The sequence below is a fragment of the Sminthopsis crassicaudata genome, chromosome 3 (assembly GCF_048593235.1).
Source record: "Sminthopsis crassicaudata isolate SCR6 chromosome 3, ASM4859323v1, whole genome shotgun sequence".
Taxonomy (NCBI): Eukaryota; Metazoa; Chordata; class Mammalia; order Dasyuromorphia; family Dasyuridae; genus Sminthopsis; species Sminthopsis crassicaudata.
In genome coordinates this window covers 426,565,477-426,853,834 of record NC_133619.1, presented here as the reverse complement: position 1 = coordinate 426,853,834, position 288,358 = coordinate 426,565,477, and the positions used below count along the sequence as shown (strand labels likewise).

Genomic DNA, 288,358 nt, shown 5'->3' with positions numbered 1-288,358 from the left:
GGATGGGGGGGGGGGGGGGGGGGGGCAGGGGGAAGTGAGTTTCACTTGGCAGCAAAAGGAGGAGGAGAAAGGCTGGAGACTTCAGAATCCAGGATACATTTTTGGCAAGCCATGTGGCAGTTTGCCTGCCTCCTAAAGACCAAGAACTTTGATTTATCCTGACTCTGGCCAATCCTGAGGCCCCCCCAGAGAGCTAGTCCGGACATTATTAACTTTGTTCCAATCATATTCTCTCTCATATAATGCTTATTTATGTATGTCTCAGATGATGCCCTTAGATTTAAAGTTCCATGCTCTATGAGGGCATTGTCATTTTTAATCTTTGTTTTCCCAACATCTAAAACAGTACCTTGCACATAACAAGGTCTAATACATGTTTATCCTTTAAAATAACTTTGGCTGAGGCCAGCCACTTGAAGCTTTTTCATCCAACCCTTATAAATATTCCAAAGAGTAAAGGTCAAATTCTCCATTCCCTTGAGGGACTTATCAGGTGGGTGGTTAGCTCAAACTGTGCACATGGCCCAATATTAAGTTTGGCTGGAGCCAAAGAATGTGACATACAGATCATAAACTAGAACCAAGATAAGGCTACCACCATGCCTGCATCCTCATCTTGCTCCACTCAGGCTTAAGATAGTCACCCTCCCCTCATATTATTGGCTACAGATAGCAAAGTTGGCTATATTTCTTCTGGTTCTGGCCAGAATACCTCTGTACCACCATTGATCATTTGCCCCCTCAACTTTTAAAAACTGAGCTTGAGATGGACCAATAATAACTTACTGATAAAATGAGAAAGTGAGCCTCATCTACTTAGAAGATTCCTTCAAGCTATAAATCTATAATCCCATTACTTTTTTAGTGATCATATATAAAATAAGGACCTTTCTGTGTTGATTTAAATTAATTTTCAGAACCCTTAAAGACAGAAAGAATTCAGTGCAAATGAACTATTATTTTGATGTTGATTTTTTTCTACTTTGAAGACTTGAAAGTGGGTTGCCAAGCAGAAGCTAAATTGGCCCTCTCTGCTTATCACTCCAACATTCTGCAATACCCCATTCTTTCAATTTTTAACAGCATTTTTTAGTACTGTCAATGCTATGAACTCTGGGACATCCCATACCATTTATATATTGATTCAGTTACTCATGTAACTGCATATCATACTCTGGAAAACAGACATGCTTTTTTTTCTTTTTTCTCTTGTGTGGATTATTAGCTTAAACTCTAACTGGCTATGGATCTCAGTAAGGAGGCTATATAGCACACTGCTGCTTTATTCAGCCATCATAAGGTGATCTTCAAAACTGGAAAACCTCATAATCTTATAGTCTGTCTACCATTTGGACCCTGTGCTGGAAATCTTCCAAGATCATGAAACCATCTTACTCTTTGTTCTTTCACAAGTCTGAATCACTTGGCTCTTCAAGACCATCTAACATTAGCAATGACTCATGCTGAACCTTGTTCTTGAGTGGAGTTTAGCAAAAAGAGAACTGAATTTGAATTTAAAAGACCCAGGTTTGAATCCTGGTCCTGATGCCTACTACTTATATAATTCTGGATCAGTCATTTAACCCTTTGAGTCTTAGTTTTATCTATAAATGAAGGATTGTACCAAATGATGGTACAAAATCTCCGATCTCATTTTATTACCCTTGATGAGCTTATTGGCTTTTTATCACCAAGGCTCTCATATAGGTTAGAACCAGAACCCCACCCAAACACCCATTTACTGGTGAAAATCAAATCAGCATCTAATTTGGGATCTTAGAACAAAGCTATTCTTGCTGAAAAAGGTGAATAAAAAGGATTTCTTCATGAGCAGTTAGGTCTCAGACATTAGATTTGTATCATGCAACTACTTGAACTACTAGCTGCTTTCCATTAGCCCTACCACCCCCCAAATCTGTTCATACTCCCTAGTCAGGAAACAGTAAACTGAATCAACACTCAATCTGGGGCCTAGGACAAAGTAAATTCTCTATGGTATAGTCATAGTGTTGGGAGTACTAAAAGTTTATAATCAGTTTGGTTGTTTTTATAATGCTATAATTGATAATGGATACAGAGAAGGCAGATTTCCTCACATTCTATTTTCCTTATATTTTCTCTGACAAAGAAATTATCTGGAATGGGGGAAGGAGAAGAAGAAGAAGCAAGAGGAAGAATGGAGTTAGAATAACAGAGAAAAGGCAGGGACTTGCCTGAGCTTTCTCAAATTCCCCTCCAAACAATTTTAAATAATACCTCAAAATGAATTCTGGAACCCACAAAAAGGCAGGGTGAAACAATTTTCTAAAGATAATTTATGGTCAGCTGAATGAGAATTGAGCATAGACCAGTGCAGCTTGCATTAGGCACAGGCTGAGCCTCAGCAAACCAGTAGCAGGCGTTGGGAGCAATTGAATCAGGAGTGGCAGCATCAGCTTCTGTAGTTCTGAGTCCACAGATGATAGAAAAGTCAGAAAATTGGTCAGGAGATAACAAGGGTGCCTTGCTGGCATTGGATGCAAGACTTTGTGGCACCGCCCAAACAAGAATCCAGGTCACAGTTTTGGACTGCAGTTCAGAGTAAGGAATTTGTGGCTCCAAAGGAGTGGGTACCCTGGTCACAATTCCAGGATGGAAAAGGGTGCTTACAGTTTCTCAGAAACTAGAGCACAGGACAGGAGAATGTTAAAATGTAAGAAGAGGTGTAGTTACCAAACACCTTAAAAGAACTAAAAATATACAGCTCCCCAGAACTAATTCCAAAGAACAGCAACAAGAAAGGCTTGAAGTTTGGGACAGTGCCCTCTCCACCCCAAAAGTTAAGCCCTACTTTAATATAAAGCTAAAAGTCAAGAAACAGGCTGAGAAAATAAGCAAACAACAAAAAAAGAACCTGACCATAGAAAATTACTATGGTGACAGAGAAGATCAAAGCACCAATTCAGAAAAACATAACAAAGTAAAAACTGCTACATCCAAAAACTCAAAGAAAAATCAGATTTGGCCTCAGGCCAAAAAGAATTTCTGGGAAGAAAGTTTTTTAAAAATTAAGTAAGAGAGGTAAAAGAAAAGTTGACAAAAAGAATGACAGTGGCTTTAAGAAAATGATGAAAAGAATCAACATCTTGGTAGAGGAGGCACAAAAAATACTGAAGAAAATTATACTTAAAAAAAACAATAGATGAAATGATTAAAAAGGGAAAAAAAGAAAAGAAAAATGGGTACAAAAATCCACTGAACAGAAAAATTCCCTGGCCAAATGGAAAAAGAGATACAAAAATTTACTGATGAACATAATTCTTTAAAAATTAGAATTGGGGGTGAGAGCCAAGATGGTAGAGAGAAGCCAGGAAGTTGCTTTTCCCCAGTTTCCCTCAGAAATAACATGAAACAAAAAGTCTGTGAACAGATGCCAAATTCTAGAATGACAGAATCTACAAGGAAATGGAATGAAATTATTTTTCAGCTTAAGATAGTTTGGAAGGACTTCAGGAAAGGTCAGTCACACTTGAGTAAAAGGGGAACAGCCTAGAAGAGACAGTGTATGGGAAAGCCAGCAAGAGGGTTTCAGTCAAATCACAGATCAACAACCAATCACCCCCACTGCACACACTCCCTGCCCAACTGGGTTCTGGATCAATAAAACAGTAGTGGAGCTACCACTCCCAATGAGGGAGAGGAAAAGTTGACAAAAGAAACTCGGATGTGTGATTAGTGACTGTCCCACTGACATATTAGAAAGATCCTATATACCCAATGATTTAGATTTTTATTGGGATACACAACTCATCATATGCCTGCACTACCATCTATACTTCCCAAGGGACTAAAAGCCTGGGGAACCACACACTTGAATGTCTGTGAGTAATAAAGTTGTGATCCTTGAGTACTTGTGCACCTTCCTGATATCTCCCCACAATATCTGGAGTTCCTTCTAGCTTCTAGATTTATGAACCAATGCCCTACTATTCAACCTAAGAAGGATGGAAAGGAAATTCTGAGGACACAAAGGAATGTTTCAAGAAGAAATAGGGGAGGTTTCTTAAAGAGGCACATATAGATAGCTGCACAAAGAACTTAATTTTAGAAATATGTATGTGAGAGGGAGGAAAAGTACATAACTTAAGATGGAAAAAGACTATTAGCACATTGCTCTAAGAATGCTATCAGGAATGCTAAAGCCAACAAAGAGCAATTTTAAGAACAAGAATAGGAGGCTATCAGAAAAAAGAGAAGGCTCAATTTTTTCACTCTTATTTTGCCTATTTTGGAGAAGGATCATTATTCTGGCAAAGATGCAACAAAAATAATATAAGAAAGAGAAAAACTGAAGTGGGGGGGGGGGATATTTTAGAGACCTGCTTTCAATGAGTGCAAAGTATCAGGTTTGGATGAACTAAATCTTAGGATATTGAAAATACTAGCAGATGTGACTGACTGCTAAGTTACTGTTCACTTGGGGAATGGGAGAAAATACCTTATATGAAAAATGGGCATATAATGGCAGAAGAAAAATTAGATAAAAATAACTAATATCATAATGTCCATATCATCGTATAAAAAGGGAAGGAAGCAGAGTCTGAAAACTCTAAGGCAATAGGCTTTTTAGCTCCTGGTAAAATTCTTAAAGAAATATAAAGAAATGTTTTGTGAACACTTAGAAAGGGAAGCAGTGATCATTAAAAAGTAACTATAGTTTAATTTCAGCAAGAAAAGGTATGCCAGACTATCCACTTTGGTGTTTTGTAATGAGATAAGTGAGCAGAAGAATCATGTGGTAGATAGAATTGGCCTTTGTGCTACAAAAATCTGCATTCAAATCTCTACTATGACACACTTACTATAGGCTCTTCACCTGGACTACTTTTCAGTGTCCTGGGCAAATCACTGATAAGTTAAAAAAAAAAAAAAGTTATCTTCCAGTGAAGGGAATAGTTCATCTGAAGTGCTCTTACACCAGTAAAATCACAAGTCTGGTTAAAAAACAAAAACAAAAAATTTAGAAAACATTTAAAATATTCTACATTCAGATTTCAGAAAAGCATTTATTAGTCTTTCTCTTTATCTTTGAGACCACACATAAATGTAGATTCACTGTAGTAAGCAGGTATTGATTGTAAGGTATTAATCAAATATCAAATGTTGATGTCACTATAATTATCTGGTGAGTGAAGGGCAATAATTTTAACTAATACAAGATCAGTTTTTTCTAGAAATACCCTAATTTCTCTCAATAACTTATTAGAATAATTTTACACAAATTAAGTACTTAAAACCTAGCTTGATGTTCCCATACAGACTAAATAATCATATATAGTAAAATTTATACTCATTTAATGAGTCCAATAAAAGGCTAATTAAACTCACTTTTTTCTTTAAGAAGTTTTATATTAAAACGATGTCTTTTTTCAAAATTAATTTGATGTGAGAGTGCTTTAAGAAATATGTTGTGATTAATTCAAATTGTTCTTGTAATTAATATTGTAATATAAATATAAGAAGCCTGTATTCTGATCTCATAATGCCTAGAAGTTGAGAATAAATTTAACTTATGAAACTGGAAAACTGCCACTCCCTTATCAAACAAGCATATAATTAAAAGCTAGCAAGCATTTATATACCATTTTAGATTTTCAAATTGTTTTATAGATTTTCTCATTTGATTGTCACAACCCCTTAGATAGCTTCAACTACTGTCCAATTTACAGATGAAGAAATTGAGGTTTAGACAGAAATTAAGTAACTTGCCCAAAGTCACACCATCAGGCCCTGTCTAAAGAAGGATTTGGACTGAAGCCTAGTTCTTATTTAATGCACCACTAATAGCTGCCTCCATTTAATTACATAACTATTAACCTGAAAAAAAGAAATAATAGGACCACAAAAGAGATACCAACTCTCATCATTTGGCCAATTTCTTAATGGACTAATAAAAATTGAAAATATTAAGGCTTTTTCAACTTTGAAAATAGATACCATTGACATACTATCTAAGATGAAGAAGGGACAAGCTATCACTTACATTAGGAGCAACAACAGCTTACTTAAATAACACTGTTCTGGGTCTAATACAATTTAGGTTAACCACAAGTAAATTTAGTAATTTTTTTTTTTTTTAGGCTAAGGCAATTGAGGTTAAGTGAATTGCCAAGGGTCACACAGCTAGGAAGCGCTAAGTGTCTAAAGCCAGATTTGAACTTGGGTCCTCCTGACTTCAAGGCTGGTGCTCTATCCACTGCATCATGTAGCTGCCCCAATTTAGTAATTTTTTTTTAACCTTGAAGTACTACATAATATTTAAAAATAATTTGTCAACTATTTTCTGCTTTCGATATAGATTAGACAAATCATAAAATAAATAAATATAATATTCTTATGTTCCAACTATTGCACTTTCTTAATAGTTGTAACTATTATAACTTAAGAGGATGCAGGAGATTTTTTTTATACCTTACCAAAAGTTACCAATGTGTATACCTGAGAATACAGACTTTATATAATACTCAGATGCAAGGCTACTGAAAAGGAGTTTTCATTATATTAATAATATCTGGTTCCTTTCAAGTTAAGTGAGCAGGATCTACCCTTCCTGTCACTTTAAAATCAACTTTAATAAAACTTTTATATTTCTCTTACACATATTAAGACTGAGTAAGAATTTTAAACAATATTCTCATTGGTTTCAAATTCATTTATTTGCTACTCTCTTAAATAAATATATTTGGTTATAAATACAACTCATAGATTAATGGACATCCAAGTTTCTCTTTTAGTGCTACATTTCTAAAACAGTAGAATATTTCACCCCTGTTAAACACTTTAACTTCTATAATCAGAGTAAATAATTTTAAAGGAGTGTTTAATAAAAACTGATTTTCTAGTCCCAAAATTGAATAATTTTTAAAATTTAGCACAACTTGTTTTAGACTATATCTGTGATTTCATCAGTACCCCAAATTCCTAGTGAAGATCTTTCTTTTCCATAATAGGTTGGTACCTACTCTGAAACTTAATAGTCATACCTGCTTAGGGAAATGAAAGATTAAGTGACAGGAACACCCAAAACATGTCAGATGGTTGCCAATATGGCCTCTCTGAACAATACTGTCTAGTTTTAAAATATCTAAATTGAATGAATTTTCAGAAATTTCTAAATTAAATAACAGATCATTCAAAATGTGATACAGTCTAGTGTTTATTTATGTTATGGAAGATACACTTGAATTTCAAAAATTTAAAACATATAAAAGTGGTTAAGGGCTAACATTTTATCAACATTTGATAAATGCGTAAGAATGTTTATTATACAGCAGGATACAATGGTAGTGCTAATGCCAATAGGGCATCATGGATGTTAATCTAAAAAAATGTCACTATGCTTTATACAAACAACAACACTTGCTGCTGTTTAAGAATATTGGGCTTGGTCTGCTTCTAATTATCAGCAGTCCTATAACATTTTAAATGTTATCTAGTCTCATATTATTTAGTTTGGCAAATGTTTCAAAAGAAAGAAAAAAGTAGAAATGTCATTACTTCACAGAAATGCACATTCAATTCTGGTTTTCAATAAGAACAATAAGTATAGATCAGAATTCTTCCTATATGAAATAATTTACACACAGATGAAAGCTAGAACACTATCTAAAATAATCACTAAATACATTTTTTAAGAAATAAACAAGCAAGTATGGTTTTGCATTATCAAATATCAAAAATGTGTAGTTGATGTAGTGTCAAACAGAAATGTTCTAAAATGAAAAAGGAATAATTTCAATGAATGTGCAACCTAAATCAACCAAGTTTATATTGTAGTACAACAATATTAAGAAACCACTGATCAGAAATACAACTGTATAAGAAAAAAAAGTTCATAATCCACAAAACTGTCAGGCCATAAAATAAAATAGCTCCATAGTTTACAGGTAAAACTGAGGCAACAAAAATGCGTGCTTATCTCCGATAAGTAGATATCTATGCAGAAGATGTAACACTTTGTTTGTAGACAGCATGGTAGGCATTTCTCAGCAAGACATAAGGAAAACAAGATTCTAAAAGATCCATAGTGAGGAATGGTGATTCCTGAACAATCTGAAAAATACCAAAAGTACATAAGAATTAAAATTCTTCATAAGATTATTCATTATTTGCTTTTATCTATGAATATATCTTTCCAGGGTCCAACGTGTTTAGAAAGCCTGTGTGCTAATTATTTTAATTAAATAGAAAATCACAATGACAAATGCCAAATGTCCAGCATGTTCAAGTACAAAGCTAAACCAGGTTATTTAATTTTTCAAGAACTTAAGCTATGCTCAACACTGTGCCAGGCAATATGCAAGATAAAAAGACATAGAGCAAGTTCTATACCCTGAAGTCATAAATGTTTACTGAATAGAAGAATTTAGTTGAAGAAAGAAGATTGACACATGGAACTACAGCAAATAATTAGAAGACTGAATGGTCAAGTCCAGGTTCCAAGGACTTGATATAGCTTTAGAAAAGATCAATGAAGACTCAAGTAATGAGAAGGAGACCACTAAAGGAGGAAGGACTTGATGTTTAGGAAAGCTATGGATAAACAAAAAGGAAAATACAAGAAATTCCAGATAAGAACACCATCATAAGATGGGAATGTGTATGTAAATATGTGTGACATGTTCTCTAAACAAAAAAGCAAATGCTATAAGTATAGAAATCATGCTTCAGAATAGTGAGAAATAAGGTAAAACCAACAAAACAAAAATCAGGCAGAAAAATTTGAACTTTGCTGCCACAGGAAGTAGTATACCCAATAGCTCATGTAACATAATACACACACATGACAGAGAATGCCCAATAGTTGCACTTGGCCTTGAATCTGCTTTAACCTGATATCCTGATTTAATACTAAAATAATAAAGATCTTATTATTGATAGGATATTTTCTAAAGTGACAACGCAACAAAGAGTTGAATGAGAATAAAGATCTTAAGAAGCTTTTAGATCTAAGTTTTGTGCAATTATAAAAATATATTTAAAAATTAGTGTTCTTAAAAAGCATTGTTGTTCTAAGAACTTAATTGTTAAAAAATAATCAAAATGCATACTTACCATGTCAAGCAGTAAATAAACAGATTCCCTATTCCTTGTTGTAGTTTTATCCGTCTCCTGACCAATTTTCAATAGACTAGATGATGCAAGCTGAAAAGACATTTTAATTTTATCTTTTTGTGATTTTCTTTGTCTTTCTGCTGTTATTCTCACTTTCAAATACATCCCTCCCACCTGCCTTACTGAGCGAGCCAATCATTTAAAACAATGACAAATTAAGAAGAGGTTGAGGGAAGAAGGAAAAATCGTTCGCAAAACTACCAATGCTGCCAACAGAATATGACAGCATATTTGATGGCCAATTAGTCATAGTTCTCCAGCTCTGAAAGGAAGAAAGGGAAACAGTTTTCTTCTCTGGGCAAAGTTTCATCATCAAATTACACAGCATTCAAGTTTCTTTTTATTATTATTCTTACTACTATTTACATTATTTCAGTTTCTTTGTATAGTGTTTCCTTTGTTCTGTTTTATTCTATATCAATTAATAAAAGTTCTTAAGTTTTTCCATCTTCCCAAGTATCTTTGAATTTTATGATCTAGCTTCATCATTGATCAATTTGACTGCAGAAAACTTGATTATTCAAATAATTTCAAATAAAATATATTGTAGGAGTGTACACTCAAATATTCATATCTACATAAAATGTACCTAACCAATATGTCTTTTCATTTAAGAATTTTATAGAATATCATTGTTCTTGTTTTTAGCTCCAAAAATATATAAGATGCTTTTAAGATTTAATTTTATCATGCAAGTAGTAGGTTCTTCAAATGGACAAATTATATTTTACTTCACATTTAAAATTTTTATGTGCAGTACCTAAATAAGAAGAAAATTTCAGAGTAAACAATATATCCTTAAAAATAATGTTAGCATTTACTTATGTCTATCTTAGATACTCCTCAAACACAGAAACAAGAATTCAGAGATAGGAACTATTTTTCATTGAATATGCAATGAATGTACTAGAAAATACACCACATCTTTGTAATCTAAAATGATAAAATATATGTGTGTTTTTCTTTGGTCCACTATATTTAAAATCACATGCTAGGAAATGACTTAACACTGGTAAAAAGTACTATTAACAGTAAAGAAAACCATTCCAGACTAAACTAACCATTCTTTTTTAAGTCTGGACTAGCTCAATTAAATTTTTTTCTTTTGGCAATGTGAATTATTTTGCTAAACTTTACCACCATTAATTTTCTCTTTACCTCAATAGGAGATAGAAATATGCATGAGAAAAAGATCCTGCCTCTATTTAAACACATTCTCTTTGGCTAAATTCAGTTATCCTATTCCTTTCTTTTTCATACCCAGGGCATCCAGGGTACAAGCAATAAGAGAATATGCTGGACACACCAAAGAGAAGCAGGAGATGGAGGGGAGAGGGAGGGTGAAGGGATGAAAGAGAGGAGAATTAAGCTATCATGGATAATGTAGACTCTATAAGACAAAAAATAGGCTTTTGGAAAAAAAGACCAAACACCAAAATTTCAGACTACCAGAAAACAGATCTATGAAATTATTTTAGGATAACTGGTAACCCTAAATCTATTTTATGCATTTAAAACCATTATTTTTAAGAGCTCCATAGGTTTCATCAAAGTGCCAAAGAGGTTAACGGTATAAGATTAATAACTCTTGCCTTAAAATAAGCATGAGTGATGAATTTTTAAAGTAAAATACTTAAAAGTAATAAATATATTAATAATAATTAATAAGTAATGAAATACTTAAGTAATACATACAGCCAGAAATTCTTTAAGGCGATCTTCAATGCTTCCTTTGTGAATAGTAAACAATGCTGCAGCAATCTGGTTGATGGCTTTTGCCAGGCAATGTATGTTGTTGCAGTGTCCTAAACCAAAATGCTTACAGGTTACTGCTGATACTTATACTTATTAAGGGTAAGAAATATTTAAAAGATTGTTGCTTCAAAATTAATCTTTTATGGCCTCAAAAAAAAAAAAAATAAGGGATCATGAAATTCAATGAAAATCATGGAATGATCAAAGGCAGTACTGAAGGCACTGCCCCTCTTGTTCACCCACTATTACCATGAACAATGCAGCCAAAACTAGGATACATGTTTCCAAAACTTGTGTTGAAAAGTAAATTGATGATCCTTAAAGAAACAATAGCTCACATCTGTGTAATAGTTTATGATTCTGAAAAGTGGTCTTCCCACAACAACCCTGAGAAGTAGGCAATGTAATGATTAGTATCCCCATTTTACAGATGAAGCAACTAACATAAAAGTTAGTTCTTTCTTGTGATCACAAAACTAATGTAGCCGAGGGCTGAATTCAAATCCAGATCTATTGATTCCAGTTCTAGTGTTTCAACCACAATATCAATGGCTTTAAATTTCTATGGAAACAAATCCCCAAAAGCAAGATACTGACTTAGAAAACCAGGAATTAACATTATATCTATGTTTATTGCATTTTTATTCATTTAAATTAAATATTTCTCAGTTATATTTTAATCTGATTCTGCATATGAGAGACGTTTACAGCCCCTGAAGCTGACAACTTCACAGCACACCATGCTTCTCCACTATCAATACATCTATGTACTATGAAAACCAGGTGCTTGAAAAAATTATTAGGGGAAACAGGAAATTCCAGTATAGTAGTTATAATATGGTCTGTGGACATATTATAAGAAATACAATATGAATTGCTGCAATGATGAAAGTAAAAACCATCTAAAACTGTCATTTCCCTCAATAGCCAAAGATTCTTATTAGAAAACACAAAAGCTCTATTACCTTCAATAGCTGGACTGTATTGAGACATAACATTACTGGCCAGTGTTGGAAGAGAAACTGCCACAAAAACCATAAGAAGGCAGGCAATTTTATATTCTTCTTCTGGACTAATGTTTTCTGAGAAAAAAAGAGAATTGAGAATAAAAGCACAGAGGTGTTTTTTTTGTTTTTATTTTTAACAAGGTTGGCCCAATCAATCATCATTTAAAAGTGAAACAGAATCCAAATTATATAATTTCAAAAGCATTCTTCTTCATTAGGATCTGTGAAAATAAAAAAATCTAAACCCAATTTGACAAAAGTCACACAAGATGAAATGGAACACCAAAGTTGATGTTTTTTTCTAAAATTGCATATAAGGCTCTTACATAAAATATTTTCTTACTTTTTCCAAAGATTATAAGGCAAAAGGGGGAAGGAGGGAAGGAAAAGAGTAATATCAAAACTAGACTATTCCTAAAATTTTTGATTCACAAATGGAGGATTATCAATTTTTAAGGAATTTTTACTTTGGACATTTCAGACACCTAATTCCTCGACATTTCTCCTGAGAAATCCTTAAAATATTTTTGCTGAAATTAAAATACATATGATTCTATAGTCTAAAATTTAACATAAAAGTAAATGGAGTAGGTTTCCTATATGATCTACTACTTGAAAAATTTATTTGACCAAAAAGGAATCACTTACAAGTCAAGCTGGGACTATACTTTCAGGAAACAATAAAACTTTTATTTAGAATTATGTAATTATTATCTTTATAGCTCAGAGCTTTTCCTCATGTACCCTGACTACTAGTTTTTTAACCAGTACACATGAGAAGTTTTGCCAAAAGAAAAGTAAGGAGAAAACTCTGGAAAGAGATATAGAAGAGGGAAAAGGTGAAATCTGACTAAAACTTGTGAATGATTCATTAAGTTCAAACTCTTCTGGTCTCCAATATCATAGATAATTGAAAAGATTATGGCAGATCTAAATATTTATTATGACAAAACAGTGGTAAACAAGAAAAAAAAAAAAAATCTCTCACTGCTCAAATCTATCCTCCACACAGTTGCCAAAATATTTTTCCTAAATTATAAATCACCTTATTCAATAAACTCCAACAGTTTCTCTACTACTTCTGAAGATTAAATATAAACTCTTCTGTTGGACATCTTGGTTCCAAACTACGTTTACAATTTTAGTTACATGTTAACATTTCTCCAGAAACAGTTATTCAACAAAATTTTACTTTTTACTGTTCTTCATATATAACATTCAACAACACCTATCTTCCACACCTTTGCACTTTACTGACTGTCCTTCACATCTGCAATATACTTCTTCCTTACTTCTCTTTCCTGTTCCCCTTAGCTACTAGTGTTACCTACCCTTCCCCCCCCTTCAAAAATCAGTAAGTATATATTTCTTATGTACATGTTGTTTCCTATAAGACCCCTGATAGCAGACACAGTTTCACCATTTTGTAAACTCAAGAATTAGGCACATAATAGAGGTTTGGTACACTGTATGTACTTCATAAATACTTGATGATTTATTAACTGAATAATGATTAAAGCAAAAATATTATAGACAAATATATTAACTTCTATATGCTTAAAAGCTAGAAAACAAGAAGCTCTTCAAAGAGCTTCAAGGACAATGTTCCCAAAGAAAGAAATCGCTAAAATAATACTACCTAAAACTACAGCTAAAAATTATCATTCCAATAATAAATTCTACATTGGAAATATTTCAATTTATGAAGTAGATGTTATCTGTAGTAACTACAGTTTCAACTAAACTTTTGTAGGGACTATGTTCTGTTTATAATTTACTTTAAAATGAATTGAATAAAAAATAAAAATAATATAGCTACAAATTCACTTTTAATTTGCCATATCTGATTTGTTACCTGATTTCTGGGAGGAGAGTGCTACAACTAAGGCAGGATCAATCTCACATGGCAATCCTGCAGCTGAAGACAATTCATAAACATTCATTGCAACCTGAAAGAATAATAAACATTTCAAGGTTTAAAAACAAACAAACAAACAAACAAACAAACAAACAAAAAAAAACTTAATCCCAGCAAATTTTAGGTTCATCATTTGTAAAACAAGAGGAGTAAACTATAAACTAGATGGACTCTGAGATCCTTTTTAGTTTTTGGCTAAAGATTCTTTGATCCTAAAACAAAATGATAATTGAGCACAGAACAACAGATCAACTTGAAAGACAAAAACTGTCACAGAAATCAAAAGAAGAGTATTTAAATGGAAGTGGTGGTTAACAGTGACAAAAATTATAAAGAAATCTATTGGGATGAGGATTAAAGAAAAATAACTGATTTAATAGTTTAAATCAAATGCCTTAACCTTATTTTCTCCAATGATTTACTTCTCTATTCTTAAATCATCTCCCCACAGGGATAGTCATAGCCCTAACCTACCATTGTTTAATGTCACTGACAACTTTGCTAAAGGGATCTGTGAAGGGAAGTAGAGTAAAATAAAGCTGGAAAGTAAGTTGGAGCCAAGTAGAATTCAATTCATTTTTAGAACCAATGTCACTTGATTTGCAAGCTGACAATGCTTAAAGATTTCCCCACACAACTTTATATTCTACAAAACTATCCAAACTACCAAATTCTATGCTTTCCTGATCTATTTACATTTCAAATTATAACCTAGTATCTTCAGTGGATAATAAGATATTCTTATGTATGGATAGTAAGATATAGTTACATATGGTTAGATTCACTATAATCTGCTCAGCTACATACTTAATAAAATTACCCTACTGTATGCACATTAGCTCTAATTAAATGATAAGGTTCATCTCTCAAGAGAGCCGTGTCTATATTCATTCGGTTCCAAAGGCTCATTATCAACCTCTCAAATTGAATCAAGAATACATTATATTTGAACAGAGTTTAAAATAGGCACAAGAGGTCTATTTGTACAGTCACTGGAGACCAAAAATAGATTTTTAACTTATGACAAAGGAAAATTATTTTCAGTCAACTTTATACTACATAAAAGGATCAAAGAGCATGAATAACCAGAATTCCTGTGCATCCTGAAGACAATTTTGAATTATTGTTTTCATCACATAGGGAAGTTATCTACAGTCAATTTCAAGAACAAACACAAAACATGAGCCATCAAAAATAGCAAGAACTACAAAACTTGATTTGGAAATTTTCACATATTTTATACAATTTGAAATATTAGATTTTTATGAACTATAAAAATGAAACTTGTAAGTAAAAATAATACCTTCATATCAGTTTCCCTTGGAATGTGGTCCTTAAAATCTTCAATTGAACTTACAAGGAAAGGAATGTGATAGGATAAGACCTAGGAAGGACAACAAATACATATTTAAGTTAGATCATTTAAAAAACATGCAAAATTAGATTTATGCTTGTTTTTCATGAAAGTTTTTTTTTTAATGCATTATCAAATGGTTTTCTAAAGCCTAGACACATGGAAATGGAATGTGTTTAATTCTGAAATACCTGCCAAAAGTGAAAATCATTTTAAGCATTATTAAGGTTGGAAAACACAGAAGCTGATATCCAGTCAAACTATAACCCATGGATTTTAAGTTTGAAGCTAAAAACAGTTTCAACAATGACATATAAAAATTTAATTACAATGTGCTTTTAAGAGGCTGGATTTTAGAACTAACTTGATTCTATATATGGCATGAATCTGTGTGAAATAAAAATACTGTTTTTGGAAAGACAAGTATATGAGGGCATAGTTACAGTAGATTCTTACATCTCTAAGTGCTTCTTGTGCCAAAGATCGGAATGACAGGATTACACCAATTATAGTCATCCTCTTCAAAACACTGTCAACCGCTAAAATTTTTTCAAGAACAAAGAAGAAAAATAAGTTAGATATAGCTCTTCAAATGTAATCATCAGAAATTTTTAAAAAGTAAATTATAAATGCTATTAAAATAAGCTCAACTTCCCAAAGGGATAGAAATGAGTTCAAAGTCAAGCTATTAATTTGTAATGAGTAAAATTTTTTGTTAAAATCTAACAACCTACTCTGTGGTAATATGAATTTTATGCCTCTATTCCTGGATCATGCCCATGATAAGTAGTTGTCCTACATATATATATATATATATATAAAAATATATCTTTTAATTCAACAAATCCAAAAGAAAACACATTATCTTCTACTGTCCTTTTTCTCCCCACCTTCTCCACTTTTCAATGACCCTATTACTCTTGAGCATATCACCACCCTCCCAATCATCCAATCTTGGTTTCATCTTTTGACATCTTACTCATACTCATAACATATAACCAATTTGTTGCTGTGACTTGTCATTTCTGTTTTTACAATCTCTCATATCCACTTAGATAGATACCACTTGGCACAGGCCCTCATATCTCATACCTCAACTATTAATTATAATAACCTTCTAGTTGACCTCCCTCTCTTAAGCCTCTCTCCATTTAAATCCATTTTCCATTTCTTTTCTATTCTTCTTACTCTGCTCTCTATCATGCACTCTACAATCTAATAACACCATCTTGCTAATAATACTACTATTCCTTGCTCATACATACTGTCTTCTGGCTCCTCTTTTCTTTCAATACTTATCACAAACTCTACTTTAAGAAGCCTTTCCTGGTTTCCCCTACTGCTAGCAACTTTTTTCTGACATAATTATCTGTGTGTACACATATACATATATATGTATATAAGAACATATGCATTTTTATACATATTTCCACGTGTATACATAATGTGCTATGCATATATATGTGTACAAATGTGTAAATATAATTGTAAATAAACAATATTGTTATTGTTGTTATTCTTTTTTCTCAAAATGGACCATGACATCAGGAAGGTGATGCCATAACTTGTAAGTAAATCGGACTTAAATGAGAGACAACTATGCAAAGGCATCAGTTTCACTTTCAATTCCAGAGCCAATTAGATCCAGTAGCAAGATACAGATCAGATAGACTGGAGTGGCCCAGGATGCAGTGAGAGACATTGGCCCTTTTAAGCTAATATCTAAGTTTGAATAAGATAATATCCATCCCTGAAGCATCATAAGATACATTGGGGTCTATAGGCTAGATTTCTTTCTTAAGAACCATGCCTTAAACCCATAGCATGAAGGTCAACAGTATGTCTTAGGTCAAATTCCTCTTGCTCAAAGTTTTTGCCCAATACTGAGACAAAATGTAAATAGCAATTGTTCGGCTTCATCCAGAAACTCTAAAGGTCTTACCCTCCCGCAATGATTTTTTTGGAGGGATCTAGATAAAAAGACTACTCTTTCCCTCACTTTTTTTACTCAGTCTATACATAATATACACATTATTTCTTATATTTAAATAATTGTTCACAAATCATATCCCCCATTAGAATGTGGGTTCCTTGAGAGCAGGGGATGTATTTTTTACCTTTCTTTGTATCCCCAATGTTTAATAAATGCTTGTTGCCTAAATGACTAGAGATCCTGCCCTAGGAGAATTAACCCTTTAAACTCTGTAATTCTCATGTTTGACCTACACTGTATTATTGATTGATGAGTGCTACACATAGCCTACTATAACAATTCAATACCCTTCACTTTACATACTGGCCAACATTTTTTGATTCTTCTCTTCTAGTTCTGAAATTACAAACAAAACAATATAGCCACAGATCCATGATATAGTGTGTCAATCTACCCCTATGATTCTGTTTACCAAACCTGTGGCTTTCTGAATCAAGATAGCTCTTCCTGAACCACATTTACAGCCTTTTGGAGTACTTCCCCATTAAAGTGTAAATTCCTTAAAGGTAGGAACTGCCTTATTTCTATTCCTAGTTCTCAGTACATAAGTTTTAAAAACTTTTTTTTTCCCATTCTTTCATTCAAACTCTGTGATTCCTAGAATTCTAATCCTTAAAATAAAGGGGTTACAAAATCATACCAAACCTGAATCTGAGCAAAAGGAATACCCATTTGGGAAAATAAAGAGTACAATATTTAAGATAGAAGAAAAATTTTAAAAGAATCTACTTCTTCAATAATTTGCTTTCCAACCAAGAAAAAACTATTCCCCTAAACTTTATAACAGTTTCATAACAATAGGCTTTGAAAGAGAGGTAAAATGGAAGGAACAGTGAACCTAGGGGCTTAAGATTTGAATTCAAGCTGTGACTCAGCCCCTAACTATGTATTCTCAAGTAATTTGCTTTTACTTTCTGGGACTAAATTTCCTTATCTATCAAAAAAAAAAAAAAAAAAGGAATTGGAGAATATGATTTCTAGGTTAGATTAAAGTTTCTGCTCTTATATACTAGGAGTCAAATTTGAAACTACACAGACTAGAGATCTTTCACAGGTTTTTTTTTTTTTTTGCTAATTCCAACAGTAAAAACTGAATGCAAATTATGTTATGTATATATAAGTTCAAATAAGATGAATCTAAGCAAAAGCCTATCAAAATGTTCTCTTTGAAAACTGGAAAATTTTGCTTAAAATTTCAGTTAATTTAATTATTTCCAATTCATGGAACATTATAATAATGGTAAAAGAATACATTACACTCAATACTGAAAGGGTATGACTATATCTAAAACAAGATGGAATATATTTCAAAAAGTTTTTAGTGGCAGTGGTTAAGTAAATGTTACAAAAGGAAAAAGAGGAAAAATGGAAAAAGAGGGACCAAAGCACAAAGAGAGAATAATAGAAAATATATCCAATATAGTTATTGAAGCTCAATTGATACTAAATAAAATCTGAAAATGCATGATTTAGAAGCATTTTATTTTGAGAACAAGGTAAACTAATCTAGCAAAATATCTCTATTTAAACATCTTTTCTCTACCTATTGTCAATATCCTTTTCATTTAAAAATACAGATCCATTATGAATATGACTAAACACCCACTGAAACACTTTCAAAGAAAATAATTTTGTTAAAGTGCAAACATTAAAAATGCATGCACATACCTTCATTCTTACCTTAAAATGCTAACAAATACCATAAAACATAAGTTGCAGTCCTATACAGTAAAACCATACTAATTTGGACTAATAGTGAATATTTTAAAATGTTATTATAATACTGGCTTTAAAAAATATAAGTTTTGTTACTTCAAATACATAAAGTAAACTGAACTAACCGGTAAACAAAGTGCTTCTAAGTTGATGTCCTGCTGAGCCTGCTTTAATGAATAGATAAAAACTTATTTGTAATTAGAAGCATCCTTTTACATACACTGATATCTAAAAGTTTATTCTCTAACAACAGATCCTTTCTATTTTTGTTCATATTATTTATTTAGCAAGTCCTTATCTTTCCGAAAAAAACATAGGAAAACCAGCCTTAAATTTAAGGCTTTATCAAATTAATTAACTCTAAATTAATTAGGTTTTACTGCATCAAAATAAAGAGATACAGATTTAATTAATAATAGGAAAGTCAAAGACTAAGGCATACCAATGTACTGATTTAGAATGAAAAAATAATTATTTTTAAAACAATGTCTGGGTACTGCCTACCTATATAAAAATTTTCTAACAGCAGATGAATAGCATTTTTTTTACACTTCACTGTTCTGTATGTAATAAGTTCAAGGCAAAAGCAAACATCAAGGTATAACCATAAGTTCTTGTTTATAAAAAAGAAAAAATTATGAGTTACCCACAAGATAATCTTTTAAAGAGAGCTGCCATCTGGTCTGGTTTGTCAAAACTGGTCCTCATTTGTGTTAGGACATCAACATTCTCCACTACAAGTTTCTAAAAAGAAAAAAGACCTGGTCAGACATAGACCTTGGTATGTTAATAAGAGAAGAGCATACTTAGGAAATCTCTATTCTATTCAAATTAATCTTTACATAATATTTTTCTCATTGAAGAACTCTCTAGTATACCACAATTAAATTTAGAAGTCCCAATTGTATAAGGCCTGTATATAAAGGAGAATCCATATAACCCCATTTCAACTTCATTTCCTTTTATTCTATTATTCACAAACTTAAATAAGCACCTAAAATTAATGAGTTAACCACATGAGGTGACAACTAAAATATTGAACTTAGGCTATATGAAAAGAAATTCTCCCTATCAAATGAGGGAGGTGATACTTTCAATGTATTAGATTCTAGTCAGCATATTATATTCCTTTCTGGAGTTATATTTTAAGGAGGGCATTGATAAGATGGTGTTCATCCAAAGAAGGTTGATTAAGATGGTAAGATGACTGAAAACCATGTTATACATGGAATGGTTAAAGAATTAGAAATATTTAGCCTAAAGAAGACATTGAAATAATGGTGCAATCTTTAGTTGAAATAAAGTGTTGTCCAAAAATGAAACAATAGAATGCCTCCCAAGTTAAGCATTTCCTAGGACTGAAAGTACTCAACTGAAGGCTGAAAAAACAAACATGTCACTATAATGTAGAGGGAATTAATGCTTCAAGAAAAGTTTAGACTATGATTAGATTAAGGTCTCTTCCAACTCTAAAAACAGCTATTTTTTGCTAGCTCCCATCTGCTTGCCTTTTATATGTGTGAATATGCCCAGAATGTCTCTTCTGTCATTCCAGTGTTTGGGTTATGTTTGACAATTAAATTTATCCATTACCAACATTACTTGATTTTCCTAAGATGATTCTTCATTTATGTGTTTGGCAATGGTAGACATTAAATAATTTGTACTGTCATAGTGAAAACAACATTGGATTTGGAGTCAGAGGTCCTGAACCACAATTTCAACTCTGCTACTTATGACTATGTCACTTTAAGAAAAACACAACCTCTTTCGGGCTTAAGTTTCTCCCATTTACAGATGTTGGTCTACATGATCTCTGTAGATCACTTTAGTCCCAATATTTAATTTCATATTTGTACTTATGATCTGGCTAAAAATAAGTCTCATAATTTTAAAGGTATGGTTTGTCTTTTCTTCAAAGAATAGCTTGTTAGTGTGATTATTTTTATCTCACCCACTCCTAATAGCACCAAGTACAACATCCCAACACAGATGACTAAAATTCAAACAAGGAGTGTTAAGCATTTATATGGGTAGTTACAATTTACATGGATATTTACAATTATTTAATGGTAAATTAAATGCTGAAAACTAATCAATTGCGTATAAGGTAAAACAAGTATTTTCTTTATTGTTGTGTTAATTGGCATAATTTATTCAAACGATTATGATTTCTTATTTATTTTATACATTACATACACATATATATATATATATGTTTTATGGATTCCTATTTAAGTAGAAGGAAAAAAATTGATCTGGAAATTGCCAAAAGAATTCATTTGGAAAGGGAGGGTAGAAAAAGCAATTGGTTTAATGGGCCTGATTCCAAATGCAACATCCCAGGAATTTAAGCAGGGAGAAAAGACTGGTTGTTTTTCCCCAAGAAAGTAATAAACACACACCTTACTGTCAGCAGCATGTATACATAAAGTATTGACTGAGTCTGAAATACAATTTATTCAGAGACTTCAGATATGAAAAAAAAAAAAAAAAGCTATTTTTCTTTATCCAAATTCAAGTACATTCTGAAACAAAAAGCCCTGAAATCACCTTAAAAATGGAAAGGAAAAAAAAAAAAATCTATAGCCATATTGGTCTATTTTATTTAAAATAGTATGAGAAACATCAAAAAAAACTTTTAAGCAATGAAATAAGCCATTATTCTGTATCAACTACATGTTTAAAATGAACAGAAAAAGTTTAATTTTATCCTTAACAGCTGAAAACACTGGACATGAAGTAAAAACTGAATTGTGACTACTCTGACAGAGGCTTTATTACCTGATCAATTAAAAACAATCTAAGATTGAATTAAAGGTCTATGGGATACTTATTTACCTTATAAATTTAATCCAAGGAAAACAGTTTATAAACTGCAAAGTACTATAAAATGAGCCTTTATTATGTAGGAAACTAATGTAGAGGAAACTTTAAAATGTGTGTGTGTGTGTGTGTGTGTATGTGTGTGTAAAATGTAGTATAATGTAGTGTAGTGTTTAGAAAAAGTAGAGGTTTCATATTATCCTCAAAATTACTGACAGTATTTCAGAAAAAATATTTCAATCACATGTCATTCAAACAGCTTCATACCATGACCTATAAGACCATTTGTCAAACTATTGACAGAGGTAATAAGCCTCAACAGGCTTTACCAGAAAATGGAAATACAAGATCTTAAGGTTCAAGGGTGTGATTTACTAATTCAAGCTGTGATAATATGGAAATTATTTTTCAATTTTCTCAAAAAGATCTCTTCTAGAAAAAGAAAGGAACAATCAAAAGTACTCAAATAAATCAACAGATTGAAAAAAATGTGTGATGCTAAAATAAAATCATTCAAAAAATAAAACTGCAGTGTTTTGTCGTGTTAACATAAATCTGAATGATCCTGGCAAAAACATAATAATTGAAAGGCATTTAAATACATCTAGATTATTTTTTTTAATAAACCTTTATTTTTGTTTTAGTCTTAAAACTAGACTTCAAATTGCTGTCAAAACTCATAGAATCCTTTTATTACTGAAGAATTTCCTGTCACAGGATCTCTAATTATATTACTTTCAAACAATATAGTGCAAGCAATATTACAAAGTTATGAGATTTAACAAAAAACCTTTTTTATTCTTTATAAACATAATTACCATGCTTGATCAAGAACTAACACTAATCAACAAAATAGACTATAGTTAGTATGTAATATTAACATATATCAATATTTATACATTAATATTAATGTAATGGTAAAGAAATTCTATGAATTCTACTGAGAATGTCAATAATGAAATAATTAATGTTTAAGAAGTAAAACTTGGATGTAAATGCTTTTCCTTTACTTGAGAACTTTAAAATACAAGCAGAGATCTCTAACACAAAGAATCTGAACTATGGGGGAAAATTCTGGAATTTTAATTTTGATTGAGGCTAATGATTCAGATCCAAAAATCAAAAAGTGCTTAAAAAAATAATCTTCAAAATAAGAATTTTATTTTATCCAGACACAAAATAGGAACCTCCAAAGGAAAAAAAAAAAAAAAAAAAAAAGTAAATAAATGATTTGATAACATTATAAAAAACTTTCTTCACTGCAACTATATACAATTCATTTGACTATATTTTTTTCAGGAATATGATTATTTTCATATGGTTAAAATTGAGTGCAGTAATCAAGATGCTAATGAACTAGAAGAAGCAAGGAGAACTAGAGAAATGTAATACAAGAAGCTAATTCACAAAAATAATTTCTATTAAGGTATAACATATTCTGATATATTTTCTTTGAAATATCTATTTTTTGTAATTCCTAAATTTAAAGATAAGATCAACAAACATCAAACTTCTGAGTTATATTTCTTCCATTATCAATAGTAATAAGGTAAATATAAATAATGTATAACCTATTCCTGAGTAGAAGCATAGGATCTTCTAAGAGAGAAGGAGAATAAATAAGACTGACAAATCATAGGACAAAAATGGAAAAGTACTTTTATGTCTTAAATATGGACATAAACTTAAATATGTAACATACATATATGTGTATATATTCTGATTAATTATGTAAGACCTACATATGCATATTTGTTTTTCAGTTGCTTCAGGCATATCTGACTCTTCATGACTCCAGTTGGGGTTTTCTTGACAAAGATAATAGATTGGTTTGTCTTCTCCAGCTTATTTTACAGATGAGGCAACTAAAGCAAACAGGGTTAAATGACTTTTCCAAGGTCATATAATGAGTAAATATTTAAGGCCAGATTTGAACTCAGAAGATGATTCTTTCTATTCCAAGCCCAGACTCTACCTTGCTGCCTATATATATGAATATAGAGTAAAGTAATAGAACTAAGGAAGAAAATACTAGAATGAGATACGGGAAAAAACACATATAATAGTATACTGAATGCCAGGGGAAAACAAAACAATTAATATCATATGTATTCATCAAAATATCAGTTTTACTCCTGGGAATTAGTATCTCTCTATACCTGCCAAACTTACTACAGAACTCAGATCATCAACTGACTTGGAATAGTATTTTCCCTTTAACTGAACACCATAGCTTTCTATCGTTGCCTCTCCCTACACTCACTCTAAATTCTATTTCAAGCTCTTCTTTGTCCTCATTTTGACCTCAGTCCTTTGAGCCTGCATTAATCATTTATTCCATTACTTATACTTTGTATTAATTTTTCTTTCTTCCAAATTTTAACACTAAATCAGTTCACACTACCCTGTCCTTTAGTCTTGAATATCTTACATCCTTGTCTTTTGAAAGTGATATAACCATGCCAACTGAGTTTGCTATAAATGTATGCTATACAATTTGAACTGGTCCTTCATTGAAGGAAAGCAATCCTTTTATTTTTCTACTCTTCACAATGTAACACAAAATGTTAAAATCTTTTCTTCTGAAGCCTCTTTCATGAGTGTTTCAACACTACTTTTCCAGCAGAAAATCTTACCTCATAATTTAATTTTCAAATTCCTTTTTTCTTCCCCAATTTACATCTCAGAAGCCTTTGACATCATCACTCATTCTCTGTTCTTTTATTTTCTGTTATTTTATTTTGTTCTCTGTTCTTCTCTGATGAGGAAGGAGCTTGCCATTTCAATTAACCAACAAGCATTTCTTAAATATCTGCTATGTACCAGATATAAGTTAGGTGCTAGAGATATAAATGCTAGAATGAAATAATTTTCTCCAAAAGACTTTATATTCTATTCTGTATGAGAAGATAATGTATGTATATAATACATGTGTGTATGTGTATATATACACATATGTGCTGTGTGTGTGTGTGTGTGTATGTGTATTATGAAAACATAAAATAAAAATAAATACTAGGTACTTTGGGAAGAAGGGCAAAAGCATTTAGTGTAGAAGGTGATAAATGGACTCAGTGGGATTTTGTGAGGAGATATATAGGAAGGGCATTCTTCTGACAGAGGACATCCAGCCCAAAAGATATGGACTTCAGAGATGGAGTACTCAATGTGAAGTCAGATTATGAAAAACTTTAAAAATCAAATTAAAGTCTATATTTTATCTTAAAGGCAATTGGGAATCGTTAGAATGAGTAAAGAAATGACAGTCATTTCTACCCTAAAGGAAGATTTCTCTGGTACCTGCATGTAGCACTGATCTCTCTATCCCTTGGACACTTTTTCTCTGAATTTTCCTAGCACAGCTTTTCTTGGTTCTACTTGCATGTTTAATCCTTCTCTTTTTCTTTTGCTAGATATCTCAACCTCTCATCTGCATATATGCCTATGGCTTTGTCCTGGATCCTCCAATTTTCTTTCTATATACTCAGAGAATTCATGAAGTTCCATATTTTAAATGTCACTACCATGCAGATAACTCTCAAATATATATACATATCCCTGACTCTCTCTCTGATCTCCAGTTCCATATAAAGTCAAATCAACAATCATTTATTAAATGCCAATAAATACAAAGCACAGGGCTAAATGCTAGGGACACAAAGGGCGTGGGGGGAGAAGGGGGAGAAGTGGGGAGAAGGTGGGGAAGAGGGAAGAAGCAAAAACCAAAGAAACCCATTAAAAAGCACAAGTTAAGTAAGGGAGAAAATTAGAGATAATGAACAGAAGAAAGACATTAAAATCAGGAAGTTTTTAAAGAAGGTGGGACTTTAGCTGAGACTTGAAGTAAGCCAGGAGGAAAAGAGTTCCAAGCAAGGGGGATGAGGGTGGGTTTTGACATTATTTTTGCTTAAGAAAGATCATTTTTATAGGTTCATGGAAGATGGATGGAACAAGGAAAGGCAATGCAGAGAGATCAACAAAGAAGTTATTACAATTGATTATAATTGTCTAGGTGAGAAATGATGAGGGCCTACAATTAGGGTAATGACAGTATCAGAAGAACGAAGAGTATATGAGAGAAAAGATATATTTATAGGACTTAGCAACAGATTGCACTGTTTTATTGGATTTACTAATTTCTTTCAAAGTTCAGCTCAGTGTCATCTTTCTACACAAGCTTCTCCTGATCTTAGTTAGTCCCCCATAAATTAATTTGTAATTCTTTTGGATGCAGTTATATGTAAATGTTGTGTTGCCCTGAAAAAACAAAAAACAAAACACAAACAAACAAAACAGGGACTATTTTTTTATGTGTCTTTATATACATATCGTCTAGCTAGTGTCTGACATGCTGCTTGCTAATTTAGGATCTTCATCATAAAAGTTCACATTTAAAAAAAATTTTAATTTGCAAATCATTTTACACATGTTATCTTTGGACAACTTATTGGAAATGTTCTAAAATAGATTCTTGAGAGGTTCCGAAAAGGTTCCTTGTCATTCTAAAATTTTGTGACTGTTATTAAAAATTATGAAATAAAAAAATTCTAGACTTTGTAAAATCATATCCATAATGACATGTCAAAACTAATTACAAAGAATTAAACACAGATGAAATACTGAAAATTATTACCTTAAGTTCAGCAACTTGTGATGAAATATGCCACATAAGGCTTTCACTGAGGAACTTCATACCATATGGACCTAGCAATTCTGATAGAGACCTCATTTCTAAGAAAGAAAAATAATTTAATTCATTCACTTGAGAGTTGAATCAAATTAGTTTAAAAGTAAACTGTGAGTACTCTAACTATCACATGGAAAAGTAAATCATAAATTCATAGATCAGACGAAAGACTTATTTCTAAAAAAAATCTAAATATAACCTACAAGGACACAGAGGAATTCTAGAAAGTCATGATTTTACTTAAAGAAAATAAGTCCAATTTTATATTGATTTTGTATTGAATGATTTTTCATTGATTAAAACTAGAAAAATAACATGAAATTTTCAAACAAATTCACCTGATATGTCTGAATATTCTTCAGCATTGAAAGTCAGCTCATTTTCAGTGGGCAAATTCACAAATGCTTTCATTGCAGGAAAATAAGCTATATGGCCATTGCTGACTTGTCTCAATAAGGTTTCCAAATACCTAAAGAGAAGCATATGATCATTATGGAAAGAAAAAAAAAAACAAAACCAATAATCAAAACTTACTATAAGATATGATTTTATAAAGGAGTTTTCAGCTTTAGTGGGACCTTTGCAGATTATCTATTTTTATTTTCTTCAGCATAAAAAGTTATGTTATTATATACAAATATACACTCAATTTAAGGGCTTACCAATTTGTATACAGGCTTGTAATGGTTGGCTCTCCATGACTGTCTAAATGCTGTGTTTGCTGAAGAAGAACATTGTTAAACACTCTTGTAATGTCAATTTGCACATAATTTTCTATTGATTGGAGTACTGTCATGTATGCCCTTACACTTGTTAACAGCTCTGAAGGTTTTGCAATTTCTTGTGTGGCTTGATTATACATTGTCATCCCCACGATTGACCTTTAAATGAAATAAAAGATTGCTCACATTATTGTAAAACATTCACTCAATTTAAAATATTGCCAATATATATTTATGTTTAGTGAAGTAAAATTATTTAAAAGGAAAATAAAACATTATATATTACAAAGCCTGGGAATGTGGAGAAGCAGTATTCTGGACTCTTAATTCAATTCCATTTTTAAAGTTACAAGTATACCCAATAAGTAAAACTTTGCAACAGACACAATGAGGTAATTGTTATACATTTATTTTTCATTTATCCACAAGTGCAAAATTTTATGGTAAGGATTAGTAATTTTTAGCCAATGGTCATATGTAATCTTTAGCTTAAATTTCATCTCACACTTGAAAAATTAGTGCTCTCTGGGGCCCACTAGTAAAACTTCCATGACTCTACCATTTAGAGCAATATCTTTAAAAGAATGATTGCCAATGACAAGGAAAAGACTGGAATGTTCTTCAGGAGAATTTTTCTGTTGAATCATGCCATTAATGGAATATGTTGCAATTAATGCTTTAAAATTTTTCTTACCATGATTTTTCTTGAATTTGATCATGTTTTGAGAATTTAATGATTTTAGCACAAAATTAGATTTTTTGGGGAAAAAAGATACATTTATTCATATTTAAAGTACCTTTCTAATAAATTAATACTAGATACATTCATATTATCATTAACAACTTTTATAAGCCCTTCTTAGAATTGCTGGTTTTCTTATTTCTGTTTTTTCTCCCCCAGTGGGTACTTTTAAAGGTGAATTTTAAATATTTCTCATCTTTGTTCTGTGAAAGATGTAGTTTGGATATCTTTGGGTCTCGCCTCCCAATTAAATATTCACCTTAAAGACAATAATTTCATATGTTTATCTCTTAAATAAAACATGTTTGCCACTACAGGCAAAAAGAATAAGATAATAAAATTATATTTTAATTCTGTTTGCATATTAGATTCCAATATTGATATACACATATACTGTGTGTGTCGTGTGTGTGTGTGTGTGTGTGTGTGTGTGTATGTGTGTGGAGAGAGACAGACAGACAAGACAAACACACACACAAACAATGGGAAAAGATACATACATACACACACATATATATATATATATATATATATATATATATATATATATATACTTCTATCAATGCATATGACTTTAGGAAATCTTTTTTGAAAAGTGAAATAGTGCAAATGTAAGAATTAAAAGTTCTCTGCTTCTTGAATGATATCTCCAGATATTATTGTTCTCTAAGAAATGACCAGCAGGATGAATACAGAGAGGTTTGGAGAGACTTCCATGAACTGATGCTAAGTGAAATGAGCAAAACCAGGAGATCATTATATACTTCAACAACAATACTATATGAGGATCAATTCTGATGGTAGTGGCTATCTTCAACAATAAGAGAATTCCAAATCAGTTCCAATTGATCAATAATGAACAGAACCAGCTACACCCAGTGAAAAGAACACTGGGAAATGAGTGTAGAACACAACATAGCATTTACACTTTCTGTTATTGTTTGCTTGCATTTTTGTTTTTCTTCCCAGGTTATTTTTACCTTCCTTCTAAATTTATACATATAATGTATTTAACATATACTTTAAAATATTTAACATCTAGGGGAGGGGGTGGAGGGAAGAAGTAGGAACAGAAGTTTTTGCAAGGATCAGTGTTGAAAAATTACCCATGCATATGTTTTGTCAATAAAGATTACACACACACACACACACACACACACACACACACACACACACACACACACACACACATATATTATACATACATAGAAATCTGATGATCTGACATAACTGCCTTTAATTTCTAATCTGCTTAAAATGAAAAATGCTTTGAATTTAGAGCAAATTACCTAATGGAAAAAAATAAACAAACTGATACTATGTTTGACAAATTTCAAAAATAGTTTTCCTATTTTTCTTGCTCATTTCTTATATGAGAATTTATGCTTTTATCATATTTCTTTCTAATGTAATGCTGAAATTATACATAAAACATTAAGATTATAGGGAAAAGTAACTTTTGAACAAAGGAATTAAAAACTTCCTTATCTGGCATGTTTGAATATAAAAGATAATTTCGAATAACAATCTCTTTTCAATTAATTTAGGTACCTTAAGCAGTATTTTATTTCTTCCTATTCATAATTTATGACATTACTGATAACATAATGAACTTATAAGGAAGTTGCACTAAAAGCCAGTTCCAATGTGTCACTAAGGTGTCACAAAATTTTAGAATTGCAAACGATCTCAGTGGTAAATTTAGTCGATTATATTCCTAAACAAGAATCTCTATGAAAACAATCAATGTATGTTTGTTTTTGCTTGGCAAAGAGGAATCTCCTATGTCATGAGAGAACACATTCTACTTGGTAGACTTTTTTTTTTAGACAATGTAAATTTTATTATATTGATACTTTTCCTAACACTGAACCATCTTTATATTCCTAACATCATAATGAATGAGTTCCTGGATAAATTGCTGTAGTTTATTTGATGAGATTTTATTTGGAATTTTTGAAGTCCTACCCAATTAACATTAAAGGAGTTAGATGGTACGATGGATAGTTCTAGGTTTAGAAACAAAAAGACCTAAGTTGTTCTATTACCCTATGCAAGTCACAACCTCTATTAACCCGTTTCCTTAACTACAAAATGGAGCTAATAACTTGTAAATTTATTTTATAAAATTCATAAAATGCTTAGAAATAGTGCCCTGGCACCATAAAAATGTTTATTCCCTTCCCTATAAATTATTTTAGCCTATAGTTTTATTTTTGTTTCTCCCTTTGCTGGTTTAGGTATCACGGCTGTATTTATCTCACAAAGATTTCTGGTAGACAGATTTAGTTTTCAATTTTAAAGAATGATTTGTATAGTACTGATACTAAATGTTCTGTAAAAGTTTAATAGAATTCTCTTGTGAATTCATTTGAACTAGGAATTTTTTTCTGCATTAACTCCTTTACACCTAGTTCAACTTTCTTTCTTAAGACTCGGTTATGATATCTATCTGCTCTTTTAAAAATTCATGTTTTCCTCTATTTGTGTTCATTCAATAAATATTTATTAAGCACCTATTATATGTCAAATGCTGTGTTTTCAGTTTTGTAAGCATGCAAATATATAAGAGGTTCTAATTATTCTCTTCCATCTAATGGTTTTATTGAGATTTCACTATATAACTCATTGATAAAAATGTATTTATATAGAAGTACGTATTGGAACTAGCTTTTTGAAGTAGCCAGTTGCTGTAAGAGGCAAAGGCAAGGAGGAAGGCAAGAATAAAGCAAAGATAAGGGAAAATAAAATTTCATATGTAAATAATAGCAAAGTGGCAAGTAGAGTTGAAATGTACAATATGTGAAGGTGACTCGTATATAAAGACTAGGAAGTAAGGAAGGGGTCAGGCTGTAAAGGGCTTTAAATATCAAAGAGAAGATGTTATATTTAATTCTACAGGAAATAAAAAGGTAATGAGATTTATCTAGTTGGGGAGGAAAAGGGGGAATAAGAGGGATCAAGGAGAGAGAAACACTTAAAATAATCAGACTTATTTTTGGCAGATTAGTGGAAGATATACTGAAATGAGGAGAGGCAAGGAAGTCAATAAAAACAGCTGAGTTGAGATGGAATGAATGTCTGAAGAAAACTGATGGCTAGGTGATTAATGAAAAGGAGAAATAAAAGAGTGCTTTTGTGAAGATAGAAATGAGAAGATATGATGGTGGTATCTTTGGGATTAGAAATAAGAAGTCAGGTGAGAGAGATGTGGTGGTGGTAAAAACAGCAAAATTTGGCAACTGATAAGAGAAGTGAGGTGAGGAGATGATGCTAGGTTGCAAACCTGAATTAACTAGGAAGGTGATGATGTTGTTGACTAATAGGGAAGGCTTCAAAAAGGGTTTGGGAGGAACGATGAAGACTTATTTTGGGCATACTGAAGTTGATAAACTTGTGGGTTTGAAATGATTAATAAGTAACTAATAATGTAGGACAGAAGCACAAAAAAGAGACTAAAAAGAGATCTGGGGAAGAAGCTCTAGAGAAATGATAATGGAATTCTTTGAGAGCTAAGAATATTTAAAAAATGAAAAATTAATCACTATTCTTAGAAGCTATTTATTCATCCACTTTCAAATCTATAAGTATACATATATACACATAAAATTTCTCTCTCTATTTATATATATATACATATATATAAACAAATATAATCTAGCTTAAAGCAACATTTTTCTACAAGAGTAACAATTTTAAGAAATGTTTTCCTAAAATCTTCTTAAACTAGATTTATATCATTCTTTTATAATATAATAAATCTATGAACACTTAAATATTGAATATATGATATGCGCTAGGGCTACAAAAACAAAGAAAAATCAAACAGTTCTCGTACCCAAGGAATTTACATTTTTTGGGGGAAAAAAATAAAAATATAAATACATAAAGAAAATTAAAAAAAAAAAAACTACTTTCAAGATAGATAAATAGGCAAGTTTTCTCATAAGACAGAGGCAGGGAACCATTTTTATGCTAAATGTCATTTGGATATTTATAACATCATTTGCTGGCCATACAAAATTATCAACTTATAGAACTCAAACAGTAGGAGGTTGTTGTACCTAACTTCAGTTCATTATCACCTGTGTGATTGGCAAATGATTTTGTGAACCTTATACAGCCTGTATATATATATAGACATTCCCAAACCCTGACATAGGAGACAGCACCTAAATTAAGTTTTGAAGAAAGCAAAGGATTTTAAGAAGTGAAGAATCCATTCTTGAAAGTTATGCTAGTTTGAATTTTACATCCTTTTATTTTAAAAAAAAATGTATAAATAATTTTCAACATTCACCCTTGCAAAACCTTGTATTCCAAAATTTTTCCCTCCTTCCTCTCACTTTCTCCCCTAGATAGCAAGTAATCCAATATATGTTAAACGTGTGCAATTCTTCTAAACATATTTCCACAGTTATCATGCTTCATAAGAAAAATCAGATCAAAAAGGAAAAAAATGAGAAAGAAAACAAAATGCAAGTAAACAAAAAAGAGTAAAAATACTATATTACATCTTTTTCTAGATAGTTACTCTCTTCATCAATTATATTATATGACTTTTCTAAAGTCTATGTCAAATTTACTTCCTTAGAGTTTACAGATTTAGACAGTCAAATATTTATTAAGCATCTCCTATACTTCCAAAGCATTGTGCAAAATGGTGAGTACACAAAGAAAGATGAAAGACAGTCCCTGTTTTCAGAGTTCAAAGTCCAATAGACAAGATAACATGCAAATAACTGTGTACAAACAAGCTATACACAGGATAAAATTTAGAAGGACAGTATTAAAATCAAAGGGGACTGGGAAAGCCTCCTGAAGAAAGTGAGATTTTAGCTCATCCTGGAAGGAATAGGAAGGAAGCCACAGGGGAAAGTACTCTATGTGTGGAGAACAGTCTGTGAAAATGCTTATAGTCAAGGGAAGGTATTGTTTAAGGAATAGCAAGACCAGTGTCCCTGGGCTGCAGAATATGTGGAAGGATATGTGGAAAACACTAATTAGTAAGTTGTATTTAAAAAGAAATCCAATTTTTGGACTCCCAAGTTCTAAAAGGAAATATTACAAAGAGACTAAGATTTAATATAATTTAATTTAAGATTTAATAAAATTTCTAGTTAGAGGAAAATATAGTTCTTATCTTGTCTTACTTGGTAAAGCGAATTTCCAGATGAGAAGTCAAATATTCTCTTGGAGTAAAGGTGTGTTCCCAAACAGCCATGTTTGGTACATAATTTATAGAGAAACAAAGTTCAGAAAGTGCAGTGTGCAATTTATCAAGGCTGAAACAAAAAGGGAAAAACACTAAGTAAAACAAACAATATGTGAAAAAAACAAATTCACTTTCAAAATTAAATGTGATTTAAGGTAGTAACCTTAATAGTTAACAGGAAGTAACAGAATGCAAAGACTGAGAAATTGCACTATACATTTTCTCTGGATCTAAAGTAGTTCAAACAAAGTTTTCTGAGATATCACATGTATTATAAATGTTACTTCTACATTCAAGAATATTATTTTGCCTCTATATACAGTCAACACTACTGAATACAATTATCAATGAGGAAAAAAACCTTAAGTTCATTCAATTTATAGGTACATCACTACTATGCCCAATTGCTGTTATATTTTCACCACCACATTTCTGGCAGATAAAAGTTTAATTAAATGTTTTTTAAGAGTACCTATAAAATGTTCCAAAGTTTGAAAGATCTTTATTTTTAAATCACATAAAATGTAGAATGAGATATTCATTTTTAGGCATAGCTAATGTGGAATTTTATTTTGGATGACTATGCAAAAGTGTTTTTGAATCACAGTTTGAGAAGAAAGAGAAAAATAAATACTTAATAAAAATAAATTCATTTTTTAAAAATTTTCAAAAATAAGTAAGAAAAAGAAAATTGGAGGTAGGGAGGTATTTTGGTGGATAGAGCATTGGGCCTGACATCAGGAAGAATGGATTTTAAATCTGGCTTTAGGGAGCAGCTAGGTGGCGCAGTGGATAGAGCACCAGCCTTGAATTCAGGAGGACCTGGTCTCAAACACTTAACACTTCCTAGCTGTGTAACCCTGGGCAAGTCACTTAACCCCAGCCTCAGGGGGGAAAAAAAAAAAAAATCTTGCTTCAAATATCTCCTCATAAGACCCTGGGCAAGTCATTTAACTTGTTTGCCTTAATCCACTGGAAAAGGAAATGACAAACCTCTCCAGTATCTTTGTCAAGAAAAATCCATGGACAGTATTGGAATGATATGGTCCATAATGTCACAAAGAGTTGGACATGAATGAACAAAATTTTTTTAATGCTATTAATAATCATTCACTATTCCTACCTCTCTCCCCCTGCCCCCAATAATGAAGAGCAAAATGAACACAACCAAGAAAATATTGTAATCAGCCAAATTATCTACAAAGGACATATAAAGGAATACATGATTTGTATCCAGAAAAAGAACTGATAAATATAAATATGGTAGAATGGTTTTACATATCTTTGTGTCTTATGACAGCTATTGTGAAGGGGGGAAAGGGGGGAAAACAATTTACATAAATTTATCATATTTAAAAAGAATGGCAAGTTGTCCATAATAGATTCATTAATGTTTACCTCTTTTTAAAATTATACTATGTTATGAAAATGCCTTTTTATTCCATAAATTAAAAATAAAATAAGTAGAACTAAAAGAAAAGAGACATACAGACTATGGAATTAAAGGATATGTCTTACTTGGTTACCACCAGTCTGTTTTTTCTCATGCTTTCAACTCCAGGTTTCTCCCTTTCAGGTTCCCCTTTCTTTCCAGTCTGTTTTTTGGATTTTTTGTTGACTGCCTGACTGATGGTTTTGGCACAATGTTTTGGCAGCAACTACATTAAAAAAAAAAAAAAAAAAAAAAAAAAGACAAGAAATCTCTTTTGAATAAATGAACTTAAAAGCATAATTATAATTAAAAGCATATCACAAGAAAACATGAAAACCTTTTTCTCTTTTAATACTGTCTGTTTTTAAGGAGTAATGTCTATACTATTTCTAATAAATATGGAACTTTCTTTTAAAATGGGCTACCAACTTTAACTTTAAATTTACTGGCTTGTTCTCTTCCCTTTATTCCTGATATTTTCACTCTCAATATTGGGTTAGAAAAAATGAGGAAACCACTAATTCCCTTCCATCCACCATAATACTCTCTAGGACTAGAACAAATCTAATCCTTTCCCCACAAAACAATCCTTAGAAACTTGGAGAGCTATCATAACTTTCCAAGTATTCCCTTATCCATGATTAATGCCACTGATTCCTTTAAACTTCATTACACAATCTTGAGGCCCTTGCCATCCTTATTGTTCTCCTCAAGGATCCCCATCTTATTAATGCTCTTCTTAGAAAGTGGTACCCAAATAAACACAAATACTCCAAACATGGTTCACCCTGAACAAATATAAAAGCACAACCTCTCTCTAACATGGATATAACTCTTTTCAATACCGTCTAAGATTACCTTCACTTTGACTATCCTTTCATATCCATTAACTCATATTAAATCAGTAGTCCACTAAAATTCACATTGTTCAGAGAATTGGTTGTCCAGCAATGCCTCTTCCATCTTCAATTCACTGTTACCAAGCATAGGTACCAGGGTCAGGAAACTGGTACCAAATCAATTTTATAAATGGACAAGATGTATCCCAATCATTTACAAGCTCTGTAAGGTCAGGGACTGTTATGTTTTTATATTTTGTACATTTTATATTTATATTTTATATTTTGTATATTTTATATTTATATTATCTTATGGAATAGCTGCTTAAATATAGAATACAGTAATTCGTAAAGGCTTACTGAAATTAACAGGACTTTGCTTGTTTTTTAGTGAAGTTACCTAGAATAGGATATTAAATGATTCCATAATTGTTTTGTTTTTAGAATAGCTCAATCATACACCAAGGCACATTATGTAGTGAAAAGAACCCTCTCTAGATTTGAAATTAAAGGATACGGCTTCACATATTAAATGTCATTTTACTATTTATGTCTCTGTAGACTTCACTTTTCTCAGCTACAAAATCAAGTTGGGATTAGATGCCCTTTTCAGTCTTTTTCAGCTCTAAATTTATGATCTCAACTGGATATGTAGGATTGTTTACTTCTATATTACAAAGTCACTTCAATTTTTCTGAATGCCAGAATCAAGTATGATATAATGGGAAAAATATTGGGGCTCAGGAAATGCCTAGGGAGGCACAAGTGAATTCTCCCATTTTCCTATATTACCAACTAGGACTGTATTGAGCAAGTAAGTTGACCTAGTTATAGGTCCTTAGAGAAAGAAGAATATAAAGACAATTTTCATATTTCAGAAAGGCTCCAGAAACTCTAAGTTGAATGGTTTTTAAACCACCCAGAGAAGTGAATCTACCTGATAGCAATGGTATGTTTTTTATTAAAAAGATGTTTACATCAGATGCAGAACCTGATGCAACACTTGGGTTCAAATTATGCTTCTGGTATTTTCAGTTGTGTGACAAGTTAAATTAGTGAACCTATGAACCTTAGTTTCTTCTTCTAATAAAGAGTATCATCATTCCTAAAGCACCTCACAGATTTATTGTGAAAATCAGATGAAAGAACAATTGCTAAGCATTTAGCACAGTGCTGGCACACCCTAGGCACTATATAAATATTAGCTATTATTACCATCTACTTCACAATGAAGTTATGTGTATCAAATTAGAAAAAGTAAAGCTTAAATTGCTGTACAAATTTCAGCAGTTGTTGTCTTGCTTCCTTCAATGGCATCAATTTTAGTCAACATATCTGTCTTGATACCCCTCACTGCTTCTTTGCTTAAAAATCACTTTCCTCCCAGCAAAGATTCTCATGGACACTTTCCCCATTCTTTATGATTTCATCTTCTTTTTGTGATCTTTCTTTTTTCTGTACATTTCAGTTTTTATGATTGTATGCTATGTTTTGGTTAACATATACTGAAATGGATTTATGATGTCCTTGATGCAGAAGGTCTGGCCATTCCCTTCTAATATCTTTACTAAGGATATAGTCCACATATGGGCAGATTTACCTTATAAAAATTTTATACAGATGGATACAAAAATATTAATGTCACTGTTTCATTGCCTTTTCTTGGTAATAATAGGTCTGAGATTTTTCTCCCATGCCTTTGGTATCTTCCCATTTTTTCAGAAATGCTGAGAATCAATTCAATGCTTCCAAAATTCTGTCACCTCCAGATAACCTCCTCAGCTAACCTCCTCTGTATATCCTTGTTCTAGTCTAGTTGCTTTTCCTCATTTTTGCATTCTTGAATTTTTCTTTTTTTCTACAGGTACATCAAGGACTTTGATGTTACAGTCTCTACACTATCTTTGGTGGCAAAAAGAGTCTTATAAAAATCGCTACAGATCTTTTCTATCATTTATTCTTCTCTTTTCATCTTCATTCATAAATTCATTGACATGACTTTACTTAACTTTTGCAAGTTTTCTTTAAGCTATTTTTCCCTTCTCCACTGTTTTGTGAAATGATACTGCTTCAAAGCCTTTCAACAGTGTTTTTTTTTTTTTTGGTAAGATTTTGTGGCTCTTGGCTACCATTTATCTCCATCTGATGAGTGTTTGCTATGTATGAAACTTCTTAAATTTGGGAGGGCTTCTTATTAAAAAAAAAACTGATTTATGTTATTTAAATTTCTATAGGAAATAGTTATAATTGTCCTCATTACAGTTCCCATTTTCCAACATCTATAAAATATTATCAGTTTGCAAAATAGCAAAAGAAATGAACTCAAAGTCAAAATATGACTCAATTGCTGACTACTGGTCACGGTTTTCTATGTTTGTATACAAATTTTCTATTTGCACGGAAGGGAAAACTTCTTACCTGGTCACTAAGAGTACATTGTTCTGTGCAAATATCTGTAATGAGATTTCTAGCTTGCTTAGCCATTTCATCCAAGAACATGTTACATAACGAAAGACTCCGATCCCCAATATGATGTCTCTGTTAAAACAAAATACAAATGTTTTAAAACATACATTTGCTTTGAGAATCAGATTGAATGATATAATTCCTGAATAAAGAAGGATAATTTAAGTTAAAGTTCCAGGTACTTAAGAGGTATACAATAAGTATATTTCATTGATTTGATTTTATAAAAGTACTTCTCTGAAGAGATTCAAAAGGTCAGGAAGAATATAAAAGACTATAATATTTTCATTTAGTTCATAATCTTTCCAAGAGACTCTCCTTGATCAGGTACACATTGGATTAGGTAGACTCTGAGATCCTTTTTAATTCTTGTGAATCTGTATCTTAACCATAGTATATATTAATTAAGAAGCCAATTTATTTAGATAAACACAAAATTTTAAAAATAGACTTAAAAAGTAAATGTGGTAATAAAAATAGGCAGTTAACTTCTCCAAAAAGCAGTATTTTCTTTTTTCATTACCTCAATTTGTGTTCAAATTCCTCTTTTCTTGGATAATCTTTGCTTTCTCCTGGTTCCTTTATTACTTATCTAATTAATCCTTCTTAATCACCTTTTGCTAGATCTTCATATATTATCTATCCTTTAATGTAAATCAGTCCTAGATTTTATTCCCTCCTTTCTCAATAGTATCTTTTTGAGACTTGAACAGATCTTATGGATTTAAATATCATCATTATGCAAATGTCTCTTATATCACTAACTGCCTATTAAACATTTCTATCTGGATGTCTAATACTATAGCAAATTTAAAGTAAAGAAAAATGGGACTCAAACCCTCCTTAAACTCACTCCTCTGCTCAAATTCCCTATTTCTTTTGAGTCATCTTTCCAGTCAAAAGCATATGTTGTCTCATCTCTTCAAGCTCATCTGCTCATTCTCCTTCATCACAAATATCCAACAGTTATAAAGTATATAATTATACTTCAATATCTCCTCTCATACCCATCCCATTCTCTCTCTAGTCAACAGGCAATCACAACTTCATGAAACTTGCATGAAAACTAGGCTTATTACAAGAGAAATAAACATGTGAAGCATGTGGAACTCTAAGTCAAGGAAGAGTTCACAATCCAAACAGAAGGTTGCATATTTATGAAATTGCAAAGAAGAGAGAAGAAACAGAAATCTCAACCTAACTGGGAGTGGCAGGGGAGAAAAAAATTATGAATAATTAAGATGGCAAAAGCAGCATTCTTTTTCCCTATGAAATGCTAAAATTATAAAGATAGGATGCTAAGACCATAAAGATAGAGAACCAGCTGCACAAGAAGTTTTTCTATTTAATGCAGACTGACTGGTGCGTGTTGACTCCCAAGGATACACAAGAATACAGCTTGGAGTAAAAACAAATTATATCATCCTGAGTGTGGCTTAATCCTTGACACATTAAGGGCCTCCTGCGTACTCTGGGTCCAGTGTTTCTGGAAAATATGGCAACTCAAAAAGACAAATTCAGGGGATCCCTTAACATTCTTCCTTCTTACAGCCCCATACTAGTTTAAGCTCTCATTATTTTGATTGTTGTGACAACCTCTAACTGTTCTTTTCACTTTAATCCTCTCCCCATTCTAATTCATATTCTATATAGTTGTTAATGTTATTTTCCTTAAAAATATCTGAATATCAGTCTCCTACTCAAGTAAATTCAGAAGCTCTTTTTTGCTTTCAGAATTGTATACAACTCTATTTAGCATTTAAAGCCCTTCACAACCTGTTTTCACCCTAGCTTTTCAACTTTATTATAAATTAATCCTGTTCAAATGATCTTTGGTTTAGTCAAATTGATCTTTAATATCTGTATACAAGACAACTATCATCTCTGTGCCTTGCCAGCTGTGCAAAGCTGCCCTCCATGCCTCAAATGCACTCTGCATTTTTCTCTCTCAAAATTTCTATCATCTTCAAAGCTCCCATGTGATACTGTATTCTGTTTTTCCTGATTTTTTTTTCTTTCAAGATATTAATGCTCCATCTCCCAATAACCTTGCATTCATTTTGTAAATATTTAAGTGCACATTTCTCTCCATAAAATTGAAGTTCTCAAAGGATCAACATCTATTTCATTTGTGGCTTTATATCTTCTACAGGCTAAGTGGCACAGTGGATAGCAGTGGGCTTGGAATCAAGAAGACCAGTATTAAAATCTCAGTTCCCTCAGCTGTAAAATAATAGCACCTAGCTCTTGGATTTTTGTGTGGACTAAATGAGATAATAACTGTGAAAGGCACAGTACTTGACACATAAATGGTACTTATTTTTAAAAATTCAAATCAATATTCACATCTTTTTATTTATACTAATTTCCATTGTATTTAGCTCTAACTCATCACAATATTCTTTATTTTTTAGTTTTTTACTTCTTCACCATAAGCTTTACTCCTATTCAACTATTCTTCCAACCTCATCTCCCTCTGCTTTCCAATTCCTCTTTATGTTTTATCTTCCCTATTAGAATATAGGCTTCTTAAAAATAAGAACTGCCTTCTTTTTATCTTGGATTTGTGTTCCCAGCAGTGCCGACACAGAGTAAGTGCTTAACAAATTTTCCCTTATTCACCCTTGCTTATTATTTCCTCCCCAACTCTAAACCATTTCTTACTGCTCTCATTAACAGACGGTTCAATACACTAATTTATCAAGACTATCTAACAAAAGCATAGTAAAATGATAGAATGTGTCAGTATGCAGAACATCAACACTGATGAGATTTCTGAAATATTTAAATCTACTTCTAAAAATTATATTCCTAGCTTATTAGACCAAAGAATTTAAAAGCAATTAATCCATTACTCCTTTCCTCTCTTTTGAAACTAGTGGGAAAATAAGGAAGAATACATTGAGCACAGAAGCAGAATGAAAAAAAAATCAAATTTACTGTTATGAAAAAGTAGAAAACATCTTTAGCTTTACTCATTTCTACATTCTTGTTTCCAAATGAATAAGTATTAGTATTTGTGTTGAAGAAATAATATGGAAAATGAAGGTTTTGTTTCTGGTGGGGATGACAAAGATGTTTAACATATTACTTTCAAATTTTATTTTATATACAATTATTCTATATATAGTATAAATAAAGATTACAGATTAACACTAAGAAAACAGAAAAAAAAAATTATGGAACCACATGAGAAAACTAAGGCCCAAAGAAGAGAAATGAATGTCCAAGATCAAAGATGTAGAAGAGCGAGCAGAAATAGGATTCCAACGCAGATTCCCCAAAACTTGGGATTGTTACATTTTTGTCTTTGTGTCCCAACACCTGGCACATAAGTGAGCCTGAATGTTTGTTCCACTGCATCTCTTTACTATTTAATTGATTTTCTTTTTTTAAAAAATGGATGGATTACTAATGATTTGCTAAATTTACAAATGTAGTGTGGCTAAACAAATTATAGTGCATATACATACATATAAATGTAATGGAATATTACTGTATTGTAAGAAATAATTAAATAAAAAATTTCAAAGGAAGAGAAGAATTTTATGATCCAATGAAGAGCTAAGTAAGGAGAACTAGGAAAACAATTTACACAATGATAACTGTGTTAAAGAGGGAAAAAAATTTTTTTTTTCAAAATCTTTAGGATGCTGATTATTCCAATGCTAAACTATGAGTCCACAAGAATGAATATGGAACATGTAACTCACCTCTTTTATAGAGAGGTGATTAGCTTAAAATGTAGAAAGCATATATTCAGGCATGGTTAATGTGGGATTTTGTTTGACCCAATAACTATTTAGTTATATACTGAGGGATTTATTTCAGGGTTTGTTTTTTTTTTTTAATTTGCTTAATAAAAAAGAGGGTTAGATTTAACCTAATTATTTGAAAAACAAAAATAAACTACTTTAAAAGGCACTAATTGTAGAAATGTTCAAAGGAGAAGAGAACAAAAATTTCTTTGGTCTCATTGTCACCAACTTTAATAAGTAAACATTCTATTTCACAAAGAATTTGGAAAGTTGTATCTATTGCTTTAACATTAAGGGATCTTAGGAATAGGGAATACACTTGTGTTTTCATTGGTATGGGGAACTTTCTAGTAAGAAAATTCCCTCTCTTCAATTTAATAGTCTCAAGAGAGTTCTCAAAAGTAGTGAGATATTGAATGAGTTGTCATGTTTCACATATGATATGTTTCATATCACTCAGCATATGTGACAGGGGCAAAATTTGAACCAAGGTTTTTCTGGTTTATTGGCTTTAAGACCAACTCTCTATATGCTACCCTCAGGCTCCGTCTTTATGAATGATCTCATGAGAAATGACTCTTATTTTCAAATTATTTTCAACTCCAACTATTTTGTTGTGGCTTTTTTAACCATAAAATTATTCTTCTGCAACATCCCTAAAAGAACACTAGGCAAAAGTACTAATACCTGGCTCTAATTCCACATTATAGGTTGTAAAATTGCTCATCAACAGTATTGAGGATTCAACTATATAATTCCTACTAGTTTTTAATATTTTATGATTCCAATATATCCATACAGATGATGGATATTTGTTGTTAAAACTATAAGGTACTCAAATGCAGGGACTGTAACTTATTCACCTTTACATCCATGAAAAACGTCTAATTCAATGTCTCAAGCACTTGCTGAGTGATACCAGGTGGTAAATACCATCTCCATATAATCACATGATTATAGACTTAGAATTAAAAGGATATCAAGAAATACTTCTCAATTCATACATGAGAAAACTAAGGCTCCCAAAAGCTGTATTATATCCAAAGTCATACAGGTCAGATAATAAAACTGGAATTCAAATTCTCTGACTCCAAATCCAGAACTACTTTCATTGTTGTTAGATTTTTATACTTCTCATACTGAGAAGCATAATCTCTTACTAAAAACAGCAGGAAAAAACAAATCATAAGAAATGTTTTCCAGCTAATTGAACAATTCATAAATATTTTAAAGTGTGTGTGTGTGTGTGTGTGTGTGTGTGTGTGTGTGTGTGTAGGCACACATATAAGAAAAGAAAATGATTAAGATATTTACTTTTTAAAATTGAATAAACACACATATATTCACCATGATATAATGAAAAAAATATTGGCCTTGGGAGTCAATAAACTTGGGTTTCATTCCAGTTGATCACAAATTAATTGTGAGATCTCTGGCAAGTCATTTAGCCTGTCCTAGCCTTGGTATTTTTCCACCTATAAAATAAGTAACTATGACTAGATGATCTTTAATGTCCTTTCCAACTGACATTCTATTGTTCTAAATAATTCCATTTCAAATAGTTCCCCCAAATAGGTCAGTAATAACCTTGGGAGGCTAACATGGGAATGAAGGTAGTATAAATACAAAGGTAAAATAACATATACTGATAGGGGAGAGTTTGGAAACATAATTTTATCTCATTTGAATAAGTAATTCCAGTGTAGACAATGTTTCCACTTACATATATCAGCAACTCTGTGGTAAATAAATGGCTAAGGGAACCGCTGGATATTGAGAGGTTAACCCATGGACTCCTGGCTTGCATGTAAGAAGCAGAACTTGAAGTTTGATCTTCCTGACTCCAAAGCTAAGATTTGCCACTCACATCCACTCAATCACAATTATAATAGTATTTTACGTAGTCATAGTTATCCATGCTATGTTAAAAAAATAAGAAATTACCTCTTCTGGACACAGCTCATGTGTGCAACTCATAAAATGAGTACAAAGCAGTGGGAATGCAATTGAGTATCTTGACTGAGAGGGGAGTTCCAAACATTGCTGAAACATCTTCTCAAATGCACGACTATAAAAACTATATTGGGGAAAATTAATTTTGGATCAGTATTTCAGACAATTACGGTAAACAAAGTTTACAACAACACATTTCACTTTAATCTAGTATGAATTATGAATTATTATTTTGCAACATTTTCTGTACATGCAAGTTATTAAAAAAAAAAGATACTCATGATAAACCTCAAAGTCATAAAAATATTACTTATATGAAATTATAAAATGCAAAATTTGTTGTACTAACAATTTACATAATGAATCACATGACATTTTATACACACTATTACAAAGAATATAAATCTTAAAAATCCCTAAAACAGATTAAAACACCTCTCAGGAATCTATATAGCAAAATATTCAGTATGTTTATGTGTGTATGTTTCAAATTTTACTATTCCACTGACTACCATTTGAACTGTACGCTATTATGTATAAATTCTGATTTTACAAATATCTTATAGAGCAGATACAAATTCAGGATTTAATTCAAAATTACGTCCTAAAAATTTTGCTCCCTCAATTTAACAAGGTGAAAAATTTGTACATCAATTTGCCTTTATCACAATACACTTATAGTAGTTGATGTATTTCTAAAGTCTAAAACATATTCTACTATCAAAGCACCAAAAACAACTTTGCTTTTTACAAATCCTTGTTTAGCCCACATTAATGGAAAACATTTAAATATTACTTCTAGAATTGACAATAAACCCTTCATAAGATCTGGGCAATCTGTGTAATTTCTCTTTGCAGAGGCTGGTATATTTTCATGTTCTAATAGCTTTGTGATCGGCTGTTTGCAGAGAAAGATAAAAGTATGGCAAAATAGAAAGTCCTGAACTTAAAGGAGTTACGAGATTGAAATGGTATCTCAGAGACTTAATTATATAACTATAGGCAAGTCACCTACTGTTAGTGTGTAAGACAAGAGGTACAAAGTAATAGTCAAGTAGAACTCAAAGAAATCAGTATCATAAAATCAAGAAAGAAGAAATTATCTGAAGAGTAGAGTAATTAATACTGCCAAACACGAGAGGTAAATAAGAATGAGGATTGAGAAAAGAGTTCTAAATTTGGTAATTTTAGAGAGAAGGCAATTTCAGAGTCAGGCCACAGAAGATTTAGAAACAAATGAAAAAAAAAAAAAAAAAAAAAAAAAAAAAAAAAAAATGGTGGTACTTTCTGGGGTTAGCCATGAAGGAGACAGAGAAGGATTGCTGCTGGGATGATCAAATGAGTATTTTTTTAAAAATTTAACTTATTTAATATTTTTCTCATCTTACACCCAAAACACTTTTTTTAACATTTGTTTTTAATGAGAGAGAGAGAGAGAGAAAAAAAGGTTAAAAATAAAAAAAAAAAAAAAAAAAAAAAAAAAAAAAGGAGAGTGAGCAATGCTTCAATCTATATTCAGACACATTAATTATTTCTCTGGGTATGGATAGAATCTTTCATCATAAGTCCTTCAAAGTAGTCATGGATGACTGTACTACTGAGAATAGAAAAGTCATTCCCAGCTGGTCATCCTGGAATATTGCTATTACTTTGTATATGTATAATTACATTTTACTTTGCTGGAGTTCTTAAAGGACTTTCCAGATTTTTTTTTTCCTGAGAACATCCTGCTCATCATTTCCCCCAGAACAATAATATTCCATCATAAAGACACACCATAATCTATTGAGCCATTCCCCAATTGATGAACATCTTCTCAATTTCCATTTTTTTTTTTGTCCTGAGAAGAGAGCTGCTATTAATCAAATGAGTGTTTTTTTAAAAATGGTATGGGAGACATAGGTACAAATGTAGGTAGCAGGAAAGGAACCAGAAGACAAGGAAAGAATGATTAATGTAAGCTCCTTCTGATTAAAGACTGCTTCACTCTTTGTATTTCAACCACAGCACTCAGCACAAGTCCAGGCAAAAGGAAAAATACTTCTTGAATTACTGGGAATGATAATGGAAGCAATCTTCTAGAAAAAATAGAAGGGGACAAATCAGTGGTTCACTTAGAGGATAAGAGTCATCTAATCAGCTGAGACCAGAGTTAACAGAAAAGACAATAGGGAAAGACACCTAACAAATAGTAAATAATATTAAGAGCTGCAGAGACCAAGGATTAAGATTAAAAAAAAGATCACTAGATTCATCAATTAAGAGATGACTGGTAACCCAGAAAGAACAGTAACAAGAGGCAACACATATAAAACACATATAAAACTTCCTCCACCTCCTCCACTGTTTCATCTCTCCACCAAAAAAATAAAATAAAATTAGGAGTTTGACTTGTGAAACAGAAAAACAATAGAAGGGCTGAGGGGACAGGATGATCTACTGAGAGTTGAGGGAGATATCTGTATTTGCAGGTAATAGACAGATCTAGCATATTGGGAAAAATTGAAAAATAAAGTGGTAGATTTTGAAAAAATGCTGAAGAAGAAAAGGGGAAGATGGGATTAAGATGAAGTAGGCTTGACATAAAGGGTTAACTTCTTCATCAAAGTCTGGAATAAAGGATGAGAGAATAAGAGATGATATCAAGGGGTTTTGAGAAGTAGAGAAGGTTAGAAGAGGAAGCTCATGGCGAATTCCATTCTTCTCTAAACTACCTTGGACTAATTACATATTTTCTATACATCTTTATATGTTGTTCCAGCTCCCTGAGGACCAAAACTACTTCATTTTTCTCTTTATATTCCTAGCACTTAGCACAGTACCTGGGGCCCCCCCTTCCAAGCTGGTACCAAGGCTAGTCAAGTTCACCTTTGTAATAATTCTTGAATACATTTCTCTTCTCTGACACAATCATCACTTCTCCTCTGAAGTATTGCCTATCTGTGGTTCTGCTTGCTTACAGTCTCTCCCCTCCCCACTCTATATTCCATTCAGACACCATCTTGAACAGGTCCAATCATGTCATCCACACCCCTGTACTTAATAATTTGCAGTAGCACCCTATCAACTCCAGGATCAAATAAAAAATCCTCTAGCATTCATAGATAGCCCCCTCCTGCATTTTACTCAATACACATCCTTTGATTCAGAGACACTGGTTAAACTCCCATATTTCAATACTCTGACTATTCCACAAACACGGAATTACATTTCTCAGCTCCAGATATTCTTTCTAGCTGCCCCCAGCCTAGAAAACTCTCTCCTTTTCAATTCTGCTTTCTAACTTTACCTGATTTCCTTTAAGTCCCAAGTAAAATCTCATCTTCTAAAGGAAGTCTCTCCCAATCTTCCTCAAATCTAGTGCCCTTCCCTGTTAATCATTTCCTATTAGCCTGCATGTAATCTATTGTATAAATAACTATTCTGGTTGCTTAGCATCCTGTTTGGCACATAGTAGGTACTTAATGTTCCTTGACTGATTTCAGTGTGTTGTCTATTCAGTCCCTTGTGCATTATGTTCCTTGAAGATAGACTTTCATTTTTTGTTTCTATTGTTCCTGTAGCAAACTGTCTCTTATAAGAAATAATTACTAACATTTAAAAAACTGAAATGAATTGGCAAATTCCCTAAAGCATATTTTACTAAGCACATATTTTAGTCAGTTCAAACTTGAATCATTTCCTTTATTTATACCATGTACACAGAGGCATGATTAACACCAAGTTTCTCTAAGCATGCCTATCCTTAATGATTCTTTTCTCTAAATTATCAAACCTGTTCTCCCAAGTAGGGTACATCTGAAGGGTCTTCTTGTCCTCATATACTTCCTTGTAACCAATCACTAACCATTACTAGAACACTGTCATCCTGACTAAGGTAGACTTTGTGAGGCCTGTTTTCTTGTTCCCTTCAGTAATGAGACACATTCAAATCAGTAGTTTCATTATTCTTAATTTAAGATATTAGAAAGACTTAGGCAAAAATAATTGAGAAAGTTATATTTAAGATATCCCATATTTCAAAAATTGAAAATAAAATTTAAAGCATACCAAAATATGGAGAGATCTGAGGTTTCCACCAACATTTCCACCAAAGAATCTACCATTTTTGTATGGAAAATGATAGTATTCATCATCTTTCCAAGTTCCCTGTGATCAGCAAGGCCTAGAGAAGCCTTAGAGACACTTGTGTATGCCTAAAAAAAGACAATGTTTTGTTTGGTTGGTTATTTTAATAATCATAGTTGTAGCAATAGTTCTTATTTTTTAAATATTCACTGAATACACATTATATCACCATTATTAGAAAAAATTCAAAACATATCCTGACAGTCACATTACTCTCAGTACACTATAGTTTTAGTGAAATTATTCCACTTACTCAGAAATTCAATCTTATGCTCATTACTTCATTTGAGGTTCATAATAACATTGAATTAAAGTACTACAAATTTTATTAACTTCATTCTCTTGAAATCCAGAGAGAATAAATGGCTTGTTCAATGTTACACAGGTAAGGAATGTCAGAGAAAGAATTCAAAAGCAGGGTTCTGCTGAATTCAGTATTCTTTCCATCATATCAGGTAGTCTCTCTAAAGCCAGTAATTGTGCAGGTTTACAAGATAGAAGTTTAGAAGCTGTCTAATGTTCGCTTATTAGCTCACCTACCCAATACTTAGCAGTCAACTTACCCCAAAAGAAAAACCAGTTAATCATTTACTGTGACAGGCACTGGGTTAAACGTTGGGGATATAAAAAGCAAGAAAAAAATCCCTGTATATGAGGATTTTAAAATAAATGGAAGAGACAACATATTAAAATTATACAAAATAAATATGGCAAATGGAAAGTAACCATCTAACTTAGCTAATTAGTTAGCTCATAGCTAAACTTAAACTATCCATGTCAGAGATTGAACTAATCCCAATATTTGATTTTGTGTTTTATTTCACTTTAGTGTTCTTTTAAAACTATCAATAAAAAAAAGTATTACAGAAATAAAGGCCAGGCTATAACAGTCAACATGACTTGAGTGACAAATATTGTCATATATGCAAACAAATTGGATGGGACAAATCAATTCAAATCATGATGGCTACTATAAGCCTCACTCCTAGATCATTTTCTCTTTCTCAAAAAGTTCAACAACTGGCACACTAACATACTTTCTTCTTCCATCCTTGGCTTCCATTAGCATTTCAGTATTCAAGTATGCTTGCTTTCTTCCGAAGCTTCCCAATTCCTCAGTTTCCTTAAATTCTATTTATTTCCTACTCTGCTTTAGCCACACATAGGGAAGGGTCCCACATTCAATCTCAGCATTACCAATCAAGATGCCAGTTCCTTAAATAGAAACTGATAGTGTTCTATCTGGCCATAATCTTCCTATCATGCCACTTTCCCCTCTTGTCTCACTACTCTTAAATCTATTTTTTACTCTAAATGAGATCTCTTCCACCTCTCAAGACTTTCTCAGACAATTAGTCATACTATGACTTATTTTTCTTCCCTTTTCAGTCTCAAATCTGCAGTTAGTCATTTCAACTCTAATCAGCATCAGTTCTCAATTATCTTTCTCTTTGATCCTATCACTACTTACCTCTTGCTAAATCTTAACCTTATAATCTCTCAATTACCAATCTCCTCCTCTGCTAAACTGCACAAGAGAACTAAAGAAAAGTTACCAATACCAATCAAACCTATTTTAAGAGTTGTTAGGTATGAAAAAGCATCCCCATTTCTTAGATGTTTAACTGATACAATGCAGCTATTACAATGAAGATAAAGCAGCTTAGCCAGTAAACACAATCTCATTGCTAAGAACAGAAACTTGGAAGAAAACATATTTGTAATATAAACTCATTTGCACAACATACAGAGTAAATGAAAACTGCAAGTAATACTGTCTCCCAAAACAGTAAAAAGCAGTGAAGGAATAACTTCATGCTATAAAAATTCACATTATTTAACTTAATCTGGGTCCTCACTGCAGCAAGGTAATTTTTATTTCTCATTTCCCATCTCACTCTCACAAAAGATTCATTATCTTAAATATTGCCTCTTTTAAATTAAATTTAAATTTAAATTGCCCAATATACTTCAAACAAATCTTTTATCAACTGGATTATCTTTTTAAGGTCTTTGAAGTCAAGCTATATGTTTTTGAAATAATATAACCTTTGTGCAAAATATATTCTGATTGAGAAGAGTTAACTGATACCATCATAGCTTCTTCTAATTATCAGAACTTTTGTGAGATTATTTAAGGGAATATTTAACAATTTCAGAAATTGTTTTAGTCAACAATAAAAAATTTATTTAAGATCCTTAGAACACAAATTCAAAAGATCTTTAATAAGAATGATAAGCATTTAACTACATGGCTTATTATTTTTAAACCAAACAACCATGTATGCACAGCTAAAATACTTTTTTAATATAACATAAGCAGAATTATAGACTTTTAAGACTAAAAATGTTCAATTTACATATTTCTATAGAATACTGACTTGTAGAATCACAAATAAAGAGTACCTGAAAGACTCTCAATGGCCTAGACAAGCTTGTCAAGCTAGACAAACTTGTATGTAAACGAGAATTTACAAGGTGAAGTTAATTGTACTATCATCTAATCCATATTACTCTTTCTCTTGTGCAAGAAGGATATTATGTTAATACAGTAGATTAATTCAGTGCTCACTCAGGAATACTTAATAATTATACTGCAATTGTTCTTAAAGACTTAAATGAACTTGTCTTTTAACATTTTTTACTCATCTAAATGACATACTCTGAGACATAAATGAATAAGCAAAAGTGAATAGACAATCAAAATTTAAGTCATTCTCACCTGCAATCTAAACCAGTCTAATCTCATCCCTCGGAAATCAAATACTTCCCCATCTTCAACTGAATTAAGTTAGAAAAGAGTACAAATTAAATAAGCATTTTCAACATATACACATGCAAAAAAGTTTTGTTTCTAATTTTGGGGGGTTCGAAGTTGTGTTTTCATTAGTTTCCCAATAAGGAATTAGAGATTCTTAGTAAGATAATTTCTTTTATCAATGCAAATTTGCAACTATTCTAATCAGTCTTCTTAGAGAGTTTTCTGGGAATCAAGAGGTTAAATAGTAGACTTGTCCATAGTCTCTATTTTCTTATTCCCAATTATTCTCCATACCATGATGCTTTTCGAAAAACAAAAACAAAACAAAAAAAAAAAAAAAAAAAAAAAAAAGAAAAACCTAGCTTTGATGATAGAAATGGTTCTTAAAAATTTACATTAATACTAAATTTTTTACAAATACTAGTCTTTATAAACGAAGGAGTCACATAGTTTTTCTTGAACTTTATAAAAATAACTGCACACATGGAAGTATATTTATTATAGTATGCTTATATGATTAAAACTTCATTAGATTTCTTAATCACGAAATTAAGACTTGTACCATCCCTTTTCAAAACTTTTTGAAAGCTAAATAAGTAATTTGATATAAGGCAAGTATACCTGAATATTACAAGAACTAAATTCAATAACACGGGCAATTCCCAGTAGGAAATTTCTTTAACTTTTGTATGACATGTGAAACATGCAATTACATTGTCATAAGACTAGATTTATTACAAGAAATGAATGTATTCATAGTCCTAACAAAAGTTTGCATACTTCTTAAAAGTATGGCAAGGGAGGTAAAAGGTACAGTAAAGATAAGGAAAAGACAAAAGCCCTCCTGAAAGAGAGGAGACAAGGTGATGGCAAAACCCTCATTCTTTTCCCTTGAGAACAGCTAGATTATGAAGCAGGAGGGTCCACTATCTGCAAAGAACTAAGGTGCACAAAATTTTTTTCCAGTCTGATACAGACTAGCTGGTGCTGGTTTTGCCTTCCCAAAAAAAGATAATCTAGGTTGAGGTGCAAACAAATTATGTCGGCTGGGGGGAAGAGGAATAATTGGTTTCATCCTTGACACATTCAGGGCCTCCTGCATGTTCGGAGACCAGTATTTCTGGAAAATAAGGCAATTCAAAAAGATAAAATCAGGAGCTCCTTTAATAGCCCTAAGAATAAAAAAGTCCTAAGGATTTACTGGAAGCCCAAAGTCACATAATTACTAAGTTTGGGAGATCTGAACACAACTCTTCCCATCCCCAAACCGTATATTTGCTTTCACAAAGTAGATAGATGAAAATTTAAATACCCATTTTATTACAATATATCTATTAAGTTGTCTTTAGCTTTTTTTGTTTTTAAAAAAGTAAAGAACAATTCTTGTTGAATTAGTAAAATGGGTTTTTCTTAAATATCACATAATACCGTATTTATTTATTTCTCATAGCATAAAAAAGGAGGTTAGCAAAGCAGAATACAACAAACATCTCTAAGAATGAAAGAAAAAAATCTTGTAAATACTAAGTAAATCTTAAGTAAATCAGACTTGAAAATAATTAAAGGCTCTGAAAGTTTGCTTTATTTCATCCTTATTAAACCTATTACCTTGTTTTACACTTAGGGAAGTCATAGTATTAACAAAGGAGGACATGATGATTGACTCATCTTCAGGGCACACTGAAAGATTCTGAAATAAAACCAGAAAAAGTCAGTACATGATTTAAATTTTTAAATAAATGACAGGCAAATGAAACATAAAGGGTGATTTAAATTGGCTTTAAAAAAGAATCCAAAACTTTCCCACCCAAGATATTAAAAGTGATCATATTAAAGTTTAAAATATTAGGTCTGAAGATATACAATGTGTTTTCAGCTTAGTGATTTAATAAATAATAATATGATTCATGTAATAGTTAGGGATTTGTTTTGTCACTATAAAAATCAATATATTTCTGAAGGAACAATAAAAGAAAGCATAACAAAAACAGAAATCTCTTTAAAGATCAATGTTAAATGCTACAAAATTTGACTATGGCAATTATTAACAATTAACAAGATAACCAAAATGAACTAGTTTCTTGGTCCACAGTACAAATCTTATGGCTTTTAAATACAATGTACCAGAGAGTTTTTTATATATGTAATAAACAATAAATAGTTATGTTCCTGTAGTGGAGGAAAATTGGAAGTTTGAAACTGGAAGTAATACAGAGGAGAGGTGAAGGGGAGCTCTTGAAATCAATTAAAATTAGGTAAGACTGGACAGGACTAGTTATGTAGTTTAAAAAAAAAAAAAGCTGAAAGTAAGACAAAGGTTATATAGTATAGAGTATGCATGATTAATTGCTTCATAAATATTAACTTCTCCTCAAAAAGGAGCTAAGGCTCATTTTTAATTGTCATATAATGTATGTAATGGGAGAGAGGGCACATTGTAAAAGCATCAGGAAAGAATGTAAACCTCATCACCCCAGCCATTGGGGACATGGGGGAAAGGAAACTTTGAAGCTGGAGAAGAAATAAAAGGTTATGATCTTGCCTCTGAAAAGTGTGTGAGAGCTCATTCTGAGTTTTCACACCCATTTCCTGAAGGTACATTTTAAAGTCTGAATTGCTTCACTCATCCTGAGTTTGTTCGTTTACTGAGCCTTTATTTGAAGTTCAAAATTATTTTTCTGACACACAGACAATATAGAAATCAATAATTAACATATCCCTTTGGCTTACTTAGTAAGCAGTAGTTATTTTGACAAAAATTACTTTTGTCACAAGTTATTTCTCTACTAAAGGATATAATTAATAGTTGTCCATTTGATTTCAGTGAAAACTAGAAAATGAAAACATCTGAGCTCCACCTAGTGGATATGTGAGGAAAGCAACCAGAAATTTAAATAATCTCTAATAATACAGTATAAAGAAAAAAAAAAGATTTTATACCAGTCTTGCAGTCAGCTATATCCTAAAAACAACTGAGATTTATATTTCAATACTAGAAATTTGTTGTTATTATTATACATCAAAAGGCAGAAATGGTTTTAAAATTGTGGAGTAGTAAAATAAAGGTATTTCACCAAACCATTCATTTTGTAATTTTAAAGAACTCAATATAATCTCAGATTTTTATCACTTTTATTATACTCCTCTACTTTAAAATATTCTGGGGAGATAACAGCTATCATTTATATAATCTAAAGCAAATAAAAGTAGAGTGGTTTCCCTTTTTGTCAGACTACTCAAATGGGACGGAAATGTTAAGAATTTATATCCTTATGGAACAGGATAACTGGTGTAGTTAACATCTCTTAGGAAAAAAACACAAAAACATAACTGAAATTTAATTACTATAATACTAAAAAAAAAAAAAAAAAAAAAGAAAGGAAAAAAAAAAAGAAAAATCAACAGAAGAAAAACAAATTTAAGCATACCCCCTTACAATTACAAAATGAGGTTTTTAATTATTATTAAATGATAAAGTAAAAAAAAAAAAAAAAAAAAAAAAAAAAAAATAGCAAAAAAATTCACAGAATCACATAACTATAGAGCTATTATTCCAGTCCCATTTGTAAATCAGGAATCTAAAGCCCAAAGCAGTTAAGTGACTTGTCCCTAAGGTCACAAGCTACTTACTACATGTCAGAGTTTACACTAGAGCCCAGCTCCTCTGAGTATTCTCATATCAACTGTAGTTGATGGGCTTCTGGCAAATTTGGTAGCCTGGCAATTAAAAGACTTGACTTCAAATCTTACTTCTATCATAGTGAGTCAAAGACAAGTTATAAAATCTTTTAGAGCCTCAGCTTCAAGTATGAGATGACAATATTCAAAAATATATCCTTCAGAGGACTTTTTGAAAAGTTCTTTACAAATCATAAAACACCATATAAATGGTATAAGTATTTTTAGTAATAATTCTTAGAAATTAATTATAATATAAACAAGAGACAGAATAATAGAAAGTAAGAAATCTGATTTTTTTTTTTTTTTACCTGAACAAGCTCATTTAAAACCACAGCATCAAAGCCAGAGAGATACTGCACATAATACCTCTGCATTACTGGTCCATATTTCCTCACATGTGCCCTGAGCTCTTCCATGTAGAATATCAGTTCAGCAATGTGCCTTTTAAACAAATGAGGGGAAAAAAAGATCACATCCTATAAGATCTTCAATACTGGTTGCTTACATTTTCATCCATAAATCTGCTCACTGCAATTGATGTCCCTACTTCCTTTCCTTTAAATGTCCTATAAGATCTTCAATACTGGTTGCTTATATTTTCATCTAAATCTGCTCACTGCAATAGATGTCCCTACTTCCTTTACTTTAAATCTCTTTTTTTTTTTTTTTAAATTATTTTCAGATCCACCTCTCTCCATCAAGGAAAACAAGAAAAACAAACTTACAAACAAACATGTATTTCATTCCATTTACTCCTGTCTAGTGTTATTATTAAAAAATGCATACTGTATTGTCAAATGCTTTTTCTACAACTATTGAGATAATCATATGACTTGTTAGTTTTGCTACTGATAGTTTTTCAGATAATGAACCAGCTCTCCATTCCTAATATAAATCCCACTTGGTCACAACATACAATCCTGGTGATAAACTGTTGTAATCTCTTTACAAACATGTTGTTGAATCAAACAAGACAAATTCTCTAATTGCCATATCTACCTATTTGTATTTATATGTTATTATTGTTTGTTCAACCTATTTCCCAAACCAGTATCAAATTGATGATATATACTGCTTTATAAGACAAATCTGGGATCTGATACTATTAGATTCCCTCCCTTCCCATTCCTTTCATTAATATTCTTTTTCTTTTTTTTTTCTTTTTTCTTTTTTGAGGCTGGGGTTAAGTGACTTGCCCAGGGTCACACAGCTAGGAACTATTAAGTGTCTGAGACCAGATTTGAACTCGGGTCCTCCTGAATTCAGGGCTGGTGCTCTATCCACTGCGCCACCTAGCTGCCCCCCATTAATATTCTTGATAGGTTTGATTATGTTCCTCCAGACAAATTGTGCTATTATATTTTTCTAACTCTACAAAGTAATTTTTGGATAGTTTGTTATTAGCACTGAAAAAAATACATTAATATCAGTAATATTGTCATTTTAATTAAAATGTCTTGGTCTGTCCATGAACAATGAAAATTTCTCCAATAATTTAGATTGGTTTTTATTTGAGTAATGAGAGAATTGAAGGGATTAAGATACATTGTGGTTAACGGTAGAAACTGAGTGAACCCCAAATTTTATCTTGTAATTCAATGCTGGAGCTAGCTCACTTCCCTTTCTATTCAATTATAGATCTACATGACAAAACTTTATTCAATTGTGGGAACTGGGGAAAAAACCTTGTTGCATTGAGTTTCTTCATTTTACAAATGAGCAAACTAAGGCACAAAAAGATTAAGTGGCTTGCCTAGTTTCACTTAGCTATCATCAAAGGCATAAAACTCAGATTTTCCTGACTCTAAAACCAGCACTGTATCCATTATATCAACCATTATATCAACTAGATAGCAGTCAAATACTAGAAATATAATTGCACAAAAGTCTAAGATTCTTCTATTAGGCTCTGAAAGCTAATATAAAATCTTTATTATCCTAGCTTCAGTAAGTATGATGTCTTTCAATTATGCTATAAAATTTATAAAATATTGTCAAATTTGGATAATATGTGAGAGAAGACAAGGTTGTTTTGTTAATTATTTCCCACAAGTTTTTACTCTTTAGAATGGATTCCACATGCCACCAAGAAATCTCAATAGAAGCAGGATTCATCCCAGAAGACTGTATTAGCTTTGTTTAATTTTAAAACCTCATCAGTATCCTCAGTACCTTTTGCCCTTGTGACTGGAGAACTAGAGGACAGAACAAGAAATATTCCCAAAGCTTTCATTTGAAGGGGGGTCCCAGAGGCAGTAAAATGGTACAACAGATTGAACACTGGCCCTGGGTCAGAAGGGTTCAAATTTCAGTTCAAATCTGGCTTCAGACACTTAACCCTTCCTTGCTCTGTGACCCTAGGCAAGTCACTTAACCCCAATTGCCTCATAAAAGAAAAAGAATAAAAAATCAAGAGAGGTCCCAGGTCATTTCCCATCATTATGCATTCCTTGGATTATACTTTATTTCTTCTCACCCCAGCTTTCAAGAGTCTTTTTATGTATTGTCTTCCTTTCCTATTCCATTAAAGTAAAAACTACTTGAGGGGCAAGCTGTACCCATAGTGCCTAGCTTGCAGTAAATGTCTAAATGTTTTAATTAATAGTAGAATTCTTTTAAAAATATTTTTACTATTACCCCAAGTCCCTGAACCCTTAATATGTCAAAAAAAAAAAAAATTCTAACATACTTATCTATAAAGTCATCTGCACTCTTCTTTGGCATGTTATCCGCATGACGCAATAGCCAAATAATTTCATCACGAGCAAAAGATAATGCCATAAATACAAAAAGTGCCTGAAAAATAGAAGGTTACAGACTTTATAATTTAACAGTTCTAAAGAATATTTTCCAAACTACACTTCCATTTATCTTCTCCCAATAGCTCCCACCCTCAGAATTTTCGTACTCAAAAGTCATTAAATCTGAGACAGATAGGTCAAGAGAAAGTACAGAATAACAAGTCCTATTATAGAATTAGGGAAGCTTTGAGAGAAAAAAAAAAAGTCTTCTTGCTGTTTTGGGGAAATTAAAAGAATGAAACAGGTAACAGGAATCACTAAGATTAAAGGGAGGAAATTGCTGAGTGGTAAATCTGGGATTTATGCAAGAAAAAGCTTCTCAATCGAGCTGTTCAAAAATGAAATAGGCAGCTTGTGTAACAAGTTAATAGATTCTCCTTTACTAGAAATCTCAAAGCGGAGGATTACTAACCAATTCTTAAGATATGAAAAGGGAATTCCTATTAAGGTCCAGGTTGATCTAGTTAATCTTTCAAGTACCTTCTAAATATTCTTATTCAATCTAATTAAATGTAATCTGATTCCAAAGTAAATATTTAAAATGAGTTTACATTATTGAATGGTTCAATTTAGGATTTCATAATGTCACTTTTTTAGTGAAAATAAATGTGAAATTCATTACCTTAGGTCCTAGCAAGCCAGGTTGATCAGACAAGACAGTTGCTAATTCTTTCAGTGCAGATCTTAAAAACTTACGTCTTTCTCTATGCATTGAGCCACTATATTAAAAGAAAAATACAATGGAGATTTACTCATTAATTAAAACTTGAATTGTTTCACAAGTTAAATATTTTAGTTTATAATATCTTTTAGTTTTTTGGTTTTGATTTAAAAAAAATAATTTGGGTGAAGATAAATGAATGCTAAAATAGAAGCAATATTATTATTGAGCTATACTGCAAAGTACTTAGAAAAAAATGGATAAGCAGTTCAGGAAATTAATCACAGGACTGATTCAAAGCAGATACAATACCAATGGATTTCAATTAGCTAGATAGCATTGCTTGACATTATGCTTTCCTAAAAACAGAATATTTAAATTTCTAAACTTACCATAATGATAATTTCATCATTTTATCCTCCAAAAGGTGCAGGAACTAACACAAGGAAATTTTATTCTAAATCTCATTCTTATTAACAGAGAAAAAGAGGCTAATGAGATGAAAAAGATGGAATTGTGGAAGGGATATTGATACTACAAGTAAGATTTTTTTTAGTAGATGAGAAAAATTTTTTTCAAATATAGATTTTAAAGGATTTAGGGGAAAGATATTAAAGATCTATGAATTAAAATTCTGCAGAAGTCAGAGCAGAAGTAACAGAAAACTCTCAAAAATTTATTTCTGATGACATACAAAAGAACAATTTTGATAAGAAAAGAATGCTGAATAAATGACCAATGCACATATAAAAGGAACTTACCAATTATATCAGACTTTTAAAAAAGATATGTACAAAAGACAAGAGCAGAGGAATATAACAGAATGAATTCAAAAGTATGAAATAGTCCTTTAAGAATCATACATATATCAGGGAGCAACTAAGTAGTGCAGTGGATAGAGCACCAGCCCTTAAGAGGGCCTGAGTTCAAATCTGACCTCAGACACTTAACACTCCTAGCTGTGTGACTCTGGGCAAGTCATTTAACTCCAATTGCTTCAGAAAAAAAAAACAAAAAAACAAAAACAAAAACAAAAACAAAAACCAAGAATCATACATCAAGGATACAGCAGCCCACAATGAGTTGTGGCTAGCAAGGAAGGCTTAAAATAACAAAAAGTAACTTTTAAAACTATGTTAAGAAAAGATAAAAAAAGTTCAAAGAAGAAACAGGACTGTCATTCAGAGCGGAAAGGACAATAATACATGGGCAGACCTATTAACTTCTTTTTGATTGTTTTCTCAACTGAGGATAATGACTTTTCAAATAAAAAGGATATTAACAGGGCTAATAAAGAGTTGAGATCTGTAGTAAATAAAGATACAAAGGAATACCTAGATATCCCTAATTAAGTTCAAGTCTACTGGACCAGGAGACTTAAATCTTAGCATAGTGAAAATGGTGAAAATCACTGTTTGAGCCAATATCAGTGATCTGTAAAAGATCATGAAAAATATCACATGAATCACACAAGTGAAGAGCCAATCTCTCAATTTTTAAAAGAAGGGGGAAAGAATGGGAGTCTTCAAAAAATAGGCTAAAGCTTACTAATGGAAAAATTCTATAACATATTAAAAGGAATGTTTAGTGGCCATCTAGGAAAATACACAGTAAAAACAGAATGCAATATTGCTTCTTCAATAGGTCATGCTTTATTTCCTTTTTTTGTGAGAGCCAAATGAACTAGATGTCTTCAGAAGTTGATTTTTAGTTATATATGACCTTATGGACCATATAACACTAATGTTTGTCCTTGGAGTTTTCTTGATAAAAGCACTGAAGTGGTTTGCTATTTCTATCTCAGATGGATTAAGGGAAATAGAAGTTAAGTGACTTTCCCAGAAGCACAAAACTAATAAATGTCTGAACCTGGATTTGAACTCCAGTCTTCTTGAATCCAGCCCCAGCACTCTGTCCATTGAGCTCTCCAGCTGTTATTAAGGCTTCTGAAGTGCCATTTACTGGGACACTAATACATTGTTGGTGGAGTTGTGAACTGATCCAACCATTCTAGAGAGCAATTTGGAACTATGCCAAAGGATTATTGAAATATGCATACCCTTTGATCCAGCATTTTTTTTCTTCCTTTTTGATCTGATTTTTCTTGTGCAGCAAGATAATTATATAAATGTCTACATATATTGGATTCAACATATACTTATAACATGTTTAATATATATTGGATTACTTGCCATCCAGGAGAATGTGTAAGGGAAAAGGAGGGAGGGAATTTGGAACACAAAGTTTTACAAGGATCAATGTTGAAAAATTATACATGCATATGTTTTGAAAATAAAAAGCTTTAATAAAAAAAATTCTGTTTTAGATTCTGCAAAATCAAAGTAAAAAAATTCTTCCCAAGATAATATTAATTACCTAATTTTTAATGCTTAAATACTTATTTCATTTCTAAGTTTTTATATCCTTTCTAGTTCTTTTCTCCAACCTAGTCTTCCTTTGTTATGGGACAGAACTTGAAACAAGGTGCTAATGCTTATGTACTTAGTTCACACCTTTAAAGGAGTTCACACATTCACACCTTCAGAGAGCATATATAAGGAGGAGTTCACAAGGCCACGAAAGGACAAGCCCACTCTCTGGGAGGAGGAGTCAAGATTCATTCCAACTTCCACCTCTGTGCTGGCTGAAGACACTGGGAAGACAAGAGGCTGAAGCTGGCAGAGAAAAAGGACTTGCAGCAAGAGTTCTTGGAACCAAGGAGAGAGATAGGCCTCTAAGAAAGCTAACCAGACCTCAGGAAAAGATTCAAGACTTTGAAGGAGAAAATAAAGGATTTGAACTTCAATCCCAGGCTACATTTGGGGTGATTATTCTGAACTGAAACAAAGGCTGCCTCCAGAAGTCCCCCAAGAAACCTGCACCCAGAGAATGATTATAATTTAGAGAACAGAACATTACATTCCTTTATCACTTTCATCACTTAAATTAATTCTATTTCTCTCTCAAACACTATTTCAATTCATATTCTCTTTCATGAAGCTTTTCCTCACTACTCTCTAGCAACTTATTTTTTGGATAGTTATTTTGTATATCATAAGAGCTTTATGATTATCTCATTTGATATACTGGAAAGTAGGTGACATTATGATTTCTATTTTTAAAAAGGGGAAATTGAGGCAAAAAAAATTATGTGTCTTACCCAAGGTTGCTCAGTAAATATTTGAGGTTGGACCTGAACTCACGTCATCCTGATTCCAGGCTTAGCATTGTTATCTACTGTGCAAGGCTGCACATATTTAGCACATCTTCTTTATAAATTTCATATGTGATTTTTATCTCCCCAACCTGCCATATATTTGATAATATCCTACTCCCTATATATAGCACAGTTCTAGGCTCAATTAGTACCTATTGATTAAAAAAAAAAAAAAAACACCTGATGATTCAAGTTATTATTAAATTTAAATGCATATGGAGGCAGCAAAGTATATATGGGGAAAGAATACTGGACTTAAAGAATCTAGGTTCAATCTAAGACCTAGGTTCAAATTCTGCACAAAATGTATCAACTAAATGAACATGGCTAGGTCACTTATCCTCAAAGCTTAATTTTCCCAATTTGTAAAATAAGCATCCTTATTTTATCTCATTAGGTTCTTTGAGAGTCAAATTACCAAATTTATATAAAAATATGTTTCAAACTTTTAAAGTACTCTACAAATATTAGTAGTTATATTATATCTCCATGTAAAAACTCTGAATAGCAAGATATTAGAAGTCCTGGTTGCAAAACAAAGAAATTGGTTAAAGCAATACATACTTCCTCATATAAGTAATTATGAAAACAAAAATGGAATACTGATATTGGCACAGAAGCAGGAAAAGAAAACATTTATAAACTATTCTAAGAAGTTAAATACTTTTGTTAATTAAAAGTTATTACAATAGTTTTCATTTTATGAATCTTATATAGTAATAAAGCAATAAATTCAATTATTGTTATTTCTTAAAGAAAGATTCTTGGGAAGAAGGGAGAAAAAAATGGAAATGAAAATTATTACAAAATGGAAATGCTGAAAATCAGTAACTTTTTTTTTTTTTTAAATAGAGAGATCCTGGGGGCAGCTAGGTGACGCAGTACCTAGTGAGCACCAGTTGTGAAGTCATGAGGACCTGAGTTCAAATGTGACCTCAAGAGACACTTAACACTTCCTTGCTGTGTGACCCTGGGCAAGTCACTTAACCCCTAACCCCAATTGCCTCAGCAAAAGAGAGAGAGAGAGAGAGAGGAGAGAGATCCTCATGAAAAAACAGACTTCCAAAAATCTGATACTATATACTTTCAGCAATGTTGTACATGATAAGAAAATAGTATGATACCATCATACTGGTTTATATATATTTCCCTCCCAAAGTTGGCTGATAGAAGATTGCTACAACAAATAATGTAAACTATTATCAATTAAATGAATATTTATATAGCTTTCAGAAATAACTAACATAATCTGCCAATTTTTGAATCAGCACAGTGTATTTTTTTCCCAGAATTAACTAATCCTGTTTAAGTCAAGAATTCAAAAATATACTGTTTGCATTTTAGAAGCATTTAGTGAATTTTACAGCCAGAATCAAAACACAGAATCAAGTGTATTTCTATTACTTTCACTTAAAAATAAGAAAAGGAAAAGAGGTCAAAATGGAAAGGGGAAAAAACCCCAAATCTTCCTGCATTGGTAAACTATTATATAACATTCCTTGAAAGATATTAATAGTCTAATAAGATTTATAAAGAACCTTAATTCCCTGTTAAATACTAGTGTTGGAAGCACTAAAACAGAAATAAGGCATGAAAGAATTAGAACCAAGTAAAATGATTTAGTTTACGGGAAACTAGAAAAACTGTCAAAAGGTGCTATTAAATACACCAATTTTCATTTACAATAGCATTTTAAATTTGCCCTCATGAGCAAGAGAAAACTTGATAAAAGAAATATGAAAGGAAAACTGGCCATATTTATGAACTAAAAGTTCAACTATAAAATTTGCATTCTATGGAAAATCATTTGCAATATGCACATTTCTTATCAATAAAAAAAAAGATGAAGTTCTAAAGCAGGGGCTGGAACTCACTTAAAAGTAGCATGTGCTTGTGTTTTAGAGTTTAGGTAAGGAACAGAAAAGAGATGTGTGCAAGTACCAATTCTTAAACAAAGGATATTAAAAGTGTCCTGAAACTTAAAAGAAAACAGAACCTATGGTAACTACCTGAATCCTACTGAAAAATCATCTTCATGAAAGGAAAGACAATGAATGCTAAGTATGAAGTATTAACTTTTCATTAAAATTTCTAAATTTAAAAATTCTGTTTACTTTAAATTCAAACTACTTTAAAATACTTAATGTCTAAATTATGTCATGAATAATTCTCCTTACTCCAACTAGCATGTAAACTGGGCATATTGACAATGTATATTCCAATAAAAAGCTATTATTGTGTATATTGCAATGTATTATTTCAACAAAAAAAATTTTTAAAGAAGGCACTAAATAATCCTTGACAAAAAATACTACACAAAAATGAAAGTTATAAAAACACTTACGCATGTGACACTGCTGCTTCTTTGCACTCTCTTATGTCATTAATACGTTTGTTGTAGCTAAAGGTTAAGAAAAAATATCAGAAATGTTAACTCTTAGCAATTAATTACATCAATAACAACTTAAATTGGAAAAAAACAATGCTTAAAAAAATTCTCGTTCAGGGTCCAGTGAAACTGTTTTTTGCTATAATTAAGTGATAGTGAAATCAAAAATGTATTAACTGATTTATAATGCTACCTCCAGCATTATCATTTACTACTTCATCTTTACTTTCATTAATCATGAATTCTACTGAGAGATGTTTCCAATTCCCTTTCACTGATTTTAAATGCTCAATAACAGAAATTCTAAAATAATTAACTAAAGAATGTGTTGTTACTAAAATATTTAGTGATCATTAAAAATGACTCTAGCATACAGTAAAATCCAAAAATAAAAAAATGAGACTAGTTCAAAGTCTGTAATGTGGAATTAGGCTTATCTGTCATCTTTAACATTTTGATTATTACTTTCCATATATACTGGATTTACCTTGAATGTCCTCATTTCTATATGTTGTCTTGTCCATTAGGTTGTATATTCTACAACAAAAATTGTTTTTGTTTCCCTAGCTCTCGGAATGATACCTTGCACAGAGCAAGAACTTACCTTATTAATATGTAAAGCACATCTATGTTGGTGTGCTACCTGGCCACTAGTAACCAAATCAAATCATCACTTGTAGCTTTAAAAATTGTGGTTTATATGAGGAATTACTTTTGCAAATCATCTATCCATAGATACATAGATGCCTATTATTCTAAAACTCTCATATACTATCATTTCAGTAAGAGCCAAATCTTATTTCTTGTTAGCTTTACTATAGAAACACTGATTTCTTACAACTGTTACATCATAGGATTGTAATTCAACTAAAAATACTTTTACTACCTCATGCTATCCTGGCCACTGTCAAATTCTCACATAATTAAATTTTACCAAAAATAAATTTCAACTAAAAAATGGACTTTTTCTGATGAATCTGTATCCTAAAAAACTTATTTTTCTTAAACATAGTAGCATATATTGCAGTTATCCATTTGATTTAATGCAGGGATCAAAGGCTCTTGGAATTTAAACATGTTGATGAAACTATAATTATTAAGACTTAGTAGATTATTATAAATGAGCTTTTGAAATGCCAGAGTTCAAGATTTTAAATCAATAGGACAAAATGCTTTAGAAACCATTCTTATAAGATTACTCTTATTAGCTGATTATACTATATATGCTATTACATTAAGCTGATGGCATTAACATTAACAGATTAACAATATTATACTTATATATTATACTAATCTCTAAAAACATATCTGATAAAATTCAAAGAAAACATAAATGCTAACAGAATGTATAGTCACTTCAGAGATAGAAGTCAAGAAAGTTTAGGATTTATAGAAACCAAAAACTAAAACAAAAATAGCCAACATCTCGTCAAACTGGCCAAAAAGACTTACAAAAAGGTCCAATTTCTAAAAACCATATTTCAAAGAATTTGTAAACTTCCAGAAAAATATTTCTTCATTTACCTTACAAATTGGTTTTTAAAACTGTGCACTTAATAAAGAGCTTATGACAGTTACTATAAGCCATTAATCATTTGCACTGACATATGATTTCAGGTTTTCACCAGAATGTTAAATGTACAGGGCAGGTATTAAAGACAATAACAATGGAAATTTCAGGGTTCTTCTAGAACAAAGATTCTTAACTTGGGATCTGCAAAGTTGTTTTTGTTTTTTGTTTTTTTTTAATATTTTGATGACCACATTTCATTATCCTATGTATTTTATTTTATACATTTAAAAACATAATTTTCAAATGGACTCAATAGGTTTCATCAGAATATCATTAACCTTATATCTGATTCTATCAATATATAAAAGAATAAAATAGGTATTTATAATTATTAAAATGAATGATTTTAAATAAAAATTTTCAAGTTAATTACATAAGTAAGGGAGTATTTATTTATTTTTTTAATACAGAAAGCTCCAATTAGGAGGGTTATAGCTTCAAATTTAATTTTCCCTCAACTTTCTATATATATCTCTCCTTGCCTTCAAGTTTTTTACAGAGTTCCCTGGTGAAAGAAAACTTACATGTAAAGTGGAAAAAAAAAAATTATTGTTAGAGAAAGCATGAAATCAACTATTTTAAACTGGCATTTACATCATAAAATCTTAAGTTAGAACATCACTTGGAGTAATGCCCGATATAGAACAAACATATTTTCTTCAGTGAATCTTTCTTGAAAGCACTTCTAAAGATTTGAAAACTCCAAATAACACAATAAATAGAAAAGTGAAGACTATTTTATATTTAAAAAAATGAGCTGCTACCCTAAAATAAGAGCTAAAAAAATAAAAAAAAAAGGAAAAACTGTATACACATGTGCATGTGCATACACCCTGTCCTCCTCTTCCCCCTAGAGTGATTAAAGGTCCTTATACAGTTTCATACAAACTAAATTTAGGAAAATAGGATATACTGGTTTTATTCCAAGCTACACTTTTGTGCTACAGAATTAGTAAGTTCTCTCCCATATTATCTATTTTAGAATACAAGCAATTTAAACATTAAAACAATAATGACCTGATGAAAGAGACAAGAAAAATCAGCTCATACCCTCTTATGTTTACAAACAAGTCTTCAGCAGCCTTATGAATGTGAAAAACTTCATCCCGAAAGAGAGACAGGCAAGAACTACTTTGAAGAGCTAATTTCCAAAGGTTCAGTGCTGTAGTATCAGTATTCAGGATCCCATGACACAAAATAAAGCCAACTTTAAACAAAAAGAAAGCAAATACTAGTATAAAAATCTGGGGCAATTAGATCCTTTATAATATAGGTCTTAGAAAAAAAATACACAAATAGCAATTCATAAACTCTATAGCTTTAATTTATAAATTTGTAAGGGTAATATTGTTAGATTGGAATTACTACCAAAATTTTATTTCTTTTATAATACTAAAAAAGCAGAATTTATTTTCTCAGTGCTTACATAAGAGGAAGAAAGGAATTCAATTCCAGATGGAATGTAAAGTTCTACCACCAGAGATAGGTGATTCAGAATCATTCTGTAACATTTTATACTTACATATAGTAACTTACAGCCAGCCATATGGTATACTTGCTTCCAACCTCATCCATCATTCAGCCAAAACTATTCTTTCCTAAGTTACTAAGAATGTCTGAATAAATAAATTGACTACTTTTCCATCCTCATCTTTGACTTTTTTTGCAACTTTGGATACTGTCAATCCACATCTTCTCCCTGATTCTCTCCTTTCAAGTTTTCTGTGACACTGCTATTCTCTTTTATTTTTCCTACCTTTCTAACTACTCCTTCTCAGATTCCTTTAATGTATCTTCCTCCAGATCACAACTGCTAATTGTGGGTATCTCACAGGACTCTGTCCTGTCCTAGGCTGTTTTCTCTTTTCACTCTATGCTATTTTACTTAGTGATCTCATTAGTTCCCAAGGTTTCATTTACAATCTCCTTACAAATGACTCTCATATTTATTTATCTAGTCCTAGCTGCTGCCTTGACTTCCTCTTGTCTTCCCAAGTTCCTATTAGACACCTCAAACATCTTAAATGCAACATATTTAAAATTAAACCCATATTATTTCCTTCCAGATGCTCCACTCTTCCTAAATTTGTCAAGGGAACCAGTTTCCCAGTCACACAGGCATGCAACCTAAGAGTTCATCCTTAACTACTCTCTCTTTCCCTGACCATATCCAACAAGTTAATAATTACTGATATTTTTACCTTAATAACATCTCTGGTATTCAGCTTCTTCTATTCCCTGACACTGAAACCATCTTGGTACAGGAATTCATCACTTCACACCTAAGGTTCTACAATAGCTTGCTGGTTAGTCTCTCTGTCTTCCCACTTCAATCCATTCTACACCAATATGTCAAACTGGTTGACCTGAAGCACAGGTTTGACCTATGGTTCCTTCATCCACACTCCCATCCCATTCCATCAACTCTAGTTGTGCCTTAATATGCTCAAGCTCAAATATAAAATTCTATTTGGCTTTTAAAGCCTTCTATAAAACCGGGCTACGTTCTATCTTTCCATCTTACATTTATGCTCTTCCACATAAACTATGACTCAGTTAACATTACTCCTTACTGTTTCCTTACATATAAGATTCCACTTCCCAAATCTAAGCATTTTCACTAATGATCTCTCATGCCTAGAAATCTCTTTCCTAATCTTCACTGCCTAGCTTCCCCAGTTTCTTTCAAGTCTCAGCTGAGAATACGTCTTCCACAAATAATCTATCTCAGATCTCTCTTAATTTAGCACCTTGCCTCAACTTATCTTGTACATACCTTGTTTGAATAAAATTGTTTGCATAGTGTCTTTCTCCATTAGAATGTAAGTCCCTTGCTGTAGAGAAAGGACTGGTTTTCTTTTCTTTTTTTAATTTCCTTTCTTTCTTTCTCTCTTTTTTTTTTTTTTTTTTTTTTTGTGCCTTTCTTTGCATCCCCAATGGTTAGAAGAGTATATGGCATATAATAATATAATAAATGTCAGGTGACTGAAAGATTATTAGCCCAGTATAACAAACACAATATATGTCTGAGGCAGGACTTGAACCCTAGTATTTTTAGTTCTGAGACCACTGGCTCTCTATCTGTTGCATAAACATGCCTCGTCACAAGTACTTCATATATGTATATTAACATTTAAGGATAAATTTTAACTCAAAAGTACATGCTTTTATCCTCCCCAAGAAGTTGATAGTTAAAATTAAAGAAAACAAAAGGTTTCATGTGAGTATATTTTAGATTAAAAATGAAGGTAAACTAAAAATCCTCAAGATAATAAAAGTTAAGAGATTACTTACAGATTATCCATTTTTCCATGGCATCCAAAGAAAGGTATTCACATGGCATCTTTAAAAAATAGGAAATGTTAAACTTGTGACAAGAAAGATAACTGAAATATCTTTTCTCTTTTCCCATTGATTTACTTAAAATATTCTATATTACTTATTTTGATTTAACACTACCCAAAAACATAAATTCTGTTCCACAATTAAAATATCCATATCTAAATTTTCCAGGTAAATAGAAGGGTTACTAAAATACATATACATATTCCCCATAGGCAAATTTTACCCAGATTCCTCTAAAACAGTAATCCCATGCGTTTTCTAAGCAAGTTTTTTAAAAAGAGATAGTTTCAAGATTCACAAAGCAATTTTGGAGTTTGTGACATCTCAAAATATAAAATAAATATCTAACAATGTTGATATTTATGAAGTTTGCTAAATAAAATTCTTGAATGAGTTCTAGAAATAAGTATTGTAGCAATATTTATGTGATGAGCTAAATTTTAGTGACACTTGAATTCAAAGGACATGTCAATTTTCTACAAATTAAAATCTTCAACTGTACATATCACCTAATGATTTAATAGACTAATCACTCTACTAATATTACTTAAGGGAAGAAAGAGAATCATACTGTGTCGGATTGTGCAGGATTAAGCATTGTACTGGGTGCACTAATAAGGCTCAGTAACTGCGCATTTCTCCATTGGTCAGCTGAAAGATTTCTACGAGGATATACCATCTGTAATGAAATTAGGGCATCTGAAAGAGACTATTAAAAAAAAAAAGTAAATTTACAGTTAGATATTTCAAAATAATTTATAACTTAAAACTAAAAATAGGTTTATCTTTGAAATTTTATCATAAAATACTAGAATATTCCCTTGAACTAAAAACAAAGTAAAATCTGCAATAACTATTTAACTTTCACATATACATGCAATATTGCCCTTTCAAAATCTAATATGATGGTTTCTCTCACCTCATTCTCCCAGGGAAAGGGTCTTAAAGGACAATTCCTTTCTAAAACATTTGAAAAAAGCATGGAATTACAAATAAATTATGTGATGGAATCTTTCACTCCAGGAACAAGGATCCAAAGACATTTAAGGTTTTGTATGCTCTATTCCATTAAAAAAAAAAAAAAAAAAAAAAAAAAAAAAAAAAAAAAGGGGGGGGGTTTCCATAACTTTCATTGTTCAAGTTTTCTATTGTATTCTTTAAATTATAAAGAAATACAACATCAGTTTCCTGGTAAGTGACTTCTAGGAAACATTGTGACTACATTATTTTCTTAATTATTTGAATATCAGACATAAAATAAATTGTGTCTGAAATAAACACTGTGATCTTTAACCTTTTAGAATAATCTTCTGAGATCACTATACACTCCAACAACAATACTGTATGAGGATGTATTCTGATGGAAATGGAAATCTTCAACATAAAGAAGATCCAACTCATTTCCAGTTGATCAGTGATGGACAGAAATAACTATACCCAGAGAAGGAACACTGGGAAGCGAATGTAAATTGTTAGCACTACTGTCTATCTACCCAGGTTACTTATACCTTCGGAAGCTAATAATTAATGTGCAACAAGAAAATGGTATTTACACACATATATTGTATCTAGGTTATATTGTAACACATGTAAAATGTATGAGATTACCTGTCATCGGGGGGAAGGGAGTGGGGGGAGGGAGGGGATAATTTGGAAAAATGAATAAAAAAAAAAAAAAAAGATATATAAGCAGCATGATTTTTCTCATTAAATGAGAATTCTATTGAATTATCAAAAAAAAAAAAAAAATAGAATAATCTTCTGCTCTTTTAGTTTGCTTTCCTAATCATACTTTCCTTTTGTCCTTTCCTTCTACCAAAAGTCAAAGTTTAAAAAATTCATGTTTTTAAAATTATGTAAATTTTTGAAAAGGAATAGCAAAAGCATTACCCTGAAATAATGACATACCATAGAATGTCAAAAGAAAAAAAAAAAAAAAAAAAAGGTAATATTTGTAATTTCTTTTCAAATGTACCTTAAAATTTTACCATGTATTCATTAAGCACCTAGGTAGGAGGTGTCCTCAAACCAAAGTAGGGCTTTCAGTCCTTATAGAGATGAGACACAACCTAAATAGTTGGGCCTTACAACCATCATATGGATAAGACATAGTAGCCAAATAATTGAACTGAAAAAGTTGAAAGTCAGCCAAATGGTGAGATTGAGTACATCATTTTATATAATCTTGACACTTCTATAAATAAAATGTTGCACTCTTTTTGTTTAAGCACCAATAAGATCAATCAACCAACTAGGAGAATTTTTTCAATTAACACCTCAGAAATGAAATTCAATATTGGCAACATTGTATTAACTGCACTGATTCATTGCTCATGAAAATGTAAATTTGTATAATTTTTGCAAAGAGTAATTTTATAGCATATATAGAAATGCAAAAAGGTCATGCCTTCTGACTCATTTAATTGTTTGGAACACACTTCTCTATATGTTATTAAAATGCCTCCAAAAGCTCTCTGTTCAAAGAATTAGGAAACTATCTACATATCCAACAACAAAGACTTGTTTGAATAAATGGTAATGTTTTAATGTAATGTAATATATGACCAAAAAAAAAAAATAATCTGGAAAAACATTTATAAGAGAAGATTAAATAAGAGAAAAGCACAACTAGAATGGAGCATATATTAAATATAATCACATAAGGAAATATGAAAGAATGAACAAAGAATCCAGATGAAAATTTATCAGGAATAAATGAAAAAATGTTACATTTTATGAATTTGACATTCATTAATTTAAATGTAGCAAATACATTTATTATCTGTTTTGTTGTATTAAATTTCTAATAATACATTAAATTTAAACACTTCTATTTTTACTAGGTCTAGGGAAGAGCTATGTAATTGTGTTTGGTGACTCTTTAAGGTTCTTAAAGAAATTGAGGCAACTAATTATTGCTTTGTTATTATCAATGAAGATATGTTATCTTCCCAGGGCCCAAACAAGACAGACAAATCCTCAAAACCAGTCAAATCTTATGATTACAATCTCTATTTAGTAATTCCTAGGTAAGTGATATTACTGGAAGGAATTTAAGAAACAATGCTAAGGATGATGAAATCCTGGACAAGAAACTTAAGGCTGAATGGGTATAGGAACTATTTTCATCATTGAAGCCTACTGAAAGTAAGAACTTTCAAAGAGAAAGTGAAGTGAACAATTAGGTATCTGAAAATAGGATTTGATTTCTGGACCACAATTTAAAATGTAGAAAGGATGAGTTCTGTGGCTCAAAAACCATAAACTCAAATTCCACAATTTTTTGAACAACTGTTAGCAAAACTCAGACTAAATTTTCAGCATATTATGAAAGATGACACAACTAGAATTTCAAAACTGAAAAGATCTTAAAGATGTTAATTCCCAAGTATTAAATATTAAATTGATTTCCCAAATGACAGCATATGTCCTAAGAAGTTAGTTGTTTGGCTCTCACTTAGATATCTAAATAGACACAGACACACACAGACACAGACACAGACACAGACACACACACACACACACACACACATATCAACTACCTCCAAAAAACATATCTCATTATGCAATGAATTTATCAAACAATTTATCAAACTTGTGAAAATCCCTGGAGTTTTAAAGGCAGAAATGAAATAGTCCATGTCCTCAAGAAGCTTACTGTTCTATCAGAAGAAACAATAAGTATATACAGGAGCATATACAAAATAAAATAATTTTATTAGGGGAAACCACTAGTAGCAAGGGATGATCAGGAAAGGGTTTTGGAGATGAGTACTGAAGGAAACCAGAAGCTATAAGAGAAAGAGGTAAGGAGAGAATACACTTCAAGCAAGAGAAGGAGAAATAAATGGATTTCTCTACTGCAATGGGAATCCAGTTGAGACTAGATGTAAATCAAGTCATATTGGAAAAAGTCAGCATGAATATCTGACTTCCTCCCAGTCCATTACATAATACATAATCCAATACATAAGTAGGAATGGAGAAGAAGGGTGTTAAAAAAAACAATATAAGAGTTACAGTTTGACATGTTGTTAATATCAATAACACTAACTCATAACGTAATGTTTTCAGATTAGGATACAAAATAACAAAAACAGTTTAGAAATCCAGAAAAATGTACATTAAAAACTATCTACAAAAACTAACATAAATACCTTGCTATGGGGTACAAATTCTTCCATCATTTTCTTTAAAGGATTTTCATAATCTACAATCATCTGGCCAAGTCTTGGATATTCTCGATCACTTAAAAACAAAATCAAAATAACCAATTTTTCATTGTTTAAAGTTAATAAACAAGAATTTTCAAATTTGGGGAGACTAACTTATACCTTGCTCCATGGGTCATTTCATGAGCATAATTGTACAATCCAATGATTGCTTTTCTTTCTTCAATTCGTGAGAGCAGTATCATTAATGTTGTGTAAGTTATGATCAAATCAAGGTAGTTCTTTGTTAAATCAAAGTTTACAGTCTGGAAAAAATGATAATGCTTTTTATTTTTTTTTTAAACCACTATGAAATTTCACACATACAAAACAAAATTTAAACACCTATTACAAATAACTTGCAAGTAAAAAAAAAAATTCCCCCATTACAATGCTGATTAGTAACTTTTATTGAAATATGACTGCTTTGCAAAAACTAACAGTATAAAATATGTCAATTACTTAGGAAACGTTCAAGATGAAAAGGCAATTACAAAAAAACACAGAAAATATTATCATCAAATATAAAATAGAAGGATGGAAAGGATAGTAATTTCCAACATTTTGACATACCAGAAAACTTGACTTTTTACTTTGATTTTCTCCAGTACACAAAATTTGTCAACTTTATCCTGGATTTGCTATTGTAGTAACTTATCAATAAAGAATTGATTATTTAGAGGGAACATTTAGAATTTTTTAAATTGGAAACGTAAAATTAAAACAGTTAACTTACTACTATAAAAATCCATTAAATCCTCACCTTCCCCTTAGCTACTTCAATGAATAGTTTAATTATGAGGATTTTTAAAAGTAAAAGGCTATTGGATCTGATAAAATCTTATTTAAAAATTTAAGATACTTACAATATCAAAGAAGACCTGGCAAACATCAATAGTATTCAGCAATTCACAAACATGATCCTGAAAATAAAAACTTCATCTTAATTACTAATATTTTAAAATAACTAATTTCAGAACCTAATAATCTACTATGCAGACATATTAATGTTTCTATTTGGAGAAACTTTCACAAATAGTTATACATTTAAAATTTCATTATCTAGGATAAATAAAGTATTATATACAATTTTAAATCTGAATGCTAATTCCAAGCAATTAAGCTTCATATGAAATCCCATACCTTAAATTCCATAACATCTACAAATGTGAAGTAGTATAATGCCAAATTCTTTAAAATCTCGGATTTCTCTTTCTGCAGCTGAGCAAGCTGTTGCTGTAAAATAATCACAAGCATACATGTTACTATTTGTATAGTTCAGAGGTGATTAACAGTAGAAATCTTCTTTGAGTTACACAGGTAAAACCAACATGGTTGCTATATGCAAGCAGAAGCTTTTGAAATTGTAGTCTTAGATAAATTCAGGCTTTTTAAGGAAACCAAAATACTCAAGATAATAATTGCTAAAAGCGATCTGCAACTGATAGTGGAAGGCTATAAAACAAAATGGAGATTAGTACCTGAACTGAACTATTAGAAGAGCTAGACAGAACTGGAGAAAGTTAGGAAAATAGGATTGCAAAATGAGCAAGTTAAAAAAAAAAAAAAAAAAAAAAAAAAAAAAAAACTAAAAATGTCTGAGCACGAATCAATATGAAAATGGTATTATTTGAGTTGCAAGAAAAGGTGAAGAAATTTATAAGTAACACTACAAAAAACAATATGCTTTGTAAAGTTGAACTTACCAAAAAGAACATCCAGGCAAAGCCACGTTACGCATGCAAAATAAAATGTAGATACAAACATAAAATACAGTAACGGTTCTTTGACCAGTTCCACAAACACAATAATACATTAAACAAAAGAAAAAGGAAAGAAATGAGAAAGAAGCAAACACTGGTGTTAAGACAGTGGTGAATATATGGAAGAGGTATAAGTGAATACAACAAGAATAACTAACTTTTAACAAATAGCTTAATATTCAAATAATTGTATCCCAATTAGTTGATTTCAATATAAATTTACAAAGGAAAATTATTCAAAGTACATTAACAGCCTACTCAGAGATAAAATTTACAGTGACATCAATGATTCAAAACATAAAAACAAGCTTCATAAGCAATCAACATTGCTCCACTCAAAAAAAAGTCAAACCTCAAATATCTTTTGAAGTCACTTCTTGGGAGCTGTTTACACATAATTTATAATTCTAATAAAAGCCTGGATATATGATGTTTCAACCCACATCAGATTAGAATCTGTAACTTTAAAAATAGATATTAGAGATTGGATTAACAGCATCTATAAACTTATTTTTGTCTTCTGAAACTTTAAGGGACCCTAGAATTTAGAACTTTAGAGATTGCCCAGTTCAAAACCCTATTTCACAGCTGAAGACTATGGAAGAAAATGAGAATCAAGAAAGTTAAATGATTCCCCAATGTCATAAAAATTGTAAGTAGCAAAGCCAAGATTTGAAGAGATCCTCAGAATATAAATCCAGTTCCCTTATACTATATTGTGACAGTGAGAAAGAAAGATGAAAATCTGTGAAAAGTAAAATTTTAAAAACAGTTCAACAAATAATAATAGGAGTCATTAAATGAAAAGTAAAAATCCCTACATAAAATACCTAAAAGAAATTAATACATTGTCATGCAATAATGTATCATATTGATAACCCTATTTATCAAGAAATCATATCAAGATCCTCTCTTAAAAATGAAATACATTGAAACCATGACTAAAGGGCGACCAACCTATACATACCCTTTTACCCAGCAATATACCTAACTAGCTCTATTTCCCAAAGAGATCATAAAGAAAGGGAAAATGACCTACATGTGCAAAAATAATTATAGCATCTCTTTTTGTGGTAGTCAAGAACTGGAAACTAAGGGAATGAATGTCCATCAACTAGGTAATGGCTGAACAAGTTATATTATATGAATGTAATAGAAAACTATTGTTCTACATAAGAAATGATAAAAAGGTAAATTTCATAAAAACCTGTGAAGACTTACATGAACTTACACTGAGTAACATGAGCACAACCAGAACATTGTACACAATACAGCAACATTATATGATAATCAGACTTAGCACTTCTCAGTGATGCAATGATCCAAAACAATTTGAAAAAAACTCATGAGAGAAAATGCTATCCACATCTAAGAAAGAACTATGGAGTATGAATGCATATTGAAGCACACTATTTTCACTTTCCCTTTTTGTAATCTTTATTCTTTCACATGATTAATGTGGAAATATGTAATACATACATATATAACCTACATCAAATTGCCTGCCATCTTGGGAAGAAGAAAGGGGAAGGAAAGAGACAGAAAAAATTGGAACTCAAAATCTTATAAAAACTGAATGTTGAAAATTATCTTTACATATCTTTGGGAAAAATATCATTTACTTTTCTCCTCCAACAAAAAGGATAAAATATGCAATATATCTTGATTATGTAGAAACTAACATACTCTGTGACACACTGCTGAGTATACTCTAAGTAATGAAGTCAAAGACAAAAGAAATCTAACAAAATATTCATAAGAACATTTTTTTGTGGTAGAAAAAACTGAAACCAAAATGAGTTTCCATGAATTAGGCAATGCATAAATAAATCATGTTAGCAAGTGAATATAATGAAAAATTATTAAGAAATGAGAAATATAAGGAATCAGAAATACTAGAAAACTTGTATAAACTAATAAAAATAAATTAGAATGGGAAAGAAAGGTTCACTACAATAATACAAATGAAGGGCCCTATAAATTGAAGTCAATTACTGTAATCATGCCTAAATTTAGTCCAAAGGAGAACTAAGAACGTATATGTCTCTCCTTTTTTTTGTAGAGATGCTGGTTATGAGTGCAAAATTTTGTAAAAACTAATAGACACGATCAATGAGTTCAGCTTAATTTTTTGTTATAACAAGGCTCTGTATAAGGGAGAAACAGAGGTATATCTGACAATGACATTAACATAAATTTTTTATTCAAAAGTACAGTACAATAAATTACATCACATTCACATACCAAAAGCTTACATTTATTCTTATTCAGCCATTCCTCAATTGATGGGACCTCTTTAGTTTTTAGTTAGTTGACAGAAAACTAGACAAACAGCTGCCATTTCTTATGGCATTTTTATACATATAGAACTTTTTTCTACTTCTCTCTGGGTATAGGTTTTGCACTGTTGAGCAAATTCCTCAGTATAATTCCAAACTTTTCTAGAATAGTTTATGCTCATTCACAGGTCTATCAATAATGCATCAATGTACTTGTTTTTCCACAATGTTCCAATATGTATCATTTTCTTTTTTTCTTATCTCTGCCAATCTAATGGAAATGAAGTAGAATCCAAGAATTGCATGAATTTGCATTTCTTTAGTTAGCAATTTGGAGCATTTTGTTTCACATGGTTATATGTAGCTTGGCTTTGTTCCCCTGATGTTCTTTGATTATTTATCAATTGAGATGTGGTTCTTTTTTTTTATTAATCTGAATCAGTTCTTATCTTAGAAATGAGAACTTTGTCAGAGAAAACTGGGAAATTATAAGAAATGAGAAAATGGATGATTTCAAAGAAATATGGGCAGATTTATATGAATTGAAATAGTAAAGTAAGCAGAACCTGAAGGACAATTTATACTATAACAGCAATATCAGATAAAAAGACAATTTTAAGAACTTTCATAAACCAATGAAGAATGTATATCAGTGTCTAATACAGAATAGTTTAATTCTTATGATGATAACTTTTTTTTTTTTTTTTTTGCATTTTCAAAAGATGTAACATCTACAAGATGTAGCAACTACAAGAACAAAAATTTTTTTTTCCGTTAAGGCAATTGGGATTAAGTGACTTGCCCAGGGTCACACATCTAGGAAGTGTTGCGTGTCTGAGGTCAAATTTGAACTCAGGTCCTCCTGATTTCAAGACTAGTGCTCTATTCAATGTACCACCTAGCAGCCCCTATAAGAGCAATTATTAAGACTGTATCTATGCAGGGGTTGTTTCCCAGAATGATGACTGTGGGTACTACACTAAAAGCACTTCTCTTCCAAAGTGTTATGAGTTCAGAATCCAGACCTATCTCTGTCAATCTGAGGAAAGATGCAGTAGCAGTGGTTTGACATGCTTTCAAAGTAACTTGTTTGCCTCACTTAGACTGGCTTGCCTGTCCAGTGAATGGAATTTGATGAAAATGACTAGTGTCTTCTCCATAATTGTTGATTCCTTGAATGGTAGATGTAAGAGCTGGGCAGGAAACAGGACTGGTGGTCCAGGGAATACTGTTATTCCTAGAGTTCGGGTACTTAGTGGACTATTGGTTCATTAGCAATTATTGTTGAAATGAGGAAGGTAGACCCACCCCCTCTTCACAATGACCTGGAATGAGGGCTGCACAATATGGGCTCAAATAAAGTCTAGTAGCTTTGGAACACTTGTCATTCCCAATGCTCTTGCATTTAGGGATCTGGGCAATCTCCATTGGAGTCTGAGGGAAAATAGTGGTTGAGGTAGTAGTGAGTGGTATTTTGACTTGCCGGGTGCCCAAGTCAAAAGAAGAAAGAAGAGTTTATTCAAGTAGTGATATTTAGATTGATGAGGATACATAAAGATCAAATTATAGAAAATCAATTAGTAATATATTATAGTAGTGGGGATGAGAAAATAAATTGTTTAAAAGTAGAAATAAAGTTGCAAGCACAAGAACTGTTGCAAAATCAGAAATGACAGCATTGGAAAATGACTGGTTGATACCAAAATTTCAAAAGCCTAAATATTTTAGGATAGTAGTACCACTATTGAAAGAACTAAATTAGCTTTGACTACATTAACTTTTAAGAAATATCCATTAGGTGGCTGGCACCTAATATGGGGCTGACATATTATTGAGCAAAAGATTTAGATAAGAACACTAATAATATAAAGATGATAAGATATATGTGTGTGTGTGTACAAATATATACACACACATACCTTTACATAAAGTAATAAGAAAGGAAAAAGCAAAGTAATAAAAGAAAAAAAAAGAGAGAAGCAGAATTCCAACAGGAAAAGTTGTTAACATATATAACAAAAAGTTCTCAAAAGAAATGCAAATCATTAACAACCATATGGAAGAATGCTATAAGCAACTAAGAAGAAAAATGAATATCAAAACAATTTCTCTCTACAGAATTGGCAAAGATGACAAAAGATGAGGAGAGTTAATATTAAACAATGATTCTGGAAAGCAATCTGAAAGAAAGTGACTAAAATTTCCACATCCTTTGACAAAAAACAAAAACAAAACAAAACAATACAAAAACCCCTACCAATAAGTCTATAATCCAAAGGAGATCATTGATAAAAATAAAGGCTCTAAATACAACAAATATTTACAGAAGGAGTTTTTATAGTAGCAACATACAGGAAACAAAACTGGTCCATCAATTCAAAGGTAGGGAACTAGTTGCATAGGAACTACGAAAGTTGGCTCTTTTCTCTGAGAGAAGATCTCTCCTAGGAGTCACAAGTACCTCTTCACAAGACCTGTTCAAAAGTTTGAGGCCATATGCTTTTTTTGCTTCTTAGTATTTACCTCTCATATTTTGACCAACTAAAAACAATGATAGGTGAATTTTAAAAGTGTGAAAAGAAAAAAATGGCTAAGCAAAGTATGCTACATGAACAATAAAATATTATTGTCTTGAAATTATAAAAATTATGAATACAGAGACACATGGAAAGACTTACATGAATGGAATCAAAATGAAGTAAGCAGACCCAGAAAATATTTTAAAATTACTCCAAAAATGTAACTAAAAAGAAGCGTCACAAAAAGTCTGAATGTTGTAAAATTATTTAAAAAAAAAAAACAAAAAACACCCAAGCCTGGTCACAAATAAGTAATGAGAAGAAGCATTCCTCTCCTCCTCCAGGCTTTGCAGAAGTCAAGGTCCATGGGCATGGAACAAAATGTTCTTTGATATAATCAGTCTTGCAGGAGTTTTCACCCTTCTTTAAAAAACTTTTTCAAAATTTTTAGAAAGGAGAGTTCTCAAGGAGGAGGATAAGTAGAGAAATTCAAGGGAAAAAACTAACCATAAAAACTATATCAATAAAACCTTTAAAAAAAAAAAGATTAGGGGCTACCAACAGTGTTAAATGCATAGATTGCATGCATAGATTAAATATAAAGACTGCACTTGAAGCTTTTAACAAGATTAGCTTACCCAAAGATTAAGAGAGTTTAAATTTTTTGTTAAAGAAAAACCTGAGTACCAGAGAAAAACATGAATATTCAAAAGAATGGCAAAACTTATTTGAGAGTTTACAATTTAAATTAGTTTCTGAACACCATGAAAAGAAACTCAATAAAATTTTTGAAAAAATTCAACCACACAAAGCAAAGACTAAGATATCTTCAACTCAGTAATTTTATAACTTCTCTGCTTCTGTAAACAATGAAAGTTATACCACTCTTAAAATGGGACATGTTAAAAATTAGTAAAATTATTTTTTTTAAATTCACTATGAGAAGCCTGTGTTTTATGCTTATTTATCTCCTTCTTCCACCCTTGAAGCCATTTTTCTCTCACTGATGAGTTCCTCCAGATACTGCCATTTTGAACAAAGGCTTATACTAGCCATCTTTTTTTCTAAACTTCACCCTGCTATACAAGTACCTCTCCACTTCAGCTCCCTTTTACACTTTCTTCATCCCTTAGACTCTAAGATACTTGGGGACAAGAACTTTTTTTTGCTTGTAAATGAATTTAAAAATCATTCATTTCAATTAGGCAAATTGCATAAAACACATTTTATTTGAAATATAGTAACCTCTATCATTGTAAAGTCTTCATATACATCAAATACCAAAATATTTTGAACAACACTTTTGATGAGAACAAAAAAATGAAAACAAAGATGTCCATTATATGGAAATGGTTAAACAAACTGTAGTACATGAATATAATGGCATATAACTATGCTATAAGCATATTACATATAAGCTTACAAATAAGCATGAAATTGCTTATATGAATGGATAGAGTGAAATAAGCAAAGCCAAGAAAATAAATGCACTATCTCTGTATATGTATCCTTGACCTCACATTTCACTTCATCTATTAAAGCAGAATGCTTTATCTAGACTCTTTATATCTTCAATCTCTCCCAATCTATTGGCTCTCTCCCCACTCCCATCCTTAAAAAAACAAAACAAAATAAAACAAAAAAAAAAAAAAAAAAAATCTTCATTTGAGTGTACTACAAACTAGCTATCATCATTTCTTTCCTCATCTTTTCTTCTAATCGCCTAGAAAATATCTCCTGATCTATGCAAGATTCCTCAATTTCCTCAATTCTAAACCCTCTGAATCTAACTTAATTATAAATCTTTTCCCCCAAATCTTACAGTTTTTTTCTCAATCCTTTTATTTCTTGATATCTCTGAAGCTTTTTTGCATTGTTGATCTTTATGAAACTGCTCTCCTCTGATTCATCTCCTATCTATCTGACTATTCAGACTAGGTGGAAATATTTCAGAACTCAGACTCCAAAAGCCCTAGGAATTACAGTGCCATTTAGATAATAAGTAGTTCTTCCAACCAGTCTATCCAATCACATCAAGAGAAATAATTCTTGAGGAAAAGGGCTCTGCCATCCCTCTGCCAGCTTCAGAAATATAACAAACTGCTGAACAGATATGATTGTGAAGTAGGTGTTGCAGATATAAATAAATAAATATAAATATAAATAAATAATAAATATAAATAAATAAATAATATAAATGTAAATAAATACATATAAATATAAATAAATAATATAAATAAAGTTTTAGGCACCAAAGTAATTGGAATTGTCAAACTGTTCAACATAAAGAAAAATGTTATCAGTGGAAAAAGTGTTTAAGAAGATGTCTGACCATCTGCTTCACCTATCCAACTTACATCAGTATTGATCTCTCCCAATTAAGACAGAAACTTCTTAAGAGCAAGCTTTTCTATTTGTATCCCCAGTTCTTGACCCAGTGCTTTGCACATACTAAGCACTTAATGTTTTTCCTTTGATTTATTCATTAGAATCACAATATATGCATGTCAAACTGTGGTGACATTTCAGTTTGACTACAAAAGTGTTTATTCTTGGAGAAAAATGGAGCACATAGGCTATCTGTTTATATATCACACTCAATTGATGATTGATGAACATTTTCCCATCTCTGATAACACCACAGATTTTGAGACTTAGAAAACCCCTGAGTGGATTATCTTTAATGCCATTTATGATACACAGGTACTGATAAAATGCTACAGCAAATTTAATGCCAGCATGATCTTTCCATAATCCTTTCAGTGACTACAATTTTAATTCTTTGAAAATTGTGACATTTCATGATTGACACCCATTCAGCATCGCTGGTAAGCTACTTCAGCACATTCACTATATAACTGATGTGGGTAACTTCTACCAACAATGGAAACAACTTATCTAAACCTGTGCATGTCCTCCATCAAACATGTTAGATACTAACTAACCACCTTATACCTGTTATAGAAAATACCTACTTAGTGCTCTTATTTTCTTTAAGTACAAACAGAAATGCTATAAGGATGGGAAAATTAAGCATATAGGTAAGTAGGTATGGTTGATTCTTCAGTCACTTTTCATCAACAATCATACAATAAATGATCTTTTTCTATTTACTAGATATCATTCCCTTTTCAAATATCCTAAAAACATGAGGATTAACAAGTGGAATTCCCTTCAGATGTTAACCCTAGTCAGGTAAGGATATTGAGTTTTCTTTAAAGTCTTTCTGACTTTATCCCCAGATCTTTTGTTCTTTCCTGAGATTAAAGTTAACTTTAACTGAGATGAAGTTCTAACAGTTTTCACTAGTTTCTTTGGTGATAGGAAATCAGGCTTAAAAAAAAAAAAAATCAAAGAAATAGACAGCAAAGAGCAGCAAATAGTATTAAAGCATTTCCAACTTACCTTAGGTGGTTGGCTTATTTCTACACCTAGACTTCTGTAGATATGACAGTTACATGATACGTGGTCCTTAGACCTCCCAATCATTTTTCCTCAGGAAATCTTCCTACCTCCTTCCCAATAAAACAAACTCCTTGAAGTTTTTGTTTTCTACTGAAAGGATGGTGGCTTTTACATTTACTAGATATCAGTAGGACAGACATTAGACATTTAATAAATGTCTACTGAATTAGAAAACTAAGTGTTCCTAAATGTTTTTTGTGTCTCTTGATTAACAATGAAAATCAACTCTTTTTGTATTTCCAAGAAAAATATGAGTTATCATCCATCCATTTGAAGGCAACTTCTTTACGTCTTTTGGTTTCATTTATAGCAAGCATTTTGAAATAATTATATCATATCTATATATATATATATATATGTAAGTACTGTATACTAATATATAAATGTATAACTGAATAAGGCTCTTATAATTAATAGCTAATGTCTATAAATCTAAAAAGCTTAGCATCTTCTACCCTAACTTCTGCCATTTTATAAACTATCATATAAGGGAAAGGGGGTCACATAAGACCGAGAATCCTTTTGTATAAATAATTATTGCTTAGTAGCTATTTTTGATATGCTTTGCCATGTTCTTGGGCAGTTAATATATTAGGATTATACCTGAAATCTTTCCTAAACCTAGATCATATTTATGCTATCAAGAAACAAGGTAGTTAGTAGAAGTTCTATAAAGTATTTCCTATTTAAAAAAAAAAAAAAAGGAAAAAAGTGTTTAAATTATTTTTATCTTCTAATGTCATCTGAAAGGTATTTATATATGAAAGTATGCATGTATATATGTATGTACAGATGTGTGCATATGGTGGTCTAAAAGTTTTAGTGAAGCTTACAGAGTTAATAGCTTAAAATAATGTAAACCACTGTGTGTAAAGCAAATTAGGTTCTAAAATAATTTCATCCATTTCTTTCCTTCCTCTGAATAAAAATATATAAATTTTCCTTCCTGTAACAAAGATACTTCCCATTGCCCAGATTCAGAACCTCACAATCATCTTGAAACCCTCACTCCCAATTACCCTACATATCCAATCAACTCTAATATTAAAATATCTTTTCCATCAGTTCTGGTCCCCCTATTCACATAACCACCATCTTAGTTCAAATACCCATCATGTCTCATTGTTTAAATGTTGATCTGGAGTTTGTACTTAATAAGGATTGTTTCATTCTCTATAATTTTACCTCTAACATCTAGCAAAGCACGTAGTACATAGTAGGTACTTGTTGGTTCTTGCTTTATAATTTTCTCTAGACAAGTTCCTTTCATCTAATCACCCTCTTAATATCACCCACCCTATCACCTCATTGTTAAAAAAAAGTCATTTCATAAGCATTTCATAAACTACTCTATCAAGCAAGAACAGTCCCCATAAGAAGGGGTTTATCAAGCTAGCACAGAAAGACAGTAAAAGAATAAGGGGGAAAAAAAAAACTAATCGAAAAATAGAAACCTCCAGATTTCCTTAAGATGATCTGGAAAGGATCCTGGTTACAAAAAAATAGATATTCTGATTACAAAAGTTATTCCTAATGCTCTCTATATAAGGGGGAGAAAAGGAGACAGAAAACCCATGGCTCATTCTCTTCTCTTTTCTTCAAATTTCAGTCAATTTTTTAAAGAAATACTCCTACCAGCACTAGTGAATCTTGATCATGATCATAATAACTAGATTTTATATAACATATATAGAAGTTTGCAATGTGCTTTACATATGTTATTTCATATATGTGAAGTAGATTTCATTATTATCTTCATTTTACAGAAGAGGAAAATAAGGCTAAACAAAATTAACACACTTGCTCAAGATCAAACAGCTAATAAATGTATTAGGCAGGATTCAAACTCAGAAATCCTGGCTCCAAGCCTGGTGTTTTTATGCATGTATTCATTCATTTAATGTTTTAAAATTCAAAGTACATATATACATATATAAATGTGTTTTCATGAAGTTTTAACTTGTAAATAAGGTTTTGATAACGTTATCTATTCCATTATAGCACTTTTGCATTTAATATGGATCTCAAATCCCTTCTAGACTCTTATCAATTAAGACCTCAAATAATGTTTTCTTCCAGAAACACTACTTGCCCCTTAACTATATTCAGGAAGTCTTCAATTTATAAAATGACTTTATTGTAAAAATTCATTTCAAGTTTTATAAATATATATATCGCTTATTTTCTTAAAAACAATGTTAAGTGCCAACTAGGTTTCTGAGCTAATCCTCAAAGCCTAACCATCATATATTAGCAAAAATAGTGCTATTTTAAAATTTACTGTTGAGGGAGAAGGAATAATGATTAAGGAAGATACTAAAGGGATTAGCAAGGTACAATTCTTTACCTCTTCTTTGGAATTAATAAAAAAAATTGTGCAGATATGATATAGTACTATCCATGGTGTTTTCTTCATTTGTTCCTCTCCTACTCTGGGGTCTTCATTACATCTATTTATTTTTTATTTTTTTAAATATTCTTCAACAGTATGATTCCTTCCCTTAACTTTCATGTAAGACAGATATGTGTGTACATGAAATTTGCTCAACTCAATAAGAATCCTGGAATGATTCTAGTACTTTATAATCTTGTTATTCCAATTATGTTATAATCTTTTCCCTACTTAATGACATTTTAAATGTTTGATTTTGAACTCTTGATTTTAATATTATACAAGTGCAATCCAATTATCTGTCCATGTAGCTAACCTGCCTGTATTCTTGAGATACACCATCAAATATGTTTAATTACAAAACATACTTTGTTTAAAATACACTCTTTTTCTGAGTGAACAGAAACACCTTTGAACTAGTAAGATGCCTACCAAACAACATCATAATCTTATTTTATTGGCTGTATTTGAGAGGATAAAGGAAGAGAGCTATTTGGCTTGAAAAATATAGGTCATTCCAATCCAATTCTTTCAGGAACAAATTTGACAAAAGAAAGCTGAATATATTGCTTACAAAAGTGTAATATAGATACTATTTATAAGGAAAATGCATTTAAAAATTTTTTAATTTTTTAAAATTTAATTTAATGTTGTATCTTAAGAGATAATAAAATTAAATAAAAATTAAGTGGTACCAAGTACCATGGACCCATAATATTTTTACCAGAAACCTCAAGAATTGGTGTGTTGGTACCCTTCCTCATTTAATTGCCATAAACTTCCCTTCTTTAAAAAAAAAAAAAAAATGATTTCCAGAAAAAGATCCCAGATCTTTCCTTCCTCCCTGACCTCCAAAAATAACATTCTCAATCTTTTTAGATATTTTTTATAGCATGATATAGTATAATAATAAAAGAATTAAAATTACAAATAGAATAAGGCATCTATGGAATTAAAGTCTTCCATCACTTTTTCATACTGACTATATGAAACTAAAATTGAATCTTCTTTTTTTTATTTTTGCTGAGGCAATTGGAGTTAAGTGACTTGCCCATGGTCACACAGCTAGAAAGTGTTAAATGTCTGAGGCCAGATTTGAACTCAGGTCCTCCTGACTTCAGGACTGGTGCTCTATCCACTGTGCCACCCAGCTACCCTTAAACTGAATCTTCTTAAGCTTTCAATTCTCCTATTAGTAGACAGACACAGCTTTCTATTAGCAATTTCTCTCCTAGAATCAGCCCATTAGATTTTATTTTAGAGTTCCACTGCATGTCAAATAATTTGATTCAACAGGGCTGTGCTGGGTATTTTAATTCTTTTAGAATCTACTTCTCCAATTTTTAATCCTGAATATGATAATCTGGAGTCAGTATTGGTAAATCAATTACAATATTCTATTATTACAAGAGGCAATTCTGATGGAGTTTATAAAGGGCTTTTTTTACAGTGTCAATGTTACCCCATTCTATGGGGAAAGTACTATCTTTCCATCAAATTCCAACACATTATAATGCATTGATGTTTTAATGTAACATTTAATTTATCTATGTAGATATCTTATAAAACCAGCATAACACTGTAGTTTATAAGTAGGAATTAGAATCAAGAAGATATGTATAAAAAGACAAAAGTAGTAGAATTAAAAAGAACACTCTTGGGAGTCAAAGGATTTGGGTTTAAATTTAAATCTTGCCTCTGACAGTTATGTAACCATGGGCAAATCATTTAACCTTCCTGGGTTTCGATGTCTTTAATAGCAAAATGATTGAGAATAACTTGATGGTCTCTTAACCCTTAATTCCAGCTCTAGATGGTATCATCTTAAAACCAAAAAGAATATACTAGTTTTAGTTCTTTTCTAAGTAGAACTTGATTTATAAAAGATCTGGCAAGTAATGCTTTTAACACACTGGCTGTGTGATGCTAGTTACATAGTGTGTCTTATTTAAGTGATTCACTTAACTGCTCAATATTCTAGGCAACTCATGATTTTTATGAAGATCTAAGGAATGAAATCTTGATAATTTGAACTAAGAATGGAATTAATGAATTAGATTTTTTTAAAAAATCATTAGTTAATTAATTAAATTAATCTAATTAAATCATTAGAATATCTATTTTCATCTGTATGTATGTCTATGTGTATGTATGGGGGTTGATTCTCATTATAGATAGACCAGTTAACTTTAACCTGAGAAAATAGTTCTTTCTTTAAACTACAACTCAATCAAGTTTTCAATAAAATATAACATTAGTCACACATACAGTACTGAATAAGCACTAAAGGTGAATGCCCAAGACAACTGTAAGTAGCTGAGCATAGCCCATCACTATTATTAGAAAAACAACATAAGAAAGTCATTCTACTGATATTGGATCCATAATGTTGCTTTTAATACAAACAGCTGTTTAAGTAAGTCTTGTTGGGATGATGATGGTCACAATCTTTAGTAAAATTAAATAACTAAAAATATTTTTTATTTCCCTTGTGCTCCTAAAGAAACACCAACTTCTTCAAAGTCATTCCTTGAAATGTCTATAATTACTATAGGTAGAATGTAATTCTTCAGTAAACACGAAAAATCTGAGTAAAAATTAAAAAGTGATATGACATATATTAAATAGGAAGCAGTTCTATTTTAAGAGATCAAATTAGAGACAGAAGTAGATTCAAAGACCTTATTAGCTATGTTACCTTAATTACCACCTATATAACTTTTAAGAAACACAAACTCAAGAATGAAGATTGTTCCAATAACAGAAACTAAGACTGCATTTATTTTAAGTTTTGGTTTCAGAGATTACAAATAACAATCTTCTGAATTTTCACCAAAAATTGTTTCCTTTCTTGCAGGACCCTTTATCAATTACAAGAAAATGGTGATGAGACTCAGATTTACTCAAAAAATAGGTCAAATATAATTCATAAACCTATCCGGTATTTAGCCTAACAAAAATGGTGTATAGCACATGGTTGGAAACTACAAGCCCTTGGAAACAAATAAACTGTGGTGATTAACAGAAATGATTCAATAATGGTACCAGACAGGTCTTCTATACTACAATCCTTATCAGCAAATAAAATTCATAGATAAAGGCTCCTATTCTTTGAATTTATTTCATAAGGACTACTGGGATTTAACAGAATCTTAAAATTCCAAATTATAAGCTTTTTTAAAATAAACCATTACTTAAGTTTAGTATAAACAGATATGGGTAGATTATACATACATCCACATATTCCTTTTATTCCTTAGAACATAGACACAAAGCAGCCAATAATCAACTTAAAATACTAAAGACTATCTCAAATTGTTGTCTAATAATGGACATTTGGTTTTACTTTGGAGTTATATAATTTTTATAGGAATTTGCAGATAAAAGCTGCAAAAATTCTGTTCCTATCCTAAATGAATATCCTGACCCTTAAAATTTTTTTCTAACTCTTCTTAACACTCTCTACACAAAGAATAAGAATCCTGTTGTTAAAGCAAACTGTAACGTAGAATTATAAAAGTGCTTGCTGATTATTAAAAATATCTTAAAGGCAAAACTATTTCAAGATGTAAATTTCAAAGCCATACATACTATTAACAATGACTATGTTCATTATCAACAATACTATAAAAGTAGGAAAAAATAAAAATGAAAAATATTTTTCATGAAAAGCTTCAACCACATTAATATCATATACAAAGACTATGCAAAACTGAGCACTGAGTAAAGAAAAAGCAAAATCTCATTAAAATAGAGTGTATCATAATCTAGACAAAAGAATTCACTAAATAATACTTTCTGTGAAAAGATGGTTGCAAAGCAAATTAAGACTATAAATAAGCACTTTCGAAGCACTGACATAACCAGAGGCCAGCAGGGATTAAGATTGATACTTTTAGTTAATAATTATAAATAATATTTATCAATTAAAATAGGATTTCTACTTTAGGAAAACACATTATAATCCTATAGTTACAACAGGTACATGAAAATAATACAATTATATTTATAAAGCATTATGTAACTCATACTTTTCACTGATTCTGACAGTCATCTTCCTATCTCACCCCTGAATCAGTGAAGCTTTATTGCAAAATATGAAGTATAATGAAGTAAATTAATATAGAAATATAATCATTCCATGAACAAAGACTGAGTGAATTAAGAGATGATATAATCTACATTAAATGGGAAGCTATCATAAGAGAACAAATTTAGAGATGAAAGAGGTGAGTGCAATGCACCAGTAATGAGACATCATAGCTATGTGACCTTAGGAAACACACAACTTATCAAAGTTTCAATTTCCTCATTTGTAAAAAGGATATAATTTTACTTGCACTATTTACCCCAGAGAGTTACTATGAAGGTCAAAAAATATTTTGTAACTGTAAGGTATAACTGAAGTAAAATTGAGCTGAGGAACAAAATTCAAGAATAGATGTATTAGTATGAAAGTTAAGGAAAAATGAAAGATGAGGAAATAATAAACAAAAAGCAAAGTAAGATGGAAAGATTTTTAAAGGCAACAAAGCTTAATGTGAAAAACATGAAAAGGAAACTCAATGAAATAAAATTATTTTCACAAAGTATCCTACAATTCCCTTTTCACTAGTTCCATATTACTTTCTCACTTGTATCTAAATGTAATCATATAATGATGATTTAAAATTATTTTAAAATTTCTCACCTTGTTTCCCCCATCTAGAATTTTATCAGTACAGGGAACTAAGTCCCAGGAAGACAACTCCTATGAATGAAGATGGGCAATGGCACTGCAACTTATACTTTGAGAGTTGCCTGAACAATGAGAAATTAAGTAATTTGCCTAGAGTCACTTGGCCAAGTATGTCAAGAGAATGAATGCGTATATACACTTCAACAACAATACTGTATGAAGATATATGCTGATGTAAGTGGATATCTTCAAAATAAAGAAGATCTAATTCAGTTCCAGTTGATCAATGATGAACAGAAACAATTACACCCAGAGAAGGAACACTGGGAATTGAATGTAAACTGTTAGCACTACTGTCTTTCTACCCAGGTTACTTATACCTTCAGAATCCAATTCTTAATGTGCAACAAGAAAATTGGATTTACACACATATTTTGTATTTAGGTTATACTGTAACATATGTAATATGTATGGGATTGCCTGTCATCTAGGGGAGGGAAAAATTTAGAAAAATGAATATAAAGGATGTTATTAAAAAAAAAAAAAAACTCATGCATATGTACTGTCAAAAAAAATTTATAACTATAAAATAAATAAATAGATAAGATAGATAAAATGATTAGATCTAAAAGAGAGCGAGAGCGAGAGAGAGAGAGAGAAAAAGAGAGAGAGAGAGAGAGAGAGAGAGAGAGAGAGAGAGAGAGAGAGAGAGAGAGAGAGATAATGAATGTGTAATCAAGTCTTTCAGATGCAGAGAGCAGGTTTTTTTTTTTTAATTCATTATACCACACTGATGCCCATCCACTAAAATCAAATTTATAAAAACCATGTACAATTATATACACATAAGTAATCATCAGATACTATTCTGGGTAAGAATACACTTCAAAACATTGAGAAAATAGTATCATCTAACAAGATAAAAGGAACAACAAAAATACCTTCCAACTCAACATTTTTTCCCCCAATATATGATTTAAGTTTTTAAAATTGCTAGAGGAACAAATAATCTTCCAAATGAACATAAAATTTCTAACAAAAATAAGTTATTAATTATTTATGAATTTAAAAAGAGTAGAATAGGTTTTAGCTAGAATGAAAAATTTCCAGATGCTAAAAGACAGTTTCATTTTCATTCCCCACTCTAGTTTTGTAAGAAAAAAATAATTAAGTACAGAATTTGCCTCAAATTTTCTGTCACAAAATAAGTAATATATATATAATTTTTCTGCCTCAGAGATACTGTTTTTGAAAATTTATAGAAGTATAGGATTCATAGATGAAAAAGAAATAAGGAACTTGGTAAATATTAAAAAAAAAAAAAACAACAAATAGCTGTGGGGGTTTTTTGCCCCCTAAGATAAAATTAAATATTATAAAAGCATTAAGTTACTTACATTGTTATTGCGAGTCTCTACAGCAGGAAATTTTCTGACTATGAATTTCACAGCAGATTCCAGGTTTTTGTCAATTAAATACGATGGTTTTGCTTTTGGGTCTCCACATGCCTACAACAAAAACAGTAATAAAATAAAATGTGAAATATATCTACCATCTGAAAAACAAGTAATTGTAGTAAATCTGCAAACAAAAACTAGAAAGATATATTTTTTTTAGTGAGCAGGTGATAAAATGAATAGGCAAAGTGCAAGGATTGTCACAGCTGAAATATGCAATGGGAGACAGTACAGAGATGTTCTTCTACTGAAAAAAATGCATGGGAAGTTTCAAAGCAGTTAGCGCAGAACAGCAGTGAGGGGAAAAGCTCAGTCCTAAAAAAAGAAAAAGATATTTTACTTCTATTTGAGGTAGGTTTGTATTCACCTGAAGCTAATAAACTGTTAGAAAATTAAATGTCATCTGTATAGTACTAGGCATGTTAATGTACTCTATGTGATTAAAAATAAAAGCAATCAATGTTTAAATTTCTCTCTTTTCAGAATATTTCTCCTTCATTTAACCAGTTTTATATCAGTATAGCTAGTTTTGGAAGTTGGGAGCTCTTAGGATCATCTTTATAATGCTGAAGTGTTGACTGTTTTTCTGAACACATACCTATTCTACCTTTCTAGCAAAATTATTCTATGTCTAATTTATCTCAGATAAGCACAGACAAAACATAAATATTTACTATTTATTCAATCACATGAGCACTACAGTATCGTCTGTGGTCAAAAACCTAAATATATGTTAGATCTGTGTTTCTAAACAACATGAACATTAACTAGAATGAGAATCTTACATAATGCTTCATAATTTAAATTTATCTAAAAAGTAACTAAATTGGATTGATAATTATCTTCTTTAAAAGATAATTTTTGACAAACTACACTTATATTTAATGAATCTCACATTATATTTCTATTGTATATCAAGTGGGTATAAAATTACCAAGATTTTATAACTAAAGTGCATGTAAAGAAATGTATTATTTAACTTTCCCTCTCTTCATTGATTTCTATGGCTGTGTTGTGAATTACAGAGATAGAAGTCATGAAACATGAAACTGATCTGAAAGCGGGCAAGCGGGCAGAGGGAAGGTGAAAAGCTTTGCAAACCTTCCAAACTTGTCCTTGCTGGGGAAGCATTGTAATAAAAAGAGAGAAAATGACATATAAACAAAGATTGTCAAACTATGACATGCGTTACGTTTCAGTAGAGAACTAATGCAGTGCAGATCATGGACATTAATAACTGTAAGGGTATAGTATATTACATTACCAACATTTTAGGACATATTTATATTACTAGTGCTATGTATTTCATGTACATAAATAGTGGGGATTTTCTCAGAAGTATGCCAATTTACTATAAAGCCTCTGTAAACCAATAAAAGATAGTGTAAGGGGAAAATTAACATACTACATGCAACTATAAAAATAGGAAACTATCAGTGAAATTTTACATACCTTAAAAAGAACGGTAGCCAAGAACAAAAATAAACAGTTATGGGTATTTCTTACACTCCCATCAAACTGAAGAGATTCTGTTCAAGCATCACCTAATTTTTTTTCAAAACCAATTCCAAAATTATAAAATTAAATGCAAACATTTCTAATTTCTCCAAATGGAAGTTGGGATGCAAGTTAAAATAACTGTGATTAACTACTATCATCATACAAAACAAAGTTCCGAGAGATCTCTAACTTGGAAGTTTCTAACAATGCTGATATGAGATCACAAAGTTTATCTTAATTATTAAAAATATGTTAATCATTTTCATTTAAAATATTTTAGTATGTCTAAAAAGCTTAAAATATTTTACTTAGTTCATATACCTGCTGCCACAGATGCCTACTCTCAAAATATATATATAAATGTATAGTAAGAAAATGTTTAGAATGTTATCATGGAAAAACACTATCAATTCAACAAATATTTACTAAATGCCTACTATGTGCCCAACTGTCTGGTACTGCTATGCACAAGGAATATAAAGGCAAAAAAAAAAAAAAAAAAAAAAAAAAAAAATTCGCGCTTACTTCTTAACACCTCTGGTTGAATAATTCTCATTTTTATGGTTTAAGGTTCACAGAATATTTTTTTTCCATAATAATCATCTGACCTAGGTAGGATAAATATTAATACCTCTATTTTGCAGAGAGAGAAACCAATGCTCTAGGAGAATAAGTGACTTATTAAAGCTAGTAAGCAACTGAGAAGCTATTTGAATCTAAAACTATTAAGTGCAACATTCTTTCTACAATGTAATACTAACTCAAATATGGAACATTCTGGATGCCAATAACTGATGTTCATAATGACAATTCTGAGGCAGAACAAGATTCTGAAATACTTTTCCAAAATTTAAAAATAATGTAGTAACATTAAATGTACTAGCATAATTTTTTAAAATGACTGATTTATGTCATGGTACAGTGGTACAATGATACAGTATAGATAGTGCTCCATTTGGACTCAGAAAACAGCAATATTTATTAAAAACCTCCTTAGTAACAAACACTAAGAATAAAAAGGCAAAAATGGAACACTCCATGCCAACAAGTTTATCTTCCAGTGAAGTAATAAGTGGACAGATGGATAAGAATATCCTCTAAGACATCTCAAACACATAATAAGATTTGATTTTCCAAAAGCCCATTACTACACTCCAACCTTTCACTTCTTCCAAACTCTCTATTATCCACCCAATCAACCAACCTTGGCATCAGCTCAAATCCTCATTGTCCCTACATGTCCAATGTATCAATAAGTTTTATTTCTACCTCCACAACATCTGTATATAATATCTACTCACAAAAATCACCACCACTGAACCATATGGACTATTTCAATAGTCTTCTAACTAGCCTCCTTACCTCTTCCCACTCCAATCATCCATTCAAAATGCAATTGATTTTCCTAAAGTAAAGATCTATCCATGCCTCCTCCCTAATAAACTCTAGTTCCTTATTACCTTCAAAATCAAATATAAAGCCTTCGACATTCTAAGCATTTGGCCACTTCCTACCTTTCCAATCCACTTAAACTTCCTCCCTTTATAGGCTCTATCTATAATCTAACTATACAAACCTACTTGCTATTGGTTACACATTTAATATCAACTCTCTTTGCCTGACCCCTTGGCTTAGAATGCTCTCTGGTTGTCTTTAAAACTCAGCTCAAAACCACATTTTTGCTGGAAGTTTTTTTTTAATCACTATTTCCCCCACCTCACCCCATCTCAGCTGCTAGTACCTTTTCCAATGAGGTTACTTTCTATTTTACTCTGCATATGTAACTACTTAATGACATTAGCTCATTAGAACATTAACCTCATCAGAACATGAGGTCTTTAAAAGGGAAGGGCCTGTTTTTGCCTTTATTTGCATCCCTAGCACTTAGCAATAACTATTTAGCAAATATTTTAATGACAAAATCTATACCTAATTGAGCCACTAAGGGCCTCTTTTCTATGGACTTTGACAGGAAAAACTGAGCAAGGAGATTCCAGGCATTTTGTGGGGGGGTGGAGGGGAAGGGGAGCAAGCCAGTAAGGTGTGTCAGCATGTTTAAATGTAAAGAGAGGGGACATGGAATGTTGAGCATATGTAGTCCAGTTTAAGCTAATGTTTAGGCTGAGGAGAGTCATAATGTGTAATTAGCTTGGAATGATAAGCTAGAGAAATTGTGAAAGGTTTCAAATGCCAGGAGTTTGTATTTTAGCCTAGAAACAACAAGAAACCACTAAAGCTTCAATGAGCATGAAAATGAAAATATCTGATAAACCAGAAATTGTCATCCCCCATAATACATAAGAGCTTAATAGAAAAGAGTATAAACAATTAGATTTTGTTATTTAGTTCTTCATTCATTTTCAATTGAGTCTAACTCTTCATGATTCCTTGTAGAGTGTTTACCATTTCCTTCTTCAGTTCATATTACAAATGAGGAAATGGAGATAGTTAAATACACTGATAGTAAATGTCTGAAGCCAGATTTAACTCATAAAAATGAGTTTTCCTTACTTCAGGCCTGGCATTCTATCCACTGGATCACCCAGGTATCTTAAACAAAAGATAAACACATTGATGAACTTGCTTCACACTGAATAGACTGGGCAAGAACAAAATTTTAACATCAACATGAGAATTTGCTTAATGTCACTAAAGTTTGCTTTTCTTAATAATTTATAAGTCTGAATAGAAACTTTCTTAAGCTTTTTTTTTTACTCTGAGTTTAAACACAAAAAATTAGAGCATTTCCATATACAAATGAAATTATATACACAAGCATGAATTTTTATTTCATGCCACTTTCCATAAAATTGTTACCACCATACAGTTCCCCAATTACTAAAATATTTATCTTTCTAGGTTTTTCTGGACTTTAGTGTTTTAATTTAAAGTTCCTATTCAACTCTGGTCCTTTCCATCAGAATGCTTGTCACTCTCTAATCTAATATTAAAGTTCCACTTTTATCCCTTTCTTTAGCTTTGCAGGATCAAATATTCTTGGTTCAATAATTCTATATTTTAATTAGTTCTATAATTCTCTTTTCACCTAAGGCAGCTAGAAAGATGAATTCAGATTTTACTTCAGACAATTTCTAGCTATGTGATCCCGAGCAAAACTACATACAATTTCTACCATTGTAAAATGAGAATGACAATAGTAACTATCTCAGAAAGTTATGTGAGAATCAAACGAGATAACATCTATAAAGTACTTCCAACAGTTCCTGGCAAATAGCAGATTTCTCTTTGGTTCCCAGGCACATCAGACACTTTTTTCTGGATGTTTTTATTTTAAATTGAAAGTTTCTATTTTGGCTACTACATTTCTGAGACTAGCTTTTTGGGGTTTATTTTAGAAACTGATTGGTAGATTCTTTCTATCCTTACTTTGTCCTACAGTTGTAAGAGATTATTTTCATTTATGATTTCAAGTACAGTATGTGTGTACAGGCTTTCTTTTTTTTATTATTGTTTTCAGGGAGTCCAATGATTCCAAAATTTTGTTTTCAATCTTTTGAGTTTATTCTAATATTTTTCTTCCAAGGAATAACTTATTTGTTTGATCTATTCTAATTTTTAGGGAGTCTATTACTTAGGTAAGATTTTCTACTTTCTCTTTTATTTATTCTCCTTACAGTTGTTTCCTAAAGAACTTTTACTTTATATTTTTTAAATTCTTGATTTCCTCTAGGTATTCCTTGTGGTCAATATATTTCTTTCCCTTTCAGTTACTGCTTTGTAGGTGTTATAGAGTTACTTTCTCTCACTAGTCTGGATTCTGGGGCAGCTCTTGTAATTTTTCATTTGGGTTATTCATCTTTCCAGCTTTAGTTTTAGAACTGGAGCTTTGTTCCAGGACCAGATTCCAACCCTTGCCGGATTTTAAAATAAGATGATGGGACATATTTGCCTGGCTTTATCCTGGGTCATTCAATTTCCTGTACTGACTTCCATCAACTGGGGTTTGACTTTCCTCTTCATCACTCCCTATGATCTTTGAGGTTCAGAGAGATGGATATTCAAAAACCCTCAAATACCTCTTAGGGCAGAGTGCCAAGGACTAAAGAGTTGCTCTGATCTTTTACATTACTGCTCTACTTTTGAGAGATTCCAAGAGTCTTTCTGTAGATCTGCAACCATCCTATACTCAAAAGGCAGTCTGCACATATCCCTCAATATTCTATAACCATACTGGGATGCTATAGGCTTGTTTGTCTTTACTGGTGCTTGCATTCTCCTTTCCCAGTGTCTACAAGCTTCTGTTTTACTCTGTGAAATTCTGGGATAGAAGTTATTTATTATGCTTTTTTACTGGATTTCTTGGTCATTATTTGATCTGGTATGAATTTCAGATTTCTGCTGGAGTAGATATGTGAAAACTGTGTAGTCTACCTCTATCTAGACAACCACCTTAGCCTTTCAAGATGACTATCCATGCATAATATTAATAGTATTTGTGCACATATGATATATAATCAAAAGCTGTACTTCTGAGTAATTTTACTTACTCTAACTTAAGTACACTATCCTCAAACATTATGTTCTAAGAGAATAACTTACTGTCTCAAACATAAATGTTCATAATTACACCCTAGATCAAAACTTCAATTCATATATGCTATAAAATAGTTCTGGGGGCTAACAACCCACTCAACTCATTTAAGCTGGTTTTCTCTGTATCATAAATCAGAGGTTTTTAATCTTTTGTATTAGATAGCTCCCTTTGGCTATCTAATAAAACTTATGGATCTCCTATCAAAATGGTTTTAAAATGCACAAAATATAAACCCTAGGTTAAGAACCCCACATCAAAGAGGTTTTTGTGTGGGAAAAATACATGGCTGAGAACAAAAATATTGGTGCCATCTTCATGACAATAACATTATAATTATTAGAAAAGTACACTCTTGATAATACATACTTAAAATCAAAAAGAAAAAAAAAAAAAAGGCAAAAGAATAAATAGGTTAAAAAAAAAACTAAGCAGAATACTCCAATAAGCAAAGTCTAAACTGAACGGAATCTATTCCCTTCCAAATCTGTACATAACATATAGTTTCTCTTAGTGGAACTCCAACTCACATTTACAATTATCTTTTAAACATTTTCTCTTTTAGATGTCTCCCCATTACCTCAAATTCACTACGTTAAAAACCAAAATCAATATTTTTTTTTAAAAAGCTTATTTCACCTCTATAAAATTATCTCTTCCACAATTTTCCTTGGTTAATGGCTCTACTATTTTCTTAGTTAAACAAGCTCTAAATGTTTGCAGAAAAGCTATGAATTATATTTTAATAAAGAGTCTAAGATTAGCCCAGAAAGCAAATGATTTCTGATCAGCAATCAAATCCTGTTCACTAAAACTAGTCTTATTGATTCATTTGTTCTTCCCTTTACTGATTTTGAGTCATGCTGTCTGAACCCATTACATTACTTGCTTCTTAATATCTCCCAGATAGTGTGGCTTTTCAACCTGAATTTTTATTATTTTCTTGTCCATTTTTGCAAGACAGACTGCTACAAATAGGAAATGATAATCATGAAGTTTAAGCAGAAACCACCAGTACTGTCTCTGTAAAACTATGTTGTTCAGTTGAATAACATATTTATTTGGAAACAAAATGCCTAATACTGGTTATTTTGTCTTATGTTAATAAGTACTTCTAATTAATAGGAACCAGGAAAGATGGAGGATTTTTTTCCCCTATAAATTTTTTAAATAATCAAAATGAAATGAGTTCATCTACTGCTATGCCAATAAACTGTACTGTTTCAGTTTTACAGTGGTATACAAGAGAACACTAGATTAAAAGTTCTAGTAATAGACTCTTCTGTTAAGTCCATTTAACAAGAAGTGAGATGATTTATATTTATGAACAAATCATCTCATCTCTTATTAAATGTACTTCCATTTCCTCTACAAAATGAGAAGGTTGAATATTGAGAGCTTTTTCCAGATGTAATATTGTAATAGAATTCTAGAATGTTTCCATCTGACCTCAATAATCTCAGCAGATCTCTAACACCCAGTTTCTCCTTTTGTAAAATAATGATAATACTTGTGCTTGCACAGAGAAAATACATATCTCTTTTATAAACCTTAAAGAATAAAAAATTTAGTTTAACTGCTTATATCTATGATACTTAACAGATTCCCTTCCAGCTAGGCCCAAGATTTAAATAACAATTATATAATCATTTTAAAGATTGTGCAAAGTGCTTTGCAAACAAGACTGCATTTAATCCCACAATAATCTTGTCAAGAAGACAGTTTTTATACTCATTTTAAAGATGTGTAAACAGAAATCAAAAAGTTTAAGTAACTTGCTCAGAATCATACAAGGCTTTAAGATGGGATTTAGATTCAGTTCTTCTACACTCCAAATACAAACTATTTATTATGTTATATTGCTGCCTTTAACTCTTTGATATCAATGCCTTGAGGCCTAATATTTATAGAATAGAATGTTAGAGTTGGAAGAGCCTTAGAATTCATGTAGTTCAACCCTTTCATTTTACCGGGAAATAAAATGATTGAAGCCCAGAAAAAAATTGAAGCTAGCAAGTGGCAGAATCAAGCTTTCAGAATTTAGGTTTCAAGTACCAATCAAATGTGTATTTATTTACTGTCAACACATGGATTAAAAATATTCATATTTCAAGTCATTTTCTTTTTCTTGGATAGGATTTCTTGACAATCCTATCATACTGAAAATGGACACACATTTTTAATTGGAAGGATACATAATTTTAATAAGAAACAAAATAATTTAAAGTTTTAAATAATCTTTCAAAAAAAATTTTTTTAAATCAGTAGTACTTACACTTCTGAACTTATAAGAGCTTAAAACTGTAGTAAGACTTTTTGGGACATCCTGCATTTATTATTCACTTCTGCTAGAATACATAGCATTTTAACAGACTCTGCATTACAGAATTTATAGTTAAAGCCTACACTGAAGTTGAAAGTAGAGAAAGGTTAAAAGGAACCAATAAATAATCAAAAGAATGCATTTTAAAGGGAAGACATATTTCTCCTCTGTGAGTTTAGGGTTCACAGGATTACAATTATGGTCACATGTCAAGGGGAAAAATTTTAGGTCATTAGTCAGATTTAACAAAAACTATAAAATAAATAATACCCAGTTATTAAAAGCTTTTTAAGGTTTAGTAATCAATGACTGTATATTTGACAATTTAAATAACCATGAGAAGTCGGTGGTAGAAGTATTATCTCCATTTAATACATTATAAAAAAAGGCTCGGAAAAATTGTATTACATATTATCACCCATCTAATAACTATAATAAATAAGTTTCAAATGTAAATAATATTTTCTACTATATTTGGTTTTTTTTGTAGGAAAGGACTAATTCAAATTTTTCTCCTGACACACTTAGTAAAAATAAGGTCTATTTGGCCACATAAATAGTTTGGCCTAGTTTGGAATGTAACAGGAATAGAAGAAATTTTGCAAATAGCAAAATTTTAGCACAGTCATTCATTTGTCCAAATGATTTTTATTAGATATTTATTAAGACACGTACATTCAATAAAAGCATTCATTATGAGGTATCTACTTACAGAGGCCTGTTTTTCACAGTTAAGCACATTACTGAATGTATACAGAAATTTCTATTTGATACAAAGGACAATGTAAAGTAAATGGAAGCCAAGAACAACTAAAATGACAATTAAAATAGTGTGCGTGGAAAGAGCTATCACAAGATCAATCCTTTTTTAATGCAATTTAATCTTTACTTTGAATTACTATTGAATTGTGTGAAATGAGTACCACAAGAAGTTGCTTATAAATTTCAGACAGATTGTACCATTTAAATTGTTACATTTGAAGTATTTATTTCTATATTGTAAAACCTCACTACAAAAGCAACATGATAAACTTATAGCTCTTGGAAATGATTTATTTTTACCTATTATGAAATAATAGAGACAACACAGAACAATAGAGAGAGGGAGTCAACCCTCAGAGACAGAAAAATCTGCATCCCAATCTATTATGTGATCAGTACTAGATATGTCACTTTAGATAAGTCATTAAACTTCTCCATCTCCACAGGCAAAAAATTCTCTAACACTAATTAACAGAGTATATGACAAACTGCTTTGGTAAAGTTTCCAAATTGAATTTTCTTACACCAACAAAATCACAAGCAATTCTCACCCTCTAAAAAAAAAAATTACTAATTAAGCTACCAAAAATACATCTGAATTACACAATTTTTAAAAAGTAAATTTAACTTTCCTGCAATTGCACATAGAATAATTTCTTTAAAAACCCACAAGCCAACTCACTAACACAAAATAAAAAGAAAGCTTATCTGAACTAGTTTAACAAAACTTTCTTGCAATTTTATGCAGAATAAATTTTTTTAAAGAAAACCACTATAAAAGTGTTGATTGAGCACAGGTACACCTACACATACTTTGTAATAATACGAGCCTTTTAAAAACACTTTAGAGTGCAAAGAGTTTTACAAATATTAACTCACTTTACCCTTACAACATTCCTGAGAAAGCAGTGCTATCATTATTTTCATTTTATAGATAAAGAAACTGAGGTACAGACTGTGAATTGTTCAAAATCACACAGTAAGTATCTGCAGCCAAATTTGAACTTAGATCTTCCTGACTCATTGTGATATACAGATGTTTCACTTTAGAAAGCACTTATATAGAATAACTATTGGTAGGTGTTATTATTTCCATTTCATAGATGAGGAAATCAAACTAAAACAGTGATATATATTGCTTAAAAGGTGTTTTATATATACTGTATTTGTGAAGTAAATATTGGAGCCAATGTTGTAGGGAAGGGTCATGGATATATGGACAAAATAATGAATAATTTGGAATTCTGCAAAGAATGTGACTGGGATACGTGACTCAAAAATTTTGCTACTAGATATCTACTACAACATGGTTAATGACAAAAATAAAGATCTCATTTATACAAAAATATTTATTAATGCATTTTTTTTAATAGTAGCAAAGAACTAGAAATAAAGTACATACCTGTTGACTGGGTATGACTAAACAAACTGGTACATCATTGTAATGAATTATTTCTTCCATATGAAATAGTTTATATGATCTAAAGCCATATGAAGCAGGACCCGAAAAACAATATATACAGTGACTATTTCAATGTAAATGTAAAGATCAAAAACCATTTAAATCAAATGCTTTGAAATTATTACATTAAAGGAGGTTCTCAAAAAACAGATATGAAATGGGAAAAAAAAAACTTAAAACAATTTTTTGTGAGAGTTTTTTCCTCTTTTTAATTCTCCCCCCCCCCCCCAAGGCTGGGGTTAAGTGACTTGCCCAGGGTCACACAGCTAGGAAGTGTTAAGTGTCTGAGATCACATTTGAACTAGGGTCCTCCTGAATTCAAGGCTGGTGCTCTATCCACTGCGCCACCTAGTTGCCCCTCTCTTTTTAATTCTTGATTAGAAATAAGAAATGCCTCATGGGGAACAATGATGTGATGGGAAATAGAGGTATTTCAAAACAAAAGATACCCATTTAAAATATTTCTTAAATACCTCCCTTTACAATATTTATCTGCCTAACAGAACTGTGAACTACAGTAAGTTAGAATCAACCAGAAATTCCTATATACTATAATGGTTTCATAATAAAATTTGGTCCCATCTTTGTTATACAATTTTTACACTGTAAAATATTCTTTAAAAATATGAAATATTGTTATATTTAAATCAAATTCTGAAAATATTCAATAGAAATATTTTATTACATAAAAACTTTATATCAAAGATAAGGATTCCAAATTTTAACATATCTCAGTAACTAAAGTCCTCCACTGAAATTTACCATGATGACTCATCATGATGCTATGATGAGTTATTATATATTACATGGCAGTCCAAACTTTGGTAAGTGCTACATTCAAGTAAATAAGCTTTAAGTTGGGTAGTAGCTGAAGGACTAGTTGATTAAATTTGGAAAGATTCATATTCAGAACAGGAATCAAATGATTGCATGTTTTGCCCTCAACTTTCAAAAAATTTTCATTAAACATTGTATAACTCTGATTTGCATCAGAATCACAAACCCATCATATGCTGAAATAAATACTAAAACTAGAAAAATTAATAATTGGTAAGGAAACTATTTTCCTTGTTTTCCTTAAACAAAATTCGTATTTTCTACAAGTTCAAAAATAATGGTTTTGCTTTCTATCCATTTCTTCTCCAAGCTATTTTTTTTTTTTTTAGTAAAGATATTATGTTAATTTTCTTTGGTACTGCTTGGTCCTATTTATAAACACAATTTATACTTTCAAGCACAATTATACTCAGAAAAACTACATTGAAAGTAAAAAAAGAAACAATAATTTTAGGAAATATTAGTTTAAAATGAATAATTTTCAAGAATTGAATAAATTTATACTGTAAAATTCTCTTGCTAATTTTCATTTTATTAAATTCCCCTGACTAAAAAGAAGCTGCTACTATCAATACTTGCTCTTGTCTATTGAAATGTGATAACTAGGCTCTCTATCCAGACACTTCACAAATTACTAATAAAAAAATTAATACTAAATGGGAAAACTATTCCTCTAGAATAACTGGATACTTCTTTAGATTTCCACATCTAAAAAGCTCTAATTCACTTTTCTTCCTGATATGCAAAGAATTCACCCATTGGTCTTAGTTAAATGGGTTGAAAATAAAAATGTTTCTTTAAGGGACCTGGACTTGACATTAGAAAGACTAAACTTCAAATCTTGCTTCAGAAACTTGTTACCTCTATGAACCTGGCAACTGATTTAATCTCTGTGACTCAGTTTCTTCATCTATAGAATGAAGATGTGGATCTGAAGTACGCTAAAGTCCCTTCCATTTTGAAACCTATAATCCTTTAAACAGTAAGTCACCTGGAAACTTATTTTGAAACAAAGTTCAAATATAACCAAGATTCATTCTTAGAGAAAAAGGTGTTTTTTATACACATGTACACACATTCACATACACACAGTCAAGAACTGGTGGTTAACCCCCTTTAATCTCTGCTCACTGGGGAGGCTGAGGCTAACAGATCACTTGAGTCTGGGAATTTGCGCTTTGCAGCGGGCTAAGCTAACTATATTTAAGTCTGGCACCATTATGGTAAGCTCTGAGGAAGTTGGCCACCAAACTATCTTAGAAAGGGCAAACCATCACAAGTCTGAAATAGAGTCAGTAAAAGTCTTTCTCCCTCTCCATCACTAGTAGATTAAGCCCTAATGGCTGATGTGCTTCCAAGTCTGTTGACATAGAGAGACCTAGTCTCTAAAAAAGGGGAGGGGGAATAAAGAAAAGGCAAAAATCTCAAGTACTTAAAAAAAAAAAAAGGTAGGCATATTGATATATGACATGTATCAATAATCCTGAATAGAGGAAGTATAGCCTTCCTAGTCCTTCTAGCACAAATAATGACCATTCTAGAAAAGGATATTCACTTGTCCCTAAAAATAATTACTGAAATTCTATTTACTGTGATTATTATTAAAGTAGAAAAAGGGGGGAGGGGAGGAACTGCATATTTTAATTATATCCAAATAGTGAAAATACTGTACATATTACCTGTATAAATCATCGGGTCAGAATGCTTAAGTACCTTCAACTTTATATACTCATTTTTTTGGGACAGCCTAAAGTATAAAAAATAGTTTCCTATTAACCTACTTTTTAAATATTCACAAAAGAAGCATATTTGAGCATATTAGCTATCTACTTCTATAAATTAAACCATATTTCCTAATTAACTTCCTCTTTGCTAATCATTAGCTAATTCAAGAATCACAATATACAAAATAACTTGCTATAATTGTAAACAATGACATTATATAATGCTCATTGTGGCCTAGAGATGGCCTTAGGTTCATGAAAACTATGCCAGTAGAGAATAAGATCTGGAAGGTTCTATCCCATGCTGGAAAGGTTTCAAGAACAATAGTCCTGGCAACTGTCAGATTGTTTACTTTCTAAAGATCAGAACTGAGGGGCTTCACCAGTAGACTGGCCATTTAGTAATGATCATTTCATCTCAACAACAACAAAATACAAAATGGCTCTCAAGATCCCCTTTCATTTAACTTTACAGGGGATGATGTTAGAGGCTGCAAAGGGCATCAAAAGCCCTTAAACTAAGTGTTAAAAGAAGTCAGGAACTCCCTGAGTTGAAGTTTGGAAATACAAAGGAAAGAGCTAGGGCAAGGATACAAAGCTGGAAGATATAGTGTCATGTGCAAGAACAGCAAGTAAACTGTGGAATATGTGGAAGTTGGAAGAATATAATTAGACTGAAAAGGTTAAAATTTTTTTTCAATTGAATCTTTTTTTATTTGAATTTATATTTGATCTTAGAGATACTAGGGAGATATAGGAGTTCATCTGGTAAGAAGATGACACCGTACTTCAGGAAAGTTTTTTATCAGCTATGTGAAGGGTATATTAAAGTGCATTAAAGTTTGAGGCAGAGAAATCAATTGGAAGGCTACTTCAATAACCAGGTGAGAAAGACTAAACTAGAGTAATAGCTGTGTGAGTAGAGAGCAAAAAGAATGTAATTGAGAGATGTTATTAAAAAAAATTACAAGAATTAATTACTGGCAGACAAGTCAAGGATGACATTAACACTGCAAATCTGGATGATTTTGAAAAGACAATGTTTTAAATTAATATATGCTTTGTTAGGTGGACAACTCACAGAATTCTTCATAAGTCTTTTGGTCAAACCATAAGAGTGAACAATAAAATGAAAAGGAGGTTAAAGTAACTATATTATTTTTGGAAAATTTTGTCATGTTTTTAATAGATCCAAGCATCTTTCTGAAACAAAGGTCCATCCTTTAGATATCAATATTCTTCTTGCAAAACTATATGGCTGACTGTAAATTCTAAAAGGTCAGTCTCCAAGGAATTAAAGAAAGCAATGTTAGTTGTGAGCAAATACAATAGAGAATAAATGGCATAGGAATAATCATATAAGGATATTATTAGAGAAAGATATGAACAATAAAGGAGGTAACCAACCACATAATAAGAGCAAATAATTAATGGCTGGGCTGTTTAGTCCAGTGATAACCACTAAATGTCGAGATATAGAAAAAGGCCCTCAGCAAATTAGTGCTTTGGGATCATTTACAAGAGAAAACATGGAAAAGAAAACAAAGAAAGAAATATCTGGGCTATGATTAGCAAAATTCAATAAATCTGTTAAATATTAAGTGCCTACCTACTATGTGTCAGACAACTAGGCAAAGGATACAAAGTCAAAAAGAGTAACAGTCTCTCCCCTAGGAATACAGATACATTTTAAAAGATACAGGTTAACTTGGGGGTGAGAGAGAGGGAGAAGAGAATGCCATGGCAGCTAGGCCTTGAAGAAAACTAAGGATTATATTAGGCACAGGAGATGAGGCAGTATACTCTAGGCAAGGGAAAACTAGTTTCCAGAAAAGGCATAGAAATAGAATGAAGAATCAAATACGAAGATAAATGGCCAGTTTGGCTGCACTGTAGTGTACATGAGGATGAATATACATAATAAAGCTTGAAACATAGAATGGTCACAAATTAATTAAGAAAGGCATTGTTAAATCCCAAATAGTCTAAAGGTTTTGGAAGCCATGAGTGTATTTAGTAAGAAAAGGACATCATGATCAGATCTGTTCCTTAGGAAAATCACCTTGGCATCTGTGTGTTTTAGATTAGAATAGGGAAGACTTGAGGCAAGTGGATCAAGAAGGATGTTGCAATAATCTAGAGCAGTAGTCCTCAAACTTTTTAAATAGGGGGCCAGTTCACTGTCCCTCAGACTGTTGGGAGGGCTGGACTACAGTAAAAACAAAAACTCACACTCTGTCTCCGCCCCTCAGCCCATTTGCCATAACCCGGAGGGCTTCATCTGGCCCGTGGGCCATAGTTTGAGAACCCCTGATCTAGAGAGTTGATGAGAGCCTAAATTAGGATGGAAGATATATAAGTAGACAGGCAATGGATGCATTTGATGATGTAAAGGTAAAATAGAAATAAAATGAAAACTTAAATAGGGCAAGTTAAAATAGTTGCTGATACTCAGTTGTGAATAGATCAAGATAATCCAAGACAATTCCAAAGTACCCATAATGAAAAAGGATACCCACTTCCAAAAAAGAAAACTGATGAAGTAATCTCTGCATGCAGATTTAAATTTACTTTTTAAACTTTATTTTCAGGTTTGTATTTTTATTTTATAATATGGCTGATACAGAAATGTTTTGTATGACTTCATGTGTATAACTGATATAGTTTGCCTTCTCAGTGGATGTCAGAAGTGTGGGAGGAAGAGAATTTGGAACCCGAAATTTTAAAAATTGAATGTTAAAAAAAGTAGATCAGGAAATATTTAACAAAATCAAATATATATGAATTATTCATTCCTCTGTATCACCTCTTTATTATTCTACCTTACTTAGGCCTACTTATCCAATATAAATTGTGGGGGGAAAAACACCATTTTTTTTAAAAAGAACATTTTTTTGGCAAATTAGTTATGAGGGGCAGCTAGGCGGTGCAGTGGATAGAGCACCAGCCTGGAAGTCAAGAGGATTTGAGTTCAAATCTGGCCTCAAACACTTACCACTTCCTAGCTGTGTGACCCTGGATAAGTTACTTAACTCCAATTGCCTCAGCACCAAAAAAAAAAAAAAAAAAAAAAAAAAAAAATTTATTTAATAAGATGATGTTAGATGAAATGTTTTAGTTTTCAAATCTAGCAAGAAATATTGTTTTCAGTTTAAAGTAAATTAATCGATCTTCAAGAAATTCTCATTTGAGTATTATACTTACACACAGCACTTTCCCAATAGTGAAGGGATAGCTCATAAAAGGCAGAAGCAATACAGTCATAACAAAATTCTTGCTGCTGAAAACTACAACACTATATATCCTTTACAAATATCTACATTCTTTTCTTTCAATCCTCTTCTCTGCCCAAAACAAAGGAGAAGAAAAAAGTAGCAAGGGAAGAATAAGGTTTGGTTTCTATAAGTTAGTATTATTCTTGCACAAACCCATCTTCTTTTTTTATACTAAATAAGAAATGAAGAATTTTACTTTATTTTGCTGCTGTTCTTTTTTTTTTCCTTTAGGGAAACACAGTGTTCAAAAAGGAGAAAACTATTAATTTTCTTTTGGATAGATTACAGTTAAGATCACAGAAAAAAATAACAAATGATAAAGATTGGTTTATAGCTAAATAATTATAAAGCATTCAAGAACACCAGTGCTTGAAATATTAGTTATTTTTTTAATAAATATCTGAGGCAACCAATGAGCTCTTAAAAAGGAAATATATAGCTATATAGTTAAACTACCCCCATTTGTCACTGGGAATACTGTAAAGATTACAACAATGGTATAGTAAAATAAGAAAAAATAAATAAATAAAGCTATGAGACTAAAATAAAAATCGAGGTTTCAACACTTTCAGGCATCAACAGTTCACCAAACTCCTAAACAGCAAAATGAGTGCCTGAAATAGTGTTTTATAGTATTTAAAGTGTTTTCACATAAAAAGCAGTAAGATTAAGATATAATATACAAAATGCTGACAATAAAATTTGGTTTCAAGTTTCTCTCTTTTTCTTTCACATACATTCAACTATGTATGTGTGATCCTGGGCAACAAAATTACTTAACTTTTCAGTACTTTAGGAAACTTTCAAAGACTTTAAGTTGAACAAAGAGGTTGGCCTACACTTACAAAAATGATAGTCCCCATTTTCTAGTCTTTTTCTTTCACATATCTATCTTATTTTATTCTTATAACAAATCTATAAAGAAAATAGGGCATGTTATATTCTGTTCTTTTATAAATGAGATGAGGCTGGCAATGAGAAAACATGCCAGTTATGCCAAACTTCCATGAGCTTCAGTTCAATCTTAAGAATGAAATGAGATAAAAATAATGGAATTTGAGAACTAGAAAGGACCTTACAGATAACTATTTCCTTTTAATAAATGAAGGAATAAATGTTAAAATGTTAAATCATGTTTTTCCACCCCATTTTATAAATGCTAGTGTTGAGGTTTTGTTTTTTGTTTTTTTCTTTGAGAGGAGGGAGATTTTGTGCTTCTTTCTGATTTCCTTATATTTAATACAACATTTAAATGACATCAGTGTAGTTTCATTCCTTCCGCCAAAGCAAAGTGCAACTTTTATTTGCCTAAATGCATTGCAGTGACTAAAAAAATTCAACACCCAGCTGTCATATCTCTGGTGATGAGCTTCTTCAACATTAGTTAAATTAATTATCAGATAACCAGACATAGTCAGCAAAATGATAGGCCTGTATGATAAGTAATCTCTAGCTTAATAAAATAAGGCCTACCAGAGCTTACGTATTTACTGGAATAGTTTTCCAAGAGAAGCACATTAGGATTTTAGTGGTCTCACATTTCAAAATGATGAAATTTTTTAAGAAATCAAATTTCATCCATCATTAATGTTGCATATAAGGAACTATACTTTTAGTGTCTAGCACAGTTTACAAAAGAAAGTCTATCTTACTACTGATACTATTTTTCTAATTCAACAGCTTTAATGAAATGATATTCCAGAATAGACTTCTAGTTGTAATATGTTATAAAATCTACTTTTCAGTTCAATTTTATCAAATTTATCAATAAAGAATGTGATAGCAATTTATTTGCAATTCTACTTTATAAATCTTAATTGAAGAGTATAAACTGTGAGACCAAAAAAGTCAAGCAATTGGGGAGCAAATTATTTTCTTCATATTTTAGAAGGATTTTTGAATATTTCAGCCACTTGTTGGCTGAGAATTGTAAGCAGTTTTATGGACTAAAAGGCTAAAATTGAACATGATATATTAGTACTCACACATGATATTAATCAATGACTATTACACTGCACAGAAGAAATTGAAATAAAAACAAAACTAAAACTCTTTCCTTTGTAATACTTCAAAAAACAAATTTTTAGATCATACATATCCTGAATTTTATCATTTCCATGATAATTTCTCAGGAGTAAATGGAATAGTACTTAATAAGCAAGTAATGAGTCACAAAAATTTGTAATGTAATATGGGCACTTAAAACCTCCATAATTTAGTTTACTAATGTTTGTTAAAGTAAGAAAATGTAACAAAGTCTACACTGAGTAGTTCAAAATGTAAAAATGTTTCTAGAAGACTATGAATTTCTATTGGTCAAATCACTTTTAATGCTACTCTTACTTCCTCTTTTAGAAACCATCAAGACCATTTCCTTTAACCACAATACCACATGTCTAGTACTTTCTAGTAATGTTAGACTTGCTATTTCTTCTGATTTTAAAACCAATACCCAAGTTTCTTATGAACACTTATGATTCCACAGTAAATTCAGTTCAATAAAAAATGAATGCCACTAAATTTTCTCTACTATACCTAAATTTACTTAAGAATTTATAATAAATTAGCATTTTAATCATTCTATTTAAGAAATTCTTGTGCAGTTAACAAAATTTTAACAAAAAGCCAAGAATAAAGATTTATTGCTGCTCACTCATACTCACAGAAGTTCTTAACTTTTTCTCTATCATACATCTCTTTAGCTGTGTATAGAAGCCTACAGACCTCTTCTCAGAATAGTATTTTTTAGATTACAAAGGAAACTAATTCCATTTAAAGATGTGATTTTTTTTCCCCTCAAATACATAGCCTGTGTACATGCAGCTTCTGAAATCTATTGATGCACCAATAACCCTAACCCTAGTCAAGAATTCTTGGTTCATCAGATTACATAGACAGCCAACTCTTTTATATGTGTTAAAAAATGCTTTTAGATACAAGTAGACATCCCAAAGTAAGCTACTCTTAACAAAACAGTTTTAAGTCTTTTAAAACAACTCCATTATGAAATGAATAACAGAAACTTATCTTTTAAATTAAAATTCAAACAGGTTAAAATGTTTATCTTAACGTTATTAATTCTTGAAAACAAGAGTCTTACTTAGTATTTAAAATTAACAAGTAATCCTAAGGCAAACAATAATAAGTCAGAAACCAAGTATGCATATAATCCAAATATTAAGAACTGAAATAGCTTTAGTCAGAACAGATTATCTACCTAAACTGGCAAAGTTCACTAAGTCTCCAAAAACAAAGCATTATTTTGTTTTTGTTTTTTCTCTTATAATATATAAGCATAACCTTGTGGATTAAAAGAAAAAGCTACCTGAAGCTTTAAAACTGTTTTAATTAAATTACAGGCTTTTTCCAGGGCTTTTAGATGACATCAAAGCAAAGGGTAGCAAATGGTTATCAGCTATTCAAAACATCAAAGAATATTTAGAATAGTGGGTAACAGTTGCAGATTGTTTCCGAGACAGAGTCAACTTTTAAGAGACCTTTTAAAAATACATATACATGATTCTCCAAATGTGTATATTATAAGTTGGAGGGGAAAGGAAGGCAGCAGGAGAAGCAAAGTTAAGGTTGTTATTCCTGTTCTAATGAGTCACAACTCCTAAGTATTGGGAGAAAATTAGTTCCACCCTCACTTCTCCTCCCTCCCTCCCTTCAAAAATGAAATCTTCCTAAGATGTTAACACCCTCTCAAAAGGCCATTACTTAGCAGCCTAAGAGAAACTGGAAGGGTGAGGATGGGTGAGGGTCATCCGGTGAGCCATTTCCTTCTCCATCCTCCTTCCCTCCCACCCTCTCCCCAAAAGGCAAGAACGACTGGAACATCGAATAGTGTTGGGTAGGCTCCCCATGGGCCTTTCTGCTCCCTAGCCCTTCCATTTCTCAAGTTGTTGCCTCAGTTCCAGAACAAGCAAGTTTCCCTATCTTCGCCCAGCATTCCCACCCTCTAGCCCTTTCCTGTCGAGCTCACAGCCCAGTCCGGGTCACCCCGCCCCCACCGCAGCGCTAGGGAAGAGAAGCAGCTAGGGGGGTGGGGAGGGAAGGGACGCCCCTTCTCGCAGCCCGATCCCGGCTCCCCAGGGAAAGCGGGGAAATGGCTTCTGGCGGCTTCCTTCCCCAGGCTGCAGAGGCCAGGGCCGCGGCAGAGGTGAGGCTGCCGGGACTCCACAGTTAGGCCGCGCCGGGGCCCAACCCTGACTATAGGTTGGGGAGAGGAGGCGGGGAGGAATGGATTTTCTCCCCTTGGATGCGTCCTTCAGGCCTCCCTCCCCCGAGACGCTTCCACCCTCCACCTCCCTGTCCTCCTTCGCCTCCGCCCGGCCTAGCCCAGCCCAGCCCAGCCCTCCCGGAGCGGCGGCGGCCGTGGCTACTGCCGGCCTCCGCCGCCACCGCCCGCAGCAGCCCCGGGGCCTCGGCAGTCCGTACCTTCTTGATATTGTAGAGGCGGGTGAGCATGCCGATGCCGCGGTCGTTGAGGATGGTGAGCTTCTCCGCCAGCTTCTGCTGACTGGGCTGCAGCACCGAGCGCGACATGGTGGTGCCGCCGCCGACCCCGCTCCCCAGACAGCGGCCCGCGGCCTCCGCGCTCCCTCCCTCGCTCCGTGTCCTCCCGTTCACTCGCTCTCGGCTTCCTCCCTTCCCCTCCCGCCCTCAACCTCCGCCTCAGGAGAGTGCTCCCATGGCCCGCCCGCCCCAGCCCCGCCGGCCGGTAAGCACGGAGCCGCCGCCGCCGCGGGTGCCGCTGCTGCTGTGCGAGCTGCTGCTACTACTGCCGCTGCTGCTGCTGCTGCTGCTGCTGCTGCTCTCGCCGCCGCCGCCACCGCCTCAGGGTCCCTTCCCCCGGCTGCCGTTCACCGGCTCCGGCTGCCTGCCCGCCTACCTTCCTGTCCGCCCGTCCTTCCGTTCCCACCCCCAGCTCTCCACTCCGCCCCACACTCTCCCCCCTCAGCTCCGAGCCGCCTTCCTCGGTTCCTCCACTAGGTGTGGTGGCGGCCACAGCAGCGGCGGCGGCTCCGCGTCTCCCGGCCGGCCCCAAACGAGGCAGCTTTTCGCAACCCCCCACCCCAGGCGCGCACTTCCGGTCACCTGATCCATTTCCCCAGCTCCCCTCGGTGGCCGGAGGAAGAACTGCAAGAGCAGCAATACCGCTCCTACCCTCAAACCTCCCACCTCGATTAGTCAGGGGCGAAGGAAGGGGGAGCCTCGAGATCTTCCTCCAAGGATGGGCTCCATTACCACCCATATTGCCTAGTGGGGGGAGAAGGGGGGAAACTCCAGGACCCCTGGGGAAAGGAGGGGAACTCTAAGGTCAGTGCTACAGTCAAGTTCATTTTCGTTCTCTAGCCGCCCTCCCCTTTCTCACTCCCCCAGAGTAGCAGAGAAAGCCGGCTCCCGTGCCACCCACTGCGAATCACCCAGGGCAGAAGCACGGGGGCGGAGGCTGTCCTTGAGTGTCGTTTCCTAGGGAATGGTTGGTCGTTCCCAGCACCTTCCCCCCCAGCACGCCCCCACCATCACTCCCACTTTTCTGACAGCAACTTTGGGCTGAACGTGGCAGATGGTGCCCCTCCTCGGGAGTCTGGGATCTCCTCACCCCACTCCTTGCCATTCCCCCCTCGGTTTGCGCGAGTCCCTGCTTCTCCCACGTCGCACCACCACCTCCAATCTGGTTCAGAGATGGAGTCAAGATGTAGAATCTAGAACCCGCCGGGAGAGAGCGAAGGTGTTGACATTCCCTTAGTCCTCTGCCCCTAACGTCATCCCGAGCCCTCTTTTTGGAAAGCATGGTGGTCACCTAACACTCTAGACCAAGAGAAGGTCGAAATGGGTTCATAATTTAGACATAAAGAGGAATACTATAAGATTAAAAAAAACAAAGGATAGCCTCAGAAGCGTGGAGAAGGAAGTACTTTATGGATAATTTTGATTATATTAAGTTAAAAAATTTTTTTTTGCACAAACAAGACCAATGCAGACAAGATTAGAAGGAAAGCAATAAACTGGGGGAAAAATTTTACATTCAAGCGTTCTGATAGGAAGACCTTATTTCTGAACTATATGGAGAATTGACTCAAATAAGAATACAAGCCATTTTCCAATTGATAAAGGGTCAAATGATATGGACAATTTTCAGATGAAATTAAAATCATTTCTAGTCATGAAAAAATGCTCTAAATCACTATTGATCCGAGAAATGCAAATTAAGACTATTCTCAAGTACTGCAACACACATTTCAGATTAGCTAAAATGACAGGAAAAGATAATGATGAATGTTGGAGGGGATGGGGGGGGGGGAAGAGGGACACTAATACATTGTTGGTAGATTTGTGCATTGATCCAACCATTTTGGAAAGCAATAGGGAACTATACCCAAATAGCTATCAAACTTGCATATTCTGATAAAGCAGTGTCTCAACCAGGCCTGTATCCCAAAGAAATCATGAAAAAGGGAAAGGATCCACATGTCCAAAAATGTTTGTACCAGCCCCTCTTGTAGTGGCAAGGAATTGGAAACTGAGTGCATGCCCATCAGTTGGAGAATGGCTGAATAAGTTATGGTATATGAATGTTATAGAATATTATTGTTCTGTAAGAAACTATCAAATGATTTCAGAGAGGCCTGGAGATACTTACATAAATTTATGCTATGTGAAGTGAACCAAGAGAACATTGTAATAGCAAGATTCGATGATCAATTCTGACGAGCATGACTCTTTTCAACAATAAAAGATTGTTGAAGATTTAGGCCAGTTCCAATGATCTTATAATGGAAAGTCATCAGCATCCAGAGAGAGGACTGTGGGGACTGAGTGTGGATCACAACATGGTATTTTCACTGGTTTTGTTGTTTGCTTGTTTTTTTTATTTTCTTTCTCATTTTTTCCCTTTTTGATCTAATTTTTCTTGTGCAGCATGAAAACTGTGGAAACATATAGAAGAATTGCACATGTTTAACATATATTGGATTGCCTGCTGTTGGGGAGGAAATGGGGAAGGAAGGGAAAAATTGGAATAAGATTTTGCAAAGATGAATGTTAAAAATTATCTATGCACATATTTTGAGAATAAAAAGCTTTAATAAAAAAAATAATAAAAAGAACCAAAAAACATGCTGGATTTGGGGCTGGAGGGGGCAGTTTTTCCTAACTTTTTTCCCCCTGCTAGGTCAATTTCAGCTCAGCTATTCTGCTAGCTGCTCCCTATAATCAAGATTCCTTCTCCAAGACTGAGCAATGATCAGAGAAAAATACGGTGAGGAGTGGTAGGGAGGGACTGCCTTCATATTTTTAGGCTTATAGCCCTTCTGTTGCTTTAACTCTAATTCAGTTTGTCTTAATGACAACATTACTATCCAGATCTTTCAACAAAATACACTTAAATACAGTAGACTATTTAGAAGATATTTCTAGATTGCTCAGAACTCCAAGACAGATCCTTTAACAATCAGCATCTCCACAGGCTTTCCATGCCTTAGTATTATTTCCCATGGCTAGGAAATGTCATTACCTGGTGGCCAAATCTTAGTAACACATGAGATTCCCCACACAGCTGAACTTCAGATAGCAAACATGCCTTTAAAGTTTTGTAGGAGCTAGAGCTTTCCTGGAACAGTCTTTTTAAAACCCAAAGAAAACATTGTCAGGAGGAATAGGAATAGAATTTTAGTGGATGTGAAAGAGAATTCTTTTTAAATAGCAGTTTTTTCTTTTGTCCCCCTAAAAACATACCCATTTGTCCCCATTTGAAGCACCATTTTACTTTCCCACATTATGTCAGGTTTTCTAACTTCTCCAAGAATAGTTCAGTTTGCATGAAATGTCAAGAGAAAAATGAGCCATCAGTATCTCAAACTCAATATGAATAGATCAAAACTCAACTTTGCCGTCAATCCCTTTCCTCCTCCAAATTTTCTATTTCTTTTGAGGACAAAGACAACTTTTCTTGTGACACATTTACAGCCTCAGTCTTCCTGGACTCTTTTCTTTCTCACCTTTTCTTTCTCACCAATTGGTTGCCCAGTCTTCTTGATTTTACTTCCACTAATCTCAAATCCCTTTCCTCTTTCACTTCTCTGCATTCACACAGGCCACCATTGTAGCTGAGGTCCTTATAAAAATCTTTTTTTATCTTTGAACAATTTCAGGAGACTTCTAACCATTCTTCCTGATTGTAGTCATTTCCCTCTCCTATTTGCCTTTCACACAGAAGTCAAATTAATAGTTATCCCTTCCACATTGCAGGGATTAGGGACAAGGTATCCCCAAGATCTTAATCCACATAAAAATGCTTGGCCTTCAATTCATACCAGAAAAGAACTTTGAAATGTTGTGGTATTAAATGATAAAGTATGATATTATATAATACTTTACATATATTTATGCATTCTAAGTTTCTAAACTTTTTCTATGTCAACTGATGGCCTTTGGTTGTCTTCTTCAGCTTCTACAAAATTCCAAAAAAAATTACCATTTAATTTCTCATGCTGACCTCAATATATCAGAATCTCCATAGGGGAAAAGTTCATATGTGAAAGAGAAAACTGTATACCTAAAACACAGTTTTATGAGAGTTCTGACTTCCCTACTTCAACTTCTCCCTATTGGATCATGAAATATTTAGAACTGAAAGGGACCTTAGCGATCATGTGTCCAAGGCATTAATTTTAAAGATGAAGAAAAGGAAGCCTGGAGAGGTTAAATCATTTGTCCAAAGTAATATAATACAATATAGGTAACTGATAAAGCCAGGGTTCAAGTCCAAGGCCTCAGTCAAGATCCTATATGCTTTCTATTGTATTCTGTTGCTATCATTGCCTCTAGAACAAAAGACAAATGTCTCATTCTGCTATTTTAGATTCTGTTTTTAAATGCCTCAGTAAAATACAAGGTACTTAAAGGAAAAGATTGTTTTTTAGTTGTTTCTTTTTTTTTCTTTGCAAGTAGTAGGTGTTGAATAATGTTTGCTGAATTGAATTGGGAAGAATTCATTTTCCTGCCCCATTACCTTAATAGGAATGATTTTACCCATAGGAGGGAAATGTAAGAGATGACCTGTTTGGTATTATTTGGAAAGCATGGGAAAGTCCCCTTTCACAAAAGTTATCCCAATCTTTCTGTCACTGTCTAAAAATCTTGTAATTACAGATTCCTTCATTTGGATTAAGGCTTTGCTTCTCTAAAGAGTGTTATTAAAATGGGTACACTGCTAAATGAAGCAACTTGTTAAACAGTTATCAATTATTGGGGAAATTAGTTTATCAGATTGCTTTATAAGCTGTCAGCCAAAAAGGAATGCAACAAAATACAATTTTGATTTGAAAGAGCAAGGAGGGAAAGGTTTGGAACATAGGGTACCTCCTAGAGATTGGATAGATGACATGGGGATTGTAGAGAGGGATTGATTCTTCAAAACAAAGAAGCTGGTCCAGGGAGGGATAGCAAAAAAAAGAAAAGTTACTAAAGGGAAATTTGGGAAGAAGCAAGAATTAATTTCCTGTACCTCACAATTTTTGCTTAGGGCCAGCACTGCTGAGCACCACCAAAAAGGAACTATCACTTTCTATTTTTTTAAAGTGCCCAACCTCACAGGAGGAAAAAACAAAATAATTAAATAAAATAACAAGGTAAGCAAATTTAAATGCAGCAATTTGTCTTCATAAAAAAACAAAACAAAACGAACAAACAAAGCATCACAATAGGACACTGACATTTTCCCAGATAGGCTCATCCCATTGCAGCAGCTTGTTTGTGTTCACAGAGCCCAAATCAGGGATCACAGGATCATGAATGGTAGAGCTGAAAACTCAGGTTCAGCAGCCATCTAATCCAACCCCTTCATTTTACAGTAAAAGAAATTGAGGCACAGGGAAGTAAAATGACTTGCTTAAGGTCACATAAGTAACAGAGGCAAAATTTAAACTTAGCTCTTTAGATTTCAGAGAAAATAATCTTATTACTGAGTTTTTATTACAGCCCATTTTTAGATTGTAAAGGAATCATCTAACCAGAATGAAAGCTATTAGATCTTGTGTTTGTTTACATTTTTTGCCGTCAGAAAGTAATGTCATTAATGTAGATGTTTTTGCTCAACCACATGTATATGCAAAGTCCACTGTTGGTATGGAACTAATAATGATATATTTTGTCATGCACATATGATTATCAGACAATTTTAACAATTTTGTGTTTGGCTCAAAGTACTTGATATATTATATGAACTGGCAATTCAGTTTTTTTATGAAAAGCCATATTTACTGTTCTGCTAAATATTTGTATATTGTAGTTTTCTGGAAAAACAAAAAAGATCCCTTAGGCCTATAGAAAATACTTAAAAAACTAATTTTCTTTTCAACAGCATTATAGAAATCCCTAGTTTTCCTTCCCATTGCATGAATATTCCTGATAGCTCCTGTGGTGTTAAAGATTTTAAAATATCTCACTTCAGTTAAAAGACTTCTGCTAATGTGTCCCATGAATATATAGAGATAATTAAAATTATTATATGTCTTTAGAGAAAATGTGGGAAGCAGATGATAGCTCCATATTTACAATAATCTTGGCAAGAGTTATCTGACTTGGATATCTTATGTTTGGAATGTGATTTTATTTTAAAAAATTTGTCAGGCCTGTGATTCCACTGGCATCAGGAACTCCCAGTAAGAAAACTACCTCTAATAATGGATGAGTCAATGAGCACTGTGCTAAGTGCTTGGGTTAAAATAGAAAATTAATAGTCCTTGTTCTCAAGAAGATCATGTTCCAGAGGAATCTTTAAAGGAGACTTCAACTGTAAATCAGATGGGAAAGTCCCATGGTCTTAGGGTACAGCAGCTTAACATATCAGATAATGTATTTTACATTTATAATACTTCTAAATAATGAATGTACGGGGTTGGACTGGAAAAAAGGAGGTATTGCTCTTCCCAAGGCCTAGAGAACAAAGAGTTTAAGTAATTTTCCTAAGGTATATGTTCTTAAGGACTTAAAACCAGGTCTTTCAGATTTGGAGGTCATATTTCCATCCATTGTACCAGATCACTCTTATATAAAGTAGTACTGCCTCTTTCATATGTGTATATTTATCTGCTGAAAGGACACCAGAGAAAGAAAAGAGTTGCTTGAGGAATTCTTAGGACCTGATGGAAAGCAGCTCCTTAGATTAAAAAATATTGAAGGCTTGGAATAAAAGCATGGCCCTCCAATGCAAATAACCGATTATAGAGATGACTTGGTTTCCCATTGTTTCCCAGCAGCTAATTGGAGTATTAATGAGGGAAAGGAAAGGGGGAACCCCATTTCTTGGCACATAGATAATACCATGAGGCGCAGTGTCCCCTGTAAAATTAATTTACAGGCCCGAAAACCTAGATTGATAAATAAAAGGTTTATTATAGAAATTTGGAAGTAAAGTTCAGTTAGAAAGACACCAGTGGCAGAGGTGGCCGCTGGGCAGGCAGGAACCCTTACATGGCTGGAAGGATACCATGTGTTGGCTGGGAGGACTCCTGCAAAGAAGGCTCCAGCTTGGCCCTTTTTATACCTAGAAGATGATGGGCGGTACCACTAAATTCTCGGTGGGTTTTTCAATTAGCTCAGATCAGGTGAGGGCTGGGGGGATGCTGAGCTGATGGTGGGGCTGGGCCCAGATATTCAAAGGGTGCCTTTGACCAGGATTTGTGAATCAACATCAGCCTTGGTTTGGGCAATTAGAAAGGAATCTTAAAGGGACCTCAACCCCCATCAGTATGACTATTTTTACAATGTTGAAATTTATTGTTGGGCTTATAAACTCTAATATGTCCTCTTCTTATATTTATAGCTTACTTTCTTTTACTATTATCCATAAACTCTACAATCCAGCTACAATGATTTACTTATCTCTCTTTGACCACAACACTCCATCTTCTATCTCTGAGATTTCAAAGAATGCAAATTCTCCTCATTTCTACTTCTTAGCTTTCTTAGCTTCCTTCAAAGATCAGCTCAAACCCAATCTTTTTTAGGAGACCTTTTCCATTGAAATTTCATATTGTATACAATATATTCATAGAAATTTCATATGTATCTTTTTTTGTACTTAGTTTTTTACATTCTTTATAATCTTTTTTTTTGAACTTATAGTTAGAATATGAACTCTGAATTCAAGGACCGTGTATACCTTTATTTGTATCCTCAATACTTATCATCTTACCTGGGACAGTAAATGGTTGCTGACTGAACTAAATAACCAATTCTTCATTAAAGAACTGGTTGGAGACTGTGCAACTATTGTATAATAACTCCTATATCAAATAGAAATATAGACTTGGGGTTTCTTATATCTAATAGAGAAGTAGATCATTACATACAAGGAAACTCTAATTTAAGTTTATAATATATGGACTCCCAGCATTAGGAGTTTGAGCAACACAAGCATTTCCTCAGCCATGTGTCTCACTGGCAGATATCTACAAGTTTGTATACACTTTCCTCCCACAAACACTGTGTGCATTGATGTGAGAATATGACCCAGGTTTTTGGGCAGACTATTATGTTTTGATTATTCTTACTTTTCGTTTGGGAAATATAATTAATGTTTCAGAGTTAATAGTATTGTAACTTATTTGTGTAAATGAGAAGCACATTGATGGAAAGCTTAGAAACCATGTTGTAGGTGTAAACATGTATTATCCAAATATCAGCAGGGAGAAGGAATTGTAGCTGCATAGCTACCCCTACCTAAAGGAACCAAATGTCTTTTCTGGTGGCATAAGTAAAGTAGTACCATCCCAGGAAGACAGAACCTGGAAAGAGTTGGGGAAATTGGTGACCTTGAGGGAATTATCAGTATCACTCCTTTTATGTCTACTAATAAGAGCTTTCCATCTTTAAGGAAGTAGTATGTGAAAATCCAGTTTTTAAAACAAGTTAGGGGTAGTGAAGTTAGCAGGCATATATTAAGTATTTACTATGTGCCAGGTAATGTGCTAAGTGCTGGGAAATACAAAGAAAGACCAAAAGAGGAGTTTTTGGTGTTTGTAATTATTGTCTTTAGACAAGGATTTAACTTTACAATTCCTTTAAGTAATGAGTTAATCAAATGTAGTTATTTATATGCAGATACTTTTTCCCCCAGATTCTTCAGAAATGCATTTATAGAATGAAGCTAGGCATTTAGGCCAATACTTTTAAGAATCTGCAATTTTATTTGTAGGTGCTCTCTTTATCACAATCCTTCAATAATTTCTAACCTAGAGGTGGTCTTTGAGAGTTGCTGTGACCAAAAAAATCCTGTGGCCAATTTTGTGATGTCTCCCCAAACTTAGCTAGGTTTATCTTTAACAACAGTTATCTATCTCCCCACCATATTAAAAGACTTTCCAGTATGATAAGAGCTTGAACTTTTCTGACAGCTTGAGCAAATCCAAGATCACCTCTATCCAAGAGTGAAATATTAGAGTAAGATTTTTGGTGAAGAATACCTATATTATAATAATGAAATACCTTATAATGAAAATCTTGATAGCATTTAATGGACATTTTCATGTTATTTTAATATTAATTCTAAACTACTCTATGTTGCCTCTCCCAAAGTGTATGGCCTCAGGTGTCCCTGTATGTGCATCAAAGTCAAATTTTAGTGTTTAAAATCCTAAATCAATGGGATTTCCCATTTCTAAAATCAGTGTCAATCTTCAAAAATCCACTTGTTCATGATGGAATGGGAGTGGGGAAAATGGTGAATTTGAAGTTATAGCAGTTTTTAATATATGGAACTGTTCCTGTCTATGGGCTACATGTGTATGGTATTTGATCTTATTTTACCCTTTATTCCTGCACAAATTGGATTTAAGTGAAGCAGAATTGAATGAAGTTTGCTGGTCTCACTTTCTCTTCCAAAGTCATCACTGTTCAGTGGCAGGACAGAGTTAAGACAATTAATGATAGCTAGAAATGCAGTCGATAACCTTGGTGTCCCTGATTGTTTAATCAAGCTCTACTCACTCCATAACATCTGCTTTCATGCCATTGGAACAAATTATTTTCATCTGTTCATTCCATTAGGGATTAGCAGAGAAGATTTCTAACAGAGAAATCTCCACAGAGAGGTGAATAAGTTCTTGTTAGGGAAATAGGTGAGAGAAATAAAGAGGGAGTAATGCTGAAAGTCGCAGCTATGCCAAGGAGAGAAAGGTTCCTTGGCATGGCATGTTAGGACCTCTGCAAGGAGTTGGTTGAAGGAAGCTTATTATATGGGCAGCTCTTGATGGGGGCTGGGAGCAGTTTGAGTTCAAATCAAAATAGAGAATCTTGGAATTGAATTCCTGGACTAATCTCCAACTCAATAGACTCAACTTGTCCCACCCAGATAACAGAATGAAACCACTTTATCTTGATTTCCTGGGGCAGGACTCTCAAGGGAGAGCTTCTCTGAGGGAATTTCCCAAGCTTTTCCCCCAAAGTCCAAGAGAGAGAGTTGAGAAGTTTTGGGACTTCCCTCATCAATAGTAGATGCTACATAAATGTTTATTATTTTCCCTTCCCTTTCCTCTGTCCACTGTGACACCCAGCAAAAGGAAACAATTTATTATTATTTTTTTTTAAAGCAAGTAAAACACTTGTTTTCCCATTGTATTTTTAAGAGTACTTACTAAGTGTGACTTGAAATTTTTAATAGTATTAACCTTCATCTTTAAAGAAGCCATATGACACTTGATTGGGCTCAAATCCTGTCTCAGATACTTACTAGTACTGGGATTCTAGGTAAATCTTTCAACCATTTTTAAGCCTCAGTTTGCTCATCTACAAAGTAAAAACAATGATAGAACTTTCCTCATGAGATTCTTGTGAAGGTCAAATAAGAAAATGCATGTAATATATTTTGCAAAACTTAAAGTGCTATAAAAATGTAAGTTACATTATTATCATAAGAGTGAAAGAAATATATAGGAATCAGAGTAATCAGATAAATATTCAATTTTAATTACTTCCACACAAAGTAGGGTTACATGGAGATCCAAATCACTAAGGATATCTATACATTTGTATAGATAGGGAAAAGATAGAGCAACAAAGCAGGAAATAAACTTTTTTTTTTTTTTTTTTTTTTTTTACAATAATAGCTGAAGTAGGGTTAAGTGGCAGACAGAGATTATAACATGGTATAGTTGAAATAAAGATGAACCTAAATGTCTTACAGGAGTTCTGATAGTCGAAGGGGTAGATACAATAAATAGAACTGATCTGGAAAGCCCAAAAAGAAAGCAAAAAAAAAAAAAAAAAAAAATTACAACTTCGATCTTGAATATTCCCAAACATATCTAGCTAGAATCCTTTTATGAGCTGTTAACAGTTTGGTTACACAGTTTACATTTTATTTGTTTTTTCTCTGTACCAACTAGAGGCAAATTTGTCTTTCCCTCTAAAGTTCTTAAAATAAACTCAGTTTTCTCTGTGGGAAAATTCTAACTTAATGAAGAATTTAATTTTATGATTAGTTTTAATTTTCTCAGCTCCTTTCATGCTGCTAGGAATGCATATCCTGGGGTTTAAGATTTGGATTTTTTAAAATCCAATTTTATGATTATTTTTCTATATAGTATCGATGAAATCAATACTGGTATACACACAGATAGTCTCTCTCACACACAGAGAAAGAGCAAGACAGAGAGAAAGAGAGGAGAAGAAATATGTAGCACCCCATAATCTAGTCACATTGGGTCCCTAAGATTTACCATAAGATCCAACTAGAAGGTGATCAAGAGTAAACAAATTTCTCTGCTGCATTTTTTCTAATGTATCATTCCTGGATAAAATTCTCATGCAATTCTGAACAAACTGGCAAGAAAAATGTAGCCATATAAGAATGAAGAATGTACATGCAGTGTTGTACAACTTCTTTGAGGTTTAGAAGTAACATATATGGATTCACTATCACTATGTTTATGCTTCAAAGGCCCATTCAAAAACATTTTCTGTCTTCTTCAAAGAGGAAGGCAATTTTTCAAATATGGAATACCAAGACACTGAATTCTGTTTTTTAATGCTTTGAGTTTGGGGGAAGAAATAAATATGTCAATTATTGCAAGAGTGATTACAGCATTTCATACTGGTTTGAGAAAGCATTGGGAAGAGAAAGATGATGATGACAGCAATTTGCCCTCATGTCAATAAAAAATAGTAATTGCATTACTAGTTAGCACACTGCTAACCTTTATAATATGCAATGATAAATAGATGTTTGAAAATTCTAGCTTCATTTTATTATGTTTGGTTTACATGGGATAATTTAGGCAAAACTGGAACTCAAAATATTTGTTTTCCATGAACATCACCAGAAGTCTTATTTTAGTTGTTTGTAATGTGATAAAAGATCTGAACTTAATAAAAAATAAATCACTATAGATAGCAACAACTATTTGGTTTGAGATGGTTGCTTCTTCTAGACTAATGGTTTCAAACCAAATAGAAAGAACCATAAAACATACAAAAGGATCCCTATGGGCCACATATTGGCTTATACAACTATATATTAATATTCTTTGTTTCATTGTATTTTTTTATTTTATTAAATATTTTAAAATTACATTTTAATCTAATTCAAAACAGCATTTGAAAAGTGTTGCAATGTGCATCTAGTGAGCTGCATTTTGATACTTCTGTAACTGACTGTACTTTACATATCATTTACCCATCCATCAAGATACAACAATCTAGCCAGTACCAAGTATCTTGCCTTAAGCTTATCTTGCCTTTGTCCTTTTCCTCTCTCTTCTCCCCAACTTACACTTTCTCTAAGGACAGTAATTAAATCACTATTAATCTACTGATCTATGGTTCTGCTTACAATCCTTTGGGCTGCTAAGCAAAACACTCTTTCTTGAGTACTACTTGCTATATGATTCCAAACCTCTAATTCTTTGAAGAAACTATTTCACTTTTGTATTCCCCAGCACCTACCATAATGTCTGGCACAAAACAAACATTTGCTAAGTGCTTCTTGACTGACTGACTGATTCTAGATGAAAACAGAATTTTCCTTTTGTCTTCCCTTTGCTTGCCAAAAGATAACATTGTTTAGAGGAAAGGGCATTTAACTAGAAGTTTATAGATATATTTAGCCCTACCTCTGCCATTAACTAGCTATAAGATCATATGCAAATTAATTAACCTATTCGTGTTTCATTTTTTAAAAGCATATTTGTTTAGTAATTTTATTTATTTAATTTTTTGCTGAGGCAGTTGGGGTTAAGTGACTTGCCTGGGGTCACACAACTAGGAAGTGTTAAGTATCTGGGGTCAGGTTTGAACTCAGGTCCTCCTGACTTCAAGGCTAGTACTCTATTCATTGTCTTAACTGCCATTGTAATTACACTAAAAAAAAAAAATACACTCCCCCCCCCCAAAGTCTTCCTTTTCTCCCAGCTGGCAAGCGTAAATAAGGGAAGTCACTGAATCTTTTCAAAAAAGTTTTTCTCTGCCAAACTGAAACCTCATAGTTCTGTTTAACAGAGCTGCTACAAAGCCACCAGGTCTTTCTGATCACAACCAGGGGCTTTCCATTCTGTCCTGGATTCATTTATGATGTAAGGGATTTGCACTATGTATTTAAGGTTCCTTCTATCTCTAAAATTCTTTGTATCTGTTTTTTAATTCTATTATTGCTTCTGAAATCTAGATGAGCTTATCTAATTTTTTGTGTGTGTATGATTTAATCTCTTTATCTTCCCCATCAATGAAACTTATTTAAGTAGGTTTAAAGGTAGACAACAAAGGAACCTCAGCAGCAGAAGCTGGAGTTGTTGGAAGTGATTTTGAAAGAATCAAATGTTTAGTCTATAATAAAGTCATTATGGCCTGGCAGGACCAAATTGACCAAGACACTACTACTCCAAAGTCCATGAGCCTGGAGTTCTTTGTCTTTTAAAAAGAATACAGGCATACCTTGTGCTTAGCACTTCACAGATATTGTGAAGTTTGGGGTTTTTTCCCCTTCAAATCAAAGGTTTGTAGCAACCTTGTATCAAGCAAATCTATTGGAGTCATTTTTCCAACAATATGTTCTCATAGCATGTCTGTGGGTAACATTTTAGTAATCCTCCCAATGTTTCAAACTTTCTAATTAATGTTAGATGTGTTAAATTAGTAATGTTTGATGCTACTATTATAAGATAGCAAACTTAATAAATGTTCTGGTTGTTCCACTGATAGACTGTTCCCCCTTCTCTCTCCCTCTCCTGCTTTCCTATTCTCTGAGAAACAAGAACATTGAAATTAGATCATTTAATAACCCTACAATAGCTCTGACTATTCAAGTAAGAGTCAATCAAAGCAGCAAACTTAATTGTTGTCTTATTTTTAGAAATTGTCCCAGCCACCACAGCCTTCAGCAATCATCCTGCTCAGTCAGCAATCAATATTGAGGCAAGACCTACCACCAGCAAAGATTACTACTTGCTGGAGGCTCAGATGATGGTTAACATTTTATTTATTTATTTATTTTAGCAATAATGCATTTTAATTAAAGTATGTACATATCTGAAAGTTATATTCAATTGTAATCTATTAAGTATGCAATAGTATCATTTTTTAGACATGATATTATTGCATACTTAATAGACTACAGTAGAGTATAACTTTTAGATGCATTAGTTAAACAAAAAATTTGTGATTTGTTTTATTGTGATACTGGCTTTATTCCAGTGATCTGGAACCAAAATATGTAATATCTTGAGGTATGCCTGACTTCAGAAGGCAACAGCATCAAAAGAAGAATGACCTCCATTAAAAATATGCTTTTTTATCAGACCTAAAATTGTATTATAAAGCAATGGTCATCAAAACCATTTGGCACTGGCTAAGAAATAGAGCAGTCAATCAATGAAATATGTTAGATTCACAGGACAAAATAGTCAATGACTAGAGTAATCTAGTGTTTGACAACCCCCAAATCCCAGCTTTTGGAATAAGAACTATTTGACAAAAACTGTTGAGAAAATTAGAAATTAGCATAGGCACTGACCCATACCTAAAACCCTATATACGTAAATAAAAATGGGTCCATGATTTTGACATAAATTAGAAGAACAAAGGATAGTTTACCTCTCAGATCTGTGGAGAAAGAAGGAATTTGTGGCCAAAGAAGAACTTGAGTACATTATTGAATGCAAAATGGATAATTTTGATTATATCAAGTTAAAATTTTTTGGTACAAACAAAACCAATGCAGACAAAAATTAGAAGGGAAGCTATAAACTTGGGAAAAAAATTGCATTTAAGTGTTCTGATAAAGGCCTCATTTCTAAAACATAGAGAATTGATTCAAATTTATAAAAATTCAAGCCATTTGCCAATTAATAAATGGTCAAAGGATATAAACAGGCAATTTTCAGATGAAGAAATTAAAACCATTCCTAGTCATATGAGTGCCTAAATCAATATTGATCAGAGAATCAAAGAAATGCAAATTAAGACAACTCTGTCTTCTCACTATACACTTCTCAGATGGACAAAATGAACTAATGCTAAGTGAAATGAGCAGAACCAGGAGATCATTATACATTGCAAGAGCAATAGCAATAGCAAGCAAGCAAGATTATATGATGATTAATTCTGATGGACAATTTGTTGATTCAGAAAATTTCATTGGTCTTGTGATGAAGAAAACCATTTGCACTCAGTGGGAGAACAATGGCAACTGGATATAGATCACAATATAGTATTTTCACTCTTTTTGTTGTTGTTTGCTTGCATTCTGCTTTCTTTCTCAATTTTTTTTTCCTTTTTGATCTGTTTTTTTTTTTGTGCAGCATGATATTTATGGAAATATGTATAAAGGAATTGCATATATTTAATATATATTAGATCACTAGCTGTGGAAGGGGGAAAGTCAGGGGGGGAATTAGAACACAGGGTTTGTAGGAGTGAATGTCAAAAATTATCTATGTATATATTTTGAAAATAAAAAGCTATAATTAAAAAAATATGCACTTTTCCATAAAACCAGGTATAATGGTAACTATTTCTATTGAGCCCTGAGTTGTCCCCTGGAGATTATTTTGGAGGATAGCAAATAGCTGTTGAGATCCAGTCATCTCTGTCAAGAGCAAATTCAAATCAATGAACATTTATTAAGCACTTTACTATGTACCAAGTACTGGAGAAGGCACTGGAGAAGGAAACAGCAAACCCTTCCAGTATCTTTGCCAAGAAAACTCCAAATATAGTCAGAAAAAGTTAGATAATAGTGAAATGAGTGAACATGTGTTTATTAGTTGTATTTTGTCCTTTATTCTCCAAGAGGACCAAAATGACACCACGGTGTTAGACTCCAGTTACAATTATCTAATTGTGGCTAATCAGATCAATATGGGCTGGAAAAGCTCTCCCATAGGCAGAGCACATATAGTCCATGTGAACATTTGGGGTGGATTCTCTAAATCTGAACAACTTGTGTTTCTATTGAGCTATTTCAATTCTGTTTGGCTCATAGAGCACAATACCTTCTTTGATGCTGGGGAGTCCTTTGTCAGTGTGTCCCATGTCTCATAGCTGATTCCAAAGTTCTTCAGATAGATTTTGAGAATATCCTTGTATCACTTCTGACCACTATCTGTTCATTTATCTTGAAGGCAGGCATAATCTAAGGGGAAGACAATTCACAAAAGGAAGCTAAAAGAGTTAGGGGCAACAGCTGTGGATTTTCAGAGTCAAAGCAGAACTGGAAAGTGAATTATCTACTAGAAAGTACCTCTGAACCTTCAATAAAAGAAGGCTTTGGAAGGCTTTATAGCTCCACTCTCTAGATCTTCAATCAATGGGAAGCTGGTAAGGAGAAAACCTAATGTCACTGAATTCACAAAACAAGATTTCCACAACATGTTCATCATTCAATTTAGCTGGTGGAGAAACAAACTTAAAATATCCAGCTATTTGCCTTCTTTGATGAGTAAAGCACTTCAGTCCACATGTAATTCTGAACAAAATGGCAAAACAAACAAACAAACAAACAAACAAAAAACAACCCAAATTTTTTGTACAGAGAGGATTTTTGTGGGTGTAAAACATGTTTAACTCTTCTTGGTTCCCCCATCTGTGACCTTGAATGTTTTATTAAAAGGGATTTCAGTTGCCAGAAAAAAAAAAAAAAAAAAAAGTTACTTTAAACAGATAATCAAGTAACTGAGGGAGGTAGTATGGTACAATAGATTATTGAGCACTGACACTGAAGTCAGTGAACCTAGGTTCAAATCCTCCCTCTCTTCCTAACAATTTTTTTGAGTTTGAATAAAATGATAGAGTTGGACTTGATTGCCTCTGGGGTCTCTTCCAACTCTAGTCTCTGATCCTATTCATTTTTGTGTGTGATTAATTTGCTAATTCAAGATTAATTTAAATAGATAATTAAGTAATTGAGGGAAGTAGTAGAAATAATTCTGGCTTTGTAGTCAAAAGGTTTAGGCGCTGATCTTGAATCTGCCACTTTTGTGACCTCAGATGGCTCTAAATGTCTCTGGACATAAGTTTTCTCACCTGTAAAAATCTAAATATCCAATAAAGGTAAGGTTGAATTCCAAAGCTATAATTTTGTGATCCTAATATGCCTTTTGTCCACGTCAAAATGCTTACGTAACTGACATAAATCTTAAATATGGAGAGGACTAAAATTATATTGCATTTGAAGGCAGCATCAATTACCATAAATATATATACATATAAGAAAAAGTTAGTGGTAGTCAACAAGATAGTGAACTTGAAGTCATAAAGATTTGGATTCAACTACTGCTTCTGCTACTAATTGGCTCTGTGACCATAGGAAAACAATCTCACTCCTCAATGATTCAGGCAACTCTCTGGAATTTAATCTTTTAAATCCTATTCTAATTGAATCTACATTTGCTGGAGGAGTTCTTTATACTGATAAAATCACAGATCTTTCCAATACAGAAACCACTAGAGTTAAATAGCATTGCTTAGGACACACCCAATTTTCAAAGCAAAAATAACACATAAGACTCTGGTGTTCTTCATTATATGTTATGTTAATTTCTAATTAGAATGCAGCCTACTAATTTATGAGTTTTTTTTTTCCACATGTTAAAATTTAAATGTAGAGTATATTAAACACTTTTAGACAGGATATATGGATATACATAATATATATTCTATTTGTCTATACATATATACATACTTTCTTTTGACTAATCTTCATTATAAAACAATTTGACTTATCTATTTTAAAGTCCCTTAATGTTTAATGGTAAAGAGTCCAAATCAACAGAGCAATTAGTGTTCATATGTTTATTTTAGTAGAGAACTAAAGAGAAGATTAACTCAGTAGCTCCAATGCTGTGGTGAGAATCTCAATTGGAAATCAAGGTTTCACTTTGATAGAGAAATGGGAAAAATCCTTCTGATAATTTGAGGAATCTCAAATGCTAATAACATTTTTGTGCCAACACCCTTTGTGGAAACAACAAACCCTGACTCCAAGAGATTTCTCAAGCTCATGAGATGAATCATTAGACAGGAATGAAGAGAACAGAGTCTGACTTTATTCCCTTTAAAGACTCTGGGTATAAATACAAATTCCAATTCCAATTATTTTTGACCAACTTCTCCAGTCTGGATTGATCAAACCATGTTTGGATACTAAAGTACTCAGATACTACAAAACCTATTAATTACCTAGTTTAAAAAAAAAAAAAAACCTACAGGATTTCTATGTCTGTTTCTAGAGAATTAAACATTTAGTTCCTACATTTATCAAATGCAAGAAAATACATTTTTTTTTTAAAAAGAGCATCATGTAGGATTTCAAAGAGTGTCTCATTTTCTCCCAGTGTGATATTACAATTTACCCCTGTAGTCAACTCAGCACAGGGATGAATATGTCTTGATTGCTCAGGTCTTTTATCTTCTTTCTTCGGGTTATTTTACACACACACACACACACACACACACACACACACACACACACACACACACACACATTATATATATAATATATATATGTACATGTATATACACATACCATATATATCATATGTACTTATGTGTGTGTAACCTATTTTCCCAAAAAAACTATTTTGGTGATTTCTTTGCTACCTAATACAGCCAATTCTGAGAGACTGAAAGAGATTAAATTCAAGTCAATGTATGCTGTTTCAATTAATTAATCACAAACATATTTAGTTTCTACTGCAAAAAGCCTAGATCTTGGTAGAGATAAGACAACCAACTGGACCAGAATGGGTTTCTAACATGTGAGTGGCTGGAACCAGACAAAGCAGGCCAGAGACAGTAGAATTAGGACACAAATAGAAGTTTGATTTCAGAGTGAGGAAACTGACATTTGCAAATGGAATCCCCCCTTCTAGAAGGAGGGCTTAATGCTGCTGAGGCCGGGACCACTTATATACATGAAAGAGGTTGGTCCACAACACAGTCATTTTTAGATCTTAAGATAGTTCTCATGGTTAGCATTTCTTGGGACAATACAGGTGTTCTCAGATCCTGTGGGAACAGCTACTGTCTCAAAATTTAGGAATCTTGCTTACCCTGTGGACTCAGAATCAAGGTTCTGTGATGGGAATAAAAATGCAGTACCTGTCAGTAACAAGGAAGAGAGATTGTGAACATGTGATGGATGGCCCTGGGAAATAATGGAAGCTAAATTCCTTAGAGACAGTTTGCTAGAGAGGGAGATCATTCCAGGGTGCAAAGGATTATTGTTATGCCAAATCATAGCATAACCTACTTGTTAGACCTTACCTCTGGGAAACAGGATATCTTCTAAAATATTTTGACAAGACAGACTTTTGTTCTCAAGGATTTTATAGTCCTGTCAGGGGATATAATAGGGTAACACAAATAGTTATAATATATCATATTGCATGATGAATACATTTGAGAGTGATATGTAGTAGAGTGGATAGAAAGCTGGACCTAGAGTCAAGAATACTTGAGTTCAAATCCTTTCTCAGAGACTTAAAAACTGTATGATCCTGGGCAAATCATATTACCTCTCTTGATCTCAGTTCCCTCATCTGTAAAATGGGGATAATAATAAAACCTACCATCTAAGGTTGTTGTGAGGATAAGATAATATTTATAAAGCACTTTGTAAACCTAAGATATCATATAAATGCAAGTTACTATTATTCTAGAGAATTACAGAACAAAGTGTCACAGTATTTGAAAGTGGTAGTTGTTAACAATCAAGAAAATCAGAAAAGACTTTTTGAACAAAGAAGAACTTGAATAGTTCAACAGAAGAAGATGGGGGGATAGGGAGAGTGAACATCCCAAATATGGACAACAGTCTAAACTAAACTACAAGACCCCGAGAATGTAAAGTATGTTCTGGTAGGTAGAGAGTTGTCTAGTTTGGAGCAAAAGGAATGAAATAAATTAAGCTTAGAAAGGTAAGTATCACTAGGTTGCAGAGGCTCTTAAATGCCAGGTAAAGGAATTTTAATTTAATTTGGTCATCAATAGACACCTAGTGAAGATTTCTGAGCTGAAGAGTAAGCCAACCAGTTCTATATTCAGGAAAGAAATTAATTTGAAGAATCAACTGAAGCAGAGAGAGAATGGAGATGGGAGCAAATTATCACAACTGAATAAGCAGTTTATTCTGAGAGACTAAACTATATTGGTAGAAGTAGGAATGTTGTTTGTCCTTCTTAAATAGGACTTCTCAAAGAGGACTAATACTTATGAGGTGGATATGAGTGGGTAGAACAGAATAAAGTCGTCACTCTCACTATCCTCCAAGTCCAGTGGCAAGACAAAAGTCTAGATTACTGGAAATTACCTAAGATGCATTGGAGTACCTTGATCTTTTTAAATCAAGTTCTTTCTCTTGTCTCAGTTGGTCTGAGGCGAAGTCCAATTAGTGATTAAGGGCTAGGTAAAAGATGAGACAAAAGATTGCCTAGTTTACCAAGAGAAAAATACCAGTCTAAGAAAGGAAGACTATCCAAAATTCTAGCCAGAAGAGAAAACTATTACTATGTGTACTTATATTGAACCATCAAATCTAAACAATAAGCCTCTGAGGCTTGAGCTGAGGACTATTACTGGACATTCAGTGAGAACCAAAGTGCTTTGGGTTTAAAGGCTTAGTCAAGTAGCTCCATTTCAAACATAATGGATATGATTTTTCAGAGTTATATTTCAAAAAATCATAAATGGAAACTGCACAAGATAAAAGGTAAATTGTCCCAGATTTAAAAAAAATAATAAATGAATACCTTTTAAAAAATCTAGCTTCCAACTCTTCATATATCTTACAAAATATAAGCAAAGAAAAATTATATACCTATGGACTGAGCACTTAGGATATGGTGCTCCAAGTAGAGAGAGGAACTACATAAAGAGAGGGAAAAAAAAGGCAGTAGGAGAGGGAGGAGATAGAAGAGGAGGAGAAGGAAATGAAGAAGGAAAAAATAATAGCATTCCCCAACTTCTGCTCAAATCAGCAAGTAGGGTTCCCCAGAAGACAGACTACTCTCAGGATTCTAGAGATAACTTTCAGAGACTGTACCTCTCCTGGTAGTAGGAATAGAGAGTTAGGGATAGACATGAGAAATGTTGCATAAATGAAATCATACAACCTGATAATTAGTTGGGTATGAGAAATGAAAGTGGAAAGAATCAATGATAACTCTATGGTTATAAACATTGGTAAAGAATAACATCAGAGAGAAATAATGGTTGGTAGGACAAGCAAGTGTAAAAGAAAAGATAAAGATCTTGATAAGGACATACTTAGTTTGTCATATTGTCAGTGGGACATCCGGATGAGATTCTGGGTATCAGAAGACAGTTTATGACTGGAGATATAAGTTTAGAAATCATCTGTGTGGAGATGGAAGTTCAAGCCATGGGAAGGAATGTTAGCCAAAGAAAAGAGCATAGTTTAGTAGGGGAGAAAAATTTAGAACACAAGGTTTTGCAAGAGTGAATGTTGAAAACTATCTTTGCATGTATTTTAAAAATAAAATGTTATTAATAAGAAACAAGTATAGAGAGAAAAAGAGAGGGAACACATATTAAAGAATGAAGAAGAAAATGAGAGAACTTCAAAAGAGACATAAAAAAAAAAAAAAAAAAACAATGGAGAGAGATAGTAGGAGATGCCTTTGAAGTCCAGATAGGGAAAAAGTATTGAACAGGAAGAGTGGTCTGAAACTACTGAAAAATCATATAGAGGCCAAAGAGAAAGGCTTCTGGATTTGGTGTTTAGATCACTGGCTTCCCTATGGGAAAAAAAGTATCACTAGAATAGGGGTTGCGTTGGGATAGGATATGGAAGCCTGATTCAAGGAACTGAAGGGAGAGTAAGTAGTGAAAAAGTGGAAGGATCAGTGGCAGACAACTTTACAATAAATTTTGAAGTGAAGGGGAAGAGAAAAATGGGACAGTAGTTGAATGGGCAAGCAGGTTTGGCTAAAAAAAAATTTATTGAAGAAAGTTGAAATTAGTAACTAAAATGAAGACTTTGGATTATCTGCAAGTTTCAGCTATTTGCTATACATTTTTCTTCTCTAAGTTTTCCACAGATAACACAGAATTGACTAAATTATATATATAATATAAAGTCTCATGTGACAATACTGCAGCTCCCCCACATCACAGGAGTCACAGTCATGCCATCACAGAATGATTCTAGAATATGAACTCACTCAGTAAAACCTGCTTCTAAAGTAACTCTAGCCAACTTTTTCAGCTTTCAAAACTGTTCTCCATAAAACAACATTTTTGAAAATCTGCTGCTAGTACATGCTGTTCACACAAAGCAAAATGACACCATAAAGGGAAGCAGGATATTTGAGGTACTAACTAAAATGGAGTGAAGGGGAAGAGATCCTTAGGAAATCAGACAGAATATTTTAGAAGCAGTCTGTTACAATGCAAAAGGTGCTGGGCTTGTAGTTTGGTGAAATGACCTTGGGTCTGAATGCTAAGATTGATCCTTGCTGTGGGACCAGACAAGGCACTCAACCTTTCTGAGACTGTTTCTTTATTTTCAGTGTAAGAATAATACTATCTTGTAGTAACTTCCTCAAAAGATTGTTGTAAGGTCAATTGAATTTATGTATGTAGACCATGAAGAACTATAGAAATATCAGGTAGTGCTGTTGTTAAGATAGCTAAGTGATGATGGGAACTCTAGAACACAAGATCTGGAGTCAGAAAGTTCTGAATTCAAATCCAGTTTTTTATAATTAATAGATATGTGACCCTGGGCAAGTCACTTAAACTCTAGCAATCTGTTATTTTATCTCTAAAATGGAAATAAAAATAAAAGCTATACCCCAGGTTGTTTTGAGGATAAAATAACATTTGTAAACCATATTGTAGACTGCTATGTAGTTAGCAATAATTGTTGTTGTTGTTATTTTTTGTCTAGCAGTGTAACTGTCTAAGTATGCATATCTTTGAGTAGGGACAACTAGTTATATTAGCCAAAAACTCCCTCCTTTGGTTTCTTTTACTGTTGAAATATGATTGCATTGCTGCTAAAGAACAGGTGGGGACACAGACATAGCCCATATCAATATAGCTCATTATCATTAACATAATTAACATAATTGAAAGAATATACCTCTGTACAATTGTACTGAAAATTATTTACTAGAATATATCCACACATACATTTATATATCTATATACCTATATCTACATATATGTAGATAGAGAAGAAGAAAAGGGAAGAGAGAAAAAAGGAAAAAAAGAAGAGGTGAAGGAAAAGAACAAGAAAAAGAAAAGAAGAAGAGGAGGAGGAGGAGAATGAAAAGGGAAGAGACAAATAAATTGAATAGAAATGCTTACTCTGATATAACTTTGATATTACTTCTGAATAAAGAAGTATCCAGAAGTATTAAAAGGAATGTTTTGTGTTCTATTGGAGGATGGATTCTTAATTTTTTAAGGGTACCCCTTTGGCATTCTGGTGAAACTTATGCTAAGAAAATGTTTTTAAAAACATAAAATAGGGGCAGCTAGTTGGTAGTGGATAGAGCACTAGCCCTGAAGTCAGGAAGACCTAAATTCAAATATGACCTCAGACACTTAACATTTCCTGACTGTGTGACCTGGGCAAATCACTTAGCCCCAATTGCCTCAGCAAAAAAACCAAGCCAAAACAAAAAAAATAAATAAACAAACAAACAAACAAAAAAAGAAACACATAAAATAAAATGTATAAAATTACAAAAAATCCAATTATAATAGTTTTTAAAATATATTATAAAAAATAAATTGACAGTCCAAGAATCTCTGTGATAGAGAAAACCAAATATTTGTGTTATCTTTTTTCAAATTATTAAAGTCTCCATGAATACTTATCATTTTCTTAACATAATACCTTCTTTTATATCCTACAATAATAAAAATATAGCAACTTGGTTTATTGCATAGGGAAGGGAAAAGAATATTTGGAAATCAAAATGATATGAAAATAATAGATATCAACATATTTTATTTTAAAAATGCGATAACCTTTAAAAACCATGGTTATATTACCAGTATTACCCAGATTTAAGATGGATCTCCTATAATCATCAAAAAACAGGGACAAGACTTGTTAAGTCAGAGAAATATATCCATGTATTTATTAAACAGTTGTGTTTCCATCCTCTAACTGAATGGCATCAATAAAATCATTCATATATGAGTAATCTGGTCTCTCTGGATCTTGGATTCTTCTGAGAAGACTCACTGACTTCATTGTGCTGAGGCGGAGGGAGAAAAAGAACCACATATTGAATACTTCCACTCCATCCAGGTAATTAACTGCCTTTGAAGGGCTGATATTCATAAATTTGCCAGGCTTTATCTTACTTGGCCAATCAAAGTTGTTATTTCTCACAGATGCTTGTTCAGTATGTTTTGCTCTCAGGCAACTGCATGGTGAGATAGAAATCTGATTATGTAAAAAGCTTTTGGCTTCTATCCTCCAGTAGGTATAGGCAAAACTGAATTTAGAAAGTCAGATTTTTTTCAAGGTCAGAGTAAAATGTTTTGTTGACTAAATTTTATTTTCAGTATCAAACGAACATTGGCTAGCTATTTGCATTATTTGATATAGGAAATTAAAAGAAAATCCTGGAATATACTATGATCTAATTTCTGATTCCTTCCCCTTTTTGCTTTATGAGAATTATAGGTGGATATTTTTTGTTGATGCTATGAAGTTTTGCTTTGGGAAATGCAATTAATTTTAACTGAACAGAGGAAATCAAACTTCTTACATAAATGGCTATTTCTGGTACTACTTTGGCAATTCTTCTTGGCTCAGAGTGAACAGCAAGGTTTAGTTTGTACTTCTGTTTTTTGGTGGCTTTCATGAGGTGGGAGAAGGATGCACCCTTATCCCATTTATCTCCCACGGTTTCTCCACACCTTCTTGGCCTGTGCTCTTGTTCTACATCTTTCCATCAATCTTCCACAGAGAATTCACCTAACAGGCTAGAGGCCTTTTTTCCTTTCATTCTTTCAGTATCTTTAGAGAGCCAAACTTCTTAGACTGTGTACCTGCAACCTTTAATTCTTAACGAGCAATCAGCCCACTTCCTGTACCAATCACAGTTATCCTTTCAGCATCTTCTTACTCACTCAGGGGAAGAGTATATGTGATTGGCAAGCTATATATTTAAAAAGAAAGGGTTTTGTTTAAAAATGTGTCTTTAAAATTAATCTTTATCTTGCCTCAGCTTATTCTACTTCTTGCTTTCACTTTGACCTATTTCATGCTGATTTTCTAGCTTGCTAAATGGCTTTGTTTCCCATGCCTTGCCCAGGGCAGTCCCCTTACCCTGATAGATTTGATTTTCTTGTGGACTGTTGGCTTGATTCAGCTCTCTCTGATTTTTTTCTCTTGGACGACTTTCTTTTCTTCTTTGTGTCAAAGACCACTTTGGTGAAACCAATGGACCTCTTCTTAGGATAATGTTTTTTAAATGCATAAAATACATAGAATTAAAAGGAAATCAATTACATTTAAAAAAAAAAAAAAACTCAAACCTATAGACCAAGGATCTGTTCTTTTTGTTTGTTTGTTTGTTTTATTGTTTATTTTTTTTCTGAGGCAATTGGGGTTAAGTGACTTGCCCAGGGTCACATAACTAGGAAGTGTTATGTGTCTAAGACCACATTTGAATTCAGATCCTTCTACTCAGGGCTGGTACTCTATTCAATGTGCCACCTAGCTGCCCCTGATGATGTTTTTTTGCAAACAAAATTCCTTCCTCAACTTATGGAAAATGACAACAGAGCCATTCACAAGTTTTCCAAGGGGAGGCCCTACACAATTTGGTGTTACAACAACAATAGAAGTAGCTTATCAGTAGGTCTGGTTATTCTTTAGAGAGAATTAGCCTTATAGCAAGCAAATAAAAAGGTAGCATGGTACAGCAAAGGAGTATTGGATTTGGCTTGAGATTCTGGATCTGTCATGTATTACTCATGTCAAGTCATCATATTTCTCAGGATCTTAATTTTCTGTAACATGAGAGATTGGACTAGAGGACTTTCCAGGTCTGAATATATGATTGGCTATAGTTCACTAAAAGAAACTTCATAAGCCATAGAGAACTATTGTTCTGGAAGCACAATAAGTGTCTCAGAATCTTTCACCAATGAAGCAAAGAATGTTCCAGGATGTCTTGACCTGTGCAATTGTTTATGGACCCTTGGGAACTAGCTACATCCTGGGCCTGTGTCTGATACACATTTTTATCCCAAATGTTTGTGTGGAAGTTGGGAACTATTTTATACAGCTCTGTGGAAACAAATAAATGAGTTATATTCTGAGACGTTCTGCAGTAGTGTCAAGCTCTCAACACCCTGAGCACAAGCAATCACAAAATTCCCAGGTATAGCAAAATTAAAATTTTTAACAGATAATTAAAAAAAATACAACATAAGATAACTTTAAATTGTAGTTCTCTAAGTTCATATTGGCCCATAGGGAACTATTTCTATTTGAACTTAACTATCAAGCTCAAATCAAGTTTCTTTAACATCAAACTAAAGGAAACCCTGGGCGGGTATACAAAGAACTAAAAGATAGGATTTGGAGATAGTATGCCAAGATCAAACAGTCCACAAAAAGCCAAATCTCTGAGTTCTGGGCTACATATTACATTAAGAGGAAATTAAAATTTACTATGACTGTTGAGTCTTAAATGTAGTAATCCAGAATCAGTACCTCTGATGCTGATATGTATCCAGCTGGACTTCAAAAGTCCAACAGAAAAGGCCTCAGGGAGACTTTCCCCTACCCAATGTTGCCTTCGACCATATACCATTAAACATCAGTTAAGAGCATATGAGATCTCAGGAACTCTCCCCCCCCCCTTTTTTTTTTTTTTGGTTACTTAACACCCTGCCTAGATCCCATTTGGATATCTCCTTTTCTCTAACATTCCTACCAACCTTCTTTTATCAGTTCCAGTTCCATGGGCAAAGTATAAAACCTGGATCCTTAAACTTCGTGAAAGAGCAGAGTTGATAAGGGGAATTCATTGTCAATTTTATGAGTTGTTCAATCAATCTAATGATATTATAGGGTGGTATAATTTGTCTGGAGGAACCTGAAGGGTATCTCTCCATGAGGGTGGATGGATACTTAGTGGATAAAGATAACTGGTGTGCTCTGAAATGCTACTAAAACCATTGACTGAGAGTAAAAAGTGAATTGTTTAGGAAAAAAAAATTCACTGCTCATTGGGCTATAAAAGTGAGTGGTAAATCCAGAACTTATTTTCATGTTTGCTTTCTTTTGAATTTTTAAATCTAAATCAGTATATGTCAGAATAAATATATATTCTGGATTGGCAGGAAGGAACAAAATTTGTACCCATGTGCACCTCTCCCTCCTAGGAACAATTGATAGCAATTTATGGTAGAAATTCTTGGCAGCAGTGAATATACCTTTGCACAAATCCTGAGAGGAAAAATTCTAACAGTGGACTTTTTTGAGTTACTAGATGGTAACAATAATAACACTGGTAGATTTCTAGCTGAAGCAGTGGCAAACATACACACCTATTAAGTCCACAAGCATAGTTCATGGAAACTGTTCCTGAACTCTATCGTGTTGTGTGGAGAAAGGGGAATTTTAAATTCCTGAAGGGATTTAATTATGGAACTTAGGCATCTAGCTAAAGAAGACAGATTTTCTGGGCAGCATTTCACTGATAACTCCAAAATAAAGGATTTTCATGTTCGAGCATTTAGAGATTGGAACTGTTCAAGAGAAAGGGGAATTTCAGGATTATTTTTGCTTCTTGGAGAAAGAAGATAGTCCACATAGTTCCTATGTAACATCCTATTTTTTTTTATTAAAACTTTTTATTTTCAAAAAATATGCATGCATTATTTTTTAACATTGACAGTTGCATAGCCTTGTGTTCCAAATTTTCCCCTCCTCCCCCCACCCTCTCTCCTAGATAGTAAGCAATCCAATATATGCTATACAATATTCAATATATGTAAGCATATTTATACAATTATCTTTTTTTTAATAATATTATCCCTTGTATTCATTTTTCCTAATTATCCCCTCCCTCCCTCCCTCCACTCCCTCCACTCCCTCCCCCCATGACAGGTAATCCCATACATTTTACATGTGTAACATCCTATTTTGAGAGCAAAGCATTAAACTATTTAGATTACCTGAGTTTGATAGGAAGGAGTTTATCAGTAAGTAGCCTTAACCAATAGGATAATCCTATGAACCTTGATGAAACTTGTGGGAAAGAAGGACTGGATTAGAATTCTGTAGTGATTCACCATAATGGTAACTCCAAGTTCACCTCTTCAGAGAGAAACTGATGGACTGAATCTTTTATGTGTCTTCGGATTGTTTTCATGAGTTTCCTAATAATTATTTGTGTCTTCTGAATTTACTTTGGGGTGAAATACATATTTAATATTTTGAGTATCTATTTAAGACCTAGTGATTCCTTTTATTCACATATCAGGAAACCTAACCATGTGTTGTTCTGGTATATTAGGAGATTTTTTTTTAGAAAAGCAACTTAAGGGAAAGGCAGTGAGCCAAAGAGATTAATCCTCATGGGGCTCAGTCTCAGGATTAAACAATGTCCATGTAAACCCAGAGTATTTGGGAATGGGTGCCTGAATTTACATGATTCTGATCCAATCCTGTGAAGAGTAGTTTCTCTCTTTAATTCATTGCCTTCATCTGAAGTTGATTAAATTTCTCTCCTCCCCCCTTCCCAACCCCTAATATATCTAGGTATTCTGATGCCAATCTTTTGGATATAAAATCTATGTGGCAATGAAATTGCCTCCAATTTCCTGATTTTATTTAAAGGCAAGAATAAGTAGCCCCAACACTGGCTATGACCATTTTAGAGATTAGGATTTGAAGATGTGTGGACAGAAAACCAGAACTAGGTGGAAAAAGCCTGAAGATTTTGAATATTTTAGAGCACATTTGAGTTGAGTGGGAGGAATGATTCAGGGAAAGTGAGTAGGTGTGAAGCTTGGAAAGAGTGGCTGAGTGGAAGAGGGAATTCAATGTGGCTTGAAAAAGACAAGAAGAGAAGGAGACAGAGAGAGACATTTTTAAAAAACAATAATAGCTTTTTATTAGCAAAATATATGCGAAGATAATTTTCAACATTTATCATTGCAAAACCCTGTGTTCCAAACTTTTCTCCCTCTCTTCCCCTTATTCCCTCCCCTAGACAGCAAGCAATCCAATATGTAAAACATGTACAATTCTTCTATACATATTTTAACATTTATCTTATTACACAAGAAAAATCATATCAAAAAGGAAAAAAAATGAGAAAGAAAACAAAAAAAAGAAAAAAGGTGAGAATATTATGTTGTGATCCATATTCAATCCCCACAATTCTCTTTCTGGATGCAGATGGTTCTCTCCATCACAAGTCTATTAGAATGGGCCTGAATCACCTCACTGTTTTTTTTTTTTTTTTTTAATAAAGCTTTTTATTTTCAAAATATAAACACGGATAATTTGGCAACATTGACCCTTGCACAACTTTGTGTTTCAGATTTTCTCCTCTTTCCCCCCACTCCACTCCCATGATAAGCAATCCAGTATATGTTAAACACGTTAAAATATAGCTAAATCCAATATGCATAAACATATTTATACAATTCTCTTGCTGCACAAGAAAAATCAGATTAAAAAAGACAATAAATGAGTAAGAAAACAAAATGCAAATGAACAACAAAAAGAGTGAGAATTTTATGTTGTAATCCACATTCAGTTCTCATAGTCCTCTCTCTGGGTGTAGATGGCTCTCTTCATTTTAAGATCATTGGAACTGTCATCAATTATCTCATTGTTGAAAAGAGTCAGGTCCATCAGAATTGAATCACCATACAATATTGATATTGCTATATAAAATGATCTCCTGGTTGTACTCATTTCACTTAGCATCAGTTCATGTGACTTTTTTCAGGCCTCTCTAAAATCATCTTACTGATCATTTCTGATAGAACAATAATATCACATAACATTCACATACCATGTTATTTAGCCATTCTCCAACTAATGGGCATTCACTCAGTTGCCAGTTTTTTGCCACTATGAAAAGAGCTGCTACAAATATTTTTGCACAAGCGGGTTCCTTTCATTCCTTTAAGATCTCTTTGAAATATAGGCCCAGTAGAAACACTGCTGGGTCAAAGGGTATGTACAGTGTGATAACTTTTTGAACATAATTCTAAATTGTTCTCCAGAATGGCTGGATGTATTCATAGTTCACCAACAATATATCAGTGTCCCAGTTTTCAAGGAACTAATCTTGATGGAGATAATGACCTAACTGTTGTTCCTACTGATCCTTTAATAGCCATAATTACTAAAGACATAGATAGAAAAGAAGTTCTCTTCACAAAAGACTTTAGCATCATCAAATGTTTAACAAAAATGGATATGGACAGTGGGAAAAAAATAAAGAAAATGTATTACCATTTGAATCCTAAGGCCCACAGGGCTTTTCCATCTGATTAGCAGAGGAAACATTCATATTCTCTCCAACATTCATCCTAGTCTTTTCCTATCATCTTAGCCAATCTGAGTATGTAGTGGTATCTCAGAGTTGTCTTAATTTACCTTTCTTTGATCAATAGTGATTTAGAACACCTTCTTATATGATTACAAATAGTTTTAATTTCTTCATCTGAAAATTGTCTGTTCATATCCTTTGACCATTTATTAAATGGAGAATGGCTTGAATTCTTGTAAATTTGAGTAAATTCTCTATTTATTTTAGAAATTAAGCCTTTTTTTAGAATCCTTAAATGTAAAAATGATTTCCCAATTTATTGCTTCTCTTCTGATCTTATTTGCATTGGTTTTGTTTATACAAACACTTTTTAACTTAATATAATCAAAATTATCTATATAGTGTTCTATTATGAGTTACAGTACTTCTTTGGACACAAATTCCTTCCTTCTCCACAGATCTGAGAGGTAAAGTATCATATGTTCTTCTAATTTGCTTATCACAAGTCTCTCCAGGCCTTTCTGAAATCATCCTGTTGGTCATTTCTTACAGAACAACAATGTTCCATAATATTCATATACCACAATTTATTCAGCCATTCTCCAATTGATGGGTATCCATTTAATTTCCAGTTTCTGGCCACTACAAAGAGGGCTGCCACAAACATTCTTGCATGTACAAATCCCTTTCCCTTCTTTAAAATCCCTTTGGGATATAAGCCCAGTAGTAACACTGGTGGATCAAAGGATATGCACAGTTTGATAACTTTTTGAGCGTAGTCCCAAATAGCTCTCCAGAATGGCTGGATGTAATCACTATTCCATTAACAATGCATCAGTGTCCCTGTTTTCCCATATCCCCTCCAGCATTCTGCATTATCTTTCCCAGTCATTCTAGCCAATATGACAGGTGGGTAGTAGTATCTCAGAGTTGTCTTAATTTGTATTTCTCTGATTAATAATGACTTGGAGCATCTTTTCATATGGCTAGAAATAGTTTCAATTCTTCATCTGAGAATTATCTGTTCATATCCTTTGACCATTTATCAACTGGACAATGGCTTGATTTTTTATAAATTAGAGTCAATTCTCTATATATTTTGGAAATGAGGCCTTTATCAGAACCTTTGACTATAAAAATGTTTTCCCAGTTTATTGCTTCCCTTCTAATCTGAAACAACACTTTTGAATGTTTTCATCTGCTAATCAGATGGAAAAGCCCTGTGGGCCTTAGGATTCAAATGGTAATACATTTTCTTTATTTTTTTCCCCACTGTTAAAACCATATCCATTTTTGTTATACATTTAATGATGCTAAAGTCTTTTGTGAAGAGAACTTCTTTTCTATCTATGTCTTTAGTAATTATGGCTATTAAAGGATCAGTAGGAGCAACAGTTAGATTATTATCTCCATCAAAGTTGGTTCCTTGAATAAAAATGATGGAAGTTGTAAGCAAAACCATTGATATGAGAAGTACTGGTATTCTAGGGACCCTTGCATTCAGATTTTGAGCTTTCTTCATCATACTCTGAGGGGAGGTGGTAGTCAAGGGTAGTAGTAGTCTGATTCACTTGGCATATGCATCATGTTTTTTCCTTATGGTTCCTACTTGCTTTGACTAGACTGGCTTACCTATCTCCAAAGTGGTAGTTGATAAGTAGTTGATGAGAATAGCTGATTACTTCTTCACAGGGGTTAATTCCTCTAGATTAAAATGGTTGGGAGTAGGCTTGAAACAGAGATTGAGAGGTCTAGAAAGCACAAGTAATCACAGTTGGTCAGAAATTTTTATTGGTGAGGCAGCTAGTGAATTGAATTCTGGCACTAGGGGCAGGAAAACCTGAATTTAAATCTGGCCTCAAATAGCTATTTTACCCTCCTTTTGCCGCAGTTTCCTCATCTGCAAAATAAAGCAATAAAGACACCTATTTCCAACAATTGTGAGAATAAATTGAGGCAATATTTATAAAAAAAAAACTTTGCATAACTTAAAGCACTATATAAATATTAATTCATAGTAATAGTAAAAGCATTAGCAGGAGTGGCAGGAGAACTACTACCATCAGTAGCAGTAATAGTAGTGGTGGTGGTAAGATATAGTGTAACATACAGATGTTAGATTAACAGCCATAGCATTAGGGGGAGACTTTAGTTATAGAAGATCAATTCTGGCTATTATTCTATAATCTTCATACTAATATAACTCCCTGGAAATTGAGATATGAGGTGATAGATATTTTTTCCCCCTTAATTCTTCAGGTCATATGGCTAATGTCCTACCAGGAAAGATTATCTTCGTCATTATCCATTCTCTCCTCTATTATTCCTTATTATGGGAGATTCACTTAAACCCCAAACTATACTCCTATTAATAGTGGACAGGCAACAGGAACATATGGTCTAGAGGAGGTTCACAAAAGAATCAGAGAAGCAGCATGGAATAGTGGAGAGCTGAACCTGGAGTCACAAGATTATTTCAATAGTATGGGATTAAATTTCAAAAGTATGGGATTTAATGGTAGAGGAATGAGACTATTTTTTGGTCCAAGGATGAAAAGAACATATGTTCTTTACTATTGCATAAACTTAGAGAGATATGACTTCTACAAGCTAGATTTAAATTGGCATCATTTTTAAAGTTACCCTGGAAATCCTTTCTGGTTCTTTATCCTTTATTCCCATTTAAGTTTGCCAGAATTTATAGTCTTCATCATGTTGCTTTAGATATCATGTGACGTAGGTTTATTTAGCAATCAGTGTCCCAGGGCTTGATGCAATCAGCATTATGGCATCCTGAAAGAGAAACATCTGCAGTACCTCATCATCTGTAGAATATCATTCCTTTCTCTTCTGTACTCTGCATAGCCTCAGTGATAGCAGTAAAAAACTTTGGTGAACCTATTTTTCTATTTTCTTTGCTTGGCACAAAACCAAAGGATTATTGTCACTGTTATCTCTGTTATTAATTATTTTGAGAAATATTGAATCACTTCAACAGATGCTTAGGAGACAACTTGTTTTAAATGAGCTCTTTTAGAGGTTTTATAATAATTAAGCAATAAGGCCAATGTATCTTGTATTTTCTTTACCTTTTATCCATTTTGTGACTGTAAAAATGTGTTCTACTGTAGGTTATCATTTATAAAACTTCTGTTTTCTTCTTATACTTCTTAGCAAAAATATCCTTGCTTAACATGTAGATTTTTCCTTTGACTATTTTGTAGAGTTAAGAAAACACAAATATGGGTCTATAATTACTAATGTTTCCTTACCAGCCCTCTTTTTGGGTAATAATAACATATGTGATTTTCTTTTTCCAAATACTTGGTTTCTTTCCTTTTTTAATATAACTTCATACCCCCTTAGTGACCTAAAAATTATGCCTCCTTCAGTATGGACTTCTGTGTATAAGTGATCTAATCTAGTTTCTTTCTACAGCTTTGTTTTCCTTGGTTCCATTTCTACTTCCTCATGTTGCATATCAGGCTATTTATCAATAAACTAGATATAGATCTGAGATGGACACTTCAGATACAATGAGCTGGACCCAGAATTGAATAGGCAGAAGAGAGCTGGCTAGTTTCAAGCTGAAAAATCATGTAGTGTTTCTAATGATTCCAGACTTCTTCTTGAAACAAAGATTGTAAGGATGGTATTGAGCTACCAAGTATGGATGGAATACCAGTCTCCAAAGAATTCAAGATGCCAGGCATGAAAAAGGCAATGAAAAGATAAATTGTAGATCTGGATAGGCTGAAATTTGTTATCTTGGAGAAATTACATAGTAATATTATCAACTATGACTAGAAAGGGATATTAGTTGGCCAAGTGGCAAAACTGAGAAGCAAATATATATTATTTCATGGTGACCAAAAAATGGCAAGTGATGGAAAAGAAGGAAGACCTCCATAATATGAGAGGGACTCCTGGTAGGAGATTCATAAGAAGACTTGGACAAAACACCCAAACAGTATGAAAAGATGTGGAGACTTGGGTTCTGCAACAGCTGCTGATCTAGAATTGTTTGAAGCATATTCTGCATCTGAAAAACACAATTGAAATTCACTCCTTCTTTGGCCCTGAAACTTTATAAAGCAAATCCCTTATTAAGCTTTCTCTTTTAACATTTCAAATGAATATACCATTACCATAGGACTTATAATTGAAAAAAGATCTTAGAGACTATCTAGTCTAACACCTTCGTTTTGCAAGTGAAGAAGCAAATGCCCAAAGAAATTAAGTGACTTTCCTAAAAATCATACAAGTTTGTTATTAACAGAGGGAAATTTGAACCAAGGGTTTGTGACTATTTGTGATTTCACATCTTAGGGTCTTTGCACACCATCATTATAAGTCTCATTCAATAATATTGCCTTCTTTAATATTAACTACATACTTTACTGCAGGACTAACATTATATCTCACATTCTTTACTAGATTTTTGGTCTATTTTTCTTTCTGATCAGAGAACATCACCACATTGCTCCAGACAAATTTTATGACATAGATTTTCACTCTTTCACTATTAGAAAATCATAATCTTTGTCCTAGTTCCACCTTGTATCTGAATCTTATCTCAAATCTGCCTAAAAGAAATGAAGTTTAGGGGTGGAGCCAAGATGGTGGGGAGGACACACATGTCTATCTAAACTCTTCCTTACTCTTAGACTATTCTTTTATGAAAGGCTTTGGAATTACTGTTTGACAGTCAAAACCCTTGAATGTTGGGAGTACAACACATTACCAACAGAAGATATTCTCAAAATTCACCAGAAAAGGTCTGGTTTTGCTTCCAAGTGGGGATGGTTAGGCTAGGTGCAGCATCAGGCAAGTTGGCAGTGACAGCAGAGAAGGCAGCTCATGCTGAGCAGACTGGAGCAGGGCAGAGTGGGGTTTCAGCTAGTGGAAAATTTGCAGAGAGAACTTGACCATAATGTGAACTACTTTGCTCTGGCAGCAAGCCAGTAGATTAGCAGAGAAGCTATACATGCAAAAGGTAAATACTACAACCCCAAATGCTAGCGTCTCTTAGGACCTGGCCACACCCACCCAGCACTGGGAGGTACTCAGCACAATCTCAGAGCATAACCCCTAATCCCAGTTCAATAATTGCTGTCCCACTGCTGCTTCACTGTTACTTTCTGTTGTCTATAGAGGAAGCTTGGTAATACCAGACTGCCCCAAAAGCAGACTGCAGTGGTTTTGTTTGTTTCTTTGTTTGTTTGTTTGTTTTTTGTCAAAAATAAATAAAAAGCTAAAGCAGAATCTATCTATAGATAGCTTCTATACTGAAAGAGAGCAGACTTCAAACACTGAAGAGACTAAAAACAGATTATTTTTAGATGAAACCCTAAAGGGGGATATGACCTGGTCCCCACCACACAAGGCTATTATAGAAGAAATTTTAAAAAGCTCTTATAAGAGAGCTAGAAGAAAAATGGGAAAAGGAAAGGGAAGCTTTGCAAGAGGGTCTGGATAAGTCATCCTATTTATTAAAAGATAAAGTGGATAAAAAACTCAACTCCTTGAAAAACAGAATTAGTGAAATGGAAAAAGAAAATAGCTCTTTAAAAAAATAAAATAGGTGACATGGGAAAAAATTTCATAGAACAAAACAGCTTATTTAAAAATTCAAATGCATAATTACAAAAAGAAATTAAAAAGTAAATAAAGAAAATAATTCATTAAAACTCAGAATTGAACAAATGGAAATGAACCAAAAAAAAAAAAAAAAAAAAAAAAAAAAAGAAAAAAAGAAAAGAAAAGAAAAAAAATAGAAAAAAATGTTAAATACCTACTTGGGAAAACAACAGACCTGGAAAATAGATCTAGGAGAGATAATCTGAGGATTATTGGACTTCCTGAAAATTATGATGAAAAAAAGAGCTTAGACTCTATTTTTCAGGAAATCATCAAAGAGAACTGCCCAGATGTCATAGAAACAGAGGATAAAACAGACATTGAAAGAATTCATCAATCAGCTACTGAAAGAGATCCCCAAATCAAAACTCGCAGAAATATTATGGCTAAATTACAGAACTATCAAACCAAGGAAGCAGCTAGAAAAAAACAATTCAAATACAGATGGGTCACAATAAGGATTAGTCAGGATCTGGCAGCATTCACATTAAAGGATTGAAGGGCCTGGAATCTGATATTCTGAAAGGCTAAGAAACTTGGTATGCAGCCAAGAATAACCTACCCAGCCTAAATGAGCTTTTTTTTTTTCTCATGGAAGAGGATGGACAGTTAGTGAAATAGGTGAATTCTATCTATTTCTGATGGGAAAAAAAAAAAAAAACAGGACTAAATAAAAAGCTTGCCTTCCAAATATAGGACTCAAGAGAAACATAAAAAGGTAAAAAGAAGTCTTGGGAATTATATTTCTGTTATGCATATATATACAGAATATATGTATAACTTGGTTTTGCTGTTATAATATTAAAAAGAAGCTAGAGGGGGAAAGGAAATTGTACCAGAAAAAAGAAAAAGTGGAGGTACTATATCTCACAGTGGCAAAGGAATCCTATTGTATCTGAGAGAAAGAAGGGAGGGGGGGTGAACATAGTGTGTATCTTACTCTCATGAAAATTGACTTAAAGAGAAAAATATTAGATATTATATTAGATTTACAGAGAAACTTCTCCCACCTCATTGAAAAGTGGGAGGGGAAAAGTGAAAAGGGAAGGAGTAAACTAAATAGAAAGGAATACAGAAATTGTAAGGAAAGGGTTAAAAAAAGGGGAGGGACTCTAAAGTGGGGGGAGGGATCCTAAAGAGGGAGGGCTGCATGAGGCAAGTGATGCTCATAAATCTAATACTGGGGAAGGGGGTAAGAGGGAAAGAAAAGAGAAAAGCATAATTTGGGGATAATTGGATGGCAGAAAGTACAGAATTAGTAATTTTAACCATAAATGTAAATTGGATAAATTCCCCCATAAAACAGAGGTCGATAGCAGACTAGATTAAAAGCCAGAATCCTACAATATGTTGTTTTCAGGAAGCACACTTGAAGCAGGGCGATACATACAGAGTAAAGGAAAAGGCTGGAGCAGAATCTACTATGTTTCAGGTAAAGTTAAAAAAAAAAAAAAAGCAGGGCTAGCCATTCTGATCTCAGATCAAGCAAAAGCAAAAATTGATGTAATTAAAAGAGATGAGGAAGGGCACTATATCTTGCTAAAGGGTAAACAAAGATAATGAAGCAATATCAATATTAAACATATGTGTACCAAGTGGTGTAGCATCTAAATTCTTAAAGGAGAAGTTAAGAGAGCTATAAGAAGAAATAGACAGCAAAACTATAATAGTGAGAGGTCTCAACCTTGCACTCTCGAACTAGATAAATCAAACCACAAAATAAATAAGAAAGAAATTAAAGAGGTAAATAGAAGACTAGAAAAGTTAAGTATGATAGATCTTTGGAGAAAACTAAATGGAGACAGAATACACTTTCTTTTTGGCAATTTATGGAACCTATACAAAAACTGACCATATATTAGAACATAAAAATCTCAAATTCAAATGCAGAAAGGCAGAAATAGTAAATGCATCAGTTTCAAATCATGATGCAATAAAAGTTATATTCAATAAAAATCCAGGGAAAATAGATCCCCCAAAAATGGAAACTAAATAATCCCATCCTAAAAAATGATTGGGTGAAACAGCAAATCATAGACAAAATTAATAATTTCATCCAAGAAAATGACAATAATGAGACATCATACCAAAATGTGTGGGATGCAGCCAAAGTGGTAATAAGGGGAAATTTTATATATCTAGAGGCCTTCTTGCATAAAAAAAGAGAAAGAGAAAATCAATGAATTAGGCTTGCAACTAAAAAAGCTAGAAAAAGAGCAAATTTAAACCCCCCAGGCAAACACTGAACTTGAAATTCAAAAAATAAAAGGAGAGATTAATAAAATTGAAAGTAAAAAAACAACAACAACTATTGAATTAATAAATAAAAATAAGAGATGGTTCTATGAAAAAAAACAACAAAATAGATAAACCCTTGGTAAATTTGATTAGAAAAAGGAAAGAGGAAAATCAAATTGTTAGTCTTAAAAATTAAAAGGGAGAGGGCAGCTAGGTGGCGTAGTGGATAGAGCACCAGCCTTGAATTCAAGAGGACCCAAGTTCAAATCTGGTCTCAGACACTTAACACTTCCTAGCTGTGTGACCCTGGGCAAGTCACTTAACCCCAGCCTCCAAAAAAAAAAAAAAAAAAAATTAAAAGGGAGAACTCACCATTAATGAAGAGGAAATTAGAGCAATAATTAGGAGTTACTTTGCCCAACTTTATGCCAATAAATTCAATAACTTAAATGAAATGGAAGAATAACTTCAGAAATATGCCTTACCCATATTAACAGAGGAAGAAGTAAATTGGTTAAACAGTCCCATCTTAGAAAAAGAAATAGAATAAGCTATTAATCAACTCCCTAAGAAAAAATTCCCAGGACCAGATTGATTTACATGTGAATTCTACCAAACATTTGAAGAACAATTAACTCCAGTGTTATATAAACTATTTGAAAAAATAGGGAATGAAGGACTCCTGCTAAATTTCTTTTATGACACAAACATGGTATTGATACCCAAACCAGGTAGATTGAAAACAAAGAAAGAAAGCTATAGATCAATCTCCATAATGAATATTGATGCAAAAATCTTAAATAAAATATTAGCAAAAAGATTACAGAAAATCATCCTGGGGATGATACCCCAGAATAATACACCATGACCAAGTAGGATTTATCCCAGGAATGCAGGGCTGGTTCAATATTAGGAAAACTATTAGTATAATTGACCATATCAATAACCAAATTAATAAAAAACATATGATCATCTCAATAGATGCAGAATAAGCATTTGATAAAATCCAACATCCTTTCCTATTAAAAAACACTTGAGAGTATAGGGATAAATGGACTTTTCCTGAAAAATAGTCAGTAGCATCTATTTAAAACCATCAGTAAGCATCATATGTAATGGGGATAAACTGGAACCATTCCCAATAAGATCAATACTGAAACAAGTTTGCCCACTATTACCATTACTATTCAATATTATACTAGAAATGCTAGCTTTGGCAATAAGAGTTGAGAAAGATATTAAAGGAATTAGAGTAGGTAATGAGGAAACCAAATTATCACTCTTTGAAGATGATATGATAATAAACGCCAAGAAATTCTACTAAAAAGCTATTAGAAATAATCCACAACTTTAGCAAAGTTGTAGGATACAAAATAAACTCACATAAATCCTCAGCATTTTTATACATCACCCACAAAATCCAACAGCAAGAGATACAAAGAGAAAATCCATTTAAAATAACTGCTGAAGGACCAAGACATCATTATATACTTCAACAACAATACTATATAATGATCAATTCTGATGGACGTGGCCATCTTCAACAATGAGATGAACCAAATCAGTTCCAATAGAGCAGTAATGAATTGAACCAGCTACATCCAGGGAAAAAACTCTGGGAGATGACTATGAACCACTACATAGAATTCCCAATCCCTCTATTTTTGTCCTCCTGAATTTTTGATTTCCTTCACAGGCTAATTGTATACTATTTCAAAGTATGATTCTTTTTGTATAGCAAAATAATTATGTATTTAATTTATACTTTAACATAGTTAACATGTATTGGTCAACCTACCATCTGGGGTAGGGAGTAGAGGGAAGGAGGGGAAAAATTGAAACAAAAGGTTTGGCAATTGTCAATGCTATAAAATTGCCCATGCATATATCTGTAAATAAAAACTATAATTAAAAAAAACACAAAAAAGAAAATTTAATGTTTGGGATATAAAACTTTATGTTAAATTTGATGTTTCAAATTTAGAAATAGTAAATTTAAAAACTAAAAATTAAAAAATAAAACAACTGCTGATAGTATAAAATATTTGGGAATCTATCTGCCAAAAGAAAGTCAGGAACTATATGAGTAAAACTACAAAACACTTTCCACACAAATAAAGTGAGATCTAAACAATTGGAACAACATTAAGTGCTCTTAGATGGGCCAATCGAATATAAGAAAGATGACAATACTACCTAAACTAATCTATTTCTCTGATATTATTTCCTAGTAAGATAAAGAAAAGCAATTGTTTTGTAAATTATTAGAGCATTATTGGGGAGAAAGAGGAGGGAAGGAACCATGAGAATAAATGATTTATTTGGGGTGACCCAGAAAGTTGAGACATATCCAGAGCATCCTGACCCAAGATGGATTTTCATTAAGGCCAATTAAATAAAAAAACTCTTTGATGACTTTGAATATGTTCCCTAACATCGAATAACCTAAAAAAACCTTAACAGTAGCTAACAAATACAACATTTTTAACTATATGACTTTAAAACTATGGAGAAAGAATAAATTTTGAAAAATTGGAAAAAATGAATATTAAGAAAAAAGAAAGGAAGTTTAAAAAAGATTACCATCAGAATGATCAGGGCTATAGTATTATACATCTAAACATTTTACCTAATTTTTAACAAGAAAAATAAAGTTAATTGTTTTAACAGCGTAATTGCAGTGTAATAAGCAGAGAAAATTACCATAATATAACCTTTTTGTATAGTAAAATATTTTTGTATATACCTTTCTCTTCCCTTGTAGTTATTTATTTATTTTTTTCAGAGGCAATTGGGGCAGCTAGGAAGTGTTAAGTGTCTGAGGTCTGATTTGAATTCAGGTCTTCCTGACTTCAGGCCTGGTATTCTATTCATTGCACCACCTAGCTGCTCCTGAAAGTTGTCTTCTTAAAGCATTACTTGGAGCTACCTCTGCTTGTACTTAAATTTAGGAAGCTCAAAAATTCAGTTCAAAAATCAATAAATAATAAGTAAAGAAAAAACTAGGTAACTGTGTAACCTTGGGCAAGTCACTTAACTCTTCTTCAGTTTCCTTATATGTCAAAATGGGAGAATGGTAACTGTGGTGTCTATTTCAGTGGAGTCTTGTGAGACTTAAATGAGATGGTAGATGTAAAGTGATTTACAAATTGTAGTGTCATATGAATGCCATGATGATGGCAAATCTCAGGATGAAATGTCAAATGTCTACAAATCTATCCTATATTCTTCAAGTGCAACTATGTTTATCTAAGATATCAGCATAGCAAAGAAGACAGTATTGAAAGGGAAAGAGAGGGGGCAGCTAGGTGCACCAGCCCTGTGTGACCCTGGGCAAGTCACTTAACCCCAGCCTCAGGGAAAAAAAAAAAAAAAAAAAAAGGGAAAGAGAACAGGTTTTGTCTGGAGCTACAGAGATATTATACTGACAACTGTGCCCCACGTGGAATTAGGATTAACTCATTGCGTTGAGGCAAATTAGTTTGATTAAAAAACAATTATTAAGCATATATTATGCCAGTGAAGAGCAAAAGAAAAAATGTGGACATTTCTTGTTAATTTTCCTAACTTTCTCTGGAGACACTAGTTCTCTTTATTGCTAGTAATTGAAACTACTGCTTAAACATCTTCACACACCACCAGCTGCCCTTGGGTTTTGTGTCCAAGTCCAAATGAAAGAAATTATGACTCACTTAATTTTGACTAGCTGAGCTTTCTATCTTCGAGGAAGCACAAAGAGAAAATGAATGTAAGCCAATGCTCTAAGCCCACTATGGGGGCTACATGCATAGAATGATGATTAATTTAAATATAAATAAAATGGTTAGGGGACAAACTTAGCCCCATGAGCTCTTCATTTAAGTTGATCTTTAACAGAAATAATTTTTTCCATGCAGTCCAAACAGAACCTGAATAGTTGTTGCTTAAGCATGATTACAAACAAACAAGCATTTGAGGAAAGTTTCAGATTCGGTTCTCCTCACTCTAACCTTAACTACTAGTCTACATTATCTTCTTTGAAGATGTTTCCTTCTCTCCAGATAACAGGCTCCAGATATTTAGTATTTGCATAACTTAATCTTAGAGGATTTTTGTGAAGAAAGCATTTTTAGAAGCTGTTAAGACTTTATGTAAAAAGGAACTTCTTTTATGTTAAAATCTGCCTGAGACAATATCCATAAAAGTTAACAACTAGCAATATATAAGGATTGTGGAAAATCCCAGATATGCTCCTAGAGCTAGTGATGAGATCAATAGCAAGCTTCAAATAGCCTAGGTTTCCCATAGCTTTTGTAACTTTTATATATTTGTACACAAAGTTTTTTTTGTAAGCTGTAATTTTATATAAAAATATTAAAGTTTCTTTAATCTAGTAGAAGAAAAGATACACCTGATCTTACAAAAATTACCACTCCCATTAGACCCATATCTTGCAAAAATTACCACACCCATTAGTTGGGGGTAGTTTTTAAAATGTCCTGTCATCCTACCAATTGTTGAAAAGTCTCATTTGAACAGCCAACTATCATAAGAGCTTGGGTCCACCAATAAGAAAATAAACTTGAGTTTCCCCTGCCCATTAGAATTGTACCATGCCAATAATGTATGAAAGTAGGACCAGGCTTAGATTATTGTATCTCCCTGTGGTCTGGTTTATGTTGCTTGATGCTCTTCAAGTTTAGGGTGCTATGTGTGTGATTCCTGTTCCTTCAACCAGTGCTACTCTGATACTGTTCTTTCTCTTGACAGAAGGTGAAATTTCCAAACTCTTGTATTATACGCAACTCTAGGGCAATCCTAAGGTTGGAGCTGCCTGGGAAATCTGCCTTTGTCCTTTAGAAGGCTAGATCCTGGAACCTGGAATCCAAGACCTATCCTTTCAGACTGGGAATTAGAGCACATATAAAAAGAGCTCTTTCTTTCCCAAAAAAGTTACTTAGTGGATGTAAAGTGAAAGAATGGAGATTGTGCACATACACAGAAGTTACCCCAGGATGTAGACCCCCTCTTAATTATGCTATTTTGACCATTATTCAGATGTTTCCAATAAATGTGTCTAACCCCTGCTGTTGGAAGCTAGATTAGAAAAACAATTGGGGTTTAGGTCTTACTTGGCATTGGAAGAAGAAGCTTTCTCTCCTCTGCAATGGAATTGCCTTCCTTCATTGAAAAGGTCAGACAGAGTAGCCTCAGGTTTAGTGCTACAAATAGGTAATTCCTTAATCTGTTTATCTTTATTACCTATTAAACCTCTCTGGTCCTCATTTTCCTCAACTGAAAAATGATTTTATTTGTATGGTTCTTTTCAAACTTTATTGTACTTGAGCCTCATGATAAGATGGGTATCAATATGCATTTTACAGATGAGAAAATTGAGGTGAAGAGAAATTAACTGACTCCTCTACTTTAGGACTAGAAGCAGGATTTGAACCCACAGTTTTTCTATTCAGGTAATGAGCTTTATCTACATTGCCTTAATATGACTTGAGAGATGGTTCCTCTAACTAAAAATTACCTCTCAAATCCCCTGAAATTCTAATAATTGCAGATTCATTTGGTTAAAAAGCAAATATTCATTGAATGGTTAGAGGAAGAGGTTAACAATAAATAGCAATGACAGCATATTTATATTGGACCTGGGGCAGATAGGTGACAATAAGAAAGAGATTACATGGGAATCTCCAGTCAAGAATAACAAGTTCTGTGTGATTTAGAATAGGGGCCTAAATCTGGAGAGGGAGAGTTAATTGTAATATTCAGCAGAAACAGAATTAGGCAAGATTTGAAAAGTTTTGGACTTCAGGCGAGATTTTAAAATTGTACATTTTCTCTGCATTACTATAGTTCAAAGAATGTGTTTTATCTTCACTATGTGACTTGATCTATTACAAAATAATGTCTACATGTCATACAGTAGAATATTTCTGGAGCAAAATGAAAGATCTTGTCTTAAAGAAGGGACAGGGACTTCTATGTGTAAGAATGTTTGTGGCAGCCCTCTTTGTGGTAGCCAGAAACTGGAAACTACGTGGATGCCCATCAATCAGAGAATGGCTGAATAAATTGTAGTATATGAATATTATGACATATTATTGTTCTGTAAGAAATGACCAACAGGATGATTTCAGAAAGGCCTGGAGAGATTTACATGAACTGATGCTGAGTGAAATGAGCAGGACCAGGAGATCGTTGTATACTTCAACAGCATTACTATAATGATCAATTCTGATGGATGTGGCCATTTTCAACAATGACATGAACCAAATCAGTTCCAGTAGAGCAGTAATGAACTGAACCAGCTTACACCCAGCAAAAGAACTCTGGGAGATGACTATGAACCACTACATAGAACTCCCAATCCCTCTAATTTTGTCTGCCTGCATTTTGGATTTCCTTCACAGGCTAATTGTGCACTAATTCAAAGTCTGATTCTTTTGGGGCAGCAAAACAACTGTTTGGTCATGTATACATATATTGTATTAAAATATTTTAACATATTGAGCATGTATTGATCAACCTGCCATCTAGGTGGGGGGAGAGAAGGAAGGGAAAAATTAGAACAAAAAATTTGGCAATTGTCGATGTTGTAAAATTACCTATGCATATATCTGGTAAATAAAAACTATTAAAAATAATAATTAAAAAAAAGAAATGAAAGATCTTGGCAGACATAGCATTCTAAAAATGGAAAGCAGGATTTCCAGAATTTAAAAATCAGGGGCTAATGCCCAAAGCAAAAGTATATGGTGTGTGTGGGGGGGGAATGGGGGTGTGTGGGGGAGTGTGTATGTGTTTGTAGGGGGTAAATAGTATCCCCCAAAAAACAAACTTTGCATACTACATAATTTTGTATAGAGTCAATGTTGCATGAAGATTTAAGAAATGCCATTATCCTCAATTTTTGGATAGCTATGTGGGGACACAGTAAAGCTATCCAAATTTTTATAGCTATTTCACTATTCAGAGGCCAACAACAACAACAGAGCAGAGTTTTGGCCGTTTCATCTGTCATGTTTGTGTTTCTTATCTGACACTGCTTGTTTTGAGGAAAAATAATTTTGCTTTCCTAGGAGTTAGACATTGAAGTGTAGCTCTTAACAAACTAGAAGAGTCTGAATGGGCACATGCCTCTAGTCTCAAATATCAGGTACTTGTCTATAACACCAAGAGGTATTTGGAATGTTCAGCAGAAACAGAATTAAGCACAAAACCCTGAAAAGACTTACATGAACTGATGCTGAGTGAAGTGAGCAGAATCAGAACATTGTACACTGTAACAGCAAGATTGTGTGATGATCAGCTATGACAGACTCGGCTCTTCTCAGCAATACAATATATCTTTACATGTAATTAGAAAAAAATAAAATGTAATTAAATGGGAAAAAAATAATAATCAGACTAAGGGGTAATGACCCTGAACAGAAATAGTCCTTTCCTTCAAGGATATCAATTTCTTATTTAAGATAATTCTATCTTCAACTCAACTAAACCAAATCAAACAACAACAAACCCATAGCCAGCTTTAAGTTGTTAATTTATAGAAAACTGAAATCTCTAGATAATAATAGCATTTAATATTTGTGTAGTGATTTAAGATTTCCAAGGCATATTATGCATATTTCATTTGAACTTTCAAGTCAAAATCTGAAAAAAGGTGTAATAATTAGGTCCATTTTACAGATAAGCCAACCAAAACTCAAAGAAGTTAAATGATTTTGCCAGGGTTATCCAGTTAGGTATCTGAGGCAGGATATGAATCTAGGTCTTCTTGGGTTCCTGTGTTCTATTCACTTATGTTGCATTGTGACCATTCAGTGTGGTCAATTTTTTTAAATTCATTTTTTAATTTATATCATTAAATATTTCCAAATACATGCAAAAATTACTAATCATTTAAAATTTTTTTGAGTTCCAAATTCTCTCTTCCTTATTTTTTGTCATCTTATCCCTTATCAAGATTATTTATTTGATTTTAATTATGCATATAAGTTTGCAAAACATGTTTCCATCTTAGCCATGTTGTAAAAAACCCCCACAAACATGATAAAACAATAAGAATAAACTTGTTTTTTTTTTTAAAGCATACTTCAATCTACATCAGAGTTGATCAGTTCTCTCTCTGGAGATAGATCATTTATTTTTTTCATCACAGGTCCTTTGGAATTGTCTTGATCAAAATAGCTATGTCTTTTGTAGTTGATTACTGTGACAGTATTGCTGTTGCTGTGTACAATGACCTCCTCATTCTGCTCATTTTATTTTATCTCAATTTATATGTCTTACCAGATTTTTCTGAAACCATCTTGCTCATCATTTCTCATAGCACAATAGTATTCCACTAAAATTGTCTTTGTAGTTAGTAGTTTCAAAATTCTTCCTTATATACCTGTAGAAAAGGAAACATTGTAAGTATGTATATATGTATTAATTTTTAAAAATTTTATGTTAGTTAGCATTAAAATCCAAGAATCATATCAAAATTCTGGCATGTTACATCTGGAAGAAACTTTAAAGATCATCTGGTATGACTCTCTCATTTTATAGATCAAGAAACAGAGGACTAGTTTACTTAAATGGTTAAAATATCAGATGAGGGAGGAGCATGAATACTCAACCTCCATATTACTTGAAATTGACTATATAAACCTTCATCTATAACCACAATTTCTATGCAAACTTGAGTTGATTTTGCTGATCAGGCAGCAGGTCAAGATTTTTCAATTGCTCTTTTTTGCTAAAATAGAAATCTACAAAAAAAAAAAAAAAAGGGTAATTTACTATTTTGGGATCATTGCTCAGAAATGAATTTATCTTAGAAATGGTTACCATGGGAATGAACACATACCATATGAATCTACAGCTTGTGAGTCATGTAGCATATTAGTAAGAATTAACTATATATGTGTCTATATATACACTATTTGCATACACATACATATATAGGTTATATTATTACTCACATTTTGTAAAATAATAATAATGTTATATTCATGTATTGCTAACCTCTGGTTATGTACACTATCATAAAATTACTAGAAAATTCAGCTTTTTTGTAATGCATTAACAAAAATTATTTTTAAATGTCAAAAAAAAATTTGAGTCAAGTTGAAAGTCTGTTGACACAAATCATCCAATGAAAAGTGATAATAAATATTACTTTTTTCTTCTAAAAGTCCTTTGCTTTTATTGGTTGATGAAGGAGAGTCTTCCACCAATGCTGAGATAATAGTCAACAATTTTCTGATAATCTTAAAGATCTACCTGGGGACATGAAGCAGTTAAAAGAGTGCCCAAGATTACACAGTACATATGAGTCAGGGGTGGATCTTGGTTCCAAGTCATCCTGAGTACATGGCTGTGGTTCTATGCATTATGCCACACTATGTTTCAGGAAGTGGTATAAATTTTGTATGGAAGAAATGTAAAAATAGGAAAACAGAAGGAAAATCAAAGAATAAAAACAATGACAAATTCTTAGGTCTGTATTCATATCAATGTCAATAATAGATAAATTTAATTGCTTCCTTTAAAAAATCCACTAATAATATAGTTTTAAAACTCAGAAATTTCCAAGACATTATCTCTTTCAGGAAACCACACAGACCAACAAATTTGTTGGAAGTTCTCATTTTCCTTTTGATAAACACCAAATTTAAGAAATTGCAACATTGTACAATCAGGAAGGCTTCCCCCCAACCCCTTCTGCTTGATAGTTTATGAATAACAACTTCTTTTTGAACCTAAAACCACATCTGGTTCAATGTGATGTTTCAAATTTAGTACTATAGTGAAAATTACCAAATGCAATTAATGCAATAGGTTTCAAATGACTGCAAAAGAAGTGTTTAATAGCATGTAAGCTATTTATCAACATCTACTTTTGTTTGTGCTCTATGGCCAAACAAAAAAAAAATTTTTTTTTTTTACTGTACTACTTCTTCATTTAAATGTATAGGCAATTTGTAGCTGAATTTGGTGTATATATAGATATATAATTGTTTAAAGCAAAAATGTAATTTGTTTTTTGAAATCAGAAGACTTAGAATTTTATTTTTTAAAATGTTTTGTTTTTTACCAATTGCATATAAAAACACATTTTAAATATTCATTAAAATTTTTTTTGAGTTCCATATCCTCTCCTTCCCTCTTCCATCCTTGAGACAGTAAGCAATTTGATATATATTTTACATATGCAATCATGCAGATCATATTTCCTTTTTAGTCATGTGAAAGCAAACATAGGCCAAAAAAAAATGAAAAAAAGATAATGAAAGTAAAAATTAGTTTTCTTTGATGTACTTTCAGATTCTATCAGTTCTTTCTCTGGAGGTGGATAGCATTTTTCATTGTGAGTCCTTTGAATTATTTTGGATCATTGTATTGTTGAGAATAATAAGTATAAATTTACACAGTATTTCTATTAATATATTGTTCTAATGATATTACAGGCTATAAAATAGTAATACATTACAATCTCCAAAAAAAAAAAAATTGCTGGAAATCGAAAAGGCAATGGAGAGATGACAGTGGGAGGAAGTAGGCTATAGCATATTTATAATGGCAACTTCAGTACTAGAAGTGACATAAAAGATATTAATGATTTGGAAGGTGCTTACTGAGAAATGGAGGTGGACTTCACACTGAAAGCAAAAGATGAAAGACGTACATGCAACTTGAGTGCTTCACTGGTATCCATTTAATGTTAAAAGATCTGAAAAAAAATTGCTTATATAATGAGAGGACTCAGTATGCAGGATTTTTATAGCAGGATACGTATAAGAGTATCACAGATAAGAAACATGGATATGCCATGGATCATAGTACCTATAATCTTGATGACACCATCCATCCAATGAAATACTGAAGAAGGTAATATAAATGTAAATTAACTAAACAAATCAAAGTATACTTTTGTTGATTTTTTTTTACCAGTACTGCTATTTTTAGCAATCTAGATCAATAAACAGACATCAAGAGAAAGCTAAACATGAGCTGAAAAATAAAACTTTCTACATGAACCTGCTGTTAGTAAGGGAAATCATTATATCTTTTTAAAATATATGTCATTTCCAAACTGATGTATCATGGTATGTTACATTTAATTCAGTGAGCTTTTATTAACTTCCTTCTAAATATAAGACACTACACATGGTACTTAATACAAAAACAAAAGTCTTTGCTTATTCCCTACACAAATAATCTTAACCATCATTTAGTCAAATCTCCTTATTTTACAGGTGAAAAAACTTAGATCTAGAGAGATTAAACAATTTATCCCAAGTCACTGGTCACTAATCACTATTACAGCCAGAATGGGGTCCCAGGTATCTCTCTATCCACAACTATATACATAGAACTATTTACAGAATATCACATTGCCTTCTAGTGACATATTCCTCTCCCCCCATATTAAATTGTAAAGACTTATTAGAAATTGATCAGTTCCATTTGATTGCTCCTTTACTTTCATTCTCATCATTAAACCTTCATAAATCTCATGCATTTTTCCTATTCTCAGCATAATAGAATTCTGATCATCTATGAGAGGTCATTTAGAGGCCACATAATCAGTACCCTATCAAATTTCAGTCCTTTCCAAGAATTGTGCTTTTATAAGAATGAGTAACATACTCCCTCTATCAATACAGTTCTCAAAATCCTTCTGGGTATTAGTAGTTATTTTAGTGTTGAGCATTTTTGGAATTAGCTAGGTTGGTCCTTAGATGATAAACATATAATCTAACATCAGATTCTAACTAAAAGCCTTTCCAATTTGACAGGATCAGAGTTTTGTTACAGTCTTTTAATATCCAGTGTTTTCTCCATGCTCCAATAAAGCATTAGATTTTAGTGGAGGTATCTTATATGCCAATATATTCTTCCCAAGATATATATTCATAAATTCAGAAAAGTTGGTTACATCCTGTTTTGGAATATCCTGAAATGTGTGCTACTCTAGGGTTTATAATTTATCAGTTTAAGATTTCTAGAAATATTTTGGTCTTTGATCAATTTTTTTTAGTTTTTTTTTTTTCCCCTGAATATGTTGCTCTTTTCTTTCCAAACCCATTGTTTTGAAGAATTCAACAATTCCTGTGTGTGTGTGTGTGTGTGTGTGTTGGGGGGTGGATAACAAGTAAACTCTCACCTTATCTGTGCTATAAATCATACAGTGTTATCAATTGATTAAGGTACATTTCACGTAGATGTCCAATATTAAAGATGAACAGGTACAGAACTGAACTTTTATTTCTAACTCAGATACTCAGATACATTTCTGTCAGTGGTACCACTGTTCACTCAGTTTCTGGGGCTAGAAACCTATAAGCTATATTTGATACTTTTGTTTCTTTCTGTATATGTTGTCTTTATTTCTTACTTTGAAGTGTCCTTTATTTATTCCTTTTTCTTCTCCATTACTTCAATCCTAGTGCATGCATTAAATATCTCATCTGACAATTATGGCATAGCCTCCTAACTGGCTTCTCTAATGTTTTCAGCTTATTAAAGGGCATTTCCACCTGGATTACTAGGTGAAAAGAATTACTTCTTTCTTTGGAGATTTGAATAAAGGACCAAAAAATGAGGGATGACTTGACTGGGAAGAGAAAAGACAGTTTTTGTCAGTTCAGTTCCAGGAAAAACAAAACAAAACAATATCTAACACTCACATAATACTTTAAAGTTTGTGAAGTAGTTTGCATAGTATTTTATCTTTTCAACAATGAAATATGGGTCAAGTTTGTATATTATTAAATGAATAATATTTATATAAGCTTTTCACATTTGCAAAATGTTTGTCTCACTTGATCATCATAAAAATATTGCAAGATATGTGTCATCGATGTTATCATCTCTGTTTTATAAATGAAGCTCAGAGAAATTGTACCTTGCCTATAATAACTAGAGAAAGAGGTGGATCTTCCTGACAAAATAATATTGTAGTTTATTGCCTGGCATCATGTATACATACAGGAACCTTCCTTATATCCTTCACGGCCACTGATAAAAAGTCTAGAATAAATAGAAAATCACTTGAGCTTTAAAAGGGAAAAAAAAAAAAAAGCACATATGGACGGGTGTGTTGCAATGTATTTTTTTTCGGATCAAGTCTAATATTATACATTAGTCTTGTTAATATTAGTAAGCTTAGATAAAACGAGCAGAGAACTAGTGAATTAATTACCTTTTTTGAGGCTACGAGAGAACTCTTACAGGAAGCAGAAACAGGATCCAATCAGCCACTGCTTTTGAATGACCAATCGAAAGCTGTGTTACATCCTGGCACTAGAAAAATGAGGCTGCTAGGTGCTGTCAGCCCTCCCAGTTATTGCTGCTAGAAAACAGAGGAGAGGGAGAAACTAGTGTTGTGCTTGTTACCTGTGGGATAGAGGAAGAAAATATCTTTAGAATTGCTTTTGTCACTAGCGACTATTCATGTAATGCACTCCCTTAACCAGGAAATTAGAGCATTCTCTCGAACTAATCTCAGGAAACAATGCACCAGAGTGACAACATTAACTGGGAAAAAAATTATAGAAACGTGGAAGGATGCTCGAATTCACGTTGTGGAAGAAGTTGAGCCTGGCAGTGGGGGTGGCTGTGGTTATGTGCAGGACCTAAGCCTGGACCTGCATGTTGGTGTTATTAAGCCCTGGTTACTGTTAGGTGAGTATTATGTATTGGTTCTTGAGTCAATCACTGTTTTGCTTATTCATAAAAGAAAAATTCTTAATTCATTGGAATAAGTTACATAATTGGAAAGTTGAAATACTTGCATTTTGGCTTTGGCATTCATTACAAATGAACAGACTTTTCTGGCAAAAATCAGTCTTCACACCTTGTGTAGGCTGTATTTTGTCAGAAGCACATGCCTCAATATACATAGTATTGAGTAGCTGTAATGTAAATAAGTGATTCCATCATCCTAATTTCTCAGGATGGCTATAAATTGATAATGGGGAAAATGTGCCAGCTTATTTATTGGTAAGCAAAGGATTATTTAAACTCCTTATTCAAGTTAATTGGAGGACCTCAAATTGAGTAGGGATCACTAGAAGTGGTTTGTCTTTTTTAAAAGTTCATGAGACTGAACAGAAATTTGGGCTTAGGAGAAATTGTTATTATGGGAGACTCATGTAAGAGAAATCTTAACAATAAGAGGAACAATAGAAAAAGCAATGAATTTAGAGTCAGAAGAATTGTGTTTCAATGCTGCTTTTGCTACTTACTCTCTGTAACTCTGGACAAATCACTCTGGGTCTCAGTTTACTGTAAAATAGAGATTGGATTCAGTGACCTCCAAGGTCATTCCCAGCTCTAAATCTATTATCCTTTAAGGTCTTAATATAATATTTCACTTCTTACACAGAATTAACAGGGTTATATTGCCTTCACCCTATTTGAACCATAAATAATCAAAAAAACTGGCTAATCTAATACCTGGTCAGTACCTGATTGAGAGAAATATAGGTCCTTTACGCATTATATTATGTTCAATGATAATATTTATGAAAGGTAGAAAGTATTTATGTACATAGAAGGGGGGAAAGTTTTAAAAGAAATTTATTATGTTACATTTATGTGACTTACCTTTCTGTCCAGCTGATGCCAAGGATATACAATTTTGACTACATGTAGTCACAATGACTATTTCTGAAGGATTCAAGAAATGGCTTCTGTCATGTAGTAGTCTACTTGCCCTTCTTAATTGTCTTCTGTGTTATGTCATTGTAATGGGCCAGAACTTTGGAGAAATATACTTGAGATAAGGGTTCTTAGAACAAGATGTTAACTCAGTGGAATTGATAAGACAATGCTTATCTAGTTTAGCATGGTGATTAATAGTTCTCTAGTTCAGTATGATTGATTTAATCTTAAAACAAATAATGGTTCCCTTGTGATATGATTGGTTTATACTTAGTATATGAATGGATTTAATTGTAATAGAGTATTTAAGAGATTAAAGTCAGACCTAGAGGACAGACTGGGAAATAGACAGAAAAAACAGGACTGGAGTCTGGAGCTCAGACTCCAAGACTTGACCAACCCTCATTTAGGCTCTCCTGCCTTCATGGCTTCACCACTAAGACCAAGGACTTGGGGCTGGTCCTGAGATCCTCCAGAGAACTAGTCTGGACACTATATTTTAATCCACCCCAGTGTGTGGGGGCTCTAGAAAGCAACAGTACATTTTGTCACTTCGACTTGAGGGTTCTAGAAAGCAGGACATTACATTTGGATGTGCAGAATGCTGACTGGTTGATTGGTTGAGTTGCTTACTGGGAGACTGAAGAAGACAATAAAGACTTTGGACTTTATCCCTGACTGTTCTCATGATGATTATTCTGCTAAAACCAAGGCTGGTCCTGAGACCTCCAAAAAGCTAACCAGAATATTACAGTTCATCCCTTGTCTTTGTTTTCACTGAACCATAACATAAGAGGTAATTAGGAAAATTCATACTGCTAAGATTTACAAAAAAAAAAAATAATTGCCTATATGACTAAATTGACCTATGGTCACTTTTCTAAGTTATTAACAGCATACACTTATTTTGTACCTACTATATTTAAGATATTTATAGGGCATACTGTTGGAGATGTTTCATATACATATATGATGTAAGACTAAAATTCAGAAGAAAGATCAGGGTTAGATGTTTAAATCTGGGAATCATCTGCATAAAGGTGATAGTTAAACCAGTGAGAGCTGATGAGATCACTTAGAGAAAAGGATCCAAGAGAGAACACAAGGATATACCGACACAAAAGGGAAAGGACATGGATAATAATACAGCAAAGAAGACAGAGAAGGGAAGAAAAGAACCAAGAAAGAATCATGAGAAGGAAAGAATATCCAGGAGGAGGGAATGAATCAGAGTCAAATCCTGCAAAGGTCAAGAAGTTCCCATGAATATCACTGCTTTTTTTTTTTTTTTTCCTTTCTGATTTGCAAAACACATTTGGAAATGTTTAGTTATTTATGTCTACCTTTCAGCAACTATAAAAGTACATACATTTTTTTCTTTCAAAAGTACATCTCCGTATGACAGCATAAATTCCTTTTTTTGTTTTCTTTTATGTTCTTATTTGGGTTTGTTATTATTATTTGTGATAACCACCCTGTAGATCCAGCTAGTTATATTTCTAGTTGAGAACTAATTTTTAGGTCATCTTTCCCACATGATAGTTCTTAGAATCCTACATAATATCCATTCTGAGCTCCCTCCTTCAACTTAAACTCTTACTGGCAGATTGGGTGAAAGCATCAACTTCTAGACGTAACTCTGTGAATGATTACTACTAACCTATAGCTTCAGAAATGTCACTGGCATTCTTCCCTTAAAAAATCAGGTAGTAGACTGAATTAGCTTTCAAGAAAGAGTCAAATGGCATAGCAAGAAAGGGAGCCATAAGCAATTCCCCAAACCTGCATTATCTTCTCCCACAGATGTACACAGGATATGGGAGAATAATGGGTACAGACTTAAAGTACAGTGTTAATGAGGTACTCTTTTAAGGAATACATATGGCTAAACTATAACTACAGAACTGTGGTATCTCAACATTTCTCCAGAAAATCCTCATGAAGTTTACTGCAGGGCATCAGTGTTAGTGATGGATTGGTCCCTCTATTAGGTTGGACTTGCTTCTCATAAGCATAGCATCTCTTCTGGACAAGTTGAGTTAAACAGGTTGCTCAGACTTTGGGCTGACTCCTTACAAAGTGCATCTTTTATGTTGTACAGGGTTCTCTACTAGACTCCCTGGGCTTGTTTTTTGATGGCTTCAAGAATGGAATGGTTCATTTGTACCCAAAATAATCTTACCATGACATCTCATTGCCTTGACTTTGCTTCTTACAACTTTCATCTTTTTTCTTGTACTTATAATGATTTATGTTGAAATTCAGAATCAGTAATATTTGTTTCTTTAAAAGTCAGATAAAGCCTCTATTACTGATAACTTGTACTTTGAGATATGGAATGTCATTGGTATGATCACTTACACTTGTTCACAGCTTTCATCCCTTAAAACTTTTTTTTTGTCTTTTAAGAGTTTCTGGAAATCTTTCATAGTCAACAAAGAGATGGCTCAAAAACAATTGTGCACTTGTGGAGCTCATTACATAATTAAATCCTCTTCTTTTCTGGTCTTACATACTTTTCACTTATATGTTTAATATCATATTTCCCTTATGAATTATATAATTAAAATTATTAAAATTTTATATCAGATTTTTGATCCAGATATAAAATTAGATAGTATAATTTCTATATAATTTAGAAATGCATGATGTCATGTTCTCTAAAAATGTATTTTTAGCTTTTTATTTTTAAATACATGCATAGATAATTTTCTACCTTCACTCTTGCAAAACCTTGTGTTCCAAATTTTTTTCTCCCTACCTTCTCACCATCCTCTCCCTTAGACAGCAAGTAATCTAATATATGTTAAACATGTGTAATTATTTTGTACATATTTCCACAATTATGTTGCACAAGAAAAATAAGATCAAAAAGCAAAACTGAAAAAGAAAACAAAAAGCAAGCAAACACCAGCAAAATAGGTGAAAATGCTATGTTGTGATCTATACTTAGTCCCTACATTCTTCTCTATGGATGCAAATGACTCTCTCCATCACAAGTCCTTTGGAAATGGCCTGAATCACTTCACTATTGAAAAGAGCCATGTCCATCAGAATTAATCATTGCATAATTTTGTTCTTGCTGTGTACAATGTTCTCTTAGTTCTACTCATTTCACTTAGCCTCAGTTCATGTAAGTTTCTCCTGGCCTTTCTGAAATTGATCATTTCTTATAGAAGAATAATATTCTATAACATTCAAATACCATAATTTATTCAGCCATTCTTCAAATGATGGGCATCCATTCATTTTCCAGTTCTTTGACACTATAAAAAGGTAAAAAACATTTTTACACATGTGTGTCCTTTTCCCTTTTTTATGATCTCTTTGGGATACAGGCCCAGTAGAGACACTGCTGGATCACAGTTTGATAGGCCTTTGGGCTTAGTTCCATATTGCTCTTTTGTATGGCTGAATCAATTCACAACTCCATTAATAGTGTCTCAGTTTTTCCATATCCCTGCCAATATTCATCATTATTTTTTCCAGTCATCTTAGCCAATCTGAGAAGTCTGTAATGGTACCTCAGAGTTGTCATTTGCATTTATTTCTCTGATCAGTAGTGATTTAGAGCATCTAAAAATGATTTTTTGAAAATACATTTGGTTAATGTGAAAATATCCCCTATAGATACAAATATTGGCCAAATGAAATATTTGACATTTTGAAAGGAATTGAAATTATTTCTGGCCAGATATATCAGCATTAACTTCATTAATTCTAATTTGTTCTTGGAAGCCAAAGCTATCCTCAATTTTTTTTTAATGAATTATTTTGGTGATAATAATTTCATTAAGTGGGTAAGCATTGTAATGCCTGTCAAATCATTGCAGCTATTTACTTCCTTATTGAATAACTAGTTGGAATTTGGTATTTTATAATGGTTTGGGTTGTTTTTTCTCATTCAGAGGAAATTTTCCAAACAAAGTGCAACAGTGCTAAAAAAAAAAAAAAAAAAAAAAAGACTCCTTAAGATAAGATAGAAACTAGTACTGTAGTTTTACATTCAAGTTATGGTTTGAAAACAATCAAATTAGGTGTTGTTTTTGTATATTGACTTGAATTGCTCCCACATCTATTATTATGTACTTATGCACCTTTCATGATTGTAAAAGGCAGAATATCAGGACTAAAGTTCATCTGTTTCTTGGGCATAGAAAAATCAAAATCAAAATATGTCTTAGAGGCTACTTTCAAAATAGAGAACCAAGCTTAAAAATATTTCTTGCCTTTCTTTTAGCATATATTTGCAGAAGTTAAGTTTTTATTTATAATTTTGTCAAAGTGATATTTCTGTGTTTTTCTTTATACAGAAATAGCACATTTCCAATGTAGTGGCTAAGTAATGGGAAAGTTAAATATTTTTAAACCAGTAATACATTTTGATAGTCCTATAAAATTGCCAAGTTTTGTTTAGTTTCTTTAAAGCAATTTTTCAAAGAGCTCTTAGAGGAAAAGCCAGCAGAGTGTTTATGTATTGCTATTGGGGCCACATTTACCAACTTCTTGTGGCTTTAGGAAAGACATTCTTTGTATATTCTTTTTTTGGGCCCATATGTGAGGAACCTGGATTTTGCCAGCACTCAGTTATAGCCGCTTCCTATCTTTTCAAAAAGAAAAAAGAAATTGCTGTCAGTAGAAATAGAGATTTGAAACACACTTGTTCTTCCCTTGAAACCAAAGATAAGCTATATGGAGTGAATCAGTATTTGTGTGTAAAATCAGATAAGAATAAAAATACTATTGCTATAAAAGGAGAGTCTCCAAAAATAAAACTTATGTTTCTCCTGCCCATTGTTGTTGTAGTAAATCCTGATTATCTGAGAATGTCTCGTCTAACTGGCAAGTAATTGGAGCCAATTTGTTAAGTTCCTGAGATAATGCTATAGTATGCATATGGGTGTGGTTTCAGAGTCTCTCTGTCTCAGGTTCTGGATGGCAGTCCAAAATCTCTCTGAGGCTCTTTGGAATTAACTAAAATCTTGTAATTGGACTAGGTCAGAAAAGGACTTTTCAGGATACATGATCCAGGCCTGGAATTAATCCAGGTTGTTGTGACTATTATGCCAGTGTTTGTTCACTATCTCTCCTGCTACAACTAATTTATTCATTCAACAGCTATCTGGCTGTTGAGTATCTAATATGCAAGACTCCGGACTAAGAAGGAATACAAAAATGAATAAAACTCAATCTTGTCCACAAAACTTATCATCTATTAGCAGAATTGCAACATGGACATAAATAATCATAATGACATACTATAAGTATTTAAATATAATTAAGAGTTGATAAGTGGCACCTCTCAAGGTGATGAGGAAAAATTTGACTGAAAAAAGTAGCATCAAATCCTAGCTTTGAAGGATTGGTATATTTCAACAGTAGTAATCTGAGCTGAAGAAATATTTCAGAGGAGCAAATATGCAAAAGGAAGGAAAATAGTGTGTAGGGAGAAGAATCTGGAAGAAGTGTTCTAAACAAGTATAAAGAAAGTAGTGAAAAGATAAGATTGGAAAGATGGAATCAAGCCACATTTCAGGAGACCAAAAGTGAATGAATGATTAAAGGAATGAATAGGAAAAAACATTTCTTTATCTCTTACTATATACCAATCTAGATCAGGTACTCTCTTGGTACAGGCTTGCAGAAGGATTTTTTTAAAAATCTTGTTTGTCCAAAGTATTGCTTGCTTAATCATTGAGAAATATCTACATTCACCCCACTTTTTGACATCCTTGCCTGTAGTTTTATAATCATTAAAAAATAAATGAAGTCTTAATAGAATTATAGCAAAGATTATTTAGTTATATTTTTAATTCATTGAAATATAGAGAATGAGAATTAATTACTTTTGTAGATATAAATGCTTACTAGTTATGTGAATTTAGGCAAATCAGATAATCACTCTGCATCTCAATTTCTTTATTTATAAAATGGAATAATCAGGGTTTATACTGCATACCCTATGGTGTTGTGAGGAGAATATTCATAAATATGCACAACATAAATATTATATATCTTTATTTTTTGTAGGATCACAAGATGTTGCTCATGATTTGGACACATTGAAAAAACACAAGGTAAAAAATGCCTAAAATTTAGTATTTCCATTAGTGTTTCATATTTATTTAAAGAAAAAGTATTTTGTTCAGCATTTGGTAAAATTCTAGAATTTTATCAGCAATCTTTTCCAATGATTTAAATGTGGCTAAAATTTGCCTGCTTAATCTAAACATATTGGGTTGTTTGGTTGTTATAATTTCAAATTTTTGTTAGAATTTATACCATATATTAAGAAGGAACAACTATTAACAAATACATGAACCTGGCTATTTTTAGACTTTTAAACTGAACTCAAATTTTTATTTAAATAAATTTACTCTTATGACTTGTTGGAAAAGAGATTTGTTTGAATCTTTATACATATTGTCTCTATCAGCAATATACATATATATATATATATATTTTTATATATATATATATATGTTCATATAAATGATAGAATGATGCAAAAATTTAAGAAAATATATGATTTTCACTATAGAATGATAAGACTCTATGAATTAGCATATTTTAGTCCTAAATTTAAATTTAAATAAAACATTTAATTTTAGTCTACTGCTACAGACTGAATAAAAGATCTTGTTAACTTCTATGTCCAATTTCATCAATGAACCAAAGGAAGTAGGGTTAGGGTCTGAAGAACTGGATAGGAAGCTTCTAAAGAAATTGAAAGATGACATAGAAAATGAATTAGGGGCTTCCTAACTGTGTGACCCTGGGCAAATCAGTTAACCCCAATTGCCTCAGGAAAAAAAAAATAGAACAAAAAAGAAATCGGATTAGGCTGATTTTCCTACATGTCACATTTCAAAGCCAATGGCCCTGTATATAAAATAATAACATATTTGTATAATGCTGGATAGTTTTTCAAAATGTTTTCTATTATATTCTCCTATATGATCTTCCTATTAATTATGTAAGGTAGACTGGGTTATTGGTAGTGTCCTCATTTTCTAGATGAGGAAGTTGAGAAATAAATAAGTTGAGTGATTGGCCCAAGGTCACACATTTATTAAGTGGAAGAGACAAGATTCAAATCTACTATAAAACAGAGCCATTTTAGTATAATTTTTGCCCTTGGAAAAATCATTTTAGAAATTTCTATATGACAAGCTATTTCCTTGAATTTATATTTTGGGGAGTGGGATATATCTCCTTAATGTTCCTGATGCTGTTTGAGTGGTCTAAATTCCTGGTGGTCTAGAGGTTAGTGGCTATAAGAGAGTTATTAAGAATCCCCATTAAATCAGCTTCAGGTTTTAGGAGTGAAAGAATTCACCTATTTCCAAATATTAGTTGCAAAATGAAAGTTTATTGTTAGATAGAAATCAGTTTACCAAAAGACTGACTTCTATAGTGGCAGATCTATGGAAAATGGAGTTTTGCACTGGGAATGCAGTTCTCATTGGACAAAAGGTCCTGGCAGTAAAGGGAACTACCAAGGTCCATCTGCAAAGACTTTAGTTGATGGAAGCTTATTATATTGGGTGTCTTAGGGGACTGGAACAACCAGAGCATATCAGAACCTGTGGGGGCTGGGAGAGCCCAAGTTGGCTCAGATCTAGTTGCTTGCTGAGACAAGCCCAGCTCTCTTATTGGAATTCAAAGGGATACTTTTTGACCAGGATTTGTAATTGAATCAAAGACTATGGAAAGACAACTTGTCTAGGGAGGATATGCCTCAATCAGGAGGGGTTGGGAATCTGAAAGGAATCACAGATCAACAGGAAATATAGTTTCTTAAAGGGACCACAAACCCCTTCATTCCCTTTATTTATTAATCAAGTATGAGTAGACTTGAAGTCAGTGTATCAGTTCAAATTCTGATTTTGATAACTGTGTGGGAAAGTCATATTACTCTTCTGGGCATATTTCTTTATGTGTTAAATGAATGATAATTTCTAAGTCCCTCCTACTTCTAAATCTGTGATTCCATGGTTTATCAGGTATTCAATATGTGCCTATATTTAGTACCATGTATTAAGGATCTACCTCCTTAGATGCCTTACAGTTTTATAGTTCTACAAGTCTCAATACACATGCAATAGTAAATGAACAATTTCAGACTGCATACATATAATGGTTGAACTGTGTGACTGACTTGAATTTCAGTGGGGGAAAAGAAAAAGCAAAATCACTATACTTTGGAATATTCAGAGAAGGTCTCATAGACAATAGAACTTGAATCTTAAAAGATAGATAGTAAACAGCTGTAGAAAAGACCCAGTCAGCAAATTTTGGGAGAAATAAATATATAACTTCTAGAAAGCTTTATTGCCATAAATAGATTTTGAGTAGGAACAAAACTCAGAAATGATTGAAATTGATAAATCCATGTACAAATCATTTTATCTACAATTCATGATTGTTTACAAGAAAAAAACTTGCTTTTAGAAGAATTTATATCATGAGCTTCCCTAACCTCTAATTAATAAAATGTTTCTCATAGAGACTAGATTGATAACAGAGAATTTATGATTACCAAAATAATACTGTGGTCTTACTCCTTATTTTCCTGAGATTGTGACTTTCTTTCTTGGTCCACTTAATCATTGAGACCTCAAAGTAAATTTCCACAAAGATTTTTTTATAAAAATGCTTGGAAAAATGATGGGAATTACTTAATCTTGCCATATAGGTAGAATAATATGTTTCCAATTGGTGTTTCCAAAGTTTCAAGGTGATTTCTTTCCCTCCTCACTGGTAGTCTATCATTAATAAAACAATATATTGACTTTTTCTTAGGCAGACTCTTAGGTCTCTTTAAAAATAATCCTAAGAGGTCAGATGGATTTACAAATGAATTCTACCAAACATTTAAAGAATAATTAATTCAAATACTATTTGGAAAAATTGGGAAAGAAGGAGTCCTACCAAATTTCCTTTATGACACAAATATTGTGCTGATACCTAAACCAGGTAAAGTCAAAATAGAGAAAGAAAATTATAGACAAGTTTCCCTAATGAATATTGATGCAAAAATCTTAAATAATTAACAATGAGAGTACAATAAGTTGTCACCAGGATAATATACCATGACTAAGTAGGATTTATATCAGGAATACAGGATTGGTTCAGTATTAGGAAAACAATTAGCATAATTACTATATCAATAACCAAACTAAAAGAAATTATATGATTATCTCAATAGATGAAGAAAAGCATTTGACAAAATCTAACACTCATTCCTATTAAAATATACTACAAAACATAGGAATAAATGGAGTTTCCCTTAAAATGATTAGTAGCATCTATTAAAAACTATCAGCAAGCATCATATATAATGGGAATAAACTGGAAGCATTACCAATAAGATCAGGGGTAAAACAAGGTTGCCCATTATCATCATTACTGTTGAATACTGTATTGGAAATGTTAGTTTTAGCAATAAGAGAAGAAAAAGAAATTAAAAGAATAAATAATGAGGAAACCAGATTATCACTCTTTGCAGATGCTATTCTTGAAGAATCCTAGAGAATCAACTAAAAACTACTAGCAATAATGAACAATTTTATTTTTTTATTTTTTCAATAATTTGTTAATTTTATAATTATAATTTTTTTTACAGTATATATGCATGGGCAATTTTTTTTTTTTACAACATTATCCCTTGTATTCACTTTTCCAAATTTTCCCTTCCCTCCCTCTACTCCCTCCCCTAGATGACAGGCAATCCTATATATATTAAATGTGTTACAGTATAACCTAGATACAATATATGTGTGTAAAACCAAATTTCTTGTTGCACGGTAAAAATTGGATTCCGAAGGTATAAGAAACCTGGGTAGAAAGACAATAGTGCAAACACTTTACACTCCTTTCCCAGTGTTCCTTCTCTGGGTGTAGCTGTTTCTGTCCATTATTGATCAACTGGAACTGAATTAGATCTTCTTTATTTTGAAGATATCCACTTCAATCAGACTATATCTTCATATAGTATTGTTGTTGAAGTGTATAGTTGTAAGGGCCCTTTAAATGGGCGGACACAGTGCATCGGGAGATTGAGGCCCAGAAGTAATTTCTGTGGATATTAGGACTGCCCTTGGGCGGGATCCTGGCCATATTGAGATAGTTTCGTAATGGGTGACTCTCTCGCTGATTGGCTGTGTGTGTGACCTCACAGGCCCTATGTAAGCCCACTGCAGGCAGCAACCGCCCTCTTTAACCTGGTGCTCTTCACTCTGGCTCCCTAGCCTGGGTGGTCAAGCCAAGATGGGTAGCCAAAAGAGGTAAGGGTTTTGGTAGTGAACACATGGGTCTTCTGACCAGGTGTTCACCAGGGAACCAACAAGTCAGGGCATCAGTTAGGGCATTATGTGAGTAGGTATAATAAAGGCTTTTAAGATTACATGTGGTTGTTCTTGAGTGCGCTACCGGTTACTAAGCTATAGATTCAAGAGATTGTGGCCAGAGACCTTAGAAGGCCTCAGAGGAGGCGAGCCGGGTAGAGCTCACACTGCAAAGGACAGTGGTCAAAGGTGCTCTGGTGGGTCTAGGACAGACTAGTAATAGTAACTGCCAGGAGAGCATGTTACATATAGTGATTTCCTGGTTCTGTTTATTTCACTCAGCATCAGTTCATGTAAGTCTCTCCAAGCCTCTCTATATTCATCCTCTGCTGGTTATTTCTTACAGAGCAATAATATTCAATAACCTTCATATACCATTATTTACCCAACCATTCTCCAATTGATGGATATCCATTCATTTTCCAATTTCTAGCCACTACAAAAAGAGCTGCCACAAACATTTTGGCACAGATAGGTCCCTTTCCCATCTTTAGTATTTCTTTGGGATATAAGCTCAGTAGTAGCACTGCTGGATCAAAGGGTATGTACAGTTTGATAACTTTTGGGGCATAGTTCCAAATTGTTCTCCAGAATGGCTGGATTCTTTCACAACTCCACCGACAATGCATCAGTGTCCCATTCCCACATCCCCTCCAACACTCATCATTGTCTTTTCCTGTCATCTTAGACAACCTGACAGGTGTGTAGTGGTATCTCAGAGTTGTCTTAGTTTGCATTTCTCTGATCAGTAGTGATTTGGAACACTCTTTCATATGAGTGGATATAGTTTCAATTTCATCATCTGAAAATTGTCTGTTCATATCCTTTGACCATTTATCAATTGGGGAATGGTTTGATTTCTTATAAATTAAGAGTCAGTTCTCTATATATTTTGGAAATGAGGTCTTTATCAGGACCCTTAACTGTAAAAATATTTTCCCAATTTATTACTTCCCTTCTAATCTTGTTTGCATTAGTTTTGTTTGTACAAAAGCTTTTTAATTTGATGTAATCAAAATCTTCTATTTTGTGATCAATAATGATCTCTAGTTCTCCTTTAGTCATAAATTCCTTCCTGCTCCACAGGTCTGAGAGGTAGACTATCCTCTGTTCCTCTAATCTATTTATGATCTCAATTAATGAACAATTTTAACAAAGTTTCAGGATATAAAATAAATGCACATAAATCATCAGCATTTCTATATATTACCAACAAGGTTACCAACAAGAGATACCAAGAAAAACTCCATTTAAAACAAAGTCAGGAACTATGTGAACAGAATTACAAAACATTTCCCATATAAATAAAGTCAGATCAGAACAGAAGAATATCAAGTGCTCATGGTTAGGCTTAATTAATATAATAAAAATCAAAATTCTACCTAAGTAATCTATTTATTATATGTGTCATACCAATGAAACTGAAAAGAAATTACTTTATAGACCTAGAAAAAAAATAATAACAAAGTTCATTTGAAGAACAAAAAGTCAAGAATTTCAAGGGAATTAATGGAAAAAATGCAAATGAAGGTCACCAGACCTAAAATTGTATTATAAGGCAGTGGTCATCAAAACCATTTAGTACTGGTTAAGAAACAGAGTAGTCAATCAGTAGAATAGATTAGGTTCACAAAACACAATAGTCAATGATTATAGTAATCTAGTGTTTGATAAACCCAAAGATCCCAATTTGTGGCATAAGAACTCACTATTTTCCCAAAAATTTCTGGGAAAATTGAAATTAATATGGCAAAAACTAGGCATTGACCTACACTTAACACTGTATACCAAGATGAGTTTATGATTTAGACATAAAGAGTGAAACTATAAGCAAATTAGAAGAACAAAGGATAATCTGTCTCTCAGATCTGTGGAGAAAGAAGGAATTTGTGATGAAAGAAGAACTAGAGTATATTATAAAATGCAAAATAGATAATTTTGATTATATTAAGTTAAAAAGTGTTTGTACAAATAAAACCAATGCAGACAAGATTAGAAGGGAAGCAGAACACTGGGGAAACATTTTTTACATCCAAGGGTTTTGATAAAGGGCTCATTTCTAAAATATAGAATTGATTCAAATGTATAAGAATATAAGCCATTCTCTATTTGATAGTCAAAGGATATGAACAGACAATTTACAGATGAAGAAATGTCATATGAAAAAAATGCTCTGAATCATTATTGATTAGAGAAATGCAAATTAAGATAACTCTTTGGGTACCACTACATACCTCTCAGATTGGCTAAAATGGCAGGAAAAGATAATGATAAATGTTGGAGGGGATATGGGAAAACTGGGACACTAATACATTGTTGGTGGAATTGTGAACTGATCCAACCATTTTGGAAAGTAATTTGGAACTATGCCTAAGGGGGCTATCAAACTGTACATACCCTTTCATCCAGCCGTGTCTCTACTGGGCTTGTGTCCCAAAGAGCTCACAAAAATAGGAAAGGACCAATATGTGCAAAAATGTTTGTAACAGCTGTTTTTGTAGTGGCAAGAAATTAGAAACTGAATGCATGCCCATAATTTGGAGAATGGCTGAATGTTATGTTATATGAATATTGTGGAATATTATTGTTCTATAAGAAATGATCAGCAGGATGATTTCAGAAAGTCCTGGAGAGACTTACATGAACTGAGGCTAAGCGAAATGAGTAGAACCAAGAGAACATCATACATAGCAAGAACAAGATTATCCAATGATCAATTCTTATGGACATGTCTTTTTTTCAACAATGAAGTAATTAAGGTCAATTCCAATAGACTTGCGATGGAAAGAGCCATCTTCATCTAGAAAGAGGACTATGGGGACTGAATATGGATCACAACGTAGTATTTTCACTTTTTTGGTTGTTGTTTGCTTGCTTTTTGTTTTCTTTCTCATTTCCTTTTTCATCGGATTTTTCTTATGCAGCATGATAAATGTGGAAATATGTACAGAAGAATTGCACATGTTTAACACATATTGAATTACTTGCTGTCTAGGAGAGGGGATATGGAAAAGGGAAAAAAAATTGGAACACAAAACTAGCTTTATATATTTTGATAATAAAAAAGTTATTATTTTAAAAAAATATTCCTGGGAGTCCTGAGTAGATTTAAAGTGCTAAATACTTGATAAATGGGCAATAATTGAAAGTTTAGAAAAAGTTCTTTCTTTTGTAAGTATATGATTAAATTTGGATATAAGAATTGTAAGATAAAGACAGACATTTCCCCTAAATATTATTCCTAATGTACTTATAAGTACATTCCTAATGTACTTATTTAATGTGTCTAATATCTCATTATAGAAATGCAGAAAATCATTCACATATTCTTATCCTGTGTTGCTAAAGATCACAAGTTCTAAAATGTATTTTTGTGCTTCCTTTTAGGTTACTCATATCCTCAATGTTGCCTATGGAGTTGAAAATGCTTTTCTTAATGACTTTACATACAAACACATTTCTATCCTGGATCTACCTGATACCAATATCATATCTTATTTTCCAGAATGCTTTGAATTTATTGAAGAAGCCAAATTGAAGGTAAAGGCAACTAAGTGGTGCAGTGGGTGGAGCGTTAGACTTGGAGTTAGAAAGAGGTGACTTCAGATCCTGCCTTAGATGTTTTCCAGGTGTCTTACTTTGTAAAATAGGGAAAATAATGGCACCAACCACCAGGGTTTCTATAAGGATTAAATAAGATAGTATTTGTAAAGTCCTTGCAAATTTTGAAGCACTATATAAATGTTAGTGCATAGTTTTGGAGTTTTTTTTGGTATCCAGTTCATCAAAGTCAGAACTATAATAGCACCTGTCTTAAATGAATCACTTATAAGATTTATCTCAGCATATTTAATTCATCTTCATTTTCTTTTTTATGCTTCCCCACAGAATATTCCACAGCAGATTATTTTTTTACATGTAACCTGATCCTCCTCTACTTCCTGTACAACAGGGCCTAATGATATTCTTCTGAAAACTTTAGGAGGTAAAAGACTCCATATATTAAATTCTTCAATTCAAATATGTAGAGATATTTTTCTTTGAAAGTTTATGACAACTGGACTACAGAATAATAGAATCAAGCTAAGTCTGTTACAGAATCTGATTTGGGCCTGATAGTGTATTTGTCATCATGACATTAAGATTATTTTACTACTTCCAGAAAGAAAAGAGGATCTTTGCTTTTTAGCATAACATTTCAGGACACTGGGAACTAAATGTTTCATTTAATACATTTGTCATCTAGTCTGCTAGACTACCTTTTGTTTTATGGTTTTAATGTAATTTTTTATGTAAACATAATATGTGTTTTAAAGGATTTATACTGAAGAGTATGTGAACTAAAGTTGCATTTTGACTCTAAAGATATTAATATAAATGCTTAAATCTTCTGCTCCCTTATTGGATACTAAAACTGTATTGGATCCAATTCAAGATTCTGATAGTCAGGGAATTAGGTAAGTTATTGTTCATAATAACAGTCTCTAATATGCCATTATTTTTCTGAGCATGTGCCTCTCACTAACTCCATATTAGGTAAGTAAAGGGTAGCCTAATAAGGTATTTGGTCAACTTAAGTATGAAGGGTAAAGAATAAAAGATGAAAACAAATCAAAGGTAATAATCATTTAACCTTCAGTCACTTATTTGGTCTTTTTTAAAATAACATTTTGTTTCCTCTATTACATATTAAAACAAATTTTTAATATAAAAAAGTTTTGAGTTCCAAATTCTATTCTTCCCTCCTCTCCCTCTTGCTTGAGATGGGTAAGCAATCCCATATAGTTTTATACATGGGCAATCATATAAAAAATTTCCATATTAATCATTTTGTACAAGAAGACTAGAAAAAAATGAAAGAAAAAAGGTAAAAAATAGCATTCTTCATTCTGCATTCAGACAATGTCAGTTCTTTTTTTTAGAGGCAAATAGTATGCTTTATCATGAGTCCTTTGGAATTGTTTTGGATAATTGGAATGTTGAGATTAGCTAAATTATTCACAATTCTTCTTCATATTTTTTTTGTACAATATTCTCTTCGCTCTGTTCACTTCACTTTGCATCAATTCATGTAAGTCTTTCCAGGTTTTTCCTGAAGTCATTTTTTGAAGTCCTGAAATCATTCTTGCTTGTCATTTCTTATAGTACATTAGTATTCCATATAGCACAGTATTCCATCTATCTTGTTTAGCCATTGCCTAATTGATGGACATCTTCTTGATGTCTAAATCTTAGGCACCATAAAAAGAGCTGTTGTAAATATTTTTGTGTTAATAGGTCCCTTCCCCTGCCTTTTTTCGTGTCTTTGGGACATAAATTTAGTAGTGGTATGGCTGGATCAAAGAGTATGCCCAATTTATAGCCCTTTGGGCACAGTTCCAAATTGTTCTCCAGAATGGTCAGAAAAATCCACAACTTCACCAACAGTGTATTAGTGTCCCAGTTTTCTCATATCCCCTCCAATTTTTTAAAATCATTTTCCTTTTTTTGTCATATTTAGCCAATCTGATAAATATGAAGTGGCACTTGAGTTGGTTTAATTTTTATTTCTCTAGTCAATAGTAGTTTAGAGCATTTTTATATGATTATAAATTGCTTTGATTTCTTTGTCTGAAAACTGTCTACTCATATTCTTTGACTACTTACCCATGGGAAATAACTTATTTTTATAAATTTGACTTAGTTTCCTATGTATTTGAAAAATGAGACTTTTATCAGAAATATTTTCGTGTTCTTTAAGAAACTAAAAGCTTTTCCTTTTCCTTGTGTGCAAAGAAAAGAAGAATTGATTAAGCAAATTGCATTTACCCTTTCTACATATTTTATTACTAAGGACATAAGATCAAGAATTTTTAAAGTATAGTTTAGAGAAGTATTAAAGAATGTTATAGAAAATGTGTTAAATTTACCATCCTACTTTTCAAAACTCCCCAGATTGATAGGTTAGAAAACTATACCTCCCTTGGCATTTAATGTTTAAACCTTTGACTCAGATATGGCAAAAAGTGAATTCTGCTACCATTTGGGATTGTTCATAGCAATGCTTGCTTCCATCAATATAAATTATGAGTTGACTATACTTAAAAAACATACCATCAGCACATTCATTTTCAATTAATTATATTATATATCAATTATATTCAATTACAGTTAATTATATTCAATATTACAAGTCTCCAATGTAAATTTAAGAATTCTAGTCCATCAATCATGGACATTTATTAAAGAACTACTCTTTGCTAGTTGCTAGGGATCAAAGATGGAGATGAAACAATCTCTGCCCTCAAGGACTTTACCTTCTACAGGGGAAAACTACTTGAACATAAGGTGGGAGGGAGAGGGAAGAGCTAAACTTAGGGAAATCCAGGGAAAACTTCTTGCAGAAGATATTATTTGCATTGAGGTTTGGGATAAATAAGTAAGCATTTAATGAAACACTAAACTTTTGTATAATCCCTTTCTAAGATTTTTGGGAATTGAAATAATATATAGTTCGTCCCTTTGTTCAGGAAGTTATCATCTAATTGACTTCTTTTAAAAGACAATAGATTGAAGAATGAGAATAATACTACCATATATCCACTGTATAATAGTCTGGATTATAGAGTAGAATATTTTCTTCTAGTAATTCATATTGTGCTTTGAGATTATTGGAAGGAAATACTATATAATTGATTATCATTATTCATAATATCTCCTTTTCTCTCTCTCTCTCTCTCTCTCTCTCTCTCTCTCTCTCTCTCTCTCTCTCTCTCTCTCTCTCTCTCTCTTTCTGGCTAACCAGTTGGGTAATTGACTTTTCCAGGGTCACACAGTTAAGTTTCAGGTCACATTTGAACTGAAGTCCTCCTTACTCCAGGGCTAGTGCTTTCTTTATATACTGTATTCCCTTGCTGCCCCAGAGCCAATATTTCTCAATGGAAATGCTTCCAGAATTGGGGAGCTTTCTTTATAAAGAAGAATGAAAAAGTAAGATGTAAGTAAACTCTGAATAAAAGTAAACTGTTGAAATAGATACAGCATACATTTAGATAGAGATTAGATAGAGAATTGGTCTTAGAGTCCTGAAGATCTGGGTTCAAATCTTACATGTGACACATTTATATATATATTGTCCTTGGACAAGTACTTAATTTTTTGGAACTTATTTGGAAGTTGTGGAACAATTCTAATTTGCATTGCTCCAGGGATTTTTTGTTCCCCAGAATTCCCTATACCATTAAAACCTAGGTTGGAGCAAAAAGTATTTAAAAATTCTTTGGTTGAAGGTTTGTTTCCATTTTTTTTTTCTTATTTGGGTTCAAAAGAAATAGTACACATAACTCCATATCATACTTTTAATAATTTGCTGATAGTTAAAATTCTCATTAAAGTCATATAATGCCAGAGAAACTGAGGTAAGACAGAGATTGGTTTTTAATCTTCTAATGTGGAGAGTTTTAGACTAGCCTACTTGTGGGACTCATGTCCAAAAATCATTCAGGCCACAAGGAACTAAGGTAGGGAATTTATAAAGGGTTTTAGCTAATTAGCATTGCAAGCAGGATATAAAAGCCAAGAAGGAAATTAATCTAACATTTTACAGCTGTTGTCTTTACTTCAGAAAGAGAGTAGGGAGTGAGGAGTTAACTTGGTATTTAGGGCCTTTTTTTTTTTTTTTTTTTTTTAATGGCTCAGGCCCTGTCAGACTAAGGAGGAGGATCATTCTTGGATAGATAGACTTTTAACAAGGGCAGAGATAGAAAGGAGATAACATAATTCTACTCCAGGGTAATTTTGTATAATAAGGATGGAGTCAGAGCAGTGGGCATCCGGATATTACTTTTCTTTTCTGTCCTTCATTGTATCACAATGACATGTCAAGTTTTTCCTGACTCAATTCTCCCAGTCCTAATGGCAAGGAAGGAGGGGATAGCAATAATAATTGTATTCAGGGGATAACAATTCAGGACATAAGTCTATCCCAACATATCCCATAATAGACTATCCCAACAAGTGATGTTAATTTCAGAGCAGAAAAGATAGTGACAATAACATTGTCTATTCTGTCACTACAAAGTATCACATTTCATTTAGATCATTAATTTTTAAAAAGCACAAGGCTGGCCAACCTGTATCAAGACTGTTCCATCAGATCTATCACTTTCATTATTAAAAGCATAAGCCCCCATCAACATGTTTTATACTGTGTCTCTTTTTACTTGTAAAGTATCCTTTGCAAGTTACCTGAAACTGTTTTCACTTATTGACTTCATTTCAGTATCCAGTTACAGTTTCCATTTCATATTGTTGCAACCTCTTAATTTTGCTATTCCACTTGGTCCATAAACTTAATTCATTTTCAGGTACTTTCTTGATTATATAAATACTTTTTAATTTATAAAGAGGATTGCAACAACATTGAATTCAAATCTGTACCAAATAGAAGATAAAATTAATAGATTAAAAATAGAAAAGAAAGGGGGAGATGGGAGTTATACATACAATTTTAAAACACAACTATTCAGTTTTTCACTAATGTTAAAAAGTGTATAAAGTAACTCACCCACCATTTTATCAATACTAGCAATATAAGAAAAATAAAGAGAGAAATTTTGTTTTAGTTAAATATATTTTTACATATTAATATTTAAAAATATTTCTATTTGATAGAACCCCTTACTTCATAATCTTTAGGAAGAACAATACAGTGAAAGAGAAACAGAATAATGAAGGAGGAGCAAAGGAATCCTAGATTAATTGTATGTCTACAACATTCAGTTTTATATTGACTTTAAGACTTTTTACTCTCACATTTTCAACATAGTGATTGTCTAACCATTATAAAGAGAAGGCTCATGCTTTTACCTTTCTACTGCTTTTCTGTTTTTCCCTTTTCTTTTTTCACTGAGTTTTACTTTTGCTTTTAATTTCTTCCCATCTAGATCTTAAACTAAGGGGGGAGACGTACTACTTTTTTTTTTTTTTTTGTCTTTTCTTTATTTCCTTCTCTTCCATTTGAACTTGTTCACAGAATCCACAGCAAAATCTTTTAATTATTCTTTGTGTTCTATCTCCTGGTTCTAATAAAAGTGATTGATCAGAGATGTATTTTTTGAAGAACAGTTTGAATAAAAAAGTTGAAAAACTTGAGCTGCACTGTAAGGCTGGTGAAACTGAGGCAAGATAGAAATTAGAGAGTTTTAATATTTTATTGGAGAGTTTAGATTAATAGCCTGGACTCACATCTCAAAGAATCCAGCATCAAATGTGAAATTTCAGGGATTTTTTATAGGGCTCTAGTGAGAAGGGAAACAAAGGCAGAAATTGGAGAGTAGTAGTGAGTGGGAATTTTCAGGAATGGACCATAAATTTGGTTCTATCAGGTTGGAGGTAAGGACCATAAATTCTGATAAGTTGGGAGTGAAGAAGGTAGTCAAGCTAGAAACAGGAAGTCTGGAATAAGAGAAATGGAGGGTGCCAGCTAGGTATCTGAGATGAGCCATCTGCTCTATGGAATGCTAATGGTCAGGGCTCCCAGCCCTAATTTGTTATCAGTCCTAATGGCCAGGAAAAGGTGGGGGAAGAAAGGGGGATAGCATATTAACTCAGGGAAACTGAGATATTATAATTCAGGGAAGCTAATGCAGGGAAGCTGAGCTATTATAATTCAGGGAAACTGAGATATTATAATTCAGAGAAACTGAAGCAGAACAATTCAAGGAAACTGTGGCACAACAGCGCAAGATTTTTATTTTAAATTACTGAGGGTTTGTTTGCTTGCTTCTTGGTCACTATTTTAATGTTACTTAATAGTATTCAGAGTACAATGTATAGTAGTCAGGAATGTAGCCGAAAGTGAATACAATGTAGTGGGGAAAACATCTCTTCCTTAGCTGCTACATCAGTACAATGAATTTTCTCCAAGTAGTTTTTACCCCTAGGACTACTTGGTGTACTTAGTTTGTTTCAAGGTTCATCTTTTGCTTAGTGAACTTTTGTAGTCTTTCTTATGAATGTACTTATATTCCTGATGTATTCTTTTTGCTACTTAAAAGTTTAATAGACATGATTACCAGATTTACTGGTATCACTAAAGTACTTCCCCCTCTTCAAAATAGAATACAATTGCAATTTCAGGCTTCCAAAGTGATTTAGAGAACGCTTATGTGAATATTTCCTAAGCATTGCTTATGGTGGATTATACTGTAATGCTCCAATAAGAAATTTTGTATATACTATGTTTTATGATAATTCTAAATGGTATGTGCAATGAGCTTGATAATGTTTCTCAAATGAATATGGATTTTTTTTTTTTTCTTGAAGGATGGAGTTGTTCTTATTCATTGCAATGCTGGAGTCTCCAGGTCTGCTGCAATTATAATTGGTTTCTTGATGAGTACTGAAAAAATCACATTTACCAGTGCCTTTTCTTTGGTGAAAAATGCAAGACCTGCTATATGCCCAAATTCTGGATTCATGGAACAACTTCGAGCATATCAACAGTAAAAAAAAAAAAAAAAAATGGGAATAAATAGGCATAATAAAATTCAGGAAACAGATGAAGCCAACAGTTTGTGAAATGGCATTTTAACAGATGATGTGAAACTATAACTTCTGAATTGATCTTTTAAAACAAAGTTTTTAGCATAGAATGGCAGAAGCCAAATCCTTTCTTTTTGCTTAAAGTAGAAATTGAGGTGTCCTAATTATCTTGAGCTTTGGCCTACAAGAATTTTTTTTTTAAATAACACTGCTTATTGTTCATCATTTAAAATGTATGATGGAATGCTTTTTTTTTTTTTAATTGCATATGCCAGATAACATTAATATTACTGATTGTGTTAACTTCTCTGGAGGAAAATGGTAAAAATTAATTTGAAATCTGTTTTTGAACAGTAAAAGAAAAATGACTCAATTGTTGAATACTTTTTTTTTTTCTTGCAACTGTTCTAATAAACAGATATGCTGATCCTGCTTGACATACACATATTTAGAAAAAGAGTTATCATCTAAGAGAGATTTATTTGTCTGCATTTCTTTTCCTATAAAAATAAATAGCTCAAATTCCCTGAAGGGCATATTAACAACCAAAAGGTTTATTCAGAAGATATATAATTTCAACATACACAGCACTTGAATATCTTTTCATTAGAATTCATTGCCTTTGAGTTGTTTAGTGTGGGGTTTTGGGGGGGTGGGCCTTTATCTGCTTGGTAGCTTTTGCCCCCAGTTCCCTTTACTTCCCCTTTTTATCTCTACACAAGTACTCATCACATATTCTGATTGATATATTTTACTATCAATAGACATCTCTTCTCTTTTTGGATTCCTTTTGTACTTTTACTGAGTCATATTTTACAATGTTTCTGGAAGAATCATATTTCTAAAAAATATTCCTTAGGAAAGGTCTATTTGTCATGACTAAACCTAAAATTCACATAGATAATAAAATAAAAAATTTCAACTGATATTGTTTGCTTCACTGCATATAATTTTTAAGAAAAAAAAAGGAAAAAAATTAAAATGTAAACTCAATAATTTGGACCTAATTTTTCATTGAGCCTGGACACATTTTTAACCTCACTTCTGACTACAGGCTTTCAATAAATTATTTTATTACCTTTGCTTTTGTTTCTCTATTTGGGAAAGAATGATTTCTCATTATTATAAAGCCACCTAGAAATTTCCTTTTTTAGCTCTTTAAAACTTAAAAAAGTCCCACAAAAGCATTATTTCTATTAATATGTTATTGATAACGATATAAAATATACATTTGTAATCTTGTTCATGAAATTTATATTAAAAGTTTTTCATTAGTATTTTATAATTGAGAAAATTAGTATTTTTAAAATTTAAAGTTAAATTTTAAATTTAGTAATTTTTTTTGATTCTTTTATACACATAGTGCATTTGAGTAAGTGTTCTATGTGACTAAGTTAAAAAGTGTATATTGAGCCCATCTTTGCAGTTGAGAAGATGTGTCATCTATGCTGCTCTAATGAGTAAAGGCTTAAAAAGTGGTAATAAATAATTGCTGGAAAAGTTGGCTTCAGAGCTGAAACCTTTCTTTTATCACATACTACTCTTAAGAAGCAGTGTAAAATTAACCAATCAAAGTGAATAGTTTGAAAATGACCAATGAAAATGTCCTATTGAATGTCAACTTCTCTGTGGTGTTCTTTCTAGTCATTTTTGCCAAGGATTCATAGATGTAATAAGTGATCTTTTTTTTTACACTATTGACTATATTGCTATGAACATGTTTTCTTTTTTTCACAGTGCTATAAAATTTAAGTTTATTAAGAATTGGGACATTATGCCCATTATATATCACAGAACATATAATTTGGCATGGAATTTACATTCGAAGTTTTTGTTTTTGTCATTCTGGTTTTGTGACACATAACATGAACTTATTATTTCTTTCTAGTAAAGATCTTGTCTTGGCCACCAGACCTGTTTTAGTTACAAATTATAGTTCGAGCCTTTTTGGAATTGACCTTAAGAGATTAAATCTTAAAAAAAAAAAAAAAAAAAAAAAAAGCTATTTGTTGGTGATAGATCAGATATATGTTTATGTATGATTTCATGCAAAGAAATTAATCTGTAAATCTAATCTTGGTGGCATAAACCTATTTTGAAAAGAAATTCTATTACAATCCCATTCTCTAACATTATGAATCAAAAATATATGTAGATAACAAATGTCAGTTTTGGGAGAGAAAAAAAAATCTCATAATATGTAAATCCATCTGTGCAATTGTGATTTTGGCTGTGTCCCTGAAAATACAACTTAGATTTTTTTTCCCCCTATCATACTTAATTATTTATATCTAGACTAAGAAAAAATAAAGTGCACATTTGCTCAAAATTATAAGTAGAAAAGAAATAAAATGTGGGGTTCTTATTTGAAGAGGTAGACTAAAAATTGTCTTAGATAATAAAAGTTTCTCTTTTAACTTTCAAATTACTTTTAAATTATATTTAGGTAAGTATTTTATTTTCATAATACTTAAAATTTATCCAATGATATGGATAATTTTTAGAATTTATATGAACATATAAATCTTATTCCCTTCCTGTTCCTTATATGTTAATAGATTTGAGGCAGAATGTTGATCATGATTATTTAATCACTATGACAACAACACTGAGAGGAGATATATATATATATATATATATATAAAATGTTTTAAATCCTTATTGATATATCCCTTTTTTTCTTTCCCCAGTAGGATGTATAAGTATAGCATTTGGAAAGTATTCTTCAGGATTTGGGCAACCTACTTTCTTTTTGACTGAATAATTTCAATGGAAAAAAAGTAAAATTTGGCAAGACAAATATGAGTCAGGGCATTTCAAATGTATGAGGAACTCAAAAGGTTCCTAATATTGAAAGGAAGATTTTTAAGTATGACACAATGAATTTCTCAACTATGTACCATGTGGAAGATATTCTTAGAACAGGTTACCAAGACTAATGAGTTACAAACAGAAGAACAGGTACATGACTGAGCTTGAATGTTTAATGCCAGGCATTACTGGCAGAAAACCCCAAAATAAAACAAAAAAACAAACTTTTAAAAGGGCTCAATGATTGTTTTAGCTACTATTTATCCATTCTTTGTAAATTTAAGTCAATCTTAATGGAAGATTTTAGAATTCTTGCTTATAAAGGTAACTTTCTGAGGTTGTGTTTGCACTATTATTTTACTATTCGACTTAAGTGCAGATACAGTGAGAAACCTTAATTTGTGTTTCCTTTGTTTTTTGAATGATTAAAGTTTGCCTCATTTGATTTAGAAAGTCAAAGACATTTATTTTGTATGCACTTTTGTAATTTATTCTTTACCAAAGTACCTTTTATAGGTGTGAAATTACTTAATTTTAAAACAATAAATTTTATGGTTTTTTTTTTTTTTTTTTCCTGTGTCAATCTTTTTGGGTTCTTTGTGAGTTTTTGTTTCAAAATAATTAAAATGCTCTTGTACTCAAGTTAGGGAAGAAAATCTGTTGATCACACAACTGAATGATTTTAATTACCAACTACCTTTGAGGCTTTAGATAGTCATTGTAATTTAAGTTATTCTAAAAGGGTTTCTGTTTCTATTAATGAATAGCAGTAGGGGAACATAACTGAATGGAAACAAAACTGAATTTTTCTTAGCACCAAAACAACAATGCAAAACTCAATATTAGAGTTACATTGTAATCTTCAAATATGGTAACCTCAAGAGTACACCATTCAAACAGAATACCCTATTTGTATTAGTTAATCTTCTAAAATGAGATCTATTTGAAAGAAAAAAAAAGGTAGTTTTTATTTTCATAGTTTTGTGACCTTATTCTTGAGAGTACTCTTTTTAGCAGTGTAGATTAAAAACTATCCATTTTTTTTTTATCTTGTGTGCTTCTTATCCATATCCTTCCATAATTTCTCCATGAAGAATTCACCCTGTTTAAATAAGGCTTGAACTCAAAAAAAAAAAAAAAAGAAGAAGAAGAAGAAAGGGGGGGGGGTATGAACAAAATTAAAAGACATTACCATTTCTTAGAAAAGTTCAACAATTAAAAAACTATCCAAGCAAGACATCAAAAGAGCCCAGAAACCAATAAAAAAAAAAAAGTACTCAATCTCTTTGTCAAACAGAATGACAGAAATTCTGTCATTACTATTATAAATAGTATCTTATCTCATGAAATAGCAAAAGAAATTAGAAAAAAATTAATTTGTAAAAAAAAAAAGTCTGATAGTAAACTAAGCTAGCCAAGATTATTCTCAGGAAAATTATTTATTAAACTCAAAAGGGAGATTGGACAATGTTATTCTTGTAATCTCATTCATGGCAATAGTCAAGTCATTGCATATGGTTTCTACACATCAGTATGTGTAATATTCTCCTCTAAAGTGTAATGTTCTCTGAAAGCAGGTTTCTTGGGGGGGCTTCTAGAGGCAGCCTTAGTTTCAGTTCAGTGTAATCACTCCAAATGCAGCCAGGAGTTAAAGTCCAACTTCTTTATTGTTTCCTTCAAAATCTTATCTCCTTCACTTGGGGCTCAGCTAGTTCTGGAGGCCTTCCGGATCTTGCATCTAGTCCTTTGCCTCAGCCAGCTTATGTCTCTAGCTTCCTCCAAATGTCTCCGAATCCAAAGGTTTGTACTTCAGCCTTGTCAGCACAAAGGTGGAAAATGGAATGAATCTGTCTCCACCTCCGAGAGTGGACTTGTCCTTTAGTGGGCTTGTCCTTAGTGGGCATGTCCTCTCTGATTTCTGAATGTCCTGGACTCAATCCTGGTTGAGGCTCCTAGCTTAAAAAGTTATGAATCTTGTAGAACTCTAATAAGTACTAAGTACATTAGTGAACTAGAGAACTGTTAAGTACCACACCAAATTAGATAACTGACTTAGCATCTTGTAAGAATCCTAACAAGTATGTAAAGAAGTAGCAACTGAAACTTAGTAAGTTGAACCTGAGAAGAATTATATTTAATCAAACCACAGATAAATCTGTTCTGGAAAAAATATAATTTCAAAGGGACTCAGAAAACAATTTCTAAGACAGAAAAAAGAAAAAAAAAAGAAGGAAAGTATTAAGAAAAAAAAAAAGAAAATATCACAAATGCTATTTGATCCTGAAAAATGACAGCTGAGAAATCATTATTAACCTATGCATCTATTTACTATTAGAATAGATTATAGAGTCATTTTACAGATGAAAAAACTGAGGCCAAGGTCACAGGGATAATAAATGCCAGGGTTGTGATTCAAATTAATAACTTTTGATTCCAAATCTAGCACCTTTTCCACTATACCACCTTGCCTATACTTAAAGACAATAGAAAAATTTCAGGAATAGTCTTTCCTCTTCATTGTCATAGACCAAACAGCTTCTCTTTATCTTAATAGAGAATCTTTATAAACAGCTATGCCAAAAAGAACATTACCCCTCAACCAAGTGTTTGGTAAATATCTCTCAACATACATTTCACAGTCCATCACTACATTTATATCAGAAACCTTTCCAGATTAGTAGAACCTGCCAGAATTTATCCTTTGCTGAGTAAGCTTCAAAAGTCAGAAGTTATCACCATGACATGATATAACCCTAAAAATAAAGCCTGAAGGGGCAGCTAGGTGGAGCAGTGGATAGAGCACCAGCCCTGAATTCAGGAGGACCAGAGTTCAAATCTGGTCTCAGACACTTAACACTTTCTAGCTGGGTGACCCTGGGCAAGTCACTTAACCCCAGCCTTAGGGGGAAAAAAAAATATAGCCTTAAAATAAGCATGTCTCTTTTCACATCTTCATGATTTCTTTATGAAAATGGCTCATACCTGTACTGAATATATCTTTGATTAAAAAAACAAAAAAGGTAAAGATAATAAGTTTTCAAAGCCTTTTATGTAACAGACCGCCATTTTGCTTTCATGCTTTTGAGAGGCATAGAAAGGGTAAAAAGTTCATGCTATTATTTGTTGATAACTTAAAAGCATATCATTCAGTAAAATAAAATTCTGCCTTGAAACTTCTTAAATAATGTATTTCTCACGTTTGTTAAAAATGACAGATCCACCTGTGCAGTAAAATTTTTTTCAATGATTCACCAAATTTTAGCAAGAAACCAAAAAGGGAAACACATCTTTGTCCAAGGTGGTTGCCACTATAATGGAAGATGTTTTGCAATTTAAATAGAAAATGGATTCCTCATTGATGATAAAAATATATAAATGTTTCATTCATATATGGCAATATACTAATTGCATTAAATCTTAAATGCTAGCTTCTTTAGGGAAATCCATCATCATTTTTTGTTTTAAGTGAGATAATTAAAAGAGATTGTTTTAACCATCCACAATAATGTGATTGAAAAAATGTATACTATTCAGATTCTGATATGCACCTGGAGGGATAGACTATTGAATTAGTTCTTCAACATGTATATTCCTGGACAGGTGATTGACATTTATAAATTGGGTCCAGAGGACAGTGAGCTGGGTTATATTTAGGAAATTCATAATACTTTTAGTGCTCTTATACTGTTCAGTTATGCAAAATCTTATTCAGTACTATCATGGTAATACTATAATTCCAAATCATAGAACTCCACTATTTCAGAAGGATCAAAATTTCAGGCAATCCAAATGGCAAAGAAAGACCCATGGTACAGGTAAGGAAGCTTCAAAATATTGCCAATAACTTGTCTTTGAAGTGGTATAATATGTCATCATGGAAAACTGCCCTGATAGCTTAGATTCCTAGAGGAAAATAGAAAGTAAAATATACCAATCAAGAGATTCCAAAACGAAAACTCCCAGAAACATAGCCAAATTCTAGAGTTCCTGGATCAAGGAGAAACTGTTTCAAGTGGCCAGAAAGAAATAAATCAGATATTGTGGAGCCACTGTCAGAATAGCACATTGATTTAGCAGCTTTTACAATGAAGGATTGAAGGCTTGAAATGTGATAGTCTGAAGACTAAGAATTGAGAGAATTAAGGGCATTAGGGAAGCAAGTAGATAATTAAGGGAAATGAGTAAACAATACTGACTGGAGGAATACTAGTAGAAAAAGACAGACACAGATTAAATGATTAGCTATTATGTCTTGCCTATTAAGATGTAGTCAGTGTCAATTTTTAAAATGTTGTTAGATACCAACTATATCTAGGGGTTTCTGGTCATCCATTTGAAGAAAATATCCATCATTTTAAGTGAGGCTTTTAAGTTGTCGATAAATCTTCAACTTTTTTTATTTCATGATCTTGAAATATTTTCCTTTTTTCCCTTTGCAGTAGCATTTATTAAGTACCATTGTGTATCAGGTCCTGTGCTTTTGCTCTCAATAAAGTCATTGAATAATAAGATACAGATTTACTTAGTTTGAAAAGCTTGTTAAGTCTTCATAGAGTTTTTCTACTTCCTTATTCTCTGTAACAAATGTTGGGGTATAAAATGTAATCACTGGGAAAATATTCCAGGATTTGTAGTGAGAGGGTCTGGGTTCAAAACCAAGATGGCAGAGTCATCATACTTGGTGTCATTAAACTTCACTGTCCTCATTTGTAAAATGGATCAGCTAGATCTTTCAGGGTCCCTTACAGTTCTAAATCTAGCATTCAATAATCCCATTATTTTCATGTTGGTTTGTGTCCTTATATTTACTATTAGCACTGCTGGGTGAGATGACAATTGAAATACCATTTCTTGTTGCCTTTAGGTGCATGATGAAACCAAATTTTTTTTTATTTTACTATCTTGAGAATTTGTGAAGCACCCTTCCATTTAACTGATGCATCTTTGTCTTTTTCTTTTACTTACAGTGATACTGTTCATAGTGATGTGATTAATTTCTTTAAATAGTATTACCTCATAGATTATTGGACAAAGGTTTTATTTTAAGAAAATAACAGCGTAATATTTGTAGATGGTAGGGGCAGCTAGGTGGCACAGTGGATAGAACACCAGCCCTGAAGTCAGAAAGACCTAGTTCAAATTTGACCTCAGACACTTAAGACTTCCTAGATTCTTGTTCAATTATTTGTTAATAAAAGATCCTGGAGAATCATTAATTTGATTATAATAATCCACATAGAAATTTAGCTGTTTCAAAGAAAAAAATAACAAAAACTGGGGCTAAGTGGCTTTAGTAAGAATCATTTATAAGAAGTTTTTAGGTAACTAAAATAGTTAATATAAGTATACAATATACATGATAATCAAAAATCTGTTGATGCACAGAAGCTGGTGGGAAGTAGCTGGAACACAAACTCACATTTGAAGGAGTTGTGCTAAGTTATAGCAACATCCAGCCAAATAGGGATGGATTTGATGAGTGAAATCCATTAATCTTACCAAATGATGGTAGAAGAAAACCAGGCTGAAGAGAGAAGTCAAATAGATTGCTCCAACTGCAAAAAGTTATATGGTATGGAAAAATTTTAAAGTCTGTTCCTGAGCATTTTTTGACAATCAGTTAATAATAATAATAATCTTATTATTTTTATGTGTGATGGAAATGGACCAAACCTATAGTACTTTTGAGCAAAGGCTACTGCTAAAGTAATAGAACAGATAAGAGACATTATTAAACTGAAACTGCATTCTCCAAAGTTACTAATGATCTTTTCTCAATTATCCTCTTTTTAACCTCTCTGCAATATTTGACAATGTTAATCACCTCGTCCTTGATAATCTCTCTTTTATAACATTGTGTTTTGATTCTTCTAAGAGTTTATCTGTTCATTTTCAATCTTTTTTTTTTTATTGAATAATCTATGTCATGCCCACTAATAAAAGGTACCCTTCAAAAGTCTGCTTTGTACCCTCTTTTTGTTTCTCTCTAGATTCATTAATCATATCAGCACCATTGGATTCAATTATCATCTTGATATATATAATTCCCAGATCTATGTTTGTATCCAAAGGAACTCCAGTCTTCTATCACCAACTATCTATGGGACAATTTGAACTAAGTATTTTGTAGGAATGTCAAATTCAACATGTAAAAAATAGAACTGATCATTCCCCCTAAGTCCTATCTTTCTGTAGAACTTTACTATTTTTGCAGAAGTCACCACCCTTCTGCTCACCCAGATTCAAAATCTTGGTTATCATCCTTAACTCTTGAATACAAGATCCTTGAGGATAGAGACAGGTTTGCTCTTTGCATTTTAAATGTTTAGCACAATGCCCATCACTTAATAAATGCTTATTGATTCTGATGGAATCATGGAAACTTAGAATTTAATAACAATGTTTTTTTGTAATGTCCTGGCTAGCTCTCTGGAAGATCTTGGGACCAATCTTTATCTCAGTGGAGGAGTGCAGGAGAGAGGAGAGCCACCAAAAGAATGGTCAAAGATGGAATATCTCTATTCCCAGTTCTCTCAACCCTTAAATACCTCAGTATGATTACATCATTACAGCACACTAAGTATGTGTGAACTAGAGAACCAAGATATCATACTAAGTACTAAGTATATGTGAACTGGAGAACCATCATCTCATTAATCACACTGAGTTAACACCCTGTTGAAAGTATCTTTGCTTCAAGTATACTTTTCTCAGAGTTCCCCAATATCTTCCATCCTCTACAGTCATTAGCTCATGCCTAAAAATAATCTGATCTAAACAATAAAGAAGAAATCATCCACTTTTTCTTTTTTGTTATTCATATTAAACTTTTCACATAATTTAAGTTAGCCTGGTCATATTTAGGAAAATATAATTGAACTCATTTTAAGTTGGAACTATCATTAAATTTAGTTCAGAGAGAGAAGATCAGATTGGTAGTCACTTTGCAAGACAAATGCTGAAATCCAAATTGAATATTTGAAGTGTCATGCATTTGTTAGTGGGAAGAATTAGATGAAGAAATCAATGTACTGAGGAAATAAACCATTCAAGAGTTGTTTATGTTGGTTCAAATGTTAGTCACCCCATGTATAAGTTACAATCCTAAAATTATCTGTTTTTTTGTTTTTTTTTTTGCTGAGGCAATTGGGGTTAAGTGACTTGTCTATGGTTACACAGCTAGGAAGTGTTAAATGTCTGAGGTCAAATTTGAACTCAGGTCTTCCTGACTTCAGGGCCAGTGTTCTATCTACTGTGCCACCTAGCTGCCCCCACATTATCTCTTTGTAAAGAAAACACAAACACACACACATGAATTTTGAAAAATAACTGTTTAACAGAACTATATTTTAAAGAAGAAAACAAGGCAGTTATTAGTATAAAATAATACAATATTTCATCAGAATCTTATTTTGAAGACTCACTATGGAGATGTTCCTGGGTACTTGAAGACCATACTGATGAATCACACACTGTCATGGATATTACTGTAACAGACATGATTTGAACTCATGCCTTTTAACTCCTTATGTCTATCTTCTAAGGATCAGTCTAACTAATGTTCAGAGAAACTCCTCTGTCACAGAATTTTTCCAAAGCAACTCTTAAGGACTATTTACTAAGCAGTGTAGAGGTTGTAATCTGTGTCATTGAAGAGTACCCACATTAACTAAAATCATAGATTTTAGTATTTTGGCTAATAATAATAGTACATTGTGGTTAACATAAATTTATAAATTTTAAGAGGTGACAAAACATCAGCAAATGGTAAAGAACTGTTCTTAAATTACACTGTTATCCTTATTTCGAGATAGTAAGATGATTAGTTAACCTGACAGTTGTGGTTGAAATTTGACTTATTATATATATTTTCTAGCAATTTGAAAAGAAAATTGTATGTCAAAACTATGCTTCAAAAATTGGGGGATAGTTATGGCATTATTTTATTTCCAAAAGGTAAATGTAAACATTCATTTGAATAAAATAAAAATAAAGGTGAATCAACTAAGCTGCTCTTTCCTTTGATATCTTGTTGCCCTCCTGCACTTTACAATGTGTTCATTAATTGTAGAAAATCTCAGCAATTTCCACTGTGTTATAATTGCACTTCAGAGGAAGAAAGCATTCTTGATAATTTCAAATGGAATGCTATGTTAGGAAAAGTGTGTTATATTCTTAGAACAATGTGTTCTATATTATAGGCCACTTAGTTGAGAGTGTAAGGTTTCTGTAACAGAGAAGGAGATCAAGTTTGGATCAAAGAGCCAGACTATAGATGGCCCTGAATATTAGGCTAAGGATTTTAGACCCTATCTTATTGCCAATAGAAAGTCATTGAAGGTTTCTCAGCGGGGCAGGTAAGTATATAATGTAAATAAATCTGGAAATGTCATACAGAACAAATTAGAAGGTAAGGAGAGGACTGGGAAACTGAAGGGGAGAGACAAGGGTTAGATTACTTCAATAGTCTTTTAGGCATGAAGTGATAAGGGAAGTAGAATGAGTACTTTGATTTGGAGTCAGAAAACCTGAATTTGAATCCTAGTCCAGGATATGAAAAAATTTTGAACCTAGTCCACATACTAATTGTGACCTTGGACAATTCACTTAAAACTTTCTAGGCCTTAGTACCTAAATTTGTAAAATAAATCTATGCTCCTAAGAAAACCAAAGGATTGTGGTAGATGGCCATCTAGTTCAATCCCTGGTTTATATATGAGGAAAGTGAGCTCCAGAAGGGTGAAAGTTACAAAGGGAAAGAACCAGAACAAGGCCATTGGCCTCCTTGATGGTCCTTGCAGTACACACTTCATCTTTGAACTCTATAAGTACAGTGTCCCATACACAGAATAGTCTGGCTCTAGGTCTTCATGTTCCAGTATCCTTCAAATATCAGTCAAAACACCACTATTTGCAAGCAGCCTTGTCTCTTTCTTCTCTCATCTGTTTCTTTGGAACAGACCCAAAATTTATCTAGGATGTGTTTCTATACATTTGTTTTCATATAGTCTCCTCCATTAGACTTCAAGGTCGTTTTTTGGGGGGTGGGGTGGGTGATCGGGGAAGAAGGCTGCCTTTTGCCTTTATTCGTATCCCCGGCAATAAGCCAATAGTCTAAGGACACAGGAAGTCCTTAGTGAACGCTAGTCAATATGCCTTGACTTTTGAGACCCCCCCCAAAAAAAATCTCATTTTAAATTATATTGGAAGCAGGGAGTAGGAGGGGAGGAGAGGGAAATAAAGACATGCTTTTATGAAAATGATAATTTAAAAAACATTAAGGTGATCGTGGACTTTGTATATCCGGGTAACGCCACGTGCAGACAGAAGACTGTTAGTCCCGCGCGACACTTATCAAAGGTCTCAACCAGCGCTGCAACAACTCTTCCGCGTTTGGCTTCAGGGCGGAGGCTCCTCGACTCTAAAAAACTCACTAGACCATCGGCCCCGCCTCGGTTCTTTCTCCAGCCCTGCCGGATTCGGAAGTGACGCAGTCCCGTCAAACCACGCGCCCCTTCCCGCGGGGAGTGTTTCCGCCATTTTTGAAAATCAGGAAAAGCCGGTGTAGGTGCCTGTCGCTGCCGTCATGGCCACTTTCGCCGTGGAGCCTCAGCAGCCTCCAGCAGGTGAGTGGAAGATGGAACGTGCGTGTCAGCCTGACGATCCCACCGACTAGTGGGACAGGAGAAAGGTTTGGGGTCCCCTTAGCCGCTGGCGCCGAGAGTGCATCCCTCTGCGAGGTGGACCCCGATCTCAGTCGCGGCGACCCCTCGCTCTCCCCGCCGCTGCCCCACCGCCGTGGGTCCTCAGTAAATACCGGGGCTAGGCCCTGCCTCTTCCCAATAACCCTCACTGTTTGGCGCGGTCCCCATTCTCCCTAAAAAATGTGAGCGAGGCTTCGGATCTCACTAACCCCCGCCCTGAAAAACGCAGGCCAGGAGATGATTGGCTATAACTGAGCGTGGGTGGAGTCTTGGAATTTATAGTAAAGCCGTCCCGCGGGGGGTCCCATAGGTGTTGTCGGCTTGTGTCCCACCGAGGTTATGTTGACTGACTGCCCGTTTTAAGAGAGACATGGCTTCCTTTAATGTGGTTTAAGCTCTCTTTATGTCAGTCAGCAAGCATTTATTAAACGCTTACTGTTCCATATCTTGTGCTCGGCGCTGGGAATATAAAGAAAGGCAAAAATGTGATTCTTGCCTTACCAGAGCTCACATTCTTATGAGAAAGATATCACCTTAAACATTTATGTCGCCAAACATTTATTAATCACCTGTTCCGTACTAGGTACAGAGCTAAGCCTAGGAATGAGATGAGGGGAAGTGTTCTCAAGGAATTCACAGACTTTTTTTTTTTTTTTTTAATTTTTTATTTTATTTTATAATTATAACATTTTTTGACAGTACATATGCATGGGTAATTTTTTACAACATTATCCCTTGCATTTACTTCTATTCAGATTTTTTCCCTTCCTCCCCCAACCCCCTCCCCCTGATGGCAAGCAGTCTTATATATGTTAAATATATTACAGTATAATTTAGATACAATATATGTGTGTAGAACCGAATTTTTTGTTGCACAGGAAGAATTGGATTCAGAAGGTAAAAATAACAGTTTACATTCATTTCCCAGTCCTTTTCTGGATGTAGCTGGTTCTGTCCATCATTAATCAATTGGAATTGGATTAGCTCTTCTCTATGTTGAAGAAATCCACTTCCATCAGCATACATCCTCGTACAGTATCATTGTTGAAGTGTATAATGATCTTCTGGTTCTGCTCGTTTCACTCAGCATCAGTTGATGTAAGTCTCTCCAAGCCTCTCTGTATTTCTCCTGTTGGTCATTTCTTATAGAACAGTAATATTCCATAACATTCATATACCATAGTTTACCCAACCATTCTCCAATTGATGGACATCCATTCATCTTCCAGCTTCTAGCCACTATGAAAAGGGCTGCCACAAACATTTTGGCACATACAGGACCCTTTCCCTTCTTTAGTAGTTCCTTGGGGTATAAGCCCAGTAGTAGTATGGCTGGGTCAAAGGGTATGCACATTTTGATAACTTTTTGGGCATAATTCCAGATTGCTCTCCAGAATGGTTGGATAGGAATTCACAGACTTAATGAGAGATCATCTAAATAATGTACAAACACGTCATATGGAATTTAATTTAAATGATCCACTAAGGGGAGGCATTAGAGTTAAAGCTTTCCTATGAGGAACATGGGCTTTTATCTGGAACTTGAAGGAAGCCAGGTAAGTGTAGGAGTTAAGAATTGAGGAGGGCGGGGCGGCTAAGAATTCAGGAGGACCCCAGTTCAAATCTGGTCTTAGACACTTTAACACTTCCTAGCTGTGTGACCCTGGGCAAGTCACTTAACCCTAGCCTCAGGGTGGGAGACAGCCAGTGAGAATGCCTGGAGTCAGAGAGGGGAATGTCTTAGGCAAGGCCAATGTTACTGGACTATGTAGGGAGAGTGGTGAGTAATATGCAAGAAGATTGGAAAGGTTGGGAGTCAGGTCATGAATTGCAATTAACATCCAACAGAGGATTTTATATTTCATCTTGGAGGTGAGTCATTGAAGTTTAGTTAGGAAACAATGTGGTCAGAGCTATGCTTTTAGGAAGATTAGTTTGGACTGAATGGAGGATGACCTGGAGTAGAGAGAGATTTGTGTAGAAAAGCTTACCAATAGACTCTTGTAGTCTTAGGTCATGAGGTGATAAGGGGTTATAACAGGTGGCAGTGTCAGAAAGTAGATTTAAGGATGACGTCTTGTGACCTTGAGAGAATTGGGTCGATATAAGAAGTTGGAAGGAAAGGTTAATGGGAAAAGATTTCAGTTTTGGATATGAGTTTGAGAAGTCCACAACATAACACAATTAGGGATGCCAGAGAGAGGAATAGGGATACATAAGTCAATGTCATTTGCAAAGAGATATCTTAGTTCATGGAGTAGAAGAGATCACCAAGACAAAGAGTAAGAAAGGGAAGAAGAGGGCCAAGGAGATCACCCAGGAGACATTCAAGGAGGATAGGAATTGGATGAAGATCTAGCAAAAAAACCTGAAAAGCAATCAGGTAGGAGGAGAAGCAGGATACAGTAGTGTCACAAAAATCTTAGAGAAGAGAGTATTAAGAAGTCTATTTGTAATGTCAAATGTGTAGTTACGGCAAGAAGGATGAAGAGTTAAAGGCTATTAGATTTGTCAATTAAGAAATCACTGGTAATTTTTACAAAGAACAATTTCAGTTAAATGATGAAGTTAGAAAAACAGACTAGAGAATGAAAAGAGGAATGAAAGTGTAGGAATCAATTATAGATGTATGGTTTTTTCAAGTAGTTTACTACAGAAGGTACAGAGGTATCAAATGATACCTAGCTAGGTTTGCTAGATGGATCAAATGAGAATTTTTCTGAAGATGGGGAAACAAAAGTGTGTTTGTAGGAAATGATGAAGTCAGCAGGCTGGGAGTGATGAAGATAGGTAAGAGTGGCCTAAAAGGGAGGGTAATTTATGAAGAAAATTGAATGGAATGGAATCATTTTTACTTGTGTAAGAGTTTGCATTGGCAAGAAAGGCCACCTCATTATGTGAGACTGGTGAAAGAGAGTAATGTAGGCAATAATAAAGGCAGGCATCTGAGTGAAGTTGAGGAAGGTAAAAGAAAAAGAGGCTCTTGGTGAATGGCCTCATTTTTTTCATTGAAACGGGAGGCTATGTCTTCTCAGAAGGTAGGGGAGGAGACATAGAAGGTTTGGGCATTGAATGGAATAATGAGTCAGTTTGTTCAGTTATTTCAGTCATGTCCAATTCTTTATGACTTATTTTGGTGTTTTCTTGGCAAAGATACTGGGATATTCTTCCATTTTCTTCTCCAGATCATTTTACAGGTGAGGAAATTGAAGCAGTAGGGTTAGGGTCTGGTCCACAGTCTTAGCTAAGCTTATTAGCTTATTAGCTTAGCTAAGCTAAGAAATGTCCTAGGTCAGATTTGAATTTAGGAACATAAGTATTCTTGACTTCAGGCCTTGCTCTGTATCCACTGTACCCACTTAGTTTTTCACCGAGCCAATTAAAGATGTATAAACAGGCTTTACCACAGGGAAGGCCCATTTAAGATTATGTAAAATAATTTTGTGGTGAATCCAGTCAGCATGTTTTGTGATGATGATGATGATTTTTTTTTTTTTAAGAGTTTTGTTCAACAGCATGTGAATAGGAGCCAAAAGTAGCAGATAGATGATAGGCAGGCATAATCCAAGGTTATGATTTAGTGCGACAAGATCTAGAGTAATATAGGAGCAAGGGAAGAGGGAAGTACTGTACAGTTGAACTGATTCACCAAAGTGTTAAGATGGGAATGAGAGGAAAAATAGCCACTGCAGACATGAGAAGTTTGGGAAGGAACTGAGAGGTTGGCAGATTGTAGGCTACAAGCTACAGTAAGGAAGAAGAATAAGAGTTTGGGATTTCAAGGCAGAGGGGGAGGTGGAATGATAACAGATTTGTGATAGACAAGGGAATTTCAGAGTTTATGAAAATGGAGATTGTGTATTTGTGAGTGATGACAAGGTCAAAGGTGTGATGCCATCTTTGTAACTGGAGTGAGATAGATAGAACTAAGTCTTGGGAAATGTTGAGGAATTGAGAGTAAGGATGTTTAAGAAGAATGAGAATATATGTTGAAATCCTTGAAGATGAGGACAAGTGTTGGAGAGGAGAGAAAGATTATGAACCAGACATTGAATTAGTTGAAGAAAAAAAGGTAGTGCTAAGGAAGATGATAGAATAGGTACCAATACAGATTGAGTAAATCTTAAAGGAAAAGAGGTTCCTGAATGATGGCCATAGAGAAACAGGAAGTACAATGAGGATCTAGGATTATTCCATTTCTTTCACTTTGATAAGTGAGTTAGAAAATAAGTGAAAGTAAATGGGGGGAAAAAAAGTGCTGAAAGATGTGGCCAGGAATGTTGTGGGATCAGGAGGGATTTAGGCCTCTGTGGGAGGCAAAAGATGGAAAGTATGAGAAAAGGGAAAAAAAAATTTAAGAGGAAATTGGATTTTTTTTATCTATGGAATAGGTATTGTGTAGAATGTGGCTTCTTAAACTGTGTTTCTTGACCTCATATGGGATCTTGTGAAATTATGATTTTATCATCTATAGATATTTGATTTGCATACCTATTTTATATATCTGTAGGCCTGCGTTATGTGAAAATTTCTTGGATGAAAAGGTGTTATGAGTGAAAAAAGTTTTAAGAAACTCTGCACAGTGGAGTAGTTTTTGAGTGTGGAACATTATGGATGGTAGTTTGAGGGAGTGCATTGGCCATGGTTTGAATCGTTTGAATAATGGTAGTCCAGGATTCTGAATCATTGGGATGGGAAGTTTATGACAGAGTGGAAGTTTGTTAATCAATGAGGTATATGTTCAGGTCAGTCATCAACATAAAAAGGGTAGTCTTAGAAGGACAGCACTCTTCAGAGTGGTAGTGGAGGAGAGGACCTGGGAAAAACTTCCTGTACAAAGTAAGATTGGGACTAAATCTTGAAGGAAGTCAGGAGGTAGGTAGAAGTGAGGAATAAGAATGTACCATGCATGTGGTTAACCAGTAAGAAAATGAAATGTATTGTGTTGGGCTAATAAGAAGGCTGATCAGTGTTGGTTGATGAGAGTGAAAAGGGAGAAAGAGGGGGAGGGAGAAATGTAATAGAGTGTAAAGAGAATTGAGGCACAAAAGCCAATTGGAAGATTATTGCAGTAGCAAAAGCTTCATGTGATAAGAGTTTGCACCCATGATAAGAACCATCTGGGGCCTTGCTCTGATACCTTTTCTTGGAAACTGAGGTCCAAGCCCCAGTAAATGCCCAGAACATAAAGAGCCTTGTTGACAAACAAGTACCACTCTCTCCTGGCCCATAGGCCTTGGTCACATCACTTCTGAGGAACTGTTCAGTTTTGGCCATCACAGTTTAAGAGACACAGTGATAAAATGGAGAATCACTGTGAAGAAGGGCCATGAGTTCAATCAGTTATTCATAATGTAGTTTTTTTAAAAGCTCCTATTTGAAGTGTCTATGGTTTACATCCATAATCCTCTTCTGTGTTAAGATTCTTGGGATATAAAGACCACAGTGATAAGACTTGACTGACAGAAATTTAGATTCTAAAGGAAAATAAGCTTTATAGAGAATTGGAATAGTAGTGAGTTCTCCTTCATTGGAAGTTTTTATGTGGAAGTGGGTGATGCCTTGTGGTAAGGCCATCTTAAGATAGTAGATGATTCTTTTCTGGTGTGGATTGAACCCTTTTTGGCACTTTGGTGAAATTTATGGCTCTCTTAGAATAACGTATTTTAAAATAATTATAATGGAAGGAAATGCTGAATTTCATTTACAATTGAGTGAAAATAAAGATGTATTTCTTTTCCCAGCTAAGTTGACTCCATGGGATCTTTTTGTGGACCTCAGGTTAAAAACTCTGAGGGTAAATGTGTAGTAATTAGCAAAACTCTGAAGTCCAGGATTTGAATCCTCAATATGTCAGTATAATTGGTTTTTTTGTTAAATTGTTAAATCACTAAAATCAAACTTCAGAAACTGACATTATTTACTGAAAATTGGGTTCCTGATATTGAAATGAGTTGTTTGGGGAAGACTAGAGGAAATTATCTATGCATTTTTTTTTTTAGTCCGAAATGCCTTGATTTTGCAGGATATTCATTGTTTTGAGTTATTTCTGATAAAAGTACAATATTCTTGGTTGATATAATTATCAGTGACTGATAATTTTTTTCCTTAAAAATTTCATAGACAACTTGTGATTGATGAAGCAATGTGGAATAGTTTAATAGAGAAATGGCTTTGAGGTCAGGAAAACTTCAGACTGGTAATGTTTATAGCTGTGTGACCATGGGCAAGTCACTTATCTTGCTTCTAAGACTGTATCCTAGAGATGAGTTACATCAGTGGAAATCTAATGAAAACTATAGATTTATAAAGTTACAGGTTGGATCTGCACTCTCCCCAACCCCTCCAATCAAAATAACAGATATGTTATCTCTTGAAGGGATTTTATTTAGTCCAGAATATTTCTTGGACTCCTTGTGTTCTGTTAGTTATATCTAAGAACCCTGAGGAAATTTTGTTTGTCTGTAATGTTCTCTTCTCTATATTATAATCATTCTCTTGGGGAGCTTCTGGAGACAGCCTTAGTTTCAGTTGAGTTCAATAATCCCAAATGCAGCCAGGAGTCTGTCTCCTTCCAAATCTTATCTCCTTCACTTGGGGTTCTGCTAGTTTTCTGGAGGCCTTCCGGATCTTGGTTTCAGTGTTCTCCACAGGACAGCCTGCCACCACTTCTCTGTCTTCCTTCTGCCCGACTTATGAATCTCCTTGACTGAATCCTGACTCTGAATCTCTGGAAGTCCTTTTGGCCCTAAGAGCTTCTTGCTTATATGTTGCACACTGAGCACCCACCAATCATTACATCACTAGGAAACCATTATTTGTTGTAGGATTAAATCAATGCTAAGTTAGATTTAACCATTGTCTCCTTAATTCCTCTAAGTACCTTGTTTCAAGTTCTGGTCCATAACATCTCCTTGTAGGATCAGATCAATCATACTGAACCATGCTAAATTAGATAATTATTCTCTATCCATTCCAGTGACTTGTAAGAATCCTAACATTTGTCCTCTTAAAAATTTTTAATGTTTTTGATAGGATATGGCAGTTTTTTCTATATCAAAATATAGTTTAATTCTCTCCTGATTTTCTTGTTGGTCTCAGGATGCATTCTTTGACTATAGCTCTGAATATTGTTTCTTATCTTTTAAAAAAAATGAAAGAAAGAAAAAAAAGAAAACAAAACAAGACAAAATAGAACATTTGTCATGTGTCCCCCAGAACATCTGGGAGGATTCAAAATATATAACAATCAGGGGCAGCTAGGTGGCACAGAGGACCGGAGTTCAAATCTGGTCTCAGACACTTAACACTTCCTAGCTGTGTGACCCTGGGCAAGTCACTTAACCCCAGCCTGGGGGGGGGAGGAGACAAAATATATAACAATTATGTACCATTTTTTTTTTTTTACTTTATTCTTTTTTCCCCCTTTCATTCCTCTATCTCCTCCAAACAGACTATAGTTAAACAAGGCTGTATTTGGCGCATACACACACACACACACACACACACACACACACACACACACACACACACACACACAATCCGCCTTGCCTCCCATACACATATATACATTTCTTTCCTATCCCTGTTAACTCATTGCTCTAATTCTACTCCTTAACTTGCCTTCCTATTAACTTAATCTCCCTTCCCTTGTCTTCCCCACCTTTGCTTCTCCCTCATGTTTTTATAGATTTTGGAGAGTGCTGTAACCTTCATGGTATATAATTCAGTATTGCCTATTTAGCCCATTTCCTGATATAAGTTTTTAGAACTATGAGCCCTCCTTCCCCTTTTAATGCCATTGTGTCTATTTTTCCTATACACTCCATTTGAATAACATAATTACTATTTTTTTCTTAACTCTGCCCTATTCTTACTTTTGAGCTATCGTTACTGTAGTCAGTCTTAAACATATGGTGTACATTTCCGTGTAAAAAACATAAACAACTTGTCCATAAAATTTGTTCCTTGAAATTGATCTTAGATATTGGCTCATATGTTAAGTTTTCTGTTGCGTTCAGTTTTGGTTGAAAGAAAGTCTTGCAAATCTTCAAGTTTGTTGAATGTCCATTTTTTTCATTTAATATAATTTTGCTGGTTATGATAATTTTGGCTGCAGCTCTAATTATTTTGAATTCCGATATATATGATTCCAGGACCTGTAGTTTTTTATTATGGTTGTTGCTAAGTCTTATACAATTCTAATTGTAGCTCCAGCATATTTGAGGTTTTTTTTTCCTTTGTTTTTTGCAAAATTTTCTTTTTGATCTGAGGGTTTCCATATCTGGCAATAATATTCCTATGTGTTTTCCACAAAGGATCTCTTTGAAGAAGTGGTCAGTAGATTTTTTTCTATTTCTACTTTTTCCACATGTTCTATCACTCCAGGACAATTTTCTTGGATTATTTCTTGCGTTATTGTGTCAAGGTTCTGTTTTTGGTCACACTTTCAGGTAGTTCAATTTTTATATTTTCTGTTCTTCAAATCTGTTGGGTTTTTTTTAGGTTTCTCATTCTGTTCTGTTTTTTCATTCTTTATATTATGTTTTATTATTTCTTGGTCTATTATAACTTCACTGACTTTCTCTGCCCAGTTTTAATTTTTTTTTCCCCAAAGAGTTGTTTTGTGTTTTAGACTGTGTCTCCTTTTCTAGTTGGTCAACTTTTTTTTTTTTTTTTTTTAAATAATCTTCTTGTTTTTCTTGGATGCTTTTTATTTATTTAAACTTTTAAAAGCTTTTCCTAAATATCTCATTTGATTTAAAAATTTTTTTTTTTAGTTCTATAAATTCTCTCTGGTCAGGGAACTATATAACATTACTCTTTGGAGTAGAAGCAGCAAATTTTTTACTTTCAGTGTTCTGTGAAGATGAATCCAGTTCTTCCTTCTTCCTGTAGTAAGTTTCTATGGTTGGATTCTTCTTTACTTCTCCCTCTTCCCTCTTCCCTCTTCCTTCTTCCTTCTTCCTTCTTTTTTTAATGAGAAGTATTAGTATAGGCATCTCTATTCATGGGGTGAGGGGATAATGACTCTACCTTCATTTCAGCACTCCCCTCTGACCTGGAACACAAACCCAGAACTCCTCCCTTCTTCAAGTGTCAACAACCAGCAGTGTCTCTACCCTACTACTTCTGCTCTCACTGGGTGTGCTGGTTCCTTCTTGCCCAGGGCTTTGTCTCTGTAGCACAGCTGGGCCAAGTGTTCTTAATCAGTTCAAGTTCATTCAGTTTTTAGGACTAGACTATCCCACTCTACATTCCACACTTAATCTGAGAGGTCAGAGTTTCTGTGAGGCTCCAGACATGCCCAGCTAGCCCGATGGGTCTCCACTTGATGTTTCTGCAGAGCTAGTCTTGGAGATGTTTACACTCACACTGCTTACTTCTCAGCCTGGGATCTTCATATCTTCTTGTATTCTACCAGGAGGACCCCTGTTCTACCCTGTTCTATATTCTTGATTTTTCAGTCTTTGTTTATCCTGAGGTGCAAACCTGTTCTATTTGTGGGGAAATCTGGAGAGCTTGAAATTTAGAGACCTAATGGGCCATTTTCTCAGAATCCTCTCTTTTATCCATGCTTCTTGAACCAAAATTTATAGCTTCCCTCAAAGAATCATAATTTCAAGATGCAAAATGTATCATGGCTAAATTAGCTTGAGAAAATATTCATCTAGGTCAGAGACTCTTGTTACTTTTGTATGTGTATGTTTGTAGTAATGCCCCTTAGGCAGCTAACAAAAACCAATGCTGATCTTCTCTGAATGCTGTTTGTAAATGCATAAAATAAACTACATTGAATTACAAAGGAAACAATTTATCAAAATATTAAAAAAAAATCCAAGTAGCAAGTTCACAGATCTCAGGTTAAGAACTCTTAGTTAGATAAACCTTCTGTTACCCATTTTATGGATGAATAGATGGATTACTTGTCTGAAATCAAACAGCTAGTGTCAGAAGCTGTTAGTAACTATTGACTCCCAATCCTGCCTTCAATCCATTCTACTACTAAACGTATTATTCAGTGATCACAGAAATTTACTCAAGTTTATACTCTGCAATTATTTGATAGTCTGATACTTTTTCTAATAGTTGGGGAATTAAAATAAATCTTAAAGAACAATTGAGGGAGAGTTTTTAAAATGTCTTTGAACAAGTGGAAAAAATCTCCCACTTTTAAGAAAATTTTTGACTCAGTTAATGTTTGTTTCTTCAATAATTTTGATAAAGGTTTGAGTGAAAATTATTTGCCAGTTACTCTGGAGAGAGTAACGGTAACATAATCCCAATATTACTATTAGATTAGTGTCTTCTTTGGCTGGTTTGCTTCCTGACAGCTGTATACTTCTATTTTAAGTATTTGAATAATGTCTCATGGGAGGCAAAATGTAATAATGTCTTTAGTGCCTGCTTTCGGGTTGTAAGATTTAAATCAGATAATGGGATGTTAAGAGCTCTATAATATTTAAAAAGCTATATATTTCAATTATTATAAAAGAAATGGAGAAGAAAATAAAAATTGAGTGTTTGGGTTAGCAGTAGTACTCAGTTGGATCTGTTATTTCATCAACTTGGATTTTTTTTCTAATGGTGCAGTTCATAGTCCATACATACTTGTCCATTCTCTGCTACTCTTGTTGATGTCTGCCCATAAGTTCTCCACAGAGAATCCACCCAATGAGGTGGACACCTTTCTTTAATTCTGTTGACATCACAAAGATGCCAATGGAATATGGTTCTTTTGACTACTAAGCTTGTGTACTTTTCACTACATCATGCTGCCTTCCAATTCAATTAAACAAGTATTTCATAGCGACTGCGATGTGGCACTTTTGTGTGACTGGTGAATATCTTTTGTTAAGCATATATTCTGTTTTATGCTTCATTTAAAAATCAATAATTAGATCATCAAGCAAAGTTATCTTGGGAGAATATTTTGGAGAACTGCTAGTGTGTCCATTTTGTACTATCAAATCAAATTTACTTTTATAGTCAATAGCACTGTTGGGATCTTGTGTTGTTTGAGTCTTGGTCAAGCATATGAAATTGAAGATTTTGTCTGCTGTGGAATATTTACAAAAAGTAGTCTAATCCCTCCTAATAATATTGTCCAAGGATGTCATAGAGATTTTTAAATTTTTAAAATTTTATTAAAATTTTAAAGAAATTGATAAAATAGGTATGTAGCTAATTTTTGATCTTTGAATCATTTTCTTTTTTTGGTAATGATAAGGCCTGGGTTTTTTTAAAATTTAATTTAATTTTTTTTTAACCTATACTTTTTTTTTTTTTGGTCACTTCAGATTTCTTGAGAATCTCATCCTGAAAATTACCACCTATAGCACAGTCCTCTTTGTATACAGTTTTTACAGTCCTGCCACTTTTTTTGTTTCTTTGTTTTCTTTAATGCCATTTCTACTAACTTAGTAAGCATATCTTGGACTGAGAGTCCATATGTGGTTGCTTGACTATACTTGGTGGACTCTTATGTGCCAGGTACATGACTAAGTGTTGTGCTACAAAGAAAGTCAAAAGACAATCATTTCCCTCTTCTCAAGGGGCTCCCAATGCAATGGGGGAAGACACCATGCAAAAAAGGAAAAAAGCACAATTAAGCCAATATATGATAAATGGGAAATATCATCAGAGGGAAGGCATTAGAGTTAAGAGAGACTGGGAAAGGCTTCCTGTAGATTATGAGATTTCATCTGTGATTTAGAAGAAGCCAGGGAAGTAAGGCCATAGAAATAAAGCATTCTTGGCATGGGGGAAAACTAGAAAAAAAGTTCTGAGTTGAAAAATGAAGTGTCTTAATTAGGGATGGTGAAAATAATTTATTAATTTTTTTTTTCCCTTAATATTCCTTTTTTTTCCTGCCAAAAAGCTTAAATCCACCCTTGGGATAACTTTGCTAAGTTATATTTTTTAGTTAAGTTTTCTTTAAACTGATTTTCCTTTCATTGTTTTCTTGATGTTTTATGAGTGTGAGGAATGATGGTAGGAGCTTGAGGACAGGAAATAGAATAAGGGGGAAAGAGGTTTGAAAGTAGTGTGATACTGAACTTATTAGCTCTGGTGTCATTGTTGGGAAAGAGAGGAAAGAGGTATCCAAGCATTTATAAGAATCTGAGGCTTGGAGGGACTGAAATGATGAGAATAAAGAATAGGTTTTGGGAGGAGGGAAGATGAAAGGGGAAAGTGAAACATAGGGAGATTTATAATTGGTAGGAGGTACATGAATTTTTTGATCAAGGAAGTTAAACATTTATGAGTAATGGTAGTAGCTGAGGTAGAATGGGAGAGTTTTGAGGACATTGAGAAACTGGGAGGTTAGGATATTTGAGGGAACCTTAGCATTCCTCTTAAATAAAAAATGTACATGGAGGAGTTGAGATGGAGAGAAAAATAGTGAACTATTGAATGATATTAAGTAAGTTACAGTTTATAGATTGTGTCAAAATTGTGATTTTTTTTTTAAAGTATCTTTTGGCCCCCCCCACTTTTTTTTTTTTTTTAAATGTGCTTGTCAATTGAACATCAGGGAGGATTAAAAATATATAATAAATTTCCATTTCAAGAAAGGATATATAACAGTAGAACAAATTATATTCTAGAATGTCCATCTTTTCTTTGCACTTTTTAAACTTTATTCTTTTTTTACTTTTTCATCCACCTCTCCCTCCCCCAGCAGGCTATAGTTAAGCACAAATATATTTAAATAGATAAATATATTTAAATACACACATATATACATATCCTGTCACCTATCCACACATACACACACATATATATGCATGTATGTATATATAAATATGCATTTAAAACAATATTAATACAACTGACATAATATAGATCTGTCTTGATTGAATCTTTAAGTTTGACTTTGTGTAAAGATCAGTGATTCCTAGTCTGTATTTTTTTCCCCTAATAAATTGGACTCCTGATCTTTGTTATAATGTTTGTGTATATCTCTTCTTTCCTATCCCTGCTAACTCTTCTACTTTAATTTTGCTCCTTAACTTGCCTTACTACAATTTAACCTACCCTTACCCATGAATCCCTCTCTTGTTGTCTTCTCTCAGCCTTTAAGCTCTACTCTACCAATCCCTCCCTTATTTCATTATAGACTTTGGAGGGTGCTATATCTCATGGTATATAATGTAGTATTGCCTATTTAGACCATTTCTTAATGGAAGTTTTCAGAACTACAAGCCCTTCTCCTTCTTCCTCAAATGCCTCTGTGACCATTCTTTCTCTGCACCTTATTTGTATAAATCTTTCTTTTGAACTACCAAATTGCTGATATCAGTGTTAAACATATGGTATACATTTCCATATGAAAAACAATATGTTCAGTTCATGTTCAGTTCCTTGAATTAATTTTGGATATTGGCTCTTATATGTTAAATTTTCTATTGAGTTCAGGTTTGGTTGAAAGAAAACCCTTCAAATCTGCAAGTTTGTTGAATGTCCATTTTTTCATTTAAAATTAGAGATAATTTTTCTGGATATGATATTTTTTCACTGCAGGCCTAGTTCTTTTGATTGCTGATATATTCCATGTAAGGACCCGTGATCTTTTATTATGATTTCTGATAAGTCCTGTACAATTCTAATTGTAACTCCAGCATATTTGAATTTTTCTTTTCTTGTTTTTTGCAGAATTTTCTTTTAGACCCTGAATTTTGAAATTTGGCAATATTTCTATGTGTTTTCCACAAAGGATCTCTTTAAGGGAGTTTAATTGGTGGATTTTTTTCTATTTCTATTGTTTCTTTTTGTTCTGTCACTCCAAGACAGTTATCTTGGAGAATTTCTTGCATTGTTGTATCAAGGTTCTGTTTTTGATCACAGCTTTTCAGGTAGTTCAATTATTATATTTTCTCCTCTGTCTTCCAGATCTGTTGTTTTTCTTATATGTTTCCCATTCTGATATATTTTTTCATTCATTATATTCCATTTTGTTATTTCTTCGTAGTTTTCAAATAGTTAATTTTGTCTTTTAAGAGTCTATATCCCCTTTTCCAGTTACTCAACTTTTTTTTTTTTTTTTTTTTTTCATAATTTAGTTTTTCTTGGATGGTTTTATTTTTTATTTTTTTTAGCTTTTCCTCAGTGTCTCTCATTTGATTTTAAATTCTTTTTTTGAATTTTTTTTTTTTTTTAAATAAATTCTCTCTGGGCAGGGAACCATTTAATATTATTCTTTGGAGTAGAAGAAGCTTTTTAAATTTCATTTTCCTCCTGTGAAGATGAAGCCTATTCTGACCTGTTTCCATAGTAAATTTCTATGGTTGAGTTCTCTTTCTTTGCCAGTTGCTTTTTTTTTTTTTTTTTTTTTAAATGAGAAGTATTAGTGTGAGTACCTCTACTCATGAGGTGAAGGGATGGTGCCTCTAGCCTCACTTCAGCTTTCCCTTCTGACCTGGAACCCCAAACCAAGAGCCTTCCCCCTCCTGCAAAGGTCAGCAGCCTGCAGTGGACGTCCCTGCCCTCCTGGTTCTGCACTCAGTGGGTGTGCTGGTTCTTATCCAGGGCTTTGTCTCTGAGCACATTTGGGCCAGGTTGGTCGTGGTTCACTAGTTTTGCAGACTCAGACTCCTTCTACCTTCCCCCCCACCCCCCTCCACACTCTATCTGGGAGGTGAACGTTTCTGTGGTTCCTCTTGAGGCTTCAGCCAAACCTAGCTAGCCCTAGGGTTCCCCATTTGTTGTTTTTGCAAAGCTAGCCTAGAGGTGTTTGTACTTCATTCTGGTTAATCCCTGACCTGGGATCTTTAGATCTTTTTGGGTTGTGTTCAGAGGACCCTGTTCTTCCCCAAGTCTTGACATACACACACACCACACACACACACACACACACACACACACACATATAAATTTTTTTTAACTAGTCTGTTATCACCCTGAGGTACAAATTTATTCTGTTTCTGAGGGAATTCTGGATAGCTTTAAATTTACTTATCTACTGGACAGCTTTCCAGAATGCTTCCCTTTCCCCCCTTTTCTATAATTGCCACTGTGATTATAGAAGGAGAATGGAACCAAAGGCCATTTTTTTCTTTTTCCTTTCATGAATGAATGTGTGCTTGGCTTAAAAAATTGATCACTAATTGATCACCAGGTTGGCTAGCCTTCTAGTGATGAGTTCTTCATCCTTAGATATAGATATGTACTTGGCATAAATGTGAAGTTTTCAATGTGGTAGAAACTGCTGGAACATGGGCTTTAGTAACATAGCTCTTATAGGTGAACTTTATTAAGCTTCAACTTCTTGGCAATCAGGCCTCCATCTCATTTTTTAATGCATAATCCCTTTTTATTTTCCCTACTTTCATTAAATGTCACAAATTTTTTTCTAATCTATTTTTTTTAAACATAAAAAAAAATACTTTAAATTCAAATTCTCTTCCTTCTGCCAGCTCTTTCCTTAGCCATTGAGAAGGCAAATAATAAGATAACATGGTCTTTCTTAAGAATGTAAGCTCTTTGAAGACAGGAACTATCTTGCTTATATAGGGTCCTCAGAGTTTAGCACAGTACTTCACACCTATGGATGTTTAATATATGCTCTATATATCTGTCTACATAATTGCTTTTGAGAACTTGTTATATAGATATGCCTACACATGTAGGTATTAGTATTATCTCCATGCCATTATGAGACATTAGAGGAAAACTTTAGGACACAAAGAATACATTTTTAATACAAGCTTGTCTCTATAATTCTTGAAAGTCTTATCTCTTTATATATGTGTGTATGAGTATATATTTTGTGTGTGTATGATAATGTCATATGTGTACATGGCACTTTTAAAAACTAAACCATATGTATTTATTTACATTTTTCTTAACATTTTAGGAACTGAAAAATTCCTAACCTTATTTTGATACAAAAATTAGTTCTCTTTTCAGATACTCCTCGCTGTTCTTAGCATTACTGATTTGTCTCTTTAATTAGATAAATCTACCTAAAGTACAATATTTTGGTCAGGAGTGAGTTGTCCCTTAACTCTTTATGTAACATTATTCATTTAGCAAACATTTAAGTACCAGTAGTGAGTGAGACAGTAAAAAGATGGAAGGAATATCTTTTATTAAGATAGAATGTTACAAAAATTGATTTAATTATTTTAAAACTTGGATCTTTTCTATAATTTTGCTAAAATTATGCTGTTTTATTCTGTTTTAAGGTAGAAAATGGTTGCAGTTGAACATGTACACCATTAAAATATTGGCAAACAATTGACACTTGTTTTTAGTATGTTTTGTGTTTATCTTGCCAGGTGAAATATTGATGAAAACACAATCACTATACACATATGAAGAGGTATTTTATATGTATGGGGGAAATTGTAGGTAGAAGAAATATAAGATTGCTAGGGGTTTGCATATACATATTATAATATCATCCATATTGATTGTTGTAATAGGTGGAATGCTGACCCTTACAGCAAAAACCAAATAATTCTATTAGATAGTTACTTAAATACTATTTTTATTTAGTAAGGGAATATTGTTTCCTTAGATTCAGAGTATATCAAAGACTTTGAAGTTATCAATAGTTCAATTGCACCTGTTTCATAAAGCTTAAATTTTTTATATAATTTTAAAAATAAACATTTATTCCAAAATTTGGTTAAATTCTCAAAAATTCTTTGGTCATTTGTGGGAATGACAGGATATATTTTGTTAATTTTGTTTTTATGTAACATTTAGGAGCTGAACCAATGATGCTGGGTTCACCTACTTCTCCAAAGCCAGGAGTGAATGCACAATTCTTACCTGGCTTTTTAATGGGAGATTTGCCAGCTCCAGTGACTCCACAACCTCGATCTTTCAGTGGCCCTTGTGTGGGTGTTATGGAAATGAGATCTCCTTTAGTTGCAGGTTGGTAATTTATTAATTTTAAGAATAATTATAATATGATTGTCACAGTTTTGAAAAATTATATTTATAAGGAGCATTTTAATAATATTAAAGACATTATCTAATCTAATCCCCAATTCAACTAATAATGTTGTAAAGCTTAAATTTACATAGCTTGTACAGAGCGAAGCTGATTCTGGTTTACTAGGATCTGGCCTCTAAACCTATGTTTTCTCCACAGTATCTTGCTGGGAAAAGACTGGAAAACTGTGGGTGGGGAGTGCTGAGTAACTTCCCTTAAAAAGTATTTAACAAGTATTTGAAAGATTAGGGTGATTTGCCTAGGGTTAATATGGATATATTGGAGGAAATATTGGATATTAATCCTGATCTGCCTGGTTCTGAGGCTTTTATGCTACATTGAATTGTGTCACTCTGCTTCTTTACAAACTGGATTGTAGTTGGATTTTTCCTTTCTCCATTCTAAACATTTATTACTTTTTTTTAAAAGATTATTTTTATTTCTAAATCCCGAGATTGTGCAGATAAAATTGAATGCTAAATTATTACAAACACTACTGTAATGGAACAAACTACTCATTAAAAATGTACATAAATAACATTAATGTCAATGTCAACATGAATATCAATTTAAATATCTTGGTTTAATAGCTGAGAATGGAAATACCAAACAAAAATTAGTATAATTTGAACATCTGATGTGCATTCCATTTTTAACCAGACTTAATCTGGATATTGGTGAAATAAGCTATTCTACAAACTTAAGGCAATGACATTTATGAAGAGTTCACAGCTTTAAGTATAATACTTTCTATTTAAATGTAGCATGATGTTAAGCAAATCCTTTAAAGAAAATAACTTCTATGTTTCTGTGGAATTTGATATTTGCAAAAGAATTGCCTTGTGAGCTGATAAATATCCTTTATAGGCCTGGTGCAGTTTTAATTTGTAGAGATGTACATTTGTACTTTTATGTGGTATTTAAATAGTACCTATAGAATTAGAGTTAAGTATTTGATCTCAGGCTATATGTAGGTCAATGTTAAGTAAAATTTCTGTTTGGAAAATCCCAATAAATTAATTTTTTTTCTCTGAATTTTTTTTATTAATTTTTATAATTATAACATTGTCTTTGACAGTACATATGCATAGGTAATTTTTTTTTTTTTTTTTTTACAACATTATCTCTTGTACTCCCTTCTGTTCTGAATTTTTCCCCTCCTTCCCTCCACCCCCTCCCCTAGATGGCAGGCATTCCCATACATATTAAATATCTTATAGTATATCCTAGGTCCAATAAATTAATTTACAGTAACTTCTTACGACAGCCCACACATTATTGAAACCTAAATAGGGAAAGTTGTGTTATGGAAGGGATATGTGTACTTAACAATTCTTGTCATACCATTTCTTGCTTAAATGTATTGTAGGTGGATCTCCCCCTCAACCAGTTGTACCATCTCATAAAGATAAAAGTGGTGCTCCACCAGTTAGAAGTATCTATGATGAAATTTCCAGCCCAGGACTTGGATCAACACCTTTAACTTCAAGAAGACAGGTAGGGGTAGTATTTACATTAGGTGATCAATGCTATAAAGGATTGAGTGTAATGGTTCTGAAACATGAATATATTAGCTAAAAAATTCTTAATAAAATCAAGAGTTATTTGAAAAGCATATTTTTATATGAATATTGTAAAACTTTTAAAATATCTTTTGCATTTTGCTGAAGTGAAACAGTGCTAAACCTATTAAGTATTCAACAAATACAAATGAATTTTCTTTATCTAATGATAATCTACATGAAAATGCTATATCATTTGAATTGCTACTAATTTAACATCATATTTCCTTGCCTACTGTATGGAGAACATTGTGTCTTAGGTTCAGGTTAGAAGAATGCACATAGTCCCTTCTTTCAAAATGTTTCTATCTGCTCCCATGGATTTAATTAACATTTCTATTCTCAGATCTCAGAAAATTCTCAGATCTATTTGTTTAGCTCTAAACTTTCACCTAATCTCCAGTCTTGCATCTTTGGCTACCTCAGGAATTATTTAGAATTTGCTGTCCCTATAGAAATCTTAAATTCAATAAGCTCAAAATTGAATGAATGAATAAATGAATATCATCATTCAATGATAATGAATATCATTATCTTTCCCTACAAAGCTTTCTTTTTTCCTAACTTCCTTATTACTGATGAAGGCCTGGTCACCCTGATTTAGATATCTTCCTTATCTAATCATTTGTCAAGTCCTATTGATTCTGTTTTCATAATGTTGTTCATAATTACTCCCTTTTCTTTTTTGATGTCAGCCATAAATTCCACACTTGTAGTATTAAAAGGCAGCTAGTTGGGCTCCCTACCTCAAGTGTCTTCCCACTCCTCTAAAAAATGATCTTCCCTAACCACAAATCTGAATGTTTTACTGTCCTATTCATTCAATTCCAGTGACTCTTTTATACTATTAAATATATGATCTTCTGTTTGGTTTTTAAAGTCCTTTATAATCTGTCTCCTTACTATCTTTCTATACTTCCTTCCACTCATTGTCCCCCATTCTAGTGACCTTCTTATTCCTTAAACAGAACAGGACATTCTATTTTCCTAATTGACTCTTTTCCATATCTCTTATGTTTCCTCATCTCTCTTAGCTTCCCTGAAGTTTTACTTTTGCAAAACAAAACAAAACAAAAACCAAAACCTTTCTGGTCCTCCTTAATTCTAGTACCTTTTCTCTGAGATTATCTCTAATTTTTCCTGTATGTATTTTGTTAGTTATAGTTTCCATGCCAAGTCTTCCTATTAGATTGTGAGCTCCTTGAAGTCAGGGACTACTTTTCTTTGTGTCCTCAGAAATTAGCACAAAATGTATATGCCTGGCATATACATAGTAAGCCCTTAACAATTATTTATTGACTTGATTTCACTCTCCTTAGGGGAGATGGTAGCTGTATACATCATTGGATCATATATCTAAAATTGGAAGGGAATAGTAAGGCCATCAAGTCCAACACCTTCATTTTGAAGATAAGAATACTGAGGTCCAAGGAAGGAAAATTATAATTTTTCCAAGGTTACATAACAAAAGCTTGAAAGGTTGGATTTGAACCTGGATCCTTTGAATCCAGAATCAGTGCTCTTGTCATTGTGTCATGGTGCCTTAAAAAAATATAATTCAGAAGTATAAAGTATTTGGAGACTTCCACCATGGCATTGTGTAAAGAATGCTGGACTTTGACTCAGCAGAGGTTTCTTTTGTGTGACACTGGACAAGTCATTTAACCTCTATGAACCATAATTTTCTTATGTGTAAGGTAGAGATAATAATACAGTATCCGATGTATAGGATTATTTTGGCAGCATTTTATAAATTTTAAATGGTCTATAGGGCATTTTTTTCAATTAATATTCATTTTCTCTCCCTTGTTTCCCCATCCCCTGAAGGGGGAATAAAAAGAAAATAACATGCATATATATTTAGTTAATATATAGTTAAGCAAAACAAATTCCCATATTGTCCATGTTCAAAAATCTCTCTTGTTCTGCAATCTTTAGTTTAATCACCTCTCTGTCAGGAAATGAATATAAACATCATCAGTTCCCTGGAATTGTAGAGATCTTTTTATTGATTAGAGTTTTTAGTCCTTAGCAGATTATATAGTAGATGCTTAATAAATATTTATTGATTAATTAAATATTTTATAGTTGTTTATCTTTCAAAAGCTGTATCTCAATTTTTTTTTCTAATTATTTCATACAGAACCAGTTCATACAAGTCTTCCTAAGTTCCTATGAAATGATTCCTTTGGTAATTTCTTATATAACAGTAGCATCTTGTTATATTCACCTAACATAATTTGTTCAGCCATTCCCCAGTTTGTTGATACCTTGTTGGTTTCAAGTTCTTTGTGACAACAAAAAGAGCTACTATGAATATTTTTGTATACATGAATCCTTTTTGTCTTTCTTTGATCCTGGGGGTATAGGTCTAGTAGCTAGGAAAAAGATTTTGCACAACTTAGCAATGTTTTGTGATGTTTAGTTAGTGAGTTAGCTTTAAATTGATTTCTAGAATGCCTGGACCAATTTACAGCTCCATTAATAATGAATTAGTCTGCATAGCCTGCATTTTCTCCAAAAATTGTAATTTTCCTTTTTTCATCATCGTTGTCAGTCTACTGGATGTGAAAGGGCACTTGGGAATCAATTTATTTAATTATAAGTGATATGGGAGCAACTTGTCATTTGGAATATTTCTTCCTCTGAATATTACCTATTCTTAATCATTGACTAGTTAGTTAGCTATTGAGGAATGATTCTTATAGGACTAGGTAATCTCTGAGATCTCTTCAAATTTTTAGATTCTGTGCTTCTTTCACTGGATGAACTTCAATTATGTTCCAGTTTTGTCTGATGACTAAAGGATGACTCAAAAGATATTCAAATACAGAAATGAACAGTATAATTTCTTGGGAGCATTCTGTAAATAATTCAGATTGAATCTGTTTGATAGGCTCTTAGTTTGAGCTTGTCTCTTATTTTATTCTGACTTGGAAAACATTTGTTTCATTTCTGCATAAACAAATTAAATATCTCTACAAGAGAGCTTAAGGTACTTGTATATCTTTTCCCAGGATTACTAGCCTAATTTACTAAATTGAGCTGCATTCGTGGGGATTGTAGTCTGTCAAATTTTGATTTGTGAATTACAGATTGACTTTGCAAAGTTTTTACTGGGCTTAGTTTCTTTCTTTCTTTCTTTTTTTTTCTTCTGTGGCTGGGGTTAAGTGACTTGCCCAGGGTCACCCAGCTAGGAAGTGTTAAGTGTCTGAGACCAGATTTGAACTCGGGTCCTCCTGAATTCAGGGCTAGTACTCTATCCACTGCACCACCTAGCTGCCCCTGGGCTTAGTTTCTTTACTAGACAAAATTTAGTTTCAGTATTATCAGTTCATCATATCTTTATATTTACTGAGGGTTATAATACTTAAGCCTTTAATCATGGAGATGGAAACTGGCTCTTTCAAGGAAAGAAAATATCTTCAGAAAAGTTTTACTACTACCTTCTTGTTTCTATTTCTATTAAGTAGTGGATGGAGTGCTGATATTTGATATTAGTTTGCAAAATTATTTTGTATTCAGTTCTCTGTGTATTTGTTTCCATCCAATTCAACATTAGTATTTTGAGGGTAGGGACTTTAATTTTTTTTCTTGTTGAATGAATGAGTGGATGAAAGAAAAAGAGAAACTAGGAAAAAAAAGAATGATTACTGTTCTTTTACAATATTGTCCATCTGGGACCAATTAATTATTTAGATGTGCCACTGAACCCTTTTTTATAAATTTGTTATTTTGTGAGCACTTCAGTAATCTGTCTACTAAGGAAATTATTTTCATAAAGATTTTGTAAAGGTATTAAAGTAGGCATATGGACTAGTTATTAACTGACCTTAATTGTCATTTTTGGCAGTCTTTAATTTTTTTCATTCTTTTCACCCTTTGAGAGAACTTAAGTATTTTCAAATTTGTTAATATTCAGCATCTGTTTCCTTGATATGTACTTGCCAGTCCTCATACCAGTTTCACTTCAAGAACTTAGGTGCTGAGAATCAAATATGTTGTTTTTCCCACTGTGTCATCATATATGAAAGTAGTTATAGAAATGCTGATAAATTTGTTGGATTTCTGTTTTATTTGTTTTCCCCTTGCCAGTTTGATATCTAAATGTCCTTAGGATTATGTAGCCCACATGGAACATGCTTTCTGGGATAATTTTTATTTTTTATGATTTTAAGAGGTAATAATGGTTATAATCTTCTACCATCTTCTTCTGAAGTGTTTTACTAAAAAATTTCTGGTTTTGCTTGACTACTTCTTGGTTTCTCCTTGAGTCATTCATTTCTACTTGTTTGAGTCTAATTTTCAATGATGTATTTTCTTCACTCACTTTTAAAATATCTTTTTGTAATTGTCCAATTGAGTTTTTAAGTGAGTTTTTTTCTTCTATGGAATTTTTTCCCATTTCATCCATTTTATTTTTTAGAGAGCTGTTTTCTTTTTCCAGCTCACTAATCCTGTTTTCCTTGAAGTTGTTTACTTTTTCTAATTCACTAATTTTATTTCTCAATGATTTGTTTTCTTTATCCACTCTATCTTTAAATAAGTGGGATGACTTCCCCAGGCTCTCTTGCCAAGCTTCCCTTTCCTTTTCCCATTTCTCTTCCAGCTCTCTTGTGAGAGCCTTTTTGATTTCCTCTATGAGATTCTTTTGTATTGAGGAGTAGCTACCCTTAGGGGATTCCTCTGGAGACAATCTGCTTTTAGTGTCCTCGGTATTTGAAGTCTGCTGTCTCTCATACAGAAGCTGTCAATGGTTAGAGCCCTTTTGAATTTTTTGTTCATTTTGTCAGAGCAGGAATGGAAGAAAACAAATTGACAAGAAAAACAATTGGTCTGTTTCTGGGGGGGGGATGGGGCTGGATGATGTTACTGGGCTTTCTCTACAGACTGAGGGAGACAGCAGCTAGGCACTAACAGGACAGTAATGGCTGTGCTGCATCTGCGCTCTGAGCCTCTGAGAAGGCACTGAGTCACTCCGGGTGGCCGGGTCCCCAGAGACGCTGGCTTTCCAGGGTTTTATTCTTCACCTCCAGTAATTACACCTTCTCTGCTGCTCCTGGCTTGCTGCCAAGATGGAGTATCCACACTGGGATAAAAGTCTTTTTGCAGAAACAGAAGAGATTGTACCTTCCCCCCTCTGGTTTGAGCTGTGTGAGCTGCCTGTCTTGCTCTCGATGCCTGCCCTCAGTTTGCACCCAGTATGTTCGTCCCCTCTCCCGAGCAAACACAGACCTTTTCTGGCAAATTTCAAGGATGTCTTCTGTTAGTGATTATTTGTGGGTTTCTTTTCTGGTCAAGCATTAACTCCGAGGCTTGAAATGAAGTAAGTCCTGAGAGAAAACGTGGAGCTCAAGCAGCTATCTGCCTCCACGTCGCCATCTTGGCCAGAAGTCTACTAATAAATTTGTATTCTAAGCCCATGTTACCTATCTTTTTTTTGCTATCCTTTTGCTTATCAAGACAAAGTGTTTGCTGGCTAAGACAGTTTCTGGGCTCTTTTGGCCTCATTACATTAATTAAACAGATAATTAAGCTTGATATTTTCCATTTGTTTTTTTCAGAATCTGCTTATTATTTGGAAAGGTCAGGTTAAAACAACTGTAATTGCTTACAGTGTTTTCTTATTTAATTTAATGCTAATGTTTGATCTTTGCTCAAATTAGCTCATGGTTAGTTTATAGACAGACCAATGACTGGAATTGGTAACCAGGCTTTTCCTCTCAGCATAATCAATTTAATGTTTATAATATTCAGTGCTTGCCATTTACTATGCCTCATGGTTCTCTCCTGGAGAAACATATTCATGGTATACTAGATGTGAATATTCTGATTTATCTTTTTATAGGCTTGTAATAGAAATACTACCTTTTTGAAGTAAAATATTCAGAACTTGTTTTAGATTATATTAAAAAAAAAAAAAAACAACTTGTCCCTTAACTTACCTACTTATCTTTTAATGCAGCCCAACATTTCAGTAATGCAAAGTCCCTTGGTTGGAGTTATGCCAGCTTCTCCAGGAACAGGTAAATGTCGTCCTTATCATAAAAGGTTGATTTTATTTCTTGATTTAAAGAATAGTGATGTTATCTCATTTTTTTCTTTTACTTTCCAAACTTTGTTCATGTTTTACAAATAAAGTGTTCCTTTTTAGCGTAGTACAAAAGGATATGGACCTTTTTAGGTAATTTCCTTTTGTCCCATGTTTATATATATGTTGAAATCAGTATTTATTTGACACAATATTTTATTTATTTTTTTGGAATTGAAATTCTTTTTTACCTGTATAAGCAAAGGTAAACAGCAATTTTTGTTTATTAGTGTTAATTCATACATATATATATATATATATATATATATATATATATATATAATATACTTTTTTTAGGGGAGTGGGATGACTTTTGAACTATATGAAGAAATATTTGACATACTAGAAAGAACTTTGCATTAAGAGTTAGGAGTCATGAATTCTCATCCTTACCCTATTATTAACCAGCATTGTTATTTTGGGCAAAACAGTTTATCCTCTCTGAGCCTCAGGTTTTTTATCTATAACATGAAGAGATGATTTTCAATTTTCTTTCTAGCTCTAAAATTTCATAAATCCATGAAATTTCATGATTTAGCAAAATAATGATATTCTCTTTGGTTGTGTTGAAATCTGTATTTGAAAAAAAAACATTCATGGAGATTGGTGATCTTACAATTGATATTCAGATTTTTGAGGTAGACTAATGAGGACTGCATAAGAATTTGGAAGAAGTTTCTGGTTTAACAAAAGGTCTTAAGCCCAAAGGAACTAAGTAAGCATTAAAGAATTCAGGGAATGTTAAGAGAATGGAGAATAGGGTAGTATGTTGGAAAGATACTTGCTTTAGGATTTGGGGGATTTTTGATAGAAATTCTTTTACTTCCAATATGGTCTTGGTCATACTTTGCTGAGCCTTAGCTTCCTTATCTATAAATTAATGGGGTTGGACTTGATTATCTGAAATGTTCCTTCTAGTTTTAAATCCTATTAATCTGGGAGATGCCTGGGGTGAGGATTGAGCATCCTCTACCTAGTAAATATACACACTTCTAAGGATTATAGAGTGTAAGTGGTTGATGTCAGTTATTGGACCTGTATATATATGGGTGACTAGATAGATTAGGACTTGGCAAGATATTTAATAGAATTTGAAGCTGTTACTGAGAGGTTTGGATTGGAGTTAGGGTAAGATCATCTTAGGATCTGGGATAGAATGAAGATGAAATGTATCACTCTACACTGAACTGGTAAATTCAGTAGAGAAGCAGAATTGTTGGTAAGATCTCTATGATTCTATGACTCTAAAGGGTTTGAAGTTTGAAATAGGCTCAGCAGCTTATTAGGAGATAGTTCAGATATTACTGTATTATATTATATTAGATTTAAAAGCAACTCAGTCCTCTATTTCCAATTAAATATGAAAATAATTTTATTTTCTTTTAATGGAAATTCAAAATCAAAAGTCATTAAAAGTAAACTAATGCTGAGAGATTTCTTTCCAGCACAATAGCTTGTGTAGGATCTCTTAGCTACCAGCTATCTCTGAAAATATAAGAACTGTAATAAAATAAACAAAGCTAAATCAGCCACTTAAGAGCCACTGCTGTTTCAGTTATGAACTTAATCACAAGACTTGCCCCTCAAAAATTGTGAGAAAGATATAAAGGTATAGGTGAAGAAGAATAGTTTAAAAAGAGGAAACATTTTATACATTTTTGGCTTAGGAAGGGGTGGGGATTGTATTGAACTGAGAGAAGTTTGGAGGGACTAAGGAACTAGAATCTTAAGGAGTGGATAAATTGATAATAGATTTGGAAGAACCAGATTTCCCACCTCCTCTAAATTAGTATAAGTGAAAAATCTTCCATATAATTTAGTAAGTTTGGTTAGAAGGTGTAGAAGGTAGAACTTTGGACATCACTTTAAGGTAATATTCATCAATATTTTAAGGATTCCATTTTGACACAATAGTGGTTATATATTATAATTGAAATAGAAAATTTTTGTTAATCTTATTTCAGTTACAGTAGAATTTGTTATTATTGCTGAGGAATATTTTCTGGATAAAGAAGCCTTTGGGATAATCTAGAAATTATTTCACCCTTAGGTATAGGTATAATCCCCCTTTACTGAGGGATAAAAAGTGGTTATTTGCCTTCTAATCTGTAGAACTTTTTTGTCCTCTCTGAGGCACTTTTCTTAGATGTTAGTTTACTTTTAATTTCGACTATTCCTGATGTCATAACTGCTGCTTCTAAGCATTAGAATTGCTTCAATAGGCCATTTGGATTCTCAACACTTTTGGGGTTCTTTTCCTGGTAATCTGATTTTAAAAAGTTTTATTGGTGCTTTAAAAAAAGTAGAGCAGTTAGGTGGCTCAGTGGATAGAGCACCAGCCCTGAATTCAGGAGGACCCAAGTTCAAATCTGGTCTCAGACACTTAACACTTCCTAGCTGTGTGACCTTGGGCAAGTCACTTAACTCCAGCCTCAGAAAAAGGGGGGGGGGGGGGAAAGTAGACTTCTCACCCCCCAATAGAACTCTCCCTATTAAAAAATACAACTGAGCAAAATAAAATTCAGATGAACACATTTACCACATCTGATAGCATAAGTTTCTTCTCTTTTTGTAGTCTCATGTCTCTCATCTCCTTGAGAGATATTTCATCAACCATCTTCTGAAGACAGGGTTATATCTGAAAAAAAAAATCTAGAGATTTTAATGGACTACAAGCTTAATCTAATTTAATAATATGATGGGGCAATTAAAAAAAAAGATGTGTGATTTTTTTTTGGCCTGCTTTAACAGCACTGTAGCTTCTAGAAAAAAATCTGATAGTGTCTATATACTGTGTCCTAGACAGACCACATCTAGAGTATTATTAGTGTTGGGTACCATAAAGAATAATGTTCATAAACTGGGGTGGTGAAGGACTTTTAAGTCCCTACTATTTGAGGATTGATTGAAGGGACTTGAATATTTTGGGGGGAGAAAGAGAGCCTGAAAAGACATGATAGCTGTTTTCAAGTATTTGAGGGTCTGTTATGCAGAAAGTGTGGAATAGACTAATTTTGTTTTGCCCCAGAAGGAAGAAGCAGAACAATGGGTGGAAGATACAGAGAGAAAAATTTAGGCTTGTTTTAAGGATACAATTCCCAACAGTTAGAACTGGCCCAAAATGTCATGAGTTGTCTTTAAAAAGAAGTTAACTGATCACTTTTGGGGTATGTTATAGTGTGTATTTTTTTTTTTTTTCATGAATGATTTGGATTACTTTTGTTGGTTCTGAATCTCCTTTGTCTATCATTGATCTATCCCTCTATTCTTTAACCAGTACCTAATGGTTTGTTGACTGTCTGGAAGTACTTTTCTCTCCTTCTCTCCTTCTCATTACTTCCTTTGATATTCTTTTGATATTCTAACTCTTTTGTTTTTTCAAATGAATTTTGTTATTTTATAAAGCTCTGGAAAGTAACCCCGTGGTAATTTGATTAGTAGAGCAATAAAAGTGTAGGTTAATTTTGTTAGTGTCATTTTTATTATATTGGAATGACCTAGCAATGAGTACCAACCATTCCTTCAGTTGTTTTCAGTTATTCTTTATCTCTTTAAGGAGTACTAAATAATTTAATTCATACAAGTCTTTAGTGTGCTTTGGGAGATTAGTCACAAGATATGCATAGAAAGGAATTTCTCTATTGTTGCTTCATATATTTTGTTATTATTTAGAAATGCTGTTGATTTTTGATGATTTCATAGTCTATAACTTTGCTGAAGCAATTGTCTTGTTTCTTTGCTGATTCTCTAGTGTTGTCTGAGTTAACCATTGTAAAATTAGCAAACAAGGATAGTTTAGTCTTCTCTTTTATCTGTCTTTATTCTTTTGTTTTATGGCTCTTGCTAGCATTTCTAAAACTATATCACATAATAGGGAGGGTGAGCATCCTTGGATAATATCTCTGAATTGAGTTTGTAATGTTTGGGAAAAAAACTTCAAGTGAAGTTATGATATATTATGCAATAGAAAGAGCCTTGTGTTTGAATCAGATCTGAGATTGATTTTTGGCTCTGACACTTTGTTCCTGCTTGACCTTGGACAAATTATTTCACCTTATTGAGTCATAGTTTTATTTTTTGTGGGCTTTTTTTTTTTTTTTCCTTCACTTCTTTAAGATGGGGATAATTTATACTGCCATTCTCTTATTTCCTAAGGTTTTTGTGAGGGAAACTCTTTGAAAGCTTCAGACTGCTATAGAAGTATACTATTAATAATAAGAAAACTGATGCTAACCAATTGTAAAGAGGTTCTATGACAGTTATTCACCTTCAATCTGGCAGTTTCCATCTCATTTACTTGGAACTTGGAACACATTACCTATATGAAATATTACAGGTGGTGCTTACATTACTAGTCTAGATAATAATAGGATGTTAAATTTAGAGTTGAAAGGGATCTCAGAGGTAATTTAGTCTTTAATTCCTTCATGAGGAGACTGAACTTCAAACTGTCAAATGACCATTCCAAGTTCACACAGGGAGTAATGGTAGAGAATCCAGTTCCTCTGATTCTATCTACATCCTGTGCTTTTTCCACAGTTTCATTACAAATTCAGTGTGCTTTGTGGTTTGGGAACTAAACCAGGAACTACCATTGTTTCTAGGGCAAAATGGTAAGTGAATGCTGCTGTGCTGGGAATGCATTGTCAACTCTTCTGATGCTAGTTTTGATGGAGGTTACTTAATTTTGGGAAGAAAGTAATATAGGGTTGGGGAAATCCTTTACTTTTTTAGGAAGCTACATGGAACCAATTCTGGTTGTACTCACTTATTATATAAAAAAATCTTTTGTTAGGTAGTAATTGTATTTCCTTATAAAAGATGTACTTTATAGGTTTTTGTTGTATTTAACTTATGATCTAGAAGTTAGCCAATTTCTTAGGACAGCTTAATCTATTTTGATCATTTTCATTTTCCTTGATCTGTTATTATGGAGAAGGTATTGACTTCTGTTTATGTAGTTTCAAAAATTGATGAATTATACTAACCAGCTTTTTAACTTTTCTCTGGATATTTTCTCAGATTGCTTCATGCCTAGAAGGTTTTTTTCCCCTCCTCATCTTACCTTTAAATCTTAGCTTATCTAAATTGCATCTTCTATAGGAAGCCTTTCTCAACTTCTCAAAGTTGTGGTGCTTTCTCTTTAATGATTTCCTATTCATCTTATATATAACTTGTTTGTATCTATTTTCTTGTTGTCTTGTTTAGTAGATTGTGAGCTCCTTGAGGTCAGGGACTATCTTTCTCCCCTTTTGTACCTCTAGTATATAGCATAATTCCTGGCACATAATAGGTGCTTACTAAATGTTTTTTGACTGCCTGCTTGACTTTGAGGTCAGGAGTCCTAATTTTGAAATAATTTTATCTGCTGTTTCAAATGAATTTTTAAAAATAGGTCATTTTAATGAATTCATCTTTGGCCCTCTATTTTGATCTTGTGATGGGTTTTTGTTATGATTTATCAAGAGTGACACATTACTGTCCAATTTAATGTGGTTTTTAAATAGGTACGCTTAATTTTTAGCCTTATAAAACATAGCATATGTGTACCAGAAAGTCTGATTGAAAGGATGTAGAATCAGTGAAGCAATTAAACTTTTTTAAAGTTATGTAAATGGTTTTAGATTATGTATAAGTAATTATAGTTTTCAGAATGGTTGACAGGGCAATAATGAAGTTGCTTGTTCATTTGAACTTTGATTTTGATTTATTCTAAAAAGTTGTAATGGCCTTTTAACTTTGGGCCTTCTTGTGAGCATAGCTAAATATTGCTTTTTTTAGTATTAATACAGCAGTTTCATATTTTGATTGATTTTAGAGTAAAATACCTTCCCTGTTTTCTATAAATAAAGGTGTGATTCTTTTTTGCCCCCCATGGTTATACAATTTATTTTTATTTTATTATTATTATTATTTTTGCTGAGACAATTGGGGATAAGTTAAAGGCGTGATTCTTATAGAAACTTTTGTTCAATATATTTTTTCATTCTCTAAATTTTTTTCATATTCAGTATCATCATGATGTTGTTTTAAATGAATATCACTAATGAAAGACCTGTGATTTCAGATCAGAAAATCATAGAATTTGAGTTTGAAAAGACTACAGCTGCCATCTTGTTCTAACCTTTGCTGGAAAAAAAAAATCCTCATTACAATTTACCCAATATGTTATCATCTAAACTTTGAAGATTTCTCTATTTTAGGTAGTCATTTTTTTTTTTTTTCCCAATAGCAAGCTTAAATTCTTACCTTTGCAATTCCCAACCTATCTTGTTCCTACTTTTGTTGTCTTAGGCTCAGTAAAAGACTTACTCATGCTTTCACCTGACAGCCTTTCAAACACTTGAAGGCCATTATCATTTCCTTAAGTCTTCTTCAAGGTGAATACTCTATAGGCATTTATCCTGTACCACCTCTCTGCCAGGTACTGGGCTAGGTTCAATATATAAATATAAAGAATGAAACAGTGCCTGTTCCCAAAGAATTATGGGGGATTTAAGTTCATGTATAAATATAAAAAGAATAAATGTAAAGTCAAATTCAAGGTAGTTGGAGAGGGAAAGTACTAGCAGCTTTGGGAATTTGTAATGGCTTCATATAGAAAATAGTTCTTGAGATGCATTTGAAGGAAAAGAAATATTCTGTGAGGCAGTGAAGAAATGTGGTAAATTCTTGGCTTGGGAGAAAGCTGATTTAAAGACATAGAGTTAGAAGGTGTAGTTAAAGATGAGAAATAGTGGTTTATATGAGAAATAGGAAAAAAGCAAGATGAGAAGATAACTGGTGTGGGTGGGCACTGTAAAGGAAATAATTACAGTGGTGTTGAAAAGGTTGGTGCTAGGGTTTTAAAAACTAAACAGATTTGTATTTCATTCTAAAGTTATAGGAAACTACTAGAATTTATTGGGTAGAGGAGTGACATAATTAGATGTGTATTTGAGGAAAATTACTTTATTAACTATTTGTAGGTTGGGGTAGAGTGAGTAGAGACTTGAAGAAGGAAGCCATTGTAATAATGGTAATGATAACTTGAATTAACTTGGTAGATATCTGAGTAGAGAGAAGGGATTAGATACAAGAAGAATTGTGGAGGTAGAAATGCCAAAACTGGCAGTTGATTAGATATATGGGGTGAGAGAGACTGAGAAGTTGATGATAATACTACGTTTTTAAACTTGGGAGATTGGAAGAATAGTTGTGCTTTTAGTAGAAATTGGAAAGTTTGGAAGAGAGGGTGGTTTGGTGAGAAAAGATCATGTGTTTATTCCTAGTGTGTTGAATTTAATATGTCTTAAGGACATCCAACAGAGAGATAGGCTGAGACTGTATATGCAGTTCTGGGAGTTATCTGCAAAGAGATGATAATTAAACCCATTTGTGTTCCATTCATCTGAAGGAGATAGGATGGTGATAGGAATAATTTGGAGTTGGGGTTTTACAAGGCTTGAGGGATGATAGGACAAGAGATTCAAAAACATAATAGTAAAAAGTTAATTAATTTCATTAAGAAGTTGAAGTTGTGAGAGGGAAGGAGAATCTGGCTAGATCAACTGTGTTAGCCTGTTGAAGTATTGAGAGAGATTGTCATTAATGATGAGGATGAAGAATATGTTTGCAGAGGAGTTAAGCATAGGGTAAGATGGAATGTTAGAAGCATGTGATTAATTTAAAAAAAATTCAGTTTCTTAATTGTAGAAGTGTAGTTCTTTTCAGTCTGAGCAAGCTCAGAAATATGATTATATTGTTGTGTAGGTGAGATGCAGTAGAGGTACAGACAGTTCTTACTGTACACGAGCAATTCCAAGACCTTTAAAATGTTTTTTATCTAATGCAAATTTGCTATGGAGGGAAGGACTCGTGGGGGGTTGAGAACAGAGATGTGAAGAAAGAAGAGGCACACACACACAGGGGTGGGGCCAGGCTTATTAAAGCCTGACTGGAACCTGGAGGAACTTTATGTAGTAATTGGACATGGACACAGACAGGAGAGGCTGGGTAACATGTGGATTAAGAGAATACGGAAACATGGAGCCAGACATACAAGTGGGTGAATTGGGGAAAGGTCTCTTCTCTTGGTAAGATCTTGAAGATTTCCAGCCAAGTCCCTCATCTACAAGTGGTAATCTTTCTGAGCAACTGTTCTGCTGGGAGGCTACAGAACACCAAACCAAGGAGCAAGAATGAAAGGAGAGAGCACAGTAGTGTTCAATAAGGTTATTTTGGAATGTCATTTTCTTTCAAAATTGTTACAAAACAAAGTTAAATTTGCATAATGTGAATTTATGTAAAGTGAGAATTGTTTGTATTGTCATCAGTCTTCATGAAAGTTATGTGAAAATTAGATTTATTTCAAGAGAAATGAATATGCATGCAAAACCCAAAGAGTTCACAATTCATAAAGAAGTTTATAGCTTTATGACAGTGCAGCAAAGAGGAGGAAACAAATCTACCTAAAGGGGCATGACATGGGAAGGGAAAAGGTGCAGTAATGGTAGGAAAAGTAAAAAAATCTCTTCTAAAAGAGAGAGGAACAAAACAATGGTAAAAATGAAATTCTTTTCCCTTGGCGACTATTAGGCCATGAACATGTGGTGGTCTGCTTGCACAAAAAATTTCTCAGCCTAGTGCAGATGGGCTGGCATCTGTCTTAACTCCCAAGTACACACAGGGAGTAGTAACAATTTGGGATGCAAACAAGAAGTTGTCAGCTGACCTAGGGAGAGGCTTCATCCTTGATACATTCTGGACTTCTTGCATATTTTGGGTCCAGTGTTTCTAGGAAATAATGGCAACTAAAAAAGATAAGCTCAGGGTTAGGGTTAATGCTCCTTAACAATATATGGTAATTGAACAAATTGAGAGCTTAAAAAATTAGATTAGAGAACATTGAAATCTCCTAGTATGAATATAGAAGTTGGGGGTTGAAACATAGCCAGAGAAGGAAAAGGTATATCTTGGGAGATTAGTAGATAATATTCACCAGTATGTAAATGTGTGATAAATCTAAATGTGTAGTATGATGTTAGGATTACTAAGTGAGAACTGAGGTTGTCTGGACAGTGACAAGGTGAGAATTCAGGTTTTCTGGACAATTACAAGGTGAGAACTCAGGTTGACTTGATAGAGGGGGCAAGCTCATTGGCTGGGGTGGTTCTTCCCAGAAGCCCTTGCATTATCCCACGCCCATTCTCTGGGAGAATAAAAGAGAGGACTCTCAGAGAAAGAAGAAGACTCTCTGCATTACATCAGGCCTGACGGGGCTCTCTGCAGGAAGGGAAGTCACTTCTAAGGACAAGAGTTAACAGCAACTGCCTGGAGACAACGGTTCACTACAGGAAGAAGAATCTGTCTTAAAGATTTGAGTAGACACAGCAGATCTCTTCCCAGAGAGCGATCCGGCAGCTTCTAGAGACGACAGCTCGCAACATTTGGCGCCCAACGTGGGGCACGGACTTTTGCTTATCCTGACAAGAGGAGCTAGACCAGATCTTCACAATATACTTCAAAGAAGAGCAGGTTGCTCTTAGTGATTGATAGTAGTAGAATGAGGCTGTCAGTTTGGAGCAGAGTATGAGAACTTTATCATTAAGATACTGTGTCTTGGGGTAGGAGAGAAAGTTTAACCTGTGCAGGAATGGAAGAGTTGGACTGTATTGTCATTAGGGAAGAGGCAGATCTCAATAAGAGGTAGAAGTAGAATGAGAGGAAGAGGACTAAAACAAAGATAATTTATTGAATATGGAGCAGTAGTTCCAGAGATCACAGTGCTAAGAGATAGCCTCAAATGAGTGGGATATAAAGGGAAGAGGATTGAGGTGGATGTGGAGTAAAGAGCAGGCAACAGGGGTTGAAAAGGTGTTTTCTCTTCCATAATTTGAAATTCAGTATGACAGAAATAAGAGAGCATAGGAGTTTGGTCTTGATGCCTGCTGTAGAGACCCTAGTGTTTTGGGAGTAAGAAGTAATTGATTGTACCCTTAAAACTGGAGTAGCACCAGGGAACTATAAATAACCATTTTTTGAGTCTTCCCATTCAGCCAGTTTTACATCTCACTTATCTTCTATAAAGAGAGTTTTAGATTATTGCCAACTTTACTAACACCAATGTAAATGATATCTATAACATTCCCCTGATTTGCCACTTAAGTAAAAAAGAATTAAGGTTGTTACTGTTGCTATTGAAATTTTTTTTTCAATAATCTTACTTTTCAATAACTCCCATTTCCATTTTCTGACCACCAAACATGTTGTAATACACGTTGTAATAAAATAACGTTGTAATAAAATAATAGTTAAATAAAACAAGATCAGCACATTGGTCATATTTCACAATGTATACCTCATTCTATATTCAATAGATGTCCTTAATGAAGCCATGTTATATCTTTTTGTGATTGCTTCTTTTGCTAAAGGCTCACCAGTCCATCTCTTTAATATTTTATTTTATTTTCCCAAATAATATGCAAAGACAGTTATCAATATTCACCTTTGCAAAACTTGTGTTCCAAATTTTTCTCCCTCTCTTCTCCCTTCTCCTTCCTCTCTCCTCCCCAAGATAGTGACCAATTTGTTACAAGTTAAACATGTATAATTCTTAACATATTTCCATATTTGTCATGCTGCATACATATGCATACACATACACACATACACAAAACCAAATTAAAAGGGAAAAAAATTAGGCAAACAAAAAAATGGTGAAAACACTATGCTCTGATTCACATTCTGTCTCCCGCTACATATGGATGGTACTTTTCATCACAAATCTATTAGAATTTCCTTGAATCACCTGATTGTTGAAAAGAGCCAAGTCTATAATAGTTGATCATTGCATAAACTTGTTAACTATGTATAATGTACTCTTGGCTCTGCTCACTCCACTTAGCATCAGTTCATGTAAGTCTTTCCAGTTCCAGTTTCTACAAAAAGTAGTCCATCTCTTTAATAAGTTTTGGAATTTTGTTAGGAAGAAAAGTCAATTTTACTGCTCTGTAGTTTGCAGGTGGTTATTTGATGGGTGTGGAAACTCCTTTCCTCTCTAATTTTGAATTTATCTTAACTTTTAAGTGACTTGCTTATGGTCACATTGCTAATGTAAGATTAGAATTTGAACTCAATTATTCCTGACTTCCTGATTGTTCCATGCTGTCCCTCCTTTAAATTAAGAATTGTTGTTAGTGATATTCAGTTTTCAGTACACCTTCACAATATCATTTGACTTGAATAACACTATCCAAAAGTACTATTATCCAAACTTATTTTGGAACAACTTATGATTATTGAAATCATTTGTGGCAATGGAGGTGGAAAGTATTTTGATATATTTATAACATTAGCACTCAGCTTTCTTTTGTATTCTGGTATACTTATATATTAATCAATTTGTGTAAAAAGACTTGGACCAGTTACAGAAAAAGTATCTTACTTTTGCAAGGAAAATAATTTATTCAATAAACATTTATTAATTTCATATTCTAAGCTAGGTGCTGGGGGACAGAGAGATATAAAAGATTGATACTTAAAAGTAAATTGAGGTGGGTAATGCATAATAGCATTTATATAATGTTTTTAAAGTTTACAAAATGCTTTGCAAATGTTAGTTCATTTGATCCAGCCTTAGCACAATGCTCGCATATATCATAGGTGCTTAATAAATGTTGATTGGTTGATTCTTAAACAATCTAGGTACTATTATTATTATTGTTTTGTAGTTTTTTAAAACTAAGACAAATGGAGGTTAGCTTACTTGTCCAGGATCACATTAAATGTTTGAGGAAGGATTTGCTTATGCATAGACACAATAAAAATTATTGTATAAAAAGAGGAATAGAGTATTATGAGATCTGTATGAGACATCTCTTTCAGCAAAGGTTATCTGGGAAGGCTTTAATGATTGATAGCCTTAAGAGACAAGATGTCAGTTTTAGTAGAGGTCATTTTTATATGTATGGGATTGGGTGAGCCTGATTAATGAGACATTGTAGTAATGGAACACTTAGTCACATTAACGTTTTGGCATTAACTTAGATGAATATTTGGTTTTGTTAGGCATTGTTTTAAGAAGAATTGGAATAGTTTCACATTCTAGTTAAATTTTTTTGTTATGGATTTGATATATATATATATTCAGTATTCTTATAGAGCTGCTTGCTGGTTTTTTATAATGGCTTTTAGGATCATAGATTTAGAGCTGGCACATATCTTGTAGGTATTTTAGTCCAATTCATTTATTTTACAGATGAGGAAACTGAGGTCCAGATAAGTTTGTCCAATGCCACACAGGTAATAAAGGACAGACCTGGTTTTATGACTTCAGAGCTAACTTTTCTTTGTAACATATCTTGCTTGAGGATTCAAAATAGACCTGTTTGGGTCTCAGTTTTAAGTTTTAATCTTAGATTGTCTTAAGTTCTCAGTGAATTGAAGCTGGTTTTTTGGGGACTTAGAGGTTTCCACAGAAAAAGCATAAGAAGAATTGGTCACTTAGCATATTTTAACACACACACAAGGGAAAACCCGTAGCTTTATTTTGAGGTAACTTGTGTCTGAAGAAAAGGGACAAAGACATTCTGATGACAAAACACTATATGTTTATATAATATATATATATATATATATATATATATAAAATATATATGTTATAAAACAGTTTATACTACTACTGACATGTATTCCAAAAGAGGAAAAACAAAAAACAAAAAGTAAGACTATACACACACGCACACACACACACACACACACACACACACACAGCAGCAGCAGCAGCTTTTTTTTTGTGACACAAAAAATTGGAAATTAGGGGGATGCTCATTATTTTGGAGAATTGTGGTTATGTGATTATGGTTGAATCATGAGTCTCAGAAAAATCTGCAGATTTACATGAGCTGATTCAGAGTGAAATAGACTGCATCCAAAGTAAGAGTAGTATTATAAAATGATTAGCTATAAATGACTTAGCTCCTCCCAGCAAAACAATTATCCAAGACAACTCTGAAACACTTATGATGAAAAATGCTATATCTATCCAGAAAAATAATTGATAGTATCTGGATACAGATTTTCTCAAACTTTTTTAGACTTATTTTTCTTTAAAGGGTTTTTTTTTATCTATTTTATTTCATAACATGATTAATATGAAAATGTTTTACTTGATTACACATGTGTAACCTGAATTGAATTGCTTGCCTTCTTGATGGGGGAGGGGAGAGGTGGAAAGGGAGAGAATTTGGCACTCAAAACTTTTATCAGCGAATATTAAAAATTTATTTTTACATGTAACTGAGAAAAAACTAAAGTATGAAATTAAAAAATTAAAATGTTAAGAAAGATAATATTTGGGACATAAGTAGAGGAGGAAGTGGAACAGTTATTCTTCTAAGAGATGGTTTTGGGACCTAGGTTTTTGCCAATGCTAGTTAGGTTTGAATAATTTTGAGTTCTCTTCCATTTAATGTCCTCTCAGTTATGTGGTTGGAATTCAAAGTTTTTATGCAGGGGGCCCCCAAGATCTATTGGGATAGGCAGAGTTTTTAACTTTTTTGATAGTCTGGATTTGGTAAGGTGGTATGGAACATGGTTAATTCTAGGTGTAGGAGATTAGAAGAGGGAAGGGAGGATGCAGGCCAGAAGGAAGGCATTTATTTAAAGATACCTTGTTGTGAAAAATGCTAGGCTCATACATAAAATCATAGAAGTTTTTTTTTTTTTTAAACTGTTACCTCTTTTTTTCTTTAATTTCTAAGAGTTCCTTAAACTTTGTAGATACTGAGAAACTGAATAATTTATTTTTTCTTAAATTTGCTATATTTCTTGACTTTATTAATTTTGTTAGTAGTACTAATAGTCTTTTAGTTACCCCATGTTTTCAGCATTGGAATCATCTGTAACTTTTCCCTCTTTATTGTTTCCCATACTCAGTTGCCAAGATTTTTCATGCTCACATTTGTCCCCCTTTACTTGTGCCATGGTACCTTTCCTGTTCTGATACTGATGACTTCTATTCTGGGCTGTTGCAGTTGTCTTCTAACAAAACTTTCCATGTCCTTTTCTCCTTCCATGAGACTGTGCTTTCTATCACAGACAGAAGCAACACTTTCTAATGTACAGGTCTTGATCACAGAATCTCCAAGTTGGAAAGAATCTGAAAGGCCATCTAGTCCAACCTGTACCTGCCTAAGAAACTATCTACAACATACCTGACAAAAAAGGGTATGTTTGCTTTTATACCTCAAGTCTGTGGGTTAAGGGGAAGGAATCATATACTGCCAAAGCAGGACATTTCACATTTGAAGATTTCTAATTGTTAGTTTTCCCTTAAGTCTCATTTAAAATTTTTCACCTCTTGCTTCAGTTTTTTTCCTGTTTTGGTCAAGCAGAATATGTCTAATCTAGCTTTCCTTTGTGAGCCCATCAAATCTTAACATTTATCATCACCTTTGCCTCCCTTGAAGAGAATTAGTGATAAAATTACATATTGAATCTAAATTTCTTAGCCTGACATTCAAAACCATGTACTTATTCTAACAAGCTTTTCTGTCCTTATTTCTTATTACCCCTTTCCCTCTCTCATTTTCTCTTTTAGTGAAATTGAAATTTTCATATATTTGTGAAAATCCATTCACAATCTTTTGCTTAAGTGAATTTTGCCTATTGATCTTCCACTGAATCCTTAAGACCAAATTCAGATGTTATCTCCATCATGGAATCTTCCTTGATGCTAAAGAAGCAAGTGCAGGATTTGGAGTTTGAGGGCCTATATTTAAATTCTTGTTCTACTGCTTAGTACTTGTATGACTTTGGGCAAATCACTTAAGCCTTCTGGGCCTGTTTTCTATAAAATAAGAGAATTAGAACTAGATGTCTTTTGAAGTCTGTCTCTGAATTCTTTGATTCCACCTAGAAATCATCTCTACTTCATTGTATACTTCTTATGTCTTTTACTTTGTATTCTTTTGCGCTTATGTTAATTTTATTTGTAGGTTTTATCCTTTTTGTGTTATAACCTTGTTTGGAGCAGATATTATATCTTATCTTTGTATCTCTCCTAGCTTCTTGCAAAAAGTAAACTCAATAAATAAATACTTCTTGAATAATGTAAATAGCATTGCATCGGAATAATGGTTTGTTTTAAATATAATTGCAAGCCTTCACTTTTGGGAGCCTGGTGGACCTTTCACTTTTTAAGGAAAGAAAAACAAAAGAATAAGATAATAGAAGGATTAATTCATTATCCTGCCCATTGTTTTCCCCTCCTCTTAGTGCTTCTAGAGAGCTGTGATCCTGGACTAAAATAGGTAAAATGATGGCTGATAAGCTTTGGTTCCTTAGATAAGTTATCATTGCTGCCTAGGTATAGTTATGGTCTAGATAAATAATAAATAAATAAAAATTTTGATAGTAAAAATGAAGATGGTTAGAAAGGGTTTCATGAAGAATGTAATTCATATTTAGCAAAAATGAAAATACAGTGAAGTAACATTGAAAATTATTTTTAACCTTTTATTCCCCAAAGTTTCAAAATTTTATCTATTAGTTCACAAATATCTGTTATTTTTTATCAAAGTTTTGTGGTATAATACAACAATAATAATTTTTAATAATGTTTACCTACTGTTTTTTAAAAAAACAAACATATTTAGATTTTCAATAAAATGAATTGATTGCATTTGGAATTTAATTTATCTTTTAATAATAGGTACAGGCATGTTTAGTCCAGCAAATATTGGTCAGCCACGAAAGACAACTTTATCTCCTGCTCAGTTGGATCCCTTTTATACTCAGGGAGATTCCCTAACTTCAGAAGATCACCTTGACGATACTTGGGTAACTGTATTTGGGTAAGTGATTTTCATCATTTGGCTTTCTGTCTTAAGCTTTTTTATTCTTGGGCAAGGAACTAAATTACATCTTCCTTATTTTGTTGTCCTAAAAATATTCAACAACTAAAGTAATTTATAAACCAAGTATGTAAAAGTTTGCATATTGTGGATGAGAAAATAGGCATCTCCCCAGTCATTTATCTTTGAATTTATGTGGCTATTGTTTGTTTTCTTATCCTGTACATGATTGAGTCTTAACTCCAGCCATTTTCCAGTAACTTCTTTCTACTTCATACATAATTTTGAAGCAACAAAAATGGCATTTTATGTAACATGTCACACCTAGCTTGCACATTTATTTAGTCATCTCACATCAGTAAATATGAAGTTGTTTGACAGATAGGAAATTAGTTGTTTTTTGAAAACATTTGCCAGACCAATGCTAAAGCTTACTTGCATGAGTTTTGGAAGTGGGTAGACATACATAAAATCAGCATCATTTAATTCTGTCTGTCTCTATCTTTTTTTTCCTCAGAAAGGCCAAGGATTTTCCTCATTTAAGTTTATATTGTAGAATTGACACTAGGTTCTTCATATTTGAATTTTTATATTCTTTTAATCATGAAATATATACAGTGATACTTAATTTCAACTTCTGAACAAAATTCATTTTTTCAATCACAAAAATGTCAGTAATGTAGTCATGTCCCTAATGAATTGGATAGATTGCTTGAAGTACTTCTTGGAAACATTTTTTTAAACCTTTAATTCCCCATTTTTTGATTTTTTTTTTTTTTTTTTTTTGGACTCACTTTATAAGAATAGCTTATTTATTCTGGAATAAAGTGTTCCACATAATAATTTTTTTTTTTTAACATAACTAAACACTTCTAAGTGCCAAAACAAAAATTTTATGTTAACCATTTTTATTGAATTATTTCTCAGTTATTTTAAGTATTTTTCTAGTTCAGTAAAATTTACTTTATTTGGCTGTTTTTGAGTAACATGGCTAACACTGCATAAAGTTATTCTTACAGCTTCTTGAGATGGATGGTTAGTTGATCCTAGAACACTGTGATCTTTTATTTCATTTTTGGTTTTATTAACTTTTTATATCCCCTCCATCACTGCCAAATTGTTACTTCTTTTTCCTGCCATGGTAAAATGGAAAGAGCTTTGTTAGACCTGGCCCCAACTGACCTTAATGTGAATCCTACCTCTGCTACTTCATAGCTGTGAAACCTTAGGCAAATCATTTAATGTTTTTATGACTCAACTTCCTTATTTGTAAAGTGGTGTTGAACTCTATGATAATTATAAATTTCTTCCAGCTTTTAGTCATGTAATTTGATTATCCTATAATTAGTGTGACTATCTTATAATCATCACTTAGCACATAATATATGTTTAATACATGTTTATTGACTAATTGAACGTGTCTAGTGAATGGGTCCTCCTTTCTCTCACTCACTTCCCCTTGCTGTTTGATTTTAATATTCTATGGGCTGAGCCTAATAATGATCAAATCTATTAGAATTGTTTCTAAAATAAAAATAGGCTGACAGTGAGGACCTGAGGGAGTCTCTACTATGAATAAAATACATATATTTTAATCGATGGACTTCTTGATACTTTTGCTAGTGGGAAAACTTTTGTATTAACTTTATGCTCTTTGATTATTCACTTATTATATAATTGAGATAATTTACAGTCATTTATGTAGTTAAGTGAGCCATGACTTTACCACGGTTATACTGTGAAAACCTTAGATTGAATCCTTCTGATTCAATTGTACTACAATTTGTGTAACATTTTTTTAAGGAGTTGGCAAATCTGAGCACCATAATTAAATATCACTGTAAAATGCTCATTGTAACATGATGAATTTGGAATCATTTAAAATAGAGGTTGTATAAAAGACTGGAATGTTTGATAGAGAATGAAATGTACAATTGATGGCTGTTGAAGAGGTTCTATTTTAAGGTAAGAGGTATTCTTTGTAAGATCTTAAGTGTTGCTGTCCCTTGTTACTAAATTGTTTTGAGTTGAAAAGTAAGCTTACTCAGATTGTTGCTTTTTAGCGTGAGAGCTTGTTATTTTTTCAGTTGATTTTCACACAAAAATTAGTGAGCTCCTTGAGACTATAAACTTTTACTTTTGTTTTTGTAATATAAAGTGCTTGTCCAGTGCCTAGATCATAGTAATACTGACTTCATAAGTACTTACTGATTTATAGCATTTGCATTGTTAAATTGTGTTTTAGGTTTCCTCAAGCATCTGCTTCCTATATACTCCTACAGTTTGCACAGTATGGAAACATATTAAAGCATGTGGTAAGTTTTACTAAAAAAAGATTTCAAAAGAGGGAAAAATTTTTAAAAGATGAGCAGAGTAAAAATGAAGTGTGGAAAAATTAGATGGGTTGCATTTTAACTCATTTTTTTCCCATTTCTTTGTTCAGACTTTTGAAGATTTTGTTTTTGGCATAATATATTCCTTAAATTCCAAAAAGTTTAACAGAAAGCAAAGCATAGTGAAGCTAAATTTGTATCCTGATGTCTTCATTATTTGTGGTGCTCTGGGCATGTTGCTTAAACTTTAAACTTTACTCAGTCTATAAAATGGGGATGAAATATTTACTATATGTACTTCTCAAGATTGTTATTAGGGAAGTACTTTCTTTAAATCTTAAAGCACTAAGGAAACCTGAGGCATTATTATTGAGAAGACAGTGTGACACAGTGGATTAGAGTGTGTAACTCTGGGCAAGTCATTTACTCTTTCAATGCCCTAGGCAGATCAACTGCAGATCTACACTGATTGAAGGAGTATCCTTGTCAGAAGTTCCCTCTATAAATAGAATGATGATTGTTGCTGGTTTATTGATAGATGAATGGGTACTCATAGGACAATTAGGCATGGATTTGGCCTCTTCTGTACTTCCTCACAGGAACTCTTAAATGTGTGGAAGCTAACTGAGCCTACTTTTTCTGTTGTTTCACAGGATTTATAGATAATAACCCAACTACCACAATTTTGGAAATAGTTATTCTAAGTTTAAATTAGATTTAAATATTACTTAAAATGATATTTGCCTAAAACTTTCTTCAAAGAGAATGCTACTTATAAATAGAATTTTGGAAAAGGCATTTGATTGCATATTATTTTTTGATATTTTGTTTTTAGGTTAGCAGTGTAGTATAATTATAATTCTTTTAAAAATATTTGTTATTTTTGGGAATAATATAATGGAAACTTCATTGAACAAAGAGAAGCTGCTGTGTGATTGTGGGCAAACCACTTAAATTCTTTAAGTCTCCCTTTACTATTTGTAAAATAGAGATAATACTTATATTGCCTATCACATAGCTTTGAGAGAAATGTATTTTATAAATTATAAAGCACTATAAAACATAGTGATTTTGATTTGTTGTTGGTACTTTATTTGACTCCATCTCATGTTTTCTGTATCTGAAATCTGTTTAGATGTCTAACACAGGGAATTGGATGCATATTCGCTATCAGTCCAAACTTCAGGCTCGGAAAGCCTTAAGTAAAGATGGAAGGATTTTTGGAGAGTCCATCATGATTGGAGTAAAGCCTTGTATAGATAAAGTAAGTTATTGAAAGTAGGTATATAACCTAACACACAAGAAGACCACTAAATTGAGAGATTCTTTTAATTTTTTTGACTGCTTTTGCCCCTAAAAACCTTTATCTTTTGAGAGGTTATTTATGCCCTTGTTGTGTCTCTTTCATTATAAAATGGATTACAGTGAAGTTGAATTGAGATAACATAATTATATTAGCATTTGGGAAATAAGGTATTCTACATTCAAATGAAACATCTCTTTTTTTTAAATTTGAGCCACTTTTAAGAGAAATATTTCTTTAAAAAAAAATTCATTTAGTATTTTATTTTCCCCTAGTTACATGTAAAACAATTTCTAATATTGGTTTTTAAAACTTTGGTTCCAGATTCTCTTCCTCCTTCCCCTCATTGAGAACATGTGAAATCATGCAAACTATTTCCATAAAAGTCATGTTGTGAAAGAAAACATAGTATACCCTCTCCCCAAAAAAACCCTCAAGAAAAATTAAAAAAAAAAAAAAAAGTATACTTCAGAGTCTGTATTTAGATGCATTTTTTTTCTCTAGGTATGGATAGCATTTTTCATCATAAAGTCCTTCAAAATTGTTTTGGATCATTATATTGCTGTGAATAGTTGTGTTGTTCACAGCTGATCGTTTTACAACATTGCTATTACTTTGTACACAGTGTCTTTTATTTTGCATGTGATCTTATAGAAATCCCTCCAGGTTTCTCTGAGATCATCTTGCTCATCATTTCTTACAGCACAATAGTATGCCATCATAATCACATTCCACAATTTGTTCATCTATTCTTGAATTATGATGTCAAGTCAGACATAATGTCTGGTACAGTTCCAGATCTCCTAGCTGCATGAGAAAGTACCACTGATTTTTAGCCTGAAGAAGACTGATCCCCACATTTTTGTCAGATTCTTTCAGCCACCCAAAGGACACATTGACTTTCTTGATTCAGTTCATTACTTCTTAGTGAAGTAGTGTAACAATATGTAAGACTGTTATTTCAATTCTGGTTTTCAATTCAAAATCTTTTCTTTTTAAGTAGAGAAATGTTCATGGTGCAAACTTATTTATGATCTTGGCCTTCTTCAGGCTTATCATCTCAGTGTCTCCTCAGTTTCCAACATTTGTCATTTTCCTTTCCTGACCTATTAACCCATCTAATAGATATGAAATAAAATTGTTTTAATTTGCATTTCTCCAAATAGTAGTGAATTAAAGCATTATTTTTTCATATGTCTATAAATAGTTTTGATTACTTCATCTGAAAACTGTTCTTATGTTTTGATCATTTGTCAATTGGAGAATGTCTCTCTCTCTTTTTTTTTTTTTTTAATAAATTTGACTCAGTTCCCTGTATTTGAGAAAAGAGGTGTTTATCAAAGAAACTTGCTTCAAAATTCTTTTCACAATTACTATTGTTAATGTTATTCCCCCTGTTTATTCTATTCTTTCTCTTTTTTCATCCCATCCCTCCTTGAAAATGTTTTGCTTCTGATTACCCCTCTCCCAACATGCGCCCTCCCTTTTATTACCATCCCCCCTTTCTTGTTTTCTCTTTCCCTTCTGCTTTCCTGCAGAGTGAGATAAACATCTACATCCATATTGATTATCTATGTTATTCCCTTTTTGAGCCAATTCTGATGAGTGTAAGGTTCATTCAGTCTCCTTCCATTCCATTTCTTTTTGTCCATTATAAAAACTTTTTCTTTTATGGCAGGTAATTTTTTGTATTCTACTTGTACCTTTTCTTTTCCCTCAGCACATTCCTCTCTCCTTATTTCTTTTTTTTTTAGATAATTGTCTTTCACATTCAATTCACAGCTATGCCCTCTATGTATATTCCTTCTGACTGTCCTAATAAATGAGAAAGTTCTTATGAATTATAAGTATTATCTTCCCATACACAAATGTAAACTGATTAGCCTTAAGTCCCTTATGATTTCCTTTTCCTGATTATCTTTTCAAACTCTTGAATCTTGTATTTGAAAATAAAATTTTCTGTCTAGTTCTGGTCTTTTCATTAAGAATGCTTGAAAATTCTCTCTTCACTAAATGTTCATTTCTTTCCCTGAAAGATTATATTCAGTTTTCCTGGGAGTGATTCTTGATTATACTCCTAGCTCTTTTGTTCTCTGGAATATTATATTCTAAGCCCCTCTGGTCTTTTAATGTAGAAACTGTTAAAATCTTGTTATTCTGACTGTGGCTCTACCATACTTGAATTGTTTTTCTCAGGATGCTTGCAATATTTTCCCCTCAACCTGGGAGTTTGGGAATTTTACTATACTATTCCTGGGAGTTTTCATTTTGGACTCTCTTTCAGGAGGTATTCAGTATGTTTTTTCAATTTCCATTTTATCCTCTGATTCTAGAATATCAGGATAGTTTTCCTTGATAGTCTTGAAAGATGATGTCTAATAATTTAAAAATTATCTCTCTTGAATCTATTTTCCAGATTGTTTTTCTATTGAGATATTTCACATTGGGTTTTTTTCCCCCCCATTTTTTGGTTTTGTTTTATTGTTTTTGATATTTCAAAGTCATTAGCTTCTATTTGCTTAATTCTAATTTTTAAGAAATTATTTTCTTCAGTTTTTGTTTCTCTTTTTCCCTTTGACCAATTTTGCTTTTTAAGATTTTCTTCTCCTTATTGACTTTTTATACTTCCTTCTGCATCACTCTCATTTCTCTTCCCAGTTTTTCCTCTACTTCTTTTGAATTCTTCCATGGCTTGAGACCAATTTTGATTTTTTTTAAGAGATTTTAGATGTGAGAGCTTTGACTTTGTTATCTTCTTCTGGATATGTTTTTTATCTTCCTTTCTTCAGGGATCTTGTACAGCTGTTTTCAGAGATCTTTTTAGAGATCTGTAAGTTTTCATTTCGTCCAAGGTGATATAAGCTAAGTAGAGTTGTTTTTACTACTCTTCTGTCCTATGCTCTGGTCTGTGAATGCCTACAAGAACTCTTTTTCTGCCCAGGAACTATATGGAGGGTGTCCACTGTGACTGTAAGTTCTGGTATATTAGTGTTCTTCCTTGCCCTGGGACTGTGACCCCAGGATTGTATCCTGGATCTAAGTAAGGGAAAACAACAAGAATTTTACCTCAGTGCTAGCAAAGAAACCCCTATAATCTTCTGATCAGCTGTTTGAACCCCTTAACATCTATGAATTGAGAAGCAACCTCTGCTGATTCAAAGAATCTCAAGGCCTGCTCTTGGTTTGCTAGAGTCATAGTTGTGCTGCCATAGCCTGTGTTGGAATTGTGCTCCACTCTCACCTTAGAGCAAAGAACCTTTCTTGTGGACCTTCTACGTTATCTTTGGCCTCTGTGTACTAAGGGGTCTGGAAATCACTGCTACCACCAATTCAGAAGCCCCAAGGACTCTGGTTTACTGGGATTGGAATTAAGCTGATGCAACCTGCATTGAAATGTACTCCACTCTCACCCTCATGCAACTGAGCTTTCCTGATGACCTAATTTGTCTTCAGTTGGAAAATTGCTTCACACCATCTTTTTGTGGGTTTTGATATTCTAGAATTTGTTTAGAATCATTATTTAAAGGTATTTGGAGGTGTTTGGGGGAGAGCTTGGCTTAGTTCCTGTCTTTTCTCCATCAACTTAGTTCTCCTTGAAAATATTTCTAAATGTATTCTATCATTTGCCTAAAGCAGAGGACACTGAATCTAATTTAATGTTTCCTTAATGGCATATTAAATCAGGAACATGAATTATTGTACTTTGCCATAGTGTAATTATGCTTTTTTTTTTTTTTTAAATAGTTTTTATTTACCAGATATATGCATGGGTAATTTTAAACATTGACGATTGCCAAACCTTTTGTTCCAATTTTTCCCCTCCTCCCCTCTCCCCCATGGCAGGTTGACCAATACATGTTAAATATACTAAAGTATAAATTAAATACAATATATGTATACATGTCCAAATAATTGTTTTGCTACAAAAACAATTGGACTTTGAAATAGTGTACAATTAGCCTGTGAAGGAAGTCCAATATGCAGGCAGACAAAATTCAAGGGATTGGGAATTCTATGTAGTAGTCCATAGTTATCTCCTAGAGTTCTTTTGCTGGGTGTAGCTGGTTCAGTTCATTACTGTTCTATTGGAACTGATTTGGTTCATCTCATTGTTTAAAATGGTCACATCCATCAGAATTGATCATCGTAGAGTATTGTTGTTGAAGTATACAACGATCTCCTGGTACTGCTCGTTTCACTCAGAATCAGATCATGTAAGTCTCTCCAGGCCTTTCTGAAATCATCCTGTTGGTCATTTCTTATAGAACAATAATATTCCATAATATTCATATACCACAATTTATTCAGCCAATCTCCAATTGATGGGCATCTGTGTAGTTTCCAGTTTCTGGCTACCACAAAGAGGGCTGCCACAAACATTCTTGCACATACAGGTCCCTTTCTCTTCTTTAACTTCTCTTTGGGATATAAGCCCAGTAATAACACTGCTGGGTCAAAGGGTATGCACAGTTTGATAACTTTTTGAGCATAGTTCCAAATTGCTCTCCAGAATGGCTGGATGTATTCACAATTCCACCAACAATGCATCATTGTTCCAGTTTTCCCATATCCCCTCCAACATTCTGCATTATCTTTCCCTGTCATTCTAGCCAATCTGACAGATGTGTAGTGGTATCTCAGAGTTGTCTTAATTTGCATTTCTCTGATTAATAATGACTTGGAGCATCTTTTCCTATGACTAGAAATATAGTTTCAGTTTCTTCATCTGAGAATTGTCTGTTCATATCCTTTGACCATTTATCAATTGGAGATTGGCTTGATTTCTTATAAATTAGAGTCAATTCTCTATATTGGAAATGAGGCCTTTATGGAACCTTTGAGTGTAAAAATGTTTTCCCAGTTTGTTTCCCTTCTAATCTTACCTGCATTAGTTTTGTTTGTACAAAAACTTTTCAATTTGATATAATCAAAGTTTTCTACTTTGTGATCAATAATGATCTCTAGTTCTTCATTGGACATAAATTCATTCATCTTCCACAGGTCTAAGAGGTAAACTATCCTATGTTCCTCTAATTTATTTATAATCTCATTCTTTATTCCTAGGTCATGAACCCATTTTGACCTGATCTTGGTGTACAGTGTTAAGTATGGGTCAATGCCCAGTTTCTGCCATACTAATTTCCAATTTTCCCAACAATTTTTGTTAGACATTGAGTTCTTATCCCAAAGGCTGGAGTCCTTGGGTTTGTCAAAGACTAAGTTATTAGAGTTATTAATTATTTTGTCCTTTGGACCTAACCTATTCCACTGATTAACTACTCTGTTTCTTAGCCAATACCAAATGGTTTTGGTAACCACTGCTTTATAATATAATTTTAGATCTGGTACAGCTAGACCACCTTTATTTGATTTTTTTTTTTTTTTTTCATTAATTCCCTTGAAATTCTTGACCTTTTGTTTTTCCATATGAACTTTGTTATTTTTTCTAGGTCATTAAAGTAGTTTTTTGGGAGTTTGATTAGTATAGCGCTAAATAAATAGATTAGATTAGATAGTATTGTCATCTTTATTATATTTGCTCGCCCTATCCAAGAGCATTTAATATTTTTCCAATTGGTCAGATCAGACAAATTTTAATTTGTGTGGAAAGTGTTTTGTAGTTTTGCTCATATAGTTTCTTATTTTCCCTTGGCAGATAGATTCCTAAATATTTTATACTATTGGTATTTACTTTAAATGGAATTTCTCTTAACTCTAATTGTTGGATTTTGTTAGTGGCATATAAAAATGCTGATGATTTATGTGGGTTTATTTTGTATCCTGCAACTAAAGGTGTGGAGTATTTCTAATAGCTTTTTAGTAAAATCTTTGGGGTTCTCTAAGTATACCATCATATCATCAGCAAAGAGTGATAATTTGGTTTCCTCATTACATACTCTAATTCCTTTAATCTCTTTCTCCACTCTTATTGCCAAAGCTAGCATTTCTAATACAATATTGAATCATAATGGTGATGGTGGACAACCTTGTTTCCCCCCTGATTTTAATGGGAATGATTGCAGTCTTTCCCCATTACATATGATGCTTATTGATGGTTTTAATAGATGCTACTGATTATTTTAAGGAAAAGTCCATTTATTCCTATACTCTCAAGTGTTTTTAAAAGAAATGGGCTTGCAACTTAAAAAGCTAGAAAAAGACCAAATTAAAAACCCCCAGTCAAATACTACACTTGAAATTCTAAAATTAAAAGGAGAAATCAATAATATTGAAAGTAAAAATACTATTGAACTAATAAATAAAACTAAGAGTTGCTTTTATGAAAAAGCCAATAAAATAGATAAACCTTTGGTAAATCTGATCAGAAAAAGGAAAGAGGAAAATCAAATTGTTAGTCTTAAAAATGAAAAGGGGAATCTTTCCACAAATGAAGAGGAAATTAGAGAAATAATGAGTTACTTTGCCCAACTTTATGCCAATAAATTTGATAACTTAAGTGAAATGGATAACTACCTCAAAAAAATAGGCTTCCTAGATTAACAGAGGAGGAGGTAAACTGCTTAAATAGTTCCATTTCAGAAAAAGAAATAGAACAAGCTATTAACTCCCCAGGAAAAAATCCCCAGCACCAGATGGATTTACACGTGAATTCTACCAAATATTTAAAGAACAGTTTAGCCCTAATGTTATATAAACTATTTGAAAAAATAACAGATGAAGGAGTCCTATCAAACTCCTCTTATGACACAGACATGGTACTGATACTTAAACCAGGTAGGTTGAAAACTGAGAAAGAAAACTATAGACCAATCTCCTTAATGAATATTGATGCTAAAATCTTAAATAAGATATTAGCAAAAAGACTTCAGGAAATCATCCCCAGGATAATATACTATGATCAAGTAGGATTTATACCAGGAATGTAGGGCTGGTTTAATATTAGGAAAACTATTAGTATAATTGACCATATTAATAATCAAATTAATAAAAACCATATGATCATCTCAATAGATGCAGAAAAAGCATTTGATAAAATACAACATCCATTCCTACTAAAAACGCTTGAGCGCATAGGAATAAATGGACTATTCCTTAAAATAGTCAGGAGCATATGTTTAAGACCGTCAGTAAGCATAATATGTAATGGAGATAAACTGGAACCTTTCCCAGTAAGGTTAGGAGAGAAACAAGGTTGCCCACTATCACCATTATTATTCAGTATTGTATTAGAAATGCTAGCCTTGGCAATAAGAGTCGAGAAAGAGACTAAAGGAATAAGTGTAGGAAATGAGGAAATCAAACTATCACTCTTTGCAAATGATATGATGGTATACTTAGAGAACCCCAGAGATTCTAATAAAAAGTTATTAAAAATAATTCACAACTTTAGCAAAGTTGCTGTATACAAAATAAATCCACATAAATCCTCAGCATTTTTTTTATGTCACTAACAAAATGCAACAACAAGAGATACAAAGAGAAATTCCTTTCAAAACAAATGTTGAGAGTATAAAGTATTTGGGAATCCATCTACCGAAGAAAAGTCAGGAATTATATGAGAAAAATTATAACACACTTGCCACAAAAATAAAATCAGATTTAAATAATTGGAAAGACATTAAGTGCTCTTGGATAGGTTGAGTGAATATAATAAAGATGACAGTACTCCCCAAACGAATCTATTTATTTAGTGCTATACCAATCAGACTTCCAAGAAACTATTTTAATGACCTAGAAAAAATAACAACAAAATTCATATGGAAGAACAAAAGATCGAGAATTTCCAGGGAATTAGTGAAAAAAAAGTCAGATGAAGGTGGCCTAGCTGTACCTGATCTAAAGCTATATTATAAAGCAGCAGTCACCAAAACCATTTGATAATGGCTAAGAAATAGACTAATCGATCAGTGGAACAGATTAGGTACACAGGACAAAATAGGGTACAACTATAGCAATCTAGTATTTGACAAACCCAAAGATCCCAACTTTTGGGATAAGAATTCATTATTGGAAAAAAACTGTTGGGAAAACTGGAAATTAGTATGCCAGAAATTAGATATGGACCCACACTTAACACCATATACCAAGATAAAATCAAAATGGGTCCATGATTTAGGCATAAAGAATGAGATCATAAATAGATTAGGGGAACATAGGATAGTTTACCTCTCAGACTTGTAGAGGAGAAGGAATTTATGACCAGAGAACTAGAGATCATTATTGATCACAAAATAGAAGATTTTGATTACATCAAATTAAAAAGCTTTTGCACAAACAAAACTAATGCAAACAAGATTAGAACGGAAGTAACAAATTGGGAAAATATTTTTACAGTTAAAGGTTCTGATAAAGGCCTCATTTCTAAAATATTTAGAGAACTGACTCTAATTTGTAAGAAATCAAACCATTCTTCAATTGATAAATGGTCAAAGGATATGAACAGACAATTTTCAGATGAGGAAATTGAAAGTATATCAACTCATATGAAAGAGTGTTCCAAATCACTACTGATCAGAGAAATGCAAATTAAGACAACTCTGAGATACCACTACACACCTGTCAGATTGGTTAAGATTTCAGGAACAAATAATGATGAGTGTTGGAGGGGATGTGGGAGGACTGGGACACTGATGCATTGTTGGTGGAGTTGTGAAAGAATCCAGCCATTCTGTAGAGCAATCTGGAATTATGCCCAAAAAGTTATCAAAATGTGCATACCCTTTGACCCAGCAGTGCTACTCCTGGACTTATATCCCCAAAAAATACTAAAGAGGGGAAAGTTTCCTGTATGTGCCAAAATGTTTGTAGCAGATCTTTTTGTAGTGGCTAGAAACTGGAAAATGAATGGATGTCCATCAATTGGAGAATGATTGGCTAAATTATGGTATATGTTATGGATTATTATTGCTCTGTAAGAAATGACCAGCAGGATGAATACAGAGAGGTTTGGAGAGATTTACATGAACTGATGCTGAGTGAAATGAGCAGGACCAGGAGATCACTATACACTTCAGCAACAATACTGTATGAAGATATATTCTGATTATAGTGGATATCTTCAACATAAAGAAGATCTAATTCAGTTCCACTTGATTAATGATGGACAGAAACAACTACACCCAGAGAAGGAACACTGGGAAAGGAGTGTAAAATATTTGCACTATTGTTTTTCTACCCAGGTTACTTATACCTTTGGAATCCATGTCTTACAGTGAAACAAGAAATTTGGTTTTACTCACATATATTGTATCTAGGTTTTACTGTAACACATTTAATATATGTGGGATACCCTGTCATGTAGGGGAGGGAGTAGAGGGAGGGAGGGGAGATTTTGGAAAAGTGAACACAAGGGATAATGTAAAAAAAAAAAAATTACCCATGTATATGTACTGTCAAAAAAAATTATATTTATAAAATTAATAAAAAAAAAAAGTTGTAAGCCCAATTCACTGATCTTCTCCTTATTTATTTTCTTCAAGTAAGCATCTAAAGATATAAAATTTCTCCTTATTACCGCTTTAGCTGCATCCCACAAATTTTGGTAGTCTCATCGTTGTCATTATCTTGAGTGAAATTATTGGGTCTGTAATTTATTGTTTCACCCAATCATTCTTTAAGATGAGATTATTTAGTTTCCAATTACTTTTTGATCTATTTATCCCTAACTTTTTATTGAATGTAGTTTTTATTGCATCGTGATCTGAAAAGAAAGCCTTTACTATTTCTGCCTTCTTGCATTTAATTTTGAGATCTTTATGTCCTAATATATGGTCAATTTTTGTAAAGGTTCCATGAAGTGCTGACAAGAAAGTATACTCCTTTCTGTCATCATTCAATTTTCTCCAAAGATCTATCATACCTCATTTTCCTAATATTCTATTTGCCTCTTTAATTTCTTATTTGTTTTGTGGTTTTATTTATCTAACTCTGAGAGTGCAAGGTTGAGATCTCCCACTATTATAGTTTTGTTATCTATTTCTTCTTGCAACTCTCTCAACTTCTCCTTTAGGAAGTTAGATGATATACCACTTGGTGCATATATATTTAGTATTGAAATTGCTTCATTGTGTATGCTACCCTTTAGCAAGATATAGTTTCCTTCCTTATCTCTTTTGATTAGAGCGATCAATTTTTGCTTTTGCTTTATCTGAGATAAGGATGGCTACTCCTGCTTTTTTGTTTTCACTTGAAGCATAATAGATTCTGTTCCAGCCTTTTATCTTTACTGTGTATGTATCTCCCTACTTTAAATGTTTCTTGTAAGCAACATATTGTAGGGTTCTGACTTTTGATCCAGTCTGCTAAATGGGAGAGTTCATCCCATTCACATTTATACATTTTTTTTTCCTTTTCTTTTTTTTTTTCCCCCCTTTTTCTGAGGCTGGGGTTAAGTCACCTGCCCAGGGTCACACAGCTAGGAAGTGTTAAGTGTCTGAGATCAGATTTGAACTTGGCTCCTCCTGAATTCAGGGCTGGTGCTCTATCCACTGCGCCATCCAGCTGCCCCACATTTACACTTAAAATTACTAATTCTGTATTTCCTGCCATCATATTATCCCCAGATTATGCTTTTTTCCCTTGCCCCACCCCCCTGAACCACTTCCCCAGTATTAAACTTATGAGCCCTACTTGTGTCACGCAGCCCTTTCTCTTTAGTATCCCTCCCTCCTCTCTTTAAATCCCTTTCCCTTTCTTGTTCCCTTTCTTTATTACTCTTTTCCTTTTCCCTTTTCCTCTCCCCCTTTTTAATGAAGTGAGAGAATTTTCTGTAAAACCAATATGTCAATTATTTTCTCTTTGAGCCAATTCTGATGATAGTAAGATTTACACAATGTTCCTCCCCCTCTCTTAACTTCCATCATTTATGATAGGTTTTCTTTGCCTCTTTGTGGGATGTAGTTTCCTTTTTATCTCCCCTTTTCCCTTTTTCTGACACTATCCCCTTTCCATTTCTACTTCTCTCTCTCTCTCTCTCTCTCTCTCTCTCTCTCTCTCTCTCTCTCTCTCTCTCTCTCTCTCTTTTTTTGTTATATCATTAAAATCAAATTATACATGTAATCTTAATGTATATCCACAACGGAAATACAGTTCTCAAGAGTTCCTTTTACCTTTTTCTTCTTCCCTTGAGTCCTATGATTGGAGATCAAATTTTTTGTTTAGATCTGTTTTTTTCCTTAGAAATATATGGAATTAATCTGTTTCATTAAATGTCCATCTTCTTCCAATGAAGAAAATATTAAACTTAGCTGGGTAGTTTATTCTTGGCTGCATTCCAAGTTCTTTTGCCTTTTGGAATATTAGATTCCAGGCCCTTCGATCCTTTAATGTAGTCAGCCAGATCTTGAGTGACCCTTATTGTGGCACCTTGGTTATTTGAATTGTTTTTTCCTGGCTGCTTGTAATATTTTTGACTTAATTTCTTTAACTTGTTGCTATTGTCACTTCATCTTAAGCTACTTATGATCTGTATTAGAAAATCTCACAGGTACATGGAAGAAAGTATTTGTATGTAGTCCACATCTTTCCTAATGATCTAAATTTGTAGATTTTTTTTTTTTTTTGACAGTTTACCTTTTGGCAGTTTCTGCTACTTATTTTTGTTTCATGACTATATTACAGGTTTGTTGAAATTGTTTGAAATCTCATTTTAGTTGAAGGCAGGTCTTTACTGTATCTTGCTAATGCCATTTTGTTAGATTGAACTCATCATAATTCATAGAGCTAAGAAGAAACTTTAGAGATCATCAAGTCTAATCAGATAATTTTATATCTGTAAGATTCTTATTGAACTAGCATAGTTTCTAAAGTTCCTCTAATTGTTTATCATGCCAAAGAAAGGGAACCTCTTTATTTATGCTGTTGTAGAAATGGGAAACCTAAAAAGATTAGTTATTTTTACTCTTGCTGGTTGGCTGACTGGTTGGTGGCAGAACCTTACTGGTACATAGGCCTTCTGTTTGCCAGGTTCTTTACTATATACAGCCTTAATTAACTTCAGTGTAAAGTTGTTATACATTTCAAATTTGAACCAGATAAGATGTTTTAGGTAACTTCATTTCATTTAAAATTTTTTACTCTAACAATTCACATTCATATGTTTGTCTTTTTTTGTTTTTATTAATGAAGAGGTAAAATGGAAAAAGCATTGGGTAGGGGAATTAAGTTTAATCCCAGTTTTGTTACTTATTGTTCATATGATTTTAAGGTCTCACTTTTTCAGTTATAAAATGAAGAAGTTAGACTAGATTACTCCTTGAAATCATTTTGGCTTTATAATCTAAGCCAAGTTTTTTTTTTTTTTTTTTTCTCCCACCTTCAGAGTGTAATGGAAAGCTGTGATAGAAGCACCATATCTTCTCCAGGATCAGCTTTCACACCACCAATCAAAACCTTAGGCACACCTGTACAGCCTTCAAGTACTCCTAGAATTTCTACCATGAGACCTCTTGCTACAGCTTATAAAGCTTCAACTAGTGACTATCAGGTATTTTGTAAATTAGATTAAAAGATACTTTTTCATCTAAATGTGTGTATATATATATATATATATATATATATATATAATTTTTCTTAGTTTATGTTCACAAAAGATAAAAATTTGAAGTCATTGAAGTGAAACCTTTTTGAAAGCTATGTTCTATTTTTTTTTAAAAATGTGATAAAATTCACACGTTTCATGCCTTTCTCCTTTCTGTTGAAATTATTTAACCAATTGGATGTTCTTGAATATTATTTTTTGAGAAGGAGATTTGGATTAATAAAAAAAGACCCTCTTTAATCTGTATAATTTTTCTCCTTTCTTTGGAAATTAGGTGTTATTTTAATTTGTTGAGCCCAATTTCTGTTATCATAGTAGATAAAAGACCACCAGCAATGATAATAAAGTGGTAGTGATTGTTGGCTTATCCTTTAACCTTTTTTAAAATCTGAATTTCTTTTTTTATTCTGAATATACTTCATACTAATTTTTACTTGTGGATTTGGAAAAATAATAGATATAAAACCATTGTAACTTTGTTTACTAAAAAACTGTTCTTTAGTCCTTTTAAAATATGATGGCCCAGATATCAAATTCTGTAAAAAAATAGGAGGTAATATTAATTTGTCTCTGTATTCCCTGTGATAACTTGCTAAATAATAGGCATTTTTGAATGAACAAACAAATTACTTAACATTTTTGGTTTAATTATTTACTTTGCAATTGTTTTGAAAAAAATTACTAAATTGTGGGTCTTTCTCATTTTCTGTGTGTCTTCTAGGTTGTTTCTGACAGACAAACTCCAAGAAAAGATGAAAGTCTTGTATCTAAAGCAATGGAATATATGTTTGGTTGGTAGTATTACAGAAAAGAATGCCTTGAAGATATTACACTAAAACCTGATTGGAGCTAGGAATACTCTGCCAGTTTCCTTTTGGTTAGTTGTATAACCACATTTGGCAGGATTTGGACTCTAAATCATCATCTTCATTTTTAATACCTTTTCTTTTTCTTTAGGAGTACAGCAATTTATAGCTTGCACTTTAAATGATGGATGTGACATGCTTTTAAGAAACTTCAAACATTTGTAAATAGAAAGGTTACAATGCTTGAATGTGATAGGTGCATGCTTGGTCACAAAAAAGGCATTGTTTACTGTAAGTTATGTGTTAGTGGTGATGTTTTTAAATGGTTTTCTCTGAAAGCAGTAGACTTCTAGAACTTCCAGGACACATGGATTATAAATGAACAGTTTGAATTATGGCCTCTTAATTTGGATACTATTTAATACTTTTATCATTGCCTGCATATGCCCTGTCATGAATCATCATTCAGTGTGCTTCAGACAAGAAGCAGCCCTTTTTTAACCTTGTATTCCTGTTTCCTAATAATAAACTTTACGAATTATGTAGGTTGAATCTTTTTCTGTATGTGTTAATTGCACATAAATAGTATTAAGTAATCATAACCTTAGAAGAGAACTAGATATCTTTAAATTCGACTAGTCCACTTTTGGCTCTTCATTTTGTAGATGAGGAAGCTGGGGCCCCAAAAGTTTGTGATTTGCCTTGGATCACCCAAGTTAAATAAATAGTTGAACTAGATTTTGATAAGATCTAATTCTCCTTTTTGCTGTGCTGTTTCCTCTAAGACTTTTCTTTAAGGAACCTTCCCTGATGCTTTTTTTTTTTTTTTTTTTTTTTTTTTTTTTTACAGATACAATTGTTCCTTAAAGAAAAGTCTTAGAGACAACATAGCATAATGGGAAAAGCCCCATATTTCTTTCAAAAGATTCAGGTTCTAACCAAGAGTATATGTGGATTCAATATATTTATCCAGAATCAGAATTTCCTTTATAAAACATCCATTATTTTTAATCAGAAGCTGTATCTAGGAATAAGATTTTTTGGTAATTTGTTAATACACCAATGGACCGTTTTAACTGATTGAAATTATTGCTTGTATTGTGTCTTGTGTGAACTTTTGCTTTTGCTTCAGCATAAAGGAAAGAAAGAAAAAGAAAACAAAACTTATGTGATAACTCACCTAAATGGGGTTTTTCTAAAATCCTTCTCACTTGTTTTTTATTACTAGAGGAATCTTTAAGAGTTGAGAGAGAAATAATGTGATTTATACCTGGCTTATTGGTTTGAATATATGTCTTTTTGAGTCTCAAGCCAGCACCCTTCTACAGTGCTGTGACATTATAAGGAAAGTTAATCCTGTTAAGTGTTGTTTATTGGGTTCTGACTATAGCTTCAGTGTTCACATATAGTTACTGTCTCACTTATCTAGAGCACTGAAGATAAATACAGAGAAAAATTTAGTACCAAGAATTTCCCAGTATTAGTTCCTTGACTAGTTGATTGATTCCTGATTGTTAAGAACTATCTAGGTATTTGACAGGTACAGGTAAACTGTGAAGGTAAAATCATTGAGAGGACATTGTTATAGAAAACATTTAAGAGATGTGAATTAATTTATTCTTTTGCATTATTTAAATATTAATTTGATCTATTGTTTGATATTACATTAGATCATATGAATACATATCATAATAACATGTTCTATAGTTCTAAACAATCCGGAATCGGTTGAGGAAATTGGACAGCTCCTACTGAATTACTCCTTGCATGATGAAAATCAAAATCACAAAATGAAATTCATTTTTTTTTTTTTAATAAGATATGGTTGTTTTTTAACTTCTCTAATAGTAATAGTTATCAGATTTAGTTAATCCTAAATTGTAAAAGAACAAGTATAAAAATTAATAAACTAGAAGAAAGGATATAATAACAATGTGACGTGCCAATAAACAATGCCAATGTAGCTTATATGGACAAGTTATTATTGCTGAAATATGAGAAAAAAGATGGAAGAAAGGATAGTGACAGCAATGATGTCAGTTTTATATAGAAGTGTAATCAGTTAATCTGCTACATCAAGAACCTAAAATCCAAGTTGGTCAGAAAACATGGCAGCCTAGGGCAATATCAGATTAAAATTTTAAACTTCTTTGTAATATTTTATGGATAATAGCAGCTCAATATAATAAGGAATGTCTCACAAAATAATGGAAAGCATGGAGGGAGGAAGAAGCATGAAGCCTCTGTTTGAGCCCCATTTAATCATAGTAATTCCAAATACTGCTTAGGATAAAAATGGAAGGAGGGTAACAGACGTGTAAAATGAGAATAAAAAAATTACAGTATTCTTTCAAGAATGGGATTAAAAAGTACTTCTCTTTCTGTGCATTTATTGGTAAATTTAATAGAGTAAATTTTAATCTATCTTAACTGATACAGGGTAACAGTTTCCAAAGTGCATTTCATTATTAATTATGACTCACCCTAAGTATAGTTTGTTTCTTGAAATGTTGGTTAGTGATGATATAAAATCATCATGATTTAGTGAGATTAAAAACTAAGCCCTTTTTTTTTTTTTTTTTGCCAAAATGGTGTAAATTTGCTACCTCTAAAAACTCTACAATTTAAATATTTATCTGCCTACAAATGTTCCAAATGGATTATTAGTGAATTTGAAATCATTTATTATTGTTGGTTTGCAAATACAATATATTGGTATTCTGGAAGATTGGAGTTTAGGATTGAAAAAGACCATTGTTTCAAGTAAGCACATCCAATGATAATCTTCCATTTTGATGTATAAATCTTTGTAAAATATTAAATTGTGATAGTCATTAAAACTAGAAAGTGAAATAAACAACTTAGAACCAGGACTTTTAATTAATGTATCACAAAAGATTAAATCATGTTTTTCAAGAATAGTAAAGCATTTTCAATAGCTTTCCTCACTAAAAGATTAATTGAAATACTTCAATGCATATTTCAAAAAGATTCAGTAAAGTTGAAATGAACAATATTTGATTTTTATTTTATTAATGACAAAACCCTTAAATACTAATTTTCATTAGGGCAAAAAAGGTTTTTGTTCTATTTATAAGTCAAGTGACAAAAAGTTTTTAAACACTCATCTATCTTTTAAAATGTCAACTTGAATACAGTAAAATTCATCTATACAAGATGCAATAAAGATGAATAGTATTTGAATTTTTTAATTTAATTAATAGTACAAAATCTTAGATATTAATAATTTTCATTAAAGCAAAAGGTTTTTTACTATTCATATTTAAAAATTTAAAAACCCTTTAATTTCTATTTCTTTAAATGTTGGGTAAGTACAGTAGTACAGTGGAGATGCATGCTCAAAAATTCTTTACTGATAAACTTGCATGTTCAAAAGATATTTTGTATAAAATATCTGAAATATATTTTTTTGGATCAATCACATTAACCTTAAATTTGTATAACCTTGAACTTTTCAAGAGTTTTTTTAAATGAGTTCTTTGTAGTTTTTACAGTTTAAGTAATTTTATTCTTGACAGTTCTCTGAGAGTAAGTAGGGCAAATATTATTGCCATTTTATAAATTAAAAAATTAGTGCTCAGAAAAATACCAGCTTGTAGTATAAAGTAAGTAGGGTAGATGGTAATTTTAAGAGATACACAATGGAAGTAGAGACCCCTGAGGATGAGGTTTTTTTTCCTTCTGCCATTAGGGAATTTTCCTTACCCAAGAGGTAGTAAGTGATTGTGATCTAGGGATTAGATTCACTTAAGCTATTTAAATTACAGCTGTTATAAACTAGTTAGCTATGTTTGTGTTGCAAAATAAAAATATAAAAATATTTAACTTTATTGAGCTATGTGTGGAGTTACTTCAATTTTCAAGTCCTTTAACAGTGTACATAATGTTTTTAAAAAGTTGATTGTTGAGACAATGTTGTATAGAGCACTAGCCCTGGAGTCAGGAAGACCCGAATTCATAATGTGGTCTTAGAAACTTACTAGCTATGTGACCGTGTTCCAGTCACTGAACAGTCACAAGGCTGTCCCCTTGTACCTATCCCCTGAAGGAAAAAGTTGATTGATAAAGAAGGCAATAGAAGGAATCAAGAAAGAATTAAAGAAAAATTTAATTTGTGATTCTATCCATGGTGATACGGTATAGACAGGGAAAGAGAAATTTTTGTCACTTTGGAGTCAGTAGTAGTCAAGACTTTACCCCTAAGTAGGACAAAGTTAAATTTGTTCTTTTACTATATAGTGGTACATTTTGAGGTACTGATCCAAATTTCTACATGGTAATAGCCATTAGAGAAGTGAATGTCTATAGAGTATTAAATATTGTGGTTGAAGGAATCCTGAAAAAATGGTAGTGATAGTGACACACAGTTTTATCAGACCAAGGATTCCAGAGACAAAGTGCTGAAATATGTACTTTTGTAGACTAATGAAATCATTTGATTAACACAAATATTTAATTTTCAGTTATCTACTGATTATTTAAAAATTTCTGTATATTATAATAATTGTCTTTGCTACAGTTTCAAATACAATGTTAATAATTTATTAAAAACTTTTTTGCATTACTACAATATGATTCTTAGTTCAAACTGTGGATTCATCTCCATCTTGTGGTGGTTTTTCAGAATTGTCTAATTTGAAAAGTTGGGACAATCTGCTTATTTTTCTAAAGCTAGAAAAACTTGAAGAAAATGATTTTTGTAGTTCTCAAAAATACTCAACATTTATGCACAATTCATTTATTCTATGACTTTTTTTTTTAACACTAAAAAGGAGCTTTTACTTTTATAAATTTTGAAATTGATGCTAGCTATTAAGCACTTCCCCTAAGTAAGACGATAAAGGGAATCAATGAGAACCAGTTAGAAATTAATTCAGGGTCCTACATGAGGAAAATTATTAATAACCATGATTTGCAGAGATCCATAGTTCCCTATAAAGTTCTCACTTTTTTTTTTAAATTCTAAATAGATTTTTCTTTTTATAATACATGGAAAGATAGATTTCCACATTCACCCTTTCAAGGCCTTGTGTTAAAATTTTTTTCCCTCTCTTTCTCTCCTCTCCTTTCCCCTAGATAGCAAGTAATCCAATACAGGTTAAATATGTGCAATTCTTCTAAACATTTCCTCATTTTTTTGTGCTACACAAGAAAATCAAAAAGGGGAGAAAATGAGAAAAGGGCAAAAAAAAAAAGTAACAATAAAAAAGATGAAAATACTATATTGTGATACACATTCAATGCCCATAGTCCTCTTTCTGGATGCAGATGGATCTCTCCATCACCAGTATATTGGAATTGTCCTGAATCATTTCACTGTTGAAAAAGCCACATCTATCACAGTTAATCAATATATAAATCTTGTTTCTGTTCTCTTGGTTCTATCACTTCACTTATCAGTACATGTAAGATTCAAGGCCTTTATGAAATCACCCTGCTGATCATTTCTTATAGATAAAAATTCTCATTTCACAAGTTCAGCCTTTAAAGGACAGGACTTGATGATAGCAGATAAGATTACAATCTTCTGAATCTTAGTTATTGTTCCCTACCCAACCTTGCAAGGAATTTAATTTAAGGTGAAATTCTTGGCCCATCTTCTACTTAGGTTTGGTTGGGGGATAGAAAATCTTTGTCTAGATTTCCCAGAAAAGTGACATAATGTCTTTATATATGTGTGTGTGTGTGTGTGTGTGTGTGTGTGTGTATATATATATATATATATATATATATATATATATAATATGTATGTATGTGTGTGTGTGTGTGTGTATTTCTCATATATTCTCATTGTTAACCAATCAGGCTTCTTCTAAGGACACAAACTTTGAAGTCTAGTGTCATGATGGATCTTTGGCACACAAGAGTGTCAGTGATCCTTTTATTAATAAAATGCTAGCATCATTAATAAAATGGTTACCCAGAAAACTGCCTTGAACTTTTTAAGCATCATATATATCCATGACAGTTATATAAGAGCTCCTTCAGAATAGGGACTTCCTCTTTATTTAGCGTAGTGCCTAGCATTTTATAATACTTGTTGACTAATTGCTTCAATTTTTAACATTTATGAAATCTAATGTAAAAGTTAATAAAACTAAATTTGGTAAAATTTGCAAATTATTTCCTCTTGTTTTACTTTGACAAATCCTGTGTTTGCTCACTAAACATGGTTTCAGACATGAAAACTTAACTCTCCCCTAAAGAATTGCAGTTTTAAAAATTGGAAGGTGGTTAACTCTTTTGGTTGGAGGAGGAAATTTCCAAAACCTCATAAAAACATATGTTATTATAACTTCTCTCCATTTCATAGAGTATTTGTTCCCTTTATAACATTTCTTAATCCCCACCCCCAGCTTCTAGTGTTCTCCCTCTTCAAATTAGTTTGTACTTTTTTATACTATAGATTGACACTTTTCCCCTAGTAGAGTGTAAAGTAATTTAGAGAGTGAAAACTTTTTTGTCTTTGTAGCTTTAGTTCTTAGTATGAGTTGGGCATGTGGTAGTTCTTAAATGCTGGTTTGATTTTTTAAAATTAGTGCTTAATAGCACCTGATAATTAGGACCCCAAAGGTCATTATTTAGTCAACTTTAGTACCTGAACTGAAGTCCTTTCTTACTAAGATTCTTTCCAGCATTGGAACCTGTTGGGATTTTTAAAATTCCTAATAAATGGATATAGCTATTCTAACTCCATGACATTTCAATTTCATCAATATGCTTTCATTAAGTAATAACAACAAATAACACTGTATGCACAAGACAGTGCTGGGGAGAGTGAAATATAAAATTAAAATAAAATGCTATCTCTGCCTTTGAGCTCTGCAACCCCTTCCCGGGGGACCACGGTTTTGATTGGTCAATGCATCATCATATGGCCCATAGCAATGCTTCAAATTATACCCTGGCCATCTTAAATCAAGTCCCTTTCCTAGTCCTCCCTTGTATGTCTGAACTATATTCAAAACAGTACTATGTTTGGTCCTGAAAAAGGTAAGTTAACCAGCTCTTGTGTGGCCTCCATCATTCCCATGACTTCTCAAATCTAAACGCCTATGTTACCTTTTTTATTCAAATATACATCTCTTGCTAGAGGGCAAACATTTTCTTGCCTGTGTGAATTGCATATTTTTAGTAGTAGTAATAGCTAATATTAAATAGTCCTATGTGTTGGGCATTGTGCTAAGTTAATCTTGTTTCACACATGAGATAAGAGCAAATAAAAGTTAAGTGACTTTCACAGCTAATTGTCAAGAGGCCTGATTTGAGCTCAGGTCCCTGAGTCTTGGCTGGATGTAAACTCTGTTGCACAATTTATGTGTCTATTAAGGGAATAAGACGTTTATAGGGACAACCAAATATATATTACTTGAGAGTGGGAGTGTGTTAATACTAACATGATATTAAGGAAATCTTCATTAAAGAAGTAATTAATTTGAAAGTGCTGAATTCAATAAGTGAAAAAAGGAAAGGAAGGATATATTTTTTCTTTTTATTAATTTTATAAAGTTATATATGCACGAGTAATTTTTTTATATTATCCCTTGTATTCATTTTTCCAAATTTTCCCCTCCCTCCCCTAGATGACAGGCAATCCCATACATTTTACATGTGTTACAGTATAACCTAGATAAAATATATGTGTGTAAATCCAATTTTCTTGTTGCATGTTAAGAATTGGATTCCGAAGGTATAAGTAACCTGAGTAGAAAGACAGTGCTAACAGTTTACATTCAATTCCCAGTGTTCCTTCTCTGAATGTAGTTGTTTCTGTCCATCATTGATCAACTGGAAGTGAGTTGGATCTTCTTTATGTTGAAGATATCCACTTCCATCAGAATACATTTTCATATAACATTGAAGTGTACAGCGATCTCCTAGTTCTACTCGTTTCACTCAGCATCAGGTCATGTAAGTCTCTCCAAGCCTCTCTGTATTCCTCCTGCTGGTCATTTCTTACAGAGCAATAATATTCCATAACCTTTCATGTACCATAATTTACCCAATCATTCTCCAATTGATGGACATCCATTCATCTTCCAGTTTCTAGCTACAACAAAAAGAGCTGCTACAAACATTTTGGCACATACAGGTCCCTTTCCCCTCTTTAGTATTTTTTGGGATATAAGCCCAATAGCAGCACTGCTGGATCAAAGGGTATGCACAGTTTCATAACTTTTTGGGCATGGTTCCAAATTGCTCTCCAGAATGGCTGGATTCTTTCACAACTCCACCAACAAAATGCATCAGTGTCCTAGTCCTCCCACATCCCCTCCAACACTCATCATTATTTGTTCCTGAAATCTTAACCAATCTGACAGGTGTGTAGTGGTATCTCAGAGTTGTCTTAATTTGCATTTCTCTGATCAGTAGTGATTTGGAACACTTTCATATGAGTAGATAAATAGTTTTAATTTCATTATTTGAGAATTGTCTGTTCATATCCTTTGATCATTTATCAGTTGGAGAATGGTTTGATTTCTTATAAATTAGGGTCAGTTCTTTATATATTTTGGAAATGAGACCTTTATCAGAACCTTTAACTATAAAAATATTTTCCCAATTTGTTACTTCCCTTCTAATCTTGTTTGCATTAGTTTCGTTTGTACAGAAACTTTTTAGTTTGGTGTAATCAAAATCTTCTATTTTGTGATCAATAATGATCTCTAGTTCTCCTCTGGTCATAAATTAAGAAGGATATTCTTATGCCAGGAAAGGAACAGTACATAGAAAAGAAGAGGTAGAATCTTCAAATACTTGTTTCATGCTGCAGATAGTATATAGGCAGTTAAGTGACAGTGTTATTTGACTTTGGAGGCAGATAGCTAAGTTCAAATCCTGCCTATGATTATGAATCTGGACAAGTCTTGCTATATATATATATATATATATATATATCTATATATATATCTATATATATCTATATATATATCTATATGCATATTTTAATAATACATATACATAACTTCCTCCACACAGATACATAAGTCAATTTAAAGGGATTTGCCAATCTAAAAGTGCTATATAAATCCTCGTCATGAAAGAGAATAAGAGAGAACGCTTACAGGATTAGGAAGACCAGGGATTATATCTTCTAGTGCTAGTTAAATTATATTGTTTATGCACATGCTATTTCTACCCTTTTCACCATCCTCAGGAGAGTCCTACTAGAAACTAATTTTTTTTCTGTGTTCATATTCCCAAGGAAGGGGAAGAAAAGGGAAGAGAATAAGTATATAGTGCCTACTCTGGCAAGTACTATATTAAATACTTTTTATAAATATTTGATTGTAAGAACTGGTGAGGTAGGTGCTATTATAAAAATAACACTATAGGGTAGGTGCTATTATCCTGGGTAAGGATACTTTACCTGGGTAAGGTTTAGGGTTAGACAGTGTAGAGGGCCGCAGATAGTGGGGGAACTCTGATGTATAATATCCTTCAGCCCAGAGGAAACCACCTAAAAATATCTAGTTTGGCTCCCCATTTTCCCTTTGGAATTTCTCACCTCTCTCCCTGAGAAGTCAGGGAGGGCATGACCACCTGTGTTGTATTTGAAGCAAGGATACTTATAGCAAGGTGTAATATACACTCTCAGTGAAGAGAAAATGGTTCTCTAGTTCACATATACTTAGTGTAATATAATGATGTAATTGCTCTAGTTGGCATATACTTAGTATGATGTAATGATGTAGTCATAGTGAGGTAAAGACTGAGGACTGGAGACAAAGTCTCCAACTGGGACACAGGGAAAGGAGAGCCTCTGACACAGACACACTGGAGACAGAGATCCTCCAGAGAACTAGTCCGCACATTACAAGACAGCTGGTAAATGCTTGAGGCACGATTTGAATTTAGGTCTCTCTGACACTAGGTCTGGTGATGTCTGTCAGACCAGCTGCTGTCTTCTAGCTCCTAGCATAGTGGCTTAATTATAGAAGGTATTTAATAAGTGAATGGAGAGTCTTGAAAAGCAGGTAGAGCAGTTTCAGATTTACTATATAGAAAAATAGAAGCCACAGGAAAAAATTAAACTGACATATGATAAGCAGATTTGTATATAAGAAAGATTATTCTGATATGAAACATGGTGTAGGGTGGGAGACTGGTTTTTAAGAATGCTCTTACATAGCAAGGAACTGAAAATTGAATAGATGCCCATTAGTTGGAGAATGGCTGAGTAAGTTTTGGTATATGAATATAATGGAATATTATTGTTCTGTAAGAAATGAGTGAACTGATTTCAGAAAAGTTTGGAAAGACATGAACTGATGATGAGTGAAATGAGCAGAACCAGAAGAACATTACACACAGTAACAAGATTATGGTAGACTTAGCTGTTCTCAACAGAGTAATGATTCAAGACAATTTCAATAGACTTGGGATGGAAAATGCCATCTGCTTCCAGAGAGAATCATAGAGACAAAATACGGATTAAAACAGTATTTTCACCTTTTTTTGTTTCTTTGTCTTTTTTTGGTGCAAAATGAAAAATATGGAAATACTTAAAAAAATTTTACATACATCAGATTGCTTGCTGTCTTGGGGAGGAGGGAGGTAAAGGAGAGAGATTTCAAAAATTTGGAACATGAAAACTTACAAAAATGAATGCTGAAAACTACATATATTTGAAAAAAATAAAATTATTGAGGAAAAAAAAGAATGCTACTATAATAGTTCAGTCTAGTACAAGGAGATTTGCTACTGTGTTAAATGATGGGTTTGAGGAAGAATTACCAGAGTTGATAACTAATCAGATATGAAATCTGAAAGGGAATCAAATCAAGCACATAGGAAGAATGGTAGAATGTTGATATAATAAGAAGGAAGACAAGGAGGTTTCTAGGAAAAGATGATACACTTAATTTTTAAAAAGCTGAGTTTCATATGGCTATGGGGCATTCATTCAGGGAAATACAGAATTATAGATTTAGAGCTGGGAAAGACCTTTAAAAGATTTTCATGTTTTGTTAGATGCCTTTTGTTTTTACATCACAGTCATTTTTGATGCACTTTTGAGAATAAACTCTTGTAACAAAGAAGATGATAATGGCTTATATATATATATATATATATATATATATATATATATATATGTATGTAGAATGTTTATGTTACAGGCACTTTACATTTATCTCATTTTATCTTTACAGTGACTCTAAAAGATAGGTGCCATAATTATTCCCATGTTACATATTACAGATGAGAAAACTGAGGCAAATAGGTTAAGTGACTTGTCCAGGATTGTATAGTAAAAGACTGGATTTGAACTCGGGTTTTTCTTTCTTTAGACCTAGTGCTCTAGTGCACTGTACCACCTAGCTGCCCCATATGTGAAATAAATAAGCCAAAACAAACTCTTAATCATGTCTGACTATATATGTAGTTTTTTTACCCCTAGAATCTCCTGCTGGACCAAGCAGAGGAAGGTATATTTCTGGTATTTAGGACAAAATAGACTCAGTTTGACTTCCTTTTAGTGATCTTGGCATGCATGATATTGTAGCCATTTTTTTGGTTGAGTAAGAATATGAATAGTTTAAGCATTTTTCTTTCATAATTCCAAATTGTTTTCCTAAATTATTGGAACCATGTGTGGTTATACCAACTTAGTTGATATATATCATACACCAATATGGGCTTATTTTTCCGTAACCCTTCCAGTATTGATATTTTCCAATTTTTCAATCTTTCGTATTTTGTAGGGTTATGTGGTTATTTTAATTGGCATTTCTTTTCTCAATAGTGATTTGAAATATTTTCATATGATTGATGACAATTTTTAGTTCTCATTTAAAAAATGAGGAAATAGGTTCATAAAAGTTAAATTACTTGTCCAAGATTACAGTGAACCAACAGTAGGTGGAACTAATAGAAAATAAGTTGAGAAATAATCTGCACAGCAATAATAATGGAAGATTGTTGCCAAAGGCAAAAATATAGAAGGAAAAAAAAAGTAGAGAGGAGCAAGGAGAATACTTTGGGGGAAATAACTACGTTTGGGATATGAAAAGATGCAGGGGAGACAGAAGTGGTAATTGTTAGTTGTAATTATAACAGACATGATACTATAAAGTTTCCATGACAAAGATATATTTAGATTTCATATCATTTAGATTTCACAACATCCAAATTAGGTACAGTTGCAAGTATTACTTAAAACCATCAAAACAAATCATTTGGCAGGATTACTAAATAGGCATTTTACATTGTACCTCAGCTCTGAAATGTCTGAACAGTTTTCTCTAGGTCCATGTTTTATGACAAGGCAAACCAGGGCTTTTCTAATCTTTTTGTTAGTAGTTATCTTTTCTGATGTAGAAACTCCCATCATCTCTAATGGAAGAAAGCAGAATTTCCAGCCTCTCAAATTTATAAGGTTGCCACCAAGCTTAGGAGCTCCCCTTGGAGGATTGTCTAGTTGCCTTTAAAAGGTAGGCAAAAACACAAAAAGCAAAAGCTGCAATGAGGACTGTCTTTTATGCTTTTACTTTCACTGTACAGATGCTACAGATTTATAGGTTACTTTGTTTTTGTCCATTTGAATTTTCTGAGGTTATGGTATTCCATGTTTTCTGCATATTATAAAGATTTTATGTCAGGAATATCAGGAAAAAGGTTGCAATTATTGAAAGCAAAATATAACTTTGTCTTTTTTCATTTCTAGCCTTGCTCATTGTGCCAAACTAAGATATGTGGGTGTGTGTGTATATGTATATATATCTATCTATATAGATAGATATATATACATATACACACATACACACACATCCATATATGCATGTGTACATGTAAACATGTACATTTCTACACATTCACCCAGTCTCTTCTCTATATATGCACTGATAAACTAAATGAGTTAATTATGCAATTAAATAATAAAGGAGAGGAATAGTTTTTCATCTCCTTTGTTTTCCCCTGTGGAAGACTATTCAATCTAAGTTCCAAATGTGATAGAGCCACCATTATTGACCTTGAGAATAGATTATTACAGAAATGTTAGCAGAACTTTTTAAGAAATGGTGATAGTTTCTTTTATTTGTCCATTTCCCATTTTTTTTGAAAACAGCTTGTTTAAGCAGTCTGAACATTTTAAACAGTAAGAACTGCTGTAATTGCGCACAGTTTATTTTTTCATTTTTAACCTCATTTAGTATTGACTTGAACCTTTCTTATTCACTATGCACTGCATAAAGGCATCTGATTCTAGGACATCTGGGAATGACAACTACCCTCACCCACTTACCCCCTCCCTGCCAGATCACCAGTTTTGTTTCCAGCTCAGCTTTCACAGCCATCATCTAGGAAAGCAGTTTCTAAAAAGAAAGGTCAGCCATCTGTACCAATTGCCAACCATCTACCCCTCTTAGGGAAGGCAAGTCATCCTAATTGAAGAAGTAAGGAAACACTGAGGAAGAGCGATGATAACTGGTGAGCCAAACCTACACCTTGACAACCATCTCCTCTCTGATTCTGATGGAGACAGCCCAGGATCCTGAACCGAAGAGCATTTAGAATAGCTATGCTTCCAGATAAATGCCTGCAGGCGTCATTCTGGGAAACAACTTCTGTGAATATGCAGCCTGGCAACTTCTGTAGCAAGTACTGTAACAGCAGCTACTGAAAACCCCCAAAAGAAAGTTCTTGGTATTGTGAAATGAGTCCACACCAGAAATGGGTAAGATTTTATCAGTGGAAATGACATTAAAAAGGAGGCATTGGCATCTGCTTTCTCACTGCCCTAAGGACTTGGAATTTTTTCTTTTAACTTGCAGTTGAAACGTTCAGTATGTGTTATCTCCTCCAGTAGAATGTGAACTCCTTTACAGCAGCAACTGGCTTGTCTATTAGTATTCCTAACACTTAGTACCATCCTTTATACATAATTAATTACTTAATAAATGCTTCATTCTTTCAAAAGGAAGTGAGTATAAGAGGCCAAGAGTTCCTGCGTGTCTCAGTAGAAGCTTATTTACTGCATTAGAAACTTTCTGCAATTGAACCTTTTTCCAAGATGACCATTGATAAAATAATAAAATCAAACCTGGTTTGCTAGGAGATAATATATTTTGAGGGAGTTGTATGGACACTATTGTGGAGGTGAACATAAAATAACCCTAACAGTTCAACAAAATGTTTCATGTTTAAATATCAGGAGAGTATAAGAGGAAATAGGGGATTACTGCATTGAGTGGGAGTGTGTGTAGAAAATAAATAGCTGTCCTCATCTTTATTGTACTTTGAGTATCTTTTTAACCTTTTTTGTGGAGACTGGAATGGAGTGAAATCTAGCTTGAAGTTATTTTCTTCAGGACTCAAAGGTTGGAGTATAAGTCAAGAGACAATGAGAAAAAAAAAATTTAAACTTTTCTTTAAAGACTGTCCTACTTTGGACTGAACCTGATCTCCATTAACCTACATTTTGGACCCCTTAATAGGAAAGCCCCTTAATAGGATATGAACCCCTTGGGCTCAGTATGTTTTATTGTTACTGTAGTAATAAAGACAGTGTTTGAAAGCAACCAGGCAAATTGTAGGGAATTCACAAGTAGCCAGAAAAGTCTTCAAAACAATTAGTCCCAAATCTATGAGATACATCATTTCTGAAGATAACAACAAAACATGTCAAAGAGGGTTGGAGCAGAGTAGATTGGTTTTGTCAGCAAGCACTTTTTCATAGGGTTTGTAAATTCCATATGGACAGGGTAAAAATAGTAATGACCTATGATGAGTCTTTCCAACTTGCTGAAAAGCCTTCGTTTATGAGCTACACTCCATTTGGCTTCTTTCACATCGCACTAGCTTTGCATCTTTTAGCCTTCTTCATGTGTCTGGTCCAATTTTTTTCATGCAATAGATCACTGGCCTTGGAATAAGAAATTCTTATTCAAGTCCGTGATATGCCACTTATTAGGCAAGTGTGACCTTCAATTCAGTAAGTACTTTTTAACCACTAGGCAGGACAAGTCAAGAAGCATTAAGTGCTTACTTAGTAAATAAATGTAATTTGTCAGGCATGCCAAACATGCAAATAATAGTAAAAAGAAAAGCATCTCCTATGTTCAATATACCATGTCAGCTATTGGAGATACGAAATAAAATACAAAACAGTCTCTGCTTTCAAGAAATTTACATTCTACCAACATGCATCCAGAGAAGTAAACAGAGGAATTTCTTGATCACTAAGAACTGGGGGACCCAATAAAGATTTTGTGTGATAAATGACTCCTTCCGTTTTATTATATGTAAAATGTAGGTACTACCTGTAATGTCTGCCTCAAAGAAGTAAGCACCCCTCCTTTTTACTAATCCTTATATATGACATGCACTTAGGTGACATTGAAAGTATGGAGAGGTGTCTGCCAGCCAGACCTGGCTTCAAGTTCTATTTCTGCCTTATACTGAGCTTGTATTAATCACATGACCTTTAAATTCCCTAAGCAACTCTTTAAGATTCTAAATTGCAGAGAAGATAATAGACTTCATGGATTAAGGAAATTCCTCATGGAATGCTCCTCCAGAGATTATAAAAATAATTAATAAACCATAAAGCATTAGCTAAATGTGAGCCATGATTCTCTTATCTGAATTTGCTGGGCATTTCTATGATTCAAAAATTTTTGTGAATAAAGTTAATAAGAATATAGATTATCATTTCGAGGGCAGAGTGAGGCAATTGGGGATAAGTGACTTGCTCAGGTCACACAGCTAGTAAGTGTCAAGTATCTAAGGCAGGATTTGAACTCTGGTCCTTCTGATTCCAGGACTGAGAGAAATAGTGATGTAATCAGGGATGTATGTTCATACTCTTGGGTCAGGAGTTATGTGCTCATGATAGGTTGTGACCTCTGTGGTACCCAGCCAATGGGGCATCAAGGGAGGGATTAGTCTAGTGGCTAAAAGACAAGTAGTCTTGCCCTTCCACAAAAGGATGTGAAGTGTACCCAGGGAGCTTCAACAGGGCAAAACTAAGGGCAAAAAACAAAAGGTTCCTTTTAAATCTCGGGATGTCACCCCATCACAAAACCCAGTTCCTGCCCCTAAGGAACTTTTTTGGGGAAGATAATCTCCACCTTGACTATCTATAGATGTTCTTTCAACCTTCCATTTAACTTTTTTCAATTTAACTTTCACAGTTGTGCAAACCAAACAAATGCACATCAATTTCTCACATTTGGATGCCTATAGATAACTACAAGAATTTTGATTGGATCATAATTATGGACTGAATGAACATCAAAGAAAGAGAGGTTACAATGGTGGTAGGAGAACCTGAAAGAGAGATTCCCCACATGAGGATTGGTTTAAGAAGTTCAGAATATTTAGCTTGAAGCACTTGAAGGTCAATGAACTTTCCATTATATGGGGGTAGAAGGCCATGATAATTGTCTTCAAATATTTGTTGTTTGTCCTTCATCCTCTAAGAGGACCATGACATCAGGGAGATGATGCCATGACATGCAAGTGAGTTGGATTTAAGTGAGGGAGAGCTGTACCAGATTACCTGCATCTCCTTCTCCCTTGGCCCAGATTAATCAGGACAACTGGAGTTGGTCCTGCATACAGTGGGAGACCTTGGACTTTTTTAAGCTAAGGTCTTTAATAGGTCTCATTTTGACTGAGTCCAGACCCATTCAGTGATTACTTTTAGGTAGGAATTGAGGCAAAGAATGACCTTTCAACTCAAAAAAAGGTTAATAAATAAATCTGGGAGGGAATGACTCTTAAGGGTTTTTGACCAAAAAAGAAATGATTGCTATTTACATTCACTCTGAGTCTGTCAGGATCCAAACAATGACCAATTGGGGCTTGGCTAGAAAGATTAAACTTGTTCTGTTTGACCCATAAGTTCTAAGAGTAGAAGAAGAGTAGAGTCTAAAAAGAGGCAAATTTACAGCTCGATATAAAGAAAATATTCTTTATAGTAAAAGCTAAAAAATGGACTGGCTTCCTTTAGAACTAGTGGGTTCCCTTTGGAGATATGCCTTTTGAAGACTGGATAATTATTTGTTAACTATGTTGTAGAGAGATTATTTTTTGATGAATGATGAAGTCACTTCTAAATCTAAATTTCTGTGACAGGAAAAAATAAATAAGAACAAATATTTCTAAAAGAGGTTTAAACTACTGATGGTGAGAGTATCATGACATTATTTGGTTAACATGCAAATTCCTCATTTTAGTTTTTGCACTAATAGTCACTATGAAGTTCAAAAAAACCCATTTATAAAAGCAAAAAAAAAAAAAAAAAAAAAAAAGATCAAAAGTATGCAGGATTTGCTTACCTTGATTACCACAATCTCTTTATTTACTTCTGACTAAAAAACAGTGTGAGCTTCAAATATAAGATCTATTGAAATTTGTATATTGTCCTGAAAAATGGTAATCAGCTCTTAGTTGGACCTCACATGTAGTACAGTGTGTTCCAAACAGAAAAAAAAAAACAATTTCTATGACTATCTAGCAAAGTACTTGACACATAATAAGTCCTTAAGAAATACTTGTTAGTTGAAGTCACTGACTAGTAAATGTTCTTGTTCTCTCCCCTTGAATGGATATACAGAAACTAGCTAAGTTACCTCTGAGAGTGAGCTCTGTCTCTCTGAAACCTCAGTCAACTTATTTTCAGATAGTCAGAAGGAAAGAAGTGCTATTATTGATTCTTATATATCAGTTATGTTATGAAAGTTGTATCAGTAAGACAGGTATCTATTTTAGAGCACATATGTAAATTTCAGAGATCAGGTAGCTGTGATTCAAGTTGCCACTAGATGGTGGTGTTGCATCTTTTTGGTATCTAAACCAAGGCTGGAGCAAATTATCTAATTTACCCGATTATACTTGAACAGAAGATAGGGAAGCCATTTTTAAAAATGTGTCTAAATTTTTTTCCTATAAAGAGTAATTTTTATTTAAAAATATTATCTTCTAAAGTTTCATCAGTTTTGTTTTGTATTCTGCTTTTTAACTTAATATTTCATAAATCTATTTCCATGTATTAATTTGTTAAAATTTGTTAAAGCATCTTTTTCATCATTAGATATTATTGCATAGCATTTAATATACTATAGTTTGCTTAGTTATATTATTGTTTTAGGAATTTTCTCCCATTAGTAGTGTTTCTATGAAAAAAGCTTCATGCAGCTTGTGCTTTCTTTTGGGTTATTTCCTTATATTCCCCAAAGTTTAATTATCATATAAAAGGATATTAACAACTTATCATTCCTGTTGCATTATTTTTCAGTTGAAACCAATTTATAGAATTCTTAACAATGTATAAGGAACTTCTTCCTCCATTCTCTACAGATATTGTATTTTATAATTTGTATTTTTTTCTCTTGGTTAAATAGGTATATTCAATCTTTAGGCATATGTTTTAAAATTTTAAATTTGTAATTCTTGAATTGTTAGTGAGACTAATTTTTTAATGTATTGATTTGCTATCTCTATTTCCTCTTCTTTTTCTTAAATTTAGACCATTTATTACATGGACTTTGACTATTGATTTTATGTTTTATATTAATTCAAAAGGTATTTTGACAGTGTAGACAACATGCTGGACTTGTAATTAGGAAGTCCTAGGTATAAATTCTTTTCCTGACACTTCAAAGTTCTTTCTAAATATTACTGTTATTTCATTTTGTATAGTATACATTTCTCAGTTTTCTTTTTTCTCTCTCCTGAATCCCATTCTGTTACTATAGTTCTGATTTTTATTTATGCTTTTTCTCTGTTTAAAAAAAAAGTTTGTTTTTATATTTATATTTTCAAACATATCCATTTTATCATGGATAAATCTTAGTTTTCTTTAGTTATTGGGAATTCATTGTCCCTCTGCACCTGAAATCCAACAATTCAATAATGATTTGGGGACACATCTTGACAGGGGTGCGAAGTTGTGTTCCCTTCAATTTATAAAATTAACAGTCTAAAATTGTGTACCCTTTGATCTGTAAAGAAGGGAGATTCGAGTCTCAGACCCTCCTGGGAAGATATCTCCCCAGACAAGTTAAGTGGCGTCATCTGACAGGGCCTTTTCTAAGGCAAATCATCTTCATTGACAGCTGATCTCTATTCAAATTCAGGCTGAAAAAGCCTTCAAAACAATTTCATTTGAGAGAACCTGGTCTGATCAGCTCAAACTGCCCCAGCACTCCCCTTCCCCCCCTGCCAAAAGGTGCTCACATAAAAGATTTCTGTTTACTCATTTCTTTGCAGAATGTTCAAAGCAGGACTATGCCTTCTCTCTTAGTATAGCTGCCAGGACCCTGTCCTGAGAAGACATTCTCTTCTCAGTGTCAGCCTCCATTTCCCTAATGGGACTTTGCCACCAAAGAAGTCGGTCTCTTAGCAAAACTGACTTCTCATCCAACAATAAACTTCCATTTTTGCCACCTAAAACTCTTCAGGTTCGTGAATTCTTTTGTGAAGAACCTGTGCCTCTGACCAAAAGGAGATTTCCACAATTCTCTGACTGCCACTAGATCCCCATCAATCTTTCATTGGTAAAAACAGGTTTTTAAAAAACTTGTTAATGCTTTAACCTTTTTGGAATTTATTTCAGAATAGGTATGAAGTTAAGATCCAAGATAATTCTCCATCTTGATATAAAATTGCCCCTACAACATTAGTTTAATGAAGATATCTTTCCTGAGTGTTATATTTTTTCCCCATATATAATTTATTTAAATTCATAAGCCTTCATTCCTAATATTTCTGATCCAGCTCATTATTCTATTTTTTTTTTTTTACATCTTTTAGGAAAATGCTGCATGATTTTGATAATTGCTTTATAGTTATATATAGTTTTAGTAGAGCTAATCCCACTAGTAAAGACAATATACTATAGAGGAAAGTGCTTAGCACAGTGTCTGGTACATAATAGGCATTTAATAAATGATTATTGAAGAAATATAAGAGCACGGGCTATGGAATTTATGTAGAAGTTTGAATCTTAGTCTCCACTTAATATTCTGTGGCTGCAGACATATAATTTAATCTTTCTAACCTCAATTTCTTCATGTATATAATAGGGAGTATCATATTTGTAAGCACCTATGTCCTAAGAATATTGAGAGGATGAAATGAAAATATATATAAAATGACAAAATATATTGCCTTGAAAAGTATATAAATAATTTGAGATTTAGAAGATATTAAAGGGTATTTTAAACTATTAAAGTTTAAACATACACTAAGACTTTTGTTTGTTTTTCTGTTCATTCATTCATTTGATTGATAATTTATATGCTTATTAACTTATTGTTAGGACTAGGTTTCCCTATTTCCCCCAAACTAGAACTAGAAGTACTATCTCAGGCTGATTCCATTACTGACTGCCAGGGGAGCTTTGACCTGCTCTTTTTCTTTTCTTTATTTTTCCTTTTCCTTTCTTTTCTTGCTTTTTGTTCCTCAGTTTATCTTTATTTCTCATGACCTAGATAGGAAGTCTGAGTTTTCTTAAACAAGATTAATTTTTACAAAGACCAAGCTTGAGGCAACAGAAATGTTTATCAAGTACTTTTAAATATCTTGTCTTACTGTTCTGAGATTAGATGCATTACCACAGAGAGAAAGATTATAGGATGTGTGTTTTAGTGTGTGTGTTATGTATTAATTTTTAATAATAATAATAAGAATTAATTAATTAATAGATTTCATGCTTTTCATATTTTCAAAATCCTGGGATCTAAAAGTTGGAAAGTAGCCAAGAAATTATCTTGTATAACCCATACTGGAATAAAAATCTCCTCTCTGATATTACTGAAAGCTGGTCATCTAGATTCTATTGGAAGATCTTCTAACCAGTTCCATTATAGTATTGCTGCAATTATTAGGAAGTTTTGATTTAAATCCAGTCAAACTGGCCTACAACTTCTACCTGTTGTTCTTAGCTTTGTCCTCAGGGGTCAAGCAGTAGTCCCATGATTTTTCCACTTATTGCCAATAAATGTCAATCAAGATTTGAATCCATATCTTGAAGTTCAAACCCAGTATTTTATTTAGATTGTCTTTGGTCATAAATGAAAAAAAAAAAAAAAAAAAAAAAAATCAACTATTTTGAATGTAACCCAAAGCTAAAGTCTATTGGCATGACACTTTTCTCTTTGGTGGAGAATGATTACTTCATGCTCCTTGCTTTTTCAAGGGGCAGAGATGGTGAGAGCTTGATAGAGCAGAGATCTTTCTTTTTTTGGCTTCCAACATGGAGACAGGACATAAACAGTTCTAGATTCTCTTCAGGAAGAGATCCTTGGAGGGAGAGAAGTGACTGAGAAAAAGTTGATAATTAAAAAAAAAAACAAAAAACCCTTTACCTCAATTATATCCTTATCCCCCATATGCCAAACTAAAGATTTTGGGAGATTCCTTTTGGATGAGATAGTTGTGTGGGATAAGACCAGCTCAAATAAATCAAATAAATTAAGGAGATTTCTCAAGGCAAAAGCAGAAAGGAATTTTATTATGATTTTCCGGGAAAGGGTATCTCCCTCCCCACAAGCAGTTAGGCCAGGAGAGGCAAGGCTCAGTTAACAAATAAGAATTATAGGGAGCTAAAACTCCTTATAAGCTGGATCTTTGCCCTGATTAGTCAAGTCAAATGACCTTCACATTCTGAGTCATAAATGAGGAAAAACTTTCAACCCAACCACATCTTTAGGATTACTAAATTACTTTATATGGGAGTTTCATTTAATTTCACAAATTAATCTCCCAAAGAAAAGGTCCCACTCCTTGTAAACCATGAGATTTTTGTAGAAGGCCAGGGGCACAGCCGACTTTCACTCAATTTTTATGACATTGTTTCCATTTTGTGAGACAGTTTTCACAGTTCACTTCATTCAATTCCCCCCTCTTTTTCATCAGTTGAAAGCTTCTCACACCAAAATTTATACATTCTCTTTCTTTCTTTCTTTCTTTCTTTCTTTCTTTCTTTCTTTCTTTCTTTCTTTCTTTCTTTCTTTCTTTCTTTCTTTCTTTCTTTCTTTCTTTCTTTCTTTCTTTCTTTCTTTCTTTCTTTCTTTCTTTCTTTCTTTCTTTCTTTCTCTTTCTTTCTTTCTTTCTTTCTTTCTTTCTTTCTTTCTTTCTTTCTTTCTTTCTCTCTCTTTCTTTCTTTCTTTCTTTCTTTCTTTCTTTCTTTCTTTCTTTCTTTCTTTCTTTCTTTCTTTCTTTCTTTCTTTCTTTCTTTCTTTCTTTCTTTCTTTCTTTCTTTCTTTCTTTCTTTTTCTTTCTTTCTCTTTCTTTCTTTCTCTCTCTCTTTTCTTTTCTTTTCTTTTCTTTATTTCCTGAGGCAATTGAAGTTAGGTCACAGAGCTAGGAAGTGTTAAGTGTCTGAGATCAGATTTGAACTCAGATGCTCCTGATTTCAGGGCTGGTGCTCTATCCACAGTTTTTACATTTCTTCAACTCCCAGATTGACTTCATTTTTTATCTAATCTTATCCTCCCAGGTTCTGGTTCTCACCCTTATTTCTTGAATACCATCAATCAAGCTAATCCTATTATTGTACCTTCTGTCTTAATGATTTTGCACAGTTTTCTGAACCATATTAGTAAAAAGCTACATCATACAGGGGGAACATAACTCTGCTGAGGGCTACCAAGAAAACCACAGAGCCTGTCTCCAAACTAAGAGGTGATAAAAGGGGAAGTCAAAGTTTAAATCAGAAATATCATCTTTGGTTATATCTTTTACCAAGGTAATAGTATTTTCTCCTGGAAGCATATTCTTTTCTCATGGGAATATTAATTCCCATGAAATCACCGAGACAATTTTCTCCCTTCCTTGCCCTTTATTCTAATCATCTTAGATAATATAGATTGAAAATAGGAGGGCTCCACCAAGTGCTATGAGGATAGCACTTCCACAGACATCTACTTCCTGATGGTAGTTTTCTTCTTGGGCTCAGATAGCAGGGTCACCTATCATCCCAACAAGTTAGGTTTCCCATGATTGGAGTAGGTAACTTTTCACAAAGATGTCTACCACAAAAGTCAACAACAAATATGTTAAAATAGACAAACATATGCACTTAGTAACAGATGGATGATTGGGTCAATACTCACTTATTTTAGGATTTTTTTTTTTTTTTTTTGAATAGTGCTCATGACTTTTGTTGACCATTTATCTTGATTATAAAAACTTGCCATTAGAGAAAAAAAGCAGAGACATGATAGCATCAAAACAAATCCTTCAGGCCCTGACCTGAGAGCACATACAGGACATAGGATAAAGTATTCTCAACTCAGTTTTACTAGAGGTAACTGTCCTAATTTTAACAATTCTACTTTAAACGAGGCTCAGGAATAATCAGGTGGGTTCTAATCCAAAAGAACACCAATGGGAAATTGAGTCAGAAGGATTCTATCTTAAGCAGAGGTCAATATTGTCCTTCTAATTCATTCCCAGATACTAACTTCTACTTCTAACAATTTCTTCTGAGTAGCTTGTGGCATATTCCTTTCAGAAATGGATCACTTGCTTGATGATTTATCAGACAGTCCTACCCAAATCTAAAACTCCAAATAATATCAGCTGCTGTCCCAAGGGATTTTTATTTCCAATAGCAAATCTCATTAATTAAGGTTTCAGATGAATCTAGCTCTCAAGGATCATATATCTTTAAAAAGTATTAACCTATGACCTTACATTGATAAGAGTAAGAAATTCATTCTAGAAGGTGCATAGCTTATCTTTCATATATAAGTAGATGGTTTTAAGTTCTACATTACACAAATAATTTTGCTTTTAAAATGCCCAATACATAGAAAAATTCTAAATTACATATTGTCCATAAGAGAAACATGTTCAAAAAGACAAAGGCAAAAACTATTCTTCTCAGTCCCTTAACTTATGGGTATAACTTTAAGATGATGCAATACAACCAGTTAAAGCTCATACAGAATATAGAATATCCTGATTTCACATAAAACATTAGAGTTAACCATTAATGATTTTTACATTAAAAAAAAATAAAAAGAAATGTTAATTCAACTTCCTTCAATTGAGAAATTTCTCTAAACATTATTATTATTATTATTATTATCATTATTTTGGAAATATAAATAATAGGTACAACACAAATATTGTTAAAATTCCTCTAGGCACAAACATTCCCATCTCCCACCAAAAAACATTCCTAACTGCAAAGTCAATTTTAGAGATTATAAATTGTCCTTAATAGACCATTCATTCTTGAAGTTCTTCTATGGGTCCTGTAAGGCTAGTGTTCTTCAGCTTTCAGACTTCAGTCTCACTCATCTGTCAAGTCTGGTAATTTCCTTTCCACTTTGTTTCTTCCAGGACTTAGTAAGTGCTTACTCTCCTGCAAACTGCAAACTCCAAAAGTGTTGCCTGGGTCAGCAATCTTTGTTTCCTAAGGTCTAAAAAAGGATGAGGACACAGCCAGTATATAATTTCTTTTTTCTTTTCTTTTTTTTTTTGAGGAGATTTTTTAAAAATTAATTTTATAATTATAACATTTTTTTTGACAGTACATATGCATAGGTAATTTTTTTGTTCTTTACATTATCCCTTGTACTCCCTTCTGTTCCAAATTTTTCCCTTCCTTCCCTCCACCCCCTCCCCTAAATGGCACGCATTCCCATACATATTAAATATCTTATAGTATATACTAGGTACAATATATATGTGCAGAACCGAATTTTGTTGTTGTTGTTGTTGCAAAGAAATAATTGTATTCGGAAGGTAAAAATAATCTGGGAAGAAAAACAAAACAAAAAAAAATGTTCACAGTTTACACTCATTTCCCAGTGTTCCTTTTCTGGATGTACCTGATTCTGTTCCATCATTGATCAATTGACATTGGATTAGCTCTTCTCTATGTTGAAGATATCCACTTCCATCAGAATACATCCTCCTACAGTATCATTGTTGTAGTGTATAATGATCTCCTACTTCTGGTCGTTTCACTTAGTATCAGTTGATGTAAGTCTCTCCAAGCCTCTCTGTATTCCTCCTGTTGGTCATTTCTTACAGAACAATAATATTCCATAACATTCATATACCAATTTACCCAAACATTCTCCAATTGATGGACATCCATTCATTTTCCAGTTTCTAGCCACTATGAAAAGGGCTGCCACAAACATTTTGGCACATACAGGCCCCTTTCCCTTCTTTAGTATCTCTTTGGGGTATAAGCCCAGTAGTAGTATGGCTGGGTCAAAGGGTATGCACATTTTGATAACTTTTTGGGCATAATTCCAGATTGCTCTCCAGAATGGCTGGATTCTTTCACAACTCCACCAACAATGCATCAGTGTCCCAGTTTTCCCACATCCCCTCCAACATTCATCATTATTTGTTCCTGAAATCTTAGCCAATCTGACAGGTGTGTAATGATATCTCAGAGTTGTCTTAATTTGCATTTCTCTGATCACTAGTGATTTGGAACACTTTCATATGAGTGGAAATAGTTTCAATTTCATCATCTGAAAATTGTCTGTTCATATCCTTTGACCATTTATCAATTGGAGAATGGCTTGATTTCTTATAAATTAAAGTCAATTTTCTGTATATTTTGGAAATGAGGCCTTTATCAGAAACTTTAACTGTAAAAATATTTTCCCAATTTGTTACTTCCCTTCTAACTTATTTGCATTAGTTTTGTTTGTGCAAAAGCTTTTTAATTTGATGTAATCAAAATTTTCTATGTTGTGATCAATAATGATTTCTAGTTCTCCTTTGGATACAAATTCCTTCCTCCTCCACAAGTCTGAGAGGTAAACTATCCTATGTTCCTCTAATTTATTTATGATTTCGTTCTTTATGCCTAAATCTTGGACCCATTTTGATCTTATCTTAGTATGTGGTGTTAAATGTGGGTCTATGCCTAGTTTCTGCCATACTAATTTCTAGTTTTCCCAGCAGTTTTTGTCAAATAATGAATTCTTATTCCAAAAGTTGGGATCTTTGGGTTTGTCAAACACTAGATTGCTATTTTTATTCACTATCTTGCCCTGTGAACCTAACCTATCTACTGATCAACTAGTCTATTTCTTAGCCAATACCAAATGGTTTTGGTGACTGTTGCTTTATAATATAGTTCTAGATCAGGTACAGCAAGACCACCTTCTTTTATTTTTTTTTCATTACTTCCCTTGAAATTCTTGACCTTTTGTTGTTCCATATGAATTCCGTTGTTATTTTTTCTAGGCCATTAAAATAGTTTCTTGGGAGTCTGATTGGTATAGCACTAAATAAATAGATTGGTTTAGGGAGTATTGTCATCTTAATTATATTCGCTCGGCCTATCCAAGAGCACTCAATGTCTTTCCAATTATTTAAATCTGACTTTATTTTTGTGGCAAGTGTTTTGTAATTTTGCTCATATAATTCCTGACTCTCCTTTGGTAGATATATTCCCAAATATTTTATATTATCGGCAGTTATTTTGAGTGGAATTTCTCTTTGTATCTCTTGATGTTGGATTGTGTTGGTAATGTATAAAAATGCTGAGGATTTATGTGGATTTATTTTGTATCCTGCAACTTTGCTAAAGTTCTGAATTATTTGTAATAGCTTTTTAGCAGAGTCTTTGGGGTTCTCTAAGTATACCATCATGTCATCTGCAAAGAGTGATAGTTTGATTTCCTCATTTCCTACTCTAATTCCTTGAATCTCTTTCTTGGCTCTTATTGCTGAGGCTAGCATTGTTTCTAGTACTATATTGAATAGTAATGGTGATAGTGAGCAACCTTATTTCACTTCTGATCTTACATTACATATGATGTTTACTGACGGTTTTAAATATATGCTCCTTATTATTTTAAGGAATAGTCTATTTATTCCTATACTCTCAAGCATTTTTAGTAGGAATGAATGTTGGATTTTATCAAATGTATAATTTCTTAAAAACTTTGTTAAATCCTTTGTTTCAAAAATAGGATTTTTCTCTTTCTTCTCCCAAATAGAATAAATCAATCTCATATGAGGAGAGTCCCAGGTCATTTCTGGGGACAGTTCTAATTCTTTAACAAAGCAATAGGCAAACATTTGGTCGAAGGCAGTCTCTAATGTCAATTTATTAATCAGTTTCTTAGGAATTTGATTCATTCTTTCCATTTTCCCAGATGATGGCAGATTCCCAGATATATGGAATTGCCACTCAATTTGCAATCCTTCCCCATTATAAAACCCTAAAAGTAAAATATGTTTCTTTATCAGAATCAATGATCTCTACCAATCCATACTTAGGTAGAATTTGTTCCAATGTTATTCCACTAATCCCTCTTAGCAGCAGAGCCCAGGGGAAAGCATCCACCCATCCCCTTGTATCTCTGTTTTCCCACTGGTGTCAGTTCATTAAAGCCTAACCTAAATATTCTGGAGCCAGGGTCCCTCTCTCTTCGGGGGATACCTTCTCAATACTTATTTATTTTTAAACATGTGATACATCTTTCAGATACAATTTGTTCTGCAATTATACACATCCCTATATGCCAAATTTTCTTGCTTTTACAAACCTTAAGATTAATATTCTAAATAGCCTTGGAATAAATTTCATAAAATTTATGCCACATATCTAGCTGGGCTGACAAAATGTTAAAGTACAGCTCATACAAGTTTTACAAATTACCCAATATACAATTTAGCAAGCAACATAGTAGCTCAAATATATTTCATTTAATTAGGAGATACAAATGTGATTGCTAAATTCCTAGAGAATCAAAATTTTTAGCTTAAAATCAAACCAAATACAGATATAAATTTCTAGTAACAATATTTCAATATCAATGCACACATTTCTAAATTCTTATACCAGAATAAACAAGTTTGCACTTTTAGAGTTAATAGTAATTATCTCCTACAGAGATCCTTCAGAATCAGAATTCCCATGTAAACACACCAAAATTTAAGGTAGCAGAAAACTGCCCTTTCAAATCCAACCATAGGACTTTAAGAAATTGACAGACTCTAAGAATTGGGGGGAAGAGGATCAGAGAAATTTGGATGTAGGTGTCTAGCTACAGGTCTGTGGCCCAGTGGCTGTCTCCCCCTCTATGTCAGAAACGCTGGGGATGGGGCCCATTTCAAAGATGTTGGGGGCACCAGTGCAAACCCCAGAAGAATTCAGGTCATCGAGGGTTACCTTCATAGCCAAGATAAGATTCTGAAAAACCCAGAGAGGGAGCTGTTCGGTTTTGTTTATTTTGTTTTTTTCCTTGGGCAGTTTCCCACAGAAACATTTAATCATGTAAATTTAAGCCTACTTAAAAACACACTGGACCAACTCAATTTAACTGCTAGGGCCAAGTAATTTAAATTGTATTCTCAAAAATCCCAGAATCTGCTACAAAATTTTTAAAAAACAGTTCTATAACAATTATTCTGCAGACTCAAATTGGCCAGTTCTGGGTCCACAGAAATGTCATTTTTCATTTCATTAATAAATTTTTTTTTTAGTGATAGCACACTGCTTTTCTATTTTTCCCAAAATTTCTCAAACTCTCTAATTCCTTTCAGTCTATGCTCTTCTCATTCATACATACTTAAGCTTTCTCACTAACCTTTCTATATACAGTTAAAGATCTTATCTTTCCAACTCAGCCTGATCTTTTCCAAACCAACAACACAGGCTGACTCCTTAACTCTCACTCAGCTTTTAACACAGAATGTAAGGCAGACACACACAGAAATCACACAAACACAGAGAAATCTATTTCACACACAGATTTGGACATACTCAATTAGCCCTTGGAGTGTCCTCCCATACAGAGTAATCATTTTCGGCAGTGGGAGACTTTTGGCTGAGCCCTCCCAGTTTAAATATTTGACAAGACTTTTCAGAGTACCCCTCCAGAGTCTGTGGCCTCAAGGGTTGACTCAAAGGTGTCCCAAAAGGCCTATCCTGTCCAGATTACTCCTCCAGAGTCTGTCAAGTCAAAGGTTGACTCAAGGGTGTCTCTTGAGTCCATAGCACCCTTCCAGTGTTTCTTGACTCAAGAGTCTTGATAGGGGTTGAGGTCCCTTTAAGATTCTTCTCTGACTGCCCAACCCCCATGACTGACCTTGATTCACAAATCCTGGTCAAAAGCACCCTTTTGAATATCCGGGCCCAGCCCCACTATCTGCTCAGCTTCCCCCAGCCCCCACCGGATCTGAGCTAACTGAAAAGCCCTCTAAGAACTTGGAACCGCCCACAATCTTTTAGGTATAAAAGTGCCATGCCAGAGCTCTCTCTTTGCAGGAGCCCTCCCCACCAACACATGGTATCCTTCCAGCCATGTAAGGGTTCCTGCCCGCCCAGCAGCCACCTTTGGCCCTGGCGTCTTTCTAACTGAGTTTTACTTCCAAATTTCTACAATAAACCTTTTTATCAATCTAGATTTTCAGGCCTGTAAATTCATTTACAGGGGACACTGCGCCTCATGGGATTCTTTTACTATCTGTGCGCCAACAAACTGGGTTCCCCCTTTCCTTTCCCTCATTAGTCTGACAGATCAGTCTCTTGGCCGAGTTTCCTGAAAAGCCCTAGTCACCCAAAAGGCCTCCAGAGTCTATCAAGTCAAGGATTGACTCAAGAGTGTCCCCAAAGGCTCATCCTGTCCAGAGCACCCTTCCAAAATCTGTCATCTCAAAGGTCTGACAGGTCACTTACCCTTTGGAGTTCCGTGCTCTAAAGTTGTGTGACTGATGCCAATTCCTGCCACTTGGGATTTGCCATGGAATTTACTAATTTTGCTAATTTTTTTTTTTTTTACACTAATTTTGCCTTGAGTCTCTCCTTGATGGGGGATCCCTGAAACTCTTCTCTGACTTTGGGGGAGAAGCCATGGGTAAACTCTTGAGAAACACTCCTTGAACTCTTGAGAAACTCTTCTCTGGGAGAGGCCTGCCTTGGAAGCAAGATAAAGGGGTTTTATTCTGTTAGTTTGGTGGGACTAGCTGCACCCTCTATTGAGTTGAAAATTAGTCCAGGATCACTCCTACTTAGCATGAACTTAAGTGATCTCATTCTATTGGAAATCTAGACCTGAGCAGTAAATTCATTCAATGGAAACTTCAGTCACAGATTGTTAGGATTACTAAGTGAGAACTGAGGTTGTCTGGACAGTGACAAGGTGAGAATTCAGGTTTTCTGGACAATTACAAGGTGAGAACTCAGGTTGACTTGATAGAGGGGGCAAGCTCATTGGCTGGGGTGGTTCTTCCCAGAAGCCCTTGCATTATGCCACGCCCATTCTCTGGGAGAATAAAAGAGAGGACTCTCAGAGAAAGAAGAAGACTCTCTGCATTACATCAGGCCTGACGGGGCTCTCTGCAGGAAGGGAAGTCACTTCTAAGGACAAGAGTTAACAGCAACTACCTGGAGACAACGGTTCGCTACAGGAAGAAGAATCTGTCTGAGAGATTTGAGTAGACACAGTAGATCTCTTCCCAGAGAGCGATCCAGCAGCTTCTGGAGACGACAGCTCGTTACAATTGGCGCCCAACGTGGGGCGCCCTTTAATCCTCAAGGGCAGGCAATAGTAGAGAGAAGAAACAGAGATATTAAGACACTCCTCCAAAAACAAAAGAAAGGGGGAGCCACAGGTAGCCCTAGGGAACTTCTAAATTTAGTTCTCTATACCATTAATTTTCTAATTTTTGACAAAGATGCACTGGCTCCAGCAGACAGGTTTTATAACCCACCAGAAGGGCAGTGTCCAGTGAGAGCATCTCCACTGTCCTTAGATAATCGCCAGGTGATGTGGAGAGATCCAGAAAGTGGTGAATGGAAGGGACCAGATAGGTTAACTGCCTGGGGGAGAGGGTTTGCTTGTATTTCTTCAGCAGGAGAAGGAATCAGATGGGTGCCAACGAGTCATATTCGCCTTGTCCATCAGAGAGAGACAGAAAAAGAGAAAGACCTCAAAATAAAGGAGAAGATCTAAGAAACATCTGACACTGAAAGAGCATGGATAATAAGAAGACTGTTAAAGAACTTTAAAACCAGCAGGAATCATTGGACTTCCTCACACAAGATGAGACTAATGGACAATGGACTTATGGACATTTATAAATTTTCAATTATGTTATATACTTCTAGCATGTGTTATGTTACTATGTTACTATATGCTTATATAATTTATGTAATTATCTGTAATACTTCCCATATTGATGGATTTATGTTTCAAGGTCATGACTGTCCTATGTTCTAAATCAAAAGAAAGGGGGAGATGTTAGGATTACTAAGTGAGAACTGAGGTTGTCTGGACAGTGACAAGGTGAGAATTCAGGTTTTCTGGACAATTACAAGGTGAGAACTCAGGTTGACTTGATAGAGGGGGCAAGCTCATTGGCTGGGGTGGTTCTTCCCAGAAGCCCTTGCATTATGCCACGCCCATTCTCTGGGAGAATAAAAGAGAGGACTCTCAGAGAAAGAAGAAGACTCTCTGCATTACATCAGGCCTGACGGGGCTCTCTGCAGGAAGGGAAGTCACTTCTAAGGACAAGAGTTAACAGCAACTACCTGGAGACAACGGTTCACTACAGGAAGAAGAATCTGTCTGAGAGATTTGAGTAGACACAGTAGATCTCTTCCCAGAGAGCGATCCAGCAGCTTCTGGAGACGACAGCTCGCTACAACAGATTTCCTATAAAAGAACACAATTTTAAACTCATTTCTTTGCAGAGTTCTGAAGTGGCACAGCTGCCTACCAGTACCCCTGTCTGCTGTGAAGAGACATCTTCTCAGAGTTAACACCTCTGTTTATTTCTCTGCCAGGAATTCTCTGCTAGGACCTTTACCTCTCTGCCAGGACTGACAGTGCCAATAAAACTTCCCTTTGCCAGTCAAACTTTTCAGGCTCATGAATTATTTCATGTTGAACCTGTGCCAACCAGAAGGAGATTCTAACACCCCAACTCTCTGCACTGCCACTAACCACATCATCCTCATGGGGCCATTTAACCTCTGAAGTAGGAAGGGTCCCAAAAGTTTGCAGACAGCCTAAAGCAAGGCAGGATGCCCATCCTGCTAGCTCTTGAGATCTGGCCCACTCATCAGGCCACATGATTCCAGAGAGTCCCCATAAACTGTGTGGGCCAAGACCATCGGCTCAAATAAATCAAATAAATTAAGGAGATTTCTCAAGGCAAAAGCAGAAAGGAATTTTATTATGATCTCCTAAGAAAGAGTGTCTCCTTCCCTACAAGCATAGGCAAGGAGAGGCAAGGCCTAAATAACAGATAAGGATTACATAGGAGCTTGAGATAACATTCTCTTAGGCTGGATCTTTGTCTTGAATAGCCAGGACAAATGACCTCACATTCCAAGTCATAAATGAGGAAAAACTTTCAACTCAAACACATCCAATGACTAAATTACCTTATACGGGAATTTCAATGCCTAGGTGGCCCCAACTTAGTCTCACAAAGAAAAGGTTCCACTCTTTATAAACCCCGTGGAGTGATATCTGGAGAAATAAACCTGGCCCTGGGGCACATCCCACTCTCATTCAGTCTTTTGAACACTGTCTCCATCTTGTGTGACACCTTTCACAGTTCACTTCATTCACTAGGAATTTTCTTTATTATGTTTAAATTGAAATAGCTTGCTCCTAGGAGCGTCCTAGGAGTGTCTTATTCACTCTATTACCTGGTATTGTATAATTTGTATAACTTCTCTGATTTCTATCTTCTTTTAACATGGATAAATGTATTTACTGTTTTCTACTGTCTTGTGTAACTGGCATTTGATAGGAAGAGAGTTAAGGCTTTGGATAATG

General features: G+C 33.1%; 3 protein-coding genes and 1 long non-coding RNA gene across 8 annotated transcripts; 2 read left to right on the top strand and 2 right to left on the bottom strand.

The window, feature by feature from the left end:
- Window positions 1-7,177: 7,177 nt before the first annotated feature.
- NCKAP1 (NCK associated protein 1) lies at window positions 7,178-111,975 on the bottom strand. Of its 4 annotated transcripts, none has more exons than XM_074302931.1 (32): window positions 111,732-111,939; window positions 91,958-91,975; window positions 90,797-90,907; window positions 73,447-73,533; window positions 73,170-73,226; window positions 72,427-72,569; window positions 72,250-72,340; window positions 68,664-68,801; window positions 68,042-68,090; window positions 65,798-65,954; window positions 63,130-63,186; window positions 57,530-57,626; window positions 56,796-56,902; window positions 54,415-54,547; window positions 52,034-52,115; window positions 50,387-50,445; window positions 47,587-47,732; window positions 43,528-43,660; window positions 37,778-37,897; window positions 34,607-34,746; window positions 33,027-33,158; window positions 27,072-27,290; window positions 26,748-26,878; window positions 26,356-26,453; window positions 19,547-19,640; window positions 15,644-15,726; window positions 15,137-15,217; window positions 13,771-13,864; window positions 11,874-11,990; window positions 10,849-10,958; window positions 9,094-9,183; window positions 7,178-8,091 (listed from the first exon to the last, which is right to left on the bottom strand). In XM_074302931.1, exons 1-32 carry the CDS (start codon window positions 111,837-111,839, stop codon window positions 7,975-7,977), a joined length of 3,399 nt encoding a protein of 1,132 aa, XP_074159032.1. In that variant the 5' UTR covers window positions 111,840-111,939; the 3' UTR covers window positions 7,178-7,974. The 4 variants fall into 4 exon arrangements, with proteins under 4 accessions (XP_074159032.1, XP_074159035.1, XP_074159033.1 ...); XM_074302934.1 differs by having other exon boundaries at window positions 73,447-73,539; window positions 111,732-111,938; XM_074302932.1 differs by lacking the exon at window positions 91,958-91,975 and having other exon boundaries at window positions 73,447-73,539; window positions 111,732-111,975.
- Window positions 111,976-131,048: 19,073 nt separating this feature from the next.
- LOC141562788 (uncharacterized) lies at window positions 131,049-163,446 on the bottom strand. Its single transcript, XR_012488245.1, has 5 exons — window positions 163,374-163,446; window positions 160,804-160,898; window positions 158,471-158,573; window positions 157,414-157,525; window positions 131,049-131,127 (listed from the first exon to the last, which is right to left on the bottom strand). It is a non-coding gene; the product is annotated as an uncharacterized LOC141562788 (long non-coding RNA).
- Window positions 163,447-163,478: 32 nt separating this feature from the next.
- DUSP19 (dual specificity phosphatase 19) lies at window positions 163,479-187,717 on the top strand. Its single transcript, XM_074302929.1, has 4 exons — window positions 163,479-163,855; window positions 170,867-170,913; window positions 178,573-178,725; window positions 185,491-187,717. Exons 1-4 carry the CDS (start codon window positions 163,630-163,632, stop codon window positions 185,671-185,673), a joined length of 609 nt encoding a protein of 202 aa, XP_074159030.1. The 5' UTR covers window positions 163,479-163,629; the 3' UTR covers window positions 185,674-187,717.
- A 10,309-nt stretch (window positions 187,718-198,026) lies between these two features.
- On the top strand, window positions 198,027-256,154 carry NUP35 (nucleoporin 35). Of its 2 annotated transcripts, none has more exons than XM_074302927.1 (9): window positions 198,027-198,146; window positions 214,941-215,111; window positions 216,542-216,669; window positions 222,700-222,760; window positions 238,520-238,661; window positions 240,907-240,976; window positions 242,130-242,258; window positions 254,578-254,742; window positions 255,518-256,154. In XM_074302927.1, the coding sequence occupies exons 1-9, from the start codon at window positions 198,107-198,109 to the stop codon at window positions 255,593-255,595; spliced, it is 984 nt and encodes a 327-aa protein (XP_074159028.1). In that variant the 5' UTR covers window positions 198,027-198,106; the 3' UTR covers window positions 255,596-256,154. The 2 variants fall into 2 exon arrangements, with proteins under 2 accessions (XP_074159028.1, XP_074159029.1); XM_074302928.1 differs by lacking the exon at window positions 198,027-198,146 and adding an exon at window positions 208,951-209,064.
- Window positions 256,155-288,358: the final 32,204 nt, after the last annotated feature.

What these genes read in the sequence shown, in the direction of transcription:
- NCKAP1 (XM_074302934.1), bottom strand. Translation starts at nt 111,839, where the DNA reads ATGTCGCGCTCGGTGCTGCAGCCCAGTCAGCAGAAGCTGGCGGAGAAG. An exon ending in AATTTGTACCCCATAGCAAG is followed by an intron (nt 68,802 to 72,249) that starts GTATTTATGTTA and finishes TTTTTTTAATAG; the next exon opens with TCTCTTTCAGATGCCCTAAT. An exon ending in ATCCTGCACAATCCGACACA is followed by an intron (nt 68,091 to 68,663) that starts GTATGATTCTCT and finishes TATTTTTTAAAG; the next exon opens with ATGCCATGTGAATACCTTTC.
- DUSP19 (XM_074302929.1), top strand. Translation starts at nt 163,630, where the DNA reads ATGCACTCCCTTAACCAGGAAATTAGAGCATTCTCTCGAACTAATCTC. An exon ending in TAAGCCCTGGTTACTGTTAG is followed by an intron (nt 163,856 to 170,866) that starts GTGAGTATTATG and finishes TATTTTTTGTAG; the next exon opens with GATCACAAGATGTTGCTCAT. An exon ending in ACACATTGAAAAAACACAAG is followed by an intron (nt 170,914 to 178,572) that starts GTAAAAAATGCC and finishes GCTTCCTTTTAG; the next exon opens with GTTACTCATATCCTCAATGT.
- NUP35 (XM_074302927.1), top strand. Translation starts at nt 198,107, where the DNA reads ATGGCCACTTTCGCCGTGGAGCCTCAGCAGCCTCCAGCAG. An exon ending in GCCTCAGCAGCCTCCAGCAG is followed by an intron (nt 198,147 to 214,940) that starts GTGAGTGGAAGA and finishes TGTAACATTTAG; the next exon opens with GAGCTGAACCAATGATGCTG. An exon ending in GAGATCTCCTTTAGTTGCAG is followed by an intron (nt 215,112 to 216,541) that starts GTTGGTAATTTA and finishes AATGTATTGTAG; the next exon opens with GTGGATCTCCCCCTCAACCA.